Source organism: Trichosurus vulpecula, chromosome 1 (genome assembly GCF_011100635.1).
Source record: "Trichosurus vulpecula isolate mTriVul1 chromosome 1, mTriVul1.pri, whole genome shotgun sequence".
In the NCBI taxonomy this organism is placed as follows: Eukaryota; Metazoa; Chordata; class Mammalia; order Diprotodontia; family Phalangeridae; genus Trichosurus; species Trichosurus vulpecula.
This window is the reverse complement of record NC_050573.1, coordinates 140,529,289-140,800,309: the sequence shown is the minus strand read 5'-3', so window position 1 is coordinate 140,800,309 and position 271,021 is coordinate 140,529,289. Positions and strand designations below refer to the sequence as shown.

The 271,021-nt window shown below is 37.7% G+C and overlaps 1 protein-coding gene across 1 annotated transcript; it reads right to left on the bottom strand.

Annotated features, from left to right (window-relative positions):
- Positions 1 to 44,862: 44,862 nt before the first annotated feature.
- On the bottom strand, positions 44,863 to 209,189 carry LRP12 (LDL receptor related protein 12). Its single transcript, XM_036741147.1, has 7 exons — positions 209,006 to 209,189; positions 130,661 to 130,717; positions 75,147 to 75,282; positions 64,248 to 64,450; positions 59,191 to 60,295; positions 57,975 to 58,107; positions 44,863 to 47,230 (listed from the first exon to the last, which is right to left on the bottom strand). Exons 1-7 carry the CDS (start codon positions 209,082 to 209,084, stop codon positions 46,367 to 46,369), a joined length of 2,577 nt encoding a protein of 858 aa, XP_036597042.1. The 5' UTR covers positions 209,085 to 209,189; the 3' UTR covers positions 44,863 to 46,366.
- Between the last annotated feature and the right edge of the window lie 61,832 nt (positions 209,190 to 271,021).

The window sequence follows — 271,021 nt, the reverse complement described above, 5'->3', positions numbered from 1 at the left end:
AGCGCCTCCTGTAACCATGTTCTGGTCATGAAGCCCTGCTATGAATCAAAGTTGTCACATCGTTGCTGTTACCCCTCATTGTCAGGGATATGGGTTACTGCACAACCATTGGTATAAGTATTGAGATCTCCCCATACTGCTTTGGGTCCCCCCACTTGGGGTGGAGCTCTGGCACATGCATCCTTGCTACCAAGACATTTCTCTCACTTAGAAATTAAATTTCTGCTTGATTCCTGACTCACCTTTCTCTAGCCTGTTCTGTTCAGCTCCAGCCACCCACAGGTTAGAGGCTGGTTCCATCTGGTTGACATTTCTCGCCTATAAAAAGCATCTCCTGAAAGTGGTTGGTACCAAATGAGGGACCCAGAATCTCCCCACCTCTTTAACTCATGAAGTTGCCTTCAAGGCTGCAAACATCCATCTCAGAACTACTATTCAGACACCTATGATCTGAAAAAGAAACAGTAAGCAGAAGGAGCAGCCAGGGCATTGAGATCTTGACTCTATTTCACCTAGATGATCAGCTTCTCTAAGTGCCATGAGTGAGCAGCTACTATGGCTGCCAGGATGGGGGAAGTATAAGAGAGGGCCTCACTGAGACCCTACACACTTGAGATCCTGCGATTGCCTCCAAGGGAACAAACATGGAAGGATGATATGGGGAGAAAGAGAGCATGAGTTGTTGCAGTCACTCATCTTAAGATCTACTGAATGGACTCTTTTTGGCTCAATAGGCAGTCTTGACACTTGCCTTGTCTTGGGGAAGAAGAAAGCACTAGGTTATTTGGTACCAAAGGAGCAGTTAAGAGGTTTACTTCTTCATCCCAAAGCCCAAGTCCTTCAACAATGAGCCGAATTCACCACTGGAAGTAGCCGAGGAAGCTCCAATAAGCTCCACACATGATCTAATGGGGATGTGCACTGATCCTACCCTTGCAATATGAGCAGTAGTATGCAGGCAAGTTAATAACAGCTGATTGTAATGTTAATGGCATATAAGATCTTCCTAAACCATTAATAGGCCTCATGTGGAGCCCGTTGGGGGAGGATCTTGGTTAGGGGAGGCTTGCTTGTAGGACGGCTTTCACACCTTTTGGTACTAAGCTAATTAGGCACTGAGTCACAAGGATTGTGATGCCTTCTGGCTCTGAGGCTATTAGTCAAAAATGTATATATATGCTGAGGTTGGCATTTTGCTGTGGGGGCTTGCTTATGAGAAGGACCTTTTGATTTCCTGGTTGAGACTCTGAGTAGCTATATGTTCAGAGCTCCCTGACTACTCAGATGTAAAGGCTCTCTTGATCCAGTAATGTATGTAAAGTGTATAGCAATATTGCCTTGATTCGGGCAGTTAGAGCCCTATCTTTTTGTCTTTGTGCTAATTTCTCTGCTTATATTTTCTCTGTATTTTTTCTGCTTGTATTTTCCCTGACATTTAGGCTGTTGACTTGTCCCCTGAACTAGCGAATGTAATTAAAGAATATTGTTGACCCCTTTAAAGTTGCTTTCCTTTAAAAGAAGATCAAAGAACCTGTGCTAACAGGCCATCCTGGGTATGCCAGAATGCTTGCTGTTACACTGACTTCAACCATCCCCTTCTCCCCCGCCACAAAAAAAACCTTCACACAACACACTTTAAAGTCTAAGCTGTATTACTAAAGTTTTCTCCATCACTTTCTTAAGTCTAGACCAGAGGTGTCAAACATCTAGGCCAAAATCAGATTGAAATGTCATAAAAAATATTTAACAAAAATAAATAAAAATATAATAAAACATCATGTTAGTATGTGGTTTTCTAAGTCAATATGCAGGCTACAGGGGTCTTTGTGCATGGTTTGGTAGCCTCTCCCCTTCCTTTTTTTTTCAGTTTGTCATCACTTATCTAGGCAATCAACAACAACAAAAAATAAGCCAAGGACTGATCTGTCACTTTGCCAATTTCCAAGGTGCAAATCCTTACAGTGAAAATATAATGATCTACTCTTTCCGGACAGTTTAAGTTGGAACTGGTTCCAGCATACCCTGGAATATAAGCAAATAAGATAAATAAAGATATAGATGTGTATATACACAATATGCATATACACATGTAAAATGCCACCAACGATAGATTTTGTTTGTTTGTTTGTTTCTTTTTTTGACTTTTTTTTATTTTTAGTTTACAACATTTGGTTCTACATAATTTTGAGTTCCAGATTTTCTTCCCTCCCTCCCCCACTCCCTCCCCAAGATGGCATGGAATCCCATATAGCTTCCACATATAATTTTGCATTGAATTAATTTACACACTAGTCAAGTTATGGAGAAGAACTGTGATCAATGAAATGAATCATGCGAAAGAAGAAACAGGACCAAAAAAAAAACCAAACCAAAAACCAAAACAAAAGAGACAAAAAAAGTGGGGGGGGGGGAGGCTAGCACAAAGTGTGCCTCAATCTGCATTCATACTTCATAGTTCTTTCTCTGGGTGTAGATAGCATTCTCCATCGTGAGTCCTTTGGAGTTGTCTTTGTACCTTGTGTTGCTGAGAAGAGCAAAGTCTGTCGGGGTTGGTCCTCACAAAATCCATATATCTGTGGTTGTGTATAATGTTCTCCTGGCTCTGCTCCGCTCACTCAGCATTATGTCGTGGAGGTTTTTCCAGGTTGTTAGGAAGTCCGTATCATCCCCATTTCTTATGGCACAATAGTATTCCATTACTTTCATATACCACAGCTTGTTCAGCCATTCCCCAATTGATGGGCATCCCTTTGATTTCCAGTTCTTAGCTACCACAAAAAGAACCGCTACAAATATTTTTGTACATATGGGTCCTTTTCCCACTTGTGTGATTTCTTTGGGATACAACCCTAGAAGTGGTATTGCTGGGTCAAAGGGTATGAACATTTTTATAGCCCTTCGGGCATAGTTCCAAATTGCTCTCCCAAATGGCTGCATCAGCTCACAACTCCACCAGCAATGTAACAATGTTCCAATTTTCCCACATCCTCTCCAGCATTTATCATTTTCCTGTTTTGTTGTTTTAGCCAATCTGACAGGAGAGATGTGGTATCTAAGAGTTGTTTTGATTTGCATTTCTCTAATCAGTAGTGATTTAGAGCATTTTTTCATATGCCTATTGATATCTTTAATTTCTTCCTCTGAAAACTGCCTATTCATATCCTTTGACCATTTCTCAATTGGGGAATGACTACCAAAGATATATTTTACATTGTGGGTAATATACTGTACCCTGCTTATGCCCAGAATTTTCATTCCTCTTTGATTTACTTTTCCTTTTGATTGTAACAAGATCTTGTTTTTCTGTGATTCATCACCTTATAGTAAGAAATATTGGTTCCAAATGGATCACCTTTTGCTGCAGTAAATAATTTGGGCTCACTGTAACCTTTCCAAAATGTGATCAATTCAAAATATCTCCCTCCTCAATTCTGGATGAGACTAGGTCATGTTGTTTACAGTTACTGTTCAACATATGCATACTGATACTCATAGATCATGGGCTGCCCATCTAGAGTTATGTCATAGTATAGAGAATTTACATCTCTTTATCAACTTAAATTTTCTGTGTGGATATTTGAGTATTCTTACAAAATATTTGAATATTTCTTACAAAAAGTGTTTCCGGGCCCCATGTAATTTGTACAATGGCATAGGAACATTAGTAAAATTTCACCATCAATAGGGAACTTTTTGATTTGGGTTCTTCAAAGGATACCTTCTATAACACTGGCGAGCATATTATCATATGATCATGGATTTAAAACTAGAAGGAAACTTAAAAGATCATCTTAGTCCAACCCTCTAATTTTACAGATGAGGAAACAGAGGCCCAGGGAGTTTAATTGACTTGCCCAAAGTTATACAGCTATTCATTTAATGAGGCAGGATTCAAATCATGGTCCCAGGACTTTCTATTTCACCAAAATTAATGTTTCCTTGTTTTACAGATCATGTTGATATTAGAGTTCAGCAGACCATTTTAAAAAGCAAATTATCTTCATAGTTAAATTTGTCTTAGAGTGTTACATATTTTTAAAGGTAATTTGGAAGATACCTTGGTTGGATGAAGGTTTCAAGGATGCATTCTGTTTTATGAAGATAAATGCTTTCTTTTTTTTAATTGAGATTTTTTATTTTTAGTTTACAACACTCAATTCCACATGTTTTTGAGTTCCAGATTTTCTTCCCCTTCCTCCTCCCCCCCAAGATGGCATGGAATCCGATATATCTTCTACATATACCTTTGCATTAAACTTATTTCCACAATAGTCAAGTTGTAAAGAAGAATTATGACCAATGGAATGAATCATGAGAAAGAAGAAACAAAACCAAAAAAACAAAGAGAGCAAATAGTTGGCCTCAATCTGCATTCAAACTCCATAGTTCTTTCTCTGGATGCAGATAGCTCTTTCCATTGTGAGTCCTTTGGAGTTGTCTTCAAACCTTGTATTGCTGAGAAGAGCCAAGTCTATCAAAGGTAGTCATCACAGAATCAATATATCTGTGGTTGTGTACAATGTTCTTCTGGTTGTGCTCCGCTCACTCAGCATCGTATCATGTAGGTCTTTCCAGGTTATTATGAAGTCCATGTCTTCCCTATTTCTTACAGCACAACAGTATTCCATTACATTCATAAACCATAGTTTGTTTAGCCATTCCCCAATTGATGGGTATCCCCTCGATTTCCAATTCTTTGCTACTACCAAAAGAACCGTTATAAATATTTTTGTACACAGTGGTCCATTTCCCACTTGTGTGATCTCTTTGGGATACAGCCCTAGAAGTGGTATTGCTGGGTCAAAGGGTATGCACATATTTATAGCCCTTTGGGCATAGTTGCAAATTGCCCTCCAGAAAGGCTGGATCAGTTCACAATTCCACTAGCGATGTAACAGTATCTCAATTTTCCCACATCCTCCCCAGCATTTACAATTTTCCTGTTTTGTCATGATAGCCAATCTGACAGGAGATATGTGGTATCTAAGAGTTGTTTTTATTTGAATTTCTCTAATGAAGAGTGATTTAGAGCATTTTTCATATGCCTATAGATATCTTTAATTTCTTCCTCTGAAAACTGTCTGTTCATATCCTTTGACCATTTCTCAATTGGGGAATGGCTTGTGTTCCTATATATTTGGCTCATTTCCCTGTATATTTTAGAGATGAGGCCTTTATCAGAGACTTTGGTTGTAAAGATAGTCTCCCAGTTTTCTGTTTCCCTCCTAATCTTTGTTGCATTGGCTTTGTTTATATAAAAACTTTTCTTTTCTTTTCTTTTTTTTTTTTTTTGCTTTTTGGCAGGGCAATTGGGATTAAGTGACTTGCCCAAGGTCACACAGCTAGTACATGTGTCAAGTGTATGAGGCCGGATTTGAACTCAGGTCCTCCTGACTCCAGGGCCGGTACTCTACTCACTGCTCCACCTAGCTGCCCCATATATAAAAACTTTTCAAGTTAACATAATCAAAATTATCCATTTTGCATTTTGTATTTCTCTCTATCTCTTGTTGTGTCATGAATTCTTTCCTTTCCCATAAATCTGATAGCTAAACTATTCCTTGCTCTCCCAAATCGCTTATAGTATCAGCCTTTATTCCTAAATCATGAACCCATCTTGACTTTATTTTGGTATATGATGTAACATATTGGTCTATGCCCAGTTTCTGCCATACCATTTTCCAATTTTCCCAGCAGTTTTTGTGAAATAGTGAATTCTTAGCCCAGAAGCTGGATTCTTTGGGTTCATCAAAGAGTAGATTGCTATAGTTGTTGACTACTGTGTCTTGTGTACCTATACTATTCCACTGATCCACGGCTGTTTCTTAGCCAGTACCAAGTAGTTTTGATGACTGCTGCTATATAGTACAGTTTAATATCTGGTATGTCTAGGCTACCTTCCCCAGCATTTATTTTCATTAATTCCCTTGATATTCTGGACCTCTTGTTCTTCCAGATGAATGTTGTTATTATTTTATCTAGCTTTGTAAAATAATTTTTGGTAGCTCGATTGGTATGGCACTGAATAAGTAAATTAATTTAGGGAAAATTGTCATTTTTATTATATTATCTTGGTCTAACCACAAGCAACTGATGTTTTTCCATTCATTTAGATCTGACTTTATTTGTGTGAAAAGTGTTTTGCAATTGTGTTCATATAGGTCCTGGGTTTGTCTTGGCAGGTAGACTCCCAAATATTTTATAGTATCTACAGTAACTTTAAATGGAATTTGTCTTTCTGTCTCTTGCTGTTGGGCTTTGTTAGTAATGTATAGGAATGCTGAGGATTTATGTGGGTTTATTTTATATCCTGCAACTCTGCTAAAGTTATTTCAAGTAGTTTTTTACTTGATTCTCTAGGATTCTCTAAGTAAATCATGATATTGTCTGCAAAAAGTGATAATTTAGTTTCTTCTTTGCCTATTCTAATTCTTTCAATTTCTTTTTCTTCTCTTATGGCTTCAGCTAACATTTCTAGTACCAAATTGAATAATGAACATCCTTGTTTCACCCCTGATCTTATTGGGAATGCATCTAGCTTATCCCCATTACATAAAATGCTGGCTGATGGTTTTAGGTAGATGCTATTTATAATTTTAAGGAAAGCTCTGTTTATTCCTATGCTTTCTAGTGTTTTTAATAGGAATTGGTGTTGTATTTTGTCAAAGGCTTTTTCTGCATCTATTAAGATGATCATATGGTTTCTGTTAGTTTTATTGTTGATATGATCAATTATGCTGATAGTTTTCCTAATATTGAACCAGTCTTGCATTCCTGGAATAAATCCCACCTGGTCTTAGTGTATTATTCTCATGAAAAGTTGCTGCAATCTTTTTGCTAATATTTTATTTAAAATTTTTACATCAATATTCATTAGGGAAATTGGTATATAATTTTCTTTCTCTGTTTTGACTCTTCCTGGTTTGCGTATCAATACCATATATGTGTCATAAAAAGAATTTAGTAGGACTCCTTCACCTATTTTCCCAAATAGTCTATAAAGTATAGGAATTAATTGTTCTTTAAATGTTTGATAGAATTCACATGTAAAACCATCTGGTCCTGGAGATTTTTTCCTAGGGAGTTCATTGATGGCTTGCTCAATTTCTTTTTCTGAGATGGGGTTATATAGGTATTTTACTTCCTCTTCTGTTAACCTGGCAATTTATATTTTTGTAAATATTCATCCATTTCCCTAAGGTTGTCAAATTTATGGGCATACAATTGGGCAAAATAATTCCTAATGTTTTAATTTCCTCTTCATTGGAAGTGAATTCACCCTTTTCATTTTTGACACTGGTAATTTGGTTTTCTTCTTCCTTTTTTTAGTCAAATTGACCAAAGGTTTATCAATTTTATTGTTTTTTTCATATAAACCAGGTCTTAGTTTGATTTATTAATTTAATAGTTTTCTTGATTTCAATTTTTTAATCTCTCCTTCGATTTTCAGTATTTCTAATTTGGTATTTAATTGGGGATTTTCAATTTGTTCTTTTTCTAACTTTTTCAGTTGCATGCCCAATTCATTGACCTCCTTTTTCTCTATTTTGTTCACGTAGGCATTTAGAGATATAAAACTTCTCATAAGAACTGCTTTTGCTGCATCCAATAAGTTTTGGTATGTTGTCTCATTATTGTTATTCTCTTGAATGAAGTTATTAATTGTTTCTATGATTTGTTCTTTGGCCCATTCATTCTTCAGGATTAGATTATGTATTTTCCAATTAATTTTTAATTTATTTTTCCATGGTCCTTTATGACAAATAATTTTTATTGCATCATTACCTGAAAAGGATGCATTGACTACTTCTGCCTTTCTGCACTGGATTGTGAGGTTTTTATGCCCTAGTACATGGTCAGTTTTTGAGTATTGCCATATACTGCCGCCAAAAAAGCATATTCCTTTTTATCCCAATTCAGTTTGCTCCAGAGGTCTATCATATCTGCCTTTTCTAAAATTCTATTCACCTCCTTAACTTCTTTCTTGTTTATTTTGAGGTTAGATTTATCAAGTTCAGAGAGTGAGAGGTTAAGGTCCCCCACTAGTATTGTTTTGCTGTCTGTATCTTCCTGTAACTCCATTAACTTCTTCTCAAAGAATTTGCATGCTATACCACTTGGTGCACATATGTCAAATAATGATATTCCTTCATTGTCTATGGTGCCTATTAGCAGGGTATAGTGTCCTTCCTTATTTCTTTTAATTAGATCTATCCTTGCTTTTGCTTTGTCTGAGATTAGGGTTGCTACTCCTGCTTTTTTTACTTTAGCTGAAGCACAAAATATTCTACTCCCGCCTTTTACCTTTACCCTGTGTGTATCCCCCTGTTTTGAATGTGTTTCTTGTAAACCATATGTTGTAGGATTATATTTTTTAATCCCTTCAGCTATCTGTTTCTGTGTTATGGGAGAGTTTATCCCATTCATATTCACAGTTATGATTACTATCTGTGTCTTCTTCTCCATCCTATTTCCCCATTTATGCTTTTATTTCTCCCTTCTTCCTTCCACTCCTCAAAAGAGTTTTGCTTTTGACCACTGCCTTCCTCAGTTTACCCTCCCTCTTTGTTACCCTCCCTTATCTTACATTTTTCCCCTTGCTACTTCTTCCCTCCCTCCATTCTGACCAACTATTTCCCTTTTTTTTCCCCTTTCCCCTCCTACTGTTTGTAGGACAAGTTTGATTTCTATTCTTATCAGAGTATGTTATTCCCTTCTTCAACCAAATCCAATGAGAGTAAAGCTCAAATACTGCTCCTCTCCCTCCCTTCTTTCTCTCTACTATAATATGTTTTTGTGCCTCTTCATATAATGTAATTTACCCTTTTTCTACTACCTCCTTACCTCTTCTCCCAGAACCATCCCTTTATGTTTTTTATCATTATATCAGTTATTTTATACTGACACCCACAGTCTATGTATATCCCTTTCAATTGTCATAATAACTGTACTATTCTCAAGATTGACATATTTATATAAATCATATATAAAACAATATAATCCTATATAAGGATATAAATAGTTTGCCTTATTGATTAACAAAGATTTTCCCTCCCATTTACCTTTTTATGTCTCTCTTGAATTTTGTATTTGAAGATCAAATTTTCCATTGAGCTTTTCATCGGGAAGGTCTGGAATTCTCTTATTTCATTGAATGTCCATCTCCTTGCCTCAAAAATTATGCTCAATTTTGCTGGGTAGTTGATCCTTGGTTGTAGTCCAAGCTCCTTTAGGAATATCATATTCTAATTTCTCCTGTCATTTAATGTAGAAGTTGAAAGATCCTGCATGATCCTGACTGTATTTCCCCGATATTTGAATGTTTTTTTCTGGCTGCTTGCAGTATTTTCTCCTTGACCTGATAATTCTGGAATTTGACTATAATATTTCTTGGAGTTTTCAATTTGGGATTTCTTTCAGGGGGTGATTAGTGGGTTCTTTCGATGATTATTTTACCCTCTGGTTCTAGTACCTTGGGGCCATTATCCTTGATGATTTCTTGGAAGATGCTATCCAGGCTCTTTTTTTCATCATGGCTTTCTGGTAGACCAATAATTCTTAGATTGTCTCTCCTGGATCTATTTTCCAGGTCAGTTGTTTTTCCAATCAGATATTTCACATTTTCTTCTATTTTTTCATTCTTTAGATTTTGTTTCACTAATTCTTGATGCCTCATAGAGTAATTAGCTTCTATTTGCTCAATTCTAATTTTTAATGAATTGTTATGTTCATTTTGTTTCTGAGTTTCCTTTTCCATTTGGTTAATTTTACTTTTCAGGGCATCATTCTCTCTAAACAGATTCTGAATCTCCTTAGCCATTTTGCCAATTTTACTTTTTAAAGATTTGTTCTCATCAGTAAATTTTTTTCCACTTTTTCTTTTACCTCTCTAATTTGATTTTTAAAATTCTCCTTGAGCTCTTCCAGGAATGCTTTTTGGGCTTGAGAGCAGTTCACATTCCCTTTTGAGGTTTCAGATGTGGGTACAGTGTCCATGCTGTCCTCTTCTGAATTGGTATTTTGATCTTCTCTGTCTCCATAAAAAAAATCAATGGTCCTTGGTTTTCTTGAGGGCTTCTCCATGTTGGTTAACTTTTTCCTGGCTTTAAAGTGAATTTCTGCTTCTGGGGCTCAGGGGGCTCTGTCCCAGGCTTCTTGTTCTAGGAATTGTGGGCCTACTTACTGTCTTTGTGTGCTATGGCCTCTGGTTTCATGAGGTTTGGGGGAGGGGTAGTCTCAGATGTTGTCTGTCATGGTTGTCTGCCACTTCCCCTGGCTGTGAGAAGGCTCCTCTGGCTTCCTGGTGTTGACTCTTGCTGGTTCCACCCCCTGGGCCTTGGGAATTCCCTCTGGCTACTGAAGCCCCACTTCTGGCTCCTCTATTTTAAGACTTCTCCCAAAGGAGTATTATCTGGGTGAAAGGGAGGGATGAGAGCCATTTTATTTCATTGTCATGTCTCCCAGAAGTTCAAGAAGGCGAGTTTCAAACCTTTAGGACTGTAAGCCTCAGGAGTAGTTGTTCTTGCAGCCACAGGCACTGTGCTGCTGCCTCCCATCACTCCAACAGATTCCAGTCCTGGGTTGGGAGGCCTGGGCATCACCACCAGTTTTGCACTCCCAGCCTGAATTGCTGGCTGAGTTCTGCAGCTGCTTCAGCTTTGGTGTGGTCTGGTGCAAATCTGCACTCCAGGTGCTCTCCCAGTCTACAAATCCATCCTGTCAACCCTGTGGACTCTCCTGGCTTGGAAATTTGCCCCACACAGTCTGCTAGTGGCTTCTAACTCTCTCAGATCTGCTCAGATTCACTATTTTAGAGGTATCTGAAAGAATTTGTGAGAGAGCTCCAGTAGGACATTGTTTTCACGTGGCCATCTTCCCAAAAGTTGATAAATGCTTTTTTATACCCAGTTCACTCTGAACCTCATAGAGTGGACCACAATAGGTCCTTGACCAAGTTCCGCTTAATGGCTGTATTTTGGGCCCTCCTGGATTAGAGTGAATGTCAATGGTAACTGTTTCTCTTTGGGTTTTGCTGCTTTTTTATTTGGGAGGGGGGAAAGAAAGGCAGGGCAATTGGGGTTAAGTGACTTGCCCAAGGTCACACAGCTAGTAAGTGTGTCAAGTGTCTGAGGCCAGATTTGAACTCAGGTCCTCCTGACTCCAGGGCCAATGCTCTACTCACTGTGCCACCTAGCTCCCCCAACTGTTTTTCTTTGGAACAGCAATCCTTAGAGTTTTCCACTCCCAGCTTGATTTTTTTTCCTTTCTTTTTTCTAATTAAAGATGCCATCCCTTGACTCACTTCTTAAAGAGGCCTATTCACTGAATGGGCATTGCCTCACTCTAAGTGAGTGCATGAAAAGGCCTTAGCCTAAAAAGGCCAGGGTCTCCCATTGCATCCTGGGTCATCTCCAGTCATCCTGATGAATATCTTGTCACTGGATCCAGATGGCTCTGGAGGAGAAAGTGAGGCTGGTAACCTTGCACAATCTACCTCACTCAAATCAAAGTCAACTGCAAGTCATGTCATCATTCCCCTGATGTCACAGTCATCTTTGAAAACAAAGGACAAAACACAAACAATAGACCAACTGAGGTCTTATAGTCTCAATTTTCAGTTATATAACCGTAAATCTAGGATAAATAAAACCCAATACTTTAAGCTAAATGTCACCCTAAGAAAAAGAAATGTGAGTTTATCTGGTTACAAAAGACAGGTGCAAGGGAAAAACATCATAAACTTTCTAGCAGTAAGAGCTATCACCGCTCTAGAAAAATAGCTGTAGGTACAATATCCTTGTGGTACCTATAGCTTCTAAACCTGCCAAAAATAACAACTTATAGTCATAGGAAACTAATTCCCCCTTCTAAGTTCTCTTCTCCTTCCAAAAGTCTTGCCATTAAATAACCCTGAAAAAACCTCCCCTTTTAATTGACCCAATCGCTTTCTACTCTATCATAACAGAGAAGAAGAGAGGTAGAATATCGGAGAAGTAGAGGACAGTAGCTCCTAGGGACTTTAGGGTCTTTGGAAAAGTGAGCTAGAGAGGAGGTTACAAACAAGAAAGTGAGGGGGGAATTGGAAGAAGTTTATTACACTCTTCTCAACCCTCTACACACACACCTAAATTGTGAAGTAGTTGAAATTTGTCTTCCAAAAGAGATCTAATAAGCTACTTCCCACTAAGATATGAGTGACTAACTATAATATGTAAATCTTCTTGGTAATATATGCATTTTAAAAGAGCATGCAAAGAGACGCCAAGCTTCATATCAGATAAAGGATTGGCCTTAGCCCCAGAAGACTTGCTATTCTGGGGTGAGCCTGACTTATGCCAATCCCCTGGCTGTTTAGGTTCTAAATTGGAACAAGATGAGACACTCATAGGTCATTTATCCTTAACAAAATGGGATTTACCTAGCCACAGCAGAAGGATATTCAATAAGGATATGAATTAAGGACATTCTGAGTTGATTCAGCTAAATGAAGCTCCCCTTCACACTCAGGCCACCAGCCAAGCATCTGAGAACTACCTTCAGTCCCAAAGCCTTGTAGCTACTTTTATCATTAGGAAATGAGGAAGCAAAACTAACTGCCCTTAGTTCCCTGAGCCAACCAAGTCTTGAGCAATATTTCAATACCTTTTGAAAAATATTATTTTGTTTTTTCCCAGTTACATGCAGAAACAATTTTTATCATGCATTTTTAAAAAAATTGAGTTCAAATTTTCTCCCTCCCTCCCTCCCTCCCTTCCTCACCTCTGCCTCCCCGAGACAGTAAGCAATTTGATATAGGTTATACATGTTCAATCATGCAAAACATATTACCGTATTAGCCATGTTGTGAAAGAAGACACAGAATCAAAGAAAAAAAACACACAGAAAAAAACCCAGAAAGTGAAAAACAGTATGCTTTGATTTCAGACTCTATCAGTTTTTTCTCTGGAGGTGGATAGCATTTTTTATCATTAGTCCTTTGGAATCGTCTTGGATCACTGTATTGCAGAGGCCAGTGAAGTCATTCACAGTTGATCATCATACAGTATTGTTATTATATACAATGTTCTCCTGGTTCTGCTCACCTCACTTTGCATAAGTTCATATAAGTCTTTCCAGGTTTTACTGAAAGCATCCTGCTCATCATTTCTTATAGCACAGTAATACTCCATTGCAATTATATACCACAATTTGTTCAGTCATTCACCAATTGATGGGTATCCTCTCAGTTTCCAATTCTTTGCCACCACAAAAAGAGCTATCTATGATAAATATTTTTGTACAGATAGGTCTTCCCCTTCTCTACCTTTCTTTTTTTTTAATCTCCTCGAGATATAGACCTAGGAGTTATTGCTGGGTGAAAAGGTATGCACAGTTTTATAGCCCTCTGGGCATAGTTCTGTTGAGGATGGGATGAAGTCCAGGAACCCCAAAACTGGAGTTCCCTGACAGGGTAGTTGAGGGGGAGTGCCCCTCAAGGACCTGAGTACTGGAGAGGGTTGGGACCATCTGGAATGAATTTGCAGACTCAAGCATCTTTTCAGTCAAGGTGGCAAAGATTTATTACACTTTTCAGTGGGCAAGAGTTCTTAGGGAACCTGCAACCTTACAGGGGTGCAGGCAAAGTCTGTAAGGATATTCGATGGTAAAACATGTGCCAAATATGTTAATTAGTTGTTTTGGGGTGGGATTAGGGAGTGGTTAAGGGTTGGTCAGTTCTTAAAGGAACATGTACTTTTTGTATCTACTGCGCAGGTATCTTACCCAGAGTTCACTGGGAAATAGCCCAAGGAGGGAGGACTACAAGGAGGTGTGATTTTAGGCCTCAAATGTCACTAAGTCAACTAAGGGTCAGAGCTGACTGGGAAATACCCAGGCTGCTTCCATCAATGTCTTGTTAGACAAGATAAATGTAAGGGAGTATACATATGTCTAGGTCTAGCATGCATATGATAGGTCAGTGAGTAGTAAATATCATTATTACCCAGTACACAGCCAGTTTAGCATGTATATAGTGAGTCCAAACTAATAAATTCTGTAGGTGCAGCTGGCTACTGTGTCATGAAGAGGGATAAGTATTTTGCTAGGGCATGTTGCCTTCAAACTGGAGAGGAACTGCTAGGGACAGTGTTTTGAGGCTAAGAAGAGATGTAATTTTGGAACTGGATGTGATTTTGGAACTGGGGTCCAAGCACAGGCACCCAAGCAGACACTAAGGAGAAATGTTAGAATTAGGGTCCAAGCACAGGCACCCAAGCACCCCATCAGTTCCAAATTGTTCTCCAGAATGATTGGATCAGTTCACAATTTCACCAACAGTGTATTAGTGTCCCAATTTTTCCACATCCCCTCCAACATTATCATTTTCCTTTTCTGTCATTATTAGCCAATCCGATAAGTGTGAGGTGGTACCTCAAAGTTGTTTTTGTAATCAATAGTGATTTAGAGCATTTTTTTCATGTGACTATAGGTAGCTTTGATTTCTTCTTCTGAAAACTGCTTGTTCATATACTTTGACCATTTATCAACTGGGGATGTTTCAATACCTTTTAAAGAAAAACAAGCCTAACCTGCCTGAGCAGAGGGTTTAAAATATTGCTCTTAGCTGTGTAAGCCTGGGCAATTCATTGAACTTAGGGCTCCAGGCATCTCTCTAGGATTAGAAAGATATAGAGCTTCAGAGCTGTAGCAAATCTGATTCTGGTATTGGGAATTTCCACACAGGACATCCCCTACACAGATGAACTCGCAGGTCCAGATGAAAAGGGTGGGGGGAGCTTTTGGCCATTTCACGAACAAGACACTCCATGTCTCTGCTCTTAGTGTTTTCTCTGGCTTTCCCCTCCCCCACCACCGACCTGGAATCTGGAATGTTCTTCCTTATCCATCCACTCTACCTGTTGACATCCTGGTTTCCTTTAAGTTCCAACTAAAATCCTGTCCTTTACTAGAAGCTTTCCCCAAGCCCTCTTAATTCTAATACCTTCCCTCAGTTAATTATTTCCTATTTATCCTGTATATAGCTTGTTTTTCATATATGTATCTGTGTGTCGACTCTCCTATTAGATTGTAAGCTCCTTGAGGGCAAGGACTGTCTTTTGCCTCTTTTTGTATCCCCAGCACTTAGCACAATGCCTGGTATATAGTAAGCACTTGATGAATGTTTTTTTTAAGAAAGGTGTGTGTGTGTGTGTGTGTGTGTGTGTGTGTGTGTGTGTGTGTGTAGGGGGGGAGACAGAGAGAGAGAGAGGGGGGCAGAGACAGAGACAGAGAGACAGAGACAGAGAGAGAGACAGAGAATTCCAAGAGGAGATTACTCAGATGTTGGTGCTCCCCCGGTTTGGTGATGCATGTAAGTGTTAAAGTACGTAGCAAGATTACTAAGACAGTTGGAACTCTGTCTATTGGATCACTCATCAGTCTCTGTGCTAATTTCTTTATGTCTCTCTGCTTGTTATGCATTGTTGAATTAAAGTAAGATTTCTAACCCCTTTGAAGCTGTCTTTCCTTTAGAAAAGCAGATCAAGAACCTGTGCTAGTGGCCCACCCTGTGTGCTAGTGTGGTTGCTAATACAACTGTCTACTACATAATAGGTATTGTGACAGGCAGTGGAAAAAAAAAGACAAAATTAAAACAGTGCCTGCCCTCAGGGAGCTTATATTCTATCAGGAAAGGCAACATGTACATATATGGCTACTATATATAATATGTTTGTGTGTGTCTGTGTGTGTGTAATTATATACATATAAATAATAGATATACATTTACTCTCACTTTACCATAAGTAATAATTATCACTACCTGCCAGTCAGAAGGAGAGGAGGAATGGAAAAATGTACGTAGTGACTGGGATAGAATTAGGCTTTTCAGGAATGTGAAAATTTACTTCAAAATCCTGAAGCCCTCACCCTGATTAAGTGTCTACGCAGGAAAATAAGAAAAGCATTGGACTGTGAATCAGGAGAACTCAGCTCTACTCCTCGTCCTTTTGCTCATAAACTGTGTGATCTCAAGCAAATGCCATGAATCTTTTCGGACCTTGATTCCCTCAAATGTCAAAGTAGTCAGTCGGTCAATAAGCATTTGTTAAATGCCTACTGTGTGACAGGCACTGTGTAAAGGGCTGGAAATACAAGGGCAAAAGACAATCCCTACCCTGAGAAGTTCACAGTCTAACAAGAGAGACAATATTCAGACAACTACATCCATACAAGATAAATAGGAGATAAACAATGGAAAGAAGACACTCAAATTAAGAGAAATTAGGAAAGGTTTCTTAAGAGACCTGTAGAAGGTGGGATTTTAGATGGAAATTGCACTGGAGGTTGTCCACATTTAGGCTGGTAGATCAGGCTGGCAGCACCAGGTGGATGCTGCCTTGTGCTGGCCCAGATGGAAGTTACCCAGCTAACCTCTGGCCACTTTCCCTCAGGAAACACAAGTAGCAGGAGAGGGAAGGGGAGGTCAGAGGAAGGTCTCCTCCTCACTCAGTTGAAGAATGGAAGGAGAAAGATGAGGCATTTCTTACTAATTTTAAAAATACCCACATAAATCCAGGCTATTTCATTTGGCTTTTTAAAGTTGAATCTACCAATTTCATTGGTGTCACTATAGTAGTTATACTTTGGTTAGGGGTTCTTATGTAAATAATTAAATGGTTCACATGATTAGGAAAGCATCTGCTCTATTCCCCAATCTCAAAAAAGTCAGATTTATTTGCTAAGTCCCAACAATACCTTTGCTTTTTAACATTTACCCCACAAGATTATTAAACACTGTAGAAACTCATAGGAGGAAGGTGATTTCCTAAGACATCTGGGTAGATTTTTAACCTTTCACAAAAATGAAAATGAATTTTTGATATTCAAATGAGACAGGGCTTGAATGTTGTACATTTAATTTTTTTAAAACAAATTCCACCTGGAACATATGTCTATTTCAATTTAACTCAGTTCAACAAACATTTAAGTGCCTGCCTATGATACAAGGTACTACGTCAAGTTGTTCGTTCCTTTCTCTTATGTCCTACTCTTCATGACCTGATTTGGGTTTTTCTTGGCAAAGATCCTGACATAGTTTTCCATTTCCATTTCCCTTTCCAGGTCATTTTACTGATGAGGAAACTGAGGCAAACAGAATTAAATGACTTCCCCAGGGTCACACAACCAGTAAGCATAAGTTAGATTTGAACTTAGGAAGATGTCTTCATGAATCTAGGCCCAGCATTCTGTCCACTGTGCCACCTAACTGCCTGACTACATCAAGACCTGGGGACAAAAGCAAGCAAACAAACAAAACGACCCTGAAACTGGCCTTTCCTTCAAGGAGCTTATACAGGATAGCCCAAAAGTCTTAGTGTAGTTTTAAGCTTTAATGGGTTAAATATGCCCTATTGGGGCCACATTAACTACCAGGTATCTATCATATTATGAAAATCCTCCCCTTTGTAGAGAAATTATTTCTGCTTCTGAAAGTCATTTGCAGCTTGACTACATATTTCCCCTCCTTTGCCTTAAGAAAGATAATTCGAAAAAATTTTCAAAACCTAAAACAAACCAAATGCCATTCATGAGGTCTTACCTTCATCCCTAGGGGCCGTCTTCAGTCATCCTGATCTATATCTTGCCCCTGCACCCAGATGGCTCCAGAGGAGAAAGTGAGGCTGGTGACTTTGCACAGCCCTCCCTCATTTAAATCCAATTCACTTACTAGTCATGGCATCATCTTCCTGATGTCATGGTCTTTTTCAAGAACAAAGGACAAACAACCACTTTATCCCTAATTCAGGGAAGTCCAAGACAAGGGACTTAATCTCATTTACCCACCATAAAATGAGACTAGCAGAACTTTACCTCTTACTACTTCATATAGAAATGAATTTTAGATAGGTTTTATTTTTATCCTTTTGCGGGGAGGGATGTCTGGTCTATCTCTGATTTCCATCAATGTAGGGAAATCCTGGTGTGAAAACTCCCTCCATTGATGCAGGTCAGACCATTCCTTTATTTCTAAGAGTCTCAGAGAGTTGCTGAAGCATGAAGAGTTTGTGTCTTCATTCACATAGTCAATATCAGAGGCAATACGTGACCAGGAAAATGTAAGCCTTTGAGGGCTAGGACTACTTGGATTTTTATCTTTTCTTTCCTCAAGGCTTAGTCTAGTGCATTGGACGGACTAGGCATTTAATAAACGCTTGTTGAATTTAATTCCTGCTTCCAAAATTGTCCCCCTAGCCACTATATGCTGTGGCAATATTAAATTTCATGGGAAAAATAATTCTATTTATTCTAAGTAGCATTCACTTAGTACTAAACAAAGTAGAATCCTGTTATAACAATGAGTTTGGGGGACAAGTATATCCTCCAGGAAATATAAGATCCAAAGGCTTAGGAGAGAGATGCATTACATGCTACATTACTGAGTACATGAGAGACACTATGAGACCCACAGTTTAATCAGCTCCTTGGTATAGTAAATTGCTTTATAACAGGGATTTAATGCGTTGCTCTTATTAATAAATGCACACTTAAAATTACCTTCTAGGGTTCCATAGAGCTTGGAACACAAAGCCTTTTCATTTACTTTTTCGTTTTCCCTTTTAAGTCCATAAGGGTCATCTGAGTATCACCAAACAAAGAAAGCATTGAACTAATTATAATGCATATGCTGAAATAAGCTACAAGAGGCCAATAAATCTCCCCTACAATTCCTTTTGTTTGCCCAGCAATTTGCCATCCCCTTCACATAAATCATTTCTGCTGACCTTATATCCCATAGTGATTGACCTTCCTTCAGAACACAAAAGGAAAAATAGCTCATTTCCTGTTCCACTTAAATATAACCATTCCATCCTTTTGTGCCAAAAAGAGCACAGAGTTCATTTTCAGATTGTGAAACCAGAAAACTATTTCTATATGTATCTGAGGTGTCCTTTACTCGAAGTAAATGAAGAATATGAATATCTGGGAATTGCAATATTTATGAAGCAAAAAAGCAGCCCAAGTAAGAAGAAATCCTTGCTACAACCTTTGGAAAAGAAAAGTTACCATCCCTAAGTAATTAGGATACTCTACAATTCCACATCTATGATCTCAACTGATGTGAGTATTCCTTCCAATGATACATAGCCCAACCCCTCCATGCCTGCCATGTTGTCCAACTCGTATACATGCTCTTCAATGAGTTTGCCCCAGGGGTCTACCCAAACTTGCTGGCAGCCTGAAATGTCAAAGATACTGAAGGAGCACGCGGCTATCCAGTCAGTCAGTCAACAAGTATTTATTCAGTGCTTACAACTATCCAGGAACAGTACTAAGCTACATGCTAATTGGTCAATGGTTTCCCCTTCCATCAGCTCCTTTTTTTCACTCATGCTCTTCTTTGATGACATTCTTGACAGCTCCTTGTCTGTAATGTGTTGCAGCCTGCACAAGTCTCCCACGACATTTGCTATTGCCCTTTGGGTAATCTTCAACTCAGTTACTTTGGATATTAGAGAATAATAAATTATAGATTAGATGATGGTATTTGAGTGCCTGAGGAGCCGTAGCTAGGAATTTGGACCCTTGAAGAAGATCTTCTGGTTGGGGTAAAAGGGAGTAGAGGATGGGAGGGTGGAATCTGTCCCTGGGGATAACAACTGGCTTCTTGGGTCCAGCTGCCCCTTGTTCTATGCTAGTTAGGGATCTGCTGCTGCTCCTGGAAATTATACTGGGATATATTGAAATCATTGTAGGTAAGAAGGAGATTGGGCTGTGGGTGACCATGAGGATGGGAGAGATTCCTTTCAGGGAGGGACTGTTTTATTCATCTTTGTATCCTCAGGGAAGACCTAGCACTGATACTTAAAAATGAATGAATTTAATCATTTACCACTTGAAAAAATGTGCTTTATACTTTGGTAAAAAGAAAAAATGGTTGTGAACAGTGCCTTTGCACACCTGGCTAACAATTATATTGAGCATCTGGGAAAGTCAAAAGAAAGTTTAGTTTGCTGTGAAACCCAAGGCCTCACTTGACTTTAGCTGGCTGGCTTTTGAAAAGGCATAAAAGTTCCATCTTCAAGGAAATATTAGAAATAGGAATAAAATTAAAATCCACATAGGCAATAGCAACAGATAAGAACAATATTGGGGTTATGGCAGACTTTACCCCAAAACTAAATTAGATAAGCAATCTAACACCTTGGAAATTTACATGCTCAGCTGGAGCCCAATTGAACAATATCTCCATCTTTGTGGAGGCATATTAAGTTTCAGCTCAAAGCTTAATATTTACTACAATTTAAAATAAGTGGTGTGGTAGGGGGGTGATAAAAAGAGTTTTCTTTAAATGATTAAATTATTCTATGCAATGGGCACCAGGGATTATGCATCTGATTTGATCAGCCCTGTCTTGGAGATAAGCCTAAACCCCAGGAAGGCAGCAAACATCTCTATTGTTGTTATTAAATGAACAAATGGCTGCCTCAGTACCTCTCAGCAGAGAGTCCTCAGCTAATACTCATTTCTCAGTCCTCAGCTCCTTACCTGATGGTATCTCACCAGATCACGCCTGTTGATTCACATTATTAGGTGGTAAATAGAGCATTGGACTTGGAGGTAAGAACATGTGTTCCTGCCTCATACCCAGGAAAAGTCATCTAAACTATCAGCCTCAGTTTCTTCATTTGTAAAGTGGGGATAATAGTGTCTATTTCAAAGAATTATTGCAAGGCTCAAAAGATGTAACATGTAAAGTGTTCTGTAAACCTTAAGTTCCTATATAAATGGTAGCATTTATTATTGAAGGAAAAACAGACTCCTCTTATAAGTCCAGATGTGTTCTCTTTGGGAAGAGCCTGATTAGTTATAGATATTCAATGTTTTTTATTTCCTTTCCTTTTCCTGTGACATTCCTCCACTCTTCAACCTCCTAAGTCAAGATTCCCCCTGATTCAGCTCCCATCTTTTGTTTGAATATTGTAGCTCTTCCTCCATTTTTAAGTAATATCATTCTCTTTGAGAACCTGAAGAAGGGGAGCTGCTTCTGAAGCCCTTTACCAACAATGCACACGACTAACAACAAGGTAAGCAAAAAGAATGCCCCCCCCCAAAATAAAAAAATAAAAAAAAGAATGGCCCCTACTCACAAAAATTAAAGTGAATATTGCAAATGTACAAAGAAAACATATGGCCAGGAAGAAGAGATATGAGAGGATGCTCCCAACCCACCCCTTTGCAGTGGCAGGAGGTAAACAAACATTGCACATTTCATATATTTGAAGGCATTTTCACTATATTGATCAGCAATGCTGATTTTCCCTTCTTTTTTCTTTTTTGTCTCCTTAAAAATATTTATATAGAATGGCTCTCTGGAAAAAGGAGAGCTACTGGGGAAAACTATGGTGATGTAAAAAAAAACCCAAAATGTTATCAACAAAAACCGATTTTTTAAAAAAAAAAAGGAAAAAAAAAGAACTGGAAACAGCAGGGATGCCCATCAACTGGGGAATGGCTGAACAGGTTGTGGTATATGATTGTGGTAGAATACTACTGTGATAAAAGAAATGATGAGCTCAACGATCTTAGAAAAACATGGAGAGACTTACATAAAATAATGAAGAGCTAAATGAGAAGCACCAAGGGAACAGTGGTAACAGTAATATTATTTTAAGAACTACTTTGAGTGACCAAGTCACTTTGACAATTGTAAATACCCAAATTAACTACAAAGGACATGTGAAGGTAGATGCTATCTGCATCCAGAGAAAGAACTGATAAATCGAAGTATGTATGGAATGATTTTACATATACATGTATATATACACATGTTTGTGTACATACACACACATATTTATGTCTAATGGTAGCCATCCCTAGGAGGGGAGGGAAGAAAAAAATGGGGAAAAAATAAAGTTACATGATAACTTTATTATATATTTAAAAGGAATAGCAAGTTGTACCTAGTTGATTTGCAGTTGATGTGCAATTTTTTTAATTTAAAAAAGGAGGGAAAAGCCCCTTTACCTTCTCTTTATAATCTTTCTATTTCTACTCATTATCCTTCCCTCTAAATCCTCTATCAAACTTTCCTTCTTCCGTTGAGAGCACCATTCATTCTCCTTACGCAGGTCTGCAACCTTAACCATCTTCTCTGCTTCCTCTCCCATCTACCTATGTCCTTTCAGATGCCAAAGAAGATGAGTCAGAGGATCTTAGGTCAAATCCTTCCTCTTTTACTACCTGTATAATCTCTGGCAGGTCACATAACCTCTCCAGGCATTAGTTTCCCCAACCATTAAATGAAAGACCATTAGATGGTCTTTGAGAACCTTCCAGATCTAAATCCATGATCCTACTTCCATAACATCTGTCATGATAAATGTGTGTTCACTGATCTATCTCTTTTCTACTCTTAAAAGCACCACCTTAATTTAGACTGCACCAGCTCTTGCCTAGACTCCTAACTGGTCTCCTAGCTTCTAGTGTCCTCTAGTCGACCCATCCCTAACTCAGTTGCTAAAACCATATAAACTTCATATACACATCTATATGCATAGATGTGTACATATACCTACATATAATATTATTTTTCCTAATCTGTATTTTGAGAAAAGAAAATATCTCCTTTTTTAACCTTTGAATCCCCAGTGCTTAGCAAATAAGGGATAGAAACTGGACCTGTGATTGAAATGGCATAAGAAAGCCCTTCTACAATAAAACTGGGAACCTTCTCTGCAATGTATAGTCTTAGAGAGTCATCTAGAGCACTGAGAAATCTGACAAGGTCACACAGCCGGTGTGTGTCAGAGATCCATGAACCCAGGCCTTTCTGGGTTTAAGCCCAGCTCTTTTTACCTCGCAGTAGCGTTGAAGAGTTGAATGAAATTTAATTCCTAAGTCACAGATCTCACCTTATTTCACCTGGCTCCAGGATGTTGCTTCTAGGACAAACTACAAATTCATCTGCATAGCAACTAAACTATCCACAATTTGGCTCCAACATATGTGTTCAGACTTATTTTATATTATCCCTTCATATAATGAAGATCAACCAAGATGGACTCCTTGCTCTTCACCAAATCTGACATTCTGTCTCCAAAATATCGTGTATATATATTATATACATATATATATATAGAGAGAGAGAGAGAGAGAGAGAGAGAGAGAGAGGGAGAGAGAGATCCTGGTACTCCCATTGGTTAGGGCTCTTTCCCTTTAAAAAATTATCTTCTATTTAATTCTTGTTGTATCAAATGTACTTACTTACCCCCATCTCCTCTCCAGTGGACATGAAAGTCCCTTAAAAGGAGGGACTGTTTTTCATTTTATCTTTGTGTACTCAGCGCATAGTAAGTACTTAATGAATGTTTGTGAACTTGGAGTAATTTGAAACCATATATTTTTAAAAGCCATGGCAAAATGTTTCATATTAAAATAGAAATAGTTGTTTTTTAAAGAGTAGTTGAAGAGTAACTGTGAATTGCAAAACATTTACAAACTGGCTGAACGTTCCCCAGGAAGACCTTTTCTTGTTGGTTCATAGGGGCTAAATAAATTTACTATTTGTTAGCTATTAACATTAATGCTTTGACTCCACTTTCTGATTTAGCTAAATTTCTTAGGCAAATTTTCTTACATCTGTCTGGATAACAAAACAAATGAGAGATATTTATATGAGTATGATTCACCTATGACACACCAAATAATATAGACATTAAAAGTGCAAATAGAGGTAATCCTCTACTTATTTAAAGATGAACTTTCATTGCTGAAAGTCATGTATTTGCTGTCTAGCAGAATTCCTTAGCATGCTTTACTTTAACAAATATGCCTATTATTGGGTCTTGAAAGTGCTGATGGCTGTCTGTCAGTCCAATTAAAAATGACTTGTGTCTGCTCAAGGGTAATGAAGGCATTTAGACATGATTTGCGTAGTAAGGGTCTGATGACAAGCAGTGAAGGTAATGAAAAAGATTTTTAAAAGAGTAAATAAAAAGGATAGGAATTGCTGCACAAATCTGTTCCGTGACATGTGCCTATTTTCAAAAGAAGGAAAGTTAAATATTAAAGAAACTCTCCTAGGATTATCTTTTCATTTTGCCTAGTGCTGAGCCAGGACTGCATTTCAGTTGGAGATGCAGAAGACCCCTGGGAGCTCATCTCTGGCAAGTCTACAACTTCTGCCACCATGATGGAGAATGTTCAACTCAGATAAAAGCCTTTCCCCTATAGATTGTGATGTCATTAAGACACTTCTGTCTGTGGATAATATTGTACTGGTCCTATCTATCTCCTGAACATGGCAGAGCCTCCTCAATGAGATCCATATCATTCAAAAGAGGTCATCCCAATTCCCCCTCAGGAAAAACCAAGTAGATAAATTATACCCATTATCTAGACCCGGGGTCAACAAACTATGGCCTGAGAGCCGAATCTGCCTGTTTTTTGTTCAGCCCATAAGCTTTCATTCTTAGGTCGTGGCCTGTACAAAAACAGGAGGTGGATTGGATTTGGCCCAAAGACCATAGTTTGTTGACTTTGGCCCTAGACAACTGATAAATTGCAGGATGGAGGATACATAAAGCTGGTCCATTAGTACATGTATCTTGGACAGATATTTGACTCTCATCTTCAGGCAGATAACTCTCAGATCTACATATACAGACTTTATTTCTCTCGAGTTCCAGGCCTGGATCACCAACTGCCCCTCTGGACACTTAAAAGCACCATAGACAACTCAAACTCAACATGTAGAAATCCAAATTCATTATTTTTCCCTCAAATCTGACCCCTCCTACATTTTTTTGTCATGGGTATTACCCGTCACTCAGGTTTTCAATGTAGTGGCAATACTCTGCTCTTTGCTGACTTCCCCTACCCCCATACCCAATCAATTGTCAATATCTTGTCCATTTGAATTCTATAACACTTCTCGGTTCATCCCATTCTCTCCACTCACATGGCCATTGCCCTAATGTGTACCCTCAATCTCTTTTTGCTGGACTATTGCAAAAGCCTCCTAATGGATCTTAAGGGGATCAGCACCTTCTTTCTCCACTTGTCTGTTTTTAGGTGTATCAAACACTAGACTTCCATAAACATTTGGTTCTCAATCTTGATCTTACTTATCCAATCTGTTCCACTGATCTACTTTTCTGGTTTTTCCACAGAACAGCAAAATCGATATTCTTAAAGCACAGATCTGAGCATTTCTCTACCTTGCTCTAAAAGCCTAAATTCCCTTTCTATTGCCTCTAGTAAAAATGCAAACTCTTCTGTTTGGCATTTAAAGAATTGTCTTTCCAGGCAAATTAGACATTATTCTGTCTCACTTCTTCTGTATATGACTCTCAAACTAACCTACTTGCTATTTCACATTCAAAACATTCCATCTCCCACTTTTCTGCCTTTGCATGAGGTGACTCTCAAGCTTGCAATGTTCTCCTTCTTAGATTCCCTTTAGGAACTACAAGCTCTCTTTCATGTTCAGCTCAAGGATCACCTAGTCAAAGAGGTCTTACCAGTTGGGATGGCCCCTCTTGGTAGTGCTCCTCACTGCCCCCTGGACATTGAAATTACTTGGTTTGTATTTTGTATTTACTAATTTATGCACATATTATCTTCCCCCCTCCTTGGGGGAAAAGACTTTTCCATTTTGTCCCCAGTACCTAGCATAATGCCTGTTACACAGTCACTTAATGAATATTTCTTTAATGTCATTATTAAGTTGACATTTTAAAATCTGAAATATGACCTTCCATTCTTCTATGATTTTTAAAATTGTACAATTTTTTATATTTAGATGATGATAGTTTGGAATTTATGATGAGGAATGATATAGGAAGGTGGTACAATTTCCATTTTTCACAAAAACATCTATCTGGTTTTCTCAACAGTTTTGTTTAATAATGATTTGGTATTTTTTTCTTTTTTTCTTTTTACTTTTTTTATTTAATATATTTAGTTTTCAGCATTGATTTTCACAACAGTTTGAATTACAAATTTTCTCCCCATTTCTACCCTCCCCCCCCACTCCAAGATGGCATATATTCTGGTTGCCCTGTTCCCCAGTCAGCCCCCCCTTCTGTCAGCCCACTGCCCTCCCATCCCCTTTTCCCTTTCTTTCTTGCAGGGCAAGATAAATTTCTACGCCCCATTGCCTGTGTATCTTATTTTCTAGTTGCATGCAAAAACTTTTTTTTTTGTTTTTGAACATCTGTTTTTAAAACTTGAAGTTCCAAAGTCTCTCCCCTCTTCCCTTCCCACCCACCCTCCCTAAGAAGTCAAGCAATTCAACATAGGCCACATGTGTATCATTATGTATAACCCTTCCACAATACTCATGTTGTGAAAGACTCACTATATTTTGTTCCTTCCTAACCTATCCCACTTTATTGAATTTTCTCCCTTGACCCTGTCCCCTTTCGAAAGTGTTTGTTTTTGATTACCTCCACTCCCATCTGCCCTCCCTTCTATCATCTCCCCTTTTTTTAATCTTCTTCCTCCTTTTTTCCTGGGGGGTAAGATACCCAATTGAGTATGTTTGGTATTCCCTCCTCAGGTCAAATCTGACAAGAGCAAGATTCACTCATTCCCCTTCACCTGACTTCTCTTCTCTTCCTACAGAACTGCTTTTTCTTGCCACTTTTATGCAAGATAATTTACCCCATTCTATCTCTCCCTTTCTCCCCGTCTCAATATATTCCTCTCTCATCCCTTAATTTGGTTTTATTTCTTTTAGATATCTTCCCTTCATCTTCAACTCACCCTGTACCCGCTCTCTCTCTCTCTCCCTCTCTCTCTCTCTCTCCATATATATATATATATATACATACACACATACACATACATATATACATACATACACACTCCCATATACATATATATATACATAAACATATATATATATATATGCATATTCCCTTCAGCTACCCTAATACTGAGGTCTCATGAATCATACACATCATCTTTCCATGTAGGAATGTAAACAAAACAGTTCAACTTTAGTAAGTCCCTTGCGATTTCTTTTTCTTGATTACCTTTTCATGCTTCTCTTGATTCTTGTGTTTGAAAGTCAGATTTTCTATTTAGCTCTGGTCTTTTCCCTGAGAAAGCTTGAAAGTCCTCTATTTTATTGAAACTCCATATTTTGCCTTGGAGCATGATATTCACTTTTGCTGGGTAGGTGATTCTTGGTTTTAATCCTAGCTCCATTGACCTCTGGAATATCGTATTCCAAGCCCTTCGATCTCTTAATGTAGAAGCTGCTAGATCTTGGGTTATTCTGATTATGTTTCCACAATACTCAAATCATTTCTTTCTGGCTGCTTGCAATATTTTCTCCTTGATCTGGGAGCTCTGGAATTTGGTGACAATATTCCTAGGAGATTTCTTTTTGGGATCTATTTGAAGAGGCGATCTGTGAATTCTTTCAATTTCTATTTTGCCCTGTGGCTCTAGAATATCAGGGCAGTTCTCCTTGATAATTTCTTGAAAGATGATATCTAGGCTCTTTTTTTGATCATGGCTTTCAGGTAGTCCAATAATTTTTAAATTCTATCTCCTGGATCTATTTTCCAGGTCAGTGGTTTTTCCAATGAGATATTTCACATTGTCTTCCATTTTTTCATTCCTTTGGTTCTGATTTATAATATCTTGATTTCTCATCAAGTCACTAGCTTCCACTTGCTCTAATCTAATTTTTAAGGTAGTATTTTCTTCAGTGGTCTTTTGGACCTCCTTCTCCATTTGGCTAATTCTGCCTTTCAAGGCATTCTTCTCCTCGTTGGCTTTTTGGATCTCTTTTGCCATTTGAGTTAGTCTATTTTTTAAGGTGTTGTTTTCTTCAGTGTATTTTTCAGCATTTTTTTGGGTCTCCTTTAGCAAGTCATTGACTTGTTTTTCATGGTTTTCTTGCATCCTTCTCATTTATCTTCCCAATTTTTCCTCTACTTCTCTAACTTGCTTTTCCAAATCCTTTTTGAGCTCTTCCATGGCCTGAGACCAGTTCATGTTTTTCTTGGAGGCTTTTGATGTAGGTTCTTTGACTTTGTTGACTTCTTCTGGCTGTATGTTTTGGTCTTCTTTGTCACCAAAGAAAGATTCCAGAGTCTGAGACTGAATCTGGGTGCGTTTTTGCTGCCTGGCCATGTTCCCAGCTAGCTAACTTGACCCTTGAGTTTTTCAGTGGGGTATGACTGCTTGTAGAGTTAAGAGAACTATGTTCCAAGCTTGGGAAGATGCACCAGCTCTGCCACACCAGCACTCCTCCTTCCCCAAGAACCCCCAACCCGGACTGGACTTAGATCTTCAGCAGGCTCTTCACTCCTGCTCTGATCCGCCACTTAATTCCTCCCACCAGGTGGGCCTGGGACCGGAAGCAACTACCACTGTAGTTCTGTAGCTGCCCCACCTCCGCTGCCCCCGGGGCGGTAGCCAAACTGCCAACTCATTGCACTCCTGCAGCTTTTCCCACTAACCTTCTCTGTTGTCTTTGGTGTTAGTGAGTTGAGAAGTCTGGTAACTGCTGTAGCTCACTGATTCAGCGCACTAGGGCACGCTCCACCTGGCTCCTGGTCTGGCTGGTCTGTGTCGCCTACGGTGGGCTCTGCTCCACTCTGCTCCGTGCTGCTCCCAGCTCCGTGTGGGATAGACCTCACCCAGAGACCATCCAGGCTGTCCTGGGCTGGAGCCCTGCTTCCCTCTGCTATTTTGTGGGTTCTGCAGTTCTAGAATTGGTTTAGAGCCATTTTTACAGGTTTTTGGCGGGGAGCTCACGCTAGTCCCTGCTTTCCAGCCACCATCTTGGCTCTGCCCCCCAATGATTTGGTATTTTTAGGTTTAAAGGAGAGAAGGGGGAAAGGAATAAGCATTTATCTAGCACCTCCTATGTGCCCGGCACTGTGCCAAGAGTTTTACAAATATTATCTCATTTGATCCTCACAATAACTCTGAGAGGTAGGTGCTGTCTTTATCCCCACTTTACATTTGTGGAAATTGAGGCAAACAGAGGTTAAGTGACTTGCATAGACCCACACAGCAAATAAGTGTCTAAGGTCAAATTTGAACTTAAGGATTCTTGAGTTTAAAATATTAGACTACTATGTTCATTTGGTTCTAAATCTTAATTACTGATCTATTCCACTGCTCTTTCTTTTTTATTTCTTTTGTTTTTCTTTCATTTTCCTTTCATTTTTTCTTTTTTCTTTTTTTTTTTTTTTTAGCAAGGATCATCTTGACAATTACTCCTTGGTAGTAAAATTTGAGATCTGCTAATGAAAAGAAATTTTTTTTTAAAAAAGTTCCATTGATATTCTTGACCTTTTGTTCTTTCATGTAAATCTTACTGCTTTTATCTAATTCTACAATTGTTTGGCATAGTGTTTTGTCTATAGACTAATTTAGGTAGTTTTTTTTTCATGAATACTCTATTAGCATAATGTAGCCATGTGCATTGACTATTTCTCTAATTATTCTGGTCTTCTTTTCCCACTCCCACCCCTAAATTGTTCTGTTGTTGTATTATATTTATATGTTGGCAGCTAGGTGATACAATAGATAGAGTTCTGGGACTGAAGTCAAGAAGGTACTTCAAAATCTGGCCTCAGCCACTTACTAGTTATGTGACTCTGGGCAAGTCAACTTAACCTCTGCCTGTCCCCATTTCCTCATCTATAAAATGGGGATAATAATAGCATCTATGTTCCAGGATTGTTGTAAAAATCAAAGGAGATGATATTTGTAAAACACTCAATATAGTACTTGACACATGGTAGATACTTTATAAAATTGCTAGCTATTATTTTCATATAAGCCCTATGCATGCATGACTGGGTAGGTTAATTTCATGACATATAATAATTATATACAATAATACATATATAATACATATAATAAATACATACAATGATAATATAATAATTTGTCTTTTTTAAAAATCTCACTTTCCCTTGAACTCACTCATTAGTGATATGCAAAATCTGTCCAATGGATGATTTGAATTAGATGATCTCCAAGGCATGGTTCCAGCTCCAAAAATCTATGATTAGGATATTAGGAATGCTGAAGAAGCTCAGTAGAACAGTGGATAGAGTGCTGAACCTAAAGTTAGGAAAAGAGTTCAAGTCCAGCTTCAGATACTTAAGAGCTCTGGGATTCAGGGCAAGTCATTTAACCACTGTCTGACTCAGTTTCCTTATCCATGACATGAAGATAATAAATACACCAATCTCCCAGAATTGTGAGGATAAAATGAGGTAATATTGTGCTTTGCAAACCTTAAAGTGCTATATAAATGCTATCATCATCACCATCATCATCATATCATCATCATCATCATCATTCATCAGTTATCAGTATTGCTCTAGAGATGGTGTGAATGTTCAAGTCATTTATTCCAATCCACAATTTGACAAATGAAGAAATCGAGCACCAGATTTTTTAAATCAATTTTACTTTTTTCCAGTTGGCCAAAATCCACATTTCCTTTCTTCAATTCTCCACACAACCATTGGAAAGGGGGGGGGGAATTCCTTGTAACAAATATGTAGAGAATTCCTGTTCTGGCCATGTCCAAAAATATTCATCTCAGTCTATACCTCATGGAGAAGTTAGGTGTTAATGATTTGTTTATGTTTGCTTTATGTCTTATTTTACTGAAGCTATCGTACATAGATGAGCATTGTGCTGATTTTCCTGTGTTTTCTAAGTAAACCAGGTTGGTAGTGAGATATCATGGTTAGTGTGTTGGATTTGAAATTAGGAATATCTAGGTTTGAATTCCATTTCTAACTTACTAGCTGTGTGACCACGAATAAGTCACCTAACTTTGTTGAGCTTCAGTTTTTTTCATTTACAAACTAAGACACAACCTGTGGCAGAGGTGGGGAAATCTGTGGCCTTGAGGCCACATGTGGCCCTTTAGGTCCTCAAGTGTGCCCTTTTGATTGAATCCAAACTTTACAGAACAAATGTTCTGTAGTCAAAGGGCTGCAGTTGAGGATCTAGAGGGCTCCATGTGACCTTGAGGCTGCAGGTTCCCCACCCCTGACCTATGGTATAAGATTCTTGCAAGGCTCAGATATTTAAAATTCATTTTTAACTTTTAACTGCTATATAAATTTCAGCTATGATTATTATAGACCATCATACCATTTACAAACAAATATTTTAAGCCTCCTCATTCCTACTGCTTACTCCTTTAATTGTTTTTTATTTTCTTATTGCAATTGCTAGAATTTCTAGTTACATTTAATTCTACAGTGACATTCAATAATGGAGAGTATAAGCATCTTTGCTTTATATAACCTTGTTTCAGGCAATTTTTTATTATGTTAAGAAAACATTTTCCCATTCCTATATGTTTTAGTGTTTAATTAAATTCTATTTTATTCAGGTTTTAAAGTATCTATTTTATATTATTAATTAAATATATTATTTTGTTATTATTGATATTATAAATTATGCTAGTTTTTAAAAATGTGAACTATCCTGGATAGGCATGACATCAATCCAATTTGATATGATGAATTTGGGGGAATAAGTTGCTAACTTGTATTTTTGATATATTATTTTGTTAAATATCTCCATCATTATTCCCTAACAATTTTGCTTATAGTATCCTTCCTCTGCCTTATTCTTTCCTTGATTATTAGATGTGAGGATGTATTTGTCTCAGATAAATAAGTAGGTAGAATTCTACTTTTCCCTAATTTTGAAGTTTATGCTGCATAGATACTTTAAAAATGATATAATTCACATGCAATCCTGCATAGTCCTGGGATTTTATTTTATGTGGTAGTTTATTTATGGTCTATTCAATTTCTCTAGTGTTCATTTACAATAAGTTATCTCCTCCATGCTTTGTCAATTGTAAACATTCACTTGTTCCATTTAAATGCTCAGTTTTGCTGGCATATAACTATATAATAGCTTTTGTTAATTAAAAACAATTTCCCCCCATATTCTTTGAGATTTCTCCCCCCTCCTTTTTTATTTTGGTAATTTTGCTTTCTCCCCCTTCATTAAACTAGCTAATGTTTTATCAGTTTTGTCTGTTTTTTAAGAACCCAACACTGTTTATTCATTTGAGGGTTAGGTTGTGTGTGTGTGTGTGTGTGTTTGCTTTCAATATGCTTGTTTTGTCTTCATATTTTCAATTTTTCAAAAATTTCTTAAGATACAGATTTTCTAACTTTTAAACTGCATGCTCAGATCATTAACTAATTTTTCTCTTTTGTTAATATGAGCTTTCAAATATATAAATTTGCCACTCTTTTATTATTATTGTCATTATAATTTATTGTTTCTAATATTGTCTTCAAACCACTCATTATTTAGCCAATCATTGGTAGTCTCCATTTATAACTTCTGTCCTCAAGGAACTTATAGTCTAATGTAGAAGACAACATGCATACAAATGTACAACATGCATACAAATACAAGATATTTACAAGACAAATTAGAATTGGGAAAGCCTCCCTGTAGAAGGTGATATCTTAGATAGGACTTGAAGGAAACCAAGGAAGCCAGTAGGAGAAGATAAAGAGGAAGAATATTCCGGGCATGGTGAACAGCCAGAGAAAATGCATGGGGCCAAGAGATGAAAGAATATCAAGAAAATTAGTGCCACTGGATAGAAGAGTATATGACATGGAGTATAAAGTATAAAAAGTATGGAAAGTTAGGAAATAGCTAGGTTATGAAGGGCTTTGAATGCCAAACGGAGCATTTTGTATTTGATTCTGGAATAGATAGGGAGTCACTGGAGTTTATCGAATAGGGGAACAACCAGGTTGGGACCTGCTCTTTAGGAAAGTCACTCTGGAAGTGAATGGAGTATATATTGAAATGGAGAGAGATTTGAGGCAGGCAGACCCATCAGCAGACTATTGCAATAGTCCAGGCATACTGGATTGAGTGTCTGCACCAGAGTGGTGGCAGCATCAAAGGTGAAAAGGGGGGTATATTGGAGAGATGTTGCAAAGTTGAAATCAATAGGCCTTGGTAACAGATTGGCTATGGGGAGGTGAGAGATATGGAGGAATCAAGGATGATATTTCGATTGTGAGCCTGGGGGACTGAGAAGATGGTGTTTGCCTCTACAGTAATAGAGGGGGAAAGACAGTGAGTTTAATTTTGGAGATGCCGAGTTGAAGGTGTCTACTAGACATCTAGTTTGAGATGTCTGAAAGGCAGTCGAAAATGTGAGACTGAAGATCAGGAGGGAGTTTCAAGAAGGATAGATACATTTGGGAGTCATTAGCATAGAGATGGTAACTAAATCATTGGGAGCTGATGGGATTACCAAGTGAAATAGCATAGAGGGAGAAGAAAAGAGTGCTCAGGACAGAACTGTGTGGGGACACCTATGGTCAGAAGGTGAGATTTAAATGAAGATCCAGCAAAGCCGACTAAGTAGTGGTCAGATGGGTAGGAGGAGAACCAGCAGAGAGTGATGTCCTGAAAACCTAGAGAGAAGAAGGTATCTTTTTTGGGGGGAGGGGGGAAGGCAGGGCAATTGGGGTTTAGTGACTTGCCCAAGGTCACACAGCTAGTAAGTGTGTCAAGCGTCTGACACACACAGCTAGTATATCAAGTGTCTGAGGCTGGATTTGAACTCACATCCTCCCGACTCCAGGACCGGTATTCTACCCTCTGCACCACCTAGCTGCCCAAGAGAAGAGAATATCAAGAAGGAGAGGGTGATCTAATCATGTAACAGGCTGCAGAGTTGTAAAGGATAAGGAGGATAGAGAAAAGGTTACTATATTTCATGCTCAGTTGAATGATGAAGTCAAAAGTATTAAGAATTCATATTTTAGTGCATAGTTATAAATCATTTAAAAACAAAACCTTGGGAATTGTTGGATGTTCTTTTGGAATTACAAGGGACTGAGGAAAACAAACAAATTATGTCCTCCAAGCTATTTGGGAACAGAGGACCCAAGTCATAAATAGATGAGAGCTGTAGAAAATCTAAAGGGATACCGATCCGGACTTGGTGCGGTGGGGAAGGGGCATAAGACCCATCACGGCTTCTCTGAACCAAAGTCATGTTCAGCATTACCATATTATGATTAGAAATTACCTCTATGGGAAAAATATTCTATGTTCTAAATTGGAATTAGGAACACATTTCATCCTGCTTTGACTCTGGCAGAAAAAGTGGGGGCTCCTATCCTACACCCAGCAAAAGGAAGGAGAGCAAAGCTTCCAGTGTTAACAATGGTAAGAGGATGTATCATGTTGTGCGGAATGTTCCCAGAGGATGAGGTGACCCATCTCTTCGCCAAACCCTCGTCTCCTCTTTGACTTTCTTTCACCAGTCATTGCTTTTTTCCTCTTTCTCTCTGTTTTTTGCCCTATGTATGCATACGTCTCCATCAGCCTAAAAAAAAACCCAAAACAAACCAAAACCAACAATCCCTAAAGCCCTACTTCCCAATCAATCTGTTTTCCTCCCCTTCATTTTCCCAATGCACTCATGTCTTGACCTCTTGAAAGATGGCTTCCACCACAGGGGTGTGCTGGAGGCAGTACATAGGAAGCATAGGGGTGAGTAAAGGCCCAGAGGTGGGAAAGCTCAGTGTTGTGGAGGCAGAGAGTTTGACAAGAATGTAAGATGTGAGACTAGAAGGAAGATGACCGAAGTCTAGAAAGGTAAGGTAGTTGTTCAGTAGTGTTTGAGTCTTTGTGACGTTGTGAACCACAGCATGCCCATTCTATCCATGGGGTTTTGTTGGCAAAGATACTGGAGTGTTTTGCCATTTCCTTCTCCAGCTCATTTTACAGATGAGGAAACTGAGGCAAAGAGGGTTAAGTGACTTGCCCAGGGTCACACGGTTAGTAAATGTCTGAGGCCATACTTGAACTCAGTTCTTCCTAAGTCGAGGCCCAGTGCTCTATCCACTGAGCTACTTAGCTGCCTTTTGAGCAGTTTGGGGTAGTGCTATATCTCAAAACCAACCATCTTTGATTACTTTCTTAATCATTCCCTTCTCCTGTATTCGTCTAATCAGTTGCCAACTCCCAGAGGTTCTGTCTCCACAATCTCAGGAATCTTTCCTCTCCTTTCCTCTCCACCACCCCAGCTTAGGCCTTCATCACCTCTCACCTAGGCTGAGAAAGCAAGAAAAGCTTTAAAGTTTACAAAGGCCTTTCCTCATGGTAGTAGAAATATCATTCCCTATTTTTTGCAGGTGAGAACACTGAAGTTCAGGAAAGTTGTGATTAATCCATTGCAGGACTAGTAAATATTGGAGATAGGGTATTTTTCCTTTTCTTTTTTAAGTTTCAAAGTGGGTTTTGTTTTTACATTGAAACAAAGATTACCCTCATTTCATGAGAAATATTATGTAACAAAATAAAACAAACAACATAACAACATAATCTTATCTGAGAGTGCATACAATATTCCTCCTTGGTAGCATCTTCACAACCTTTTTATTTACAACATTTAAAAAAATTAACGGAAGTCCATTTTTATCTCCCTCCCTTCAGCTTACTGAAAAAAAAAATTCCTTATAACAAATATACATAGTCAAGACAAATTCCTTCAATGACTGTGTGTGTGTATGTTTGTGTGTGCGCACGCATGTGTGTTTGGCCTTCATTTGACCAGTTTACATGGAAGTGATGACTACTTCCACAACTCTTTCCATGTTTGTGTAGTTTTACTTGCACAACTTGATTACGTATATTAATAAGTTTTCCCATCTTTCCTCCAATTTTCCTCAATATATCCTTGCCCCCTTTTCTTTTTTCTTACATCTTCAAAACATAGCAAAATTATTTGTAGGTCTTCTGTCCCAATTGATTACTTCTTGTGCCATGAGGACTTTGAAAGAACCCTTAGAATATAAACTCCCTTCTAATATAAGGTCCCTTCTAATTGTCCACTTGTACTTACCATTTTATTTTCTTCTTGACTTCCTTATTTGTATTTTAGTTATCGTTTTTCATCAGGAATGAAATCCAGCTTTCTCAAAACTCTAAGTCCAGCCTGGTTCCCTTTCCACACCAGCCTTCCTCCAACTTTGCTGACTCCAATTCATTCTTTGGTGTTATCTGGAGAGTCTTTCTAACCATAATCATTTTAATAACTTTTTCTTCCTGACAAGACAAACCTTCAGTAGCATACCACTGCCTACTGAAGATGATCTTAACTTCTTAGCACTCGAAGTCCTCCACAATTGGCTTAAACCACCTGTCCAGGCTTACTACATGTGCAACACTCTTTCTTGGAGCAGCTAGGTGTAACAGTGGATGGAGCACTGGCCTTGAATTTCATGAAGCCCTGGCTGGAAATCCTGCCTCCGACCCTTTGTAGCAGTGTAACCATGGACTAGCCACTTAACATCTCTCAGCTTTGGTTCCCTCATCTCTAGAATGTGGACAATAATAGTATGAAGTAATGGTATGAGGGCCAATGAGATAACAGAGGTAAAGCACTTTGCAAACTTAAAGTGATCTATACTACAGCCAAAGGGTGCTATTTAGATTCCTCCATTCTCAGCCTCCTCTATCCATGTATACCTTGCTCATTATCCTCCATGTCTGTGACTGGCTCCCTTAATTCTTTAAATAGCTACTTGCTGAACTTCTTTTCCTTTAAGGACTAACTCAGGGGTCTCTTCCTTCATAGAACTGTCTTGTATTCTTCCCACGTGGAAATGATGTTTCCTTTCTCAAGGTTCTCCAGCTTGCTGGAACTGTCCTTTGCATTTATTTGCAGGATACTTACTTGTTCACCTAACAATCAACGTGCTTTAGATGATAAAATCTTGGAGTGGGACCAAGTAATAATTTAATCCTTTATACTCTATTCCTTGTTCACCTAACAATCAACGTGCTTTAGATGATAAAATCTTGGAGTGGGACCAAGTAATAATTTAATCCTTTATACTCTATTCCTAGCATAGTGACTTGTTTGTAGTAGGCAATTTATAAATGTTGAATTGGATTTGTTACAGTTGGGTATTGTAAGGAGAAGACACGGGTCTTAATTTCAAGGGATTTTATAACTTAGCTGGGAAGACAAAACAATCATGTAAGAAACTTTTTTTAAAAAAAAATTAGGTTAAAGTTGTCAGTCTAAGTCTCTGCATCTATAAATAATTTAAATATTATCATTGAAATTTTAGAATTTAACAGAAGAGCAGAACATTACTACTTAGGAAACAGTAAAAGGTAAACATTAGGTGAACTTTCCTCAAATGATCAGTGACAAGTGAATTTTTCAACAAAAGCACAAAGCCCTGCCAATTCCATCACCCTGCTACGTCAGTAGCTGAGTCAAATCTTCCTTAGCCATTTTCATTGGGTATAACCAAATCAGTAGTTTTGAGTTGTATCAACTAAACTGAAATACTGTTAAAAAAAGACCATTGGGGGATACTTCTTAACTATCAGAAAGGTGTTTTTTTGTTTTTGTGGTGTTGTTGCAAAACTAAAGCAATCTGATTTACAAAGCAACAGAAAGTCACAACACAGACAATTTCATTTAAACTAGTACTTTTCACTTAGTTTCTGGGCCTGAGATTTTGAAAATAATTAACAGTTACCTTGGTTCCACTACAGCAAAAGTGATTCACACGTCTGAAATAGGCTAGACCAAGGGAAAGGGGGAGGGTTAATACCTTGATTTAGTCATATTCTTGAGATGCATTTATGGGTACATAATTGCACAGGTTCTAGAACTAGAAGGGGTCTAGAAGAGGTCTTTTAGTCCAGCCCTTTAATTTTTGTAGATGAGGAAACTGAGGCCAGAGAGACTAAGTGCTTTGCCTAACCTCACAATCAGTAGTAAGTAGGTGGCAGAACTGGGACCTGTTTCCTAGGCTCTAAACACAGCATTCTTTCCCATTGTGCCAGAATCCTATAAACACTAGTTCAGAAGGGGAGCAGAGATCTAAGAATATAGAAATTCCTACAGGATAAAAAGGGTCGGAGGAATTATAGAGAAAATAGAGGAAATTCAGTTTATTTTCTTGCAAAAAAATTGCTGAACATTTTATACATGATTTCATATTTCAGAGGAAAAATATTGCTAGCATCATTTTTCTTTCATGGACATTATTCATATTACACGGAATATAGTTTGAGAAATAGCCAAGAAGTGAGAAGTAGCTTGAATTTTGCAAAAAAACACAGCATATTCATTCCTAGTAAAAACGTGCTTAAAAAAAATTGTTTTTCCCCTCTAATGCTTTGACTAGGAACTAATGAATGCCAAAAGATAATGCTAGACCCATAGTAAGAAAATGAGAAATTTGCTGTTGTATTATGTGCAGTTCTTAATGTAAAAGTAGATGGACATGGGAAAACCCTGCATTTTAAGTTTTCACTCAAGCTATGAGATTTTTCCACTTTCTAACAATCCAACTGAGAAAGTAGATAAATTTTAGTGTAGAAATAACCTACCCAAAACATGTAATAGGTGAAGCCTATTATAGATTTAAAGAAACTTGGAAAAGATCCCTTCTGGTTTACCTGGTCTCCTTAAAAACTCCGCTCAATTCCCACCTTTTATAAGAGGCCTTTTTCTCATGCATTCCCTCCAATTACCTTCAATTTATACTACATATGTCATTTTGTGTGTTGTCTCCCTTATTAAAATGTGAGTTCCTTGATGTCAGGGACTATGATTTTGTGTCTCCAGCACTTGGCATGGTGCCCATCACACAGTATACACTTCATAGACGCTTGTTAACTAACAGACCCTATTGTAATTACAACTAGATGGTCAACTAGCAAGACCTAAAATAGAAATTAACACTTACAAGGCTAGGACCCACTAAAGCTATTTTCTAGGTGTATAAAATATAAATGGAAATGTTTAAGTCCCTTTATCATGAAGGGTTAACTTAAAAAATGAAAACACCCAATGTACACAAGCTTTAGTTGTACATTGATGGTAATGGTTTATAAATCCAAACTATGATTACTAATTACACTTATTTTTTCATTGCTAAATTGAAAAGCTCTAACAACCCTAACAACGAAAAACTGGTAGTTTTCATATGATCTAATGATCTATCATTAGGTAAACTGAGGTGACAAGAAGTCAGGAAATCTAGCCTTGAGTCCTTACTCTGTTATTAACTATATGGGTGAACTTGAGGAAGTGACAACTTATCTAAGCATTAACTAAAAATAAAGGATTTGTGATAGATGATCTTTAAGGTCCATTTAATTACTAATGTCAACAAATGACTAATGCCATCTACTTGGCTAGAAAATAGAAATTTTGGTTTTCATAGGAATAACTAAATGAATGGCTCTTTTGTTGTGTTTCTTTCTGAAGACTCCAGCTTACTCAATGAATGTTATAAGCAACCATGTATACAGTACTCTTACTTACATCGATGCTAGTTGGTTAAGTGATTCTACCTGACATGAAAAAAATGAGCCGTTGTGAAAGAGAGGTGGCCTAGGACAAACAATAAACCTATTGTGAACATCTTAATGATATTAGATCAGCACGTGTATACTGTACAAAAACAGAATCTGCCACCACTACACAATAAAATTAAATATGAATAAAGTTCTAACCATTCTGACTGTATGAAAGAGCTTCAGGATGGCCAGATATAAAAGACAACTAAGGTATTAGTCAATGATGGAAAGAATTACCAGCCCATCTGTCTTAGGCAATTTACTAACATTTCATTGGTTAATTTAACAGATGCTTGTTAAATTTGTTAGGTAAGTTGGGTGGTAGAAATCCGCACAGCCATGCAGTGAGACGTTCTAGCTCTTATAGGAATATCCAGGGTTCCTATTTTTAGCTCTGGAAGGGATTTTTCCAATTTGTCTAGCAACACTGAGTAAGGAGCTGAGTGACTAGGCCTCCTCGAATTGCCCAAAACAACAAGGTGAGCTTTTTATTTCCATGGTCGACATTATAAAAGCCTTCTATCACTCTTTCATTCTTACAGTATCCTTGTGAGAAAGGAAGTCAGGAAGGCCTCCCATTTTACAGAGATACAAACACTAAAAAGATAAAAGAATAACATTATTATCAAAGCAATTTCATCAATTGAAGTTTTTTTTTCACTACTGGAAATGAAAAATACACAAGGAATTTCACAGTAATGGAGACAGAAGCAATTGCAAGCTCCCTCATGAAGGAAATTGTTTTGTATTTCTTGCTATTATGGACACCATCTTTCACATAACAGGCACTCTGTTAAGTACTAGTTTGGCAAATTGGAGCAACAGCTGCGTTGGGCTAAAACTGTTTTACGAATCAATACACAACAATTATTTAAATACCTACTATATGCCAGGCACTGTGCTAGGTGCTTGGTATACAAGAAATGAAATAATTCTTCTTTACTGGGAACTTATATTCTAATAAGGGTTACAAGCACATTGTAACATATGTACCACAAATATAAAGCAAATAAATATAATTACATGGAAATTAATTAAATATAAGGTAGTCTGGGAGGAAGGCCAGTAATAATAGGGGAGGGGGCAGGAATCAGTAAAGGCTTCATGCAGAAGATGGTTCTTGAGTTGAGTCTTAAAGAGGATGCTAATTAACTAGCATTTACAGCATGCTTTAAGGTTTGCGAAACACAAACATTATCTCTTTTTATCCTTACCACAACCCTGGGAGGTAGGTGCTATTATTAATATTTTACAGGTGGGGAAATCAAAGCAGATAGAGGTTAAGTGATTTGCCCATCCCCATAATCACACAGCTTGTAAATGCTTAATTTAGGTATTCTTGACTCTAGGTTCAGTATTCTATCTATTGTATCAATTAGCTGCCTCAATTCTATGAATTAGAGGTAAGAAAAGAATATATCCTAGGCATATAGGATGATCAGAGTAAAGGCACAGGGAGTGTTATGTGTGAGGAACAGAGAAAAGGCTAGATCACAGAGTTTAGGATTGGGAGGTAATATCCCATGTAGCTCAACCGTTAGTTTGGGGCTAGGTTATATAGGGCTTTAAAAGCTAAACACTGGAGTTTTTATTTTACCTTACAACCACTGGAGTTGGTTGAGTAGGGGAGCAATATGATTAAGATTTACATGTAAGGAAAATTATTTTGGCAGCAGTGTGTAGGATGAGATGGAGTGGGAAGAGGCATGAAGTAAAGACACCAATTAGGAGGTGGTTCACTTCTAAGTGAGAAGCGATAAGGGCCTGAGTTATGGTGGTAGCTGTGTAAGTAGCATGAAGAGGTAGTGGGAAGAGAGAAAAGACAAGATCTGGAAACTATTTATGTCAGGGTAAGGGAAAAGGAGGAGCCCAGGAAAATGCTAAGGTCATGAACCTGGGAGATTAGAAGGGTGATGGTGCCAGAAATAGGGAATTAATCAATTTATCAACTAGCATTTATGAAGTCCTTCTATATGCTAGGCATTGTGCTTGCTAAGTGCTGGGGATAAAAAGAAAGGCAAAAAACATGGCCTGCTCTCAAAGAGCTCACCGTCAAATGGGAGGAGACAACATACAATTAACTATGTACGAATAAGATATATACAGGATAAATGAGGTGGGGGGTAATCTCAGAGGGAAAGCACTAAGGTTGAGGGCTGGGAAAGGCTTCTTGCAAAAAGTGAGACTTTAAGAAAGACAAATCCAAGAGGCAAAGATGAGGAAGAAGAGTTCCGGGCATGTGGGACACTCAGTGAAATGTTCAGGTTTGGGAGACTGTGTGTCGTGTACAAAGAATAGCAAGGACAGCATTACTGGATCATAGAGTGCTTGGAAGAGAATGCCACGTAAGAAGACCCTAAAGGTAGGAAGGGGGCAGGTTTAAAAGCCAGATGATTTTATATTTGTTCCCGGAGGCAACAGGGAACCACTGGAGTTGACTGAATGAGGGAATGATATGGTTAGACTTGTTTTTTTGAGATGTTGGACAGCTGAATGGCAGATGGCCTGGGAGTGGGGAGAGACTTGAGGCAGGGAGACCAGTCAGCAAACTATAGCAATAGTCCACATGGGAGGTGATGAAGGACTGCATCATGGTGGTGGCAATGTCTAGGAAGTCTGAAAGACAGAAGAGTTTAAGGGGAAAGATGTGTCCTGTTTCTTACAGGTTTGAATTTAAGATGGAATATCTCTGGAATATCCAGTTTGCATAGGTTAATACAAGACAGAAACTCAGTGGAGATTGGGAGTGGATATACACAGCGTGTCCCAAAAAGTTTTAGTGGTTTTAAGCTAAAGCTTGCTCTCGCTTTATTATCCATATATGCACGTGTATGTGTGTACACATACACATATGTATACATATTATTACCATATTAAATGTTTTCTGCATATAACTCATAGTTGTACTCTTGGGAGTTTACAAAGTCATCTGGAGAGAGTGTATAGAAGAAGAGGGGGGCTTAGTACAGACATCTGGGGAGTACCCAGTTAAGGGACTTCATACGGATGACAAGTCAGCAAAGAAACTTGAGAAGAAGCAGTGAGGAGAAACATGAGAGATGTCATGAAAATCCAGTATCTGGGAGGAAGAGATAGTGGTCAACAGAGTCAAATGCAACCAATAGATTGAGAAGGATGAGAAATGAGAAAAGATCATCAGTCTTGGCAATTATCACTAGTAATTGTCCTAAGCATGTAAATGATCAGAGCCAGTAGCTGCATGACTAAACTGACCTGCTTGCATGAGGGCTACAAAGACAGTGATGGAGCCAAAGATTGGCTTCTACTCTTTTTCTCAAGCTACCACACACAGTTATCATGATTTTTTAAAAAATACTGGTCAGTTTAATTACCCTGAGTCTTCCTGATTATGAAACCTCCCATATAACATAACAATTCATGATCACATATATTCAATTTTAAACTAAACATTATATATGCATATGCTAGTAACGGTGCTTTTAATTTCTAAGATAAAAAGAACACAAGCATTAGGTTTTAAGCTTATAGTTCTGTCTCAACTATTGATAATAACACTCCTCAAGCTGTTTCATCTTAGCAAGTATAGGAATAGAAAATGGATCTGCAATTTTACTGGTACAGGCAGGTGAGTAAACTTTGCTACTGCAGATCAGCACATTCTCTGAAATTCTTAAAGAACTGCTTAGAGCAGGGGTATCTCATGTTGACTTAGAAAACCACAAATTAATATTACATATGTACTGTTACTTGGTCAAATATTTCCCAATTACATTTTAATCTGATTTGAGACTTTTGGCTTAGAGCTCTAAGAATTCAAGTGATTTGCCCAGTATGTGTCAGAGACAGGACCTGGAGGCAGGTCTTCCTGGCTCAAAGGCCAAATCTCTATCTACTACAAGATGCTGCTTCACTTCAAGAACTTCAGAATACATTAAGGGTTTTTGGAAGAAATTGTGTAAGTCTCATATCCTTAAGGATGGCGATGACTATGGACATGTAGTAACTGACTTCTTGTTTGAATTTTTGCCAACGCATGAAAAAATATTTTCTCTCTAGCATAGGAAGGATTTTAAATGTCTATGTCATTAAATCCAACAAGACAAAAAAGAAGTATCTAAATTTCTTTCTCTCCAGTAGGTACATGGAAAGCATAACATTTTCCGAGGATTTGTGTAAGGAAAGCTGTATGCTTTGGTTATTATTGATAATAATGCTAATGGAATGGAAAATTAATGGAATATAAATTTCTGAAAACTTCGATTTTCAAATCAAATCTGTTCATCCTAATCACATTTTCTACTGACTTAAAAATTTACATAGGAAAAGGTCTGGCCTACAAATGAATAAAAATCAGTGAGAAAACACCTTTTCTGTTACATTCCTTTAAAAAGTTAGGATTTTCTTTATTAAAACACTAAAGTTATAATACAAAAATACTAAATGAGACCTGAAACAAATTACATCAGAAACTAGAAGGCAACTTGTAGTGGGAAGAACATGGGAGTCAGAAGTCCCAGATTCAAAGCCTAGCTTCCAATTCCCATTTGTATGAACTTGGACATATCACATAATTTCTTTGAGTCTTAAGTCTCCTTTGTCCCAAAATGAGGTATATGGGCTCTATGTTAATGTTTAGCTCTAAATCTATTATGATAAACACATACACAGATTGCATTTTCCTAGGGCAATATCCATGCAAAGAATTTCATATTGTAGCATTATGTACCTTAAATATAAGTTATGGAATCAAGGCAATTCTTCTGTGAACTTAAGCAAAAGAGTGACCTCAAATACATGTTTACTTCTAAAGCCTCATTATAAACTAAGCTGTTGTTTGATGCATTGTTGTCTGTCTGAAAAAGTGCAACTTCTTCCATTCACTGAGGGGTAAGTTAAGAAATTTTCTGCACCAGGGTTATTAGTTCTCTCATTGCCTTGTCTGTTTCCAGGCTGCCTTAATCAATCATGCTGTATTTACTCTTCCACGAGCTGCAATGGTACTGGCTAATCTTTACTACTTCTATTCACTTTATTTCAGGGTGAACTATTTAGAAGACTACTATTATCAGTGGAATCAGCACTACATTTAATTATGAATAATACTAACCACAACTAGTTAGTGATGGCATATAAACAATTGAACTTAAAATATTTTAAAATTTTATTCATTAAATTTAAGTGTATATTTTTGCTGTCAACTTTCTGCAGTGAAAAGAGTTACTTATCACATTGAAATAAAGTGCAACTTCTTTATACTTGGAATTGCATGTCAGGACTAATATCTACATTATAGACTAACCAAAATTTAAATGAATGTAGTTATGTTTTTAGTCCACCAATTGTACTAAATCTCACTGTATTTTTGACTTAATATTTATGTGTGAATTAGAGGGAGAAGATGGCCATGCCTTTCGTTCAATTTCGTTTTTCTTCTAGGCATAATGTGCATTTTACAGATAATATTTTTTGCATGCACCAATTCTAAACAAAAACAAAGAACAATTTTGATTTAAAAAGTACCTCAAGGCATAACAAAAAGTCATTTTAATTTTGATACATATTAAAACATTTTAGTCAGTTCTGCCTGACAGCATAACACGACAAATGCACAAGACCTTAAACATGCTTTAAAATGACATTCAGCAAAGTATTTAAAATTTAATAAATAGCATAGTCACACACAAATACATTTTTCATACTGAATCATTAACCTACTAAAACAGATTGGCAAAGAATAAATAAAACAGTAGTTGACAATAAAAAAGGTTGTAGGGTCTTGTAATCACTCTAGTAGCCATATCAACCATCTTATTACAAAATTTGAAACAACGATTTTCCCACTTGTTTTTCTCCAATATGAAAATTACAAAACCCTGCTCCCCAAACAAAAAACGTATACTGAAAAAACCATTTTTCTTACAACCAGATAATTCAGTCTTTAAATACAATAAATAAATAGAGAACCAGCAAAGCAATTTAAATTGTAATAAAAATGCGACACCCCAAGAAAAGAGCTATGGAAATATATATTCATTGCAGTATTAGCGAATAATAGTATTTAAAGTGATAGTGCTTGTGCACTAAGCTCATTTGAGACCTTGATATGATTTTAGTGCAAATCCCTTCGGTCCAAGACAAGCAGACCCTGTATGTATCAGGGAAAGACATTACCAGCTGTAACTTATCTTGTACAGTATTTGTACATATTTTATAAAGTTCAAGAATTAATGCATAGTAGAATATCTTCGGCCACTTTATTCTGTCCCCATATAGAGATGAAAAAAAATGACTTGGGATTTTACATACCATTTGGTTTGTACCATTTTAGAGAGTACTGTATTAAAGTCAACGTTATAAAATCTATAAAAGGATTTTGTATTTGCCATCAGTTCATCTAATTATACCTAAATTTCACACACCACTGCATGTTTAACTTAACAAAAAAGATTGAGAAATTCTTCCTCCTTTTGATAAATTCATATTATTAAGATGAAATTCAAGAATATTTAGACAAATGTTCTGTAAGTCAAAAATAAGGGGAAAATGTGATTTTTTGCACATTAACAACTGTAACAGTATTTAGTATAGTACGTTACAAGGTATGTGTTGGCAATAACACAACAGGTTTAGTTTCTAAGGAAAAATATCACTCTGTACAAATAAATCTCTTAACATAGGATAAATAACCTGACAGTCTAATGAGTTTCCAGCAGCTATATTTCTACTGTGAACTACAGTACCAGGATAAACAAATTATAAACTAATGGGATGGACAATGGTTACTGAACATTATGGATACTTGATGTATTTGCAGCTGCGAAAATGTGCACTCTAGCAGTTCACAGAGATGGAAGTGTTTATTTAACCATGCAGGCTAACACATCAGAATATGAATTTGCCCTGGACATTTTTTCAAAACTAAAACTAGTTTTCTTAACTGTAAAGTACAAAACAATGACTGGATATTGCTCCAACCTGTATACAATCTCCCTTATTCAAATTGTACCTAACAAAGTAACAAAGCTTCATCATCACTTGTTTCACTTTTTAGTATTGGTTCTAAGCATGAGTCGGGTATCTGGGCAGTGTGAACAATACCACAGCGCTCACAAGGGCCATCTCGATTACACGGCCTTACTCCATGGTGTGTTGCACTGTAAGGTTGTCTAAGCCCTTGTCCTTGATCTGAAGCAAGATCAAGAAGGGGTCTGGAACAGTCATTTACGTCAAAGTCTGATGCTGTATCAGAAACAGGAATTAGCATTTCAACATCATCATCTTCTTCTCTGCCACTCACCCCATTATCAAGCTGTCTCAAAGGACTCTGGTTCTGACTGACAGAGCTTGATCTCCCTAATGTAAAGCGTACCCAACGTAAGCCTTGAGTCACTCGACTTAGTGCACTAGTGAGCTGATGACGAGCTGGACTCACACTCGGAGGTTCCGCACTGGCCACTTCCCTTCCATGATCTGTAGTACCACTGCGGGAATTCTGACCTGAGGAGCTTCCACATGCTGCTACGGCTGCTTCTATGGCTGTTGCAGGAGGGACCTTTTGAGGCAAAGGGGCAGCAACTCCACCGACTGCTCCAGCAGCATCTCTCCTCTCGTTCTCTGTGTCTGTGTCATCAGACTCCACTGAAAACAGGTTTCTGTGAGTTGTGTTTCTTTCAGGTTCTCTGCTAGAATTTTGATTAGGAACATCATCTCCATCTGCTGAGACCAGAGCTAGTGAGCCTGAATGACGTGATCTTGCAAAATTAAAAATACGATTCCAAATGTTGCTAGATCTGCCAGCTATTGGGAGCCTGATTGAGGTAAATCCAAGCTGCGATCGCACAGCAAGCCTTAGATTTTCCAAAACTGAAGCCTGCAACATCAGAAAAGGAAAAACATGTAAACTAACATTATATATGTTTACTATTAGTAAATGTTAGAAAATGCTCTTTCTGGATAATTTTTAATTTAAATATTTCTTGAAGGCCCTTACATAACAAACCAACATGCAGCAATAAGACTAAAAGAAAATCATCCCTTCCAATAATGTGTATGGGAGAAAATAAACACTATCAATCAACCGTGTTACTGTTTGAGGAAAAGAGACAAATCTTCTTGATGAGTAAACCTACTAAGGGTTTTCCCATATAGATTTCTCTTTAGACTCTAATAACATTTTAGAAAATTTAGCTGTTTTAAGATAGCCTTAGCATTGATCTGAATTTTATTAATATAATTTAAATAGAGAAACAGGTGGCCTTGAAGTCAGTAAGACCTAGAACTGGCTTTGGGACTACAGATAAGGCACTTAGCATCTCTGTGCTCTAGGAAATCTTCTGAACCATAAGTGGCAGAGAAGGTGCGGATCTACACAGCTTGAGAGACTTTTTTCTTCTGTTAGTTTTCGATATCAATGAAACTACAGGCCTAATTCCTAATCACAATAAAGGTTACATATAAATATAAGAATAAATAAAAACTCCATGACTCCTCTTCAATTATCTTGGATTTCCCAACAGCAAATAAATTCTCTTTTATTGAAAATACTGCCAAAGCTGGAAAATTCAACATCAAATCAGGAATATAAAATATAACCCATTTAATGATGTATAGCTTCATGAATGCAAACTATTAAACTTTTAAAGACCGAATAAATCCCCATATGTGACAGTACAACTTCAGAAATCAACTTTAAGACTTAGGTTAAATTTTTAGAAGTATAAAAAATTGATTCTCCACTAAAGTACCACACTTAATAAGGGTTTTCAAAGGTTAGTTCAAAAAGATGTGGCAGGGGCAGAGCCAAGATGGCCGCATGAAGGTAGCGTCTTACCGGAGCTCTCTCACAAGGTCTGTCAGATTCCTATAAAAAAGTGAATTTGAGCAGATTCGAGAGAGTCAGAAACCGCGAGGAGTCTGCGTGGGGCAAATTTCCAAGCCGGTAGAGTCTGAAAGGCCGGAGGCACGAACCTGTAGGCTTGCAGAGGGCTCGGTGCGGAGCTGCTCCAGACCAAGGCCGAAGCGGCTGGCCGGGAAATCCACGTGGGAGACAGGCTGGGAGAAAGCTGGGCGCCCGAAACCGGCAGAGATCCCTAGGCCTCCCAACACAGGACGGCAGTGTGTGGAAGTGATGAGAGGCAGCGCAATGCCACTGGCCGTGAAACACCGACTCCTGAGGCTTGCAGCCCAAACGTATGAAACGCAGATTCTTGAACTTTTGGGAGGCATAATGGCCAGGTAAAGGGCTCTAATCCCTCCCCTCCCCACCCAGAGAATTCCTCGGGAAAAAAAAAAGAACGCTGGAAATGAGCAGAAAGTAGTGGGGCTTCAGTGGTCAAATAGTAGAAGTTCATCAGTCCCAGAGGGGCAGAGTTGGCAGGGGTCAACGCCAGGAGCCCAGACGTAACCTTGCTCCCCCAGGGGAAGTGCCAGACATCAGCTCAAACAACAAACAGCTGAGACCATTGCTGAAAAGCAAGTGCTGGAGAGCACCCACAGGGAGTGAGATGCCAGGGAGCCAGACCCCTCCCCCACACCTCAGGAAACTGAAGGCTATAATTCTAGACACACAACCCCCAGAATAAAAAAGCTGGGACAGAAAGCCCTGAGGCCCAAAGGTAGAAATTCGTTGTAAAGCCAGCAAAAGGCAAACCAACATGAAGAAGAACACAAAAAAACCAAGGACAATAGATTCTTTTTATGGAGACAGGCAGGATCAAAATACCAATATGGAAGAGGGAAGTAATGATACTGTAGATACATCAGATACCTCAAAAGGTAATATGAACTGGTCTCCAGCCCAAAAAGCACTGCTGGAAGAGTCCTAAAGTAGGATTTTAAAAACCAAATTAGGGAGCTAAAAGAAAATATGGAAAAAATGGAAAAAAAATCCACTGATGAAATCAAGTCCCTAAAGAATAAGATTGGTGAAATGGCTACGGAGATTCAGAATCTAGAGAGAGAAAATGACACCCTGAGAGGCAAAATCAACCAATTGCAAAAGGAGACTCAAAAGCAAAATGAAAACACTAACTCATTAAAAATTAGACTTGAGCAAGTGGAAGCTAATGAATCTATGAGGCACCAAGAAGTAGTAAAACAAAATGTAAAGAATGAAAAAATAGAAAAAAATGTGAAATATCTGATTGGCAAAACAATTGACCTGGAAAACAGATCCAGGAGAGACAATTTGAGAGTTATTGGTCTACCGGAAATCCACGATGAAAAAAAGAGCCTTGACAGTATCTTCGAAGAAATTATCAAAGACAACTGCCCAGAGGTCCTAGAACCAGAGGGCAAAATAGTCATTGAAAGAATTCACCGATCACCCACTGAAAGAGATCCCAAACTGAAAACACCAAGAAATATTATAGCCAAATTTCAGAGCTATAAACTCAAGGAGAAAATACTGCAAGCAGCCAAAAAGAAGCAATTCAAATATCGTGCAACTACAGTCAGGATCACGCAGGATCTCTCAGCTTCCACATTAAAAGACAGGAGAAACTGGAATATGATATTCCGAAGGGCAAAGGAGCTGGGACTACAACCAAGGATCAACTACCTAGCAAAACTAAGCATAATTTTCCAGGCAAGGCGATGGACATTCAATGAAATACGGGAATTCCAGACCTTCCCGATGAAAAGGCCAGAACTCAGTGGAAAATTTGATCTCCAAATACAAAACTCAAGAGAGACATCAAAAGGTAACCAGGGGGAAAAACCCCACAAACCTTATTAACCAATAAGGGCAGGTTGTTTACATCTTTATGTGGGATTGTAGCATCTTACGTATGTTTTTATATATATATACACATATATATATATACACATATATACATATACATACACATATATACGTATACATATACATACATATACATATACATACATATACATATACATACATATACGTCAGTCTTGAGAATGGTACAGCTATTATGACAATTGAAAGGGATATACATAGGTTGCGAATGCCTGTATAAATTAACTGATGTAAAGATATAAAATATAAGTAAGAGATATAAAGGGAGGGCTATGAGAGAAGCGGTAAGGAGGTAGTAGAAAAGGGTAAATTACACCAAATGAAGTGGCACAAAAACATATTATAGTAGAGGGAAAGAAGGGAGGGAGAAGAGCAGTATTTGAGCTTTACTGTCATCTGATCTAGTTCAAGAAGGGAATAACATACCCTGATAAGTTTAGAAATCTAACTTGTCCTACGGGAAGTAGGAGGGGAAGGGGGGAAAAAGGGAGGGGGGTGGTCAGAAGGGAGATGAGAAGTAGCAAGTGGGAAACGGTAAGATAAGGGAGGGGAATAAAGAGGGAGGGTTAACTGAGGAAGGCAGCGGACAAAAGCAAAACTTTGTTGAGGAGGAGAAGGGGAAAGGGAGAAATAAAAGCAAAAACAGGGGGAATTAGGATGGAGAAAAAGACACAGATAGAAATCATAACCCTGAACGTGCAGGGGATGAACATTCTCATAAAACAGAAACAGATAGCAGAATGGATTAAAAAACATAAACCTACAATATGCTGTTTACAAGAAACGCATTTGAAACAGGGGGACACACATAGGGTAAAGGTAAAAGGCTGGAGTAAAATATATTGTGCCTCAGCTAAAGTAAAAAAAGCAGGTGTAGCAATCCTAATCCCAGACAAAGCAAAAGTAAAGATAGATTTAATTAAAAGAGATAAGCAAGGACACTACATCCTGCTAAAAGTCACCATAAACAATGAAGCAATATCATTGCTTAACATATATGCACCAAGTGGTAAGGCATACAAATTCTTAGAGGAGAGGTTAAGGGAATTACAGGAAGAAATAGACAGCAAAACTATATTGGGAGACCTCAACCTCTCCCTTTCTGAACTTGATAAATCTAACCTCAAAATAAATAAGAAAAAAGTTAAGGAGGTAAACAGAATTTTAAAAAGGCACATATGATAGACCTCCGGAGAAAACTGAATGGGGATAAAAGGGAATATACGTTCTTCTCAAAAGTACATGGCACATACTCAAAAATTGACCATGTACTAGGGCATAAAAACCTCACAATCCAGTGCAAAAAAGCAGAAGTAGTTGAAGCATCCTTTTCAGATCATGATGCAATAAGAATCATTTTTAATAAAGAACCATGGAAAAATAAGCTAAAAACTAATTGGAAAATAATAATTTAATTCTAAAGAATGAGTGGGCCAAAGAACAAATCAGAGAAACAATTAATAACTTCATTCAAGAGAATGACAATAATGAAACAACATACCAAAACTTATGGGATGAAGCAAAAGCAGTTCTTAGGGGAAGTTTTATATCCCCAAATGCCTACATGAATAAAATAGGGAAAAAGGAGATCAATGATCTGGGCGTACAGCTGAAAAAGCTAGAAAAAGAGCAAATTGAAAACCCCCAATTAAATACCAAATTAGAAATACTGAAAATCAAAGGAGAGATTAATAAAATTGAAACCAAGAAAACTATTGAATTAATAAATAAAACAAAGAGCTGGTTTTATGAAAAAACCAATAAAATTGATAAACCTTTGGCTAATTTGATTTATAAAAAGAAAGAAGAAAATCAAATTACCAGTATCAAAAATGAAAAGGGTGAGGTCACCTCTAATGAAGAGGAAATCAAAACAATAATTAGGAATTATTTTGCCCAATTGTATGCCCATAAATTTGACAACCTTAGAGATATGGATGAATATCTACAAAAACATAAACTGCCCAGGCTAACAGAAAAGGAAGTGAAATTTCTTAATAACCCCATCTCAGAAAAAGAAATTGAGCATGCCATCAATGAACTCCCTAGGAAAAAATCTCCAGGGCCAGATGGTTTTACATGTGAATTGTATCAAACATTTAAAGAACAACTAATTCCAATACTTTGTAGACTATTTGGGAAAATAGGGGAAGAAGGAGTCCTACCAAATTCTTTTTATGACACAAATATGGTACTAATACCCAAACCAGGTAGAGTCAAAACAGAGAAAGAAAATTATAGACCAATTTCTCTAATGAATATTGACGCAAAAATTTTAAATAAAATATTAGCAAAAAGATTGCAGCAACTCATCACGAGAATAATACACTATGACCAGGTAGGATTTATTCCAGGAATGCAAGGCTGGTTCAATATTAGGAAAACTATTAGCATAATTGACCATATCAACAGCAAAACTAGCAGAAACCATATGATCATCTCAATAGACGCAGAAAAAGCCTTTGACAAAGTACAACACCCATTCCTATTAAAAACACTAGAAAGCACAGGAATAAGTGGAACCTTCCTCAAAATTATAAATAGCATCTACCTAAAATCATCGACAAGCATTATTTGTAATGGGGATAAACTAGATGCATTCCCAATAAGATCAGGGGTGAAACAAGGATGTCCATTATCACCCCTATTATTCAATTTAGTACTAGAAACACTAGCTGTAGCAATAAGAGAAGAAAAAGAAATTGAAGGAATTAGAATAGGAAAAGAAGAAACTAAATTATCACTTTTTGCAGATGATATGATGATTTATCTAGAGCATCCTAGAGAATCAAGTAAAAAACTACTTGAAATAATAAACAACTTTAGCAAAGTTGCAGGATATAAAATAAACCCACATAAATCCTCAGCATTCCTATACATTACTGACAAAGCCCAACAGCAAGAGATAGAAAGAGAAATTCCATTCAAAGTTACTGAAGGCACTATAAAATATTTGGGAGTCTATCTGCCAAGACAAACCCAGGGCCTATATGAACATAACTATGAAACACTTTGCACGCGAATAAAATCAGATCTAAATAAAGGGAAAAATATCAGTTGCTCATGGTTAGGCCGAGCTAATATAATAAAAATGACAATTTTACCTAAATTAATCTATCTATTCAGTGCCATACCAATCGAACTACCAAAAAATTATTTTACTGAGCTGGACAAAATAATAACAAAATTCATCTGGAAAAACAAGAGGTCTAGAATATCTAGGGTATTAATGAAAAGACATGCTAGAGAAGGTGGCTTAGCCATACCAGATATTAAACTGTACTACAGAGCAGCAGTCATCAAAACTGCCTGGTACTGGTTAAGAAACAGGGGTGTGGATCAGTGGAATAGGATAGGTACACAAGTAGGAGAAATCAACAAGTTTAGCAATCTACTCTTTGATAAACCCAAAGAGGCCAGCTTCTGGGCTAATAATTCACTATTTCACAAAAACTGTTGGGAAAACTGGAAAATGGTAGGGCAAAAACTGGGCATAGACCAATATCTTACACCATATACCAAAATAAAGTCAAAATGGGTTCATGATTTAGGAGTAAAAGCTGATACTATAAGTAATTTGGGAAAGCAAGGAATAGTTTACTTATCAGACTTATGGAAAAGTAAAGAATTCATGACCCCACAAGTGATAGAGAGCATTACAAAATGCAAAATGGATAATTTTGATTATGTCAAATTGAAATGTTTTTGTACAAAAAAAGCCAATGCAACAAAAATTAGGAGGGAAGCAGAAAATTGGGAGAAAATCTTTGCAACTAGTATCTCTGATAAAGGCCTCATTTCTAAAATATATAGGGAACTGAGCCAAATATATGGGAATACAAGCCATTCCCCAATTGAGAAATGGTCAAAGGATATGAACAGGCAGTTTTCAGAGGAAGAAATTAAAACTATCTATAGGCATATGAAAAAATGCTCTGGATCACTACTGATTAGAGAAATGCAGATCAAAACAACTCTTAGATACCACATCTCTCCTGTCAGATTGGCTAAAATAACAAAACAGGAAAATGATAAATGCTGGAAAGGATGTGGGGAAACTGGAACATTGCTGGTGGAGTTGTGAGCTGATCCAGCCATTTTGGAGAGCAGTTTGGAACTATGCCCAAAGGGCTATAGAAATGTTCATACCCTTTGACCCAGCAATACCACTTCTAGGGTTGTATCCCAAAGAAATCACACAAGCGGGAAAAGGACTCATATGTACAAGGATATTTATAGCGGCTCTTTTTGTGGTAGCCAAGAATTGGAAATCAAAGGGATGCCCATCAATTGGGGAATGGCTGAACAAGCTGTGGTATATGAAGGTGATGGAGTATTACTGTGCCATAAGAAATGGGGATGATGCAGACTTCGTAACAACCTGGAAAAACCTACACAACATAATGCTGAGTGAGCGGAGCAGAGCCAGGAGAAAGTTGTGCACAGCCACAGATATATGGATTCCGTAAGGACCAACCCTGACATACTTTGCTCTTCTCAGCAACCTAAGGTGCAAGGACAACTCCAGGGGACTCACAATGGAGAACGCTATCTTCATCCAGAGAAAGAACTGTGAAGTGTGAATACAGATTGTGGCGCACTACATGCTCGCCTTTTTGCTTTTGTTTTTGTTCTTGGGTTTTTTTTTTTTGGTTCTGTTTCTTCTTTCTCATGATTCATTCCATTGGTCATAATTCTTCTCCACAACTTGACTAGTGTATAAATTAATTCAATGCGAAGTTATACATGATAGTTATATGAGATTCCATGCCGTCTTGGGGAGGGAGCAGGGAGGGAGGGGAGAAAATCTGGAACTCAAAATTCTGTAGAACCGGGTGTGGTAAACTAAAAATAAATAAATAAATTGAAAAAAAAAAAAAAAAAGAAGTGGCAGGTCCCACCCACCAAGCTGGAAGCAGATGCCTGGTAACAAAGTTGTGATCTGCATGGGTGAAAAGCACACAAACAAAATCACATATCCAGAAGTATTGAAGGGGAAAACAACAAAAGAATTTATCAATGCATAAAAAACTGAACTTCTCTTCATTCAGAATCTACATAACCATAAAGTACAAACAACCACTTTTTCATGGCATCACATAATAATTAAGTACAAATAAATGATTACCCTAAGGTATCTGCACACCTGAATCATCAGATACTAAATTATTACAATCAGAACGTAGTTAATACTACTAACTCCCAGTTCTGAAATACTATATGGTTTACAAGGCATCTTATGTGTGATCTTATTTTATCTTCATGAAGATGTGTATATAGAGTGTATACTTCTTTATTTTTAGGAAACTGAAGCCTTTAGAGAATAACTTACTCACCACCACACCCCTAAGAAACTGACAGAAATTCAACTTGAACAAAGATATTCTGCTTCCAACAGTGCTCTTTCCATCCTACCATGGTTACCTCGTTATATTCTAATTCTTTTAACAATTGTTAATCTTTTACTAAATATACATGGTAACGAAGAACACAAAATTAACTCCAATATACCATTCTCTAACTACTCTAGATAAACGGGAGTTTGCTATATTTTAATTTTAATACTCAAATTCCATGTACATAAACTATAGGCTCTAATCGCCACCTGGTGGTTAAGAAAAGCAACACCAGAACTATAAATTCACTTAAGAAAATCCTCCACATTCACAAATTTGTCATTTGTGGCTTCAAATATGTGAAAGGACAGTCTTTCTTTCTCTCCAAACAATAACTCAGTATCTTCCTCTCAAACTCTTGACCTTCATATGAAAGATAAGATGTGAAAAAAAAGGGAAAAGAAATGTGTATATATGTACACATCTGAGGAAGTTTCTTTCTTTGTTTTCTCCCTCTCTATTCTAAGTACAAGAAAATATACTGGATTTCCATGGGGACTCCTAAAATATATTACCCTTCTAGCCTCTCCCAAAAGACAAGATTCTGTTATTGTAGGGATATACCAAAATTCAGCCCTAAGCGAGAAGAAGATTTTCTAAACAAGTATAAAAATGAAAAATCAGGAGGAAAATTTATGTTTTGGGGTGGTTTCTAATATTGTCTTCAGATTCTGAAATGTCTTTCATTTTTTACAAAATCACATCAAAAGTTTGTATTGGCCTATTTTGCAATTTTCAGCTTTTATGACTTAGAAGATAGATAAATGAAAATAAAACACAATCTAAGTTGTAATACCTCATAATTAACAAAATTACTTTCACACAAATATCTTATTTGATCCTCACAAATGTCCAGTGAGTTGGTCAGTGGAGATATATTACACAGATGAAGAAACTGAGATTTGAAGTAGTTAAATGACTTGCCCAAGGCCATATAGTAAGTTACTGGCAGAAAGGGACTGGAAAACCCTACTTTTCCTTCTTTCCATTAGCTTTTGTTCAAGAATAAATTAGAAGAATTAAAAAAGGTTGTCACTTAAACCTGATAGTACTGTTGAAAGTACCTTAACTTTTCAAACTCAGAAACTTAAGATTCAATCCATTTAATATATTTACCTGAAATTCTGAAGATTTAATCTACTTAACAATTGTGTTGCTGGAGTAGTAACGAGCCAGCCTGTAAGAACGTTTTTTGACACCTGTCAAGTTGCCCCACAACAGAAATAAAATCCTTCAGAATGTGGGGTCACATTAACCAGAGGAAAAATTCTTTAGCAAGAAGTCTATAGACATTTTCCTCAGGGGAATTAAAAGAGGAAAGATGGTAAAGTCACTATTTGAACTTACCCCCACTGTATACACAGAGATGCAATCAGTGGCATGTTTTTTTTAACTCTTTAAGTTGTTGATTCCACCCTAAAAAACTGTGGTGAAGTCAAGTCATTCTAGTCTGAGATTCCGAACTAAAAGGGGCTTTTTTAAGAAAGGGAAGTAGCATGGCATAGTAGAAAGAACATTGGACAGGGCTAGAGATTCAAGCCCATTTCTGACACTTAGCTGTATAACAAGTCACTAATTCTGAGCACTAAATTCCTCATCTGTAAAACTGCCTATAATTAAAAAAAAAACAACAAATCAATAAAGGTTCACAGCAAATATAGTACCAATCTTTATTTACTATCAGTCTTTTATTATATTCTCTCAGATGTGAAAAAGTCTTTTCTCCCAAGCAGATGAAAATGTTATCTTCATAGTAATTATTCTATTGGTTACTCTGGCACAGAATGACTGAGAAATTAATTTTGCCATTAATTTCTAGACAGATCATTAAAAACAGCTATTTGCTAAACAAACAGCTTAACTCCTGAACTTGATTTTTTAAGTTTCACTTCAACAAATTGTTCTATGAAAATACTCAAGAAATTCCTCCTTTCTAACAAATAATTATAATTAATAATTTATTGAAATCATTACAAATGGAGCATGTTAATGTTAAGAGAAAGATGCAACACTTACCTTAATGGGCATTATTTAAAAATGTGTTTTAAAGTAAAAAAGCTACCAAAGCTCCATAAACAACAGCTTATTTAAACATAAATAATTTAAATATGGCGATCTAAAAGATTACCACAAAAGGGTCACTGGATTTCTCTAATTCTACCAGACTTGTGTGTGAGGCTGGGGGACTGTGGTGGGGGTAGTTGAGGTTGTTCAGTCATTTCCAAATCTTTGTGACTTCATATGGGTTTTTCTTGGAAAAAAATACTGGAGTGGTTTGTCATTTCCTTTTCCAACTCATTTTACAGATAAGGAAACTGAGGCAAACAGGGTTAAGTGACTTGCCCAGGGTTATACAGCTAGTAAGTATCTGAGGGTACTACCTCACTTTGCTGCCGCATGCGTGTGTGCATTAGAAGTGTTTCGATCATTTGATTTCAGATTTGTCAGGTAAACTTTACCTGGTTAGGTGAACAAACAGGGAAATCTTCAACTGGCGGAATCAACCCTTGGGCTATCAATTGTCCATAAGAAGGAGGAGCTTCTCTTCTTAGTAATTCAGCTTCAACTCTTGACAACTGTGTTTCAAATGATCTTTTAAATGCAGAGAAAGGAAAGAAGAAAACAGGTTACTCTATATATCAACAAATACTTTTCACTCAATTTTAGTGCATTTCACATTTGTTTTGAATGCTATTATAAAGGAAATTTTTTCTGCCATTCTAAACTTTAAGTATCTCAATTAGGTTTGATTTCTCTTTCCATGATTTGCGTACCTTCTCTAAAGGTCACAGTAAGAAATCTGTCATCGACCATATCTTTCCAGGTATTTAAAAAGGACCAGTGACAGAGTCATGGATTCCTTAATGTTCTTATTTATGCAGCAGTATAGGAAAAGCTATTTTTAGGCCATTTATTACATCTATAAAGAACAGGCAAAGTCAAAGTTCATTCTTTTGTGATATTGTATGTTTATGCAATCACAAATATACAATAGTGCCCGCAAATAAAGAACGCAAAGTTCTCTATTCTAAGTACAAGAAAATATACTGGATTTCCATGTTTTAAATTTTATTTGTCGCTTTTCTATAATCAAATATCTTGACATATAAAATCTGTATTATGTTCTGAAAGAGGATTAAAAGATAGATTGAAAACTTCAGCTTATACAACACAGTTGCTGCAAGAAAAATTAAAAACAAGAACTGTTGGCTACAGATGATTTTTTCTTATTTTGATAAGAAAATAGTTTTTGGTAATTATAGTGGCTTCCTTTGGGGTTCTACTCTTTCATTCCTCAGGGGCCCCTCTCACATCCTAGTAAGAGCTGACACAAAACTCATTATGCACATGAGCTTATTTAGTACTCACAATAATCTTAAGAAACACTACATTATCACAATTTTATAGAAAAGGAAACTTAGTCTCAGAAAAGTTAAGAGAATTGCCCATGGTCACCTAACTTCTAAGTGCTAGAGATGGATTAAATCTAGGGTCTCTTGATTCCAATTCCAATGTTCTTTCTACTCCACCACCAAAGGCAACATTTACTTTCTCTATCTTACCAGTAAAGCAATCTGAAATATTATTAAGAGGGTTACTCTATTACGGATAAATGCTTAGCTAAGATTTTACTGTACAGAGTACAAATGATGTTGGTTTAATTTTGATACTGACCTTCGTTCAAACATTCTTAAAGAGTACAGCTTACAAGTACATCCCAACGCAATGACAAGTAACAGTCCACAGATGAGACTTCCTATGACTGCTGCTGTTATGACTCTGGTAGGCACAATTACTGGACAGTTCTCCTCATCACTGCCATCACCACAATCATCTTGAGAATCACACACCCAGCTTTCAAAGACACATCGGTTATTTTTGCAATGAAAATTTCCTGGTTGGCAAAAAAAGCAGTTTTTTTCATCTGAGCCATTAGGGCAGTGATTCTGGTAGTTGCAGCGGTCAGAGCGAGGATAACAGACACCATTTCTCGAACAGGGGAATTCTTCCTTTTGGCACATGGTACAATTTATTTCATCCCTACCATTTGGGCAATGCCAGTACCCATCACAACGCTGCTGCTCAGTATAACAACCCCAGTTACCCCCACAGGGTATTTCCCAAGGCAAGCAGAAGCCATCTACTTGATAGGTAGCATTAAAACCCCTGGCAGCATTCACTTTATCAGCACAAAAATGCACTCTTATCTGCCCAGAAGAAGAAACAACTGTAAGAGGTGCATGAGAGTCAAAAGCAGTTAATACACGTAAAAGCTTGTGTGGATTTTCTTCTAATCCATCATATATTTTGACATAATCGCCATAACCAGTACCATCAAGCTTAAAGTCAGTGAAGCGCAAAATTACTTTGCGATGATCACCAGTGTCTATTAGCCAGGTGCAATTGCTTCCTGGAGGATAAAAGTCTGGATAATTGGGAGAATTAAAAGTACCATAAAAGTATTTTAACCACTGTCCACACGTTTGTACATCACAGTCTATTTCATCTCCTAGGTCAAGACAGTCAATGTTCCCATCACATTTTAAGGATTCAGGAAGACAAGTGTAAACTTTGGTAAATCGAGATAGACACTGGAATTGGTTGTAAGCACAGGGTTGAAAAGAGGAAGCTGTTGGAGGATCAGCTTCTTTGGCACATATCTCTTCATCAGAATTATCTCCACATTCATCCATGTTATTACATTTCCAAGTTTCGGGAATGCATTTTCCATTACCACAACGAAATTGATCACATGCACAATTTGGTTCATCAGATTTTCCTAGAGGGATAATAGGGTGAGAAAATACATATTTTACACAGATAAAATACTATTTCAAAGATCAAATAGAATTTTAATAATTATAATTTTATATTATTTGAACCAAAAAAATCTAAAACAGATGACGATATTCTTTACATGAGGATATTTTATGGCTTATAATTTAGTAAAATGTTATAAAATGTCTGAATAAAAGGGTCTTTAGGAAATACTGTATGTTTAAGAATTTAAACATAGGCCTATACTAGACCAGTAACATCAGAAGTTCTTCAACTTCATATAGATTTATGCAACTGTCAAATATTTTCATTTTCTAAATATATTCTTTACTTCTCCATGGAAGATGCATTATAATTGGCAGCTCTCTCAGTAGGGGTCCTAATCCTTCTTCTCAGCAATATAGGAAGGAGTCACCTAATAATTGGATAGACTTTCTTTGGGAAGTGATAATCACAAAATTCTGTTAAGATTGACCCAATACTGGCTTCTTTATTAAGCAATTTATTCATTGGTTGCATATTAACTGTCAAAATGAACTGGTACACAGTTGACAGAAAATACACTTCACAAGCAAATGCTTAAGTGAAACATCCCAGAGAGGACGTCATGTCAATAGTTAGGAAAGCCATACCGATGACCCAAGCCTACCTAAATAACTACATTAAGAATCAGATAAAATATTAAGATTTTTCATAGTACTTGGAAGCTATATAAGAATACAGGTTCATATTTATTGGATAGTTGTATTCTTATTGGAAAAACAGTTTGGGGAAGAATGACAATTCTTTCATCTTTATACGAATATTACAATGTGACGTCAATCTTTTTATTTTCAAATAAACATTTAAATGAATTCAGGGTTTACAAAATATGCCAGTTCATACCACTATAATGAGGTACCTCAGGAAGCAAAGCACAAAGAGATAAGTACAAGCTTCCCTGTATTACCAACAGTTGCATCAACTCTGTCTAGAGAAAACTAAGAGTGGAGAAAAATCTGTTTCATTCATCATGCTACATGCTAGTGTATGTCCTCCTGGATGAGGCTATCATCAAAAGTGAAACACAATAGCATTTTTAGTTCCATTCCTAAGTACCATACAAAGTGCCATTCACAATTAACCCTGAAACACTTGAGTTACTAAAGGGAATGAGGCTTCCTGACTCCAGTCTTTTTGGTAAAGCTGAAAACTGCAACTGAGGTAAAGAAATAGAGTCAAGCAGCCTATTAAGAAATAAGGACATTCTTAAACACTTTGGTTATAACTACTGAATTAGAAGAAACAATATATGAAATATTTTATGAAACTCAATTTTTCATTTAATAATGGAGAACTGGGATCAACCAGGCAATCTACAAAAAAAAACAGTAAGATTAACCCTAACTGAAATGATCCCATTGACCAACAATTAGATCTCATTTTACCTGTTTACTTGCAACTACAGGAAACTGAAAATTTACTACCCCTCAATCTGTATTTCACACTTTATTTGCTCAATTTAATGTTTTCTTTTGTTGACATCACAACACTCCATGTACTTCATTTAAAGTCAGGTGTTTGTAAAGATTGAAATCAAAATATTATTTTAGACCTTATTTACTTTTATTATTAAATACTAAATTCCAATTAAAAGATGACAGCCTGTTTAGTTCTCTGCATAGCAGTTATGAAACAGAAGATACTCAACTACTGCTAATTAAGTACTTCTTACAAATGGAGACAGATTATATCAAATAAGTTGAACTATTACAAACCAGATGACCTCTACCTGGAGAGGCAGATTCAACAGTCAGAAAAGAGTCGTGCACATGCACTGTCTATGAAGTTTGTGGATGAGAACAGAGATGAACAATACGAGCATGGGGAAGTCAGCACCATCTCTAGTAACAGCCTGGTTCACATATCGTTTGGATCCTTACTGCTCCCTTCTTCCTTTTCTTTATTTATATAAGACCCCTTGTTATTGATTTCTTATCCTTCTGCCCTGCTTACTCTTTCTTCTTTCCCACCAGGATTTAACAGGCTTTAGCTCCAATGATTTACTCTTATGTAGCTCGAAAGCCATCACATTGTTAAATACAAACTGCAAAACTGGCCATAACTGAAAACTAATTTTCTAAAGGTTCCAGAAAAATGGTCTACCACCCCCCCCACACACACACAAAAGGAAAAATGTAAGAACTCAAGAGATGAGGGAAGGAAGGAGGGAGAGGGAGAGAAAGAAAGAAGGGGAGAGAAGGGAAGAAAGAGAAAGGGGGGAAAGAGAGAATGCAGTCTTTCTATTCTTTCCATTCACTCACTTTTCCATCTCTATAAACAACTTAGACTTAAGTAACAACAAGAAGATGAAAAGAAGTGGGAAAAAAAAGTACACAGAAGATTAAAATGATGACACAATGATATCATCCTTATTCTCAAATAATTTTTGCTCAATTATTTTAATGAATTCTCCAGGGCCTCCTCATCAAATACATACAAATACTATATAGAAAATCTGTCCTGGCCCCTCCTATAATTCAGTGTTTAGAGATAAAGAAGTCTTATTCTCCAACATTGTTCTGCTTGGTTTATTAATTGGTGTGGGGTGGGGTAAAGCAGGTGTTTGCTCAATTCTTTCACTTCTTTTGAGAAAAACTCTGTTCACAGCCCATTGTTTGATGCATAACCTTTGGACTTGTGAAGAGGGAAGGGAAAGACGCAGATACGGGCATGTAAGAAACAGATCTGAGATATTTAAAGAGAATTTTGACTATGACAGTATACTAAATTTATTCTTCTTCTGGGATTATATATGGAAGACAGCTTTAAGCATGTCAACACTCCTACTCAATCAATTCTAGTGGCTCACTATTTCCGCTCTATCAAATATAAACATCCTTTGCTTGACTTCTGAAGTCCTTTATGATACAGTGCCAATCTATCTTCCCAGACTCACTGTCCATCACCCTCATTCAGATACTCTGCAATCCATTCACACTGGCTTTCTCTCTGTTCCTAGAGTCCTCTATCTTCCATGTTTGTATTTTTGTACATCACCTTATGTATTCCATATATTCCTTCCTACCTGGACCTCATAGAATACGTCTTTCTACTCAAGACAGCTTAAGCATTACTTTCCAGATTCCACCTAACACTAGTGCTCTCCCTAACTATCTTATATTTAATTATTTTGTAAATATTTACTCTGCATTTATTTGTTTATTCTCCTTATATTTATTCTGTATGTACTTATATGTGTATTTCCTATTTCCCCTATTAGACTGGAAAGTCCTTGAGAGTATTTTGTATTCCCTATTCAAACTGCATCTCAGACACTTACCAGCCGTGTGCTCCTGGATTATTCACTTAGTCATTCTGTCTACCTCAATTTCCTCAACTGTAAAATAGGTATAATAATAGCACCTACCTTGCAGGACTGTTGTGAAAATCAAATGAGATAATATTTAGCAGTGTCTGGCACATATAATAAATCCTTCCTCCCTCGTTTTCTTTCCTTTCTCTCTTTCTTTTTCTTTCATTCTTTCTCATTCTCACCTTCCCTCCCTCATTTCTTTCTCCTACTTTCCTTCCTTTAGCTTTCCTTCTTTGCCTTTTCCCTGCCTCCCTTCCTTTGTCCTTCCCTCACTCCCTCCTTCCTTCTCTTCACTAAGCACCTAGAGTAGTTAAACTAGTCTGAATGAGGCAAGGGATTCTGCCTCATAATGTCTTTGACTACTTAAATGTCCCAAGAGAGTATAGAGGTTTAGAGCTCTCATATCTGACCTCTAACAGCCCACTCCTCTTCCAATGTCAGATTCAATCTAAGGGAATGCTCCAAACAACTGTGCCACTCTCTGAAGCTAGGATTCAATTAACCTTTATGTGAAAGGACACTGTTAATCCTGTTGCCCTCTATTCAAATAATAGCTCAATCTCTAAAGTTTGACATTTTTTCTTTTTTTTACACACACCTGAAAAATATGCCAGTCTGAAACCTTTCCTAGAGATGCTGTCATCGGAATGAAATTTGATCCAAACACGGTCCTGTGAAGAAATATATGGTGGTGGAATAGTGGAGCCACAAGCTCTATAACTTTCAACATTCTTGAAGGTTTCTATCGTCAACCAGTCCAAATTGCATCGCCTTGATCCCTGAATGTCAAAATCCTGAAAACTGCAAAAAAAGTAAGTCAGATAAAGATAATAAAATGAGCAATTTTAAGTAAAATTATTTTAAATTACCTTTAAAATACAATAGTAATTCCAATATTCCATAAACACAAATTGAAAAATATTTCTCCAAAGAAACATTCCATTCTTCTTTCAGGCTCACTATATACATGGTGTATACTATGATTTTTTTTCTGTATATTAACCAACTGCTCATATCATATATAATAAGGGAAATCACAAAATCACAGAATACAGGGCAAAAAATCCATTTTTAAAAAGTTAATGTCTTGGAGCAGCTGAGTGGCACAGTGGATAGAACACTGGCCCTGGAGTCAGAAAGACTTAAGTTCACATCTGGCCTCAGACACTTAACAGGCTGTGTGATCCTGAGCAAGTCCCTTAACTCTGATTGCTTCCAAAAATTAAAAAAAAATTAATGTCTTACAAAAACAAACATTGTTAGACCAAATAAAATTATTTACTTGAGAAACAGAATAACTCATATTTATAACAGCTAATAGTACTCGAATAGTGTGATTATAATTTTAAGTTCAGATGACGGGTTTCTTTTTATTTCCTTAGAGGACATAAAATCCCCTAATGCTTTTGAACTCACCTGGTGATCCAATAATATTCCATTCTATTCAAAGTTTTTCTAGAGTAAAGGAAGTCTTCTACTAGAAAATTTCATTTTAAAGGACCTCTACACATCAATAGATTCAGTTATACTCCAGATCAAATGAAGCATGTCTTTTACGTAGACAGCGATGCACTGTATCTCTCATTACAACCTTTCAGACGACTATTATAATATCACCCCCCCCTTTTCTCTTTACAGTGCTCTACAAACAAGAGCTCAATAGATGTAACTGATCTCTAGAAAGGAAAAAAATGCTTGAACCAATATTAACAGTAGACAAGAGTATCTAAACTTTACTAAATTATATAAGTTAACAAGTTCTCACAAGAATTTAAGAAACTGGGGGCAGAGCCAAGATGGCGGCTGAAAAGCAGAGACTAACGTGAGCTCCCCACCAAACACCCTCCAAAAACCTATAAAAAATGGCTCTGAACCAATTCTAGAACTGCAGAACCCACAAAAGAGCAGAGGGAAGCAGGTCTCCAGCCCAGGACAGCCTGGATGGTCTCTAGGTGAGGTCTATCCCGCACAGAGCTGGGAGCAGAGCAGAGCCCAGTGTGGGCTGCGCGGACCAACCAGACAGGAGCCGGGCAGAGTGTGCCCTAGTGCCCTGAATCAGTGAGCTGCAGCAGTTACCAGACTTCTCAACCCACAAACACCAAAGACAACAGAGTAAGTTAGTGGGAAAAGCTGCAGGGAGTGGAAGGAGTTTGTGGTTCGGCTACCACCCCAAGGGCAGCGGAGGTGGGGCAGCTACAGAACTACAGCTGCAGTTGCTTCTGGCCCCAGGCCCACCTGGTGGGAGGAATTAAGTGGCAGATCAGAGCAGGAGTGAAGAACCTGCTGAAGATCTAAGTCCAGTCCAGACTGGGGGTTCTTGGGGAAGGAGGAGTGCTGGTGTGGCAGAGCTGGCGCATCCCGCCAAGCGTGGAACATAGAACTCTTTAGTCTACAAGCAGTCATACGCTGCTGAAAAACTCAAGGGTCAAGTTAGTTGGTTGGGAATATGGCCAGGCAGCGAAAATGCTCAGTCTCAGACTTTGGAATCTTACTTTGGTGACAAAGAAGACCAAAACATACAGCCAGAAGAGGTCAACAAAGTCAAAGAGCCTACAACAAAAGCTTCCAAGAAAAACATGAAGTGGTCTCGGGCCATGGAAGGGCTCAAAAAGGATTTGGAAAAGCAAGTTAGAGAAGTAGAGGAAAAATTGGGAAGAGAAATGAGAAGAATGCGAGAAAACCATGAAAAACAAGTCAATGACTTGCTAAAGGAGACACCAAAAAATGCTGAAAAATACACTGAAGAAAACAACACCTTAAAAAATAGACTAACTCAAATGGCAAAAGAGTTCCAAAAAGCCAATGAGGAGAAGAATGCCTTGAAAGGCAGAATTAGCCAAATGGAAAAGGAGGTCCAAAAGACCACTGAAGAAAATAAAATACTACCTTAAAAATTAGATTGGACCAAGTGGAAGCTAGTGACTTGATGAGAAATCAAGATATTCTAAAACAGAACCAAAGGAATGAAAAAAATGGAGGACAATGTGAAATATCTCATTGGAAAAACCACTGACCTGGAAAATAGATCCAGGAGATAGAATTTAAAAATTATTGGACTACCTGAAAGCCATGATCAAAAAAAGAGCCTAGATATCATCTTTCAAGAAATTATCAAGGAGAACTACCCTGATATTCTAGAGCCACAGGGCAAAATAGAAATCGAAAGAATCCACCAATCGCTTCCTCAAATAGATCCCAAAAAGAAATCTCCTAGGAATATTGTCACCAAATTCCAGAGTTTCCAGATCAAGGAGAAAATTCTGCAAGCAGCCAGAAAGAAACAATTTGAGTATTGTGGAAACACAATCAGAATAACCCAAGATCTAGCAGCTTCTACATTAAGAGATCGAAGGGCTTGGAATACGATATTCCAGAGGTCAATGGAGCTAGGATTAAAACCAAGAATCACCTACCCAGCAAAACTGAGTATCATGCTCCAAGGCAAATTATAGACTTTCAATAAAATAGAGGACTTTCAAGCTTTCTCAGTGAAAAGACCAGAGCTGAATAGAAAATCTGACTTTCAAACACAAGAATCAAGAGAAGCATGAAAAGGTAATCAAGAAAAAGAACAAGGAAAAGAAAGTGCAAGGGACTTACTAAAGTTGAACTGTTTTGTTACATTCCTACATGGAAAGATGATGTGTATGATTCATGAGACCTCAGTATTAGGTAGCTGAAGGGAATATTCATAGGTGTGTGTGGTGTGTACATATATATATATACATAATAGATATATATAATCATTATATGTATATATATAGATATACACACATATGTTTGTGTGTATATATATGTATATGTGAGTGTGTATTTATGTATATATGGATATGTGTGTGTGTGTGTGTATATATATATATATATATAGGAGAGAGAGAGAGAGAGAGAGAGAGAGAGAGAGAGAGAGAGGGCACAGGGTGAGTTGAAGATGAAGGGAAGATATCTAAAAGAAATAAAATCAAATTAAGGGATGAGAGAGGAATATATTGAGAGAGGGAGACAGGGAGAGAGAGAATGGGGTAAATTATCTCGCATAAAAGTGGCAAGAAAAAACAGTTCTGTAGGAAGGGAAAAGAAGTCAGGTGAGGGGGAATGAGTGAATCTTGCTCTCATCAGATTTGACCTGAGGAGGGAATACCATACATACTCAATTGGGTGACTTACCCCACAGGAAAAAAGGAGGAAGAAAATTAAAAAAAGGAGGGGGAATGATAGAAGGGAGGGCAGATGGGGGTGGAGGTAATCAAAAACAAACACTTTCGAATGGGGACAGGGTCAAGGGAGAAAATTCAATAAGGGGGGATAGGTTAGGAAGGAGCAAAATATAGTGAGTCTTTCACAACATGAGTATTGTGGAAGGGTTATACATAATGATACACATGTGGCCTATGTTGAATTGCTTGACTTCTTAGGGAGGGTGGGTGGGAAGGGAAGAGGGGAGAGAATTTGGAACTCCAAGTTTTAAAAAGAGATGTTCAGAAACAAAAAAAAAAAGTTTTTGCATGCAACTAGAAAATAAGATACACAGGCAATGGGACGTAGAAATTTATCTTGCCCTACAAGAAAGAAAGGGAAAAGGGGATGGGAGGTGAGTGGGGTGACAGAAGGGAGGGCTGACTGGGGAACAGGGCAACCAGAATATATGCCATCTTAGAGTGGGGGGCAGGGTAGAAATGGGGAGAAAATTTGTAATTCAAAGTCTTGTGAAAATCAATGCTGAAAACTAAATATATTAAATAAAAAATGTGGGAAAAAAATGAAACAATGCTAAAAATAAATTTACTTAAAAAAAAAAAAAAACAGAAGTTAAGAAACCCTTCCCAGTCCCTCAGGCTTACAACATAGGAGTCATTCTGAATTCTTTATCTCTCACTTCCTATATCTAAGCTGTTGCCAAGGCCTGTTGATTTCACCTTTACAACACATCTCTCAAATGTGGCCCCTCCTCTCTTCTGACACTGCCACTACTCTGGTACAGGACTTCATCACCACAGGCTTTGATTACTGCAATAGCCTGCTGGTGAGTCTGCCTGCCTTAAGTCTCTCCCTTCTCCAATCCATCCTCCATTCAGCCACTAAAATGATTTTCCTAAAGTACACGTCTGATCATATCAATCTCACCCCACTTTATCTCCTCTCCTCCTACTTGATAAATTCCAGCAGCTTCCTATAGTTTCCAGGAGCAAATACAAAATGCTCTATTTGGCAATTAATCCAATTTGACCAACAGTAGAATAAACATTGTCAGATGCCAATCTGAATTGATACAAGTCTCTGTATCAATGAATTTCTCTTTCTCAAATACCTAGTAAAAGTATAAACACACTAAATCTATTATGTGATCCAATGAAGAAAATAATTTCTTTCTAAATAACATAATGTGCATGTATACATACACACACACACACACACACATACACACACACAAATAAATAAAAATTAGAAAAAAGGTCTCTCCATATAAGGCCACCTATGAAGATGTTCCTTGGTAACAGCTACATTTTAAGGGAATCACAGATCTATAGTTGGAAGGTATGATCTCAGAGGTCATCTGGTTCAATTCCATTTTACCCAAGGGTAAACTGAAGTTGATATCCTAAGTGCTGGGGTTAGAAATTTAAAAAAAAGAAAAAGCTCCTTTCTTTGAGGAGCTTACTTTCTCTTGAGGAAGCCAATATGTATATAGATAAGCATGGCTGGGAAGGGAAATGAGGTAAGCCAATAAAATCCAATCCATCAATATAAAAAATTACCAAATTCACTTTTTAATTCAGCATCATATATTCTATCCTCAGTAAAAATAAGAAAAAAACTCAAAATATGTGAATTTGTGTATATTTTTATATGCCACTTTGCATGTTGTTACTTTCATGTTTTCTTACTTGTAATGCTCTCCTCCAACTATTTCTTATGGAACCCCTATCTCCATTTAAAGCTCAGCTCATGCCACCTTCCATACAAGAGGTTTTTCTGATATCTCCATCTGATCACCTACAATAGTCTAAAAATTGCAGTTATTTTTGTATGATTCTCAAATCTACCTTTCCGGCTCCAATGTCTCTGCTGAACTTCAATCTCCCATCTTTAACTGCCTTTTAGACATGCATGCATGTCCAGCAGCCATCTTAAACTTAGTATGTCCAAATCAGAACTTGTTATCTTTCCTCTCAAACCCTCCCCATTTCCTACCCTCCCTGTTAGTGTAGAGGACACCCCCATCCTTCCAGACCCTCAGGCTCACAACCTAGAAGTCATCCTGAATTCCTCACTATCACCTCTCCCCACATCCAAGCTATTGCCAAAGGCCTGCCAATTTCACCTTTGCAACATTTCTTGAATATGTCCCCTTCTCTCCTCTGACTGCTATTTCTTGAGTACAGGCCCTCATTACCTCACATCTGGACTACTGCAATAGTCTGCTGGTGCGTCTGCCTGCCCCATGTCTCTCCCCACTTCAACCCATCCTCCACTCAGCCACTAAACTGATTTTCCTAAAGCACAGGCCCTATCATGTCAACACCCTGCTCACTAAACTCCAGTGGCTTCCTACTGTTTCTAGGAGTACATACAAAATATTCTGTTTCAGCATTCAAAGCCCTTCATAACTTAGCCGCCTCCTACCTTTCCAGTCTTCTCACATTTTACTCCCCAATATGTACTCTATGATCCAATGAGAGTGGCTTCCTGGCTGATTCACAAACAAGACACCCTACCTCTCAGCTCTGGGCATTTTCTCTGGCTGTCCTTCATGCCTGGAATACTCTTCCTCCTCCATCCCAACTACTAACCTCCCTGGTTTCCTATAAGCTACAGTTAAGATCCCACCTTCTACAGGAAGCCTTCTCCAATGCCTCTTTAATTCCAGTGCCCTCTATTAATTATTTCTAATTCATCCTATATGTAGCTCACTTTGTATATATATTTGTTGGCATGTTGTCTCCCCCATTAGACAGTAAGCTCCTTGAGGGTAGGGACTGTCTTTTGTCTGTTTTTCAATCCCCAACACTTAGCACTACGCCTGGCACACAGCAGTCACTTAATAAATGTTTACCGATAATCCATGAACATGTTCCTCCATCCCTCCCCCAATAGGATGTAAGCTCCTTCAGAAAGGGACTTTTCTTTGTTGTCTCTGTATACTTAGCACTTACCATAACACAGCACCTGGCAATCAATCAATAAGCATTTATTAAGAAGGGAGCATAGGGAGGGTGGGGGAGAAAGGGAAGATAAGTTCTGTCTTGGATATGCTGACTTTGTGATAAATAGTTTGAAATATCTAATAGGCAACTGATGATGGGCAGTCAGGATTAAAGCTCTAGAGAGACTAGGGCTGGACAAGAAGATTTGGGATTTATTTGCATAGATATGACAAATGAACCTATGGAAGCTGATTAGATCTATGATATATAAGTTAACAAGAAAGTATAGACAAAAAAGAGACTAGCACTAAGAACAGGGGACTAGGGGACACCCCTAGTTAGAAGGAGTGACATGGATGGAGATAAAGCAAAGAAGGAACAATGAGACAGGTAGAAGATCACGACAACCCAGAGGGAAAGCATCCAAGAGGAGAAGATGTTCTACAGTGTTAAAAGGCTGCAAGGGAGGTCTAGAAGGATGACAATTAGAAAAGGCCATTTGATTTGGCAATTAAGAGATCATTAGTAACTTTGGGGAGAGCAATTTTAGTTGAATGCTATGGTTAGAAGATAGGCTGCAAAAGGTGAAGAAGTCAATGAAGGCATAAGTAGAAGAATCTAGTATGAATGTTTTTTTCAAGAAGTTTAGCTGAGAAAGGGAGACAAGATGTAGGATAATCTGATGAAGGATACTTTAAGGATGGAGAGACTTGGGTATGCTTCTAAGCAGCAAGGATGGAATCAATAGAAAGAAACTGAAGATTAAAAGGAGTAGGGATAAGGATGGGTGCAATCTGCTGTAGAATATAGACAAAGATGAGATGGGATGAAAGGGCTGACCTGGGCAAGCAGAAGGGCAACTTTACCATCAGATCCTGGAGTAAAGGAAAGAGGTATCTGAGATGAGGAGGGGAGAAGTTCTTGGCAAATGGTTTAAATATTTTCATTAATTTACATGGCTGCAACATATAACCAATGAGGAACTCCAATAAAGAAGAGGAATAAAGGATGAAATCAAGGAACTTTATGATAGAGAAAATGGGTTGGTTATCATATGGCAAGAGTTATGTAAGACTGGTAGGTGATCAGGATGCTTCACTGGTATCTTTGTATTATCAAGAGGAAGCAAGGAAGTTCTCTAGTATGTTAGATGTATCCCCTCATAGCAAACTTTTGGGTGGTCATGGATATGTGCAGGATAGGCAGGAATGGATGGTTTATAATCTATTTTGCTGGCAAGAACTCCAAAACTGATGAGACACAGATACATTTGAGTATTTTAGAATATGCTTTTAAAAATAAGAAATAACAGAGGGGGAAAAGTTAATGAAGAAATGCAGATTTCTTAAAAGGAAAACATTTTTCTCAAGAAATTAATAATTATAGCAATTTAACTGTTATTTAACTAAGATGGTGTTTAAATTCATGAAGACAATATTTATAATATACTATATACCTATACATATATACACATATATAAACACATACACACCTATAAAATCTAAAGTTTAGAAAAGCTTACCTTCAGGTCATTTGATTTATTTTTCTGCCTTTACGCAGAGGAGAGCCACACTTAAGCCAAAACCTCTGAGAATCTAACCTATTTTTTTCAAGACCTCAGGAGAAAAATATCTACCTTCCCTAGGAACTATTCAAATACTTAATTGCCATCAAAGTAATGAATTTCTTCCCTGTATCTTACCCAAATCCTTTAGTTGCAATTTAAGCATATTTTCTTTCTTTCTTTCTTTTTGCCTTTTCTCAGTGGAGATGCAGAATATCTAGTTACTATCCTCTGGGTAAGAGTCTGTCATAACGAAGACCATTATTAAATGAACTCCCCATCTTCTCTAGGTTGAATTGGTCCAATTTCATTAACTTTTCTTTATAAATCTTATTTTCAATCCCTTTATTCATTTTTTTTGGCCTTATACTGAATCTTTTCCAAGTTTTTGACATTCTTCTTCAGTTGTGAAGCTCAGAAGTAGACAGCCATAATCCTATTCTTTATTCCAGTATTGTGAATGGTTCATGGTATGTTTTGTTCATTTGATTTAGTTTTCCTTGATCTGAGAGTTCTATCACTGAATCAGGACCAAAGGACAGCTTTACGTAACATCCTGTCTGACAAGAATCTTTGGATTTACATAGCCATGCAAATTAGGAAAGGGTTTAATTTTTTTAAGTTAATGTTTAGAATTTATTTGGCTATGGATTTCATTAAAAAACTTTTTTCCATTAATTTGGAGGAAGATTACATATACATCAATTTAATTATACTATCACAAAAATTTGGACAATTATTTTAGGATCTCAATATAGTGGTAAAGTAATTCATAAAGCCCTGAAATAATCTTCAGTGACAACCACAAACTTTATATAGGGCTATGTAGTGGGAAATATAATAAGAACACTTTACAAATAGGTAGAAGAACAGGCTAGGGTTATTCTGAAAATGGTCCTTGCAAAGGATATGGCCCTGGGATTGGAGGTTATCATAAAGAATAAATCAAAGGGCCTTTTCATATCCCCTGTCAATCCATAGGTTATACTCAATGACTTCCACAGATTTCCCCCTTGGAAGAGGCGAAACCAGTTGGCTACATTTCTCTCTCTACATAGCTAGCCCATTAGCCTGAATTCAAAAGATGGTAGAAGCTACAAAAAGAACCTTGATGTTATGATTGTGAAAAAAAAAAAAAGTTACCACGAGTAATTTCCAAACATGCAAAAAACACTGTCCTTAGATAATGAGGCATTTTGATTAATGTTTCAGGTCCGGTAACAATTCATTATTTATAAATTTTTTTTGGAGGGGAAGAGTGAGAGGGTGCTTAAATTTTTCATGTATTCTTGACATTGTTTCCTTAAGTTACACCCTGCCTTTTGGGCCTACCTTTCCTTTTATATTTTCTTCCCTAAACTAACCACTCTCAAAATTAAGTTTTCTTGACTTTTGTCTTATTCTTGGAATCTTGAAGTCATTTTCTCCAAGACTGCCTTCCACATTTAGATTTATACTGCTAGGCCATTATCCAAAAGAGAACAAAAAGGGAGGAAAAGGTACTTTACATACAAAAATATTTATAGCAGTTCTTCTAGTGGTGGTGAAAAAATGTGGAAGCTAAGACACTGTTCAACAACTGAGGAATGGCTGAAGAAATTTTGGTATATGAATGTGATGAAATACCACTATGCTGTAAGAAATACAGAAATAGATGATTTCAAAAAGAATTGGAAAGATTTATATGAACTGATGAAGAGAGAGCAAAACTATTTATACCATCAATAAAATGAGCAGAACTAGGAGAATAATTATACAATGACAACAACACTATAAGAACAAATAACTTTGTGAGGTGTAAGAACTATGATCAATACAATGACCATTCATGCTGTTCATTACAGAGAAGTGATGAATGTAGGGCGAAGGATCTCTCTCTTTCTCTCTCTCTCTCTCACACACAAGCACGCAGGCACACATTTTTTGTATACTACCACTAGGGGCATTTATTTTTTCTTGATTATGCATATCTGTTACAAGAGATGTAGTTTTTTTTTTTTCATTTTTTTTTTCCCAAAAGGGGTAGTGGCGAGATGGTGGGCAGAGAGAAAGAAAATAGATTTCTTTTGATTAAAAAACAGGCATGTGTAATGCTACAGATACGAAATATTGCGTACATTTTCAGATAAGGTCAGAGTATTATTAGTTTTATTTAATTGTTCTACTTTTGTTACAAGAGACCTTTCACGAAGTGGAAATAAGCTATAAATGTACATAATGTAAAAACCAAACACATTAATAACACTGAAACAAAAAAAAGGGAGGGGGAGATTTATATAGTGCCATACAAGTAGTGGCCCTTTCAATATGTGTTGAATTGAATATTTATTTATTGAAAGAAAAATGAAAACATTACCTTGTAAGTTGGTTAATTCAGTGGGTTAGGAGGCTGTTAATGAGACCAAATGAACCCATCGTTGATGAGTCATTTTGTAATTCTGTAGCCAAAATGACACCTCTGCCTCCGAAAGCAGTCTTACATATGAGTCTCTGTGGCCACAAGGAAACTAGAAGAGGTTGGATAACTCAATACAAACTTATCACCGAAATAATTTCCTGTATTTAATGTGTGCATTAACGGAGGTAGGTTAGAGGCATTAACTTTTTGTATAAAAGGCAACTCACATCATCAGTATTAGATGAATGAAAAATGACTGAAGAATACTGTTGTATATAATTTTAAAACTAAAAGTAATCAATTCTATTACATTATTAAATGTTGAGCAGAGAAATTTGGTAATGAAATATACAATAAAAGTTATATATTAATGTGACAAAACATCAAAATTACCTTATAGTAATGATTTCCCCTGGGTTTGCCCGTATATACCAGCTACAGTTGATTCTGGCAGGATATTCAAAAGGCCACCCTGGGCTTGTGATTACCCCACTTGGTCCTCTAATTTGTTCTGGAGTCTCTCCACAAGCTGAAAAATATTGAAAACAGTCATAACTGATTATATTTTAAAACTGTATCTAAGTGACCAGAATTCATATTTTCTAAATCTTCAGACATCAAACTGCACAATAAAGCAATAATCCTGAAAATCCATTTTTCAAAAATTATAATATCTTAGAACCTGAAATGACAGAGATCAGCTAGGTCAAACCCTGATTGATCTTTGACATATGGCAATCAATACGTGTTGTGATAGGAAATTCATGCTATAACAAGGCAACCTATTCCATTCTGGAATAATTGTTAGGAAATTGTACCTGATCCTGAGATGAAATCTGCCTTCTCATAATTTCCATCTCCTAGTCCTAGTTCTCCATTTTGGAACTATTCACAACTTCTATCTGAGATCCCTTCAAATATCTAAAACCAGCTAACAACTTAATTTGCTTGTCCAGACTAAGCAGGTTTGGTTCCTTCAATTAGCCATCCATGCCATGGCTTCTATTCCCTCATCATATTTGCTGTCTTTCCCTGGTCAAGGCTCAATTTGTCAGTAACTTTCCTAAAATGTGGGACCAAGAAATGAGCATAGTATTTCAGATGTAGTTTCTAATATTACAGAATACAGCAAGTTTATCCCTTGTTCTGGGCACTATTTTTATTAATGCAAACTAACACTGCATTAACCTTTTTTTTTGGCAGATACATAACAACAGTGATTAATATACATGACAAATACAGAGAAACAAGGAAAAATTTAAACTGATGTAAAGTATAAAAGCACGAGGAGGAAAACAATATACACACTCACTACAATACAAATGGAAAGAACCACCACCCCAAAAAAAGAGAAACCAAAGTTTTGAAATTGCAAATAATCTTTGCACGAAGGAAGAGACTTAGAAGATGCTTCCTTCTGCTTCTTTAAAGAGAACTGTGTCCATAGTCAGAGAATACACATATAGCGCCAGATTTCTTTTTTTTAATGTGTTTTGTTTTAATGAATTTTCCTCCTTTTTTTTTCTTTTAAAAATTTTTTCTTTGCTATAATGGCTCTCTGGGAGACGAAAAGCAAAGAATGAAGGAGGATATCTTCCAAGATATCAATAACAATCAACTGCAAAAAATTGTGTGTATTAATTTTGTGTATATATGATCTAATCAAGCTGCTCTTTCAGTCTTTCTTTTCCTTAGTGCCAATTCTATATCCTTATATAGTCCACTGGGGCCTGTGATGTTAGAATCTAAATGTAGTAGTTCCAATGTCATTTGTATATGACATTGGAATAATGAGTTTATTATGGAAAACCTTGTAGATCTTTAGTTTTCTGGGTGTCATCCTTAAATGCCCTCAGGATGAATATGCTTAGACATGTCTTACTCTTAAGATTTCTGTAAACTCATTTTTCTCTCCAAAGCTTCTTGTTGTTTTATGAGATTACACTATTCCTAATCTTCCAGCCTCTGCCTCCAAAGATTTTACAAATGAGTTTATGTTCTAAACTGGTGCTATTCTTGACTGTCATAGCTCTCTGCATGGAAAGGAGATCAAGTGTTCTCTTGCTAAAACATTTTCTAGACTCTTTTGTCCTACTCTCAGAGACAGATTTGTATCAGTTAAACAGTCAGTGGTAATGTCTATTGTTCTATCCATTTTCCAGTGGCCAACAGATTGTTGAAATAAAAGGTTGGAGATTCTCCACCTTCTCTTTTTGATTATTTTCAAGTTGGGATTGACTTTCATCTTTGCTCTAAGAAGCTAATGTTCTTAGAATTGTAGTTGCTCACAAACCAGATCCCAGGCCAGGAAACCAGCGATCACACCTCTCCTTAAATCATGCCACCTTGGAAGAACTGAGAGCTTGCAGACCTCCCCAGAGCTAGCTCTGAAAAGAACAGCTCAAAAAGCCTGAAGCTTGGGACAGTGGCCCCTTTACCCTTGGAGAAGAGTCAAACTTTAACAGAAAGTTAAAAGTCAAGAAATAAGTTGGAAAAATGTGCAAAACCAAACCAAACCAAAACAAAAACAAAAAAGGAACTTGACAACAGAAAGTTACTTTGGTGACAGGGAAAATCAAAACACAAACTCAGAAGGAGACAATGAAATCAAAGCAGCTATGTATACAAAGCCTCCCCTGAACAACTCAAAAGGATTTTAAAAAAATCAAATAAGGAGTAAGAGAAAAAATTGGGAAAAGAAATAAGAATGAAGCAAGAAAATCATGAAAAAAATTTTTGAAGAAAATAACACCTTAAAAACCAGACTAAGCCAAATTGTAAAAGAGGCAAAAAAAAAAAAAAAATCCACTAGAGGAAAAAAAAAAAAAACTTCTTTAAAAGGAGAACTGGCCAGAAAGATGTACAATGGAAAAAGATGTACAAAAATTTACTTAAGAAATTACTTTCTTAAAAATTAGACTTGGGCAAGTGGAAGCTAATGACTCTATGAGACATCAAGAAACAATAAAACAAAATCAAAAGAATGAAAAAATAGAAAAAAATGTGAAAAATTTCATTGGAAAAATAGGTCCTGGTGAGATAATTTAAGAATTACTGGACTACTTGCAAGCCATGATCAAAAAGAAGATCCTAGACATCATTTTCCAAGAAACTGTCAAGGAAAACTGCCCTGATATCCTAGAACAAGAGGTTAAAATAGAAATAGAAAGAATCCACCAAATGTTTCTTGAAAGAAATCCCAAAAATGAAAACTCCCAGGATTATTATAGTCAAATTACAGAGCACCCAGGTAAAGGAGAAAATATTGCAAGCAGCCAGAAAGAAACACTTCAAATATCTACCATGGAGCCACGGACAGGATACCACAAGACTTAGTAGCTTCTAGATTAAAGAATCAAAGGGTTTAGCATATGATATTTCAAAGGGCAAAGGAACTAGAATTACAACCAAGAATGACCTAACCAGCAAAACTGTGTATAATCCTTAAGGGGAAAAAATGGAAACTTAATGAAATTGAAGATTTTCAAACATTCTTGATGAAAACCAGAACTGAATAGAAAATTTGACTTTCAAATATAAAACTCAAGAAAAGATAAACATGAAAGAAAAGATAACTCATAAGGGATTTAATAAGGTTAAACTGTTTATATTCCTACATGGGAAAATGACAACTGTAACTCCTAAGAACTTTATGAGGGCAGTTAGAAGGAGTATACATAGAGTGGATGGGTATGAGCTGAATATGAGGGAATGATTTCAAAAAATAAAATCAAGGGATGAGAAAGAGGAATGTATTGGGAGAAGGAGGGGAGGAATAATTAGAATGGGCTGAGAAGAAAAACAAATTACCAGTATCAAAAATGAAAAGGGTGAATTTGCCACCAATGAAGATGAAATTAAAGCAATTATTGGGAGTTATTTTGCCCAATTATCTGCCAAGAAATCTAACAATCTAAGTGAAATGGATGAATATTTACATAAATATAAATTAACCAGATTAACAGAAGAAATAGAATACTTAAATAACCATATCTTAGAAAAAAAATTGAACAAGTCATCAGTGAGCTCTGTAAGAAAAAATGCCCAGGGCCAGATGAATTCAGAAGTGAATTCTACTAAATATTTAAAGAACACTTAATCCCAATACTATATAAACTATTTGGAAAAACAGGCAAAGAAGTCCTATCAAATTCCTTTCACAACACAAATACAGTGCTGATACCTAAATCAGGAACAGTAAAAACAGAGAAAACTATATAATAATTTCCTTAAAGCAAAAAATTTTTTTAATAAAATACTAGCAAGGAGATTACTGCAATATATCACAAGGATTATACACTAAGACCAGGTGAGATTTATACCAGGAATGCAAGGGTGATTCCATATTAATTAAACTATCAGCATAATTGACCTTATCAATAACAAAAAAACAACAAAAATCATGTGATTATCTAAATAGATTCAGAAAAAGCATTTGATGAAATACAACACTCATTTCCTCTTAAGAACAAAAGAAAGCATAAGAATAAATGAAGCTTTCCTTAAAGTAATATCTACCTAAAATTTTCAGCAAGCATTATCTCTAATGGGGCTAAGTCAGAAGCTTTTCCAATAAGATTGGGGTGAAGCAAGGATGCCTATTATCATCACTATTATTCAGTATTATACTAGAAATATGCTATAGCAACAAAAAAAAGAAAAAAGAAATTGAAAGAATTAGAATAGGCAATGAGGAAACAACACCAGTCTCTCTTTGCATATTATATGATTGTATATTTGGAGAATTCTAGAGAATCAACTAAAAATTATTTGAAATAATTAACAATTTTAACAAAGTTGCAGGATATAAAATAAACCCACATAAATCATTAGCATTTCTATATATTACCAACAAAATTCAGCAGCAGGAGATAAAAAGAGAAATTCCATTTAAAATCACTGTAGACAATATAAAATACTATCTGCCAAGACAAACCCAGGAACCACATGAACACAATTACACAACACTTTTCACACTAATAAAATCAGATCTAAACAAGTGGGAAAATATTTGTTCATAGATAGGCCAAGTCAACATAATGGAAAAGACAATTCTACGTAAGTTAATTTACTTATTCAGTGCTATACTAATCAATCTACCAAAATAAGTCTTTTATAGAGCTAGAAAAATAACAAAATTCATCTGGAAGAAAAAAATCAAGAATATCAAGGAACCAATGAAAAAAATTGCGAAGGAAGATAGCCTAGCAGTACCAGATTTAAAAGTGTTAATCATCAAAACAATCTGGTACTAAGAAATACAGTGGTGGATCAATGGAATAGATTGGGTATACAAAACACAATAATAAATGACCCAGTAGTCTAGTGTTTGCTAAACCCAAAGATCCAAGCTTTTGAGACAAGAGCTCACTATTTGACAAAAACAGCTGGGAAAACTGGAAAGCTGTTTGGCAGAAACTAGGTATAGACCAACATCTCATACCATATACCAAAATAAGGAAGGTCAAAATGGGTACATGATTGAGGCATAAAGGGTGATATTACGCAAATTAGAGGAGCATGGAATAGTTTACCTGTCAGATCTATAAATAAGGGAAGAATTTATGACCAAACAAAAGATAAAGAGCATTACAGGAGGAAAAAATGGATAATTTTGATCATAGTAAAGTGAAAAGATTTTGCACAAACAAAATGAATGCAGCCAAGATTAGAAGGAAAATAGAAAATTGGGGGGGGGCCGAATTTACAGGAAATTTTCTCTAATAAAGGCCTCATTTTTCAAATATAGAGAAAACTGAGTCAAATGTGTAAAAAAAAAAGTCATTCCCCCAATTGATCAACGGTTAAAGGATATGAACAGTCAATTTTCAGATAAAGAAATCAGAGCTACCTATAGTCATATGAAAAAAATACTCCATTTCACTACTGATTAGAGAAATGCAAATTAAAACATCTCTGAGGTACCACTCCATGCCTATCAGATTGGCTAATATAACAGAAAAGGAAGATGATAAATGTTGAGGGGATGTGAGAAAACTGGGACACTAATGCACTGTTGGTGGAACTGAACTGATCCAACCATTCTGGAGAGCAATTTGGAACTATGCTCAAAAGGTTATAAAACTTGCATATCCTTTGACCCAGGAATGCTTTTACTAATGTCTGTATCCCAAAGAGATCAAGAAAAAAGGAAAGGACCTATATGTACAAAACTATTTATAGCAGCTCTTTTTGTGGTGGCAAAAAATTGGAAATTGAGGGGTTGTCCATCAATTGGGGAATGACTGAACAAGTTGTGTTGTAAGATTGTGATGGAATACTATTGTGCTATAAGAAATGACAAGCAGAATGATTTCAGAAAAACTTGGAAAACTTACATGAACTGATGCAAAGTGAAGAAGAACACTGTACATATTAAGAGCAATACTGTAAGGCTGATCAACTGAATGACTTAGCTATTCTGAGCAATACAATGATGTAAGACAATTCCAAAGGTCTACCTCCAGAGAAAGAACTGGTGGAGTATGAATGAAGATTAAAGCTTACTTTTTTTCTTTACACATTATTTTTCTTTTCTTCTGCAACAACATGACTAATATGGAAATATGTTTTGCATGATGGCACATGTACAACCTGTATCAAATTGCTTGCCTTCTCAATAAGGAGGGCAATGAGGAAAGGAAGGTAAGAATTTGGAAGTGAAAAATTTTAAAACCAAATATAAAAATTTTTATGCGTAACTGGAAAAATATTTTAAAAATCAAAAATCTGATGTCAAATATGACACACCCTAACCTCTGCTAAGAAGCCGAGGGAGATACATGCCACTAATTCTCCTTTGTTTTTCTTATTATTATACCATACTGGTGGTTTTGCCACCTTCAAGTTTCTCCCCACTCCAGTCCATCCTCTATTTAGTCACCATCTTCTCAGTCATTCAGGTTCACAACCTACATTTTCCTAACTCCTCACACTCTCACACCACCTATATCCAATCAGTTACCAAGCCCTGTTGTTTCTCTCTCTCCAACATCTTTTACACACCTTCTTCTTTACTTTGACATTGCCAAGACCCTATATTGTAGACTTTCCTCATCTCACAATAGACTATTGCAATGGTCTACTGACCTTCCTTCTCCCAGACTCTCCCCATTCCATCATCCACTTGGCTGTTAAATTGATCTGCTGAAAGCACAAGTCTGACCATGTTATTCCGCTATTCAATCAACTCCAGTGTCTCCCTATTACCTCCAGTGTAAAATACAAAATTTTCTGTTTGGTTTTTTAAAGCTCTCAATAACCTGGCTCATTCCTACCTTTAGTGTTTTTGCACCTTATATCCAACCATATACTCTGTGATCCAGTGCAACTGGCCTTTCTATTCCTAGTATTAGACACTCTATCTCCCAACTCTGGTCACTTTCACTTGCTATCCTCCATACCTTACCTCCCAAGCTTCTTTCAAGTCTTAGCCAAAGTCACAACTTCTTCGAGAAGCCTCTTTTAATCCCCTCTAATGCTGTTGCCTTTCCTTTGCATATTCCAGTTTATCCTTTAGATGTGTTATTTGTACATAGTTTTTTGCATGTTGTCCAACCTGTGAACCCCTTGAGAGCAAGGATTGTCTTTTGCCTTGCCTTGGATCCACAGTGCTTAGGACACAGTACATGTTTGATAAATTTACTGATTGACTTAATTATTTATGCTTCTCATTTTTTTGTAACTAATATTTCATAACATTTATATATCACAATTTTTTCTAGTTTTTTGGTAGAACAAAAAATGTTGCTATATAATTGGTGGATTTGGAGCCTTAGTCACTTTATTTGCATAATTCCAAATTGCTTTCTAAAATGGTTGTACCAGTTCATAGCTCAACTAGTGTGGCCATCTTTCCAGAACCCCTCCAACACTGATTTTCCCATCTTGCCTATTGTGTTCTGATTTGTATTTCTCTTATTCTTAGTAATTTGGGGCATTCTTTCACATGGCTGTAAATAATCTGCAATTATTTTGAGTTATCTGTTGGGAAAGCCTTTTGGTCCTGTATTTCTATTAGTTGTATAGCGTAGCTTGGATATCAAATCCTTATCAAAGATACTTCACACAAAACTTTTTTTCTGCAACCATTTCACTTCTCACCTCAGATACATTAAATTATATAAAAGATTTTAAAATTCAAATAATCAGAACCACCTATTATATTTTTTGTAATTTTTCTATTTGTTGTTTGGTTAAGAATTATACACACACACACACACACACACACACACACCCAATAAATAACATCTGATTATCTCCTTAAATATTCTATGATGTAATCTTTAATTCAGGTCATGTGATGATGGTTTCAGTCTAATTTCTGCCAGATTGCTTTTCATTTTTCTCAGTAGCTCTTGTCAAATAGGGACTTTCCCCCCTGTTTTCCCCATATTTTACTTATTAATTTATGTTTCAGGATTTATTGAATAGGTAACTTATTGAGTTTCTCCCTTCTCTAGTCTGTTTTATGATCTATTTCCCTAATTTAAAAAAAAATAACAAATGTGTTTGATGATTACTGTTCTATAGGATAGCATAAGGTCTAGAAGTACTGTTCTCCCTTCAGTCTTTTTTCATTATTTATTTCCCTTGGTAGGGATTTGGGTAGGGATCCCTTGATTTTTGTCTTGCCAAATGAATTGTTGTTATTTTATCTAGCTCCCTTAGTAGTCTGATTGGTATTTCATTAAATCAGTAAATTAACTTTGGCCAAATTGTCATTCAGACATGAGCTTTGAAACAATCCTCTATTTAAGTTGTTCTTGAATTCTTTAAAGGAGCATTTTGTAACTGAAACTCTACAAATATTGAGTGTATTCTGGTAATTCATTTTCAGATATTTTACATATTTATTAGTTGTTCTGAATAAGACTAACCTTGCTATTATTTTCTTTTTTCCTCTCTTGGTGGTTAGTTCAAAATTTCCCCTTCTCCTCTCCAACATTTTTTTGGTTTGTAAGATTACTTTTCTTGGTTTTTTTTTTTTTTTTCCTGTGCCTTTTTCTAAGAAGGTTTTCTTTATCTTGTTCTCTTCACTGATTCATTTCCTTTCTGTCTGTTTTAAAGATTTGGGTTTTTTTTAAAAGTTAATGGTGTACATGGCTATTTAATCCTTCTTTATCACTTTGTGAGGTGCATGGGGTATTCAAGAGAACTAGCACCTCTGGTTTGAGGGTTTTTCAGCGTTTCTCACCCACGTTTGGTATCTACTTGATTCACCCAACTCTCACCTGTGGCTCCAAAAAGCTGTAGCATGCACAGCAGCCATACCGTGGTAAAATGTCTCTACAGAAGGACTAAATCAGGCTGAGGGTAACTGAAAGGCCTCAAATCCATTGATAAGTTAGGGGGATGAGAACAATTTGTTCCACTAGCCATCAAGGTAGCTGAAGCAAGTACTGTAGAGTGCTTAGAGCTTGGTCAGACATCAAAGATGCCAAGGTCATCCACTGCAACCTGGGCCATCGCCAGAGGTCTTGACTTTTGTCTCACCACTGGACTTTGATAACTCAGTAAGAGACAGACAGATGACTTTGTGCAACCCTACCTCATTTAAACCAAATTCACGCACAAGTCATCCTCCAGAAATGCCACCTCGCTTCTTTAAAAACAAAGGACAAACAATGCTTTCTGTATTTCTTATGGAATATCAGAAATATCAAGTTTGATCTCCCTCTAACCAATTTCTATGTTAATTCCTTTGTAGATCTTGTTCCATGGTCCTTTTTTTCTGTTATGACTTAGAGGTACATTTATGAGGGAAGTAATAGTAATAGAAACATTGCATTGCTCCATGGCAGAAATTATCCTATGTCCCAAATGTGTGGTCTAGCTTTACTCTCTGCCCTCACCATAATCATTCTCCTTCTGATATGCTAAATAATCTAAGAGGCAGCTGGGTGGAACAATAAACAGAGCACTGGCCTTGGGAGTCAAGAAGACTCAAGTTCAAATAGGCACTTACTATCGGTGTGACCCTGGCTTAGTCAGTCCATTTGTGTTTACCTCAGTGTCCTCTTCTATGTGTATAACAATGTCTCCCAGGGTTGTTATGAGGATAAAATTAGATAATATTTGCTGTATCATAGTGTTTTGCAAACTTTAAAGCGTTACATGAATGCTAGCTTGTTGTTATTGCATCTCTGGCCCCATGTCTCCCCACCCTTCTGGGTACTAGTAGCCCCCAGTAGCTCCCATTTCCCTTCTCCTAAGACAGGATAGTGTTCATAGAGCCACTGTAATTTAGTTTTCATTATTTATTCTTTCCTTAGTAGTTGTAGTTATACTTTTCCTGTGTGTCTGTTGGGGGAAGGGAACGATTTCAAGTTGAATGATCCACTCACTTCTGTTTTCCTCTGTGTGTGTGTGTAGCTATATATTTATATAGATGTATACATGTATATTTATGTAGATATACATATATACAGATATACTGCAGGAATTTTTCAAATATCTCTCTTTTGTTAGACATCCATTTTTCTTCTTTCATTCATGATCACGTTCAGGTTTGCAGAGCATGTGACAATTCTGGGGTTACAAAGCCATAACTGATGATCAATTGTAGCACAAATGGGAACTATTTGCAGCTGTAGTGGACAAAAGGGTATAATTTCTTTTTGTAGTACCAAAAGGATTTCACCCTTACAAAGTACCCTCATGTATTCACAAGAGAAAGCATGAAAACATTATGTGAGGATCTACTTTAATGAACCGTGTAATTGCCACAAGGCAATCACAACATCACCCTTAACATAATACATATACTACTTAAATTTCTCCTCATAATATTTTCTCAAAACATTTTCAATGCTATTATTATATTAATTCCTATGATCTCTTATCACAAAAACTTAATAAAAATTACATCTTTATGATTCAACTATCTCTTCCTTTTTCCTTCATTATCTCCCACCAGGAACTACGAAAAGTTTTGGATAGAAGGGACTTTATAGATCATTTAACCATTTAATAAATTTAAATTTATTTTAAATTAAATTTAAATTTTCTTATTTAATAGATGAGGAAACTGAAGGGCAGAGAGATGAAATGACATGCCCAAGATAAAAAATTATCAAGTAATAAAGACAGGATTCAAATGGAGACTCCCTGACTATAAATGCTGTTATCTCATTGGGCTTCAGCATTTTCACCTATAAAATAAGAGTTGGACTAAATGGCCTGTGACATACCTTTGAGCTCTAGATCTGTGAGTTTATGAATTAATTTTTTTAATGTAGCAGAACAACTAAAATTTGTCCTTTGTGGTTTAAATATGCTAGGGAAATTGCTAACTTTTATACATAGGTTTTGAGAAAAATTCTAAGAAAAAATAGGAATTTATCAGGTGTTGATCTAAAAAGAACCCCATATCACAACATGAAATTTTGGGTCCTAATTTCTTGGAAGTCCTATAGGTGGCACTCCATATTAAGAAATAAAGATACTACTTTTTTTAGTGGAAGCCCAGAAGGACATGATATGAATATTTTATTTCCATATTACTGTACAAGAATAAGACACAATGGTAAGTGGGGTATTGTTAATACTAAGACTCACTTTTTTCACTTTAGTCATTTATAAACTACATTTTCCAAAATAAGTATTTTTTAACTGTACTTTAAAATGCCATGAATTCAAGTTTCAAGATACGAATTGCAGTGTTCTAAAGTTTTTCTTTTATCACATATGAATATATGAGTTAACTTAATTTTGCTTGTTTGTAACATGATTCAGTCCAGAATTTTATTCTAGATTTAATCAAAGTTTTTTAGCTAACAAATTATGTATGCACAATATACATCATATAGAGTTAATACAAATATAATAATGGTATGTATAATAACACACCACATTCTTTATATACCTTAGAAAGAAATGGAGAATATTAATTCAAAAATCAAAGAAGCCAAGAGTAACAATAAAAATCATTTACCTTTTTGTTTTGGAGGGTGGGGCAGACTGGACCTACTTACCTATATCAGTTTAATTAATTATGTTAATGATCCTCATGAAATGGGATTAGTGAAATTATAAGGAAAATATTTATTTAACTGGAGGAAGAGTTCTGAGTTACATGCAAGGATGTGACTATAGATATCTATCTTAAAATGTGTCTCACCATTTAAAAATACACTACTTTCCATCAGAGGCCATCTAGGTCAACTCCCTTATTTTACAGATGGGGAAACAGAGTTTCAGAGAGTTTAAGTGACTTATTCAAGGTCACACCGGTAGAATATGTCAGAGGTGGGCTCTGAAACCAGTTCCTCTGACATCAATCTTCTTTCTACGGTACCACACCGCCATGTTTAAGTGAGAAGTTTGTCAAAGATATCTGCCACTTCCATGAAGAATGTCCAAGACAGAGTCCAAAGGGAAAGGGATTCCCTATAGGTGGTGTATTCCTCTAGATGATATTTGCAGATGGCATTACCTTGATTGTATCAAGAACAAAAACACTACTGAGTGTTGAAATTTATAACCACTCAAAAAATTTTAGCCTGACAATTTACAAAAGAAGAATTAAACCGATATAGAATGTGTATTGTTCTGAATAGATTATGTAGTTGGATGTAAAGTCCCTTAAGCTGGTCTGTCAGTACATATACATCTTGTTTGACAGACAATGTAAACCAACAATAAGCTGGACCCAGAAACAAGTAAGAGATCAAGTTAAATTGCATTTGGGAAACTACAGAGAGCTTTTCCTGATCATTAGTTTTTACCTAAAACAGAAAGCCTTATTTTTAACACCAATAATCTTATGGGGAGAGAATCAGCACAACACAGGGGATAGACGGATGAATTTGTAATCCTGTAATGATCGTAGGAAAGTCACTCAACTTCAAGGAGAGCAACTCTTTATTGTTTTTTGTTTTGTTCTGTTTTTTGCAGGGGGGAAGGCAGGGCAATTGGGGTTAAGTGACTTGCCCAAGGTCACACAGCCAGTAAGTGTGTCAAGTGTCTGAGGCCAAATTTGAACTCAGGTCCTGAATCCAGGGCCGGTGCTCTACTCACTGCACCACCTAGCTGCCCTGAGAGCAATTCTTTATGACAAGAAGTTACTGATGGGTTGTAACAACATGGGAGAACAAATTTACCCAGTGAAATCCAGTGAAAGTCCACGAGGTGTTATACTGATGTAATACAACCTATTGCCATACCTGAAATACCTGAAAAAAGCCGAATTGCAGGTTACCCAAAGGGTAATGAAAAGACATATGTTTGAAAATTATTAATGACACAGTATATGCAAGGAGTTGTGAAAATGACATCAGCAAGGATTGCAGCCGGTGAGAAGCAAGGGATAGCTAGCCAGTATACTACATTGGTAACTACAGGAAAGCTCCAGAATGTTAAGTGGACCTATGGATGATTTACAGTGGGATACAGGCCAAAGTCTCATTGAATAAAAAGACACAGATGGATTGTACAGGGCACCTTCAGTGAAGATCAGTGAGAACACAGATCCAATAAAGTATTCCGTGTAAAGGCATATTAAGTTTGCCTCTTTAAAACTTGAAGGGTAGATCTTCTAGTCCTAATATTCTGAGATTTGTTTATAAAGTTCATGTTTACCTTTAGCCATTGCTACTATGAATTTGTCTTTCCAAATTGAAAAGTTCCAATCTTCACATGATAGCCTCTGCATCTTCTTTATCATTTTATTTGTCCTTCTCTGGAAGGACTTTGCATACAGTAAGTGCTCCAATATGATTTAGACCTGTCTGTGATTCCCTATTTTGTTGTAACTTTTTTTTATTAAAAATGCACACATGATGGGAGCTCTAAAGCTGTTAACACTTTTTATGGGGATCGCTATACACAGATCTTTGTTGTAATCAATATATTTTTCAAGTGCTTATTAAGTACATTTATATATCACTTTATACTGTATATTCCTTTATTTTGGCTTCTGAACAATTCTGTAAAGTAAGTACTATAATCCAATAACCTTTTGAGGTAGATATTACATTTTATAAATGAAGAAACAACAGCTCAAAGAGGTACCAGGATCTGGTCAAGGTTACATCGCTAATAACTAATAGAACCAAGATTTTAACCCAGGCTGCTTGATTCTAATATCCCAGGTTTCTTTTTACTACATAAGTATTCATCATCATTAGCTCATCTAGAAACTTATTTTGGTTTGTCAGTATCATATTCACAACAAACAAATTGGGATATTAACTAAGGAGAGAAAAGAATGCACATTATAAAAATGCAGCATTTAACATATGTCTGAACAAAGCCTTTGATAGGCTATTAAGCTTTACATTTATATATTTTGCATTCTATACATGATGAATGGAATTAAAATATGACAGTGAATGGAGAATAGAAAAAAAGTGTTAAAGGGGAAGAGAAAGAAAATGGAAAGTGAGAAAGGAAGAAAAAAAAGGGAAAGTAAAAACAAAGGGATACACATGGCAGGGAAAAGTAGTAGCTGTTACTAGAAACTGCTATCAGTTCTTTTCAGCACCAACGCCTACAGCAATGGAAAGATGGTGATGTCTACATTATCATCCTCCCTCTTTAAATTCTAAATATTTTCTTTCTAGTTGTTTGATTTTAAAATATGGGAGGTAGAAAGAGTTACAGAGAGTTAAAGGGAAATTCCATAGCAGAACAGCTCTGCTATAGAAGTTCTAGCTTCAGCCTTCCCAGTGGACCGTTTTAATTTTGATAGTAAACTGGCAAGTGAGAATTGCTTTGTAAATAGAATACAATGTGATACATTTTAGGATTAAAGAGTGACTATTACATGACTAAGAAATAAAGAAAACAAAATAAAATCTATAAACTCTATGCAGGCTATAGTTACCAGGGGATGGAAATAGCTTTCTTATATAGTGCCCATCACCGTGACAAGGGATAGTTCCAGATAGTAATGATCCTTTAAGATACTCCTCCGGGGGCAGAGGAAGGGCTTTAAGAGTTTCCATCACACCCAAGCTACTCAGGTGGCTGGGATAATTCCAAGCAGGGAACTGGGGTTAGCTCATACTCAGACTGTGATATTTGCATAAACACAGGAGATTAAATATGATAATATTTTAAAGTGCTTTGGAGTCCTACATAAATGTTAGGTATTATTATCATTATAGAATGTGATTCAAGGAGTGCTATAAGGTCATCTTGTTCAAAACTTTTATCAGCCTGCCTTAATCAAAAAAAAAAAAAATGACTGGTAATAAAAGAAATTTTGGACCCTGAGGAACCATCTCTTCTAGAAGTCCCCTGTTAAAATACCGGTTTGTTTTTTTAATCTGAGAGTGGTACTGTATTAAGTAATTTGTAAGACTATACACTTAAGATGACTAGACTTGGAGCCGCAATTTGTACAGTGAAACAGTCAAGGTTAAACCTAGAAGTAATCCAATATTCAATAAACCCCAAAATAAAATCACACAGAAAAGTCAATCAACAAGCATTGTTAAATGCTGACTATGTGCCAGTCATACTAAATGCAAGGAATACAAACAGAAAAGCCACATAATCCCTGCTCTCAGGGAGCTTACATTCTAATAAGGGGAGAAAATACATATAAGAGGTTTTAGTTGCAAGTCATAATGAAAGTAATCCTTAGGACATGTGGCAAAGCAGGTGGCAACGTACCTTTTAAAATATTATCTCAATTGATAAAATGATATCCATTTCTGCTGTTGTACTGCTTAATAAAGCCAAGGACTTTGGTGGCAAGAACTCTTTTCTGGGTCTTCAAAAACTGTAACTACTGAGGATGAGTTAGGATTTGGATGTGTTCAGTTTAAGATGTCTACTTTGCAATGTCTGAAAGGCATGTAACTGCTCTACTCAATAAACTCCCCTACTCCAATCAACTCCCTATCGCCTTGTATCAACAATCCGGCTAGCAGCTGCTGTGGGGGGTGAAAAACCAACACAAGCCCAACAACAAGAACGCTGCCGGCATAGGTTCTTTTGATCTGCTTTACTGAGGAAAGCAATGTTAAGGGGTTGACAAGCTTACTTTAATCCAGCATACAAATATCACTCACTTAGTTCAGGGGCAAAAGCCAGCACCCTGAACTTCAGCAAATACAAACAAATTACAAACAGACCAAATACAATTCATAGTTACCAAGAAAACCAAGTCCGGACATCCAGGCAAGCTGGAGGGCTCTGACCTACAGCTGCCCGGAGTCTCCACATCAGCGCCCCACCAAGAGTGAGAGCCCTGAGCAAATAGCTCTGTCTTCCTTTTTATATGCAGTTTCAGACGTCATCAAACATCATCTGAGCAACCAGAACTTGGGCTCCTATGATTGGCTCTGCAGTTAGCACCTCCCCTTAGGACCCTGGGAGCTTCACACCCACATAGGCTTAGCACCTAGTAATTAGGGGTTTGGGGCAAACTTAGGAGCAAAGATCTAATCAGGCCTCCCTTAGTTAGCCCCACCTTGGTTACCAATTCACACCCACATAGGTGTAGCACCTAATATGGGTTTGGCCCTGGGGCTTAGCACCTAGTAAGACTCAAAAGACACTTAATCATTTTAAAACAGTAAGAAAGTCCCAACTTAATTGACATTACAAGCCTCGAGGATAAAATACAAAATCTTGTTTCACATTCAAAGCCCTTTATGACCTAGCTCCATCCTACCTGTCCAATCCTGTTACACTTTGCTCCTTGATGGTGTACTCTTTAATCTAGTGACACTGGCATCCTTGCTGTAAGACACTATTTCTCTGCTCTAGGAATTTTCTCTGTCTGTCCCTGATGACTGGAATGTTCTCCCTCAACTCCACTGACTGACTTCCCTGGCTTCCTTTCAGTGGTAACTAAAATCTACAGGAAGCCTTTCCCAACCCATCTTAATTCTACTGCTTTATTTCTGCTTCTTCCTATTTATCCTGTAGCACGCTCTCTTTATATATTTGGTTATAGCATATTGTAAGCTTCTTGAGGACAAGGATTGTCTTTTGACTTTTTTGTATCCCCAGTGCTTAACAAGGCCTGGCACATAGTAGTCACTTAAAAAAATGTTTATTGACTGAGTGATGTCACTGAGCAAAAGTATATATTGATTTGGTATGAAGAAGCAAAGTATATTTAATGTTCAAAGTGCATAGGACTTTCCCCAGGATCTTAGATTTAGATCTGCAAAAGATCTTACAGGCCATCTAGGTCAAATCCTTCATTTTGGAGATGAGAAAACTGAGGTTTAGGGAGAGGTGCTTCATTTGTCCTGGATTAGATAGGCATTAAGTGACACAGCTAGAATATGAACCCAAGTCCTCTGATTCCACTATACCATACTTTAAAAAAAAAAATTCTCCCAGTGATATTATATGGTAATGCATTTTGGAATGCTACCTCCTTTGAGGAATCGGCATTGTAGGTGATCCAAAGAGTAATGGAGAGATGTGTAAGGGCTATAAGTAGTTTGCAGCATATCTCTAATTATGACCAAACACAAGAATTGGAATAAGGCCAACGCAGTACTGTGCAAGCCTGTGATCTGGTCATTTAGTCACCTTGCTCTCCCAACTTAGTGCATATTGGACTGAGTAGATAAATTCTGAGGCACAAAAAGTTAAGTGACTTATGCAGGGTTACAGAACTAGTAAGTATCAGAGGTAGGATTTGAGTTTAGGTCTTCCTAACTTCAAGCCCAATACTCTTACTACCTACATCACACTGCCTCCATTTTAAAGGATATCCTCTAGAAAATGTATGATCCACAACGATCAAATGGTTAGAAAGGATAACAGATAGATAGGCAGCCCAAGTACGCCACTGCTAACCATAACCACACCATAACATAACCAACCATATAGTATAAAAAAGACCTAGAGCCGGAGTTACTAAAATTTTTTTGAGTCTTATGGACCCCTTTTGCAGTCTAGTGAAGGCTATGTACTCTTTCTCAGAATGTTTTAAATGCATTAAATAAATAGGATTACAAAGGAAACCACGTATATTGAAATAGTTATAAAAATAGTAAGCAAACAAATTCATGGACACCAGGCTAAGAACTCCTGATCTAAAAGAAGACCTCCAGCAAACTGGGAAGATGCTTTGTGGAGAACATATTGAATAAACAGTAATATAAATGCCAGGTAGCATATTAAGAATACAAACACAAGGGGCAGCTAGGTGGCGCAGCGAGTAGAGCAGTGGCCCTGGAGTCACGAGGACCTGAGTTCAAATCCAGCCTCAGACACTTGACACATGTACTAGCTGTGTGACCTTTGGCAAGTCACTTAACCCCAATTGCCCTGCCCCCCCCCCAAATACAAACACAAGCCAAAAGAAAGATGGTCCCTGCCTTAAGGAATTTACATTTTAAAGAGAGAACACAACACTAGCAATTATCTTACTAAGTTTTTCATGACTCTGATCTCTCAGGATTCTCCACTGGAAGTACCCTCTGACTCAATGACCTCTACCCCTGATTGGATGGTTCCTCCTAGAACCTCTCTTTAAGAAGAGAACATAGGCAGCCTTCCCTAGGTTACACTTGGACTTCTTCCATGCCACAGTGCCAGTACCTTTTGTCCCCTTTTCAGTTTCCTTTTATGTGTTGTCTTCCCTCCTTGGGAGCAAGGATTTGTCTTTCTGTTTGTATTTGGATTCTATTTCAGGAGGCAGAGAATATACCTTTATATAGCACCTACTACGTGCCAGGCACTGTGCAAGGTTCTCTTTAGAAATATTATCTCATTACATCTTCACAAAAACCATGAGAGGAAGGTGCTATTATTATCCTTATTTTACAGTTGAGGAAACTGAGGCAGAGATTAAGTGACTTGTCCAGCATCACACAGCTAGTCTGAAGCAGTATTTGAATTCAGATCTTACTGTCTTCAGACCCAGTGTTCTGTCCACTGTGCCATCAGTTGCCTCTCAGCATTTAGCACAGTGCCTGGCACACTGTAAGCACTTAATAAACTCTTGCTGACTGACTGATCTTCAGTTTCCTTGGCAGGACTATCATCCATGTCTTACTTATTATGATTTTTTTCTAAGCCCTCCTTTTTCTATTCTTTTTTTCCCTCTAAACTTTCTCAGTAATATCACTAGCTTCCATGGATTCAGCTATCACAGCTATGCACAGATGACTCCTACATAGGAATATTACACCTTCATCTCTCTCTTAAGCTCCTGTTCTGCACCAACTGGTATTTCTACCCGGATGTCTCAGAGACAACTCAAACTTAACACATCCAAAACACAACTCATTGTCTTTCCTCCAAAAGCTATCCTATTTGACCTTCCCTATTTCTGACAAGGATATCATCACTCTTTTAGCTATCCAGGCTCACAAACTCAGTCTTCTTTCTTTGACTCCTCAGTCTTCCTCATTCCATATATCCAATCAGTTGCTAAGTTTTGTCAATTCTTCCTCCACAACTCTTTTATTAAGTATCCCTTTTTTTCATGAGCCACAAACATCATTCAAGCTCTCATCACCTCTTGCCTAAACTATTATAAAAGACTTCTAATTGTTCCCCTTACTTCCCAGTCTTTTCCCTCTCCAAACAATCTTCCACACAGCTATCAAACTGATATTCCTAAAGCACAGGTCTGATCATGTTACTCTCTGGCTCAAGAAGCTTCAGCATCTCCCTACTGTCTGCAATGCAGTATACAAGTGCCTATCTAGCATTAGAGCTCTGCACTATCCGGTTCCTATCTAATTTTCTAGACCAACTTCATATTACTCATTCTCAAGCCTGTTACTTTCCAGCAAAAGGACCTACTGATACTCACAATATATAACATTCCATCTTCTTCCTTTGTGCCTTTGCACTGGCTATTTGTTCTCCTTGACTTTCACCTCTTAGACTCCCTAGTTCTCTTTAAATCTCAGCTCATATCACACTCCTACAGTAGTCTGTTCCTTATCTTCCTACTTCTTAAGTGTTCTCCCTTTCCCTAGAAATTATATGCATTTTGTATTACTCATCTGTGTTTGTGTAGTTTTCTCACAGAAATCTAAGTTCTTTTTAGTCAGGGATTATTTCATTGTGACTCTGGTGCTTAGTTCAGTGAGTCGCAAATAGGTGTTTAATAAATACTTTACTGAATCAGATGGTAGATCAAGATGAGTGGAGATAGGCTGTAGCACATTAGCAACTATGACTTTCATGCAAGAAATTGAATAAAAGACATTAACAAAAGAAGAATGAAGGAAAAAAAGATGGATACATTTGAGTGCTATACTGTAACCATTCAAATTACTAAAAGAAGAGGAGAACTTGTAGGATGTTAAATAGATTCACCATGGTAGATTTATTGTGGATTTAGGACTTTTCTATTTAAAAAGCACAGAATGAGAAGACTGTGAGGGTAGATGGGGAATAAACCAATGAAATCATAGTTCTATCAAAATAAAGTATCCTTGAAACATTTTTATGATATTCTTTAAGAGGCTGAAAAACAGCCTTTGTAAAACAATTAGAGGCTGAAAAAACTTTTGTAAAAAGTGTTTTTGTTGCTCTCTTCCTAGCAATTTCACTGTTGTCTCCTCATAAAACATATTGAATTTGAAAGGAACCATTTAAATGTTAAGCATAAAGTAGAACAGGGTAAGAAATCTGAGTTTACACTCCCCCTATTCTTTAGACTGTTTCCATGGACCATATTATTCAATACCCACTCTCACCCCACCTCCTGGCCTTGTTTGATATCTCAAGACTCAAGATATGTCTGTTTATCAACATTAATAGTCCCCTCCTTCAGCACATATAAATCAAGAGTTGACTACAAGATTTTGCAAGCACTAGAAGTTGTTCTTTTTTGTTATTAAAGATCAATGATGCATAGAAATAAAAAAATTTAATTGAGGGCCACATGAAAATAAAAAGTAAACTAAGTTCATGAAACATGCAATGTTAGATTTGTCCCATTTTAAAACTAAAAAAGCCTGAAACATAAAAATTTATTTAATAAACACAATAAACATTTAAGAATATATTTTCATTCGTAACAGTGAGTTAAAAGGTCTGGGGAAAGAAAAAGTAAGATTGGCAGAGGAAGAAGTGGGAAGAGAGAAAATATCTTCAGACAAAAACAGAAGAAGATAGAGGGCAGCAGGATTTCAACAATGAGGAGCCAGTGGAAGTCACAAACAATGTAGGATCCTAACAGAATTTAGAGCAAGAAGGCATCTTAGAAATTCTTTAGTCTAACACACCATTTTGCAGATATGGAAAAAAGCAAAAAGACATAGAGTAATTACAAGGCTACAAAATAAGTATCAGAGCAGGAATTTGAATCTGGTTCCTTTGGATTCTCCATCATGTACTCTTTTACTACTTCCCCAAGGCAACTGTTCTCATGAATACAGAGACTATGTCATGCTTATGTTTCTGTCACTGGCAATCAATAAGTATGCATGTGCTAAGTACAAATTCTCTTGTTATGGAGAAAGTGAAATGGCTAGAAGAAAAGATCCCCAGGCTTTCCAGAATATCAGGGAAGAAAAAAATGCCCAGTAGTACGAAGAAAAAAAAGAGTCAAAAGTAAAATAAGGACTACAGAGACTTTTAAGGACATTAACGGTACAACATAAAGGTCAAGAGCTTATAAGGTAGAAGAATGTGATATAAGAAAAAAACAAGAAGAAAGAACTCTGAGTGTCTGGAGATATAATCTAATCAACAAGCAGTTATTGAAGGCTTATTTTGTGGCAGGCACTGTATGTAGTTGGCACTAGGGATGCAAAAACATAAGCGAACCAATCACTGACCTCAAGGAGCTTCCATAATAATAAGGGAAGGCAATATGTAACTATTTAAGCATGTACATAATTTTACACACACACACACACACACACAGAGTAACGTAAGGAAGACTTGAGTTCACAGAAGGTGGCACTTAAGCAGAGTTATGAAGGAAACCATGCATTCTAGGAGGCAGAGATGAGGATCAAGTACATTCTAGAAACGAGAGACAATCACTGCAAAAGCACAGAGATAGAATGTATTGGTTGTAGGGAACCAGTAAAAACTGAAGACTGAGTGGTTGGGGGTGGGGAGGTGGGGGGATATTGACTGAGAATGAAATGTGATCAGAGTATGCATGTAGAAGGGCTGGTCATGGAGAGAAGAACTACCTCTTCATCAAAGACTGAAATAAAGGAGGAAATGGTAGGGTGGGGTATCAAGGAGCTGTTAGATGAGGAGAAGGGGAATACGGGGAATTTTTGGTAAGTAACTTCGATCTTTCTGGTCACATACGGGAGAGAGGCTCAGGAAAGAGGGTGGCAAGAGGGAGTCCTTTTAAAGCTTTGAAGAGAAAAAAGCGTTGGAACAGCCTTTGTAGAGCATGGGACAGAGAATCAATTAAGGAGAAGTAAAAGTATTATCTTAGGGCAGTGAGGTCCTGGTTGAGATTTTATAACAAATTTTTGAGGTTCTAATTAGCATAGTTGCAAGACATCTTCTAGTTCCATTCACTAGCAGTAACGGTGGTGAACAGTAGAAGGGTAACAATGGCAGTAGGAATGGAAAGGGAGATTCAAGAGCTATCAAGGAGGCAGAACTGACAAGACTGGGAAACTGATTGGATTTAGGGGTATAGGAGAGAGAATTATTAAACTTTCAAGCCTAAGGTGTTCTGGTGTAATCAATGGAAACAGGGAAGATGGAAGGAGGCTGATTATTTTTCTGAGGGGCCGAAAAGATGAGTTCAGTATACATACACACAGACACATACACACATTATATACACATATATACACACATACACATAGCAAAATCCAGCAAAGTAAAACTTTTATCCATTTGTTTTAAAAATACATATCAAAAGACATTTTATTTTTAAAGAGTTAGGGATAATAAAGAATAGATGAACTTGGGAATAAAATTTTCAAGTTTCATTTGGGGGTAATTGTCTGACACAACTTCTTCAGCAGTTGAAAGACTAATCCCTGGAGGCAAAATAGCTTACAAGGTTTTTTCAAACATTTTAGAAGAATTCTAAGACTTGAAAATTCTAAGGGAGGAGGGAAGAAGCAGTAGAGAGCAGACAGAGAACTTTTTCCAATCAAGCCAGTTCTTTATGGCTCTGAACTCTCTGACCCATTGGATTATTGTAAAAATTAGTAGTATAGTACATAACACATACACACCCACACCCACACATGAATCCCCTTATGGTTAAAATGGAATTTTACCACTATTTTTGTAGGAGATTTGTTGAAACAATAATGCTATATGGTTCAGAAATACTTGTTGCACTGAATATTACTCTTTTTCCAGAATATTAAAACATACTTTATGCAATTAAGAGCTGTATCAAAAATTGTAGAAACACTATGCAGTAAATTTATTCTAAAAATGTTCTCCCTCTGTCCTCAGGCTGAGTGTTACTTTGAAAATCCATCAGAAAGTCTTAAGATATGGGAAAATATATGGTATTACTAATATCCCTAAAATATCAATATTGTCTAACCCAAATATTTCTTTACAGGAAGTTCCATCTGGGATTACCATTTATTTTGAAATTTTCTAAAAGAAAATCATAACACCATGAAATAATTAATCAAGATTTTCTTTTGTGTGTGTGAAGGTAGGAGTAAGAGAAAGGAAGGCAACCCAGGGATCCTCAGAAACCATAAAAGGATTCTACATAAACTGGAAGGAGAAAGAACATGCCTTTATGAAGATATCTAAGCTGCCACTCTGTAATTGCCAAATAACAAGAGGAGCTTTGATGTTTATTAGTGAAACAGAAGATAAGAGTGGGGAAAATTCACCTCCACCAGTCACTAGTTTGAGTTTAAGGGAAAGACCTTCCACAAACCCCTAAAATTTGCAGGATTCAAGACTACAGGCAAGAAGCAATCTTTTAAAAGAGATGTGTCACATTCTGTCAAAAGATCAATTATCGAATCAGACCTTAAAGTGACTATAGGTCATCTACAGATGAGAAAAATGAAACCCAGAGAGTAACATGCCCAGATTTACATAGGTAATTCAAATCTAGTTCCACCTTCTTCCATTTGTATATCTGTAAGGGAATGATGATAGTGATAATGAACAAGTGTTTCAAAGAATCACAGAATCTCAGAATTGCAAGGGACCTCAGAGGCCATCTAGACTAAGCTATACTTCCCAAAATAATTCCCTCTATGAACTGCTAACAAGTGGTTATTTTCTTGAAAGCCTCTAGTGAAGGGAGTCTACTACTTCCCCACGCAGCCAATTTGACCTTTGGATAGCTCTAATCATTAGATTCTCCTTATGTAGAGGGGCTGACTATGGAGACAACCAACGTGCCTCCACAAAATGTGCCTTTCAACAAATATAATCATTCTTTGTTATCACAGCCTTTCAAATACTTAAAGACAGCCATCTAACATGTCCCTCATAAAATGTTCTCTAGGCTAAATTTTCTAAGTTATTTTAACTGATCCTCATAGAGCATAATTTCACAGCCCGTTACCATTATGGGAAAATCAACTCTGGGTCCTCTCCAGCTTAGCTTTCTTTCTAAAATGTGGCACTTGTAATAGACCACAATGCTACAAAGGTGGTCTAATCAGGACTGAGTACAAGGGGATTATCATCTACCCAATCCTGAATGTTATACATCTCTCTATACAACCTAAAGTTATATTACTTTTTGACGACCATATCAGACTACTGACTCATTAAGTGTGTGCAGTTAACCAAAACCACAAGATTTTTTTCCATATATTGCTACTCGTATATGAAGCTAATTTTAAAAGTGTTATAGTTTTTATTTACCTCCATTAAATTTCATTGTAATTAGAGAGAGAAAGAGAGAGAAGGGGGGGAGAGGGAGGGAGACAGGGGGAGGGAGACAGGGGGAGGGACACAGGAAGAGGGAGAGAGAGAGGGAGAGAGAGGGGGAGGGGGAGAGAGAGAAAAAGAGAGAGAGAGAGAACACATGCACAGACTTACAACTGGAAGGTACCTCAGAGGCCATGAAGTCCAAACCCCTCATTTAAAAATGAGAAAACTGAGGCCCAAAGACATTTACTGACCTGTCCAAAGTCACAAAGGCAGTAAGCATTAGAATTTGGATGTGAATCCAAATCCTCTAACTTCAGAGTTAGTGTTCTTTCCATTTTACCCAAATTATATTCAACACACCGTCCTCACCTTTTGAAATCTTTTTGCCTTTTTTTTAGTTTTCTTTTAAATTGAAAGTCGCTCCTCTATTATGGCAAACAAATAAAATTAAAAAGCAGTTAGTATAGTTATTCTAAAATCTAATAACAAGACCCATCCAACAAGTCCAGGTAGTTGGAATATGATATAGAAAGGAAACAGGATTTAATGAGATACATTTTGATACAATTTAGAGGCATTTCACTAAGAAAAAATAGATCAACAACTTTAAAATATACAGCAGGATATATTCCCCAACCCTTTAGAAATGAAGAAACTGTTCCTTCTCTAGTGTGGCTTGAAATCTCTGGTGACAGGAGAGGAGGCAAGATGGTGGCTAGAAAGCAGGGACTTGCATGAGCTCCCCCCAGGTCTCTCCAAAAACCTATAAAAAATGGATCTGAACAATTTCTAGAACTGCAGAACCCACAAAATAGCAGAGGGAAGCGGGGCTCCAGCCCAGGATAGCCTGGATGGTCACTGGGTAAGGTGTATCGCATGGAACTGGGAGCAGAATGGAGCAGAGCCCAGCGTGAGCCGCTCCTGGACCAACCAGACTAAGAGCCGGGTGGAACACGCCCTAGCACCCTGAATCAGTGAGCTGTGGCAGTTACCAGACTTCTCAACCCAGAAACCACAAAGACAACAGAGGTTAGTGGGAAAAGCTGCAGGGGACAAAGTGAAAAGAGTTTGTGGTTTGGCCACCACACAGGGCGGGGGGGGGGGAGCAGCAGGGGTGGCGCAGCTTCTGGCCCCAGGCCCACCTGGTGGCAACAATTAAGGGGCAGATCAGAGCAGGAGTGCAGAGCCTGCTTAAGATCTCAGTCCTGTGGGGTTGGTGGTTCTTGGGGGAGGAGGAGTGCTGGTGTGGCAGAGCTGGCTGTATAGAAATAGCTCTGAAAACAACAGCACATCCCCTCAAGCTTGGAACAAAGTACTCTCTACTCTACAAGCAGTCATAACCACATGAAAAACTCAAGGATAAAGTAGCTGGCTGGAAACATAGCCAGGCAGTGAAAATGAACTCAGATTCAGACTCAAACTTTGGAATGTTTCTTTGGTGACAAAGACCACCAAAACATGTAGCCAGAAGAAGTCAATAAAGTCAAAGAGCCTACATCAAAAGCCTCCAAGAAAAACATGAACTGGTCTCAGGCCATGGAAGAGCTCAAAAAGATTTGGAAAAGCAAGTTAGAGAAGTAGAGGAAAAATTGGGAAGAGAAATGAGAGTGATGGGGGAAAACCATGAAAAACAAGTCAATGACTGGCTAAAGACCCCAAAAAATAGTGAAGAAAATAACACCTTAAAAAACAGACTAACCCAAAAGGCAAAAGAGCTCCAAAAAGTCAACGAGGAGAAGTATTCCTTGAAAGGCAGAATTAGCCAAATGGAAAAGGAGGTCCAAAAGACCACTGAAGAAAATACTACCTTAAAAATGAGATTGGAGCAAGTGGAAACTAATGACTTTATGAGAAATTAAGATTTTATAAAACAGAACCAAAGGAATGAAAAAGTGAAAGACAATGTGAAATATCTCCTTGGAAAAACCACTGACCTGGAAAATAGATCCAGGAGACAGAATCTGAAAATTATTGGACTACCTGAAAGCCATGATCAAAAAAAGAGCCTAGATATCATCTTTCAATAAGTTATCAAGGAGAACTGCCCTGATATTCTAGAGCCAGAGGGTAAAATAGAAATTGAACGAATCCACAGATCACCTCCTCAAATAGATCCCAAAAAGAAAACTCCTAGGAATATTGTCACCAAATTCCAGAGCTCCCAGATCAAGGAGAAAATACTGCAAGCAGCCAGAAAGAAACAATTTGAGTATTGTGGAAACACAATCAGAATAACCCAAGATCTAGCAGCTTCTACATTAAGGGATCAAAAGGCTTGGAATACGATATTCCAGAGGTCAATGGAGCTAGGATTAAAACCAAGAATCACCTATCCATGATGGATTTTCAATAAAATACAGGACTTTCAAGCTTTCTCAGTGAAAAGACCACAGCTGAATAAAAATCTGACTTTCAAACACAAGAATCAAGAGAAGCATGAAAAGGTAAACAAGAGAAATCACAAGGGACTTACTAAAGTGGAACTGTTTTGTTTACATTCCTACATTGAAAGATGATGTGTATGATTCATGAGACCTCAGTATTAGGGTAGCTGAAGGGAATATATATACATACATACATACATATATGTACACACACACACACACACACACACACACACACATATAGACAGAGGGCACAGGGTGAGTTGAATATGAAGGGATGATATCTAAAAAAATAAAATCAAATTGAGGGATGAGAGAGGAATATACTGAGAGAGGTAGAAAGGGAGAGATAGAATGGTGTAAATTATCTCACATAAAAGTGGTAAGAAAAAGCAGTTCTGTAGGAAGGGAAGAGGGGGCAGGTGAGGGGGAATGAGTGAATCTTGATCTCATCAGAGTTGACCTGAGGAGGGAATAACATACATGCTCAATTGGGTATCTTACCCCACAGGAAAGAAGGAAGAAGAAGATAAAAAAGGGGGGATGACAGAAGGGAGAGCAGATGGGGGAGAAGGTAATCAAAAACAAACACTTTCGAAAAGGGGCAGGGTCAAGGGAGAAAATTGAATAAAGGAGATAGGTTAGGAAGAAGCAAAATATACTTAATCTTTCACAACATTGGTGGAAGGGTTTTACATAATGATACGCATGTGGCCTATGATGAATTGCTTGACTTCTTAGGGAGGGTGGGTGGGGAGGGAAGAGGGGAGAGAATTTGGAACTACAAGTTTTAAAAACAGATGTTCAAAAAAAAATTTTTTGCGCGCAACTAGGAAATAAGATACACAGGCAAGGGGCATAGAAATTTATCTTGCCCTAAAAGAAAGTAAGGGAAAAGGGGATGGGAGGGGAGTGGGGTGACAGATGGGAGGGCTGACTGGGGAATGGGGTAACCAGAATATATCTCATCTTGGAGTGGGGGGGAAGGTAGAAATGGGGAGAAAATTTGTAATTCAAGCTCTTGTGAAAATCAATGCTGAAAACTAAATATATTAAATAAACTAAATAAATCAATTTTAAAAAATGAGAAAAAGAAGAAATCTCTCGTTACTATCAGGTGGAACAATTTCATTTCAGGAGCCACTAATAACGTTCAGTCTAGGAGAAGGATCTTTTGTGAAAGTAAATAAAACAAGTAACATTGAGGCATAATTCCAACCTCTCAGAACACATTTCGCTTGGGTCATCAAAGCAGCATGATCAAAACAACATTTAAGATTTGTTAAATCACCACCCCAGTTATATTCAGCTTCTTTTGCTGCCATTGCAATGACAACAGCACAGAGGGATAAATGAAGCAACTGATTCTTTCACCTCCCACATTAGTCACTTCTTACCATATCCCCATTCCTAACCCCTAACCTGGTCCTTACTGAGCCAAACTACAAAGTGGAGTATCTTGACTAATGTGGTTGATGGGAGGGAAAGAAATAGCTTAGTCTGAAACAGGAAAAAAATGAGAAGAGGAACCATCAGCCTCCTGCCTGAAACTACGTGTTATGATTTCTAAGGTAATGGTCAGTGTGAGGAGAAGGCAAGGGAGAAACATGGTAGGGACAGATGAATGGGTGGAGGCTGGCTATTGCTTAATTGTAAGGGCAACCTGCTTTCACTTCTTGGCTCTGCCTTGGACTACCACAGTCTTGATGGCTTTGTGCAATCTCTTCCCTAGAAACTACATGGGCTTGATGGGTTTTAGATTCTTGTCCAATTCATACATGATGGCAATGCTAAGAGGCAGATGAATTTCCATGAAGTCTATTGCAAAGAGCTGCAATCAGAAAAAGATTTTCATTCCTTGTTTTGAGAGATTATTTCCTTATTCCAGAAGGGTACAGCCTAGGCAATATTGTCTTCCAGGTTCTCACAAGGGTGGAGGCGGGGTGGAGGTGGAGTGGCAATTAATACTCAGTAATATCTACATACCATATGGTCCTTACTAATGTTGTTGTAGAATGGGTAGTCAACCACCACAGGAGTTGGTGGGATATTATCCTTCCATTATTCAATGTGTTTGCTAACTTCTGGCTTTTTGCCATCTGCAAATGTTACACCATCTAGGTGTTTATTTAAGTAATTAATAAAAATAATAAATGGCATTTTGTATATGAAATGCCAAATGCTAAAATCTAAATAAATAATATCTACAGGAATTCTTTGATCAGTCTGGTAACACTGTCAGAAAACTGAAAATCATTGGTCTGGCATGACCTGTTTTTCATGAAGGCATAGTTTCTTTGAAGGTTCAGCTCAAGTGCTGCTTTCTACTGAAAACTTTTTCTAAACCCTATCCTACCCTGCCTCCCCACCAAAAAATCATCTTGTATCTATGGTTCTACCTTTTTAGTCTTCTTAGGCTTTACCCTTCTTCACTTACACTACAGACTAGCACCACCTGCCTTCTTGCCTTCCAGGACATACTACCTCCCCTCCCAAATCTATGCCTTTTCTCTTAGGTTCCCTGGCTTCCAGATCGGACTCAAATCCCACCTCCCACATGAAACCACCCTGCACCCTAACCAACCAAACAAAACCCACTCTCATTTACATTGTATGTATCTTGTATGTACATGGTTATGGCCATGTTGTCTCCTCCATCAGAATGCGAGCTCCTTGAAAGAAGGAAGCATGAATATTGCCTTTCTCAGTAGTACAAGTGCTTAATAAGTACTTACTAACTGAAAAAAAGAGAAACCAAGGAATAATGAGAATCTGCCACAAGACCAACTTTATACCCAGTTATTCACTTGCCAATTATGCTCATCTAATCCGAGGCCTATGCCTTAGACTGGAAACAGTGGTGATAATACCACCTATGCACCTAAGTTTCTTGCCTAAGACTTCGTGATTCTTTTTTTAATATTTAATTTATTTAATATATTTGGTTTTCAGCATTGATTTTCACAAGAGTTTGAATTACAAATTTTCTCCCCATTTCTACCTTCCCCCCCACTCCAAGAGGGCATATATTCTGGTTACCCCATTCCCCAGTCAGCCCTCCCCTCTGTCACCCCACTCTCCTCCCATCCCCTTTTCCCTTACTTTCTTTTAGGGCAAGATAAATTTCTATGCCTCATCGCCTGTGTATCTTCTTTCCTAGTTGTGTGCAAAAACTTTTATTTTTGAACGTCTGTTTTTAAAACTTGTAGTTCCAAATTCTCTCCCCTCTTCCCTCCCCACCCACCCTCCCTAAGAAGTCAAGCAATTCAGCATAGGCCACACACATATCATTATGTAAAACCCTTCCACAATACTCATTCTTTCCTGAGGGGTAAGATACCCAATTGAATATGTATGGTATTCCCTCCTCAGGTCAAATCCCATGAGAGCAAGATTTACTCATTCCTCCTCACCTGCCCCCTCTTCCCTTCCTAGAGAACTGCTTTTTCTTGCCACTTTTATGCGAGATAATTTACCCCATTCTATCTCTCCCTTTCTCAATATACTCCTCTCTTATCCCTTAATTTGATTTTATTTTTTTAGGTATCATCCCTTCATATTCAACTCTCCCTGTGCCCTCTGTCTATATATATATATATATATATATATATATATATATATATATATATATATATATATATATATATATATATATACACACACACACACACACATATGTATATATGTATATATATTTGTGTGTGTATATATATTTAAACACACCTACATATATGCCATATGTATATATACGCATACACACACACACACACACACACACACACACACACATATATATATATATATAATATATATATATACACGCATATTCCTTTCAGCCACTATGATACTGAGGTCTCATGAATCATACACATCATCTTTCCATGTAGGAATGTAAACAAAACAGTTCAACTTTAGTAAGTCCCTTATGATTTCTCTTTCTTGTTTACCTTTTCATGCTTCTCTTGATTCTTGTGTTTGAAAGTCAAATTTTCTATTCAGCTCTGGTCTTTTTGCTGAGAAAGCTTGAAAGTCCTGTATTTTATTGAAAATCCATATTTTGCCTTGGAGCACGATACTCAGTTTTGCTGGGTAGGTGATTCTTGGTTTTAATCCTAGCTCCATTGACCTCCAGAATATCATATTCCAAGCCCTTTGGTACATTAATGTGGAAGCTGCTAGATCCTATGTTATCCTGATTGTTTTTCCACAATACTCAAATTGTTTCTTTCTGGCTGCTTGCAGTATTTTCTCCTTGATCTGGGAGCTCTGGAATTTGGCGACAATATTCCTAGGAGTTTTCTTTTTGGGATCTTTTTGAGGGGGTGATCTGCGGATTCTTTCAATTTCTATTTTACCCTGTGGCTCTAGAATATCAGGACAGTTCTCCTTGATAATTTCTTGAAAGATGAAATCTAGGCTCTTTTTTTGATCACAGCTTTCAGGTAGTCCAATAATTTTTAAATTCTCTCTCCTGGATCTATTTTCCATGTCAGCGGTTTTTCCAATGAGATATTTCACATTGTCTTCCACTTTTTCATTCCTTTGGTTCTGTTTTATAGCTTCCACTTGCTCCAATCTCATTTTTAAGGTAGTATTTTCTTCAGTGGTCTTTTGGACCTCCTTTTCCATTTGGGTAATTCTGCCTTTCAAGACATTCTTCTCCTCATTGGCTTTTCGGAGCTCTTTTGCCATTTGAGTTAGTCTGTTTTTTAAGGTGTTGTTTTCTTCAATATTTTTTTTCAGTATTTTGGGGGTCTCCTTTGGCAAGTCATTGACTTGTTTTTCATGGTTTTCTTGCACCATTCTTATTTCTCGTCCCAGTTTTTCCTCTACTTCTCTAACTTGCTTTTCCAACTCCTTTTTGAACTCTTCCATGGCCTGAGACTAGCTCATATTTTTCTTGGCGGCTTTTAATGTAGGCTCTTTGACTTTGTTGACTTCTTCCGGCTGTATGTTTTGGTCTTCTTTGTCACCAAAGAAAGATTCCAGAGTCTGAGACTGAGTATGAGTGCGTTTTCGCTGCCTGACCATGTTTCCAGCCAACTTACTTGACCCTGGAGTTTTCTGTCGGGGTATGACTGCTTGTAGAGCAAAGAGTACTTTGTTCCAAGCTTGAGGGGATGCACTGTTGATTTCAGAGCTATTTCTATACAGCCGGCTCTGCCACACCAGCACTCCTCCTTCCCCAAGAACCACCAACCCGGACCTGAAGGAAATCTTAAGCAGGCTCTGCACTCCTGCTCTGATCTGCCCCTTAATTCCTCCCACCAGGTGGGCCTGGGGCCAGAAGCAACTGCAGTTGTAGTTCTGTAGCTGCAACACTCCTGCTGCCCCTGGGGCAGTGGCCGAAGCAAGAACTTTGTCCCCCTGCAGCTTTTCCCACTAACCTCTGTTGTCTTTGGTGTTTGTGGGCTGAGAAGTCTGGCAACTGCCACAGCTCACTGATTCAGGGCGCTAGGGCCCTCTCCGCCCAGCTCCTGGTCTGGTTGGTCCTGCCACCCACACTGAGCTCCGCTCCCCTCTGCTCCGTGTGCAATAGACCTCATCCAGCGACTATCCAGGCTGTCCTGGGGTGGATCCCTCCTTCCCTCTGCTATTCTGTGAGTTCTGCCGTTCCAGAATTTGAGCAGAGCCATTTTTTATAGGTTTTTGGAGGGACCTGGTGGGGAGCTCAGGCAAGTCCCTGCTTTCCAGCCGCCATCTTCAAGACTTCATGATTCTTAAGCATTGCTTTCTTGAATGTCCGGGGAAGCTGAGCTCCTTGAATGGCCACTAACTCCATGGGTAAAGGGGAGAATATGCCAGATATGAACTCTGGAAGACATGGCTCTTTCTGGCAGTGGTGGTAGGGCATGACAACAACCAGCAAAACAAAAGAAGTTGTCCTGAGGAATCCATTCATTTCTGAGGCAAATCACAGAATTCATCCTGACTTTACTATTAACAGCAATCATAGTACTCAAGTCATGGCACTGGGTGGCTGAATGCACTTCCCTTACACTCTATTAACATTCCACTTTTGCTTATTTCACTGTTCCCTTGAATTAAAAATCTGTTTTATGTACCCTTATGTATCCATTTCAAAGCTAATTTCAAAATTGGTTTAAACAATATTATATAATGTTTAATTTAATTGGGGATATTCATTGATCCTCCACAATATTCTACTTCAGGGCTGCCTCTAAGAGGTGTGTGACTGACTTTGGCTTTTTCTAGAACATCAGCAATTTTTGACCTATGTCTGCTTTCCTATTCATATAAATATTTATTAGAATGGTCTACACATACATTGAGGGAATTTTTAATGAAGATATTAAAAGGTACCAGGTAAGATTCCAAAAATGATATTCTATATGACATCATACCTTTTATCATACAACTGAATGAAAGATGTAGTCATCATTGTCATGGAGATCCAATACAAAGTCCAAAAATAATAATGCTATTAGTAGATGATGATGGTAAATCAAGCACTATTAAGATTTAGGGGGCACTCTACACATACTCTTACTTTATTTCCATCGTAAAGATGAGCACACTGAGGCAGATGAAGTTTAAGTGACTGGCTCAGAGCTATATAACTACTAGACTGATTTAAACCCAGTCTGTCTGACACCAGTCCCACTGACCTGTCTACTGTGCCACCAAGCTGCCTGTAGTTGAAAAGGAATTCCCTACAGAAGGGGCTTTCACATTGAGTGAGATTTTATATTATTTATACCACATTTTTACCATCTCTAAGGCTTTTAATTACTATGAGTTTGAATCCTAGCTCTACCACTTACTGTATATTACCTTGATCAAATTACCTAACCTCTTCAGGCTTCCTTTTCCTCATCTGTGAAATGAAAAGGTTGGAATACATGACTTCTAAGGTCCCTTCAAGCTTTAAATCTATGATCCTATGACCTTAAGTAGTCAATGCAAAAATCCCTCTAACTGAAACCAAGCAGAATAAATCCCACTACAAAAACTACAAAAGAAATCACTTTTCATAATAACAGAATTTTTGTTAGAAACTTAAAGTTGTCAAGGGTTGAAGTTTTGAAAGAAGTGACAAGAAGTTTCCAGTTCCCTCCTCTCCTCTTTATAATTCTGCAGGCCACTATCAGTAACCAGCAGTTTTAAGGCAGATTAAAAAGCAAACACATGATAATAATTACAATTTTATTTTTATTCTTTTAAATACACACATAGAGGACATACACACACACATCCATGTATACATATATACACATACATATATGCATGTATTAATGAAATTAATGAATTGTTTAGGAAAATTGCCAAGTGCTCCATTACATCAAAAAAGCCAGGTTTTTCTTAGATGTGGGTAAAGACAGAAGATTTTTATTTCTTTAGTATTAATCACTAAAAGATAAGTTATTGCTACTTAACCAAAATTAGAAACTGACATGGATTGTGCCAAGAGATGACGGAGTAGAAGCAAAGATCTGATTGAGCTCTTCCCACAAATCCCTCAAAATATCTGTAAAAAATAACTCTATACAAATTCTACAACAGGAAAAGCCACAAAATGACAGAGTGAAGCAGATTTCCAGCCCAAGACAATCTGGAAGGGTCTATTGCACCTTGCTCATATTCCAGGCCTCAGGGCACTGAATCACTTGCAGCTGCAGTGGTTTCCAGACTTCTCAACCCACAAATGCCAGGTCAGTAGGAAAGCTCTCTCACCCATGTGAGAGGGGAGCATGGTCAGGTGTGGCCCCACCCCAGCCCCAAGGTGGTGGCAGTCACTGCCACAGTTGCCACTGCTTCTGAAGCTCTTGGCCTAAAGACGGTGGGAGAACTGGGAGGCTGATCTCAGTGGCAGTCCTAGGGTAGAGGAGAAGCGCTGGCATGGTGGAGCTGGTGGTGGCTGTGGAGGGGGACCGCTCCTTGAAGTTCCAGGGCAGAAAAGAGGGCTTGTGGTTGCTCAAGGACCACAGTGCAGGCCAAGAGGGGAGAAAACACTCTCTTTTGATCAAACCACTTTGAAGGAACTGAGAATATACAGATCCCTAGATATATCTCTAAAAATAGCTGCACAAAACCCCTGAGGCTTGGGGCAGTATACCCTCCACTTAACCACGAGCTCAAAAGTCAAATAATTGTCTGGGAAAATGAGCAAATGGTAAAAAGAGCAAGACTATAGAAGGTTATTTTCTTGGTGAAAAGATGTTTTCTTACACACTTACTGAGGAAGAAGATCAAGACATGATGCCAGAAGACAACTAGGTCAAGGTTCCAATATCCAAAGTCTCCAAGAAAAACATGAAATGGTCTCAGACCATGGAACAGCTCAAAAAGGATTCTGAAAATCAAGTAAGAGAAGTGGAGGAAAAAACTGGGAAAAGAAATGAGAGTGATATGCAAGAAAATCATGAAAAACGAGTCAGCAGCTTGCTAAAGGAGACCCCCCCCCCCAAATAATGACACCTTTAAAATGATACCTTTAAAAATATACTAACCCAAATGGCAAAAGAAATCCAAAAAGCCAATGAGGAGAAGAATGCCTTGAAAAAAGCAGAATTGGCCAAATGGAAAAGGAGGTCCAAAAGCTCACTGTTGAAAACAATGCCTTAAAAAATAGAATGGAGCAAGTGGAAGCTAATGACTTTATGAGAAACCAAAAAATTATAAAACAAAACCAAAAGAATGAAAAAAGAGAAGACAATGTGAAATATCTCATTGGAAAAACCACTGACCTGGAAAACAGATCCTGAAAAAGGAATTTAAAAATTATTGGACTACCTGAAAACCATGATCAAAAAAGAGCCTAGACATCATCTTTCAAGAAGTTATCAAGGAAAACTTCCCTGATACTCTAGAACCAGGTGGTAAAACAGAAATGGAAAGAATCCACTGATCACCTCCTGAGATTCCCAAAAGGAAAACTCCTAGGAATTTTGCAGCCCAATTCCAGAGTTCCCAGGTCAAGAAGAAAATATTACAAGTGGCCAGAAAGAAACACTTCAAGTATTATGGAAACACAATCAGGATAACACAAGATTTAGCAGCTTCTACACTGAAGGATCAGAGGTTTTGGAATATGATATTCCAGAGGTCAAAGGAGATAGGAGCAAAACCAAAAATCACCTACCCAGCAAAACTGAGTATAATATTTCAGGGGGAAAAATGAATTTCAATGAAATTGAGGACTTCTAAGCATTCTTGTTGAAAAGACCAGAGTTGAATAGAAAATTTGACTTTCAATTATAAGAATCAAGAGAAACATGAAAAGGTAAACAGAAAAGAGAAGCCATAAGGGACTTATTAAAGTTGAACTGTTTACATCCCTAAATGGAAAGTCAAGAGACCTTTCTCAGTATTAGGGTAGAGGGAATAAGTAAATAAATATATGTGTGTGTGTGTGTATGCATATGTATATATATATATGTATATGTATCTGGTAGCAGGGCTGATGCGTGTGTGGACTGAGGAATACCGAGCAAGGGCTTGAGGCCAGTGGGTAATCTTCTTACCGGAGGGGGGAAGCATGAATATGATTTGGTTTAATGCCATCATGTTTTTCTGTGGCCTCCTGGTTACTCTTGTGAGGCGGACTTATTGGGCCTGGAAGCTTCTGACCAGGATATCAAAATGGGGACACCGGTTCGTGGGTCTCCTACTTTGGAGCTTGAATAAATGCTTTAATTCTTCTGCCTTCTACTTAGGGAATTCCTTATATCCTGCGGTTCTGAACTGTTCAGACATGTATATCATTCTCTTTGAAATCATAAATTCTGCCTTCATAATACACTCTCACAATCAGTAAGCCCGCTTTATCATAACAGCAAGGAACTAAAAACACAATATCATAGCATGGATCCTCACCATCCCAAAACCATTTGTCCCCCTGCTGGGGCCTTCCCAAAAACTCACTCACAGCCACCACATGTCTGCTCTTTTCCTCAGCTCTAACTGCTCTCTCTCTCTCTCAGTCTTTCCTGTGACACAATTTCTCTTTCCTCTCACCAAGTTCCTCCTATCACAAGTGACTTAGGCTTCCTGTGATGTAAATAGGTCATACGGCCTATTAATGGGTGGGAAAGATCTTCAAATCTAAATTGTTATTACATTTGGCCCCAAGAAAGAACCTACACAGTAAAGAACCTTTATGAGTAAAGAACCTATACAGTTTTATAAAAATGATAGTTTTTATCTATTTTGTAAAAACAGACAGTTCAAGTGATTGTAATTCCTGACCCTCCTTCCAAAATAACTAGTAGAGGAAAGGCAGGGTTTGATTCTACTGATAGAACAAAACTGGGAGCTAAAGTATGGGTAAAACGGAAGCTGGATGATGTTCCAAAGGCTGCAGAAATTATAGTATATGGGCAAGGTAATACGGTAACAGTTGTTTACCCAGGAGGAAATAATTATGAAATTGTACCCTTGACTCATGTATTCTATCATGACTAAGGCTATGATTGTTTCCTTGTTTCTTTTTGGCTTTTGTCTGTTAAACTTGGTTTGTGAGATTTGTTTCCTGTCAGCTTAGTACCACCCACCTGCAGATGCCTGGTCGCTTAAGCCAGATGTCACCCTCTGATGTGTTTGGATGTCACCTCTGGACCTGTCCATGACTGTGAAGTGTCACCCCTGGACCTGGCATCGACTGAGTTCCAGATGCCAGCTTGTTAAAGAACTGACCTCTTAAATAGGATTCTTTACCTTTTGGGGCAGGAAAAGCTCTATGTCCAATGTCAGCAGGAAGAAGCTATGGAGGATGAGACTTGTGCCCCTTACCTCAAGATTCTGAGCCCCATTCGTTTGAGGGGGGAATGATGATATTGTTTTATATACTTATTTTGTGTTATCCCTGTTATATTGTTGTAAACTTTTATTGACACCAGTTATCCCATAACTCCTATTAATGGCCCCACTGACCTATGTAATCGACAAGAAAGATCTTTGGCCCGAATGGCTCTTTACAACTCAGGAAGCCTAAGTCACATGTGGTAGGAGGAGCTGAGAAGAAAAGAAAAGTATATCACAGGAAATGCTGAGAGAGAGCAGTTAGAGCTGAGGGAAAGAGCAGACATGTGGTGGCTGTGAGCGAGTTTTTGGGAAGGCCCCAGCAGGGAGACAGATGGTTTTGGGACGGTGAGGATCCATGCTATGATATTGTGGTTTTAGTTCCTTGCTGTTATGATAAAGTGGGTTTACTGACTGTGGGAGTTGGTTACTTGGTTATGGGATCTGGTCCTCTGGTGTCTGAATAAATGTTTTACTTCTTCTGTCTTCTATATGGAGAGTCTCTCATGTTTTGCGATACAAAACTACATAGGTATATTCACTATTATCAACGATGTTGTGTTTACTGCCTTGCTAACACATGTGTGTGTGTGTGTGTGTGTGTGTGTGTGTGTGTGTGTGTGTGTGTGTGTATGAAGACAGAGGGCACAGGGTGAGCTGAATATGAAGGGATGATACCTACAAAATAAAATTAAGAGCTGAGAGGAATGTTCTGGGAGAAAGAAAAAGGGAGAGAGAGAATGTAGTAAACCATCTCACACAAAAGAGGCAAGAAAGAGCTTTTACAATGGAGAGGAAGAAGGGGGAGGTGAAAAGGAATAAGTGAGCCTTACTCTCATTGGATTTAGCTTTAGGAGGCAATAACATACATAATTAATTGAGTATGGAAATCTATCTTACCCTACAGGAAAGCAGAGGGGAAGGGGACAAGAGAGGGGAGATGACAGAAGGGATGGCAGATTGGGGGAAGGGGCAATCAGAAACAAACACTTTTGTGGAGGGACAGGTCAAAGGAGAGAATAGAATAAATGGGAGGGCAGGACAATATAGAGGGTAATATAGTTAGTCTTTCACAACATAACTGTTATGGAAGTGTTTTGCATGGCTACACGTGTATTAACATATATCAAATTGCTTGCTTTCTCAATGAGGGCAAGTGGGGAGGGAGGAAAGGAGAGAACGTGGAACTCAAGGCTTTAAAAATGAATGTTAAAAATTGTTTTTACACGCAACTGGGAAATAAGATATACAGGCAATGGCATATAGAAATCTATCTTGCCCTACAGGAAAACAGAAGGGAAGGGGATAAGAAAAGAGGAAGGGAATAAGAAAAGCGAAAGGGGGTAATAGGAAGGGAGGGCAGATTAAGGAAGGGGTAATCAAAGTGCATGCTGTCCTGGAGTGGGGGTAAGGGGCAAATGGGGAGAAAATTTGGAATTAAAAATCTTGTGGAAGTGAATGTTGAAAACTAAAAATAAATAAATTTATATTAAAAAAAGAAATTGACACAAATGTATCTTAATTCCAGTGAGATATTCTCACTACAGAGTAGAAACCCATTAATATTTTTGCTTCGCAGAACAATTATTCTTAAGCACAGAGAACAGGCAATTAAAAAACTGGAATTGGTCTGAAGGTAAATAAGTATAGGAATGTATTTGCATATAATCTATTTTAAGTGTATTACAAAAATAAAAAAACTACAATTACTTTTCATCAACATGTGTCTAAACTAGTGAACATGTGTTTGTGTACACACACACACACACACACACACACACACACGCACGCGTATGTGTGTGTGTGCACATGTACATGCAAAGGCATTTCTTCCAAGTTTTTGTTTGGTTATACTAAATTGTTGAGTTTATTATGACCATTAACCATAGTAAGAGATGCTAAACATAGAATCCCCACTGTGGTATTAAGGATGAGTGTTATTTGAAATTTTAACAACTAGCCAAAAAATGGGGGAAATTTTGGAAACAACCTCACATATAAAACATTTTTTTGAATTCTAAGTATGTACGCATACAAATTAAATAATAGTATCTTTTCATCAATTAAGGTACAATTGATTTTATTTTCTGGCAAGAACCTTTTTAAAATTATGTTTCAAGGATTAAATACACTTATTTGTATTAACTGACTTAGAAGATCTTTACAGTTATAAAAACAAGCACTGGTGCCTGAATCTATAGAGGTAGCTAGGTGGCAGTGTATAGAACAAGACTTGAGTATGAATCCTGCTGCACACACTCCCAAGCTCTGTGACCCTGGGCAAATCATTTTAGCCTCTGTGTGCCTTAGTTTCACCATCTGTGAATGGGGTTAATAACAGCATTTATTATCATAGGTTTTTTGTGAAGTTCAAATGAGGTGACATGTAAAAAGCATTTTGGAAATCTTAAAACATCACTATTATTTACAAGGTTTCAGAAAGAAAAAAAATTAAGATACACTTTAGAAACGCAACTGAATAGGGCTCTTAGGTACATTTTAAAAGGAATGGACTCCATTCCCAATAAATAAGAAATAATTGGTTAAAGGATATGAAAAAACAGTTCTCTATGGAAGAACTGAAAAATATTAATAACCACATGAAAGAATACTCCAAATCATTAATACTAAGAGAAATGAAAAAATAATTCTCAACCTTTGCCTCATACCCTAAAAACTGGCAAAGATATGATAAGCACACTAATAAACTGTGGACCTGTAAAAAGGCACCACCATTTTGGAAAGGAATTTGGAATTATTCAAATAAAGTGGTTAGAATGTCCACGCCCTTTTACCTAGAGATTCATTGGCTTCATACCCCAAAGAAGTCACTGGTAAAAAGAAAAGTCTTCATATACACCAAAATAATTATAGCAGCACTTTTTTATAATAACAAAGAACTGAAAATAAAGTATATGTTCATCAATTGGGGAAATGGCTTAACAAATCGTGGTACATGAATATAGTAATGCAGTATTACTATTCTCTAAGAAATTATGAATGTGACAAACACAGAACAGCATGGAATAATCTACAACAGGCCTTCACTACATACAGCCATCGCACTGCTTGTGGCCTGCTGAAGGATTTCAGGCATCCTGCAAAAAATATAGGTTGTGCAGACCTGATCTAAGTGAATTGATGGAGTTGAGATAAGCAGATACAAGAAAAGAATATACAAAATGACTACAATGTAAGTAGAAAAACACATAAAACTTAATGTAGCAAAATTACAAGAACAAGCATGATTTAAAAGAAAAGATATGAGAGGATGCTTCCAACCCAATTTGTTGCAAAAGTGGGAAGTCCAAAGTGTTACAAACACTACATGTTTTCAGGTTTTGTTTTAATATACTGATCAGTTGTACTACTTTTTTTTCTTTTCTGTCTTTAAAAAAAAAGGATAGTAGACTTGTCCCTTCCCAAAAGGTTCAAGGAAACACACTGTAACACCTCAAAACCACAAACATAAATTTTTACTGTTTATTTTCATAAAGATGTGAGAAAATGTAAGACAACTGTCAGCATCAACGAAGATCTGATACAAGCCAGCAAAATAGAGGGAAGATTGTTCACTATATGAGTCAGAGCACTTCAGCTTCAATTCAGCACTAGTGCTGTGTGATTTCAGGTAAATCACATCATCTCTCTTTCTCAGTTTCTTTCTCTGTACAAGGAGATTGGTCTAGATAACCTCTCAAATCATTTCCAGTGCCAAATCCTACAAACCAAACTTTCCCCCCAATATTCATTCATACTGTAAGTATTGAAGAAGGTTCTGGACCCAGGTCTTTCCTGCATTAAAATGCTAGTCTTCTTTCCACTATCTCATGCTACTTCTCCCCATTACCAACCTTTGCTTGGGTTCTTGACCCTTAAAATATCCAGATGTCATTCCTAGGTTCATCTTAATATAGCTCTGGATTTAGATTTGGGTTCAAAACCTACTTCTGAAACTTACTAACTTACATGACCTTGGGCAAGTCACTTAAATTCCCTGGACTCCAATTTCCTCACATACAAAATAATGGCTTCTAAGATCTCCTCCATCTCTAGATCAATGATCCTCCAACCTACTGACTGATCTGGTTCAAAAAATTTAAATGGATTTTCAAACTTTACCTATGGTCTAATCTGATCACGCTGGTACCCCAAGCTGTTGGCCTCTACCTAAGTCTAGCCTAATGCAGTAATGGATACATCTGATATTGCCTCAGTTCTCCCAATCCTAGGAGCAGAGAAGTCACTCTTAGCCCACTGATACCTATAAAGCTTTGGTCATTAAATATATATATGTATATGTATATATATACATATATATGCACACATATCTATATATACACAAATATACATATATATATATATATAATTGTAAAACCCAAAAAGTATGCTACATACCCAAAAAGAAAAAAAAGTATGTTACATATCCCAAAAGTATGTTACACATTCAATTACACAATGTTTCACAAAGCATAATCTCCTTCAAGACAATCACTGAGATTCAAAAACATTTAGGATACAGATCCTCTAGTTTAACTGGTTTAGGGAACTCCAGGATGAGGAAATTCTACCAAAGCAGGTAGTTTTTTTTTGTTTGGTTTTTTTTTTTTTGTTTGTTTGTTTTTTTTTTGCTATTTATAGCCTTAGAGAGTAAGTTGGGACACTAAGAGGTTAAATGGCTTGCCCAAGGTCACAGCAAATATATACCAGAGGCAGGATTTAAAATCAAGTCTTCAGAGCTCTAAGGATAGCTCTCTGTCCAAAACGTATTTCAATAACATCAATACTATTCTTATCAATATCAGTGTACAATTAGTTATTTCTACTTCCTGCTATGGTCTCTTTTCCCCCACTGAACTTAATACTCTTGTGAAATATAGGTAGAGAAAAAAAGGAAGAGAGGTGACATGGTGCCAGCCTTGAAGTTGGGAAAACCAGAGTTGAAATCCTGTCTCAGACACCTGCCAAACCTGAGCAAAACACTAGCCTCTCTGTGCTTCAGTTTTCTTTCATGTAAATGGAGATAATAATGGCACCTACCTCACAGGGTAGTACTAAGGATCAAAAAAGATAAAATATGTAAACTGTACTTCGCAACCCTTAGAAGACTATATGTACATGCTAACTACTGATAAGAACGATAACAACAGTGGTAATTATTATCATTATTGTTATTATCTCTAATTTGTCAGTCACAGTGAAAGTTTTGTCCACTTAAGTGCTACTGTAAGAAAATGTAGTATAATGAAAAGTACGCTGAATTCTTGAAAAACCAAACCATTGGGTTTGGGGAATGTAACAAAAAAACTAAAGCTTTTTGATTAAAAAATGTCCAATTAGGTATAATTCACCATATTTCTTGATTCTAAACCTCCTCCATTATTTGCTATAAGAATATAGTTCATAATAAATTGGGCCATTCTGTACCACAAAGGAGATTAAATGCCCAAAAGACTAAAAATCGTTTAGACATAAGGCAATACCAATGAATGAATTGTAGGTTCAAATGTAGGAGGCATACCAATTTATTTAATTAGTACACTTTCAGGGAGGAAAAAAAATGGACTTATTGGCTTTTACCTGACACCTATGTACTCAATCATAGAAACTACCAAGTTACGTAACTGTCATACATCAAAGGCAGCATAATATGGGAGTTTTCACTCCTCATAAAACAAAAACTACCACATCATATCTGTGTTTAAATTTAAATTCCACTGTCTCCCTCTTTTTTCTATTCCTTTCCATAATATTAGTAGAGAGCAGTACAATACAATCTGGATCATGGAAAAATTAAAAAGCAAAGGAACAAATATTAAAAGTTTTCATTCAATAATATTGTTTTCTTTAAAGAAAAAAAACTAATATCTTTTGCGTTTACAGGTAAAACATAATGCACTAAAAATGATTAATAAGAAGCATGAATATCAAATTTAGTTCTTTGGAGACTGATTAATAGGCATAAAATGTCAACAGAAGAATACCAGTATTGAAAAAGATAAGTCTTTCATTTTAAAAAATTTATTTATTTGTAGTTTTCAACATTTACTTTCATAAGATTCTGAGCTCCAAATTTTCTTCCCTTCCCTTTGCCCATCCCAAGAAAGTGTGCAATCTGATATAGGCTCTCCATGTACAATCATATCAAGCATATTTTCACATTAGTCATGTTGTAAAGAATTAGAACCAATGAGAGGAGCCACAAAAAAGAAGAAATTTTTTAAAAAGTGAGAGGGAGCAAATAGTATGCTTCAATCTGTATTCAGACTCCATTTTTTTTTTCTGGATATGAATAGCATTTTCCATCATGAGTCTTTTAGAGTTATCTTAGATCCTTGCATTGCCAAGAAGAGTTAAGTCTATCAAAGTTAGTCATTGTACAATGTTGCTCTTACTGTGTACAATGTTTTCCTGACTCTTCTCACTTCACTCAGCATCAGTTCATATAAGTCTTTCCAGGTTTTTCTGAAGTCCTCCTACTCATTATTTCTTTTAGCACAATAAATATTCCATTACATTCATATACCACAACTTGTTCAGTCATTCCCCAATTGATGGGCACCCCCTCAATGTCCAATTCTTGGCCATCACAAAAAGAGCTGCCATAAATATTTTTGTACATGTGGCTCCTTCTCCAATTTTTATGATCTCTTTGGGATACAGGCCTAGAAGTGCTATGGCTGCATCAAAGGGTATACCCAGCTTTATAGCCTTCTAGGCACAGTTTCAAATTGCTGTCCAGATTGGTTGGATCAGTTTACAACTCCACCAACAATGCGTTAGTGTTCCAATTTTCCTACATCTTCTCCTACATTTATCATTTTCCTGTTTTGTCAATGTTAACCAATCTGATAGGTGTGATATGGCGCCTCAGGGTTGTTTCAATTTGCATTTCTCTAATCAATACTGATTTAGAGCATTTTTTTTCATGAGTACAGATAGCTTTAATTTCTTCATTTGAAAACTGCCTGTTCATATCTTTTGACCATTTATCAACTGGGGAATGACTTGTATTCTTATAAATTTGACTCAGTTCTCTATATATTTTAGAAGTGAAGCCTTTATCAGAGACATTGGTTGTATAAATTGTTTCCCAGCTTTCTGCTTCCCTTCTAATCTTGGTTGCATTGGTTTTGTTTGTGCAAATCCTTTTTAATTAAATGTAATCAAAATTAAGGTAAGTCTTTCTTTGAGGAAGATCAAGATTATTAAAAGCAATGCAAAATTTCTCAAAGGTAATCCAGTCCATTCTCCTCTTTCAACTCTTAGCCCCATTCACTATCCATCTGCAGTGCCTAAGATATAAGTACTGATGTCCTATGTTTTTTCTATAGCCAAAATAAGCATTCTTCATCTGCTTGGTTTTTCCATTGTGGATAGTTAGATAAAAGTATTTTCAATGATTATGGAGGCTCTGCAAAATTCAGCAGTTTGATATTAATCAGCACAATGTTATCTGCAAACAAAAGCATATAGAGGACATCATTATAAGAAATCCCCTTTTCATTCTGATTCTGTACTGGATACGTACACCTTTGGTGAAAATATGTTATGTCTCACTTGATGGTTATAATGAACGGGTCAATGAACAATATTATCGCTTGTTAAATGTTTCAAGGAACCATGTATAATTTCAATATATGCACAAGAGATATCTTGTTGGAGGAAAACCTTAAAGGACATGCCAAGCTCTACTAAATCAAATTCCTTCAAGAATAAAAATAGTCAAAATAGGCACTCTAGGTTCTCTGTTATTACCCATGAACTGTGTGACTGTAAAGATGTAATATTCTATGTAGAGTATCATTTGCAAAAAACTGCCTATCTCATTTTCATACATTCATCAAAGAGGCAGCACTCCTCCAAGTGTGGCCTCAAGGCTAGGAAGAACCCACTTTCAAGTTCTACCTCTGACACATACTGGCTGTGTAACACTTGCCTGGACAAGTTACTTAATTTCTCAGTGTTCTAGACAGCTCTAAGATGATAAGTTGCAAGAAATGTACTGATATGCATTGGTAAAGTTTCCTCATCTGGGAAAATGCTATACCAATAAAATCTACGTGTATCAATGATGACCTTAATGCAATTGTAGATTCTTTTCATATTTTGTAGAGAGAGGAAAGTAGGCATATACGTCAGTAGTCAGTTGACAAACACTTATTAAGTGCTTACTATATGCCAGGCAGTGGGATAAGTGATAGGAATACAAAAAGTAAAAATTAAAAAAAATGATCCCTGCCCTCACAGAGCACAACTCTTAATAGAGGAGAAACCAAGCAAATACCTGTTTAATGCAAAGATATACACATTGTTATTGGAAGGTAACCTCAGAGGGAAGGCACAAGCAGCTGAGAGGACAGATAAAGGTCTCTAGTATAAGGCAAAATTTGATATCAATCCAGTCATTGATATTTTCTTGTGTAGTTTATTCATTCATTTATTTGCTTACTTATTCACTAATTATCTTTGTTTATTTGTTGTTTATTATTTTAGTAATAAGAAGGCCCCTGATATTTTCTAAGCATTTGGAATCTTCCCTTTTTTCAGATATTTTGAGAATCTATCTTTCAACTCCTTGAAATTGTGTTACCTCTAGAATGTATCTCCTCTCTCTGTACTTGGTCATATACAGCTGCTCTTTCCATCTTTGCTTTCTTTAGTGTCACTTCTTTAGTGTCTATTTCCTCAAGCAGTACATCAGGAAGTATGAAGATGAAGTGCAAATGCAATCATTCAAATGCTTGTAGCCAGACACTCAAAGGGCAAAGAAAAACCTTGGTGGATACAAAAAAAAAACTGTGTAGAAGTAGTATAAAAGTCAACATAAGAGAAATGTACAAATTGGAAAAGCCAGGGATTAATCATATAGCAAAAATGAGGAATAAAGGATGGCTAATAATATGTTCCACTGGTATCTAAATAATGTCATGAAGTACAAAGGAAGGTAACCAGTACACTGGTAGACCCCTGTGGTTTATTTAGACAAGAATTGCACAGCATTACAAGGTATGAGTGGTTTGCAATCTATACCACTAAAGGGAATAATCCATATCAATGAGATCAGAGTTCAAAAGTATCAAAGTAATTTATACTACTTATTTAGGCAATATTTTTACCTAGTATTCCAGAGAAAAATTAAAGAACAGAAATAACCTTTTAGGTAAGTACTGAAATCAATACTCATTCAGTTCCATCTCATTCCATATGAAAGAATGAAGTATTTGTTAAGTGCTCATATACAAACAAATGTGCTAAGCACGGATGATACAAATAGAGAAGACAAGACCCTTCTCTCAAGGGGTTCACATTCTAATGGGAAAGATGAGACATAAAGAAGATCTGAGCTTCATGTCAGATGGAAAGGTCCCATATTCCTTAAGATGTGGCAAAGCAGATGCTAATTTATTTTCTTCAATTTCATATAAGCACATCAGTTTCTGATGCTTGACAATTGGTTAGAAACATTGATATTTTTAAAACTCATGGGTTCTGGACCCTGGGTAATCTCAGTTAGAGTGTGAGAAGAGACAATGGTCAAGGTAGAAGTGGTTTGAACTGCCTGGCACACACTGCCTCGTACGTCTCTCTAAGGATGTCTTGTGTGCTACGTGAGTGGCAATTGATTAGCAACTGTTAGGGATGGTTGTCCACAGTAACTGCCTCCCTGGACAATGGAATAAAAGGGTAGGCTAGGAGCAGGACTGGTAGTCTGGCAGGAGTGGGATGTGGGGGACCCTGAGGGCTCTTGCACTTAATCTGCCCACTGATAGCTGTGGTTGTTGGTATTAAAAAGGAAAGTGAGTCCCTCATCCACAATGATTTTTCCCCTCCATGATGTTTTTGAAGGCTGGGCTGGAAGCAGGTTTAGAGGCCTGGGGAACACTGTTTTTCCCAAGGCTTTTGAATTCAGGGCCCTAGACTGTCTATAACAGGGTCTTAGAGGAGATGGTCGTCAGGGTATTAGTGGTGATTTGATTTACTGGCACATGTTGCCTACTATCTGTTCCTCTTTTTGTTGCTTCAGATAGGTATTATATCCTTTTATTCAGATGGCAATATCTTTTTCAGATGGCAATATCCTTTGATTTTCACATTTACTAACATTTATAATAATAGTCCTCAGACACTTCAATCATTGAGACAGGATTAGACCAGATGGAGTATATTCTACTAAATTTTCCCTGGTGGTGTGTGTCTGCCTGCCTGTCTGTCTACAGATGACATCTACCTAGAAATCACTGAATCCACAGGAATTGATAATCTTTAAAAGAAAGTACATCCCAAAAAAAAGGAAAAGGGCCCAGAATGTGGACTACATTATCAAGTACAGTTGATGTGCCATTTGCCATGGTTTTTTTTTTGTTTGTTTGTTTTGTTTTCATGTTCTCACTACTCCCTGGCTGAATTTTTTTTTTTTTGGATTCAAGATGTCTTTAATATGTAGAAATGCATTTTTTTTATATTTAAATTTATTCAACATATTTGGTTTTCAGCATTGATTTTCACAACAGTTTGAATTACAAATTTTCTCCCCATTTCTACCCTCCCCCCCACTCCAAGATGGCTTATATTCTGGTTGCCCTGTTCCCCAGTCAGCCCTCCCCTCTATCACAGCCCTCCCCTCTCATCCCCTTTTCCCTTCCTTTCTTGTAGGGCAAGATAAATTTCTACGCACCATTGCCTGTGTATCTTATTTTTTAGTTGCATGCAAAAATTTTTTTTGTTTTTGAACATCTGATTTTAAAACTTTGAGTTCCAAATTCTCTCCCCTCTTCCTTTCCCACCCACCCTCCCTAAGAAGCCGAGCAATTAAACCTAGGCCACACATGTATCCTTATGTATAACCCTTCCACAATACTCATGTTGTGAAAGGCTAACTACATTTTGCTCCTTCCCAACCCATCCAGCTTTATTGAATTTTCTACCTTGACCCTGTCCCCTTTCCAAAGTGTTTGTTTTGATTACCTCCACCCCCATCTGCCCTCCCCTCCATCATCCCCCCTCCTTAATTTTTTTTATCTTCCTCCCTCTTCTTTCCTGTGGGGTAAGATACCCAACTGAGTATGTATGGTATTCCCCCTCAGGCCAAATCTGATAAGAGCAAGGTTCACTCATTCCCCCCTCGCCTGCCCTCTCCTCTCCTCCCACAGAACTGCTTCCTCTTGCCACCTTTATGCGAGATAATCCACCCCATTCTATCTCTCCCTATCTCCCTCTCTCAGTATGTTGCTCTCTCATCCCTTAATTTCATTTTATTTCTTTTAGATATCTTCCCTTCATCTTCAACTCACCCTGTGTCTGCTCTTTCTCTTTTACATATCTATCTATCTATCTATCTATCTATCTATCTATCTATATATATAAAACACATATATATATACACATACATACACATACATATTTATACACATAGATATATACATACATACACATTCACATATATATACATAAACATATATATATATATATATATATATATATATATATGCATATTCCCTTCAACTACCCTAATACTGAGGTCTCATGAATCATACACATCATCTTTCCATGTAAGAATATAAACAAAACAGTTCAACTTTAGTAAGTCCCTTGCAATTTCCGTTTCTTGATTACCTTTTCATGCTTCTCTTGATTCTTGTGCTTGAAAGCCAAATTTTCTATTCAGTTCTGGTCTTTTCACTGAGAAAACTTGAAAGTCCTCTATTTTATTGAAAATCCATATTTTGCCTTGGAACATGATACTCAGTTTTGCTGGGTAGGTGATTCTAGGTTTTAATCCTAGCTCCATTGACCTCCGGAATATTGCATTCCAAGCCCTTCAATCTCTTAATGTAGAAGCTGCCAGATCTTGGGTTATTCTGATTGGGTTTCCACAATACTCCAATTGTTTCTTTCTGGCTGCTTGCAGTATTTTCTCCTTGATCTGGGAACCCTGGAATTTGGTGACAATATTCCTAGGAGATTTCTTTTTGGGATCTATTTGAGGAGGTGATCGATAGATTCTTTCAATTTCTATTTTGCCCTGTGGCTCTAGAATATTGGGGCAGTTCTCCTTGATAATTTCTTGAAAGATGGTATCTAGGCTCTTTTTTTGATCATGGCTTTCAGGTAGTCCAATAATTTTTAAATTATCTCTCCTGGATCTATTTTCCAGGTCAGTGGTTTTCCCAAGGAGATATTTCACATTGTCTTCCATTTTTTCATTCCTTTGGTTCTGTTTTATAATATCCTGGTTTCTCATAAAGTCACTAGCTTCCACTTGGTCCAATCTAATTTTTAAAGTAGTATTTTCTTCAGTGGTCTTTTGGACCTCCTTTTCCATTTGGCTAATTCTGCCTTTCAAGGCATTCTTCTCCTCATTGGCTTTTTGGAGCTCTTTTGCCATTTGAGTTAGTCTGTTTTTTAAGGTGTTGTTTTCTTCAGTGTATTTTTCAGTATTTTTTTGGGTCTCCTTTAGCAAGTCATTGACTTGTTTTTCATGGTTTTCTCGCATCCTTCTCATTTCTCTTCCCAATTTTTCCTCTACTTCTCTAACTTGCTTTTCCAAATCCTTTTTGAGTTCTTCTATGGCCTGGGGCCAGTTCATGGTTTTCTTGGAGGCTTTTGTTGTAGGCTCTATGACTTTGTTGTCTTCTTTAGGCTGTATGTTTTGGTCTTCTTTGTCACCAAAGAAAGAATCCAAAGTCTGAGACTGAATCTGGGCGTGTTTTCACTGCCTGGCCATATTCCCAGCCAACTAACTTGACCCGTGAGTTTTTCAGTGGGGTATGACTGCTTGTAGACTACAGAGTTCTATGTTCCACGTTTGGGGGGGAGGTGCCAGCTCTGTCAGACCCACACTACTCCTTCCCCAAGAACCCCCAACCCAGACTGGGCTTAGATCTTCAGCAGGCTGTTGCACTCCTGCTCTGATCCGCCACTTAATTCCTCCCACCAGGTGGGCCTGGAGCCGGAAGTAACAACAGCTGTAGCTGCCCCACCTCCGCTGCCCCCGGGGCTGGAAGCCGAACCGGAACTCCTTCCACTCCCGCAGCTTTTCCCACTAACCTCCTCCGCAGTCTTTGGTGTTTGTGGGTCAAGGGGTCTGGTAACTGCCGCAGCTCACTGAATCAGGGTGCTAGGGCCCCCTCCGCCCGGCTTCTGGTATGGATGGTCCACGCCGCTCAGGCTGGGCTCTGCTCCACTCTGTTCCCAGCTCCCAGCTCCCAGCTCCCAGCTCCGTGTGGAATAGACCTCACCCAGAGACCATCCAGGCTGTCCTGGGCTGGAGCCCTGCTTCCCTCTGCTGTTCTGTGGGTTCTGCCGTTCTAGAATTGGTTCAGAGCCATTTTTTATAGGTTTTTGGAGGGACTCGGGTACGAAGCTCACTCTAGTCCCTGTTTACCAGCCGCCATCTTGGCTCCCTGGCTGACTTTTTTTTAAATTCATTCTGAACTTAAAGATAAAAAAAGAGCATTTCCAGGTATACAGCACAACATAAAAGATTTCAATATAAACCCATGAATTTTCATTTCACACTTACTTGTTTTGAAAAACTATGTAATAAATACCACACATTTTCAAGGCTGCCCTGCTTTTCTGTGCTTACTTCTAAGTTTTCTTTTGTTTTCTATTGTGTACTTTTTATTTTTTTTCTCTCTCCCTCCCCCACCTTGCCCTAGAGAAGGCCACCATTAGAAACAAATACACGTGTGTGTGTAGATGTAAAACCATATTGTATACACATCTATTTAAAAGTTCTTTCTCTGGATATGGAAAACATCTTCTTTCATAGGTCCTCTGTAGCTTATTTGAGTATTTGTAATACTCAAAATAACTCAGTCATTCAAATAGAACAATACTGCAGTTACTATGTACAATATTCCCTTGGTTTTATTCATTTCGCTTTTCATTATTTCATGCAAGTCTTTCCGTGTTTTTCTAAAATCAACCATCTCAGTCAGATTTCTTATAGCACAGCACTATTCCATTACAATCATATACAAAACTTGTTTAGCCATTCCCCAATTGATGGGCACCCCCTCAATTTCCAGTTCTTTGCCACCACAAAGAGAGCTGCTATAAATATTTTAGAATATTTAAGTTCTTTTTCTCTTTTCCCAATCCCCTTAGGGAACAGATAAAATAGTGATATTGCTGGGTCAAAAGGTATACACAGTTTTGTAACTCCCTGGGAATAATTCCAGATTCCTCTTAAAAAAAAATGGTTGGACCAGTTCACAATTCCACCAACAGTGAATTATTTAGTGTCTCAATTTTTCTACATCCCATCCAACATTTTTTGCTTTCCCCTTCAATCATTTTAGCCAACTGGACAGGTGCAAAATGATACCTCAAAGTTGTTTTAATTTGCATTCAATTGCATTGCAATCAATAGTGATTTAGAGCACTTTAATATGACTATATAGTTTTGATTTCTTCATTGAAAAATTGCCTGTTCATATTCTTTGACCATTTATCAATTGGGGAATGACTTACATTCTAATAAATTTGATAAAGTTCTTTATGTATTTGAGATATGAAAGCTTTATCTGATAAACTGTCTATAAATATTTTCTCCCAATTTTCTGTTTCTTTTTAATCTTGGCTACATTGCTTTTTTCTGTACAAAATTTTTTCAATTTAATGTATTAAAAATTATCCATTTTACACCTCACACAAGCTCTCTATCTTGTCTATTCATGAAGAAATGGTAGACTGAAACTTGATCAATTCAGGGAGGATTCACAGACTTATTGTAATTTTCATATATGTATATGTGTGTATATATATATAAAAATTATAATAATATGTAATATATACTATTATATTATATATTATAAAATGTATTTTATATATATGTGTGTATATATGTATGTATCTGTGTGTGTGTGTGTGTGTGTGTGTGTATCTATATACATATAAAATCAGTCCAGGTTTTTTATGATAGCTTCTCTTAGAAGCCCATGATGTTTCCCAGAGCTGGTCAGGTTATTAGTTTCACTATTGGGTGCCAATGGTGAAAGACAAAAAAATGCAATCAAGAGAATTAGGGGGGATGTCAAAAAGCCAAAGACTATGTATGCACATATCCATATATAAATGCACACATACACACATAGGTATACATAATGTGATGGAAATACTTATAGAAAAATGAATGCTACATCACTGTATAATCAGAGACTATTCAGAATATGAAAATTATTACTATAACATATACCCCTATCAAGGAAATATGTGAACCAAAGAGAAATGACTAAGAAAAAAAATTACTTGAAAAAAATTCTTTCTCAGTTCCCTGCTTCTCTATGGTTCAGGAATATTAAAGTCCCAAATGAGCTGGTGATGAAGACTGAGAATAACCACGGGGTTTATTTAGCTAAAGAATCAATGAAGGGATAAGAATAACCATGGGGTTTATTTAGCTAAAGAATCAATGAAGGGATATTAATATGGCTCCGTGTATACAGAATGAAAACAAATGATGAGAAAGCTAAAATAATTAGCTTATTTTCTTTTTACTTTATCCTCTAAGGGAAAAGATCTAAGTTAACAAAAATGACAATAAAAAAATAGTGGGGCAGGGGGGAGAAGTAAGATATATGTAGACGGGAAAAGTAGGAGGGGGCCAGGTTATGAAGGGCTTTGAATGGCAAACAAAATTTTATATACTGCATCCAGAAAGTGACTAGGAGTCACTGGAGTTTATTGAGCAAAGAGGAGAGGGGAGGTGACGTGGTCAGACTTATGCTTTAGGAAGATAAAACTGGCAGCTAAAGGAAGAATGAGGAGAAGAGAGACCTGCAGCAGGGGGACCAACCAGCAGGCTACTGCAATAGTACAAGTGAGAGGTGACAAGGCCTTTCAAGAGGTAGCAGTGTCATAGGAGAGAAAGAAGTATACGTGAAAAATGTAACAATGGTAAAATTGGCAGGCTTCAGCAACAGATTGGATATGGGAGGTAAAAACAAGGGTTGAGGATAACTAAGTTGGCAGTGTGGGTGACTGGAAGGATGGTGGTACCCTCAACAGTAAAAGGAAAATTTGAAAGAGGGTAAGGTTAGAGGGGAAAAACAATGAGTTCAGTTTTGGCATGCTGAGTTTAAGCTAACTACGAGAAATTCAGTAGAATGTACAATAAACAGTTGGAGACATAAAACTGGAGGTCAGCAGAGAGGTTAGGCCTGGATAAGGAGATTTCAGAATCATTAGTCGAAATGATAAAACAAATCCATCGAAGCTGATGATATCACCAAGGGAAATTGTACAGGAAAGGAGAAAGAGGCCAGGACTGAATTCTGTAGGACATCCATGGATTGGGTTAATAGGCATGACTAAGATGATCCAGCATAGCAAACTGAGCAAAATAAGCAGAAGAATTAAGTGAGAGAGTAGTATCATGACAATCTTGAGAGAAGAAAGTATCAGGAGAAGGTAACTGATAATTTCATAGGTTACAGAGAAGTCAAGAAAGATGAGTACCGAGTAAAGGCCACCAGATTTGGCAATTAGGAGACTGTTACTAACTTTGAAAAAAGCAGTTTTATTTAGATGATAAGGTTGGAAGCCAGACTATAGAGTGTTAAGAAGACAGTGAGAGATGGCACAGTGGACAGAGCACCAGCCCTGGAGTTAGAAGAACCTGAGTTCAAATCTGACCTCAGACACTTTCTAGCTATATGGCTCTGGACAAGTCACTTAACCCCGATTGCCTAAAAAAAAGTGAGAGGAAACAAGTAGAAGAATCTATAATTGGTTTCCTCTGTAATTATATGTATTTTATTTTATTCATTTATAAACATTCTGAGAATAGGTCCAAAGGCTTCACCACACTGGCAAAGGGGTTCATAACACAAAAAAAGCTAAGAACCCCCTGCACCAAAGGGATGTCATTTGAATAACATAATTAAGTGCAATGTCCACTGCCTACTATATAGGAAATTATCAGGTAAATAAAATAATTACAGATTCTGAAGGGCTTACAAACAAATAGGAGGAAGTTACATAAGTAAATATACTTTTCAAAATAAGTGATAGGCATCTGTCTAGACAAAGACTTAACTGTTGGTAACTTGACTAAGAAAGGTAAATGGTGAGGTAAATGAGACTTGTGGGGAGTTGAATTAGGTCAAGTCAGAAAATGTATGAAGGCTGAACAAAGTTTTGAATGAGCAAGGGTAGGAGTTAGTAGAGAGAAGTGAAGGCTAAAGAACATGGTTTAACAGAGATTTACATGAGTTTCTAAAGGGAGGAAATGGGATGTACAAATACCTTAGAAGTAGAAGGCAATGTATGAAACTAATAGTTTACAGAAATTAATATGTTTCTCTATCTAGAATAGAGTGTTAAAATTATGATACACTGCAAAAAAGAAATTAAGGAGAGGGTAGCTTATAATTTGCATATGTGTCTAATGCCAGTGTAGACAGAATTCAGGACAGCTTTATTAGTAAATTACCTGCTTCTACTCAAAAAAGCTTTGTTTTTGTTTCCTTTTTTTAAACACCAGGTTGGTATTACGTTGTAACAGCATATAAGATTTAAATTCTTTAAGCACTTATCTCAACGAGAAGTTTCTCAGTTTCATGAACATCACCTTTTTTTTAAATTAAAAAAATTGTTTGGTCAAGTATATAGTAGTTTAGCTAGTGTTACTATTTCAATCTAAGTGTTTAATTTCTGACTCTCCTTTATAGGAACTAAAATCCAAAATTACATTTTAATAAGTTTCATTTCATATAACTTCTTGAAAAGAAAATATCAATTCAACTTAGACTAACTTTTCTCTTAGTTCAATGTTTGTATGGAAAAAAATAATTAAGCAGTCCGTTAAGAAAAGCATAATCAGTTCATGGGCATGCAGGTATCAATTTTATCTTATGAAAATTTTTCCGTGTTCCAGTTGCTTCATTCCTTATTACATGCTGCAAAAGGCAGTAATAATTTTTATAGCCAAATATCACTTCATAAGATACCAGGTGGCTTTCAATATTTACCATATAAGTCATGCATGAAATTTAAACATTACAAAAAATGACTTACCAGTTGACACTCCTGAAATATGCACATTTTCAGAATGTTCTGCAAGAGCACCATTTCCTAAAATTAAACATAATGAATAAACTAATTTCCAAGATAAAATTTGTAAAAATTTCTTCAGATCCATTTTCTTTAAAAGGGCAAGTAAGACTAAGCTACTTTTAATAGTTTGCAACTTAAAAATCAAAGGCCCTATGCACTAAACTTTTTAAGGTTATTTTAGCGACAAAAGCAATAAATATGGCAGAGAAAATGTTTTAGAAACTGTCACATAACAGAATTATATACAATTTATTATTTATATTGAACATATAAGCCTTGTTAATATCAGGAAGAGTTTTATGCTTCTGTAAATTTACTTCATAAAGTATTTTTAAGCAGTCTAATAGGGGGAAGAGGAAGGAAGTCAAGTGGAATCCCTAGAGGGCTGCAATATAAAAAGAGAAATTTAATTATGACAGTAGAAAATTAGAGGGGCATGTACTACAAAGGTAATGGAAATGGATGTTATGTATAATTCTTCTTTAATATATATTGATATTCCCAGCAAATGTGTTGGTGCTCCTCCTGCCGAATTATCTCCTACTCTGGGCATTTTCACTGGATGTCCCCTGCTTGAAATTCTCTCCCTCCTGGCTTCCTTCAAGTACCAGCTAAAATCCCATCTCCCACAAGAGGCCTTTCCTGATCTCAATGTGAGTGCTCTCTCTCTTCATTATCTCCAATTTATCCCATATATATCTTGCTTCTATAAAGTTTTTTGCTCTATTTTCTCCTCTATTAGGTTGTGAACTTGAGAGTAGAGACTGTCTTTTGCCTTTCTTTGTATCTTCAGTAATACTTATTAGCACAGTGCCTGGCTCCTAGTAGGTGCTTAATAATTAGTATGACGACCAACTGTGAATGACTTAGCTATTCTAATCAATATAAGGATCCAAGCCAATTCCAAAGGGCTCCTAACAAAAGGTGTTATCTACCTCCAGAGAAAGAAATGATGAAATCTGAATGTAGATCAAAGCATACTATTTTTCACTTTATTTTTTTTGTGTTGTTTTTTTTGGGGGGTCTGTGTTTTCTTTCACAACATGACTAATATGGAAATGTTTTGCATGATTGCAGCTGTTTAACCTATATGAAATTGAATACCATTTCACGAAGGGGGGAGGTGAGGGAGGGAGAGAATTTGGAACTCAAAATTTTTTAAAAATGAATTTTTAAAATTGTTTTTATAAGTGTATTAATTGGGAAAAATAAAATATTATTTAAACATAAAAAACAAAAGGGAGAAAACTTTTAAAAATAACCATTGACTGACTTTTTCAAGACTTATTGCCTGTACCACACATTTAGGTACTTAATCATATTTTATGTTATACTGTTCTTCACATGTGTCACAAAGACATCTCTTTAAAGTAACTAAACTCCTTGACAGCCACAATGTCACGTACTACTTCTCTTCCTACAATACCACATATTTATAAGCCTAGACTAAAACTTTGAATATCTGTTGAAATGAGTAACTACATTTTATCTAAAAAGACAAAAAAAAGTACTGTCCTGAAGTATCTCTCAGTTAAAATATTGGGAATATTTATTTCCTGAAGTTAAATTCGATAGTATGCCAGTGGATATTTATATTTTAAAAGTTTTGCTATTCAGTCATTTTTCAGTCACGTCCAACCCTGTGACAGCATTTGAGGTTTTCTTGGCAAAGATACTAGAGCAGTTTGCCATGTCCTTCTCCAGCTCATTTTATAAATGAGGAAACTGAGGCAAACAGGGTAAAGTGATTTGCCCAGGGTCACACAACTACTAAGTGCCTGAGACCAGATTTGAACTCCAGGAGATGAGTCTTCCTGACTCTAGGACCAGCACTCTATCCATTGTGCCATCTAGCTGCCCTATTTTATAAGTACACCAATTATTTTAGGAACATAGCTGAAAATAGTAAGAAAACCACATTTTCAGCTTAACCAAAACTATATCCTTCTGTATAACTAGAAATGAATGTCTTCTTTAGCCTATAATTACAACCAACTGAGTAAAATTTAGAGCACAAGTATGGGATCTATATCTAAGCTCAATGCTAATAACTTCATATTTTGTTTACTGCCCCCTGTTGTAAGCACTAATTTTCCAAATAGACTATTCATTTTCCCTCTTCTCTATGTACAAAATTCAAGGTATTGGAAGATTCAAACTAACAGAATTTTTTAGACATTTTACTTTTACGAGAAATAAATGATTAAGCAAAGTAACATAAAAGATTTATGGAAAAAAGCAACTTTAAGTGGGGAGGAGCCAACATTTAGATAGTATTTATTATGTACCAGGTACTCTGCTACGCTGATTATTATGATTATTATCTCATTTGATCCTCACAACAACTTTGGGAAGTAGGTGTTATTATTATTCCCTTACAGATGAGGAAACTGAGGCAAACCAAACCAAGGTTAAATGACTTGCCCTGGGTCACATAGCTATTAAATGTCTGATGTGAACTCAAATTTGAACTCAGGTCTTCCTGGCTCCAGGCTTGGTTCTCTATCTACTGCACCACCTAACTGCCCTTGTTTATATTTCCTAAACCTTCTCTACACTTCAATACATCAGTAAAACTGCGGTCTGCTCTACAAGGATATTTCTTCCATCCATTTAGACCTCAAACAACCCATTCTTTCTCATGCAGTGAAATTATTGGCTGTGTTTTTCCCTAGGTCCTCCATTGGGAATCTATGTTTTCACTCTAGTTCTTTTTATATCCTGTGCATATTCATACAGTAACCTCATTCTTCAATTGCTAATACTCACTTCCAAAGCCCACTCTTTTCTGAGTATACATAAGTTTTATGCCACTTCTGCATAAGTCATCAAGAGAAATATGCTGCAGCCTACTTGCCCCTAACACTTGTCTCTCCAATGTTTTTTTGAATCACCCCTAACTTTGATTATTCACAAAAAAGTTATATTTAAGATTTATAATCCTAAAGTATGACTGGGAAAATATGTTTTTTTTAAAAAGGGAAGATTTGCAAACAAGGAAAATCTGGGATCACTAAAATACTGCATAATTTCCCAAAGACAATCTAACCCACAATCTATTCTACTATACAATTAATAGTTGGTATTTATAGCAACCATAAGATATTAATAATCTTTAAATGTTTCTAAGTGCGATATCATTCAAGTTACATAAATATTGCTTTTCTGCGTATAGTGCATATACGTGTGTGTGCGTGTGTAGAAATTTTCAATATCCCATTCCCCAAATATTAAGGATAAATCATCAGAGCAAAGATTAAGTAGATTTTTATAGGATCACAGAAGGAAACTTAGAATTATCTATCTAATCTGTGTGTGAATAAGAATCTTCTTTAAGTAAGACCTGGCAAGCTATCATCCAACTTTTGCATGAAGATCTCAAGGGGGCAGCCATCAACTCTTGAGGCAGCCCCACCCCCCATTTCTGAAAAACTATTAACTGTTAGGAAGTTTTCCTTAGCTCAAGCCTCAATTTGCAACATCTACCCACTGCTACTAGTTCTTCCCTCTGGGGACAAGGAATGCAAGACTACCATAATTTCTGTCTCCTACAATAAATCTTTTAAATAACTGATGGATGGTTTTAATGTCTCCCTTCTATCTTCTCTTAAGTAAAACATCCCCATTCCTTCAACTCTCATGGCAGGATATTTGGGCCTTGTCACTCAGGCTGTACTCCTCTGGATACTATTCATCCTTATCAGTTTCTTTCATTAAAAAAAGGTCTTCCAAAATGAACAGAAATATCCACATATGGTCCAGATACTGTCTGATCTAGACAGAATATAATGTGGGGATGGCAAAAGACAGAAGGTGATTTAAGTCTGAGGGCAACTGTGGAGGAAATAGTCAAAAGCAAAACAAGTTCAACTTCAATAAGTTAATCATAGAGAGGAGGATAAAAAGGAGAGAAGTAACAGAAGCAGTGATCAGGGTCTTGACTAGGTAAAGGTATGAGGAAAAGAGGAATGAGAACACTTTAATTATACATTACTAGTATTGACTATATTCCTTTGTGTTCCTCCACTTTCTTTTTCTCTGTAAAGTGGAGCATAGGAGGAAAGGGGAAGAAAAATTACAAGCAGATGTGATATAGAAGGAAACCACAATAAACTATGAATACAAATTCAAAACTGTGAATGTAAATAGGATGAATTCACCCATTAAATGGAAGAGGGTACCAGACTGGATTAGAAGCAGAGTTCAATAATAGGATTAAAAGAAACACACTTGAAACATAAAGATTCATACAAAGTCAAAATGAGAAGTTGGAACTGAATTTTATCATGCCTTTTGTGAATTTTAAAACTCAAGAGAGAGCAACAGTAAAAATAGACATGATTAAAAGAAATAAGCAATGAAACTACATTGTGCTTAAAGGTAAAATTATATAAATATGTCCATATGTGCATATATACATACACAGACACACACGTAATATACAAGATGTCCAAAAAGTCTTAGTACAGTTTAAAATTTTAATAGCTTTAGTCTACACTAAGACTTATGGAATACTCTGTATATGCACTGAATAGTATATCATCTAAAATAGTTAACTGATTTACATGAAGAAATAGACAGCAAAACTATAAAAGGTAGGGATCTCAATATGTTCCTTTTAGACCTTGAAAAATATAACAAAAAGATAAGCAAAAAAGAAGATAAGGACATGAATAAAATTTTAGAAAAGTAAGATAAGCTGAACAAGAATCAAAAGGAAGACATATATTTCTCAGTTTTTTATGGGACATTTACAAACGGTGGTCATACGTTAAAGCCTAAAAAACTCATATACAAACAAAGAAAAGCCAAAATATTAAACACATTCTTTACCAACCTCAATAAAAACTAAAATCACAGGATCATGGACTTAAAATTGGAAGAAATTTAGAAATGGTTGGTCTCCTTGCCTCAAGTTTCTAACCATTCCAACCTATCCCTCACTCAACTGTCAAACTGATCTTCCTAAAATACAAGTCTGATCATGTTACCGCGCCCCCCCCCCCCCCGCCCAACTCCAGTAGCTATTTGCTTCTAAGATTCAATAAACATACTCTGCCTTTCAAAGCCCTTTACAACCTGGACCCCTTCCTACGTTTCCAGTTGTCCTATATCATACACCTCCCTGCCTCTGATATATTCTGCTATATCCTAGAACATCGGTCTCTTTGCTGTTTCTGGAACATGACACCCCATCTCCTGACTGAGCATTTTCACTGTCTATATCCCATGTCTGGAACTCCCTTCTTTATTTATACTTTCTAACTTACTAGAGAACGAAATGGCAAACAGTATTTTTGCCAAGAAACCCCATGGTGAAAAGTCTATGGGGTCACATAGGGTCAGACAGAACTGAATGATGAAGCAGCAGCAACAACAAAAACCTAGCTTCCTTTAAAATTTGGTCAAAGTCCTTCTTTCTTCAAGAAGTCTTTTCCAGACTTCCTTAATCTTAATGCCCCTCTAAGACCACTCCTGTTATCCTGTACATATTTTGTTTATACATAATTGTTTGTATGCTGCTACTCCATTATATTCTGAGTTCCTTGAGAAATAGGACTGACTTTTGTTTTGTATTTTGCTTTTCTGTGTATCTCCAGTGCTCAGTCGAACGCCTAGCACATGGTAGATTCTTAATAAATACTAGCTGACTGACAAATCATTTTACAAATGAAAAACTAAGTGAAAGAGAAGTTAAATGACTTGCCTAGGGTGACACAGCAAGCTAGCTCTCAGGTTAGGATTTGAATCTAGGTCTTCCTGACTCCAAATCCACCACTTTATCCAATATACCGAGATGCCTCTCTAACAATAAAGGAGATTAGAAGAAAGGATTCAAACATAAATGACTAAATAGTATAATGCTAAATAACTGGCAGGTTAAAGAACCAATTACAGAAATAGAAGAATTTCATCAAAGAAAATTAATAGAATGAGACAACATACCAAAACTCTGGGATCTATCTCTCCTCTATGTATGTATGTATACTTTCTTCAACAAGTGAGAAAATAAGCAGATCAATGAAATGAACATGTAATTAGGAAAGCAACAAATCACAAACTTGGAAGTAAATACAAAAATGAAATTTGGAAAATTAAAGAGGAGATGAACACAACTGGAAATTTAAAAAATATATACTGAATTGATAAATAATTTTGAGGAGAAGAACTACTAAAATAAGCAAACCATATGCTAATATAATTTTTAAATAGAGAAGAAAACCAAACTACCACACTCAAAAATGAAAACTGAGAATTCACAAAGATGAAAAGAGCAAGTAAATATTGATTCAAAAATATTAATTAAAATATTAACAAGGATTCTATGGTGATATATTAATAAGATTATGTACAATGACTATATTGGCTTTGTAACAGGAATTTAGGGTTGATTCCACATTAGGAAAATAACATATATAAAAAGTCAGTCATGTGCCCCGCCCCCCGCCAAAACTACAACATATATTATATCAACACATTCAGAAAAGGCTTTAGAAAAAGTATCCTTGCCCTTTTTGGTAGATATTGAATGAAAAGCATAAAAACAAATGGGCCTGTCCTTAATTAAGATCATCAGCATTATCTACCTAAAACCAAGTGCTAGAATTATTTATAACAAAAATATTAGAAGTCTTCCAAATGAGATCAGAAGTGAAGCAAAGATGTCCACTGTTGTAACTGCTATTTGGTAGAGTTCTACACATGCTAAATATACCAATCTGACAAAAAGAAATTGAAAAAATTAACAGAAAAAATAAACTAAATTACTAGGGTTTTAAAGTTAATATAATGGTTTGGTTTACTCAAGAACACTAGATAGTCAACTAAAAAACTTAACCGTAACAATTTTAACTTCAGGAAAGTAGTAAGATATAAACAAATTCAAAAAAAATCATCAGTCTTTCTGCATATTACTAAAAAGACTCAGCAGAAGAGGGAGAATGAGAAATATCACTCAAAGTATCTATGAGATATGTATAAACTATCTGGGAAGCCACCTATCATGACAGAAACAAATTGTATGAATACAACTGCAAAATATTCTTTATTTAAAAAAATTTAAATAACTGAAGAAACATGAATTGCTCACAGTGGGGCTATGCTATTGTAAGAAAAACAATAGTATTTCCTTAATAAACTTACAATTTTATGTTATACCAAACTACTGAAGATTTACTTCATAGAATTAGAGAGAATTAAAGAACCCAGAGATTCTGGAGCCAGAATCTCAAGAGAAATAATGAAAAAGGTAAGAAGAAAGGAGGCCCAGCAGTACTGAATTTCAAATTATAGTACAAACTAACAACAGTTAAAACTATTGGGTACTACTTTAAAAAATGCGAAAGATGAACAATGGAACACATTAAATAAATAAGACCTAGGATCAAACAAACATAGTAGCATAGGGATCAATATGTGCAAAGACAGCTACTGGAGTTAAGGATTCACTTGGAAGCTGCTGGGCAAACAGGAAAATATTCTGGCAGAAACTAGGTTTAGACCAACACCTCATACAATATACCACAATAAGCACCAACTCAACATGTGACCTAAATATTAACAGTTATATCATAAACAATTAAAGGATCAGAGAAAGACACACCTTTCACTATTATGGATGAGGAAAGAATTCTTAATAAAAGAAGGAAGGGATACTAAAGATCATAAGGGGCAAACTGGACAATTTTGACTATATAAAATAAAGGTCCTAAACAAAAATATGTATGGGACTGATTCAAATATAAAAGAACAAGATATTCCCCTATAGATAAATGACCAAAGACCAACAGGCAATTTTCAAAAGAAGAAATGAAAAGTCTCAACAACTATATGAAAGAATATGTTCCTTAGTACTAATAAAAGAATTCCAAATTTAAACAACTAGATTCTACCTCACACTCATCACACTAACAAAGACAACAATTAGAACTGTTGAAGGGAAAAACGGGATACTTATGCATTATTGGTGAAACTCTAAATTTGTCCAACAATTCTGGAAATTCCCAAAAGTTCAGAATTATACCCAGAAAGTCACTAAACTATACATAATTTGGACCTAGTAATCCACTACTAAGGCAGATAAAAAGGAACTTTATGTACAAAAGTATTTATAACATCACTTTGTCATAAAGAACCAAAACTACAATGGGTGTCTCTCAAAGAGTTATAGTATAAAAATTTAATGGAACATTAGAACGACAGTATTGTTGTTCGGTCATTTTTCAGCCATGTCTGACTCTTCATGACTCCATTTGGAGTTTTCTTGGCAAAGATACTGGAGTGGTTTCCCATTTCCTTCTTCAGCTCATTTTACAAATCAGGAAACTGAGGCAAACAAGGTTAAGTGACTTGCCCAGGGTCACATCCAGTATCTGAAGCCAGATTTGAACTCAGGTCTTTCTGATTCCAGTCTCAGCACTTTATCCACTATGCCACTTAACTATCCCTTCAAATGACATAAAAATGACAAAAGGAATGGACTCAGACAAAATTAATAAAACATGCTTGAGGTGATGCAGAGCAAAGTGAGCTGAGGCAAAACAATTTATATAAACCTGGCAATATAAATGAAAACAACTTTTTGAGATTTAAGTGCTGATCAATGTTGTAAGTCAATTATGTATGACTCCAGAAAGCTGAAGATGATGCATGCCGCCCACCTTTTGACAGAGAAGTAATAAATCAGAGGTGCAAAGTAAGATACGCATTTTCAGATTAGGCCAATATTCTTCATCATACAATATTTATTTCTTATAAGGGAAGGCATTTTTTTTTGGAGGGGGAGACATTTTGTTTGGAGAAGGTGGATACTGAAAGTGATGCAAAATAAGAAAGATAAAATTACCAATTAAATATGAAAAAAAATTCCCAGAAGAGATGAGGAAGTTCAGAAGGTGACAAAGAGAGAAGGGATAATGTTGGTACTAACGCATTGAATTAACTAATTAAAAATTATTGCATTAAATTAAATTGCAATGATTTGCAATTTCATATACAATCCTTTTTTCTTTATATACTGAACTATTCAAATTTGTAAAATCATAATAAAAATAAAACAATTTTTAAAAAGAAAAAAATAAAACCAAATAGATAAAAGTAGGGAGGGGAAATACTGAGTAATGAGAAGATATAATCATGGGAGATATATCTCCAGGAATTGTGAAAGGGGGAGTGGGGGCGGAGTATGGTGGAGGAATTTTGGGTGAAAATCAATTAGAGATAGAAAAGTGTTACTAGAGTATACTACTGGCCACTTGGACAGAAAGAAGAAATAGGTAAGAATATTAGAATCATAAACTTGACAAGAAGCGTAATATACTAGTGATAAGGATTTACTGGAGCTCCTTCTCTGACAAAAACAGAACAGCAAGTTAACTTCTTGACCTAAAGCTTCATCTTGAAAAGGTATAGGAAACAAAGTAAAATTCTATTCAGGATTTATATGATCCTGACTTAGAGAGGAAAATTCGTTTCTAGATGGGAAATGATGGAAACATTATGGCAGCTGACTAGGTTGGGAATAGAGGAGAGGAAAATAGGCAATCTGATATGCATCCTTGATTCTGGAATAGTTTTCAAAGAGTTGAAATAGGTACGATCTCAAGTTCTGAAATTATAAAGCAAAAGCAGACTAAGCTACTTCAGTCCAAGAAGGTTGGTAAACACTCATGAAATGAAATTATCAAGACATAAAAGGAAGCAATTCCAATGAGGAAAAAAATAAGGGTTGTCTGAAGATATTGATATGGAAAAACGCAAACATAATTTTAAATATAGGACATATGGATTAAGAAAATGGAAGCAACTGGCAGGTTAACAAGATGAATATAAGAGCGTGGTGTGATACTGTAAAAACAGTGTCAGGAGTTCATAAGCTCAGAATGAGCTGAGATTAATGAAGAAAACTAAGGGCAAGAAAAAGACATGGGGAAAGAAGGACAAGCAAGTGGTAGATCAAATAAGGAATAAGACCGAAAGAGAACTCATCTTTATCCCCAAACCTCCCTTCCTCACTTTCCAAACTTCCCTATTACTGTCAAGGGCCCCACCATCCTCCCAGGCACTCACAACCTGTTATGTCTAGCACTCATTCGACGTATCCAATCTGTTAACAACTCATGTTTTTCTACCTTCAAAACACTTCTTATATATGTCCCCAACTCTCCATCCATTAGCAGCCCATCTTCACAGGTATAGTTTTGGGACTAGATACTCTGTGCAATGTACTCCTGACCAGATTCTGACCCCAATGTCCAAAATTCTGGGGACAAGATCTGGTCAGGAGTACGTTGCACATGGTAGCTTTACTAAAATATTCTGAAGGTTTGTCATTTGGAAAAAAAAAAAAATTAGACTCATTCTCTACTACGTCCAAGAAAGTAGAACAAGGATGGAAAGTTTCAAAAAGGCATATTTAGGTTTGATATGAGGAAAACACTTGATAATAATTTAAGCAACTCAAAAATAGAATGGGCTGTGGAGGGCTGAGGGTACCAGTTACTAGGTTCCTCTCTGTATAGGTCATCATGCAGAAACTGACCACTTCTCAGGTATATTGGAGATTCCTTTTGGGGTATAAGTTTAGATTCGATGGTCACTGAGATCCCATCCAAGGCTAAAAATATATGATTCTGTTAGCTTGTACATCAAATACTCTCTCTTGATTACCAGATTACTCAATCTCAATATTTCAGGTACAAAGGAAGGAGCAGAGATCTTTGCATTTGAGTTCTTATACTGGTTTCAGGTAGCATCATCAATTCCACTCATCAATTTCCCTAACCCTCTCCTACATCAGCGCTCTATTCACTTCAATCTAAACTCATGAAAAAACTTTAAAAATGACCCAGGGGTGAGATAAAAGGAGGTAGAAAAGATTATTGCACATATACATTTATTTTTTTAAGTGGGTCAATTTCTTCTTTACTCAGGAGGGTGTATTTCTTTTAATGCAATCTAATATCACATTAGCTCTTATGGCATTTACATTCAATCTAAAGACTCAGAATACATTCACCAGATATCTTAACCCTGCTCCACAACCTTCTATGGGATTAACTGAATTTTTGGAACTCAAGTGTAAGATTTAAAATTCATTCCTATTACATTTCTTCTTAATTTTTTATTTTTAGTTTACAACATTGAGTTCCACAACTTTTTGAGTTCCAAATTTTCTCCCCCTTTCCTCTCTTCCCTCCACCCCCTAAAACAGCATGTAATCTGAAATAGGTTCTACACATACTTTTGCATGAAACTTATTTACATAATAGTGAAGTTGTGAAGAAGAATTATAACCAATGGAATAAATCAAGAGAAAGAAGAAACAAAACCAAAAAAGAAGGGAAAAAAAAGAGAGAACAAATACTTTGACTCTGCATTCTGACTCTGTAATTCTTTCTCTGGATGTGCATAGCTGTTCCATCATGAGTCTTCTGGAGCTGTCTTTGAACCATGCATTGATGAGAAGGGTCAAGTCTATCAAAGTTAGTACTTACAGATACTATGTGTTGGTAATCATGTATAATGTTCTCCTGCTTCTGCTTCCCTCACTCATCATCAATTCATATAAGTCTTTCCAGGTTATAATGAAGTCTGTCTGTTCCTCATTTCTTTTAACACAATAGTATTCCATTACATTCATAAACCATAGTTTGTTTAGCCATTCCCCAATTGATGGGCATCCTCTTGATTTCCAATTTTTGTCACCACAAAAAGACCTGCTATAAACATTTTTGTACATACTGGTCCATTTGCCACTTGTGTGATCTCTTTGGGATACAACCCTAGAAGGTATTGCTAGGCCAAACGGTAGGCACTTTTTTTTATAGCCCTTTGGGCATAGCTCCAAATTGCTCTCCAGAATGGTTGGATAAGTTCCCAACTCCACCAACAACGTAACAATGTTCCAATTTTCCCACATCCTCTCCAGCATTTATCATCATCCTGTTTTGTCATGTTAGCCAATCTGACAGGAGAGATGTAGCACCTAAAAGTTGTTATGATTTACATTTCTCTAAACAATAGTAATTTACAGCATTTTTTCATGTGCCTATAGATATCTTTAATTTCTTCTTCTGAAAACTCCCTATTCATATCCTTTGACCATCTTTCAATCAGAGCATGTCTTGTATTCATTTCCTATAAATATGACTCAGTTCCCTATATATTTTAGAGATGAGGCCTTTATAGGAGACACTGGTTGTAAAGATTCTTTACCAATTTTCTGCTTCCCTCCTAACCGTTATTGCATTAGCTTTGTTTGTACAAAAACTTTTCAATTTGACATAATCAAAATTATCCATTTTGCATTTTGTAATGCTCTCTATCTCTTGTTTGGTCATGAATTCTTCCCTTCTCCATAAATCTGACAGGTAAACTATTCCTTACTCTCCTAAATAGCTTATAATATCAGCTTTCACTACTAAATCATGAACGCATTTTGACTTTATTTTGATATATGATGTAACATATTGGTCTATGCCCAGTTCCTGCCAAACCATATTCCAATTTTCCCAGTAGTTTTTGTGAAATAGTGAATTCTTAACCCAGAAGCTGGATTCTTTGGGTTTATCATAGAGTGGATTGCTAAAGTTGTTGAATACTGTGTCTCATGTACCTAACCTATTCTACTGATCCACCACTCTGTTTCTTAGCCAGTACCAAGAAGTTTTTTTTGTTTTTTTTTTGTTTAATATATTTAGTTTTCAGCATTCATTTTCACAAGAGTTTGAATTACAAATATTCTCCCCATTTCTACCCTCCCCCCCCACTCCAAGATGGCGTACATTATGGTTGCCCTGTTCCCCAGACAGCCCTCCCTTCTGTCACCCCACTCCCTTCCCATCCCCTTTTCCCTTTCTTTCTTGTAGGGCAAGACAACTTTCTATGACCCACTGCCTGAGTATCTTATTTTCTAGTTGCATGCAAAAACTTTTTTTTTTTTGTTTTTGAACATCTGTTTTTAAAACTTTGAGTTCCAAATTCTCTCCCCTCTTCCCTTCCTACCCACCCTCCCTAAGAAGTCAAGCAATTCAACATAGGCCACATGCGTATCATTATGTGTAACCCTTCCACAATGCTCATGTTGTGAAAGACTCACTACATTTTGCTCCTTCCTAACCTATCTCCTTTATTCAATTTTCTCCCTTGACCCTGTCCCCTTTTGAAAGTGTTTGTTTTTGATTATCTCCACCCCCATCTGCCGTCCCTTCTATCATCCCCCCTTTTTTTAATCTTCTTCCTCCTTTTTTCCTGTGGGGTAAGATACCCAATTGAGTATGTATGGTATTCCCTCCTCAGGTCAAATCTGATGAGAGCAAGATTCACTCATTCCCCCTCACCTGCCTTCTCTTCCCTTCCTACAGAACTGCTTTTTCTTGCCACTTTTATGCAAGATAATTTACCCCATTCTATCTCTCCCTATCTCCCTCTCTCATCCCTTAATTTGATTTTATTTCTTTTAGATATCTTCCCTTCATCTTCAATTCACCCTGTGTCTGCTCTCTCTCTCTTTATATATATACATATATATATATACACACACACACATACATACACACATGTGCATATATATACATAAACATATATATACATATATGCATATTCCCTTCGGCTACCCTAATACGGAGGTCTCATGAATCATACACATCATCTTTCCATGTAGGAGTGTCAAAAAAACAGTTCAACTTTAGTAAGTCCCTTGTGATTTCTTTTTCTTGTTCTTTTTCTTGATTACCTTTTCATGCTTCTCTTGATTCTTGTGTTTGAAAGTCAAATTTTCCATTCAGCTCTGGTCTTTTCATTGTGAAAGCTTGAAAGTCCTCTATTTTATTGAAAATCCATATTTTGTCTTGGAGCATCTACTCAGTTTTGCTGTGTAGGTGATTCTTGGTTTTAATCCTAGTTCCACTGACTTCCGGAATATCGTATTCCAAGTCCTTCAACCTCTTAATGTAGAAGCTGCTAGATTTTGGGTTATTCTGATTGTGTTTCCACAATACTCAAATTGTCTCTTTCTGGCTTCTTGCAGTATTTTCTCCTTGATCTGGGAGCTCTAGAATTTGGCAACAATATTTCTAGGAGATTTCTTTTTGGGATCTATTTGAGGAGGCGATCTATGGATTCTTTCAATTTCTATGTTGCCCTGTGGTTCTAGAATATCAGGGCAGTTCTCCTTTATAATTTCTTGAAAGATGATATCTAGGCTCTTTTTTTGATCATGGCTTTCAGGTAGTCCAATAATTTTTAAATTGTCTCTCCTGGACCTATTTTCCAGGTCAGTGGTTTTTCCAATGAGATATTTCACATTGTCTTCCACTTTTCCATTCCTTTGGTTCTGTTTTATAATATCCTGGTTTCTCATAAAGTCACTAGCTTCCACTTGCTCCAATCTCATTTTTAAGGTAGTATTTTCTTCAGTGGTCTTTTGGACCTCCTTTTCCATTTGGCTAATTCTGCCTTTCAAGGCATTTTTCTCCTCACTGGCTTTTTGGAGCTCTTTTGCCATTTGAGTTAGTCTATTTTTTAAGGGGTTGTTTTCTTCAGTATATTTTTCAGTATTTTTTTTGGGTCTCCTTTAGCAAGTCATTGACTTGTTTTTCATGGTTTTCTCACATTCTTCTCATTTCTCTTCCCAATTTTTCCTCTACTTCTCTAACTTGCTTTTCCAAATCCTTTTTGAGCTCTTCCATGGCCTGAGACCATGGCCTCATGTTTTTCTTGGAGGCTTTCATTGTAGGCTTTTTGACTTTATTGACTTCTTCTGGCTGTATGTTTTGGTCTTCTTTGTCACCAAAGAAAGATTCCAAAGTCTGAGACTGAATCTGGGTTGTTTTCACTGCCTAGCCATATTCCCAGCCAACTAACTTGACCCTTGAGTTTTTCAGCGGGGTGTGACTGCTTATAGAGTTAAGAGAACTATGTTCCAAGCTTGGGGGGATGCGTCAACTCTGCCACACCAGCACTCCTCCTTTCCCAAGAACCCCCAACCCGGACTGGACTTAGATCTTCAGCAGGCTCTTCACTCCTGCTCTGATCTGCCACTTAATTCCTCCCATCAGGTGGGCCTGGGGCTGGAAGCAACTGCAGCTCTAGTTCTGTAGCTGCCCCACCTCCACTGTCCCCAGGGCGGTGGCTGAACCGCGAACTCCTTCTACTCCCCCAGTGTTTCCCGCTAACCTTCTCTGTTGTCTTTGGTGTTTGTGGGTTGAGGAGTCTGGTAACTGCTGCAGCTCACTGATTCAGGGTGCTAGGGCATGCTCCGCCCGGCTCCTGGTCTGGTTGATCCACGCCGCCTGTGCTGGGCTCTGCTCCGCTCCACTCCCAGCTCCGTGTGGGATAGACCTCACCCAGAGACCATCTAGGCTGTACTGGGCTGGAGCCCTGCTTCCCTCTGCTATTTTGTTGGTTCTGCAGTTCTAAAATTGGTTCAGAGCCATTTTTTATAGGTTTTTGGAGGGACTCGATGGGGAGCTCATGCTAGTCCCTGCTTTCCAGCTGCCATCTTGGCTCCGTACCAAGTAGTTTTGATGACTGCTAATTTATAATACAGTTTAATATCTGGTATGGCTAGGCCACCTCCTCTAGCATTTCTTTTCATTAATTCCCTTCATATTTGGGACCTCTTGTTCTTCCAGATTAATTCTGTTATTAATTTATTTAGCTCTGTAAAATAATTTTTTGGTAGTTTGGTATGGCAATTAATTTAAGCCAAATTCATTTTTATTATATTAGCTTGGCCTAACCACAAGCAACTGCTGTTTTTCCATTTAGTTAGATCTGACTTTATTTGTGTGAAAAGTGTTTTGCAATTGTGTTCATATAGGTCTAGGTCCTGGGTTTGTCTTGGCAGGTAGATTCCCAAATATTTTATTGTGTCTCCAGTAACTTTAAATGGAATTTCTCTTTCTATCTCTTGTTGTTGGGCTTTGTTAGTAATGTATAGGAATGCTGAGGATTTATGAGGGTTTATTTTATATCCTGCAACTCTGCTAAAGTTATTTCAAGTAGTTTTTTACTTGATTCTCTAGGATTCTCCAATAAATCACCATATCATCTGCAAAGAATAGTAACTTAATTTCTTCTTTGCTTATTCTAATTCCTTCCATTGTTTTTTTCTCACTTATTGCTAAAGCTAATATTTCTAGTACCAAGTTGAATAATAGGGGTGACAATGGACATCCTTGTTTCACCCCTGATCTTAATGGAAACACATCTAGCATATCCTCATTACACATCATGCTTCCTAACAATTTTAGTTAGATGCTACTTATTTTAATTAGACTCCATTTATTCCTATGTTTTCTAGTGTTTTTAATAGGAACGGGTGTTGTATTTTGTGTGTACCAAGATAATCATATGGTTTCTGCTAGTTTTGTTGTTGATATAATCAATTATGCTGATAGGTTTCCTAATGTTGAACCAGTCTTGCATTCCTGGAATAAATCCTACCTGGTCATAGTGAATCATTCTTGTGATAAATTGCTGCAATCTTTTTGCTAATATTTTATTTAAAATTTTTGCATCAATATTCATTAGGGAAATTGGTCTATAATTTTCTTTCTGTTTTAGCTCTTACTGGTTTAAGTATTAGTACCATATTTGAGTCATAAAAGAATTTCATAGAACTCTTCTTCACCTATTGTGGCCAGAGTAGCCTTTGTTTTCCTTGAGTGACTCAGCTTACCTCATTGAGCCTTGCTGGTTGCTGCTGCTTCTCTTCCGGAAGCGAAGAAATTCCTGTGTGAGGAGTCATGGGGCTGGCTGAGGGGAGATGTTAACTCCAGAGCCACGCCCTACTGGGTGTTAACCTGGTCTACGCTAGGGGGAGGGGGCCAACTCGAACCAATGGGCCCTGGTCATTCAGGCGGCGCTTGATGATATCGAAAACTCTGTAAGAGGGGAGAGGACAGCTTGAAGACCCCCCTTATTTTTTTCCTTTTCTGGTTGGAGCCAGAGACGCCTACAGCCGAAGCTGAGCTGCCGGTAGCAGAGCTGACCCACGTGGAGCGAGGAGTGCTGAGCAAAGACTGGAGGCCAGTGGCTAATCTTCTTACCGAAGAGGGGAAGCATGTATACGATTTTGCCTTATACCATCTCGCTTCCCTGTGGCCTCCTGGTTACTCTTGTGAGGCGTACGTATTGGGTCTGGAAGCTTTTGATCAAAATATCAAAATGGGGACGCTGGTTTGTGGGCCTGTTACTGTGGAGTGTAAATACATGCTTTAGTTCTCCTGCCTTCTGCCTAGAGAATTCCTTATATCCTGCGGTTCCAAACCTTTCAGGCACATATGAGATTCTCTTTGAAATTGTAAATTTTGCCTTCCTAATATACCTATTTTCCCAAATAGTCTATAAAATAGAAGAATTAATTGTTCTTTAACTGTTCTTTAAATGTTTCATACAATTCACATGTAAATCCATCTAGCCCTGGAGATTTTTTCATAGGGAGTTCAATGATGGCTTGCTCAATTTCTTTTTCTGAGATGGGGTTATTTAGGTATTTTATTTCCTCTTCTGTTACCCTGGGCAATTTATATTTTTGTAAATATTCATCCATTTCTATAAGATTGTCAAATTTATGGGCATATTCTTGGGCAAAATATTTCCTAATTACTGTTTTAATTTCTTCTTCATTGGCAGTGAATTCACCCTTTTTATTTTTGATACTGGTAATTTGGTTTTCTTCTTTTTTTTTAATCAAATTGACCAAAGGTTTGCCAATTTTATTGGTTTTTTCATAAAACCAGCTCTTAGTTTTATTTATTAATTTAATAGTTTTGATTTCAATTTTATTCATCTCTCTCCTTTGATTTTCAGTATTTCTAATTTGGTATTTAGTTGGGGATTTTCAATTTGTTCTTTTTTTAGCTTTTTCAGTTGCATGCCCAATTCATTGATCTCCTTTTTCTCTATTTTATTCATGTAAGCATTTAGAGATATAAAACTTCCCCTAAGAACTGCTTTTGCTGCACCTCTTAGGTTTTGGTATGTTGTCTCATTATTGTCATTCTCTTTGAAAGAAATTATTAATTTTTTTTATGATTTCTTCTTTGGCCCACTCATTCTTTAGAATTAGATTATTTAGTTTCCAATTAAGTTTTAGTTTATTTTTCTGTTTCTTTATTACAAATAATTTTTATTGCATCATGATCCAAAAAGGATGCTTTGACTACTTCTGCCTTTCTGCACTGGATTGTGAGGTTTTTACGCCCTAGTACGTGGTCAATTTTTGAGTATGTGCCATGGACTCCTGACAAAAAAAATATATTCCTTTTTATTCCCATTCAGTTTTCTCCAGAGGTCTATCATATCTGGCTTTTCTAAAATTCTGTTCACCTCCTTAACTTCTTTCTTGTTTATTTTGAGGTTAGATTTATCAAGTTCAGAGGGAGAGGTTGAGGTCCCCCACTAGTATAGTTTTGCTGTGTATTTCTTCCTGTAACTCCCTTAACTTCTCCTCTAAGAAACTGCATGCTATACCACTTGGTGCATATCTAATGATATTAATTCATTGTTTACGGTGACTTTTAGCAGGATATTGCATCCTTCCATATCTCTTAATTAGATCTATCTCTGCTTTTTCTTTGTCTGAGATTAGGATTGCTGCCCCTGCTTTTTTTAACTTTAGCTGCCAAGCACAAGATATTCTACTACAGCCTTCTACTTTTACCATGTGTGTATCCCCCTGCTTCAAATGTGTTTCTTGTAAATAACATATTGTAGGATTGTGGTTTTTAATCCATTTAGCTATCTGCTTCCATTTTATGGGACAATTCATCCAATTCACATTCACAGTTATGATTATGATGTCCTTTCTCCATCCTATTTCCCCCCCATTTATGCTTGTATTTCTCCCTTCTCCCTTCCACTCCTCAAAAGTTTTGCTTTTGCCCACTGCCTTCCTCAATTTTCCCTCCCTACTAACACCCCTCCCTTATCTTACCCTTCTCCTTGCTACTTCTTCCCTCCCTTCTAACAACCCCCCTGCCTTTTCTTTCCCCTCTCACTGCCTGTAGGACAAGTTTGATTTCTATACATATCAAAGTATGTTATTCCTTTCTTGAACCAAATCCAATGACAGTAAAGCTCAAACACTGCTCTTCTCCCTCCTTTCTTCCCCTCCACTATAACAGGTTTTTGTGCCTCTTCTTGTGATGTTCTACCTCCTACTTACCTCTTCTCCCAGAACAATCCCTTTGCACCCCTTTTGTTTTTTTATCATCACATCAGTTACTTTATACTGACATCCTCAGTCTATGGATATTCCTTCTAATTGTCGTAACAACTGTACCATTCTCAAAACTGACATATATGTATGTATAATACATATAAAACAATATAATCCTACATAAGGATGTAAACAATTTGCCCTTATTGAATAACAAGGTTTTTTTTTTCTCGTTTGTTTTTGTATATCTCTTGAGTTTTGTATTTGAAGATCCAATTTTCCACTGAGCTCTGGCCTTTCCATCAGAAAGGTCTGGAATTCCCTTATTTCATTGAATGTCCATCTCCTTGCCTGAAAAACTATGCTAAATTTTGCTGGGTAGTTGATCCTTGGTTGTAGTCCAAGCTCCTCTGCCTTACTGAATGTCGTATTCCAAACCCTCCTATCTTTTAATGTAGAAGCTGCACCTTCCTGAGTGGATCCTGACTGTAGTTCCATGATATTTGAATTGTTTCTTTCTGGATGCTTGCAGTATTTTCTCCTTGACCTGATAATTCTGGAATTTTGCTACAATATCCTTTGGAGTTTTCAATTTGGGATCTCTTTCAAGGCGTGGTCGGTGGATTCTTTCGATGACTATTTTACCCTGTGGTTCTAGGACCTTAGGGCAGTTTTCCTTGATGATTTCTTTGAACATAACTGTCCAGGCTCTTTTTTTTCATCATGGCTTTCTGGTAGACCAATAATTTTTAGATTATCTCTCCTTGATCTATTTTCCAGATCAGTTGTTTTTCCAATCAGATATTTCATATTTTCTTCTATTTTTTCATCCTTTAGATTTTGTTTGACTGATTCTTGATGTCTCATAGAATCATTAGCTTCTGCTTTCCCAATTCTAATTTTTAATGTTCTGTTTTCTTCATTTACCTTCTGTACCTCCTTTTCCATTTGGTTAATTTTACTTTTCATGGAGTTATTCTCTCCAATTAGACTCTGTACCTCCTTAACTATTTCACCAATTATATTTTTTAAAGATTTATTCTCATCAGTGTTTTTTTGTTGTTTTTTCTTTTAACCTCTCTAATCTGATTTTTGAAATCCTCCTTGTGCATGCTTTTTGGGCTTGAGACCAGTTCACATTCCCTTTCGAGGTTTCAGATGTGGATATACTGTCAATGCTGTCCTCTTCTGAATTGGTATTTTGATCTTCCCTGTCTCCATAATACGAATCAATAGTCCTTTTTTTTCTGGGTTGTTTCTTCATGGTTTTTTAAAAGTGGATCTCTGCTTCTGGGGCCCAGGGGGCTCTGTCCCAAGCTTCTTGCACTGAGAACTGGGGGCCTGGTTACTGGCTTTGTGTGCTGCAGCCTCTGGTTTTGTAAACTAGAGACTATATAATGCTGCTGCTCACCTGGTGCTGAGCTGGAGCTGGCTGGTGTGCCAAGGTCAAGGCCAGGTGGATGTCTTTCTGAGTTCCCCTAGGTTACATTGAAGCTCCTGGTGTGAGGTATGGGGGAGGGGTGGTCTGGATGCTGCAAGTCTCTTCCTCCCCTAGGGCTGCGCTACAGCATGGGTGGTCTCAGTCGTTGTCTGCCCTGGTGCCTGTCACTTCCCCTGGATGTGCAAAGGCACTCCTGGGGTCCTGGTGTTGGCACTTATGGTTTCCACCCTTCTGGGGCTCAGGAACTCCTGCTGGTCTACTGAGGTGGGGCCTGCTGGGACACCTCTCTTCCTGCACTAGTGTCCTACCACCACCAGCAGAGAGGCCTGTCTCCCCAGCTTTCTGAGCTAAAAGGCTACTGAAGCCCTATTTCTGGCTTCTCTATTCCAGTGTTTCTCCCAGGGCAGCATTCTCTGAGTGAGGAAGGGACAGATTAGGGGTGTTTTACGTGGTCAACATGGCTCCCAGAAGTTCAAGAAGGTGAGTTTCAAACCTTTAGACTGTGGGCGCAGGAGTAGATGCTGCCACAGCTGCTGTCTCACCTAGCTCCAACAGATTCCCATCCTGGGCTGAGAGGCCTGGGGATCACCCCATAGCTGGCAATTCCTCCCTGGGCCTGCTCCTGCTCCTGTTGCCCCTCTGGTATGGTTTAGTTTCGCACACCAACCACTCTCCTAGCCCAATCTGCTGGCTGGGCTCCTCTGTTTCTTCTGTTCTCCACGTATACATTTATTATGCTACCACCTGTACCATACTGTGCTCAAAATACTTTTAACTCACTAATTCACTGTGAAGACTGATGTACTAAGTCACACTTAAGAATGCTACAAGCCACTTTAAAGCACACACTATAAGAATGCAGCCTCTGAAGCTGAGATGCAACAAAGTATGGATTGATTCTCTACTTCTTGCGCTAATTTTGGCCTAACAATTAACATCAAGAAATCACAGGTTCTTCACCAGCCAGCACCACAACATCCATATGTGGAACCACTGGTTACAGGAAATGGAGAAATTTTGAATACTGTGGATAAGTTCACTTACCTTGGCAGTATCCTTCAAGGATCTACACATAGATGATGAGGGATTAGGCTCCCTATCAGACTGAAGATCACAGAGCCACTGAGCTGACCCCATTGTTGTATGGCTGTGAAACCTGGATAATCTACCAGCACCATGCCAGGAAACGGAATCACCTCCATCTGTATTGTCTTAGGAAGGTTTTGAAGATCACCTGGCAGGATAACATACCAGACACTGAGGTCCTTTCTCTAACTAAACTGCAGGGCATTCAAACTCTACTGTATAGAGCAAAAACTCCAATGGGCTGGCCACATTGTTTGAATGCCAAATGTATGCTTGCCTCAAAGATATTTTACAGAGAACTCACACAAGTCAAGTGCTCAGATGGTAGTAAAAAGAAGTGATACAAGGATACTTTAAAGGTCTCTCCAAAAAACTGGAACTTACTGCATGACATGAGAGACACTGGCACAGGACTGCTCAGCATGGTGTGCCCCCATCAAAGAAGGTGCCGTACTCTATGACCAAAAGAGAACTGAAGCAGCTCAAAAGAAATGTAAAATACACAAATTTAGAAAATCCACCCCAAATGTTCACATGGATTATTTGTGCCTGTGTGGTAGAACATTCCAAGATCGTATTGGTCCAATGAGCCACAGCTGAACATACTGCAACTTGACTCTAACATAGTGATGTCATTTTGTTCCTCTTTGAGAATGAAGGACAACAACCATAAGAAACATGATAAATTACTGGCAAAACATTAACAATATGTAATTCTGAAATGAATTCAACTGACTGTCGGTCAAATATCAGAATTAAGAAACTATGAAAGTTCAAATTAACTTTTTGCTTGGGAAGAGGTTTTGGAAGTATGTATGTGTTATTTTCCTATCTAACTCACTTTTTAGATGTTATATTGATCCCTTTTGTTTCTTAAACCATAGTTTTTTCTCAATATCCTTTCTATCTACCTTCCTTTGTAAAAAAGTTAATCTAAACTGCGATAAAGACCTCATCTGACACAGTTTACAACTTTCCACACGTATAATCATCCACTTCTCTATTGAGAGCAGGGAGGTGTTTCATTGTCTGCCCTCAACACATTTTTTAAAAAATATTTACAATTATTTATTAGTAGTATTTTAAAAATTTATTCTATTTTTAAATTTATGGAATAAAAGAAGCATTTCCATCATATAGTATAATAAAAAAGATGACTGCACATGAAACTGCAAATCTATTATGTACATCTTGCTATTCCTTTAAGTACGTAATAAAGTTATTGTGCATATTTTTTTCCTTTTTTTCCCTCCCCTCCCCCACGTTCTAGCTATGGTTACCATTAGACACAAATAGGTATGTATATGTAAAATTATTCTATATATACTTCTATTTACCAGTGCTTTCTCTGCATGTAGATGGCATCTTTCTTCATAAGTCCTTTATTTTTAATTTATTTATTTATAACAGTCAATATGACTTAGTCACTCAAAGCTGTTCTTAAAACAATATTGCTATTACTATTTACAATGTTCTCTTGGTTCTATTCACTTCACTCTTCACCATTTTGTGCAAGTCTTTCCATGCTTTCCCAAGATCACTGAGCTCATCATTTCTTACCTAGCACAGTAGTATTCCATTATAACCATATACCACAAGTTGTTCAGCCATTCCCCAATTGACAGAGATACCTGTAATTTCCAGTGCTTTGCCACCACAAAGAGAACAGCTATAAACATGCTATTCATATTCAAAGTTATAATCACCATTTGTGAATTTCCCTCCATCTTATTTTTACTATTTTCTTTCTCAGCCATTCTTTTTTGCCCTATCTCTGTTACCTTATTGTCTGCCTTTACCCTATTTCTTATTTAATCCACTCATCCAAGAGTCCCTCCCTAAACAGTGTGTATATCTGAAAGTATGTAGAAGTCTTCAATGCTATTTGTAAAAAAGGTTTATTGATCTGTTTACAGATTAGTTTCACTTCAAATAAAGTAAAACGGTTAAGTAAAACTAATAATAAAGTGACCTCATCTCAAAGTGCATTGAACTTTTCACATCAGTAACATGTCACTTTCTATTTAAAAAAAAAAATCAACAGAAATCTATTTCCTTTCCCTCCATGCCATGTACTTTTGTTTCACTTCCATTACCATATTTTGTATATTGTTCTCTTTGCTCTGTTTTATTCATTATACATTATTTCACATAAATCTTCCTTATTTTTCTCTGAATTTTTCATGTTCATTGTTTCTCATTTTACAGATGATGAAACTGAGGTGACTTGCCCAAAGTCACATAGGTAGCAAATGCCATCAATGGATTAAATTGCCAGACTCCAAAAAGCCCATGTTTCTTCCATTATACCATATCACCTTGGAAAAGATGACGAAAGACAGAAATAGCCAGTGTTGGAGAAGTAGTGAGAAAACAGACATACTAATTTAATTGCTAAGAAGCTATGAAATGGTCCAAGTGTTTTAAAAACAAACAATGTGTAGTTATTACAAAGTATTGAACAGTTCATACCCTTTAACCTTCCTATTCTTTACTGGGGATGTACCTTAAGGGCATACAAGAGAAAAATCCCATGTATATCAAAATGTTCATATACCACACATCTGGCCATTCCACAATCAACAGGTGCTACTTTCATGTTTTTTGCTTCTATAAAAAATGTTGATGAGTATTTTTCATCTATGTAGTTAGTTGAGAAATAAAAATTAGCATGTTAACTTTTTCTATAAAAAATTCTTGACCATCTAGAAACTACTCAATAATTACATAATATTAATTACTACATTTTAAAAGGTGAGAGAGTATAGACCAAGATTAGGTTACTTCATCTTCTGCCTTTTAATTTTTTTCCTGCATTGTATATTCCCTGGCAGAAAAAAACAGAAGCAAAATTAAAGTTGAAAGTTATTCCTTCTCTTGACTATCCAGTACTGTCTCATCTATCTTAATCAGCAGCTCTATCCTCTTTTTGATCTTCTTTTCCCCAACACAGTTTTATAAAACCCATTTTTGTTATCTTCTACTTACTATGACAGTGTTTGCTCCCTCGGAACTCTACAGCATTCCCACCATTATTCTTATAGGAATATGCCCCACTTTTTGTATTCATGTTCTATTTTCTCCCCTTGTTTTTATCTCCTACTTAAGTATTTTAAGACTTAAGTTGATCAATGCTATTTTACCTCTCTTCTTATGGATTATGTTCCTTTTTAAGAAAGTATATTGGAAAAAGCACAGGATTTGAAGTCACAGAATGAATCACAGTTTTGTTACTTCTTACCTTTGAGATCCCCCTTCTCTAGGCCTCAGTTTCCTTATCAGTAAAATGAAAGGGCTGGCCTAGTTAATTTGTAAAATCCTTTCCAGTTCTTGATCTACAATTCCATAAGCACTCCAGGGCCCTATTCCATTCATTACTACAGTGTTAAGGCTAAATAAGAATCATATATGACATCAGGAAAGAACTGGATTCAAAGCCTAATTTCAACACTTACTAATTTTGTAGCCATGGACAGACATATGTAATTATAAATATTGCTTAATCTATGACTTAATTTTGTCATATCTCATCTCACAGGGTTACTATGACAATCAAACGTATATAAAGCACTTTTGCAAAACTAAAAAATGCTAAATTTCAGCTATTATTACTACTAATAAGGTTAAATTTATATCCATGAATTAAAGGTCTCCAGGTCATCCTATTTATTACCCACATTTTGTACACTTGAATGAAGACAAGACACCTGAAGGTACAAGCTTTATTCCTAGCTTTCTCCTTGGATACCTCTTAGGAATAACTGCTCCTCTCTTATTTTCTTCTTGTGTTATCAGGCTTGGAAGATCAATGTGAGCTATTTTTTTCCTTCTTCCTTCTTTTTCAGCTTAAAACCCTCTTGACCAGATCAGCAAAACTCCAGGCAAATTCTGTTAATTAGTCAGCCCTTGCTAGGTTTACTTCAATCCCTGATTAAAAATGCACAATTTCTAGATTTTAAACTGTGGTCTAGAAATTCAAATCTCATTTTGTGAAATATTCTCAGACAGCTGTTTATTTCCTATGTCAACCAATTTTCTGAATACCCTTCTATTACTAATAGTTATAAAGACAAACCTTTAGGTTTTTTTGTTCAGACTTTTAATCTTTAACAATTCTTTCTAAGCTCCTTCTGACATCATTAAAGCTAGGTAGCGGTTGTCATGTTGGCAAGTCTTGGGAGGCTCATAACCCTAGATAGGTGTCCCTGGAAGAGAATTGTTTATTTTATATTAAAAAACAGTTAACTAGATAAAATGTCAGCAAGGACTTAACAAACATAGCTACTCATCTCTTTTTCCTCTGACCAGAACTAGATGACTTCTCACCTTAATGTTGCAGAAATAAAAGGAAGAGTGAATAATATAACAGACATCTTTTGTTAATTTATGCCAACTCTCTTTAGGAAGATACCAACATTTTTAGGAAGTTTGTTTAGAGTATATAGAAGGATATTTTGGTGATATTTGGTGATCTGGTATTTGCCCCAAAGTTTTCAAAGTCTTCTTTATCAAATAACACATCTACAGTCATGAGACAAGGCCAATTTTCCCCCCACATTCTCCTTAATAACTGACCACAGAATTCCAAGGACAAGAGACAGTAAGTAGTTATGTCCAACAGTAAGCATTATAAGAAGACTATAAATTCTCTATGATGCCTAGATCAATTTTTAAATGAAATTCTTCTAATAATATTTTCCCAACAGAATAATATTTTACTCTACAGGCTGAAACAATCAAATAACATTTGCAAGCAGGAAGATGAGAAAAGTATCAATAGACACTAGAACTGCTTCCTTTGGAAGAACCAAAAAACTGCCTAGCAAAAGGATGATTTTGTACTACTCAGATAAGTCCATGGTTCTAAACTGATAAATATGATAAAAATATGATAAAACTGGTCAGAAAAAAATTGTTTATCCATTCATTAGCTTAGGTTCTGTTAACAACATGTAAACAAATATAGCGAGGTGGCACAGTGCACATAGTAAGCACTATATAAATGTTATCTATTCTTATATGTGATACTTTTTAAAGCTCTAGGACAAACACCAGAATTTTAATTTCAGGGGAACATGAAGAATTATCACACATTAGAACAATTAAATTAACTGATCACTCTGACCCCATTGTCAGAATTCTAAAAGTATTCAAGGGAAAGACCATTTGAAAGTCACTTTTCTAAAGATGCTACACTCTCCAGGTAGCACTTCCGGTAAACCAAGTGATGCCCCAGGAGAACGCAATTAGCCTTCTGGGACTCCAAAGCTATATCATGCTTCTGGAAGCCAGCTCTTTTTTTTTCCTACAGTCAGTGTCAATTACTTGCTGCCACCTACAATTTTTCACTTTTTCCTCCAGTTTTCCTCCACCGTTAGCCTCTCCCTTCCATCTACTTTTCTCTTTTCTTCTGTATGGTGTTTCTCTACTATTTCTCAATTTTAAAACCAATTAGTTTGGTTTTTAGTCACAGCAGACAAAAAGTATGTGCCTTTCCTTTTGGTCAGTGGAGTGACCAATTGGAATGAACGAATAAATGTTTACTAAACATTTACTATGTGCCAAACGTTGTGATATGCACTGGAGATACAAATAGAAAAGAAAGTCTCCACTCTCAAGGGCTCCCATCCTCCATATCCCATCTCTTGTTAAGTCTGGTCATTCTTATCTTCACAATATGTCTCCTACACATCCCCCCCTTTTCCACTCATACAGCAACCATTGTGGTTCAGGCCCTCATTGCTTCATGATTAGACTACTACAACAGCCTTCTGTTTGGTGTCCCTGCCTCATCTCTCTATCTACTCCAAAACATTCTCCACTAAGCTGCCAAAGTGGTTTTCCTAAAGTACAAGTCTGACCGTGCCATACTAGCCCCTATCCTTCCCTTACTCCCCACCCTCACAACACATACATACTGAATAAAACTACAGTGGCTCTCTTACTGCCTCCAGGATTACATAGATAATTCTCTATTTGGCATTTAAAGCCCTTTTACTATCTGCCCCCTTCCAATCTTTCCAGAGTTCTTATACTTTACTCCCCTTCATCTACTTTATGATCCAGTAACACTGGCCTCCTTGTCGTTCCTCACAAGCGACACTCCATCTCTCAACTCTACGCATTTTCATTCGATGTCCCCTGTTCCAGAATGCTCTTTCCTCATCTCCATCTCTTGTCTTCCTAGGATTCCTTCAAGACACTGATAAAATCTCAACTTTTATAGGTGTTTCTTTATCTGTCTCTCCAATGTAAGTGCCTTCATTCTAAGATCATCTTCCATTTACACTGTATATACCTGATAAGAACAATTTTTTTGCATACTGTTCCCACTTAGAATATGAGAACACAAAAGGCAAAGAATGTGTTTTTGTCTTCCACTGTATCTCTGGCCCTTAGCTCATTAAGCACTTCATAGATTCTTACTGAGTCATACCAATAATCAAAGAGGTACAAATTCAAACAGCATTAATGTAGATTGAATAGACCTTGAAAGTGCTATTTTTAAAAGTTAAACAGCTGGGTATGGAGACACATGCCTGTAATCCTTGAAACTAGGGACTCAGAGACTGGTGATCACTTGAGTTTGAGAGTTTTGAGCTGCAGTAGGGCTCAAGTTGATTAATCAGGAGTCTCCATTGAGTCTTGCCCTAGTGTACAGAGCCTCTAGGAACAGAGACAACCAGGGTTGCCTTAGGAGGGGCAAACATCCTAGGCTAGAAATGAAGCAGGTCAAAGGCATCCTTGTTAATCAATAGCAGGGTTCAGGAGTGTTCACTGCACTTCCAGCATGAGAAAGATAGGGAAGCCCAGTCTCAGAAATCTAACAATAGTGAGAATGGTTAAAAAAAAACACAGTAAATTAGTGTAATGGAACATTATAACACAATTGAGATGAATATGTCTGAGGGACATGTAGAAATACCTTTATGAAATAACATCAAGCAAAACAAAATTAGAAACACAAGAACAAAGTACATGCTAATTAGGATGATATAAAAGGAAAATGGATAAATATGAATAGACAAGGGAGACAAAATGATGGGAAAATTATGGCAGTTTAGTGTATGAATTTTATTTCTATGAATGTAAATAGTTGTAATGCATACACATTTGATTACATTGAATTTCAATATTATTTACTTTCGTGAAAAACTTTAATAGCAGAAATAATGGGCCAGTTCCCATTTGGTGAGACAGGCACTAGCAAATATTTTAATTCTGATAGACTGGTACCACTAAGTTATTTTGTTTTGAGTTGTATTGAACTATTTGGGACTCCATTTAGGGTTTTCTTTGCAAAGATACTGGAGTGGTTTGCGATTTCCTTCTCCAGCTACGTTATTAGTAGATCACTGGAAGTCATTCATTCAAAAATGTCACATCCCAATCATCTATGTGTACTTCTTTCAAGAATTAACCCTAACCTTAAAGCTCTTCTTTTATTTTCTTTGTATCCCTAACACTTAGCACAGTGTCTGACATATAGTACATACATACTAAATGTTTACTGGCTATATAAATGCTGGTTACCATTATTATCATCATCATTATTACTAAAGAAACATTATGGCTTAGAAATTTAAATTAGTTTTAGCCACATTTCTCTCATCTTGAGGGAAAGAAAATAGGTAGGATATGCCAGACAGGTCAAATCACTGCCATCCTCAGACTCTGATGGAGAAAGCACAAGTATCCTGTGTAAACAGGTCACTGGCCTTGCTTCTAGTCCCTACCACTGTTTAGAGGAACAATCTCTAAAGACTCTACCCTAACAACTGTCTCTACAGGTTCTATAGAACTATCTTCTCCTCAGCAGCCATAGTTCCTTTAAATGAAAGTTCTTTCCAAAGTCCTAATCATTATCAAAGGATTCAGTGTCAGAAGTAGATGTTGGGATTTTTTTCCCAATAAAAAGAGCCTTAAAGAAGATGCTTTAACACCTGCCTTACTGCAGAACCCTAATACTAAGCCCTTCCATCTGCCCTGTAATTGAACTTCCTATATTTTGTATCCCTTTATTAGCATGTGAACTCCTTGAAAGCAAGTACTGCCTTGCTTTTATATCTGTATCTCTAGCATTTAGCACAGTGGTTGGCAGAGAGTAATTGATTAATAAATCCTTTTTCATTCATTCATTCATTCATCCATTCACTCCATGAGGAGAAATAGTATATGAAAGACAGAGATGATACAGCAAAGAAACATAAGAAAAATACATGACATATCAAACTACTGATTTGGAATGTCTGCATATGATGTCACACTCCTAGTTCCTCCTACTAGGGAAACTGAGAATGATATATCTCTTGAGCTTAGGAGATCTGGGTTGCAGTGGGCCAAGCTGATCAGTTGTCTACTAATTTTGACATTAATATGGTGGCTTGCCTAAGGAAGGATGAAGCAGCCCAAATCAGAAATGCAGCAGGTCAAACAACCTGTACCACAAAAGGACCGAGATATAAGTAACTTCTGAATTTGCAACCTAGATGAGACAAGGACACTACTTTTTTACAAAACTGGAAGGAAATTCTAGTAAACTGCAACTAAACGACAATAAAATCTTAAAAAAATTTTAATTATCTTAATTAAAAAATGAGATTCATTGCTAAGAAATGAGAATTTTAAGCCAACTTCTTACCCTCAAGAAATGAGAATTTGTAATCTAAACTCCTACCCGTTGCATAACTTCCCTCTGCCAAATCCCCAATAGATGGCTCTTCCTTTACACTAAACTGACATCTGTGTCCTTGTAACTAGTTCTAACTTTTGAGGCTCAGCCAAAAAAAAAATCTAATTCTGCCATGTGACAACTTCATGTGGACACGACAACTTCAGACAACATTTAAGAATGAAGATCATGTTCCCCTCTTCTCCAACTTAGATATCCCAAGCTTCTTCAATCAATCTTCAAATTCCTTAACTAGCATGATCACTTTCCAGTTTGTCAAAGTGTTACGCCCTATACAGAGAATTCCAGATAAAGTCTGACCAGAGGAGAGGCCAGTCACTTGTTCTGGACATTGCATTTCTATTGATGAAGCCCAAGATCCCATTAGCTTTTTCTGACAACTATGTCACACTGTTGATTCATAAAGACCTGATCAACAACTAAAATCCCAAAAGTAGTTCTCACACGATTAACTGCTGTCAGATTTCTTCTATATTGTGCCTGTGAAGGTGATTTTAACGTCAAGTACAAGACTACGTTCATCCCTAAATGTCATCTTAAAAGATAACCAACTTTGCAGTGTGATGCCATTTTTTATTACTTCGGTTCTGTCACTGAACATATTTCCTGCCCCTCCCAGATCCATGTCTCTGGCAAATTTGATGAGCCTGCCACCTGTTTCTCCCAAAAATGTTGGCAGGCCAGTGCCCTGGATAGCCCTGTGGCTTACAATTAAGAGATTTTCCTTGAAAAAGTCTTTAATCTATTTATCTCTTCATGCAAAATCTCTCAATCTAAAATCCAGCTGTTTAGTTATTGCTTTGACAATATTCTAATCAGAAATGGGTATTGTTTCATTTTCCAATAGAAATAGCCCTAAAAGAGATACTTTAACATCTACCTTGAAGGTGCACATAATTAGAATACTCAAGTACTAAACTGGAGTTGTAATCTTAATCTGCAACAATGCAGATCTCACTACCCACCCATGAATTTCTAGCTTGTGCAACTCTTACCCATATTTTCCCATTAAGTTCATCATACTGATTCCCCAAAATAAATAAACATAACCAAAAATTTATGTAAAGGTTTTTATACTTTGTTTAATGTTTATGATACTTAGAATTCTGTGGTATATCTGTATGTGAAAAGTGGAGAATTCTTATGTAATTTAATTAATAATCAAATAACTTCAATAACAGAGAATTTATCTGAGGCACAGTTGTGTTTAACAAAAAGGTCTCTAACTAGCCAAGAGCCAAATTTCAAGATTTTTAATTTAAAATTTCAAGTAAGATACAAGAAAATGAAATTATAGGAAGAAAGGTTTTGAACAATCCTAGGTTAAAAGATTTTTTGGACCTGTCCATAGAAAACTAAGCAAATGAATTTAAAGATCCATGACAATTACTACTTCCATTTGGTCAGGTCACAGAAACTTCTGTAAAGCAAAATAACCAGTTACAGTACCTATCTGATAAATTCTCCTTTCTGTATTTGGTTTGGTATATTTTACTTAAAGAGATACAACTGCGGTTTAAAATCAATGATACAGTATGGTAGCAGGACCAGTAAAACTTAAATTACCGTAATGCTTTTCATAATGACTGGTTCTGTAAGTTTCTATGTCTTTTTTCTTGTTACGTGTATGTAAGTTTTGATTCTTAGAAGTTTATAGCTGCAAGTGCTATCCTTCACTCTTTAGGACATAAATTAATTAATATGGCTTGCTATAGAACACAAACATATATGACTCAGGTTTCCAGCCAAGCTTGGATCATTTTACAAGAGACGGATAATTGTTGGAGAGAATGCTGATGCAACACTGAGTGAGAGAATAAATATAAGAATTTTGGAGAAAAGAGACATTCTTAAAACAGCTAGGTTAACACAATGGACAGAGCACTGGACCCAGAGTTGGGAAGACTTGAGTTCAAATTTAATATCAGACACTAGCTGTGTGACCCTGGGCAAGCCACTTAACCTCTGTTTGCCTCGGTTTCCTCAACTTTAAAATGAAGGTAACAGTACCAACTCCCCAGGTTGTGAGGATCAAATGAGATAATATCTGTAAAGTGCCTACCACACTGTCTGGCACATAGTGGGTACTATATAAATGCTTATTCCTTTGCCCTTCCAGCCACCCCTTCATTCTTTAAGAAATGGTTCCAGACTCTCTTCAAGACAAACTCCAGAGAGAATAAAGAAAAACACTAAATTTACAGATATGTAGTGGGAGCTGGCTCCTCAACCTGTATGTCCCTGATTTTAGCTTGCCTCCCTAGAAGACTTCAAAGAAGTCTTCCTGGAATCTTCAGCTGAGAGTGGGGCTTCTCTCTCAAATGAGAGCTCTCTATTGAGCAGTGTCTAAGCTCACTCCTATTTAAAGAGTTTATTCACTCGTGTAATGTCTGATATACTTTATATGATATCTCCAATTTCTGTTTGCTATTTAAATGGACTTACTCACATTTCACTATTTGTAATGGTTGTTTCAGGTAGTCCAATAATTTTTAAATTATCTTTCCTGGATCTATTCTCCAGGTCAGTGGTTTTCCGAATAAAATATTTATATTGTCTTCCATTTTTTCATTCCTTTGGTTCTGTTTTATAACTTCTTGATTTCTCATAACATCACTAGCTTCCACTTGCTCCAATCTAATTTTTAAGGTGGTATTTTCTTCAGTGGTCTTTTGGACCTCCTTTTCCATTTGGCTAATTCTGCCTTTCAAGGCATTCTTCTCCTTGTTGGCTTTTTGGAGCTCTTTTGCCATTTGAGTTGGTCTATTTTTAAGGTGTTATTTTCTTCAGTATTTTTTTGGGTCTCCTTTAGCAAGTCATTGACTTGTTTTTCATGGTTTTCTCACCTCATTCTCATTTCTCTTCCCAATTTTTCCTCTACTTCTCTTACTTGCTTTTCCAAATCCTTTTTGAGCTCTTCCATGGCCTGAGACCAAGCCATATTCTTCTTGGAGGCTTTTGATGTGGGCTCTTTGACTTTGTTGACTTCTTCTGGCTGTATGTTTTGATCTTCTTTGTCACCAAAAAAAGATTCAACAGTCTGGGTCCTTTTTCACTGCCTGTTCATGTTCCCAGCCAACTACTTGACCCTTGAGCTTTTTGTCAGGGTATGACTGCTTGTAGAGTAGAGAGTACTTTGTCCCAAGCTTTAGGGTCCAAGCACTTCTGTTTTCAGAGCTACTTCTACTCCACCATCACCACAAGCTCTGCCACACCAGCATTCCTGCTCCCCAAAGAACTGCCAACCAGGACCACAGCCCAGATCCAAGCAGGGCAAGGCAAGACAACTCTGCCTCTGTACCAGCAAAGCATTCCCTGCACTCCCACTCTGATCCGCCGCTTGATTCCTCTCACCATGTGGGCTTGGGGCCGGAAGCAGCCACAGCTGGAGCTCTGGAAGCAGCTCCCACTAACCTGCTCCTTGTCTTTGGAGTTTGTGGGTTGAGAAGTATGGTAACTGCCACAGCTCAGTGATTCACGGCCCTAAGGCCTGCTCCGCCCGACTCCAGATCTGGTTGGTCCTGGCATGGCCAATGCTGGGCTGCATTCTGCTCCCAGCACTGTGTGATAGACCCTTCCCAGCCACCATCCAGGCTGTCCTGCACTGGAGACCTACTTCTTTTTGCTATTTCATGGGTTCCGCAGCTCAATCTGTTCAAAGCCATTTTTTACAGGTGTTTGGAGGGATTTGGGGGAGAGCTTAAGCCAGTCCCTCCTTTCCAGCTGCCATCTGGGCTTTGCCCCTGTAATGGTGTTTTTTTGATATAACTAGCGTGTAGTAAGAAGGAATAAAAACTGAAGGATATAAGCTAAAGGCTACCCCTTATATGCTCTCAAATTAAGGGATAGTAAGCAGTAAAGAAGCTTTCCTCTGAACTGATCATGTCCTCAAATCAGTAACATTTAGAGATAAAAATTCTACCCTGGTATTCCTTTTCTCAGAGGAAAAAAAAACAGCCAAGCTTGTAACCTTTCTTCTGTTCCTCTCAGGGCAGGAATTTCAGTCTCCCTTTGAGATTCTAGAGATATGTATCAATCAATTTCTCTACTTGTCTTCTTGACAGGTGGCATGCCCTTGCTAATAAATGTTATCTTGCTCAGAAATATGCTTCAGTTTATCCTTCTGTCAAATTACAGTTGCAACAGAATCCATGCAATGACAAGAAACCTTGGTGAAGACTGCCCCCACATGTTCAATGGATGCTCTTCAGAAGATTATGGGAAGTCACAAACAAGAAAAGCGCAAGATGAGAGGGTGTGGCAGGGTTGTGATCTGTGCCCCTGGAGAGAGCATCCACATTGAAGAAATCACAGATCAAATTGAAATATGACACACAAATAATTTTATATTGTTATAACGGAATTGTGAAAACTGTATATAAAAATAAAATTATCAAATTAAAGAACCCATCATAAAATAATGACTTTATTAGTTTTTTCTTTAAGATTTTGGGACCCAGCAGAATACCCAGAGGTAAAAAGCTTAAACAAATTTTAATAAAGATAATATGTAGTGAAAAGCAATAAAGGCAAAATGGAGGGAAAGCTAGCCATAAAGCCAAAAAGATCTGAAGTCAATTCCTGTCTCTGATGTGTGCTGGCTGTACAACCACAGGGAAACATCCTACACAACTTTATAAAGCTATAAAATGACAGGTAAATTAATATTCTGAATGGGTACAGAAAGTTCTACAATGAGAAGTCTCAAATCAGAGGTTCAAACTGCCCAGCCCCCCAAAAAGAGTAATATGGAAAGAAACATGTAATTGCACAAACCGTACCCACAGGAAAATATTATTCAGCCATGTCATCTTCAAATACACAGCAATTTATTAACTCAAGAACAGCCAATAAACTGTCAATTAAGTTATTCACTCCATTTTTAAAAAAAATGGAGTAAATAAAAAATAAGGGGACAATATCTCTACTATCCACTCAAACCCCTTTATTCAATTGGTGAAAATTATTTTCCAAGTCATGACTCTGGAACATTAGTAGTTTCTTATAGGAGCTACCCACGAGAGGACCTTTAGTCACAATCCAAATTGGGACCATACTCAAGATGGTACCTCATGGCAGGAAAATACTAAGAATTCCATTACCTACCAGCAATGAAATTTCCTGTAACCTGATTAGGTAGAGAAATGGTTGCTAGATCAAAGACACTCTGTACAGAGGGCACAGGAAAATGAGACAGAACAGAGAGGGAAAAAAAGAAAGATTGGATCATATCTAAAGACCATGTCTTCAAAGGAAATACTAACACAAAGTCACTGACATGAAATTTGCACATGAGATACCACCCTGCTCCTCCTCCCCCAAGAAAGTAACCAAAGGTAACTTGGGATTGTAAAGCCATGTGTGATGAGAATCAGTTGGTAAGGAAAGGTCAGTATAAATGTATACTCCATTTCTTTGGCAAGATTAGCGACAAATTAGCATCAAGACACTGAAAACAGTGTAATGTAATACAGCCTTTGCTCCTTCTCTTGTGTAATGACCATTCAGCTTGGATTATAAATATGTTCACCTTGGACTGACACTCTCTCTCTCTCTGATTATAATGTATATAAAATGTATATTAAGGGTATATCTTTATATGTTACGCATGTATTATATGTACTTATATAACGTATATGTAATGATATGTGTATATAATATATACACTATGATGTGTATGTGTATATTGTGTCTATGCACACACAGCATGTTGTATATGTATCTATATGTGTATATATGTATGTGTGTGTGTGTGTGTACACACACACACACACACACACACACACATATGCATACACAGACATGGGGGGGGGGGGATTATCCTTTCCTAACAAAGGATAGTTTATAAAATTTGTAACAGATTCACATGTTGTACATTTTGCTCCACAAAATTAATTCAATTCCTGCTGATACTGTACCATTCTTGAACATTGCATTTATACTGGCTAAAGCAAATATGTTCTATTTTTATGGCAGCATAGCTGAATGGATTTAATTTATGCTTTTTAGAAGGCTTCAAGTATAACAGCTCTATTCTTGCATAATGATAACAAATATCAAGAAATATACATGTATACTTAAGTGCCTTGGATTTTAGATAGACAGTATATACAATGTATACATATATATGTACATAACATATAACAAAGTATAACATATACTTTAGGTATATATGTAAAAATGCATGTGTGTATATCACGATATATACCTATAGACATATTGTAAAATAGTTGTTTCCTCCCTCTGAAAAAAAAAATTTAAAAAAAGGGGCAGCTAGGTGGCACAGTGAGTAGAGCACTGGTCCTGGAGTCAGGAGGACCTGAGTTCAAATGTGACATCAGACACTTGACACATGTATTAGCTGTGTGACCTTGGGCAAGTCACTTAACCCCAATTGCCCTGCCTTCCCCGCTCTGAAAAATAAAATTAAAAAACAATAAAATAGTTGTGCTATCATACACATGCATATATAACATATACAATGTATACGCATAATGTACACACATACAATATATATTACATACACATTATAATGCTTCATATAATATATATATATATATATGAAATCCAAGGTACACATATATGTATACATATATGTTTATACAAATACATACAGAGAGGAAGAGGGGAGGAGAGAAAGGAGAGAGAGTTCTTGATATTTATCATCACATAAGAATGGAACTAGTATACTTGAAGCTTTCTGTAAAGCATAAATTAAGTTAGTTCAACTTTACTGCCATAAAAAATAGGACGTAACTGTTTGGCCAATATAAATACAATAAAAATGTTTAAGAATGGTACAGTATCAGCTGGAATTGAATTAAATTTTATAGAGCAAAATGCACAGCATGTAAATCTGTTTACAAATTTTAAGTTATCCTCTATTAGGAAAGGATAACAGTAGTCAATATGGATTAAAATATAGTTTATTTTTATTTATTTCTTTATTTTTAGTTTTTGACATTCATTTCCACAACATTTTGAGTTGCAAATTTTCTCCCCATCTCTACCCTCCCCCCCATGCCAAGATTGCATACATTCTGATTGCCCTTTTCCCCAGTTTGTCCTCCCTTCTATCCACCCTCCCCCCATCCCCTTCCCCCTTACTTTCTTGTATGGCCAGATAGATTTCTATACCTCACTGCCTATATATCTTATTTCCCAGTTGCAAGTTAAAAACAACTTTTAACATTTGTTTTTAGAACTTTGCATTCCAAATTCTCTCCCTTTTTCCCTCCCCACTCATCCTCTTTCAGAAGGCAAGCAATTCAATATTGGTTATACATATATCATTATGCAAAACACTTTCATAAAAGTCATGTTGTGAAAGACTAACTATATTTCCCTCCATCCTATCTCACCCCCCATTTATTCAATTTTCTCCTTTGACCCTGTCCCTTTTCAGAAGTGTTTGCTTTTAACTACCCCTTCCCCCAATCTGCCTTCCCTTCTATTATCTCCCCACCATTTCCTCTTCCCCCACTGAGACCAATTCATATTTTTCTTGGAGGCTTCTGATGCAGGATCTTTGACTTTGTTGTATTCTTCTGGCTGTACGTTTTGATCTTCTTTGTCACCAAAGTAAGATTTTGTAGTCTGAGGTTTTTTATGCTGTCTTCTCATTTTCCCAGCCAATTACTTGACTTTTTAGCTCTTTGTCATGGTAGAACTCTGCTTCCAAAATTGGAGAGTGCTCTGTCCTAAGCTTCAAGGGTTTTGTACTACTGCTTTCAGAGATACTTCTAGGCACATGTAAATTTTCAGTTCTTCTGGGGTGCTATGATTCAATGAGAGGTGTTTACTCCTCTCCTAGCCTGTGCGTGACCTCAAGCACTCTTTTCTGCAGTGTGACTACCAGAAGGACTCCCTCTCCACAGCCACCACAAGCTCTGCCACACCAATGCTCCTCTTCACCCCAGGACCACCAAGCAAGACTGCGACCCAGATCCAAGCAAGGCAAAGCAAGAGAATCCTGCCTCAGAGCCAGCAAAGAGATCCCTGCACACCTTCTTGATTCCCCCCACTCTCTGTGGGCTAAGCTCCAGAAGCAGCCGCCACTGCTGCCGCCACTACTGCTGCTGCTGCCAGCCACCTCAGCCAGCCCGGAGCTGGGACTAGACCATGCCCTTCTCTCACCAAGGTCCAACAGTGTTTTCCCACTGATCTGTTAGGTTATCTTTGGCATTTGTGGGTTGAGAGGTCTGGAAACCACCACAGCTCAGTGATTCTGGGCCCTGAGGCCTGCTTCTCCAGGTCTGCTCCAGCTTCGTCTGTCCTGGTGTGGCCCACGCTGGGCTGTGCTATGTTCCCAGTATGGCGTGATAGACCCTTCCCAGCGACCATTCAGGCCATCTTGGCCTGGAGACTTGTTTCACTCTTCATTTTGTGGATTCTATAGCTCTAGAATTTGTTTAGTCATTTTTAGAGGTGTTTGGAGGGATTTGGGGGAGAACTCAAGGAAGTCCCTGTTTTTAGTCTGCCGTCTTGGCTCTGCCCCCAAAATATAATGTTTTAAAACAACTACCATCAGTACTAATCATCCAAGTAAAACGGGAAAAAGAAGGGTAACTGCACCTTGTCATTCTACTAGAGATTAAAAGACAGATTTTGACCTCTTCTCTGAAGGAAAATAAATCCAAGCCTTTAGCCTACATGAGGGAACCTTTTTTGTGTTTAATGTAATCTATTATGAAGTATGAATCTTCCATTTCCAATATTTGTTAGTTTTCTTGTATAGAAAATTAAGTGTGATCTTTCAAAAAAGAACTTCAAATGCAGGAAAACTTATCTGAGAGGGTATTTGAAGTAACTCACTGAAAAAGGAGTCTTGCATAGCTTTCTAAACAACCTGCTTATCCCCTGATCTTCCATAAATAGTAAAGGTGGTAAAGAAACAATGCTCAAGATGTCAGGTGTGTTAAATAAACCAAGAGAATGCTGTCAAGAAATACTGGGATCCACAAATCTTTTGATGTATACTTAATAATACAGCAATTTTCTTTCACATTTCTTTGAAGAGAGGACAACATAAGTCTACCCTTTTTTAGTACTTCCTTTAAGAGATTTTATTTTTCAGTCTAATATACTGAGCACTAATTTTTTTTTATGATTTCAGAAACCTGCATTGTTGCTTTTTTGTTTGCTTCTATCTGTGCAATAACATCAAGACATTACTATTGATGTCAGCTGGAATGGGAAAGTTCTAGGAATCAGTCATGCATTAGTATACAGTCTTTTCCTTCTTACTGAATTCCTACATATAGATTCAGTGTTTCTAAGTTAACTAGTGCTTCAAAAGAGGAAACAAACACATTTTGGTAAAGGTTAAAAAGAACACTGAGTTGGCAGTCAGAAGACTTAGTACTGAATACTAGTTTTGCTAAGTGGTTTCTGTATGGCTTTGGAAAAATCATTTTAACCTCTGAGACTCAGTTTCCTCATTTGTAAAATGACAGGACTGGGCTCTGATCTTTAAGGTCTCTTTCAGATCTATATCCTATGGTGTTGCTCTTCATCTAATTTTAACAGGGATAGGGACTGGATCTTGTGATTTTGCTGAAATATGGAGTTGCCACTGAGGAACTTCACTCTTCAATGTAGTAGATCAGCATGTTCTCCACAATTTATAGTTTAGAGAGCTGCCAAGAGCACTAAGAGGTTAAGTAACTTGCCCAAGGTCAAGAACCCAGAAGTAGGATCTGAACCCAGGTCTTCCCTGCTTCAAGGTCAGCTCTCCATTCACTGATACATTAACTATTCTCAACAATAAGAGAGGAGGAAAAAAGCCCTAGATTTTAATTTTAGTAAATTTTTAAAAATATAAACCCAAATACTCATTTACATATGGACTTCATGTAGGATATCTGAGCACATGTTCACCCTGTTTTATGCCTTATTTAATAATAAGGAAAGGATCACTAAAAACAAAGTTCTATCAAAGTATTTGATCTTATCAATGATGATAAACTTATCAACAATGGAGACCTATCTGTCTATCTGGTTTTTGTCCATGGCCTCTGAGAAATACTCCCCAGGGCCCACCCAATATGCTGAGGTGGCTTCTCAAGATTTCTCTATATTGAGTAGATACCAATATAGCACGCAGGATGTTCCTTGTTCCACCAGCCCACCTTCTCTCTCTGTCATACATCTCTTAGGTGACATTCTTTATGCCACTTCTACCTTCTGGTTCTTTGTTTAAGATACACCTTCAATTTCTTTTTTTTTTATTACTGAAACTTAAATACACTAAGAAAAGAAAAAGAAATCAATAAGAAAAAGAAACAATTTCAATTTTTCAAAGACAATAGTATTCTATGACTTAAAGCCACAAAGCACTACGAAAAGAAAAGTGATATTTAAAAGGTGTTTCTCTGTTTCAGGGATAAGTACGGGGACATTAAAAGACCTTGAAATTTTATAAACGCTTTTGGACAATATATTTTTCACTGCTCGCAGGGGTATTTTTCCATAAATACATACTGGTTATTTTGGAAGGTTTTATTAAATTCTAAATAAAATTATTCTCTTTTCATCTTCTGTATAACAGCTACTAGTGCAAAAGCCACAATTATTTTCTTGGTCATCTGTTTTGCAATGCTCATTATAAGATGAAATTATCAAGTATACTATGAAATGAGTTTTCTTGCCTTCGGATGTAAAATAAAACCCATTTTTCTCATTATTTTCCTTTCCAAGGCAAGCCTATAACCTATGCTTCCTTCCATTTAGCTGCAACTTCCTTTTGTTTTATGGTGTAATTTACAGTCTTAATGTCAAGACTGATGATTCAGCTCTTTTAACAGTATGTCAATTCATTCACTAGACAAGGATCTCATATTTAAAGCATCAACGATTGAGTTAATATTTATTAACTTAAGAGCAAAATAACATGATAATAAATGACATTTATTGTTAATCTAAGAGTGTAAAAACAATGATTCTTAGCACTCAACCTTTTCTGCCATGCTGCTATCATCAAAGAACAAGCAGAAAGGGCTCACACGGGAGCTTCATTTTGTTCTGACAAGTTGTCAGTCTATTAGTGATATAAACCTCTCCATATTTAGCTAGTCTACTCCCCAGACAGCAGATTCAGTCTATGACCAGGGCCATATTCAAACTTTTCCCGCATAGTAGAGATGATCATAATTTGGACTTGGCTTACACAGAGGTCAAGAACCCAGACTTACCATCATCACACCATGAAGAGGCACTGTATTAGGACCTAATGGATATGAATCAAATTCTCCATTAGAAAGCAGTACAAACCACTCCCCACACACAGACACACAATCACACTCACAAATCTGTTTAAAATTAATATTTTCCCAGAAATGCTATGTTATTGTGAATCATGAAACATTAAGATCTATGAAAAATCAAAACTGCAAGTGATCAAAAGTTCAAGTAAACAGATCATTGCATATTAATGATTTACATGTGAAGTAGCATAAAAATACCTTGGAGATGTATGAAATACAGGTAAACTGAATGCTGCAATGGTACTCACCTAATATTAAAGGACCTAAACATCTTTATTGTGTTGACTACTCTAGAGAATTCCCCTTAAATCATGCACACTGCCAAGAATACCAGACTGAGACTTGTACCACTAACACTGATAATACCCCAGATCCACTAAGTATGAGCTTCTACTAAAGTCATATTCAAATGATTCTTCAAGACCTAGCAACAGACTGTAATCCAAGGTCCAGCTCAGTTATGCTCAGAAAGGCTCATGGCCAAAAATCTGCCACTCAAGGAGCTGTATGAAAAGAGGAAGACATACCTCACAGTCACAAACTCATAGATCAGTTTAGGTTCTGAAGAACATATATTTAAAAAAAAAAAGCTTTAAACCATGTAACTTTTAAAGACCATATTTTAGTACTATTTTATACTCAAGACAAAGAGATACTTTCAACAAAATATTTCAAAATATTGCAACAATTTAATATTAATGTCTAAGTATGTTAAGAGATTCCTGAAAACTAATGAGCACAATTTTCAGAACTGTCAATGAAAACAACAAAAAATGGACTTTGGGGGAGGAAATAAGCATTTATTAAGTGCCTACTATGTACCAGGCACTGTGATAAGCACTTTATACATATTTTCTCATTTGATCCTCTGGATTTAGTAAGTAGGTGCTATTGTTATCCCTATTTTACAACTGAGGAAACTGAGGCAGAGTTAAGTGACTTTCTCAAGGTCACACAGTTAATAAGTATCTGAGTAAGAATATGAGCACAAGTCTTCCTGACTTCAAGATCAATGCTTTATCCACTGAACTACCCTAAGTTCCAGGACATCTGTTTTAGTTACAAAAATCTTTCTAGGATGAAGAATTTGTTAAACACAAAAATAGGATACCAAGACATACTGTAAGGGTGGTAATTTTTTTAAATCTCCAAATAAGCACTATATAAACTTGTTATATAATAAAGCACTTAAAATGCTTCACTTATTCTAAGTGATGATTCATTCCATAAATACTGGCAGATACCGTAAGTAATAGTTTCCTTTTCAGAACGGTTATACTCCTATGCTTTCTGTCCAGGAAAACAAGCATAAAAAGGCTCACTGCTACAAGTGCAATGTTTGAAACAGGTTGAACCAAAAATTTAATAAAAAAAAGTCTCCCTGCAGCAAGGCCCTCCACACTCCAATCTATTCTCCATTCAGCTGTAAAACTGATCTTCCTAAAGCACCAATCTGATGATATCACCCTTTCATTCATAAATTCCAGTAGTCAGTCTATAAACATTTATTAAGCACCTACTATTTCCCAGGCACACAAAGGATTCAAAAAGCAGCAAAGGACAAGGAGATCCCAGCCCTCGAGGAGTTTATAATCTAATGCAGAGATGGTAATTAAACCCACAGGAGCTGATGAGATCACTACAGTGAAGTAATATAGAGAGAAGAGAAAAGGAGCCAGGATAGAACCCAGTAGCTCCCTATTACCTTTAAGGTCAAATACACAATCCATATTTTGGCTTTTAAAGCTCTCCATAACCTACCCCCTTACTACCTTTTTAGTCTTCTTATCGCTTACACTCATTCACATAATTTATGATCCAGGGACACTGGCCTCTTTGCTGTTCCTTGCACAAGAAACTATCTCCCAACTCCAAGTTTTCATTGTTTGTCCCCAATGCCTGGAACTGTCTCCCTCCTGTCATACTAGTTTCCTTCAAGTACTAGCTAAAACCCCACCTTCTACAGGAACTCTTTCCCAATTTTCCATAATGCTAATGCCTTCCCTTAGCTGAGTATCTCCAGTGTCTCCAGTATGGTTGTTGTCCTTCATTCTTGAAGATGACCAAAATGACATCACTATGCTTGAGTTAAGATTCAGTGCATCCTACTGTCGCTGTGGATACTACAAGCTTGCACATCCTGTGTTTGCTTTGAGCTGCTTCAATTCTGCTTTGCTCATACAGCACAGCACCCTCTCTAATGTGGGCATGTCGTGCTGAGCGGTCCTGTGCCATTGTCTCCCATGTCACACAATCACTTCCAAAGTTCTTGAGAGAGTGTCCTTGTATTGCTTCTTCTGACCACCATGTGAATGCTTGCCCTGTGCAAGTTCTCCATAAAATAGTCTTTTTTTGGAAAGCGTACGTTCTGCATTCAAACAATGTGGCCAGCCCATTGGAGCTGCGCTCTCTGAAGCAGAATTTGAATGCTTGGCAGTTCAACGAAGCCTCGGAAGCTGAGATGCAACAAAGTATGGATCAATTCTCTGCTGCCTGTGCTAATTTTGGCCTAACAATTAACACCAAGAAAACATAGGTGCTCCAACAGCCACCACCACACCATCCATACATGGAACCATCAGTTACGACAAAAGGAGAAGTTTTGAATGCTGTGGATAAGTTCACTTACCTTGGTGTAGTGTACTTTCCAGGGATGTACATAATGATAATGAGGCTGACACATGGATTGTCAGAGCTAGCTCAGCGTTTGGGAGGCTCTGAAGAAAAGTATGGGGGAGAAGAGGTATTAGGCTGACTACCAAACTGAAGGTCTACAGAACTGTGGTGCTGACCTTGCTGTTGTATGCCTGTGAAACCTGGGCAGTTATACCAGCACCATGCCAGGAAACTGAATCACTTCCATTTGAATTGTCTTAGGAGGATTCTGAAGATCACCTGGCACAATAAGGTGCCAGGCACTGAGGTCCTTATTCAAACTGAACTACCAAGCATCTCTGGTATATATCTTGTGTATATGTAGTTGTTTGCATGTTCTCTCTCCCTTAGACTGAATTCCTTGAGATCAGGGACTGTGTTTTGCCTCAATACTTAGCATAAAGCCTGGAATAATAAATGCTTTCTCATTTAACTTGTCTTAAATTATCACACAAATATGTTTTCCCATAGAAATAATACTCATAGTTGAGTTCCCAGGCCTATAAAATCCTTTTTAACCCACAAAGTAGCTAAAATAACTAGACCAACAGAATATTACTATACTAGAAATTAAACTCAAAAAAATGATAAAACTTAAGTGTTTGCCTAGCAGAAGAGATAAAAAATTACATAAATACTACAATTCTAACAGTACAATAATAGCAATTGCTAGCATTTATATAGGGCTTTAAAGTTTGTAAAGAGCTTTACTTGTCTCAATAGTTCCTTATAATAACCCTGGTTACTATTATTATAATCATTTTACAGAAGAAGAAACAGGATGAGACAGGTTGAGTGACTTGCCCAGGATCATACATCCATTAAATGTCTGAATCAGAATTGAACTCAGGTGTTCCAGGCTCCAAATCCAACTTCCTATGCATTATATCATCTAGTTGCCTGTGATAAATAGCATATGGCTAACAAATACAATGTACTATAGGAGTTAAGATGATGTTACATTTAGAAGAAGTTACATTCATTTAGCTGGTGTAATCAGGGAATGATCACAGAAACAAAAATTTAAGAGCTAGAAGGAAGCTCAGGTAATCTAGCCCAATAACCTCATTTTACAAATGATGAGACTGAGGCCCAGAAAGCATCACAGGAAAATGAAATTTGAGTTGCCCTAAGAGTAGAGGCAAGAAAAAGGGCAGGGCATGGAAGGGAAGAAAATAAAAAAGGGGCAGCTAGGTGGCACAGTGAATAGAGCACTGGCCCTGGTGTCAGGAGTACCTGAGTTCAAATCTGGCCTCAGACACTTGACACTAACTAGCTGGGCAAGTCACTTCACCCCAATTGCCTTGCCTTTCCCTTTCCAAAAGAGAGAGAGAGAGACAGAGAGAGAGAGAGAGAGAGAGGCGCAAGATTTAAGTGTACCTGAAAACAGGTCAGGGAACAGCCATGGTTTCTCTGCCTGCTTTCAGAAGGAGTAACAATTGAGATTTTCAATAGAATATGAATGACTGCTTAGGAATTATTTTATTTATTCACGACGTAACCCAATGGACTCATGAGGATTCAACAGCTAATACATGGCTTCCTATCACCTACGGTACAAAAGTTAATGCTTTAAATCTATTCTAAGTCTCCTTACCACCTGAAAACTATTCTAAAATATATTTTTGAATAGTATTCATTGAAGTATAATTTGAGAATTTCTAAGGGGTATGTGCCTGATTTTGAAGAATTAAAAATACTAAGTATAGGACGGGTAGAATAGTTTAAGAGAAGAGAAAGAAAAAGTAGAAGCTAATGGTTCTTAGAGTCTGGATACATTACAAAAGAAAAATAATAGGTACAGGGCAAGCTGTCAAAACAAAGGAAAAAAAAAGGTGTGACAAAGTGTATCCTTAGCATAGATGGTTGGTAGAACATTACTTTGAGAGCATCGTAAGGATTTCATAAGATGGTTTAATTACTTTAAATACCAAGCAGGACTTAACCTAAACCGCCAAAGACACTTAAAAATATTAACAATGCCCCTTGGCAGTCTTTTCTAGTGTTTAATTACTGTAGTTAAAAACTTGTATTTCACTAAAATCTCGACTGCTTCTATTTAAGTCCTTTTTTCCCCTTATATATTATCTATGAAGATGTGGAAGAAGTGAAGACAGTCTTTTATTCTGACTCTTTTAATCACTGCAAAACAGAAACATCAAAAACGAATATAACTCTGCAATCTAATAGGACCTGACCAAAACTGAGAATCCTAAGATTTTACCAGAGTATCACTGACTCACAGAATTTCATGGTTGAAAGAGACAACAGAAGACAATCTTATTCACATCTCCAAAAGAATCTGCACTACAACAGATTCAACAAATGGTCATCTAGCCTTTGCTTAAAGACCTCCAAAGAGGGGGAAAACCCATTAATTCCTCAAGTAGCCCAATATACTTCTGGATAGCTCTAAATTTTAAAAGATTTCCCCCCGCATCAAATTTAAATTTGCCTCTTTGCACATCCTCTTTTCTGTTAATGTATCACATTCTGTTAAATGTACCACATTTTCACATTAGTAGTGTGAGTTCTGTTTCTATGTAACAATAATCCACTCAGGAAAAAGTATTTTTCTACTTTATGCAGGATTTTCTATCTTCTCTGTCTATTTGGCATTGTTTCTATCCTATTTTTTATAGACCAACATTCAGTAATCTAAAATACTAAATACAATAAAAATATAATTTAACAGGAGAAAGATGAAATTTTGTTAGTTAATGTATGATCCATACAGCTAACTGGTAGTTGTTATGTCTTTGCTACACACTGATCATCCCCTTCTGTTTAAGACTTTCCTCTCTAGGTTTTTATGAGAGAATTTATTTTTTAGTTTTTCTAAAAGGAGTTGTAAAATGTCATCAGTATTATGCTTCCAGTTTGCTAATTTCTAAAGCTGCTAATAAAGAGGACTAGACAGATTTTTTTAAAGTTTTCAACTTAATACAGAAGAAAAATAAAACACTTTCATATCACAGTATTCTGGCCTAATTTTGCATAAGGAAAAAAAAATCAGTATGACGGTAAAAGATAAAAAAATCTCTATTTTTTGGGCTCATGTAATATGTAATTTAAAGAATATGGAATAAACAAGCAGTAAGAGAAATGTAATACCAGTTACTGGCTGTTTTCTTCTCCCTAGAAGATGCTCTAAGTGCTGTTTTATTATATGAAAACCAGATAGGAAGTTAAAATAGTGAGAAGGCTGAATTTGTCAAAACTGCTAAGTGGGCAAATGAAATTTTTAAAAAAAGAATACTTTTAAAGTGAAGTTCTCTTTACAAAGAATCCTATTTTCCCTTTGGCAATTTTAAAATTATATTATTACTGATTTAGCCCCACTATTAGAATAAATTAAGAACTTTTGCCCTCAGTAATAAAATGGCATTTTTTTAGAAAAAAAATTATGAATGGCAGAAATTGTAGTCTTAATTAACTAGTCAGCATTTCTTCAACCTTGCAATCTTATCCAGATGACTCACTGTGGACAAGAGGAAGTTATTATGCCATGTTTGGTGAAATGCTTCACATGCCTCTTCCAGAACCTTGTTTCTATCTTTTTGTGGTCATGTATATCTGAGCATATCGAATCATATCACCAGGTAAGAGCAGCAGGTATTACCACCTAATGAAAAAATTTTAGGTTAAAGTATATCATAAATTTGAGGCTTCAGATTATACGAAATGATATTTACCAAATTAAATTATTACAGGATTTAGAGCTAGTGATACAGGAGTGGGGGAGGGGGCCCTTAAAGCTCATCTAGTGCAATCCACTTTGACTCTCCTCAAATAGAAGGCTTCAAACAGAAGGCTGGATAACCAAAAATGCTATAAGGAGAGGTGTGTCTTGATCAGGTAAAGACTAGACCTCTAAAGTCTCTTCTAACTCTGAGATTCTGTGATCTGCAGGCAGTCACACAGTTAGTGAAGAAGCAGAGCCAGGTTTGAACCAGGTCCTCCTGACTCTAAATTCAACACACATTCCATTTAAATACACTCCTTTGCTTTATGTGGCGTTGTTAATAATATAAAGGAAATCTGAGGAAAAAAAAATCTCTTTATATCAAGGATACAACTGTAAATGTAACCCCATCACCAGCTACATTTCTATAGCACTTTACAAAACATTTGCCTCACAAAAACCCAGTAAGGTGGGTGGCACAAATATTATTAAGCTCACTTTACAGATGAGTTAACTGGAGCCAGAGGAATGAAGTGTCTGCCCAAGATGTGGAGCTGGGATTTGAAACTAGATCCTTTAATGTCAAATACACACTGTCCCTGGAAGTTTAATCATTCAACTTAATCTGCCATTTATCTGGTCAACAATTATAGTATTACCTTAGAAACAAAATTTTTGCTATAAGCTCTGATATTATAGGTGCAATAATGAATAATTTTTTATTATTACTTTATGTATGTTTATATTCACATGTCTAAGTACTATAAAAATACTACATACTTTTTTCTATCACAAGTTTTTAGCAAAATTATTTTAAAGCTTTGCTTATCCTTTGGTCCAGAATTTTAATGCCATTTCTTTGTACTGTAGTTTCTGGAAAAACTACCAGGTATGTTTATGTATGCTACAGATAGATCTCACTCAAATACAAGGCATTTTTTTCCTCTTATGCAACAATTTGCTTTCAAGGGGGGAAAACATAAGCAATCAAATTAAAGAAAAACACTGAAAACTTTAGAGATGAATTAATTGGAGCCCAGAGGAATGAAGTGTCTGCCCAAGATGTGGAGCTGGGATTTGAAACCAGATCCTTTAATGTGCCATTTTGTTGCAACAATTTGGCTAGCAGCTGTTGTGGGGGTGAAAGACCAACACAAGCCCAACAACAAGAAGGCTGCCAGCACAAGTTCTTTTGATCTACTTTACTAAGAAAACAACGTTAAGGGCTTAACAATCTTACTTTAATCCAACATACAAATATAACTCATGTGGTTCTGGAGAGAAAGCCAACAACCTGAACTTCAGAGCAAATACAAACAAATTACAAACATACACAATATAAACAGACCAGATCACAATTCATAGTTACCAAGAAACCATCAACATCTGGGTTCACAAGCTGGAGGGCTCTTAATGACAGCTGTCCAGAGTCTCCACATCAACACTCCTCCAAGAGTGAGAGCCCCAAGCAAACAACTCTGTTCTCTCTTTTTATACAGTCTTTAGACATCATCAAACATCATCTGAGCGACCAGAACTTAGGCACATACTATTGGCTCTGGTCTTAGCAACCTGCTTAGGGCCCTGGTGGCTTCCTGCCTCTCTCAAACCAGCAACTAGTTTGCTAACCAGGCTGGGGCTTTGAACCTAGTAGGACTCAATCAAAGACACTTAATTAATTTAGCATTCTAAAACAGTAAAAAAAAAAAAAAGGTCCCACCTTAATTACCAATGCAACATGTAATATAACCTACTTACTCTAAGGAATAGTAACTAAGCACCTAGTAAGTATATAGATTTGTCCTAACCAGATGACCACTTGTCCAGATTATTTTACAGGTTATTTCTACTCAGAGGAGTTGTACATGATGACCTCTAAGGAATTTGTCAACAAATACTGTTATTTTGTGTAGAAAGAAATACTAAAGTATAGCCTTTACCAGAAAGGTTTACAATCTAATTCATTAGACAAAATAGATACACAAAACAATTAATAAATGCAGTATGTTAAGTGTCAAAATAAGAGGTAGGTACTATATATAATATATATTTATATATGCTATTAAGTAACAATGCAGTATGTTATTAAGTATCAAAAGGAGAGCAAGATACTACAGAGAAGGAAGAGATTTACAATGGAGCTAATGGTCAAAGATTGGCTTGCTGAGTAGCTATAACTTAAGATGAAATATAAAAAGGTGAGTGAGATCTGAAAGATTAATAGTATCTGGATAGGTAGCGATATGGGGAATTTTCAAGTAAGAAAACCACATGAACAAAAGTATGTTTTTCAAATTGGAAATGGAGTGTTTCCATTAACAGTAAGATTAATATGGCTGGAATAGAGGATTCCTATTGAAAGTGATAGACTGGGAAAGGTAGATTATACTGGGCTTTGACTGTCAAGCAAAGGAGTTTAGACTTTATCTTGTAAACAAGAGAGAGCAAATGGAGCTTTATAAGCAGGAAAGTAATATATTTTGTGTCTATAAAGGAAAGAGTACTATTTATTTAAAAACAGCACTAGACTAGAAGTCTCAAGAACTAGGCTACGGGTCTAGCTCAGTAGATAATCACATAACCTTGGGTATGTCCCTTAACTTCTTCAGACCTCAAATTTCCAATCTATAAAATAAGGGAGACTGAACTACACAAAATCTAAAGTTCCTTCTAGTCGTAAATTGTATAATTCTATACTAGGTGAATAATGTATATCAAGAGATTTTTTTAAAACTATATAACGAACAGCTCCTGCACTCTAGAAGCTGGAAATGGTGGTATACTGAACATATTGATGTGGGCGGAGAGAAAGAAAAACAAGATAAGATCAGGTAGAAGGCTACTGGAATATCAAGTGGCTAAAGCCTATTCTATGGCAGTGGGAATGGAAAAAAAGGAAGACAAATTCAAGAGGAGTTTATAATTGATTGTAGCAGAGTGCAAGGTAAGGTGGCAGAGGTTGCTAAGAATCTCCATTTTTAGATCATCTATAAAAAGTAACTGTTGGTATTCTAAACATGAGATATTTGTCCAATAAGCAATGAGTAGAAATACTATTAGAAGAACCAAATATTATTCAGAAATAAGGAAGTTCACTTAAATAGGACTGGCTCACAGGTTATACTGAGAAAGTGAAACAAGGGAGTTGCTGCAGTTGGTTTCACTTTGTGCCCAAAGACAATCCAGATACATATAATAGGATGCTTGGTCATGACTAGCATAAGTAAAAGGAGCATCATGATGATAACTGCAGCTTAAGTAGTAGCAACATGTTGTTCAAGATGAAGGGATAGAGAAGTTCTACAAGGAACATAACAAGATACTCCAAATGAACTAAATGTAGACGTTGATACTTGATGACTTCATGTAATGATGGTACAGGAGAGTACTATAAAAAATGTAGGAAAATATGGTTCAAGTTCAAGAAATGAAAGGGGCAAAAGGCCTAAAAGACCACTCAGAAGTCTGTATTATAAATACTTTAGAGAGACAAGTAAAAAAAGCATACAGAAACTTTGTTCGCTACTCATCATCAAAGAATACTCCCTCATGTTCTGTATCATACTTTTTCTTTCTTCAGCAAGAGTTCACTTTTTGCTTTGTTCTAACAAAAAGATTTATGTGATAGCCACAGCAGTTGCCTGTGTTTTCTCAACAGACATTTTGACTATGAATCTTTAAATTTGGTCAGTGAATTCTTGATGGGAAGGCTGAGTGAACATAGTCTCTTTCTATAGGTCTGGGGTTATAAATAGCTTTAGATTTTAGAGATGGCATCAGAGACAGCTTTAGCAAAGTTAATGGAATGGCAGTATGGACTTTAGTAAAAGTGTACCAATCATCTATTTTTGCCATCATCAGTAGCTTCTTGGGTATGGGAAGTGAAATAATGCCAGTATCCTTACAGGCAGGGCTCAGGCACACCAGAACTGATCTCCAACACCTAGTGACCTTGTAGGACAATGTAAGGAGTTTGCCAATCTTGTTCCCTCGAGAGTCATGCCACACAGGAATGATGGATAGCTTGGCTAATGTGATGGCATCAGATATGGCTGTAGCCATTTCCTTAAATCATTTGACACCCAGGCCAACATGGCCTCTGTAGTTGCCAATGGCCACAAAAGTCTTAAACCTGGTACATTAGACCAGCTTAGCGAAGGCCCCAGGAAATCTATAACTTCAGACTCCTTAATAGGAAGGGAGAAAAATTAGCTCTCCTCCAAGGTTTTGATGATGATGTCCTTGACCAGTTTGGTATCAATAAATGACTCCTCATCCTTGGGCTTTCCTCTGATTCCCAGAGCCATGGCCCCAGACTTGCTAATAGCCCTGAAGTCACTGTGGAAGCCACCTTAAGTGTCCTAAGGCCACCTGCTCCTCTTGAAGCATGGGCGTAACCCAGTATTTGGTGCCCACTAGAAATAGAAAGCACGAATTCTTTCTTCAAGAAGAAAATGTTATAGTGCTGAGCGGGTAAGCAACAACAAAAATGATGAAAATTAAATTGTACCTTAATGAATAGGAAATGTCTCAATGTTGACATAGAAGTCATATCAAATCAATTGTCTGGATGGCATCTAAACATGAATTATATAGAGCAAAGGTCAAAACCAACATCAAATCAGAAGGATAAAGATTAGAACAAAACACAGCATACAACTGCAATAATCTCAACCTGACCTATTCAAATCAGCTGTCAATGCTAAAAATGGTAAGTGAAAAAAAAAGCAAAGACGAGGCAAAGATAATAAACTTCATTATCACCATTTCCTACAAAAATTTATTAACATGAAGCAATAACTACAAGGAAGAGTCAAAAAAGAACTCAGAAACCACTTTTGCTGACAAAACACCTAGCTTACCAAATAGAAAGAAATGGGGGCCAAGGGTAATGTTAGTTTAAAATACAAATTGATTTGCAAACGAGAAAGATGGTAAAGACTAGGTAGTACAATTTAACAAAGCAATGAGAAAACAGTAGAAGTATATGGGAAGCTTGGCATGAGACCTAAGTCACATAATCCCCAAACCATTATTGGTACTGGCAAAAGGGCAACAAATAGTATAGATACACCAACGTTTCCATTACCATCTATTGTTATTACCTACAGCAGACCTATTACATTTAGCCACTAACACCTCAATGTCAATATGCTACAGTAGGCAGTAGAAATGGCACTAAGAAAAGGCAGGAAGGGTGACTAAATCCCATCAAGTAAATATAAAGGAAATCAAATCAGAGCGGGAAGTGACAGAGCATTAAGGTATTATTTTATAGGATACCTCAAAAGAATGGAAAAAAATGGACAAATATTATTGCCTAAAAAAAGCAATAATTACTGACCTCATCTATTGCCTAGTCTCTCATTTTTATGAAATCTTTATGAGAATGAGCTACATACATAGAGGATACCCTTGAGAAAATTTAAGAAACAGGCAAGATTTTACAAACTATTTGCTTCTGAATGTCGTAGCTTTACACTTTATATTTGACCGAAAAGTAAGAATACAAGATCCTCCTATGTTCACTGTCTATGGAAAAAGTTCTTGACTCAGTAGAAGAAAATGTAACCTTAAAAAGGTTTCCTCTGGGGGCAGCTAGGTGGCGCAGTGAGCAGAGCACCAGCCCTGAAGATAGGAGGACCTGAGTTCAAATCCGACCTCAGACACTTGACACACTTACTAGCTGTGTGACCTTGGGCAAGTCATTTTTTTTTCAGAAGGAAGAAAGTATGTTTTATTGTTGTTCTTATTTTGCCACCTAATCCAATCTTCTCATTCAAGGAATTGAGGCCCAGGGAAGTTAAATGACTTCCTCAAAGTCACATGAGCAGTAACAAAGGTGGAATTTAAACTTAGGTTCTCTGACTCCAGAAGCAATAATCTTTCCACTGTGTTACATTGACATTTTAATCAGCAAGTTTGTAAAGCAACTCATCTTACCAAATATAAATTTCAACAATTACATATATGTCATCAACCAACCATCCTTGTCTATATCTATTACTTAATCTATGTGCAATGCAAAATAGGAAGATTTTAATATTTCATTTCCTTATGGCAAAAATACATGAGCAATTTTACCCATCATTTTGTCTAGTAGTGGAACCATCTGAATATGCTTTGCATATAATGTGTCAAGCATTGTTTCCACCAAGTTAATACCTGTAGATAGAGGCTCTGTGGGAGCCAGCACAAACCAGTTGTAATTGGGCAAGTCACTTAACCCCAACTGCCTTGCTTTCCCCCCTCCAAAAAAAAAAAAGTCTCCTCTGTAAAGGAATCTGTATAAATATATTAAGATCAATGAAGATTACTAAATAAATGCAACTACATTTACTCTTTTAATATTAGCATCATTGCAGGCACAAAATACGATGCATACTTACTAAAGATGTTAGCCATTCATTGTTCAGAAGGATATCTTGAGCAAAGTTCAAATGGAAGGAGAACTTTCTACAGATGAGGTTCTCCAGACATTTTTATCTGCTGATTATATTCTGCTGGCTATATCAAGCTCCAAAATATGACAGGGCCTCCACAATAAGATTTGTGATTACTGAAGAGATCAGCCCAATAATTCATACAGGAAAAACTAATGTTTAATGCAAATATTCAAAAAGATTTCTAATCTCTTCAATGTAGGTGCTTCCTTAAAAATGAAGACCACAATCCATTTATTCTTGACTTTAGGAATCACAGATTTAGAACTAGAAGGGAACTTAAGATATTTTGTCCATATTCTGTCATAAGTTTGCCACAGAGAATTCATCCAAACTTCTAGGAACTGGCTTTGAAATCTTCTTACACTAGGAAACTACCAATGATGTTTACCAGTTATCACTCATCTTAGTCACATGTCTAGCAGTCCGCATTCTGTTTTGATCATACATTTCTCTCATGAAATCCTTTAAATTGTTTTTAATAACTCCTTGTTTGTAAGGTGCTGCAGTCAGATCATAATTGCCATGTTCCTCTCCATTGCCCTTTAGATTATCCTGAAACTAAATAAATGAAAAATGCCCATTATCTTGACTATAGCATGCATTTGGATGATCAGTCCATTGACTTACTAATACATGTATCTGGAGTAGGAGCTGAAGTATGATATAATGAAAAACCTGGATTTTAAGTCAGATGACCTCATTTTGAATTTAATTCTGCCACTTATGATCTGAGTTTCTTTATATTAAAATTAAGAAGGAGAACAGGATAGGTAAGCGAATAGTGATACAAACTCCAACTTCAGAGGGGGAAACCTGAAGTAGAGATTAAAAGGAAAGGAAGAAAGTAAAATCTTGGAATCAGAGGTGGGGAAAGGAAGAGAGAAAAAGGGCTATGGAATGGAAACAGACCCATTCATTTACAGACGATGAGTATTGGGCAAAAACTCTTTCCTTTACCACCTACCTTATTTGAAAAGAGGGAGTGAGAGTAAAGAGAGGAAAAATATAAGAGCAAGATAAAGGAAAATTATCACACATATCAACAATCATTATTAACAATTAAGAATATTAACACAAAATTAACAATCATAACCTTAAACATGAATGGGATGAACTCATCCATAAAGCAGAAGAGGATAGTGAAATCTATTAGATAAAGAATCCAATAATATGTTGCTTACAACAAACACAGGTAAAACAAAGATTCATAGTTTAGTTGAAGGACTGGAAGAAAATCTATTTGCTATAGATGAATTCAAAAAAGCAGCAGCAGCAATAATGATTTAATAATACAAGGTTACAGTAAATATGAACATGATAAAATAATATGCAGATATTACGCTTAAAGGTACATCTTTAAAATATATGTACCAAAGGATATAACATCTAAATAATTTTTAAAAAGGTAACTGAATTGCAGAAAGATAATAAAACTATAATAGTGGGAGACTTCAATGCATCCCTTTTAGACCTATACAAACTTATGAAAAAGTAGTCAAGGACCTGAATAGATCTTCAGAAAAATCAGCAACAATAGCTCTCTGGCAATTACTAAATGGGACCAGAAAGGAGTTTTATACTCTTCATCTGTGTATGACACTTATCACTTACTATCCAAAGTGCAATAGAAGTTATAGTCAATAATAGCCTTTTGACGACTAAAAAATTAAATAAAGAGTAAAGAACTTATTTTAAAGAACTATGATCAAGTTGAACTTATATCAGGAATATAGGGTAGTAAGACTATAAACATAAACACCTTAATACAAATTTAATAGAAACTACATATTTATACCAATAAGGTTTCTGACCAAATCCAACATCCATTTTTGCTTAACGGCGAAATAGTACATATCTAAACCCAAAAGCAAACATTATATGTAATGTGGATAAACAAGGCTTTTCCAAATAAAAGCAGGAATAAAGCAAGGATTCTCTTATTATCACTACTATTAATATGCTAGAAATGCTGGCCTTAACAGTAAGATTAGAAAGGGAAATCACGAAAATAAACACAGGTAAAGAGGAAACAAGACTATCACTTTTCATAGAAGATATATAGTATAGGGCACAGGTGCCAAACATGCACCTACAGTCTACAACACTCCCAAGTGTAAGGACTGCCCTAAATAGATTAAAATGTAATTGGGAAATATTTTTAAAAATAAAAGTACAATAAGATGTAGATAATATAAAATTTTAAATTAAGTCAATATGTGCCCTTCAGGGATACTTATATATTGATTTGTACCCTCGATTTCTACTTGAGTTTGATATCAAAGGCTTAGGGAACCCTAAAAAAATTTAAAATTCAATGAAACAATAAATTCAGCCAAGTTGCATAATATAAAATAAACCCAGTCAGTTGATAAAAATTTGTTAAGAATCGATTATGTGCCACGCACTGTGCTAAGAGCTAAGGATACAAAGAGACAAGATAGTTCCTATCTTCAAGGCACTCATAATCTAAAGGGGCAGACAATAAGTAAATATGTAAGCCAGGTTATACATAAGAAAAATAAAAAATAATTAAAAGAGGGAAGGCGGTAGAATTAAGCGGGGGTGGAAAAATTATCAGCATTCCTATACGTTAAGAACAAAACCCAATGGGTAGAAAAAGAAATTACCATTAGAATACTACAGAACGTACATAAAAATATTAGGGAGCCTATCTGCAAAGACACACCCAAGAACTATATGACTCCAACTATGAAATAATCTTTGTAGAAATCAGGAATGAGAAGATGGCAGCTGGAAAGCAGGGACTTGCTTAAGGTCTCCCACAAATCCCTCCAAACACCTGTAAAAAATGGCTCTGAACAAATTCTAGAGCTGCAGAACCCACAAAATAGCAGAGGGAAACAAGTCTCCAGCCCAGGAGAGCCTGGATGGTCTTCCAAAAGGGTCTATCGCACGGTGCTGGGAGTGGAGCATTGCGCCAGGACAAACCAGACCCTGAGTCAGCCAGCTGGAACAGGCCTTGAGGCCATGAATCAGTGAGCTGTGGCAGTTACCAGACTTCTCAACCCACAAACTCCAAAGAACAGGTTAGAGGGAAACTGCAGAAGCGAGTTCAGAGCAGTATGATCACCAGCCCTGGGGGTGGCGGGGGTGGTACAGTGGTGGGGGTGACAACAGCAGGAAACTCCTGAGGCTGCTTCCAGAGCTACAGCATCAGCTGCTTCCTGAGTCCCTGGCTCACACTGCGGGAGGAATTCAGCAGTGGATCACAGCAGGAAAGCAAGGAGCACTTTGTGGGCACAAAGGCAGATTCTCTTCCTGTGCCCTGCTTGGATCTAGATTGCAGTCCTGGCTGGAGGTTCTTGGGGGAGGAGGAGTGCTGCGGCGACAGAGCCTAGAGTGATGGTGGAGTAGAAATAGCTCTGAAAACAGCAGTGCTTGGACCCTAAAGCTTGGGTCATACCCTCTACTCTACAAGCAGTCATATCCTGACAAAAAGCTCAAGGGTGAAGTAGTTGGCTGGGAACATGAAGAGGCAATGAAAAGGAACTCAGACTCAAACACAGACTCAAACTCAAACTCTAGATTCTGTTTTTGGTGACAAAGAAGATCTAAACATACAGCCAGAAAAAGTCAACAAAGTCAAAGAGCTTACATCAAAAGCCTCCAAGAAAAATATGAATTGGACTCAGGCCATAGAAGAGCTCAAAAGGATTTAGACAAGCAAGTAAGAGAAGTAGAGGAAAAATTGGGACGAGGAATGAGTGATGCAAGAAAACCATGAAAAACAAGTCAATGACTTGCTAAAGGAGAACCAAAAAAATACCGAAGAAAATAACACCTTAAAGAACAGACTAACCAAAATGTCAAAAGGGCTCCAAAAAGCCAATAAGGAGAAGAATGCTTTGAAAGGCAGAATTAGCCAAATGGAAAAGAAGGTCCAAAAGACCACTGAAGAAAATACTACCTTAAAAATTAGATTGGAGCAAGTGGAAGCTAGTGACTTTATGAGAAATCAAGATATTATAAAACAGAACCAAAGGAATGAAAAAATGGAAAACAATGTAAAATATCTCATTGGAAAAATCACTGACCTGGAAAATAGATCCAGAAGAGATAATTTACAAATTACTGCACTACCTGAAAGCCATGATCAAAAAAAGAGCCTAGACATCATCTTTCAAGAAATTACCAAGGAAAAGTCCCCTGATATTCTAGAGCCAGTGGGTAAAATAGAAACTGAAAGAATCCACTGATAGCCTCTTGAAAAAGATCCCAAAAAGAAAACTCCTAGGAATATTGTTGCCAAATTCCAGTTTCCAGGTCAAGGAGAAAATAGTGCAAGCAGCCAGAAAGAAACACTTTGAGTACTGTGGAAACACAATCAGAATAACACAAGATTTAGCAGCTTCTACATTAAGGGACTGAAGGGCTTGGCATATGATATTCCGGAGGTCAATGGAGCTAGGATTAAAACCAAGAAATCACCTACCCAGCAAAACTGAGTATAATGTTCCAAGGCAAAATGTGGACTTTCAATAAAATACTTTCAAGCTTTCTCAATGAAAAGACCAGAGTTGAATAGAAAATTTGACTTTCAAACACAAGAATCAAGAGAAGCATGAAAAGATAAACAAGAAAGAGAAATCATAAGGGACTTACTAAAGTTGAACTGTTATGTTTACATTCCTACATGGAAAGATGATGTGTGTAATTCATGAGACCTTTCTCAGTATTAGGGGAGTTGAAGGGAATATAGACAGAGGGCAAAGGATGAGTAGAATATGAAGGGATGATATCTAAAAAAATGAAATAAACATAAGGGGTGAAAGAGGAATATATTGAGAGGGAGAAAGGGAGAGATAGAATGGGGTAAATTATGTCACATAAAAGTGGCAAGAAAAAGCAGTTCTGTTGGAAGGGAAGAGGGGACAGGTGAGGGGGAATGAGCTAATTCTTACTCTCATGGGATTCAACCTGAAGAGGGAATAACATACACATTCAATTGGGTAACTTACTCCACAGGAAAGTAAAGAGAAGGGGATAAAAAAAGGGGGGAGGATGATAGAAGGGAGGGCAGATGGGGGGAGGAGGTAATCAAAAGCAAACACTTTTGAAAAGGCACAGGGTCAAGGGAGAAAATTTAATAAAGGGGGACAGGATAGGATAGAAGGAAATATAGTTAACCTTTCACAACATGAGAATTGTGGAAGTGTTTTACCTAATGATACATGTGTGATCTATGTTGAATTGCTTGCCTTCGTAGGGAGGGTGGGTGGGAAGGGAAGAGGGGAGAGAATTTGGAACTCAAAGTTTTAAAAGCAGATGCTTAAAAAAAAAAAAGTTGTTTTCATGCAGCTGGGAAACAAGATATATAGGGAAGGGGGCATAGAAATCTATCCTGCCCTATAAGAAAGTAAGGGGAAAGGGGATGGGGGAGGAGTGGAGTGAAAGAAGGGAGGGCTGACTGGGGAACGAGGCAATCAGAATATATGCCAGCTTGAAATGGGGGGAGGGTTGAAATGGGGAGAAAATTTGTAACTCAAAATAGTGCGGAAATCAATGTTGAAAACTAAAATATTAAATGAAATGATAAAAAGTGGCAAAATATGCCATTTTTGAAATAAAAAAAGAAATTAGGACTGAAATAAGTGGAAAAATATTCATTGCGCATGAGTAGGCTGGCCATTAAAAATAACAATACTTTAGCCTACTTCAGCGCCATATTGAACTACCAAAGTACTATTTTATAGAGCCATGCAAAATAATAAAATTAGTCTGGAGGAACAAAAGTTCAAGAATCTTAAAGGAAATAATGTGGGAAAGAAGGGGGTCTAGACTTACCACACCTTAAATTAAGCAGTATTCTTCAAAATGACTTGGTACTGGTTTAAAAAGAGTAAGCAGTCAGTCAGTGACAGACTAGGAATACAATATATAGAAGCAAACAAAACACAGTAGCATAATGTTTGATAAACCCAAAGATTTCAACTACTAAGGTAAGGAATCCTTATTTGACAAAAACTGTTGGAGAAACTAGAAAGCAGTCTGGCAGAAATTAGTTAGAGATTACTATCTCATACAATATACCAAGATAAACTCCAAATGGATACATGACTTAGACATAAAAGGTGACATAATAATAAGCAAATGAAGAGTCACATGGAAGAAATTACCTTTTAGATCTAAGGATTAAAGAAGAGTTCATGACCAAAAGAAAAAGACAGCAAGGGTCACAGAAGATAAAATGTATAATTGTGTTAATATAAAATTTGAAAGTTTTTCCATAAAATTATTGCAGTTAAAATGGCAAGCAAGTAACAGGGAAAATCTCTGCAGCAAGTTTTTTCTAATAAAGGTCTCACATCTAAGATATATAAGGAAATTAATTAAATTAATAACAAGTCATTCATTAAGAGGTGTGAACAGGTAGTTTTCAAAAGAAGATATACAAAGTTTCAACAGCCATAGTTAAAAATACTCCAAAACACTAAAAATGAGTAAGATGCAAATTAAAGTAGCTCTCAGGTTCCACTTCATACTCATCACATTGACTAAGTTGACAAAAGAGGAAATCATAAATGTCAAAGGGGCTGCAGGAAAACAAATACATTAATTCACTATTGGTGGAATTGTGAATTTATCCCACCATTCTAGAATGGAGTGAGAGGGAAAGAAAACAAATGGTTGGTAACTGGAAAAATAATAAAATTAAATTTTATAATAAAGGGGTTGGACTAGCTGATCTCTAAAGCTGACCCCGGCTTTAAATACATGATCACATGATAATGAGTTCGTCCTAAAACTGAACAGGAAGAAGAAAGCAAGCTGAATTTCACATGGGAATTGTATAGCCCTTCATAACTGGTCCCGTGTTACCTTTCCAGTCTCCTACATTTTACTTTCTTTCCAAGTACTCTGTAGAAAAAGTGACACTGGCCTTCTTTCTGTTCCTCACACAAGACATTCCCATCTCCCAATGCCATGCTTTCACTGCCTATCCCATATACCTAGATTTCTTTGTGTCCTCATGTCAATCTCCTGGCTTCCCCAGTTTCCTTCAAGTCTCAGCTAAAATCCCACCTTCTGGAAGAAACCTTTCCAGATACTCCTTAAGGCTAATAATTTCCCTCTGCTGATTATCTCCAATTCATCCTGCGTACATCTTGTCTGTAGATTGTCTCTCCCATCAAATTATAAGCTCCTTGAGAATAAGAACTATTAGTTTTGAAAGCAGATTGTTTTGAAACTTGTTTTTTGCCTTTGTCTCTTCAACACCTAGTATGATGCATAACACAAAGTAAGCAGCTAATAAATGCTTTTTGGCTATTTTCAATGATCCCAAGCTGCTTATTCAGTACATAGAAAACTGAAATCCAAGATTTTAAACCTACCACTACTAGAAAAGGACAGCTAAAGAACCCTCCAAGTTCACCAGATAATGAGGGGTCTAGCCCTAGGGCCTAGAAATGTCTAAAAATAGCTCTGGAATGTCCAAGACAGTTCTGAATCACCTCTAGGTTGGTTTGGGGCACTCATGTATAGTTAAGGGTTATTGTGGTTGCTTTTTTTTTTTTTTTAGCAGCAGAAGTGAGATCACTTGGGTACCAGTTTGAACAACTTAAGAGGAGAAAAAAAAATAACAGTGAGGAAAAGAGAAAAAAGCTCAGCTCCAACTTAAGAAGGACTAAATTAGCTGGAGCAACTGATGAGGCAATTTATTCAAAGGAACTCATGAGCATAGAAAGGATTGGAAACACAGCCAGGAAAGAAGGTCTATGTTCAAAAGCGGGGTGGGGGGGTATTCTCTTTTTTGGTATATCACATAAAACTCTTTCTTTACTTTAACCACAATGAATTCCACAAAACTCAAGTATTAGATTGAGAAACATGCTGATTTTTTGCTTCACTTACAAATGTTTTATTATTAAAGACTAAGGACTTACTAATGCATCCTGCTATTTAGATAAGTGACTTACCCTATCTCCACTCCATTTTTTGAGCAATTCAGCTGAAAAACTAATAACTTGATTATGAATATTACTATTCAAAAATTCAGTTGGAAAGATATAAATATTATCTTAATACTAACTGACTACTTAATGTGAATATTTTTAGAACTTATATGTAGTGTAAAAGGAAATTTTCTCAAACTAGAATTAAGTAAGATTCATAAAAGAATTTTATTTACTTGTTAGATGCTTTCTGTAAGGTGAAAAGGAGCTGAAGGGCATACACATTGAACTGTCCCCCAGTAATTGCTCAAGGACTTCAGCAGAGCCTCAGGCTACTGCAGTTCCTGCTAGTATGTACTTTCTCAGGCCCATTGTGACACCTTCAAATCCTTTTCTTTAAGCCTTACTGTATTTCACTAATGGCACTCCTACAATAAGTAAAGAGTCCTCTGTAAACACGACATTGGCTACTAATGTGAAAAGAGGCATATAAAATTTAAATGCCTCTCCATTTAGGAGTGAGACTGGTCCTGTCTTGCCACGACCAAAACTGAAGTATGAATTATTACTCACAACTTCAAAGGCAGCATGATAGTGCAATGTAAAGAACTCTGGGAAAAAATAACCTGGGTTCACATCCAACCTCAGGGCACTAAGTTGCTATTTCTGGGACTTCAGGGAACTTACTTATGCTCCAAAGTCCTCAGTTTCCTCATCTGAAATATAAGAGGGTAGGCCTAGATGGTTTTTCATGTACCTTCCTTATTCTGGATCTATGATCTTTTCATCTTTGCTAAGGAAAATTAATAATTAATGAATTGCACTTCTATTTACATTTCTATTCCCAAAATTATTCAAACAAAGAACTTTTGTCCTTATCAAATAAAAATATTTTCATTTCACAAGTATGGTATGCTTTCACACATCTCATTTCCCACAAAGGGTTCATATGCTAACAGTCTAATTGAAAAAAGAATTAATTACTTAAATAATTAGCCCTAAGTATGAACATAAACAAAGCTATAATCCACAAATTTGCTTCAAAATATAGCAATTGGGGTTTTTTTTAAGTGAAATATCAATGCTAAAGCATAGAGTCTTCAAAGAAGGAAGGGAAGAAGCATTTCTTAAGCTCCTACTACAAGCCATTGACCATGCTAAGTACTTTACAAACATTATCTCAGTTGATCCTCACAACAACCCTAGAAAGTAGTTACTATTATTACCTCCAGATAAGGAAATTCAGGCAGACCAAGCTGAAATGACTTTCCCAGGGTCATACAGGCGGTAAGTTTCTAAGAGTAGATTTAAACTGAGGTCTTTGTGACTCCAGGCCCAACACTCTATCAACTGCACAATCTAGCTGCCTATCCAACAGAACTCTCCAAATTCTACATTATATCTGGACTTTCAACAGCAAGGGAAGTTTAGTCTCATCAGCGTGTGACCAGGAATTTTACTATCAGTGCACATTCATCTTCTGCTTCTAGATTTCAAGAAAATGCAAAGCAGTTCAGTGTCCCTGATTTTAATTATACCCTTTAACTTCTAAGAAAAAAAATGGAACTAAAATCATCCTAGGAAGGTATTTTCTAATAAGAATTTCCATAGAAAACACACACACACACACACACACACACACACACACACACTCACACAAAACTGTATTGAGAATTGAGTTTTTCCTAGGCTCCTTTTTTCCTTTTAATCTTTCATTTTATTTAATTTTTCAATTAATGATTTATCCTTGCTCTAAAAACACAGCTCAGTATGTTTGGCCTGGGAAAGAAAATATAAACATTTCTTTAGTTAGTACTTAAAAAGCCAGTGACAAAAGTCCAAGATACTAAATACTATTGCAGAATAGAACAAATAAAAATGACAACAGAAGAGCTAGCAGTCTTCTCTATTCTAACAACACACAACTTATTGCTATAGCATTTTCAAGTATAGAAAATGTCCTTTCCACAACTATAAAACAGTGCATGGTAATTCCCATTTTACAGGTGAGGAAAAGTGGGACCGAGAAAGGTAAACTGACTTGTTCAAGTTTACAAAGATATCAAGTGATGAAGCTAAGATCCAAATCCCAGTCTTTCCATGTCCAATTCAGAACTCTTTTCCCTACACCATCCTGGTTTATAACTGTCCTTTAGGTAGTTTCATTAAATCACATAAGGCAAATAACAAGAACATTTTCCTTCACAAATTTAACAAGAACATAAATTCCAAACACTGATCTCCTTCTACATTCCTTTAAACCTTAATCTTCTTGATACTACCATGTTTCCCTTTCTTGACAAAGTAAAATGTAAGTGTTCAATTTAATAACCGTTACTCTCACTTCACTCATCTATAGGCTAAAGAGAATTTTACCTCTTGCCAAAACTGTTACTAATAGCTCGTAAGGTGAAAGAGAGCACTAAACTAGAAAACTGGTCAAACGGCTTCACCCACTTTGCAATTTCCTGTCCCACAAAGGTTATAACCAACCCAAATAAATTACAGGATCCTAAGGCAGCAACTAAAAAGATCATCATTTTATAAAGGAGCATTGCAATTAACAAGCCACTTGTGTGTGGATAGATGGATTATTTAGATACATAAATCGATGGACAGATAGACAGATGTCCCAAAAAAATAAAAATTATTCTTTCCTACTTACTAAAGAGGACAGACACCATGGCATAGTGAAAAGAGACCTAGACTTGAAGCCAGAAGAGCTGAGTTCAAGTTCCAACCTTTGACACATATAGACTTCCTAAATCTGGGTAAGTCTTTTCCTCTTTCAGAGCTCTAGGCAAATCTCAGTATAAGTTGGAGAGAAGATGCCACCCTGCAGAGTTCCCTAATCTTCAGGAGTTCCCTATGCTAATTCAATCACAAACCAGTCCCTACTCACTTGGCAGAAAATATTCACCTTGGACAAAGTTATTTGCAAGGCTGATTTCTAATACAACCATCAGCGTCCTGGAAGAAATCAAACATACATAAAAAATGCAATACCCAGTCTCATAAAGCTGGAGTTTAGTGCTTCCTGTACTCCTTTCTAAAAATATTTTATTTTATTTTTCAATTAACAAGCATTAATTAGCAAGCATTATTTTTTCTCCCCATCTCTCCAAATGAAAAGAAATAAAAATAAGCTTTTTGTAACAAATATGCATAGTTAAGCAAAATAAATCTCCATACTGTCCATGTCCAAAAATGAATATTTCATTCTGCATCTTGAATTCATCACCTTTCTGTCAAAACACAGACAGCATAGATCATAGTCTACTTCAGACCTGCACAACTTGGCAGTAGGCAGGGGCCAAAAATAAAACAGGCTAAACTTCTCTGGACCACAGATAGGTTATTTGCAGCTCACTTTCCAAGTAAAGGTATAATTAATGATTAAACTATTTTGCAAATAAACCATATTTTAAAAGGGGTGAAATTTAATTAATAGCAATTAATTACACTTATTAAGATTTTTATTTATCATGAAATTGCTCTCTCAGACTAGAGACAGACTGCTGATGATTGGCCGCCACAGGTCACGTGACAAATAGGAGAGAGTGAGCAGTGGCAACCCACCTGCCAAGTTACATGAGAGCACAATAGTGACTACTGGAAGGCGGGTTAGTAGGGCATGGACAAAGCACTCATTACATCTTTACTTTCTTTTACATTCAGTAAATCCTTTGGTGGGCTGCAAGTGGCCCTCAGGTGGTATGTTGTACAGGCGAGGTCTACTAGAATCACCCTAAGTCATTGCAATTGTACTCTCCGGAGTTCTTAAGTCTGTGAAAGTTGTTTACCTAGATTCCTCAAAAAATACTATTTCATTTAAGTTCCATTCCCACCTATCACGTCCTCAATGAAAAGAGAACTATTAACTAAAATATTTATTCATGCACTTTAAGTTTCCTCAGCCTTCTCTTATGTAGGTTAAATAATCCAAATTCCTTTAGTATTGGACCAAAGGGTCAGAGTTCCCAGAGTAGAAGCCATACTCGTATGACAACAATCCCTTAGAATCCACCAAAGGTTCGTGACTGACTGGAACTGCATATTGGGACAAAATCTAAAAAAACAGTATTTCCATTATTTTACCAACTTTAAAAAAAACAGTAGGTCCTAAAGACAAGGCTATGGAACTTATGAAACTTGTGGTTATTTTATGGGAACTAAGTCACTAGGATAGGAAAATGGGGGGAAAAGTAGCCATTTTATAAAAAGCAAGGTGGATGAGAAAAGAGTGAAGCCTAGTCAGCTAAATTTCAATTCCTAAAAAAGGACTACATTGATTTGCATACACAAAGAATGCTAGCACCCTTTAGTTACTTTAGTAAAGTCATAATTTTGCCTGCTGAGGTACTATTCCCTTGATACAAATCGAAACTCATCTATGCTTCTATAAAAGTAACCACCTTATTTTAACTCAACATTTAGTAAGCTCCCACTATACTAAGTACACAGTGCTAAGCACTAGAAGAGAGAAAAAGATATCTACCAAAATAGTTTAAAATCTAATATCACGCATATACAAATAATAATAAAAGAATATGAATTATAAATAATATAATAAAAATAAATAATAAAAAGAATAACAAAGCTCAAATTAACGAATTTTTAAAAACAAGGAAGAAATACAATATACTTTCCTCGAAACAACCCTGTGAGATGTTAGAAATACTGTAAACCATATTTTTGTTGTTATTGTTCAGTTGTTTCAGTCCTATCAGACTCTTCATGACCCGTGTACAGTTTTTTTGGCAAAGACACTGCAGTGGTTTGCCATTTCATTCTCCAGTTCATTTTATAGAGGCAGAACTGAGGCAAACAAGGTTAAGTGACTTACCTAGGGTTACACATCTAATACATGTCTGAGGCTAGATTTGAATTCACAAAGATGAATCCTCCTAACTCCAGATCTGTCAGTCTATCCTCTGCGCCACCTAGCTGCCCACATTTTACAGATGAGAAAATCGAGAGCCCATGTGTTTTAAAGCTAGTATTAGAGCCAGGACTCAAACCCATAACTTCCAACTAAGCTCACTGTAAATAAGTGCAACTAAGTACTATACTACATCATGTAGTCAGAGAGTTTTTTCATCCATAGTGGACACAGGAAGGACAAATTACTTTTGACTAGGAGGTATATGAACAAAGACTTTATGAAGAAGATAATCAACATAACCTCATGTTTTCATTCAAGATTACTAACACTATTCAAAAAATCAGGTTTATTAACTACTTAACCTGAAAAATAAACATTCCCTAAAATTTTATAGCTCCTTTAAGTGATTAAAATCCTCACCTATTAATACAAATTTCATTTCTTTTTCTACTTAAATTTCCCATCTTTTCTCCTGCCTTCCAAGGTCTCTTAGTTAAAAAAAAAGAAAAAAAGAAAAGAAAAAAGAAACTTTTTATCACAAAGACAAGAAGGTCTCTTCCTTTCTTGGCATTAAGCCTATAAAAACTTTCTGAACACCCTGTCAAGTCCCTGTTCAACTAAAATTCCAGACCAAATTTCTTCTATGACTTCCTCTCATTTTTCATCTCCTATGTTTCACTTTTATTCTCTCCAAATGTTATCTTCCGAGTTCTTCCAAGTTCACTTACTTTCCTTAATTCTCTAGGAACATAACGACTGTCCTCTGAAACCAATTAATAGTAGATTGGTCACAGTCATTCACTCAACAAACATTTCACTGTACAAAATACTATGCTTGGGGCTTTGGAGATAAGTAACTTTAGATAAGTTAGTCTCTGCCCACACAGAGTGGTAAATGTATGTGAGGTAAGGGGGACTAGAGGAGAAGATACACTGGTGACCGTAATACAGGATAACAAGTAATAAATGCATTATGGAATTAATTGCAAAATAAAGTATGTGAGAAGATATGAGAAGAAAGATCAATAACAGAAAGGACAGCAGAACTGGGGAAGCCTTAATGTAAAAAAGGACTATTTAAGCTGAGTTTAAAGGATAGAAAGACAGAGGAATTCAACAAGTGAGGGGTGGAAGAAGACATTTCATACACGGTGACCAGCATGAACAAAGACAGGGTGTTTGGAAAGTGCAATTCAAGTTTAAAAGGAAAAAAAGTCATCTACTTGGCAGAAATGTAGTATGCTGAGAAGGGAATACCATGAGATAAGCAGTGAGTCAACAAATATTTATTAGGTACCTATTATGTGTCAGACACTGTGCTAAGTGCCAAATACACAAAGGAAGGGAAAAGAGAGCTGTAAAGATTGGGGAGGAGGAGGGAGCTGGAAGGGGGAGAATTCTAAAGCTATTAAAAGTCAAACAGAGGCTTATATTTGATCCTAGAGATAATAGGGAATTTATGGGGGGAGGGAGAGAAATGGGTTGAGAAAGGAAAGGACTTGAAGCAGGCAGATTCATCAGTAGACTACTATGACAGTCCAGGCATGAGGTGATGAGGGCCTGCACCAGGATGATGGAAGTGGCATATCGGAGAGATGTTATGAAGGTGAAATCTACAGGCTTTGGATATGAGGGATTGAGAGTTAGATGTTGATGATGACACCTAGGTTTCAAGCCTGAGGAACTGGGAAGATGGTGGTGCCCTCAATATTCACAGGTAAATTTGAAGCAGGGGAGAGTTTGGAACGAAAGATGATGAATTCAGTTTTTAACATGTAGAATTTGAGATGTCTCAGGACATCTAGAATGTATTAAATGTGACTGGAGATTCCAAAGGTCAGCAAAATGGTTAGGGCTGGATAAATAAATTTGAGAATCATCAGCTTGAGATGACATCTGAATCCATACGAGCAGATGAGATCACCAAGTGAAATAATACAGAGACAGAAGAACCCAGAACAGAGAACTGTGGGACATGGTAAGCAGGTATGCCATGGATGGAGATCCAGCAAAGGAGACTGTGAAAAAGAAAGGTGGGAGGAGAACCAGAAAGAACAGCCATAAAAACCTAGAGAGAAGAGATTATCAAAGAGAAGAGACTGACTGAAGTGTTGAAGGCTGAAGAGAGGTCAAGAAAGATGAAGACTGAGAAAAGGCCATTCATTTGATTTGGCAATTAGTAACCATTAACCATTAGTAACCATTAACCATAGTGACCATTAGTAACCCTGGAGAGAACAGCTTTGATTAAATGATGAAATTGGAAGCCAGATTATAAGCAGTTAAAAAGAGAGTGAGAAGAGAAAACATGGAAGCAGCTATTGCAGACAGCCTTCTCAAGGAGGTTAGTCAAAAAATGAAGGCAAATTCTGGTTCAACAGTTGATGGAGGGAATCAAGTGAGGGTTTTTTGAGGATGGGAGAGGCATGGGCATGTTTGCAGGCAATAGAGAAACAGTTCAAAGAAAGGGAGAGGTTGAAGCAAAGTGAGGTAGTGGGGATGACAGCAGAGGCAATCTCTTGAAGAAGACAAGATGGAATGGCATTAAGGTATGAAATATAAAGTAGTGGAAGGCTTTGAATGTTGGGCAAAGAAGTCTAATCTTTAATCAGTAGATAACAAGAAGCTGCTTAAGATTTTCTGAGCAAAGGAATGACCCAACTAAATCTATACTTGGGTAAGTACAAACGCTGAAGCTCTATAGAAACATCTCTTACTATTAAAAGGTTGCTAAAAAATAGCCCAGGCAAAGGACATGTATGAAAATGGTGGTAGGAATGGAAAAAGGAGACAGATGGCTTCCTCCAAAACTCAGCTCAAATCTTACCTTCTATAGAAGATCTTTCCTGATCCATTCCCCTGCTGGTTCTTTCCCTCTGAGATTACTTTTCACTAATATTGAATACATCTGGTAGGTATGATTCTCTGCATGTTGGTATCTTTCGTTAGGGTGTAAGCTCCTTGAGGGTAGACTATTTTTAAAAATTTCTTTGGAGCTCAGCAATGTGCCTGACGCATAATAAGCACTCATTAAATGCTTGCTGACCTATTACTTCCAGGATCAAAATCATCTGGCATTCAAAGCTCTTCTTAACTTCCTCTCTACTCCTAACTTTACACCTGTCTTTTTCCTTTCTTTGAATATTCAGCATTTAGCACAGTGCCTAGCACACAGCAGGCATTTACTAAATATTTACTGACTGGTTAATATAAAAGAGGTACAGCTGAGGTATCAACAGAGAAGGCATTGTGATACAATGCAAAGAGTACTATGTGGCTCTGGAATGAGGAGAGATATCCCCAAGACTTAAAATATGGTAGGGAGTGAAGCACAGAAACAGTGATATACAGAGAAACATATTTAAGGGGAAAGAATAAGCATGGTTTGGGGAATTTTAAGTTTAGGGTGCTTGCAGGACATCAATATGGAGATAATCCTATTGTAAATACACTTCTTGGAGCTCAGAGAAAAGTGTAGAAAACTAAAGATACAGATTTTGGAGACGTGCATACAGGTGGTAGCTGAAGCTGAAACTTCAAAGTGAGTGAAATTAGATGGCAGAGAGAGAGACAGACAGACACACAGACAGAGAGAGAGAGAGAGACAGAGAACAGAAAATAGAGGGCCAAGAACAACAATTGTAAAACATCTCTATAAAAGGATCAGGAAGAAGATGAAAAGCCAACAAAGAAGAAAGAAAAGCCAGTTATTGACAGAAAGAAAACAGTAGATTATGATAATCCTAATGATAAAGAAGATAGAGTTGCCATAAGGAAAGGTCAACAGCAACAAAAAACTAAGAGGTCAAGGAGGATGCTGATCAGTGGGGACCTTAGATAGAGGTTAGCCTAGTTCCTGGCACATGGCAATTACTTAATAAATGCTTGTTGACTGAATGACTAGTTTCTGTAGAATGGTGGCAATGGAAGACTGATTATAAGGGGATAAGGAATGAGTAGGTAGTGTGGAAGAAACGGCATAGAAATCACTTTTTCTTTTTTCACCAGACCTATGATTTCACTGGTATATAAAGTCCTGTCCCCCATAAAATTCAGCAAGCAACTAATTGACATCTTAAAGAGTCTTTGAAAATTGCCTGCAGTACTGAGAGGTTAAATAACTTATATCCTGTCACAAAGCTTAAAGTCAAAACTTTCTTTCCACAGCACCATACTATCTTATAGATATGAAAAACAGGGATACCTCTTATCTTCTTGAATGGATAATGAAGCAGAGAAATCTTAAAGAATGGAAAAAAAACAGGGAACTGAGGAAGTTTATACTAAATGGCCTCAGTCTTCTCAGCGAAGAAGTCATCTACTCTTAAGTATGGGCAGTGGGAGTAAGAGGTAATAGGGAAAGGTCTGGAACAGTCACTGTAAGAAATGAGATAGTGAGTCAAGTCATCTTTGGCTCTTCACTTTTCCCTCACCCCATCCCAAAATCCAATCAATTGCAGTCAAGTAGATTTCATCTGCATGATATCTAAGGTGTCCCTTCTTTTCCACTCCCACTCTAACCACCCTAGTCCAGGCCTTCCTACTTGTAATTTTACAGTTTTCCAAAACATTCCTTCACTACACTACTCCAGAGTTCAACGGCTCCTTATTACCCACAGAAAAATTATAAACTCTTGATCCTAGCATTCTAGACATTCCACAATCAGGAATCAACCTGCCTTCCTACGTAGGACCATATATTAATCTACTTTATCTCATGCTATCTCCTCTTATGTACTCTATATCATAGACTACTAAATTTCCCTCTCCCACTACTCTAGTTTTCATTTTGCTCTCTTCTGTTTCTTTTTGCCCTTGCTCATGTCTTCACCCTGCTCAAAACAGACTTCCTTACCTCAGCTTCACCAGTTGAATTTTCTCTTCCTTTCTTCAAGATCCATCTGAATTGCCACCTCCTCCAGGAAGCCTTATCTACATTTGTATCCCTAGACAAGTCAAGTCAAGTCATCAAGCATTTCTTAAGTGCTTACTACATGCTAGGCACTGTGCTAAGTACTGGGGATACATAGAACAGCAAAGACAATCCCTGCCCTCAAAGAGCTCTCAATTCAACGGGGGACACAACATTCAAACAACTCTGTATGAACAAGGTAATTGGAGATAACCTCAGAGGGAAGACTCTAGAGGGGGTCGTGGAGGGGGGGGGGGGTGAAACAGGAAGGGAAAGTAACTGGAAAGGCCTCCTGCAGAGAAGGCAGAATTTGAGCTGAGTCTTTAAGAAAGCTGGGAAAGTTAGGAGGTGGAGATGAAGAGGGAAGACATTCAAGGAAGGGGAAAGGCATCAGATTTTCTGTGTGTTATACATGAGGGACAGCAAGAAGGCTCTATTGCTAAATTGTAGAGTATGTAGAGAAGAGTGAAGTATAAAAACATTGGAGAGTTAGAAAGGGGTCAAGTTGTAAAAAGTTATAAAGCTAAACAAAACATTTTATATTAGATTCTGAAGCTACTAACATGACTTGAGATGAGGTTGGACTAGAGTAGTGAAAGACTTATGGCAGGTAGACATCATAAGGCAAATGTAATTATCCAGGCATGAAGTGATGAGGGCCAAGTACCAGAAAGATGGCATGTCAGAAGAGAGAGAAATATACTAGATGTTGTAAAGGCAGAAACAAGAAGGCTTGACAACAAATAGGGTATGTGGGGTAAGAGTGAGAAGCTGAGGATTACTACTGTGTTTCTAGCATGGGCAACTGAGAGGATAGTGGTGTCGTCAACAGAAAATGGGAAGTTAGAAAGAGGATGGCATTGGGGGTAAGAAAATGGGTTCTGATTTTGGATATGTTGCATTTAAGATGTCTATGAGACATCCAGTTTAAGAGGTCTAATAGGTGGTTGGTGATTCTAAACTAGAGATCAACAGAGAGATTAAAGTTTGATCAATGGATTGAAGAATTATCTGGATAAGGACTTAGGAACTGCTGAAATCATCATGGGAGAAAGTGTAGAACAAGAAGGTAAGAAGGCTTAGAACAGACCCCCAACAGACACTCATAGTTAACTGGTATGACCAGAAGGAAGATCTAGGCACCCCCCCCCCCCAAAAAAGAAAGAAACCCAGACCGGTAGCACCTGGAGAACCTGGAGAGTGGTGTTATGAAAACCTAAACAAGGGAAAATAGGCTAGAACAGAATCTCTGGATGATGGACTTACAAGGTTTAGGCTCAAATCCAGGATCTGCTACTTAATACTTATTTGAACTTGGGCAAGTTGCAACTTCTCTGGGCCTCAGTTTAATCATGTGTAAAATAAAGAGGTTGGGCTAAATGATCTCTAAGATCTTTTTCTGGGTCTAAATAGATGCTACTTCTCTAACTTGCAGAACATTTTGTACTTTCTCACTGACCAGAGGTCACAGTAAAGACAAACATTAGTTAGATATAATGTTCTGAGGTCTACAAAGCATTTCCTTAAAGCCATTCTATGAGACAAATATATCATTATCCCATCCTATAGATAAGGAAACTGGGGTTCATATTAAGTGATTTGTTCAAGATCACACAACTAGAAGTGGAAGAATGGAAAGCTGTGGTCATGGTGAGATTTCACAGCTGTAGATCTTGTAGATGTGAAAGATGTTGAGATCTTTGGTGTCATCAAGTTATCATATGGCTCAGTAGAAGAGGCTACGATATGGACAAACAAGGCTGAATTGGGAGGAATAAGACTGAGTATCTAGGAGGCTAACAACTTTCTACCTGACGACAACTTAGAATTCTACAGAATGTATTGCCTCCACTTGTTTTTCACATTGGTCTTGATGTTCTAGATAATTCTGACTGTGAATTCAAACAAAGTAGTTTCATGCATAAAATATACTGAACCAAAATGAATTATTTGACTACTGATCAGGCTGAAGTTCAGGTTTTCTTTCTCACCTTCCAGGAAGTTCTACATTCTCTCCAAAATTTGAACTTCCAAGTGAATTCTTAAAGAAATGATTCATAAAATGATACTGACTCATCTAAAAATAACATGAGGATAATACTAAATACATAAAATAATATGCAGGACACTTTGCTGTCTAACATTTTACACTCTCCTCTTCGTTCCAGTGACACTTGACCTTGCTATTTGTTGAACAAGATACTCCTGTCTCCCAACTCAGGGCATTTTCACTGACTCCCCCTCACGTATGGAATGGTCTCCCTCTTGGCTTCCCAGTTAAAGTCCCAGTTAAAATACCAATTCTACAGGAAGCCCTTCAGGAAGCCTCTTTTAATTCTAGTCCCTTCCCTCTGTTGATTATTTTCTATTTATCCTATATATAACTTATTTGCATATAATTGTCTGTATGTTGTCTCCATCAGACTGTGAGCTCCTTGAGGGCAGGAACTATCTATCTGCCTTTCTTCAAATCTCCAATGCTTAGCACAGTGCCTGGCATATACCAGGCACTTAATATTTACTGACTGAATGACATGCAAATACTTTTAAGTGCAAAACTAATGTCATTTACCCCCACCACCCCCACAACATTTAATACGATGTGTGTAGAACAGAAACTTAACAATCTTCATTGAATTAATTTGCAGTCAGCAAAACATTTTTGGTTGAAAATCAGCTTACTTATAAATGCCATCACATATGAAGGAAAGTCTCATTTTCTACCAAACATTCACTGCAAGCAACACTGCTCAGTCTTCTCTAGGTTAAATAACCCAAATACAGAATCCTGAAATTTTCTGCACATATTTCTCAAAGATCTATGTACACACAACTAATAAATATTAAACTTCCATCTGGTAGAAAAGGGGCTTTTAAAAACAATGAAGCTATTCCATTTGCTGAGTATGGGGATACTAATAGATAGAAACAAGAGTGTTCTATATGATACCTGATAGCCCTAGAAAATATGTATTCATATATGACACTCTAGGAGGCACTTAAAAAAACTACTGCAATAGTAAGAGTTTAACATAATGGACAGAAAAATCATTTTAGAGCCAAGAAGACCAGGGTTCATGTCCCACCTCTGACATATACTATGTGATCCAGGGCAAATTACTTAACTACTCTGAGGGCTAAATTGCAGAGAGGTAACAACCTGCATTGATAAAGGGAATTTCCTCATCTGGGAGTTTCCTATATACCAATGAAATCACTGGGTCCAGTCCCTTTCCCTTACTGCTAATAGTACCAGTTCCTGGGGAGAAATCTTGGTTATCACTAGTGTTCCTGTCCCTTCAAAACCTGTAAGCAAACTTGCAAGTAAGACAAAAGGCATGTCCCTGCAATTTAGTCCTTTGCTTCTAGTTCCTATAAGCCTACAACACTGTCAAGATAGAGCAAATACTGGCAGGTAATTGTACCTATCCAGCTATTTCTTCAAAAAGAAAAAGAACAAGTCTGCTTTATATAATAATTTAGACATTCCAAATACAGCTTTGGAGTTCAGAAAAGTTACTTGCAAATATCAAAGCCACACACATCTGAGTTCACCCATAACGGTCATATGAGAATATGTATGCCAAAGCAAATAAATGCAGAGAAGCACATAAGGCAAGCACATGATATGTTTCAAAGAATTATCAAAGTAAAAGTCAAAGCCATGCAACATTAAAGTTGATAGCTAAGAAAGGGCAATGTGAAGCAGTTAGAGATGGAAATGGCTTAATATAAGCCAAACACCATGGTCTTCATGGTGGGATCCATGCTACCGTTACTGGGAAGAACTGGTTCTTTCAAAGCACACTAGAATTGCTTTTGAAGAAAATGCATTTTAGACAAAGAAAGTCCCAGAAACTCAAGGGGTATGTTTCAAGATACATTATATTCCATTCTTTAGACTTTGACATAAAGCCAGATATAGCTGAGAAAAGAAAATGTACAAATACAAATATAAGTTTCCCAGATGGATGTAGGGCAATGATTTCCTTTCATCACAGTAAAGGCACTGCTTGATGGTCTGGAAGTCATGCTTGGCAAAATCATTTCTAGTTTTAAAAAAGTAGCTTTTATGTCTATACTCAAATTTTGCAAAGGTATTTTTAGAAAAGTGAGTTCAGGTCTTTTCTTGTGTTACACCTGGGAAAACACTTGCAAACTCAAAAACAGAACACTTTTTAATGTTTTCCTTAGTGTAAAACTTCACTTTTTAGTAAAAACTCAATTGATCAATATATGTACGAACAAAGCAGAAGAGAATGCAGGAAAGCAAACAACCTACATAGACATTTCCTGGTGTCCCATCCCTGGAGGCTGAACTAATCCCAGTCTAAACTCAAGAGATAAAGATAAAAAAAAAAAAAACTAGTACTTAGGCAAACTAATGCAATTACTTATTATAACCCAGTAGTTCAAATGGATGGCTTGGGTTTATTTAGACAAGGATACAGTTGAGTACACCCAAGTTCTTAGACTAAGTCTGACAACCACTCACTCCCTCCCCCTTTCTCCTCACCTCCTGTACAGCCCAAGACCACCCCAATTTTAACTAACCTTCCAAATGCTAGATAAAAACCTGAGGCATCTTTAGGCTGAAGGGAACAAGGCAGTTTACTGATCTTTAGTGTAAAACTAGACCCATAAAATGATGATCACTACTAACTCATGCAATGAACAATCAAAAATTTTGTACTGTTCTTAAAAAGAAAAACTATATGGTTTACAAAATACTTTCCTCAAAATTGCTGCAAGGCACTGCACAAGTATTATAACCATGTTACAAATGAAGAAAAACAGCTTCCATGAGGTTAAATGATTTATATAACCAGTCATATAGCTAGCAGGTATAAAGATGGAATTCTAAACCAGGATTTCTTAATCTAAGACCAGGCTTTTTTGGACACACATAATTCCATCTTGGGTAACAATAATCCCAAATCCAAAAGACAACATATTAAGCCATCAAGACCAAGAGTCTTATAGTTGAAAGAACATCTAAAAGACTTCTAACAAGCAAGAAACAGTGGATGCCACTTTAAGTAAATAATTTTTACTACAATACTTTATAACTTGCCAGGAGTTAAGACAGCTACCACATCTACCACCGGTGGATGTTTTCAGAAAAGACTATGACAATGCTCATCTGTGACATATGATCACTGGAATCCTCTGAGAAGATATACTGTTCAAATGGAGTGTATTTATGACTGACATAATCAAACTCCAAAACAAATAGACAAGTTAAATTTTCACTTTTTTTTTCTGTTCAACTCTGGGTACTTTATGGGCTGACCCCAAGTGTGGCGAGTAGTCGGACTTGGGTTAAGAAGCCAGAACGAGTCACGGAGTCAGAAGGTGGAACGGGATGTCCTCACTGGTTTACTCGAAATACTCTTCCCTGCCCTTATGGGAAGCTTTAAATTTTAAAGACACCTATGAATGCTTGATCGCTTGCTCGCCTTTCCTAAGCACAGAAGGTAAAGCCCATTTCAAAGACCAGGAAATAAAGTGGAAGAAAACCGGAGGCTGTCAAGGGTGCTGGCATGACAACGGGGCTCTGGAGTTGCAGGGATGTTCCGTAAAGATAAAGAGAAAAAGGTAAAGCGCTCCAGGGACGGCGTGAGATGGGGCTGGAAACTATTTGCAGGCCTTCCTGTGCATGCAGGCTGCTCCCGGGTGAGTAGGATACCGCATGCCCGCACGAAGTGAGCCTCTACCCCACGGCTGGGGAGAAGGGAGCCCGTGAACCCCAGGGGGCAGGGGGGCTTAGGGAGGGCCAGCCTTGGGGGTCTTGGGGGAGGAGAGAACTTCCTGAGAGGGTGGGGAGGGGGTGTCTGAGGGGGAGAAGTCAGATCCCGCAGCCCACGGGGAAGGAAGACTGTTCCCTCCAGCACTTTTCCTCCCTTGGGGGGTGGGGGGCGCGAGGGTCGGGAGGAAGGTCGGTTCGGGAGGGAGCCCGGGCCCTCCAGCCCAGGACAACTCCGCCGCTCCCCCGCAGGTAGGAGCACAAGCGCCGCCTTTGTGTGCCCCACGGAGCCGGGCTCCCTTTCGTCCGTCCCGGGGGAGGCCTCGGGGAGGGGGGAAGAGGGGGTGTCCCTGGCTTTGTTCATTCACCGCCAAGGGGGGGATGCGGGGGTTAAGGGGGGGGATACTTACCGCCCACACTGACGAGGAAAAGCAGGAGCCCAGCTGACCTCCAACCCGGGGGCTCCTTTGTGCTCCCGCGACGGGCCATGGCCACGGCAAATGGATGGAGGGAACCGGGAGGAGGAGCCGGAGAGAGACGCCGCTGCCGCCTCTGCCGCCGCCGAGCCCCCGGCTGCTCCCTCCCTGCACACACCGCGGCGGGGGGGAGGGGAGGGAGCCCGCGCCGCTGCCGGAGCCGCCGCTGCCGCGACTCGCGCGCACCCCCTCCCTCCCTCCCTCTCTCACTCTCTCTCACTCTCTTCCCCCCGGAGCCGCGCTAGGACACCGCGCGGAGTAGGCGGCGCGGGGGCGCAGGGCAGCGAGCGCTCCGGAGGCCGCCGGCGTGGGGAGGGGGGGGCGTGCACCGGCTTCGCGCCACTGAGACAGCCCCCCCACCGCCGCCGCCGCCGCCGCCGATGCCGCTCGCCAGACAGAACGCGAGCTCCCACACACACTCATCCGTGCGTTCGGCAATCCCTCTACCCCGCCTGGTCCCTCTTTTCCTCCCAGCCTCTAGCTTAGAGGCTGGGAGACCGTTTTGAGTCTCAGGAGGGAAGGGGGAGGGGGAAACGTAGGAGCCAGACCGCGACAATCGATGGCCGAGCGCCTAAACGCCCGCGACTGTCTTCTCTCTTCCAGCTGGGGATCCGGGAACGAAGCGGAGTGATGGGGGCGGGGGGTTGGGGGCGGGTTGGAGGTGAGGTTGACTGTTGTGCGTGGTCTCAGGTTGTGGTAGCTCCCCTCTGACCCGCCTTGTTGGGGCGAGGGCTCTAGGGTGAGTGGGAGGAACCGGAGTGGCCGTGGGAGGCAAGCAGGGATCGCGGGGCTCTCCAAATGGAGAGCTGGTGAGACTCCGAGGAGCAGGAGGTAGCACTCACGCTGCGGGACAGGGAGCCCCAATCTGTGTATGATGTATGCACACACATTCGGGCCGAAGAGGCTGCGTCACACGCACGCGCGCACACACACGGTCACTATCTTGCACCCTTGAGTCAGGCCAGAAAGTGGAGGCGCTTCTCTGATGACCATAGCAACTGCCGGAGGCCCTTGGACATCCCAGCTTGAGAGTCTCAGGCTGGGCCAGGATGCGGGGGCGAACCGCTCCTGGAATTCTGCCTCGGAGCGGCAGAAAGTGTGTGATGGCATCTACAGACCAGTTGTCAAGCGTCATACAACTCAATTTTGCCCACTATACAAAAATTACTGGCGGAGCTTTTAAGCACCGAAGTTTTGGCCAAGTCACCCTGTGTCTGGGCCTCAGTTTCTTCATATGTAAAATGAGGAGTTTATGTTAAATCATCGCCAGGGTTCCTTCTAGGTCTAAATCCTTTGCCTCCCAACTCTGAAGTTCAGAATCGGTCGGCTGTTACCAAGGGCTACGTAAGAAGCCTTTTTCTTGCTTGCCCCAGCTGTGTGACTTGACAACAGATTTGGGCCCGATGATATTTCTGTTGACCTACTAATTTCTCATTTCAGTATTCTTTTCCAGTAACTGATAGTATCAAAAGAATTTAGTATAACTTGTATAAAGCATAACAATTGACTTAACTTGTAAATATATATATCAACAAATTTCAAACCCAAGAAAAGTATTTTGCAAGAACTAGCAACATTCTCCATGCAGAGAAATAGCAATCTGCAATACAGAGGTTTTTCTTAACAACCTCCACTAAAGGCAGTCTTAAAAGGCTCTTCACAGCATGGAGATGACCCTGGACTCTTATAAGACTAGAATAACAGGGTGCAAGCTCTGGTAAGTTCTACAAAGCTGGAAGGTCTTGAGTATGAGCTGGTAAAGGACATATGTCCTGTCAGAGGAAGAGCTGCCTAAGCAGGTCTGGAGATATTTTATCACCAAATTGACTGGAGTGGTGTTTTTCCCCCCAGCTACTGTATCTGTCAAAGACTTGATCATTGAAGTATTACAGTATGTTTTTAGTTGCTTTGCAATGTTGATTGCATTCTGGGATTCCTGGATTCCCTCATTGCCTGCCTCAAGGAGTACTTTATAAAAGAAACAAATGTGGTTAACCACTGTGGTAAGGACTGGCCCTAGGCAAAACTATGATTCCAACAAAGTTAGCTTTAGGCACCCCTCTCTTGATTTTCATTATCTTTTCACCCACTTTTGGTGTTCTACACACACACTCTCACACACACACAAAACACCAACAACACTACACTGAGTATTCTCATGCTACCACTTGGCTGCCAAACCTACCCTCCTGGAGGAGAAAACTCCTGGGACCATGTCAGCACCCTAATACAGGCCCTCATTTCCTCACACCTAGACTATTTCAATATCCTTCTGGATTATTTCCCTGGCCAGTTTCTTCCCACTGCAGTCCATCCTCCACTCAGATCCCTCAAAGTGATTTTTCTAAAATCTGAGTCTTACTATATCTCACTCTGACTAAACTCCGGAGGCTCCCTATTACCTTCAGGATCAAATATAAAATCCTCTGACTTGACCCCTCTTTACCTTTCCAGTCTTATATTTCATACCCTTCCACATAATCTACTATCCAGTGACACTGGCCTCCTTGCTATTCAGGCACTAGATATTCATCTCCCAACTCCAGGCAGTTTCACTGGTGCTCCTCCATGCCTAGTGTGCTTTCCTTCCTTCACCTCCACCTCTGGTGGCCCTGGCTTCTAGTTTGAGCTGAAGTTCCACCTTCAAGAAGCCTCAATATCCCACTTAACAATAGTGCCTTCTCTCTGAGATTATCTCCAATTTATCCTGTATCTATCTTGTTTGTTCATAGTCCTTTATATGTTTTCTCCACCTCACCATTAGACTGCAAGTTCTTTAAGGACAGGGACCATTTTTTGCCTTTCTTTGTATCCCCAACACTTAGTCTTGTACCTAGCACATAGTAGGTGCTTAATAAATGCTAGTTGCCTGACAGGATTCCTCCCCCTCTCCCCCTTACCCCATCCTCCCTCTGAGATCCTCTCAAACTTACCCTTGCATGTATGTGCAAAGTTGTTTACATTTTGTATTCCCCATTAGAATGAGAACTCTTTGAAGCCAGGGGCTGGTTTTGCTTTTGTATTTCCAGTACTTGGCATAGTGCATAGTAGACTTAAATACTTGTAGATTTGACCCAGCTCAAGCCTGAACATACCTCAGTTTCCTTTCTTTCCCATATACAATTTTTTTTTCCTATTATGTGACATTCTGTCAAGAATCTACAGTTTTCTCCTCAGTTTTCACTTAGGAAGTAACCAAATAAGCTAATTCACTCCAACCTTTTAGTAGCTCAACACAAATAAGTGTTGCTCTCTCCCCAAGTGAGTTGGTGTTTTTAACTGGGGACATTTCCTTTAATCAAAGGAATTGAATTAATGATAATTTTCCAAAGTCAACAACAAGCTGGTAGGTGAAACACTTTCAGAGCCAGAAAGCCCTTTTGGTTTCCTTCAGATCACACCATCAAGACTGACAATTAGCTTTTCTGACTGTGCATAAGACTGGCACTGGCTATGTTCATGTGCTCTGCCTATGACAGAAGGTTGCTGTGAGAATCAGATAATAACAGAGGCACACAAAAGCTCAATACAAGTGGCAATGGTTCATAAATGGCTCATTGTGAAACAAGCACTAAGCTAAACTGCTAGGGATACAAATTCGAAAGAATACCTGCCCTCAAGTCATTTACAATCTAAGAGAGAAAGACAACAAGAAAAAGAGAGCTGAAGGAGGGTGGAGGGCATGGTTAGAGGGTACCCAGAGCAGGGGCTTGGTGGTGAAGCCCTTGAAGTCCAAAATAAGTACAAATGCAAATGAATGGTATCATCCCCATCATCAATCTCAGCTGCATTTCTACAAGACTTTGTTCCAAGAGAGTTCCAGTGCAATCCAATCCAAGAAACAGTTATTTTGATCCAGATTCCTTGTAATACAGCAAAATGGAGTGAATAGGCAATTTTTTGAGTTCCTCGTTCTCAAGTTGTTTCAGAGAAATTCCCAGCCTCCTAGCCAGTGTTTACAAAACAAATGGAGAAAAGGGTGATGTGTCAACTATTGAGCAAGAGTGCTTTGCTGCTTTTTTTTTCCCCTGAATTATCTTGGTGATTGCCTCAGGGCTTCATTTGGGTTTAGTTATGAAGCCACTTGATCCTAAGTGGCATTTTAAGTTTTATCTTGGCCCATCATTCTTCCATGCCCCTATTATTGTTCTGCATTATAGTTGAAGTCTGACTCAGGGAGTATAATAATAACTGGCATTTACAAAGGGTTTTGAATACATTATCTCATTTGATCCTCACAACAGCCATGAGAGTTAGGTACTTTAGGAGTTATTATCCCCATAGTACAGAAGAGGAAAGCAAGAGTCAGCAGTATTCAAATCTAACCTTCTGAATCCAAGCCCCAAACTCTAGCTGCTATGACCTTGTGTCACCAAAACAAATGCATACATCACAGGCCTTCTCCTAGTCCAGATCCAAATCCATTTAATAGACTCTGAGAACCTCATCAGTACTGTGGATATATGACTGGAGACTAAAGTATACCGCTCTGAACAGCATGGTTTTATTGAAAACAAAGTTAATGGTGGTAGTTCTTCTACATGGCATATTGCCAGGCAAAACTAAATCTTTGAACTTCCCCCAAGGAAGACTATTATATAACAACTTGATGGATACATATAAGTAACTAAACAGGAAAGCATTTTTTTTAATCCAACAATAAAACATTTCACTTTAATGAGATTTTCATTAATGTTATTTTCATTACAATCAAATAATACAGGGTAGTAAATGAAATCCATCAATCTAAAGTAACATCTATACCAGTTTGCAAGTACATTTGTTATTGTTATTATTTATTATGTTCCTTGCAATGACGGGATATTCAGCATTTTGCCAAATTGTCAGACGTAATCATGATCAAAAATATGTGGGCCACATTCATAAAGATCTAATGCTGCCCTCAAAAAATCACCAGCAGATAGATGAAGCAGGAAAGTCTACTGCCTATTGCCCAAACCTACTGTCATGTAAACACATATACCACTGATAATCATGCTGACCTGCTGTACAACAGCACACAAATGTGGGTCAGTTACACCCACTAACACAGAGAAGAAAAAAGGGCTAGAAAATGAATTGCAGTAGTTGGGATTTACCAAAAAGAATACGGTGTATTTATTTAAACCCTTTTTTTTCTTTTGGAAGGTAGGGTATGGACTTGTTGGGGGAACTCCCAGTTTTGGAAACTCCATCCACCAATGAAGATTAGAAAGTCATCCATAATTTATAATATGGGACAATTTTCTATAGCATGGAGAGACTTAGTGGCCTGGCTGTACAATTAATTTATATCAGAGGAAGGTGCTAAAGCTGGATGCTCTTGAATCCTTCAACAGGCTACTTTTCTTACGTAGCCACTAAGTTCCAAAATGTAAAAATTTTCTGTCTCAAGTGCATTGATTTTACAAAATTACATCACAACTTGCTCTAAGTCTGTGATCTTATCATTGTCCCCAGTGGCATAGTGGCAGCCCTTTAATATTTCTGCTTCAATTTACCTTATCAAATTCATGACATGTGTAACTTCTAGGTAGTTCAAGTAATGTCAATATCATAATCATTATGATGATTCTAAATTACAAGCTGATTTCACTCTGCCTTAATATTTTATTTTTCTTGTGTACAAATAAGTTCCTTTGGAAATCAGAGAATCTAAGGTTGTTTAATAACAGCTTTGTCTTCAGAGATCTAGGGGAGACTTTTTTTTCTATCACAAAGATGATATCAAATTATTTTTAACTAGCTGGTTATCAGGCCATAAGAACACAGGTTATTAGACCCAAAAATAGATGGCCACAGTTTCACAGGAAAAAAAAATAATTTTAGAAATATCAAGGTAGGTTTGCATTTTTAATGCATACTAGATGTGATGGAAAAGAGCAAACATCCTTTGATTCCAATAGTCCAATATTTAAGTTGTACAATAAGAAGGAAAAGTGTACTCTAGCAGAATTCATTTAAATATAATCATTCCATTCTCAAAATGCCTTGGAAAGAAAATACTTCATGTTTTGGGGGAAAAAATCATGGATGTTGTTACTTCCTCAAAAAGCAAAACAAGAAAATGTCTGCTCACCCATATAACTACTTTCCCATCTCTATAAGGTCTTTAGGAGAGTAATGCTTAGATGAATCAAGGATATACTTAATGATAGTATATTACTAACTACTAAATAGTCAGATAGTTTTTGCCAATAATATTCTAAGGCAGATTATACTACTCTAGTCACTCAATTGACTAAAAGCTACAGCAAATGCAAGAGCCCGTGGTCCTTGTGGTTTATCAACTTTTTAAAAAATCTTATTCAATGAAGCGAAATACTTCCTTAAACACTCTCCTCCAATAAGGTGTATTCTATACATATCTCAAGATTCCTTGACAGATGAAATAACTGGTTCAATGAATCCCTAATTATAAATATGAACTGAGGGAGATGCATACTCCCCAAAGGGGTTTGTCAACTGTGATGAACATATCTTGTACACAGTCCAAATGGAAAAAGCATTCCCTATAGATGATGAGGTTTTCCATAAGTTCTCATTTACAGATGACATTGCTGTGATCGCATCAAGCTCTGAAAAAAACAAGTTTCAAAATAAAATTTATAATCATTCAAAAAGTTCAGCCTAACGATCCACACAAGGAAAAACCAAGGAAAGAATGTCTATTATTTAGGCTATAATTTGCATGGGATGGACAGCCCAAAGAGCTGGTCCTTCAGTACCAGACAAACATTGCATATATACAGTGTGCCAGGCCTTGAACTAAATAAAGAAGAGGAGAGCAGGTTAGGTTGCCTATGGGAGATTGTGGAGTGATGTTTATAAACCCAAAGATTCTCCCTGAAATTAAAGTCCATCATCAATATTCTTTCAATAATGTTGTAAGGCTGCAAAACATGGAATGCTACAATCTTCAAAGAAATGGAGTTGCAGGTCACCCAAAGAGCAATGAAGGAGCAATACACAATTAATGCTTGCTGTATCATATTGAATCAGATTGAAGAGATTGAGTGGACATAAGGATGCTACAGCACATAATCAATGAAGAATTATGCCAGGTAATCAGCATGAAGATGGACTATGAAATCCCTTTGCATACCTAAGTTTCTAATCCTATAGTCCTTGGTATACAACTAGGTAAGGAAGTATGTCAGTCACATGTACTCCATTTGTTTCCATGCATGTAAAAAGAAATAGAAGAAGCCCATTAGCACTTAGGGTGGATTCCCTTTGGAAGATTTACAAGAGGACATGGACAGGAATTGTACAGGATGAAAAGGTGTGGATAGCTGCAATTTACACCACTGGAAAGACTACCCACATCAGTGAGATCACAGATTCACTTAAGTATTGATGTCTACACTGTGAGACAATTTAGCAGTTTAACTAATTAGAAGTAACTTAATCAACCTCATATATCACATTGACTAAATCTGGTCACTACCATAAATTAAGGTAAGTTGCACTTTTTTCGTCATCACCTCATTAATTGAAGTATGTATGAGTAGTCCTCCAAAACAAAATATTAACTAATAAGAATGCCTACATATAAACAAAACTCCATAAAGTAATCTTAGTAGTTAAATTTCATTAAATCATTCATTTGAAGTCAGTATTCTGAACTCGTGACCCTTTGTTTTGTATTTTCTTGCATACTTCATCCATTCAACAAATTCTTAGTAAGTACCTACATGCAGAGATCACTGTGCTAGGTATTGGAGAAGAGATACAATTTAGCTAAAACATGACTCTTGTTTTTGTGGAGCTTAATGTCCAATAGTGGGATAAGATACAAGTAGATAACTATAATACAGAATATCAAATGATAGAGGCTTAGAGTTACAAAACAAAGTTGTATGGAAAGTCCAAGAGGGAAGGTCATTGCTGACAAGGAGATAATGGAAGGTTTTAGGGGAGATGCTATTTAACCTGAGTTCTAAAAGATGGATAGAAATTCATTAGGCAAAAGGGAGGGAGGATGGCATTTCAGGCAAAGGGAACAGCATGAACAAGACAGTAATAGGTGATTGCAGTGCAAGTTCAGGGGACAGAGCGTTTTCTCTTTAGCTGGAACAGAGGAGGGTAATAGAAGTCTTGAAAATATTATTGTTCATCCTTCATTTTGCAAAAGGATCAGTGACATCGTGGGGTGATGTCTTGATTTGCTCATTATTTAGATTTAATTTAAGTGAAGCAGAGTTGCACAAAGTCATCAGCCTCACTCTCTGTTCTAGAGTCGTCACAGTCCAGAGACAAGACAAAAGTTAAAACAACTGATCATGGCCTGGGATGCAGCAGATGACCTTGGCATCTTTGATGTCTGATCAAGCTCAAAGCTCTTCCCAGCACCTGCTTCAACCACCTTTATGACCTTTGGAACAAACGGTTCTCATCTACCCATCTCACTGAGAGAAGTCTTCAAATGCTTGGAGGAGATATCCCCCTAAGTCACCTACAGGTTTGAGGCCAGTCAGTTACTTCAACCTGGTTCAGTCTATCTGCCTAGACAGTTTTTCAGGTTGTGGTGACTGCACATGCTACAGTCTCTTGGAGACACAAGTGAGAGTTGGGAGGCAGGTGGACACCAAAGGTGGATAAGTAGCTCTGAAAAGGGCTTGGCAGCCCTCACCCTAGAGGTGCTAGTCCTCCTTGAACACCCCATACACACCAAATATTGTGGTGCTAGTCAGTAAAAGTCTTTGATGCCAAGTAAGGAAGCTTTAAATTTACCCAGCAGTCTATAGGAGCCACTAATGATCCAGATCAGAGGAATAATGTGGCCAACTGTATTCATAAGCCTGGAAGATAATCAGAGGGGGGAAAATAGAGTGAGGAGACCTCTCAGGAGGCTATTGCAATACTATAAGGAGATGGTAATAGGAGCCTGAATTATAATGGGAACTATAATTATAATGGCATTGGGAACAGAGATAAGGGGACAGATGCAAGAGGTATTGCAGAGGTAGAATCAATATAATTTGGTAACTGATTGACTGTGAAAGGTGAGAAAGACAGAAAAGTTAAAAATAACTCAAAGGCTCCTGAACATGGGAAATGAGGATGAATTGGGATGCCACAGATAGGAATAATGAAGTCAGAGGGAGGAGTAGATTTAGAGGGGAGAGTTAATAAATTAACTTTTGGTATGTTAAATTGGAAGTGTCAGTGGGATATCCAGGTGGAGATGTACTGTGGGCAATGCGGGATGTGGGTCTGGAGTTCATTGAGAGAATTCAGGAATGATGGGATTAATCTGATATAGTTCATCCACTCTTAATGTGAAGGGCTAAGGGACAATTGGAAGTAAGGAGAAAGAAGAAAAGGTTTGTAACAGGCCCTGTGGAGAATGAGATAGACACTTGGTAAGGTTTGAGTAAAAGAATTATTAAGCAGCAGCTGGTACCCCAGCTGAGGTTATGTGCCATAAATTTATACTGTGTGAAATCAGCTTGATTTCTTGATTTTTTCCAGTCATGGTCAGCAGTAGGAAGAGAGAAATCAGATATTGAGGGTTTCCCGCTTGCCACACTTGGCTTTATCTTTTACTTAATTACATCTATCTCATTTCCTTTTATAAATTATAAGGTTCTTAAAATCAGAACTAGCAATCTGCTCATATTTTTATCCTCATTAGCCCCTCACACAATGCCTTGTGCATAGTAGGTGTGCAATAAAGATGATTGAATTGAAGACAATTTATAACAAGGAGTATTATTTAAATGTATCCAAATACTCTAGGGAAAAGGCTAATTTAATTCAATTCAGAAAACATTTCTTGACTGCCAACTATGTGTAAGACCAATGCAGCAAATTATTCCATTGACTTACATACTCTTATTCTCTATGAAAATTTGCCTCAGCTAGGTTGGGGAAGGAGGGAATAAAGGGGCAGAAGCCTGCAGCCTGGAGGCCACAGGTGGCCATGTATGTCCTTGGGTGCAGCTTTTGACTGAGTCTAAGTTTTACAGAATAAATCCTTTTATTAAGGGGATTTGTTCTGTGAAGTTTGGATTCAGTCAAAGGGCTGCCCTTGAGGACCTAGAGGACCTTGTTTAAGAACTATAACATCAAAAATAATGATGATAAGAATAACATCTTACATCTACACAATGTCTAATGGTTTGCAAAGTGCTATCCTCCTCTGGTCTGTGTTCCCTTCTACTCTCATCTGACCCAAACTATTAGTTTCCATGTGAAGTACATTTACTGATAAGGTATCACACAGATATGGTTCCATCCTCCAACCTAACTCTACCAGGAGCCTCTAAGGCAAAGGTTCATAACATTTGTGAATAGATTTCAGGGGGTTCCGTGAATTTGGTTGAAAAGAAAAATTACATCTTTATTTTCACTACCCTTAAAAAAAGAGACTACACATCAGATTTCAAGAAATTATAAAGATAATGTAGCCAGCCCATGAGAATTGCATTCTCTGCAGTAGACTTTGAATGCATGGCAGTTTAGCTTGAGAAAAGACCTCAGTGTCCAGTACCTTATCTTCCCAGGTGATCTTCCTAAGACAATTCAAATGGAAGCAGTTCAGTTTGATGGCATGCTGCTGGTGTACTGTCCAGGTTTCACAGGATTCATAGGGTAAAATTGAAATTGAAAGACTCCAACGGTTACCTTCTGAGAGAGATCCCAAAATAAAAACTCCTCAGGAACATTATAGCAAAACTCAGTATAATCTTTGGGGCGAGTGATGGTGGGGGGAGATAATGGATTTTTAATAAAATGGAAGACTTTAAAACATTCCTTATAAAAAGACCAGAGCTGAATAGAAAATCTGACATTAAATACAAGAATTGAGAAAAATGTGAAAAGGTAAACATGAAAGAGAAATTAGAAGGGATTCAGTTAAGTTAAACTGTTCACATTTCTATATGGAAAGATGATACATGTAACTTCCAAGAACTTTATCATTATTATGGCAGTTAGAAGCAGTCTATATAGAAAGAAGGTGTGAGTTGATTACGTTGGGATGATCTCAAAAAAAAAAAATTGAGGAGATGAAAAAGAGTGACCCACCAGGAGAAGGGGGAAGGGAGAGGCAGAATGGGGAAAATTATCTCACATGAAAGAGGTGCACAAGGAAATACTTTTCCAGTGGAAAGGGAAATGGGGGGAGGGGCGGCGTGGTATGATAGGCAATATTCGAACTTCATGCTCATTGGGTTTGTTTCAAAGAGGGAAATATAAACACACACATACACATTTGGGTATAGAACACACACACGCATTTGGGTATAGAAATCTCTTTTACCCAACAGGAAAGTAGGAGAGGAAGGGGATAAGAGAAAAGGGGTATGTGTATGATAAAAGGGAGGGCAGATCAAGGGAGGCTATGATCAGAAGCAAAACAGACTTTTAAGAAGGAATAGGCTTGAAAAAGAAAGAGAAAAGAATAAGTAGAAGAAAACAGAACCGAAGGAAATACACGGTAATCATAACTATGAATGTGAATGGGCTGAACTCACCCATAAAACAAAAGCAGATAGCAGAATGGGATTAGAAAGACTAGAAAGACATACATAGAGTAAAAATAAAGGACTGGGGCAGAATTATTATGCTTCAGCTGAACTTAAAAAGGCAGGAACAGAAATCATGATCTAAAACAAAGCAAAAGCAAAAATAGAGCTATGTGAAAGAGATAATTAGGAAAACTACATTTTACTAAAAGGTACCATAGACAATAAAGTAACATCAGAAAATTTTACAGTAAGTTTCTTTGATAAAGGCCTCATTTCTCAAATAAATATGAGAACTGAGTCAAATTTATAAGTATAAAAGCCATTCCCCAATTGATAAATTGTCAAAGGACAAACAGTTTTTAGAAGAAGAAATCAAAGCTACCTATAGTCATATGAAAAAATTATCTTAATCATTATTGATTAGAGAAATACAAATTAAAACAACTCTGAGGTATCACTTCACACGTGTCAGAAATAACAAATATTGGACAGGGTGTAGCAAAAAAAGGTTGTTGGTAGAGTTACGAAGTGGTACAACCATCCTGGGAAACTATAGTCAAAAAGCTATAAAACTGTGTATACTCTAGGTCTGTATCCCAGAGATCAGAGAAAAAGGAAAAAGACGTATGTACAAAAATGTTTATAGCAGCTCTTTTTGTAGTAGCAAAGAACTGGAAATTGAGGAGATGCCCATCAATTGGGGAATGTCTGAACAAGTTGTGGTATATGATTGTGTTGAAATAGTATTGTACTATAAGAAATGACTTGGGGAATGGTTTCTAAAAAACCTGGGAAGACCTATGCTATGAATGGATACAAAATGAAGTGAGCAGAACCAGGAGATCATTGTACATAGTAACATCAATATTGTAATGATGATCAACTGTGAAAGACTTAGCTACTCTGATCAGTACAATGATCTAAGACAATTCCCAAGGACTAATGATGAAAAATGCTATTCCCCTCTAGAAAGAGAACTGATAAAGTCTCAATGAAAACTGAAGCATAATTTTGTCACTTTATTTTTTCTTGCTTTTTTGTGACATGGCTAATATGGAAATGTTTTATGTTATTTCAAATGTATAATTTATATCATATTGCTTGCCTTCTCATTGGGTAGGGGAGGGGCTGGTGGAGGGAGAAATTTTGGAACTCAAAATTTAAAAAAAGGAATGTTAACAATAAATTGGGAAATTTTAAAAAAACCTAATCTTTGGTTTCCCTTGGAATCCTAGGTATTTTCCTGAGAAATCCTAGTATTATCCTGAGAAGAGGTCCATAGGTTTTACTAGACTGCTAAAGGAGTTCATGACACAATAAAGGTTAAGAACCCTGGCTCCAAGATAATCTCAGACTTGATGTGTAATAGGTTAGTAGATCAGATACGAAAAGTACATTTAAAAATGATTTTATTAATATATTTTGTTTTCACATCACTTTTATTTTCAAATATATAATTTTTTTCCTCTCCAGCAAGCTATCCTTTATAACAAATAGTAAATAAGAAAGAGAACTGAGTCTGACATCATGTGCCATGGAAGATACATTTTAAAAGTAACATTTAATTAGTATGAGGTAATTAGCAAAAGAATGGGGAAACCAGTCACCAATACACATTCAGAGATTGGGTTCTCAACCCAGTAGTGTGGGACACAATCTACTCTGATGCTCTTGCTTTGGTGTAAGAAAGTACATAGCAAATGTCCCTTGCATGGTTGCAAAGATGGATGGGAAGCAAGATTCACTTATACAGTATTTGAATCTGTTCACTGTGAATGGGAGGCTGCATGATATAGCAGAAAGACTGCTGTGTATAGAGACAGAGGACCATGTTAGCTAAGTAGCTCAGTTAATAGGGTGATGGACTGGGAGAGAGGAAGACCTGAGTTCAAATCCTGTTTTAGAAACTTATTAGCCATGTGACTGTGGGCAAATCACCTTACCTTTCCCAACACCAGTTTCTTCATCTGTCAAAAGGAGATGCTAAAAATAGCATCTACTTCCCAAGGCTATTGTGGAGATCAATGAGATGACATGGGTAAAGAGTTTTGTAAACCTTAAGGTGCTATTAAATGCTTATTATGTGCCAAGAATATAGTAATTCATGAAAATTAAAGCTCCTAGATATTTAAATCAGGCCCATCTTTGAGGCATAGTGCCTTATGGGAGGTATATTCCTTTCCTTGGATATGCCCCCATTAGACTTGTAATAAGCATGTACAAGTATTATTCATCTCATTTGATAAACTGTAACCAGAATGGCCTTTGTTTTCTTTGAATGACTCAGCTTACCTCATTGAGCTTCTCTGGACACTGTGGCTTGCTCTTCCGGGGCAGGAGGCCCAAGGAGCATTCCAGGGAAGCAGACAACTTCCTGTGTGAGGAGTCATGGGGCTGGCTGAGGGGAGGTGTTAACGGCTATGCTAGGGGGAGGGGCCAAGTCAAGAACCAATCGGCCCTGGTCGTTCAGGCGGTGCTTGATGATGTAAAAAACTCTATAAGAGGGGAGAGGACAGCTTGAAGATCCTCTCTCTTCCTTTTTCCGGTTGGAGCCAGCGACAGTTACAACGACAGTTACAGAGGCAGTTACGACAGTTACGTCAGTTACAGCCACAGCGACAGACACAGCTGAAGCAGGAGCTGCCAGTAGCAGAGCTAACCTACGGGAGAAAGCTGAACAAAGACTTCAGGCCATTACAGCGACAGTTACAGCGACAGTTGGAGCCAGAGGCAGTTACAGAGGCAGTTACGACAGTTACGTCAGTTTCAGCCACAGACACAGCTGAGGCAGGAGCTGCCAGTAGCAGAGCTGATCTACGGGAGGAAGCTGAACAAAGACTTCAGGCCAGTGGGTAATCTTATTACCATCGAGGGGGAAGCATGATTTTGCTTTACGCAATCATGCTTCTCTGTAGCCTCCTGGTTACTCTTGCAAGGCGTACTTATTGGGCCTGGAAGATTATGATCAACATATCAAAATGGGGTTGCTGGTTCATGGGTTGGTTACTGTTGAGCCTAAATAAATGTTTTGATTCTTCTGCCTTCTACTTTGAGAGTTTCTTATATCCGGCGATTCCGAACCTTTCAGACATGTTTATGATCCTCTTTGAGATTATAAACTCTGCCCTCCTGATACATTTGGCGTCACGAACAGGATCGCTAGGTATAAGATCTCTATTTAGAAGCAGAACAATTTCAGAGGAAGAGATGAATATCCCAGGATGGGAGGATCCATTTTATTCCTCCCTAGCAAAAGAATTGGCTAAAAAAGCTGGACCCTGTGAAAACTGGGAACCAAGGCTACGGAGAGGAGATCCTAGGGATTTGGAAAAGTGTTTACGAGAAGTTGGGATTCAGTCAGGGGCATCACTATCTAGGCAAAGCTGGATAGTGTTATCAGCCTACCGGCTAGTATACGAAAGATTGAGATTAAGTGAAAGACATGGGGGCACTCCTACCCCACAGGAAGAAGGGGAATCTCAGATAGCAGGAGACCAAACTGACTCAAATGAGAACTTTTCTATTAATGTGGCTAAGAGCAACAGGAGACCAAAAAAGCCCAGAGTGCATTTCAACCCAGCCCAGAAAGAGCCTGACTGCCTGCTTCGTCCTAGCCATGGTGGCAGAGGAAGTGAGTGGGGAGAGAATGAGACAATGTTAGGGGCTGAGGCACAAAACACTACTGGGGTTCAGGATGTGCCTTACACAGAGAATAGGAGATGGTTAAATGATCAGACAAGGGCTCGACCCATACAAAGGAGGAAGACAGAAACCCGAGGTGAAGATTCAGTTACAAGGGAAATTCAGGAAGATTTCTCACCGCAAGAGGTCACAGATATTTTGAGTAGATTCAGCCAAAGAATAGGAGAACCATTGATATCTTGGATGGTAAGACTCAGTGATCAAGGGGCCGGTGGAATATCAGTAGATGGGACAGACTGCATGAGATTCATAGGTATCAGCCATGATCCTCTAGTTCAACAAGCTTTTAGGGAACATCATCAGCAAGGAGATGGTGATAGCAGGACTACTCTGTTGGCATTAGCCGCTGTGGGATGCAATAAGAGATATGCTACTGATTCTATGTGGCCCACTGAGCACAGACCCTGGTATTCACTTAGAGATTGTATCATGAGACTAAAGGAGGAGGTAATGAAGACTGCCATTATGGTAGGAACTGCAGACAAATATTACAATGATTCAATGGAACTGCCTCATAGGAATTTAATAATTAAGACAGCTCCCCCTGCTTATAAACAACTAATTTTGAATTTATTGCTTGGAGAAGTAGGGAGCCGTCTTACAACAGTGATAAATAAGATTTTACAGTTATATGACTTAGGTGACTGGGGAAGGGATAGATCTCCTCGAGAGAGAAGGGTGAATAACCAGCAAACTTGGCGCCAAAGGAGAGTAACAAGGAAAGAAATGTTTACTGCTTTATTGAGAGCAGGGGTAGGTTTTGAAATGATAGATGGAATTCCAACCAATGAATTATACAGAATGTATAGAGGACTTGATAACACGAGAAATAGGGAAATAAGAACTGCTCCTGCAAGCCTACAAGCCACTCAGACTGAAGGTGACCTTGTGTGATTAATGGATGAAAACTTGTACATCTGGAGAAAGGCTGGGAGGACAATCCTAGTCTCTATCTAGGGTGGGATCCTCTTGGCTTCCTCATTATGTTCCTTTTGAAAAGAAACATTTCCCACCTGAGTTTGGCTCTGATGTTGGATCTTTGCATAACTGAAATCTCAACCAAACTTGAGATGATTTTATTTGAAGAATTATAGTCCATACTTGTCTATTCTTTTTGTCCTTTGTTTTGGCTAACCTTGTTGCTAGTTTTGTTTCCTTCAGGCTTAAGCACCCTGCACTTTCCGGTGACTGCCTAAGCATGTAGCATTCTTGGAATTCCTGCCAGCTCGTTAAAGAAATGACCTCTGGAATGGGACTTTTTGGGGGCAGGGCCATCTCTACATCCAATTTCAGCATGAAGAAGCTATGGAAAATGAGACCTTCACCCCTCACCCCAAGATTTTGAGCCCCAATCGTTCAAGGGGGGTGGAAATGATGATAGTGTTCTGTTTACTTATTTTGTGTTATCCTTGCTGTGTTGTTTTATTGTTATAATATTATTGATCCTATGTAATGGATACAAGGATTTAGGGGTGGACATTTGAATTATTAATAATTATTTTGGGGATGATTGATTGAAGAGATTATCTTGCTGGGACCTAGGGGTGGATCACATTTGAATCGTAAACCAATATTTAGGAATGTCACCAAATGATATGTTTTGCTTTATAATGAATGATATGTTTTAGTTTCCTTTGTAATTGGATCACAATGTATGTTCTAGGATACATGGCTGATTAGATTATGTATCCTATAACAAGGGGTGGAGTGTAACCAGAATGGCCTTTGTTTTCTTTGAATGACTCAGCTTACCTCATTGAGCTTCTCTGGACACTGTGGCTTGCTCTTCCGGGGCAGGAGGCCCAAGGAGCATTCCAGGGAAGCAGACAACTTCCTGTGTGAGGAGTCATGGGGCTGGCTGAGGGGAGGTGTTAACGGCTATGCTAGGGGGAGGGGCCAAGTCAAGAACCAATCGGCCCTGGTCGTTCAGGCGGTGCTTGATGATGTAAAAAACTCTATAAGAGGGGAGAGGACAGCTTGAAGATCCTCTCTCTTCCTTTTTCCGGTTGGAGCCAGCGACAGTTACAACGACAGTTACAGAGGCAGTTACGACAGTTACGTCAGTTACAGCCACAGCGACAGACACAGCTGAAGCAGGAGCTGCCAGTAGCAGAGCTAACCTACGGGAGAAAGCTGAACAAAGACTTCAGGCCATTACAGCGACAGTTACAGCGACAGTTGGAGCCAGAGGCAGTTACAGAGGCAGTTACGACAGTTACGTCAGTTTCAGCCACAGACACAGCTGAGGCAGGAGCTGCCAGTAGCAGAGCTGATCTACGGGAGGAAGCTGAACAAAGACTTCAGGCCAGTGGGTAATCTTATTACCATCGAGGGGGAAGCATGATTTTGCTTTACGCAATCATGCTTCTCTGTAGCCTCCTGGTTACTCTTGCAAGGCGTACTTATTGGGCCTGGAAGATTATGATCAACATATCAAAATGGGGTTGCTGGTTCATGGGTTGGTTACTGTTGAGCCTAAATAAATGTTTTGATTCTTCTGCCTTCTACTTTGAGAGTTTCTTATATCCGGCGATTCCGAACCTTTCAGACATGTTTATGATCCTCTTTGAGATTATAAACTCTGCCCTCCTGATACATAAACGCAACTGAAGTAGTGTAGTACATGGAAACAATGTGATGTAGTAAATAAATCACTGGACTTGGGAATCAGGAAGACCTGAGTTCGGATGTGATGCTAAGAAAATCATTTAATGATTCTAAGCCTCAGTTTCCTCAGCTGTACAATGAGGTTAATAATATCAACTCCCTCAAAAGGTTATTGTGAAGATAAAATAAAGACCTACAGAAATGTCAGATATTATTATTACCATTATTACAGCTGAATAACTGAGACTCGGAGGGATTAATTGACTCACCGTCAGTCAGTATACAGTGTCTGGATTACTGGTAGTTCAAATACTTAAATGGGTCTTCATCCCATTGGTTTCTGCCAACAGTACAAATTGCAGCCCATGCATATTTGCCCATCTTCTGCAGCTCTCATCTATATCCTATCAGAAAATTCCTCCCAGGGTCTGGCCAAAATGCTGGGGGCTTTCCTCAGATTCTTCCAGAATTGAGAGAGGGTCAGTGGTGCACTCTGGCTGTCCACTTGATATCCCTCACACATGTCACGTGACCAGTCCATCTTCTCTTTTTTGTCATACAATTCTTTAATGACCTCCTCTACCCTGTTCTTTCTGTAGAGTTCCTTGTTGGTTATATGTTGCAGCCAGCTCACAATCACCATGTGCGTTTTCTTTGTTCCAATCTTTGATATGTCACTTCCTCAATTTTTACTTGTTTTTGTGTTGAAAATTTATTTTCTACTATTTTGTTGTAAACATTTGGTATTTTTACATCATGGGTTAAATAGGATCTTATGGGGGTGGTCTGGGGAACTTAACCACCATTTGTTACATTATTTTTATGGGAAAATCTATTCCAAATTCCACACAACTGACCTGTAAATGAACTTTTGAAGTAACCCTCCCCACTTTAAGCAGAGGAATTACATGACCCATTCATAAACTGGGAACTGCCTATATCATGCTTTTTGAAATAAACAAGATCTTTGTTCTCTGGTTTAGCAGAAGGTTGAGAACAAGACCTTTTGAGCCCAATAACATTAGGGAAGATGTGAAACAGCATTTTACTCCCAGTTTTCAGAGAGAGCCCAACTCTGTGTTAGCAAGCTGGCCCTTAACACAAGTCTACAACGTCTTTCAGTCAACAAAGGGGCAGAAAGAGAAAGTTGGAAGTCAGATTTCAGTTACAGGATTTTATGATTTTATTTAAAGTATTTGAATTTCTAGGTTATCAGATACATATGAATGTAAATATAAGCATAAAAATGCTTTCCAAAGAAAAATCATTTTGGGGTTATAATTTGGAATTATTGTATCATTAATCATTAATATGGGTTATCTAGAGGTTATTATGCAACAAATATCAAAATACAAATCACTATACTATTAGTGTACTTTAATTGTTAATTAATAATTATCCATCTATATCATTACCAATAATCTAAAATTTTTAAGTACTAAAACTATGCTAGATTCTGTAGGAAACACAAAATTTGTTTTACCTTCCGTCTAATAGACCAAATGTCATTACAGAAATATATTCAGCATTTGAAATGAATCAGAGCAGAATTGTACGCTATGAAAAATATTCTATGTCATCAGATTACATTTTACTGTATTTTTTTTCTTAGTCAACACACCATTCTCTAGTCTAGCTTTTAGCTTAGAAAAAGTGGTTTTGCTGAGGTCAGATCCAGCTTAAGACACAATTGTATAAATATTGTCTTCCATACCCCATAGCATCTCTTTTCTCTACTCCTCCCCCACAATTAGTAAGTATCTCCCCCACATTCTCCATCTTCCAAGTAGAGCTCTATTAACTTTCCTCCCCTCCCTTCTAAGGAAATCTGTGGTCAGGAAAGAATCAGATAAACGTCTTCACATTAAGATGTAAATGAAAAAAAAATGCTTTAAGTGGCTATTTTCTTAGGGCAAAAAATCTTAAACCAGAAGAATGGATTTCTAATTGTAGGGTTTCAGGCATCAGGGAACCAAGATGTAGGAATGGGGGGAGGGAAGAAAGCTTTCCGAATGTCTATAAAATCACACCATGAAGTTGACAGCCTATTCTGCCTATACATAAGATCATCCCTGCCTTAGGTTATATATATAAGAGAAGCTATAATGACAAAATTTCTTTTGAGACCCTTAAAATGTGGATATAAGTCACAAACATTTGTTATATCTGAAATGTCTCTTTTGAAAGGCTATTTCTAGCTGGCATTACTTCAGTGTACTTAGATAGGAATGTAATACCAAGGACCAAAGAGTCTATATCTTATTTAATGACCCTTACTCTGTCATTAATATACTTGTCATTATTGGCATCATATGAATGTGGTTGGGAATAGGCAAGTTTAACTTTGCCTACAAATGAGAGACCTCTGAGGTGTTTAGATATGTGGAAATGATAACCAACTGGGTGGGAGCCATGTTCTGATGTCTCACGGTATCCAGCCCTTAGGTGCTAATGATCTTTAAGAGGTTGTAAAACTGCTTGTCAAGTATGTTGAAAAAAGGATTCTTGTTCAAGTATAGGTTGGACTAGTTAGCCTTTTAGGTCCCTTTCAATTCTGAGCTTAAGTAATCCTATTATATGAATAGATGGGTGCCCCACCTTTAGTCTCTCCTGAGATACAGTCAACTTGTCCCCACAGCACTTAGTGCCATTAGCAAGTGATCTTTGTTGCTCGTGTGACCAGGAAACCAGTGGTGCCTTGACAGTAAGTGTAAATATGCTGCATCAGACATATTTCTAATGATACATCAACACCAGAGGTGCTGACAGGTACAGACAATTCACCAGACCCTGTCTAAGCAATTGGCTTTTTCACTTTCTCACTTCGCTTTTTCGTAACATCACAATTTAATTGCAAATCAAGTCAAGTTCACTGTTGGTCCCACCCTGACTTTGTATCCTGGTTCTTGTAATTGGGATTGTGACATATTCCTTGTGACCAAGGTCCCACCCAGTATACTTGGCTCCCTGCCTTGTTTTCTAGAGCCTGAATCTTCATCTTAATTCCTTGTCTCTCCAGGTCTTCTCAGGTGCTAAAATCCTCTCTGTATGCTTTAGTCCCTTTGGCCAATTCCCTGCTATCTGACACCCATGACACTGGTGATCTACCTGTCTGCTTAGACATCTGCTATTGCCTGCACTCAGACTCCCTGACAAAGTGCTCCTCCTGTTTACTGAAACATCCACCAGCAGTCTCTAAAGACTCCTAGGATGTTTATCCACTTTCCTTCTGGACCTCTATTTATTTTCTACTGCCAGACTCTCTGATGCCACCTGTCTTAACACCCTCCAAACAGCTACTGGGACTTTTCTTAATTGTCTATCCTGTCCCACTGGGTCTGAATAATCTGTACATAGGTCTTGACCATCCCTGGACACCTCGCTTCCAACAAATCACTACATCGGAATGATAGAACTATGGATTAATAGAACTGGAAGGAACCTTAAACGTCCTTTCATCCAACTTCATCACTGTACAAATGAGGAAATTAAGGTCCAGAGAAGTGAAGTAAATTTGTTCTGAGTCATACAGTGAATCTATCTATAGGGCTAGCAGTCAGACCCAAGACTTCCTAATTAAAGTATCAGAGGATCATAGATTTAGAGTGAGGGAGGAATTATAGAAGCCATCTAGTCCAATAGCCTCACGTTCTAGATGAAGAAAATGTATATCAGAGAGGTTAAGTGACTTACCCATGGTCACACGGGTAATAAGTGGCAGATCTGAGATTCATATCCAGACCCTTGGCTCCAAATCCAGTGTTCTTTACACATGGCCTTTCCCATCTTTGACTCTTCCTCTCCCTCATTCCCCACATCTGTTCAGCTGCCAGGTTTTACCAGTTTGACCACCACAGTACCTTGTTTTCCTTTGCTACTGCCAAAACCCCGGGGCAGTGACTCAGCCTCATCCTTGTATACAGGGTGTATAAAGTCTGGACACATAGGAAAAAATGCATATTTTCAAGAAGTGAATGAAATTTTCAACAACATTTTATTTAATTGGAATATTAACAAATAACATCTTCAATATGATTTCCATCATCTGTGTTGCAAAGGTTGATGCGCTTTGCAAGATTCTCATGAACTCGATGCAATAACTCCACATTGCCATCAATTTTAGCAATTCATTCTTTATGTGTTTATGCATTCAATCAAGTGTGCTGAATCTGTGATTTTCATTGAGTACCCCAAAGAAAGAAGTCTGAACAACACAGAGTCTTTTGTGAAATGGTTAATGAGACGTTAACGAGGTTTCCTATGTGCCCAGACTTTAGGGATACCCTTTGCTATCGTTGTAGTTGTTATGTTACTTGAATATGTCATTGAATATGTTGAATATGTTACTTGCTTTCCATTGCTCCTGCTAAAACCCCAGGACAACGACTCAGTCTCATCCTTGTGTACTGTTGTGATAGCCATTTAACCAGTTTTTCTCTAACTAGTATTCATCTAACCAGTACTTCTGTCCTCTAATACATGAAACACATGTCTCCTAGTGGCATGAAGGAAAAGGATATGAAGAGTAGCTGGACAAACAATAAATGACATTTATGTAGGGTTTAAAAGTTTGCAAAGGATGCCAAACAGAGCTATGAATTGCAATTATTCCGCTTTTACAGATGAGGAAACTGAGTCTTAGAGGTTAACCTTAGAGAGGTTAAGTGACTTGCTGATGATCACATTAGGGGGATGGTTGGAACCTAAGTATTCCTGACTCCAAGCCCCACACTGTATGTACTACATACCAGTATATACAGAAGGAGAGCACAACTTTCTGTATTGTGGGCATTGAGCCACCCATTGGTGGCTCCCTATTATCTTCAGGATCAAATACAAATTGCAGTTTGGCATTTAAAGCCCTTTGTAACCTAGGTCCAATCTATCTTTGCAGCCTTATTATATTACTCAGTTTTATGTACTATATGATTTAACTAAACTTTAGCCAAACCACATACTGTAAGGTATTTCCCCTCTCCTTGCCTTTGAACAAGCTGTACTTCTTCCTCACCTCTACCTCTTGGGATCTCCAGTCTCATTCAAAGTTTAGTTCAAGTGGCACCTCCAAGATGTGTGTATATGTGTGGGATAAATAACATGTGAAGTAAATAAAACAAATAAATGAAGAAAATTAAAAGTATATATATATACATATATGTATGATAGAGGTAATTTTGATGATTCTCTGATTATTACTGTCCAAATAAGGCATATAACAAGATTATGCATACTCCTCCAAAGTGTTTGCCCCTCTCATGAAAGATGTCCCGTGCTGTGTCCAAGTGGAAGACAGATTCTCTCTCTATCCCAGAAAGGTTTGTTTGTAGAGGACTTAGCTCTCACTGCATGAAGCCCTGGAATACTGTATAGCCTCCTAAATTAGATCCATAATTACTCAGTAGAGTTCAGCTTGACTATCATTATGGGAAAATATAATTGGACAAAGAAGGCCTATTGTCCATGCCATGATATATATTTGTTAGTACATATACCTTGAACAGCCACTGCTGGTGAACAATAAACTAGGCCCAAAATTGAATAGGAGGATTATAATGGGCTGGATCACATTTGGGAAGTTGCATACCCCCTTTAACGACTCACAGGCAGAGTGTGAAGGTTGGAGCCAACTCAAGCCCCTCCTGTAGTCTATGACTAGAATCCCCTGTTGGACAAAGCCAGGAGCTTTAGCAGGGAGAGTGAGAATACACACTGAAAGAATGATCCCTCTGGGGTGACCTACCTCATCTACCCTTCCCTTCCTGTCATCCCTCATGTCCATTTTCTCTAAGTCTTGTTGATTTGACCTCGACATGTCTCTCCTCCGTCCCTTCTCTCCACTCATACAGCTGCCACCTTGTTCCAGGGCCTCATCAATTCCTCTCTAGAAGATGGTGATAGCTTCATCAGTGGTCTCTCTGCCTCCAACCTCTCTTCCTTTTGCAATCCAACCTCTGCAGAGCTGCCAAAAATAATCTTCCTAAAGGACAAGTCTGATCATGTCAACCCTCCGCTCAAAGGCTTACAGAGACTCCTTATTGCCTCCAGGATAAACATACAAGCTTCTTACCTTAACATTTGCACAATCTGGTCTCCACCCTAGCCTTTCAATATTATTGCACACTATTGTCCTTCATTCAGTCTCAGTACAACCAAAATGGATTACTAGCAGCTCCATGAACTCAGTACCTTCTTCTTACTCTATGCATTCACACAAGGCATCCCTCTGCCTTTCAGAGCCCAGTGCACAAGCTATACCCATGGACATACACAACACAGTGGAACAAATACACAGATATCTGCGGCATGCCCTAAAACACCAAAATACCCCAATCCTGCATTGTTTAGATTTGGAGGGGTCTTATCTGGTTCCCTTGCTGTCCTACTTTCTATCACACATAGCTCTGTAACTGAAGTATAATGGACCAATCTGAGCTCTAGGCCAAAGGTTCAGAGTGCCCCTGATTTTATGTGTTACTTACAAGCAACCTTAGAAAGACTGCTTCTCCTTGGTAGAGCCATTGCCAACAATTGCTTTGCACACTTGATAGTATTCCTATAACTAATTCCTGGCATTTGCTTCTATATTCAGACCTTCAGCCTTTGCCTGATCCTAATGTAGGTTACCATTTGTCCACTGACACACTGGAGACAAGGATTGGCACTAGAATGTATACGAGCATACTCACAGTCCCACACACCAGAACCGAAATAGATGCTTTATTTTGATAAAAAGGGTGGAGCTTTGAGGAAGCAGAATGTTTCAGGTGGTTTTCACTAATGCTTTTAGTAGCGGGACTTATGATTTCAATTCAGACTTCTCTGGCTTGAAAGCCTCATTATAACTCTTGCTTTCCTGATCCATACTCAGACTTTTGGATTTGGAATTCCTGAGAAACTCAGGTTCCTGACTTAACTTAGCTTTTGATTTACATTCTCATTTTGGATCACATTCCTCTTTTCAAGAAGAGCTTTGCACACAGACCAGGAGAATGTCCTAATACCTGAACACATTTTGGCCACCTGTGGGGAAAAGGATATCCGACATCTTTGGATTTTTTAGTTTTGCTTTTCCCTGCCTCCCCCTGTGCCTCATATCTGACATTAGAAAATATGCAAAGAGGAAAGATTTGTTGAGTCTCTGATTTAATTTACCATTTAATGATTGATTAAGAATAATTGCCCAAATACCTAATTTGGTGCCATTTGCCTTGTGAGTGTTCAATAACTATTCATTAATGATGATCTAGGCTGCTTACAGCAATGCCCTTAGATTTGCAGAATCAAAGACTAGCCATAGCATCTCAGATTTTTTTTATATCTCCCCACTAACACTTGGCTGGAAAAGGTATTGCAAGGAAGAGTGCCAGTGATTCAGGAGATGACGAGATCCCTTATGACTCAGATTAGGACTAAACTAACAAAGCTTTGGCATAGTGAATTGGTGCACTATGAAATGAAAAATGTCTTCCTAATGAAATTTTAAAAATAAATTTTAAATGATATTGGACTGATCACTTAAAGATATTAAAAATACTGAGTGCAGATTTTCTAATGACTGGTTGATTATTGGCATAACAATTTAAATTTAAGGGTTAAATTTAAGTTCACAGCTAGTTGTCAGCCAAAGGTCTTGTTTTCTACTCGCCCGAAAATTCCTGTGAAATTGCACAGAAGAAGCTCAAGAAAAGGACTATGAATAACTCCTATATATTAGCAGGCTAGTTAGCAGGGGGAGGGAGGGAAAGGGAAGGAAAGAGGAAAGGAGCTAGTGAAGAAGAAAGATAGAATAGTCAGAGATGTAGGAGGCAATGAAAGTGCTGTGTCACAGAAGCTAAGAGATGAGAAGGGGTAAGAAGGCTAAAGGCAGTTGGTTGTTTAGTCATTTCAGTCATGCCTGATTTCTGTGACTCCATTTGGGGTTTTCTTGGCAAAGATACTGGAGTAGTTTGCCATTTTGTTCTCCAATTCATTTTTCATATGAGGAACTGAGACAAACAAGGTTAAGTGACTTACCCAAAGGCCACACAGCTAATAAGTATCTGAGGCTAGATTTGAACTCAGGAAGAAGAATCTTCCTGACTTCAGGCTGGGCACTTTATCCACTGTGCCACCTAGTTTATAGTGTGTCAACTAAAGAAAGATTAAAGAAGATAAATATTGAGAAAAGGCCATTGGATTTGGTGATAAAGAGGTCTTTAGTGATGATGATGATGATGGTAAGAAGAGGGAGAAGAAGAAAAGAAGGAGGAGGAGGAGGAGGGGAGGAGGAGGAGGAGAAGGAAAAGCAAGAGGACAAGGAGGGGGAGGAGATCTTAGCAAAGTAGAAGGCAATCATCTGCTGAGGGGTGGGGGGTAGATATGTATGCTTAAGGAGAAAGAAGAAAGTTTAAAATTGCAGCTGTGGGGATTGGATGGTCAATATAAGATGAGCTGGGTTAGGAGCCGAGAAACCTAGCCAAGCAATTCTGGCCCTGACACTGAGTAGTTATAAGACTTTGGGCAAAACAGCAATAGATATCAATAAACACTTATTACATGTCTACTGTGTACCAGGTGCTAGAGTAGATGACAAATTTATATGACATAGTCAGTCTTCAAGAAACTTACAGGCTTTTGGAACAAGTTGCTCCAGTTTCTTTATCTGTAAAGTGAGTAGGTCAGATTAGATTGTTCTCCAAAGTACCTTTTATCTCTAATATCCATAGGTTTTTCTTTCTGTTTTGGTTTTTCAAGGCAGTGAGGATAAGTACCATAAATTTATAGTGAACTCAAACAATACAGATTTATTACTTTCTATAGCAGTGCCTAGTTCCCTAGTAGAGGAGAAAGGATGTTGTGGGGGTGAGCCAGGGTTTGTGTTGCACCATATAATCCAACTTCTGGGAAGGACTAATACCTGAATTAGTTAGAAAATGTGGTTGGGTGAGATCCACTGTGTATGCTACACCCTCCTCTGTCTCCAAACAGAGAAAGATGAGCAATGTAAAATTCCAGGCAATGACTGTAGTTAGATAAACCTGGTGATTAGCTGGAAAAGACCAGAAGCCAAACTAGTGTCATGGTAAAAGAGTTAAAACCAGATGTTGAAGTCTGACTAAACAGGATTTCTCAGTTACACTTTCGTTACTGATAAATTTTCAATATGACCTCGGTGCCTACCTGGGCTTGATTAGAACTCATAAGAGAGGAAGTGAGAGAAAAGTTAATGTTCACGCAGAGCTGGAAGATTTCTGCCAGCCTTGCCACCTCAGGCTTACGAACATTGAAGTCCCTCTTCTCTCCTCTCTCTTGGACTCTGGCAGCACTGTGAGGATTGATTTTTCTCCCATGCCAGGAAGGCTTTAGCTAGGAGAATTCAGAAGATAACTGGAATTTCTGAGACCATGGAGGAAGAGACAATGCTAGTCCTGATGTCTTCTTTGCTGAGTAGCTCTAACAGAATCATGGAGATTTTGCCAGTTTGTCCCAGTTCCTGCACTGCCACAAATAACTAAGATTTTTTCCTTCCTACTGTGATAGGATATAGAAAGATTGTGAGGAAAGCTAATTTCCTGATTTCCTCTTCTGTCACTTGGGACAAGTAGGAGAGTGAGCAAGAAGACTGAACTCTATCCTAGGTGGGTGGAGATAGTTACAATTTATGGTTAGTGTGAAAATAATGGGAGAGAGGAGTTTATGAGAAGACAGTTTGAACTATTCTTTCTCTTCTCCCTGTGATAATCTTGAATTTGGAGGGGGAAGGGAAGGGAAAATACCCTATTCTGCCTATGCCTGCTGTTGGTTAATGCTACCATGCCTTTCCTAACAAAACTTGATACCTTCAAGGATAGAAATTGTTTACCATGATTTGAGGAATAAACATTTTTAACAGTTAGATCTCTAAGGAAAAAGGTTTGCCTGGAGTTAGCGCTAAACTAAAAATGACCTAAAACCTGGGATAACAGGAAGACAGTGCCTGAGAGAATGTAGCCACCAAGAACCTGTCACATGGCCTGTTACTCAGAGCCACAAAAAATCTCTAGAAGAACATCAGAGGGAGATAATGTCCAGGTTTCAGGCTACATATTCTGTTCTAAGAGATTAAAGGGAGATCCAGCTAGACAAGATACATGGTTTCAAGCCAGACAGTATGCTATTCCATCCTCTTCTCTCAGCTTGCCCAAACCCTATCAGCGGGGTAACTTCATGACTTTATGGTCTTCGTTAGCTTTCATGGAAACTATGGGTTAGTGAATAGATAAGGTATTAGTAGGGCAGGGACCTGACAGGTTATGGGAGAAAGGGACTCAAAACAATAGGTAAGTTCTTTGATGAAATAGCTGACCACATTGTCAAGATTGGTTAGGGAAACAAGAGAAACTATAGCGAGGTCGATAGTGTAGGAGAATAGGGAAAGGTGAGGCACTCATCAATCAATCAATGAACATTTATTAAGTGCCCACTATGTACCAGGCACTCTTCTAGGTGCTGGGAATACAAAAAGAGGCAAAAAAAAAAAACCCAGTCCTTGCCCTCAAGGAACTTGTAATCTAGTGGTGGAAACAACAAACAAACAAACATACAAAGTAAGCTATGTACAGGATAAATAAGCAATAATTTACACAAGGAAGGAGTTAGAATTGGGGAAGGTTTCCTTTAAAAGGTGGGATTTATCTGAGACTTAAAGGAGGTCAGTAGTAGGAGCAGAGGAGGGAGAGTGTATCAGGCATGGAATATAGCCAGGGAAAATTCCTGGAGTCAAAAAATGGAGTGTCTAGCCAAGAGGTAGAATGTCATTAAGAGGTCATTAAAAGGCCTAAAAGCTGGTTCTGTAGGAATGAGAGTTTAGGAACAAGAGATGATTACTACATAGAAGAATTATAGGTTCCAGCATCTCAGAAGTGGAGTAGTTCTAAGTGATGGTGATATCTAAGGTATGGATCCCCCAATAGATGGTTGAAATAGAGTCAAGAGATGTGAAAGAAGTTAGGAGGCCAAGAAAATTTAAGGCTAGGATGTTAGCAGAATCATTAAAATGGGTGCTGAAGTTATTGAAGATAATGGCCGGGGATGGTATGGAAAGGAAGACTGTTGACCATGTGCAAATCATCAAGGTGGGAAGTAGAAGGTGGGAAAGTATCCTTAAGGTTGATAGATCAGAGACACAAGGATCAAGGATAGTAGAAGACTGACTCCTCCCTCTGTCCTGAACAGTATGAGTGGGAGGAGTGACCACCCTTAGAAAAAATTGTCTAGAATTTGTTGTCATCTTTCATTCTCAAAGAGGGCCAAAAGGACATTACTGTGGTGGAGTCAAGGTACAGTGTATCCAACTATGGCTGATCAGACCAAAATAAGTTTTCAAGGCTTTATCACAGATTGGACACAAATAGTCCATACAGACATTTGGAGTGGAGATATCTCTAACGTTGCACATCTCATGTTTCTCTTGAGCCACTGCAATTCTGATTTGCTCATAGAGCACAGAACCTTCTTTGATATGGGCATACCATGCTGGGAGGTCCTATGCCAGTGTCTCCCATGTCATGCAATCCATTCCAAAGTTCTTCAGAGAGACCTTGAGAGGATCCTTGTATCACTTCTGACTTTCGGGTAAGCACTTGCCAAGTGTCAGTTCTCTGTAAAATTTTAGTCAAATGTACATTTGGTGTTCAAACTACATGGCCAACCCATGGGAGCTGCATTCTTTGCAGTAGAGGTTGAATGCTTGGCAGTTTAGCTCTGGAAATGTGATCTTGCCAGGTGATCTTCAGAATCTGAGATAATTCAAATGGAAGCGATTCAGTTTCCTGGCATAGTCCTCATATACTCCATAGGTTTCACAGGCATACAACAAAGAGGTCAGCACAATAGCTCTGTAGAACTTCAGTCTGATAGTCAATCCAATACCTCTTCTCTCCCACACTTTCCTTTGGAGCCTTTCAAACACTGAACAAGCTCTGGCAATGCATGTATCGATGTCATCATCTATGTATACATCCCTGAAAAGCGTACTGCCAAGGTAAGTAAACTTATCCACAGCATTAAAAATTACTCCATATGCTGTAACCAAAGGTTCCATGTATGGATGGTGTGGTACTAGCTGGTGGAGAACCTGTGTTTTCTTGATGTTTATTATTAGGCCAAAATTAGCAAGAGTAGCAGAGAATTGATTTGTATTTTGTTGCTTCTCAGTTTCAAAGGCTGCACTGAGTGAACAATCATCTGTGAATAAAAAATCATGCACCAACTCTTTCTCCACTTTAGTGTTGGCTTGTAGCCTTTTCAAGTTGAATAATTTACCATCAGTGTGGTAGCTGACCTTGATGAAGGTATCTGACAACATTGCTGAAAACAGAATGCTAAAAAGTATCAGAGTAAACACACAGCCTGGCCTCCCTCCATTGGTGACTGGGAAAGTGAGAGAGCATTGTCCATTATCCAGAACCCAGGCAAGCATGCCATCATGAAACTGATGTATAATACTGGTGAACTTCTCTGAGCAACCAAATCTTGACATAATTTTTTTCACAAGTCCTCATGACTGACAGTATCAAAGGCCTTTGTCATATCAATGAATGTTGTGTATAGACCTCTGTTCTGCTCCTGACATTTCTCCTGGAGTTGTTGGGCAGCAAACACCATATCAACTTTTCCTTAGCCCTTTCTGAAGCCACACTGGCTCTAGGGTAAGTGACCATCTTCCTGGTGAAGGACCAGCCAATTAATGAGGATTCTGGCAAGAATCTTGCTAATAATGACTGAGAGAGAACCACCCCCACTCTGTGATTGTCACAGGACAATCTATTTGCTTTACCTTTATAGAGATGCACAATGGAGGTATCCTTGAACTCCTAGGGGATAACCTTCTCTGGCCATATAACTCAAAAGATTTCAGTTAGCAGTATGTATGAGCAGTCCCCATATCTTGTAAATCTCAGGTGGAATAGAATCAGAACCAGGTACTTTGCCATGTGAGAGGAGCCTACTGACATTCAAAATCTCTTATTCAATTGGAAATTCAGCTAGAGAGAGATTGACTTCAACCTGAGGTATAGGCAATGGCTTTAGGATTGATTGATGGCAGTCTGTTGAGAACACTATGGAAGTGTTCAGTCCATCTCTCCAGGATCATGTCTGTATCACTAATCAGTGTGGCTCCATCAGTACTGAGTAGTTGAGATGCACTATAGGTCTTTAACCCATAAATGTCCTTTAGGGCATCATAAAAGAACTTTGGATTGTTACTATTCGTGTAAAATTGAATTTCATCCTCCTTCTTACCGAGCCAAGAATCTTGGATTTCTTTATGTTTGATAGAGTTAAATGCTGCCTTCTTAGAAACAGACTATCATGCTTTTCCTAACTAACTTGTCCTGACTTTCATTTTCATCAAACCAATCAATGTCTGCAAATGTTCTGGTCCAGATGAGTAAATGCAGTGCTGTACAACACATCTCTGAAAGCTGCCCATTTTTCGGTACCACCGTAGCCAACTGTGTGCTGGCTTGGGTTTCCCTCCAATTTAGTGACAAAATGTTCCTGCTTGGAAAAGTGCTCTAATTTGTTGACATTAAATCTACTGGTAGTTGTTTTGCCTTGTGACTGCCACTTTTGTTGAATGCTAATATTTAGCTTGGAGAGGATGAGTCTATGATCATTCCAGCACTCTGTACCACACATTGCCTTTGTCACTCTCACATCCTGTCTGTCTCTTTTCCTTACATAGTCTATTAAATGCCAATATTTGCTGAAAGGATGCATCCATGAAGTTTTATTGCATTTAGGTAAACAGAAGACAGTATTAGTGATGAGAAGGTCATGAGATGCACAAGTATTCGGAAGTAAGTTACCATTGCGGTTTCTGATTCCACTCCTCCCAAGGACTCCCTACCATGTCTGGTAGTATGTGCCTACTCTTGCATTAAAGTCACCCAGAATTATAAGCACATCAATGATGAGAGTCTCTAGGTCTTTATTATAATATATTTTTCTTTGACCTTATCAGGGTTTGCCATGGTGGGAGCATGGGAACTGATGATGGTGGCATGACATTTTCCTGGAGGTGGTGATTACATTTTCACAACGCTGTTGTTCACTCCTTTTGGTAGGCACACAAGCTTGTTAACTATATTAGTTTTATTGCAAAACACAGGCAGCTTCACGGCACTCCCCTTCACTGCAACCACTCCAGAAAAATGTATTCAGCTCTGACTTTGGCAAGTTGGCCTTCATTTGCCAGCCTTGTTTCTCTCAGGGGTGCTATTTGGACATGATATCTGCTGAATTCTCTCACAACAAGAGCTGTTCATCTTTCAGGTCTACTGGATTTTATGTTGTCCATAAATGTGGACACATTCCATATAACAATGGTGAGTAGAATCATCTTTGTAGAAGTTTTTGTACATTTTTTGTGTGTTTTGATGGCAGAATTAGCTCCCCACCTGCCACAGTAAGCAGACTACGTTTGGGTGAAGCAGACAATTTTTAGGGAGCATTTTCTAGCCCCTTCCTCATATCAGGAGGCCAACAGTACAGTCCTTAAAAAAGGCTGCTCAGACACCCTGGGGACTGCCAAATCCCACCACTGCTTCCAGTGAGAAGATGACCCTATGTTCTGGGCCACCTGTGTGCAAGGTTGTGACTACAGTTTCCTGTATATCTGCACCTGGTGCTTCATCACTTGCCTGTCACTACATGACTTTGAGATAGGTAAAAATGGTAAAATGGTATGGGTGATGTCTTTTGATTCACACATAAATTGGATTTAAATGAGGCAGAGTTGCACTAAGTCATCAGCCTCACTCTCTCTTACAGAGTTATCACCGTCCAGTGGCAAGACAAAACCAAGAGGACTGGTAATGGCTCAGGATACAATAGATGACCTTGGCATCACTGATGTCTGACCAAGCTCTAAGCTCTCCACAGCATCTGCTTCAGCCACCTTCATGGTCACTGGAACAAACTGTTCTTATCCTTCCATTCTGTTGGGGGAAGTTTTCACATGCTTGAGGTAGACATCCTCAGAACTCACTGAAGGGTTTGAGGCCTCAACCTGGTTTAGTTATCTGCTTAAATGCTTTACCAGGGTGTGGTTGCTGTGCATGCTACAGCTTCTTGGAGCCACAGGTGATAGTTGGGTGAATCAGGTGGACACCAAAGGTAGAAAGTAGCCCTGAAAAGGACTCAGCAACCCTCACACTAGAGGTGCTAGCCTTCCCAGAACACAACCTACACCCTATATGAAGATCTTAAAAGACAAAACTAAGTTTGTGTTAAAGAAGGAAGGTAGACAATGCACACAAAAAGATCAAACATAAAGGGAAGTTATTGATAATAAAAACAGAAGTTCTAGTGGATAGAATGGAATGATCTAGTACAGAGGGTATGGATAGAGTTGTTTGGAGTCTCATAAAAAACAGTTCTGAGCTACATTAGGATAAAATCATAGGAGTGGGGGAAGATAGGGGAAGAAGTTTTTACCTGGGGTTATAATTTAATAGTGATTAGAAGTTTGGGAAGGAAGCTATATGGACCATAAAGACCATAAGGAGTTATAGGTAGGGGTGATAGTAAATAGATGGAATTAGGTAAAGGATCACAGAATGATTGGTGTTAAAATACCTCTATAGAAAGCATTCCTAAATGTATCTGAAGTGATCGGGACCAAGCTCAGTAGCTTTCAGTGTGAAAGTGAAGCTAGGCTGGTGAATATCTTCTATAAATTGGACTCTGTGGAGGGGTGGTGGTGGTGAATTTTCTGTGGCCAGCTCAATAGTTGAAAAAGAATTAATAAAAAGGGAAGACAAGAGAAAAAAATTAAAGTCGCTAAAGAACAGTTTTACATTGTAATGACTCTATGGTAGCATTTGAGTTATCTAGGACAGTTATCTAAATTTATTGACATACAATAAACCTTAAAACTTTCTACATCGTTAATAAATATTTATATTCATTATTTCTTTCTTTAGCTACAATCAATTATTTTTATATGATTTGGCATTGAGTTCACAAGACTTTTACACATATTCTATAATTTTTCAATATGAAACCACATATTTTTCTAAGTCTAGCCTTTTTTTTTAGCTCATGAGTTTTCAATGGAGTTTAAATTAGGCAAGTTTCCAGACACTGAAACATGTTTATCTCCAGCTCTTTGATAATTTTCTTAGCCTTTGGTAATATATGGAATGGTGCAAGGTTGTGTTGCAATATTCTATCTCCATTTGAAAAAGTCTATTATTTCAGACCAATTCTGCTTCTCAATATATCAATATATATTTATCAGAGTTCATCATTGCCTCAATGGGGATAAGACTTCCAGGCCCACCAGAAGTAAACAAAATCCCTGAACAGTTTTTGGGATGGATGAAGTTAATTTACATTAGTCTGATGAAGATATTCAGATGTGTCTGGACTTCTGATGACACTTTTGGTATAGCCGTGAATAAAAAATACTAAGTTTTATCAGTATTCTTTAGTAATCTAGTCTTTGCATTGTTTTGTCAATGAAATATTTTTTTTCTGCATGGCCTTGGTTAGCAGCTGCCTTTTTTTAAAAATTAGTCTCACTGTTCTTTCAACTGTAAGAAGCCTATGATGTATTGAAGAGGAATCAGCAGCAATTCCTCCAGCTACCAAGTCCTTCTGAAGGTCTTTGCTTGTCTTCTGAGAATCCAGTTGTTTTGAAGCAGTAGCTTATCAACTGTTGGGGTAATTTTTCATTTTTGACCACACTTCCCTAGGCTCTGTGGTGTAAATGATCCTGTTTCATTATGGGCTTGAATGATTCTTGAAATGCTTGACTTCCCTATACTGACAGTTATTATAATAGCTCTAACCACCACTGAAATGTGTTCTTTAAGAGGTATTTTTTTGCATGTTTCCTTGGAGTAATAGCTATTCTTAAAAAACATAAAATTAAAAATACAACAAAAAGAACAATGAAACACACACGCTTATTGCACAAAATCCAGTACTTAACTGAAATAGAGTTCACTAAAAGTGAAGCAACTAGCTCAATCTAGTTTCACCAAAGTCAAATAATGAGTCAATAGAAGGCCATGAATATGACCATTGCTGTAATGAAATTATTTCTTGTCTCAAGTGATTTGTACACTGCCATGAGTTCACTGAAGGTATCTAATTTAAACAATTTATTTCTTCCAGCACCTAGCATAATGCTTTTTATACAGTAAGCTTAACAAATGTTTGTTGTATGAATGAATGAAATCAAACAATCATAATGGAATTCTAGGAAATGGTTATAAAAGCTGAATCCATTTACACAATCCAATCAGAAATGGGACAGCTTTTTTCACAAAAAAGACATAGGGATTTCCAATTTTCCTACTTCTTACAAAGATTAGTGATGTCAATGTTGTAATACTGGTAGGTGACATAGCAGATAAAGCACTAGACTCAGAGTCAGGAATATCACAGTTTAAATCTAGACTCATACACGTCCTAGCTCTGTGATCTTGGGCAAGTCACTTAACTTGTTTGCCTCAGTTTTCATAGCTATAAAACAGAGATAATAATAGCACCTACCTTCTTGGGTTGTTGTGAGGCTCAACTGGAATTTACAAATATTAATTTGTAAAGTGTGTAGCACGGTGCCTGGCACATAGTAGGAACTTAGTAAGTTCTTCCTTCCTACCTTTCTCTGTCCTTCCTGGATCTGTAAGGACACTTTCCAATAAAAGTAATTTTAAAATATTTATGTCATAAGGATGACATTTGAAACCTATGCTGTTCTTTTTCTCTTTTCTAAATGTAAAATGCTGAATATTAGAGACAACATGACATACTGCATAAAGAGCTAGTCTTAGAACTGGAAAATATGGATTCAAAGTCCTACTTCCGACACATACTGGCTGTATGATCCTGGACAAGTCACTTAATTTCTCAGTGCTCTAGGCAACTTTCCAAAAAACTGTAGATTGCAGAGATGGTACCCACCAGCATGGGTGGAGAGTTCTTCCTCATCCAGGAATTTCCTACATCAGTAAAATCTCTGGTTCAGTCCATATTTATAATACCAAGAAAACAGATTATCCATATTAGTCATTCAAACAGCAATGGTTTGATCAACCAAGCACAATCAGTCTATATATCAAATTTCAAGACTACGGTGAAGCCTACTCTTAATCACCACATTCTTTCCAGCTGCTTTCTTATTGATAGCGAGCTTAGCAATTTGTTTACTAGAAAACAATGATTCGAGTACACAGAGTAAATGCACAGAGGAATCATGATGGTAATTTAATTGAAAGGGGAGTTCAAAGCCTGAATTATCCAGGTAATTATGTGGTTCTCTATGTGTTCAGGTAGTCTAGAATGGCAACCATTCTATACTTACTCACCAGCCTATAACACTATAATTTTCCCTCTTGAAGAAAAGAACAGAATTCAATTTCAAGCATCTCAGAGTGTTACCAACAGTGAAGGAAAAGGGCCTCACAAATAGACAAAATATGGATGCAATTCCAACATGAAGGTATCTGTCCTCATTTTAAATATTATTGAATCAGTGTGGCTGTGGTAGGGTACATTTTAAAGCTATAAGTCTCCTGTTAGTGTACTTTCTGCTCTTGGAAACTGAAAACTCAGACTTAATAATGTTCTTTACTAGGTGTGTGGTGCATGTGTGTGTGCGCGCATAAGCATGTGTGTGTGCGTGTGTGTATGTGTGTGTGCGAACAAACTTTTTCTTTTTTATTGGGGAGGTGTTTTATGCTGCTTGTCAAGGAGTATTTATTATCGTAGAAAATTATTTTTGCCTGTAAACACAGATCTCATTTTGTTGCATGCACCAAGAAAATGTATTTTTGTGATTTGAAGGAGGCAGGGGGCCTAATTATAAGCTACAAGTCAATTAAACAAATCATGCTTATGCCATATGGCTGTGGCAGGTACTGGAATATAGACATATTGGAGACATTTGGAGCAACCAAAGTAATTAGTGGTAGACAAAATTTCTTAAGGAATTTTTCAGAACTCTTTGAAATTGTAATAGACCAAAGACTATTAAAATAACAACAAAAGTCAAGGGGAACATTTCATTATTCTTAGAGAAATAACTTAAAGGCAGGAAACTACAGGTAGTAATGAACAGAGCTGAAGGAGATGTGAATAGCTGGGTTCCCTAGGGATCAGACCTGTCACTGGTTGAATTGAACAGTTTTCTAAATAATCAAAAGGAAGGAGTACACAATGAAATTTTGAGATTTGAAGAGGATACTAAATGAGATAATTAATTAAATGGGGTCCATGAATTTTTAAAAATATTATGATAACTATTTCAATACAATCAGTTTCTTTTGTCATCCTAGGCATTTTATTTTACACATTTGAAAGCATCATTCTGAAGTGTCCATGGGTTTCACTGGACTACCAAAGGGATTCAAGACCCCCCCCCCCTCCCCCGCCAGGTCAAGAATTCCTGTATTCAATAGTAAAATGTTGAACAAACTCTAATAAGTCCAAGGATGACATTTAGGCACTGAGGTAGCAATAGAAATAACAGATTACTTTTTACTTGCCCACACTGAAATATTGTGTATACAGAACAAAATTATTTAAACTGTATTTTAAAAAAGTCAGTATCTTTAAATTTTGACCTGGCAAAAGGGGTTTTCAGGGCAGCCAAGCATTGTTAGCTGCTCCACTTTCAAAAGCTTTCAAAAAAGCCAGCATCATTTAACAACATTTAACATCACCACAAAGTGAACTGGATACAAAATGGAGAGCACACCCTTTCTCTTTCTCAAAGATTTATATGATCCAAAGCTCTAGTCAATATACCTCAAAGTTAAAGAAAAAGTTAGAAAAGATCCAGAGAAGAATAACTAAATTGATCCAACAAATGGAAGGGATGCTCAATAAATAGACTTTAAAAAGCGAATTCATTGGCCTGGAATAACAAAGTCTAAGAAAGGACATGATGGTAAGTCCATGAAAGCGTGAAGGTAGGTTTAAAATTAATATTGACTGATAATGAGATCACATCCTTTAAAACTTAAAGTAAGTAATTTTGGAGAATATCTGCTTTAAATATATATGGTACTTTAAATAAATGTATGTTACTTTAAAAATGTAAATAGTAATGTTTTTCCCAAATGTAAGAACAGAGGCCAGTTGAATCAATAGATCACCCTACCCCACTTAAAGTAACTAACATAGTGCTCTAGATGATACCTTTGTCAGGTGTGAACAATTCTGTGGCAAGTTTAATTATTAGCCCCATTTTAACGAAGAAGAAATTAAGGCCAAGAGAGGTTAAGAGACTTGTCTCAGTAAGGATCTGAGATAGTATTAGAATCCAGTCTTCCTAACTTCAAGTACCATGCTCTGTCAATGATACACCAGGCTGCCCCTCTTAATGAGGAAAAAGGAACAGGTAAGTTGAAAGTTGAAATGGTCAGGAGATTGCAATCATTCTAGGAAATCAAAGCTCAAAGGATCCAGCAGGTCTAAAAGATCAAGGCAGGGGCATTTCAGAGTCCAAGGTAGTTGAAAGCAACAGCACTGGCAAAGAAAATCTCATCTTGAGGGCTCTTTTTTTGGCCACTCACATTTCCTACTGTGTGTGTATGGGTGGCCTTGAGCCAAAAGACCTATAATTTAGGCCAGGGGAAGAGTCAGAAACATTGGGGTTCACTCTACTCTAATTTGGACAGTCTCAGAGGTCCTAGGATTAGTAAGAATTTTTTATAACATTAAAGTTTCTGAAATAAATGCAGAAATCTAAGTACCAGGGCCCATACTCTGAACGTCAGGAACCAAACTTTTCCATGAGCTCTGGAAGTCTCTAATCCAACAAATATGATTGAATATCACATTATTGTTATTAAAAACAAACAGAGTCTAACTCAACTAGATAGCTAGATATATCTAGATATATGCCTATCAATATACCAAGAGAGATAAATTACCCAGACCTCACTGATACATATATACACGTGCACAGTCCATATATGTAGCAGGGTTATACAATGTCTACAGTCAGGAACACTCACTTGTTGGTCAACTCTTAGCCTACTACCTTTGTATTATTTTCATATTTAAACTCATTATCAGAAATACTAGGGTAATCAAGGGGTATACAGTTATCCCTTCCACATCACGGGAGTTAGGGGTGCAGCACCCCTGCAAACTGGAAAATTCTTGTAAATTTTTTTTGGCCCGCCCTTTGCACCAGAGAAGTCTGAATTTTTTTTTTCTTTTATGGGATGTTTGCATTACCTTATTGTAAAATTTGGGTTAAGTATTTGGTCATAGGCTCTGTGCTGTCTGCTGGCCTTTGTGTGACATCTGTGGCTTCTGCAAAACTCCCCCCAATGTCCCATTTAATTTCTTATGTCAACCCTTGATGTATCAAAACCATGATGGGGAAAGTCACGATGTGGAAGGGATAACTATATTTTAATATTTTCTGATTTGTTACTAAAATATAAACACTTTCCTCAATTAATCACCTACTAAAAGCCCCCACCCTAATTCATCAAACATTATTTAAAGAGCTAGAGAAACTACCTTTCTCTTTATACATCAAAACTCTATAAATCCTGGATTATATAAAATTTCCAAATATATAATTTGTTAACATTGAAACCAATAAAAAGCCATGTGTTTTTAAATAATTTAGCTGTGAGAAAGATCATAAACATCATAACTACAGATGACTTTACTTTGAAAACATAGTTCGACCACTTAGTTCACTTATGCAATGCCATCTTCTCAAGATGAAGATTTGAGTGATTTCATCAGGAAAGAAAATACTTTGATCTTCTTTATCTCTGTCTTCTCCAATTTTTCTCCAGTCATATGAAAAAAAAAACAAAACTAAAACCAGAAAAACAGTGTCTTCAGCTTCTTTTAAGCCATCACTCTTAACAGTCTTTCTTGAGACTCACTCCTCATAAAATTTTCTTTATGTTGTCTCCTCATAAAATTATACTTATGATAGTTGTCTCAAGGGAAAAAACATTTTTCCTCATCCTATATCTCTCTGACTTCATAGTTTTTCTTAAGATATCTTCAATAACTCTCTTTTCTTAGTTTCTAAAAACAACAACAACAAAAAACTGCCAATCTCAATGACCAAATCCTAAACAGTCCATTTGGCTCTTAAAGATAGTTTATAGTTAACTATAGCCTTTTGAATATTAGGCTTAAACAGGGGTTATATATGTGTTAGCTGTCATTCTCACGGTAGTATTCTAAAGAAGGAAACAGTGGGCTAAGTGGAAGGAGTACTGGGTTCAAATCTCAGGTACTTTCAACCTTGGGCAAGTTACCCTCTCTGAGATTCAGTTTCCTCATCTTAAAAATAAAGCAGTTAGACTCAGTGACATATATGGCCCTTTCCAGCCCTAAATCTAGGATCCTACTATCACAATTGAATCTTTTAGAGAAGAGGAAGTGACCCTGGATTCTAGGAGGGTAAGTCTAGACAAATGACAGTGCAAGGTCTGGCTGGTGCCAGGAGGAAAGGTTTCAAAGGTAGACCTAGTAATGGACTGACTACATGTCTGCTGTCTGAAAACTGGCCTCAGTAAATTTAGAGAGGTTCATCATCAGGTTGGCCTCATGTTCATGAATTTTTTGGACATAACTTTTGAAGACTATCGACTAAATAATAGAGAGGTAGCAAACTGTGTTGGTAGTGGAAGAGCCCACGCTGTTGAAATTACAGCACCTTAAAGAATTACAGTAAGCATTCTATACAGCTTTTTCCTTAATACTTCATTTGGATAAACTGAATTATTATTATTGTTTTCAGATTTTTATTCTTCCTCTGAAACTTAATCAGATATCGTTGCCTGCTTATTAGTTATGTTTACATTTTTAAAAATTGGGAATATGTAGTCTTCCTGGCACATATCTTTACAAATTAAGGGTTATTAAATCAACAAGAGCTGAAAAGCCCTGATTGCCAGCTTAATTACTAGCTTTAATTTTCACATTTGTATGAGTGTTGGTGTAGCATGACAAACCCTAAATGTTATATGATTACAGAAGTTCTTCCAATCTAGGGACCAAAATTTCAAAGATGGAAATTCCACTCCCAATTCTTTGTATCTGATCAAAAAAAACCACTCAAAATTTTTTAACATCTACCATGTAAAAGACAATAGATGTTAGAGATACAGAGATGAGTTTCTTTCCTCACAAGCTTATGTTGTGCTCCATTAATCTTTTTGTCTTAAAACAAGGCTTTCCTATGGCCTCCAGGATCAAATACAAAATGCTCTATTTAGCATTCAAAGCTCTTCATTACCTAGCCCCTTCCTACCTTTCCAGTTTTCTTTTGCCTTACTTGCAGCATGTACTCTTCAATCCAGTGACATCAGCCTCCTGGCTATTGCCCATAAACAACATATACCACTTCTTAGCTGTAGGGACTTTCTCTGACTGTCCCACATGCCTGAAATGCTCTTCCTCTTCTGCTCCAAATACTGACCTCCCTGTTGTCCTTTAAGTCCCAACTAAAATTCTGCCTTCTTTGGGAAGCCTTCCCCAACCCCTCTTCATTCCAGTATCTTCCCTTTATTAATTATTTACTATTTATCCTATATGTAGCTTTCTTTGTACATATTCATTTGCATATTGTCTCCACCATTAGATTGTAAGCTACTCAAGGGCAGGGACTGTGTTTCGCCTCTTTTCGTATCCCCATTTCTTAGCATAATGCCTAGCATATAGTCATTTTCGTCATGTCCAACTCTTCCTGACCCCATTTGGAGTTTTCTTGGCAAAGATATTTGAGTGGTTTTGCCATTTCCTTTTCCAGATCACTTTACAGATGAGGAAACTGAGGCAAACAGTATTAAGTGACTTACCCAGGGTCACACAGCTAGTAAGTGTCTGGGGCCAGATTTGAACTCAGGAAGTAAGTCTTCCTGACTCTAATCCTGACACTCTATCCACTGTGTCTTCCAGCTGCTGCCTAGTACATAGTAGATACTTAATAAATGTTTATGATTGAAAAAACTAAAAGGCAAGTATTTTTGAGGAGTTTCATATTCACTCATCTTTAGAGAGTTAATAATCCCAGTCACTTCATGGACACAGAGAGAGTAATCCTTGTCATTACATACAGTTTCACAGGAGATGAAATCACGATACCTTCTTCTGCCATTGCTGCAGCCAGTTCCAACCTGACAATGGTATAATTGCCTTTACCTTTAGCTAAGCCCATTTTTACCACTTGAAGTGATTCTGATCAAGTACTATTTAATATTCTTATTGATGACCTTAAGAATATACTCATCAAATTAGTCCATGCCAGCAAATTGTACAGGTTGACCAGCACTCCCCAGAGGTACACACTCACTAAATAGGTTTGCTATTATTATTGACAATGTCTTATAGGAATCCAAGTTTGAAATTCCAATGTACAAATATGAAATTCTTATCAATGGAGAAGTGGTCCAGATGCTAGTCTTCTTAGAAGACATTGTGCTGATTTCGCTGAGTCCCAAAATACTGCAGAACCTTATCAATGATATCTAGAGGTCAATAAAAATCAGCCTTAATATTGAGAAACAAAGTAGATGAAGAACACATTGTTCAGATTATAACATGTGGTTGGGCAAGTAGCCAATTCTTTTAGTTATAAGTACTTCTGACTTGCAGATGAACAATGACTTGAACCCAGAACTGAACTGAAGAAGGATATAGGGCTGAATCATATTAGGGAAATTGTGGAGTTCTTTCAGTGATCTCAAGGTGCTCCCTGAAACTGCAGCAAAAGCCTAGTTTTGTAACAATGATATTTTCCCTGTAATACTACACAACTGTGTGAATCATAGAAAACAATTTTAGAAGACTCAAAACCTCATGTGACCTTTAAAGCATGGTAGAGAGACTCATGCTGGCTTAGAACGTTGTGAAAAATACCATGAGTCATTATGAACCAAAAGGAAATGGGCTGGTCAGATGGTAAGGATAAGGGATGACAGATGAATGGACTCCGGGGCTGCATTTCTCCTCCTCTTCCCCCCACCTGCCCTGCAAAATATTAAATAACAAAAAGGAAAACATTCAATGAATTTGGTAGATCTTCTGTGGAGTATTTAGAGAAAGAAATGGACCAAAATCATAGAAAGTAAGTAGGTGTATATGGGGTTCAATTTTCACTGGTGAAAAGGATGCTCACATCAGTGAGATCACATGTATAGTTAAGTTCACCATAAGGTTTTTCGGAATTTCCTCATCAGAATTTGGTCTGGCACATTGTCTAGATCTTTTTGGAAGGAGCTCACTATTCTGTCTTGTGCTACTTTTCCATTTTGACTACATGCTCACCCATAAAACATTTTCTACAGGCATCTGCCTCCCCAAGCTCACTTCTGAATATATCATATCTAATTAATGAATTGTTATAGTTCCCTCTTTGCTGTCTTCTATCTATGCTGGGCTAGCTTGTTAGGTGTTTGTCTTCCCCCTTCTTGGATGACTGAAAAATCTGTCATAAATTTGGGTTCCTAGACCTCTAGTGACTCATCATTTCTATATTATGAAAAATGAAAGATCATGACTTTAATGTTCCTTTGCCCAATGTGATAGGCTTCACGACTCTCATGTTCCTTTTGAGAAAGGATCTTGATATCAATGATCTCTTAATTGCCAAATATAATGTCCATTTCTCAATCCTCATTTACTTAACCTCTCTGTAGCTTTTGATACTGTGGTTCACCTTCTTTTCTTTTTTTGCTTTCTTCTCTCTAGGTTTTCATGACACTGCTCTCTCCTTGTTCTTTTTCTACCTGTCAAACTGCTCTTTCTCAATCTCCTTTACTGGACCTTCATCTTAATCACATCTACTAACTGTGGGTCTCCCAATGCTCTGTCCTGGTCCTTTTGATTCTTCTTCCTCTAGTGCTATCTCACTGACCAGATCAGCTTCCATGGATTTAATAATTACATCTATGCATTCCCAGGTCAGTATATTCAGCACTAACCTTTCTCCTGGGTTATAGTTTCAAATCATCTGCTGTTTCTTGGACATCTCAAATTTAACAAGTCTAAAACTGAATTTATTATTTTCCCCACAAAATCTCTTCCTTCCTCTGGTCTTTCCTATTACTGTTGAGGGCATCATCATCCCTATGGTTGAAGTGTCATCCTCAACTTTTCATCTGCACTAATCCCTCCTATTTGATATATTGTCAGGTCTTATCTTTCCTATTTTCACAACATCTCTCATATGTCTCCTTTTTGCTCACATTACTACCACCATGGTGCTGTCTCCTCATTACCTCTTGCTTGAACAATTGTAATATCTAAATGGTTGGTTTGTATGCCTTAAGTCTTTTTGCATTCTAGTCTATCGCTCAACCACCTAGCTGATCTTCCTAAAGCACGTCTGACCATCTGATTTCCCTACCTTAACAAACTCCTATGGCTCTCTTCACCTCCAATGTCCAAAATGAAAATCTTCTGTTTGGCTTTTAAAACTATTCACCACCTAACCTCTTCTTACTTTTCAGTCTTACACTTGCATTGTCTCTACATATTCTACCATTTATCAATATAGGCTTTTATGGTACCTCTCCCACGGGAAACTCCATGCCCTTCATTGGCTATGCCTGATGCCTGGAATGCTTTCTCTCCTCATCTCTGACTCCTGGCTTCTCTGTCTTCCAGAACTTGCTCAAATCACATTTTCAAAAGGTTCTCTTTCCCTCTGAGATCACCTTCTATTTACACTATAATATGTATATTTTATATTTATATATAGTGGAATATGTGTGTGTATATATAGCATGTGTATATACTATATATAATATATTATGCGTCCATATATGGATGTATATTGTATATATACATATGTGTGTACACACACACACATATATATATATGTATATATATATATATATATATATACATATATATATATGTATAAACATGTGCCTAGACTATTTCAAAGCCTGTTGGTTGGCCTCTCTGCCTCAAGTGTCTCCACACTTCGTTCTTTCTTACCCTCCACTCAGCTGCCAAAGTTTTTTGCATGTTTTCTCCTCTATTAGAATGTGAGCACCTTAAGGTCAGGGATAGCATCTTTGCCTTTCTTTGTTAACTCCAGTGCTTAGCACAGGGCCTGCAACATAGTAAGTGCTTAATAAATACTTGTTGGCTTGCTAACTGACTGACAAAGAGAATGCTATGGAGAGTAAAGTCGAAAAGGAAGCTTTTTTCTTTCTGTGATGCATAGTTCTTCTAAAGGCAGGAAGAGCTATTAATCCCATCCATCAATAAACTTTTATTAGAGAAATAGTATTTAAGCACTTTTAACACCTCAGCTTCAGTCAGGCTCGGACCAGATGCCTGCCGCTCCTACAGAGAGTAGTGAGCAAACAACCTAGGGTGAGGGGGCGGGGTGAGGGGGTATTTCAATATGCTGTAGTCATACAATTTTAGAGATGAAAGTGACCTTAGAAATTATCTAGTTCAACTCCTCATTTTAGACATGATAAAACTGAAGCCCAGAGTGGTAGAGTGATCTGCCCAATGTCATGTATTTAGCAATGACATAAAATATAAGCTCCTTGAGGAGGTCTGGTTTTTTCCTTCATATACTCAGTGCTTCGCATGATGCCCTACTTACAGTAGAACGTTAATATTTGCTTGTTCAATTGAGTTGAATTGACATAGCAGAAACTAGAACCCAGATCTCATAACTCGTAGTCAAGAGCTATTTCTAGCACATTATACAAGTGGTCCTGGGAGATTTGTAAATTAAGTTAGGAGAAGCCTAATACTGCTAACATTTATGATAATAACATTTGCATTAAAGTCTGGAGAGCACAAACTGAGCCAGGTACTTTCTGTATATTTTCCTCTTTTGCATTCTTGGTTCCAGTCCAATTCCCATATAACTGCACTTCATTTCTTTCTTACTCTTACCTTTTAGAATCTCTAGTGTCCTTCAAAGCTCAATTCAAGCTTCATTTCAACATGAGGCCTTTCTTGATCCTCCCTCCCAGCTATTACTGTCTTCTGTGATCAAATTATTTTGTATTTCTTCTGCAGATATTTTGTGTATGGTGGTGGGGGTCAGAGCTGGTGAATGAGGGTCCAGTTATGGGAGCATTTGCAGTGGGTTCAGTTTGCTGCCAACACACACGGGGGTTAAGTGAAGCTATTTGCCAAGGCCAGTGGATTTTATCTTCACAATATCTCTCCAACCTCTGATACTGTGACCACCCTCATCACTTCATGCCTGGACTATTGCAATAACATTTTTATTGGTCCACCTGCTCCTTCTCTCTCCATTCTAGTCCATCCTCTCCTCAGCTACCAAGGTGATCTTCTTCAAGCCCTCATCTGACCATGTCACCTCTTTCCTACCCCTCCCCCCAATAAACTTTAGTGGCTCCCTATCAACTCCAGGATCAAATATAAAATCCTTGTCTGGCATTAAAAGTCCTTCATAACTTGGGTCCCTCCTACCTTTCCAGTCTTCTTACACCTTACTCCTCATCATGTACTTTTCATTACAATGCTACTGGCCTCCTTTCTGTTTCTGGAACAAGAAACTTCATCTCCTTCCTCTGGGCATTTTCTCTGGCTATCCCCCATGCCCTTAATCTTCTCCCTCCTTATCCCTGCCCCCTGATTCCCCGGCTTCTTTTAAGTCCTAATTAAATTTTTACTTCTAAACTTCTACTTCTTTCCTTATCCCCTTTATTTCTAGTGACTTTCCTCTGTCACTTATCTCCAATTTATGCTCTGTATATAGCTTGTTTGTGTATAGTGTTTGCATGTTTTCTTCCCCATGAAACTTGAGAGCAGGGACTATTTCTTTGCAGTTCTTTGTATCCACAGTGCCTAACACATAGTAGGTGCTTAATAAGTGTCTGATGACTAGCTGAACACTTCTGAAGTGTGTGATGATATGTAATGGAGGAACCTGGCCCCCAGTTCAGAGGATGCATAGTTATTCTGTGATTTTTTTCTTATCTATTTACTTTATACTAAAGAAATGCCATTTATGTGGTTCTAAGGCCAGAACTTCATGCATACAAAAAAAAAAAAACCTTCAACAGAGAATCTTCATGTCTTTCTTTTCTTCTTGTGGTGAAGTATAAAGTCAACTGTCTAAACTCAGAGGTAAAGGTGCCCTTTACCCATTTAGACTGGCCAGTATATGCTTGTTCTCCTAGGAAATTTTATATGGGTTAAGGCTTCCTTCTGCTTGTGTCTCATTTCCTTTGGTAAAGGGCTTTGTGAGACCTTGAAACTTCAGTAGATGACCAGAGGTCCAGTGGTCAAGCCCAGGAAGGAACTATTCAGGCAACTGAGACTCTGTGGTCCACAAGCTGGGGAATACCTTCTCCATAGGCTTTTCTGTATCTGGAAACGGACTCAATGGTGGACGTATTTGTAGCAAATGCTTTTAGTCTGAGCCAACTCTCTCCAGGGACTGAGGTGGCAGAGGGGAGATTATATTCGAGGAGATGTTTGTATTTCTGTACTTGATAGGTCTTTTCAGTAAACATCCCTTTATGTTAACTGGTTATCATTGATGTAAGGGAGATATTAATTGGTTAAAATGACATTGGGGCACTAATCTCTGATGATTATATCAGGGGGAGTAAACTACAATGAGGGCTTGAGCTGATAGCATTAGAAAATGCCACTGTTCCTCAGGAATACCTTTAAAACATTAAGGCAGAGATATATTCAGGTATGCTCTAAGGAGCTGACCTGCTAGTGTGTGTGTGTGTGTGTGTGTGTGTGTGTATGTGTGTGTGTGGTGGCGGGGGGCGGGGCGGGCAGTGTTGGGAGAGTAAGTCCAGAGCCCTGTTACATTTCCTCCTCAAGGGTCTATATACTCTGTTGGTCTATATTCCTAAGTCTAATAACTGCCTACTACCTTTAATAGTCACTCAGTAATCACAATAAGAGTAAATCAAAGGCATTCACTAAGAAATCAAAATAAATGGCTACAAAACAGTCATCCATAAATCTGGGATATACTCTCCCCCAAATATATGCAATGTCAATGAAAGGGTTAATTCTGTCTTGGAGATATAGATGGTTCTCTTCTCTGCTTCCAGAGATCTCAACCCTCAGAACTGCCTCCACTGACTCTTTGTCTTATGGTCTGCTTCCAGCTGAATGTGGTGTCTTCCTTTGGGTGAGTAGTTGTGTTGCAATACGTTGGAGCTGATTGGGTGGGGTGGAAAGAGAAAGAAATCCTTGTCATCCACTGACTTCTGTTAGAGAAATATGGGAAAAGAAAAAGAGCAACCTCTCAAAAGCTGGGTTTTTCTTCCCCAGTTTTCTCTCTAGATTTCCAAAGGGTCACAGTCTTTGAAGCTGCTTCTTGTCTCCTTTGCTTCCAGAGCTGGCAAGCTACTTTTATGAAGACCACCAAGGGTACATCCAATTTTCCTTCCAATTCTATTAGGAAGAACTTATATATTTCCCCCAATTACATGGAAAAACAATTTTTAACTTTTTTTTAAGTTTTGAGTTCCAAATTCTCTCCATCCTTCCCTCTCCTCCCCTTTCCCTGAGACAGTGAGCAATCTGATATAGGTTATATATTACACTTAGAAAAGGAGTAACAGAGTGTAAGCACATCTTTACACCTAATTTAACACATTAACACTTTGTTGTCTCTGTTATTTATGTTATTCTGCTCCTTCTGTGACTTTACGAACTGGGATTTGAAGAAATCCATTGATCAGGGATGCTCTGATTAACTCTCCCCACTTCACTTCTATATGTCCCCCAATAGAATGTAAAATCCTTGATGTCAAGAATGGTTTCAATTTTATCTTTGTATCTCCAATGTGCCTGGCACATAGTTGGGCTTAAGTAAATATTGCTGATTGATTCTTTTTTAAAAATTATTTACTTTTAGTTTATAACATTCAATTCCACAATCTTTGGAGTTTTAAATTTTCTCCCCTTCCCTTCCCTCCTCCCTTCCTAAGATGGCATGCAATCTGACATAGGCTCTACATATACATTCATGTTAAACATATTTTCACATTTGTCATGTTATAAAGAAGAATTATAACCAATGGAATCAACCACGAGAAAGAAGAAACAAAAAGAACCAGAGAGAGAGAGAGAGAGAGAGAGAGTGAGAGAGAGAACAAATAGTATGCTTCAATTTGCATTCAGACTCTGTAATCCTTTCTCTGGATGTGGATAGCATTTTCCATCATGAGCCTTTTGGAGTTGTCTTGGAACCTTGCATTGCTGAGAAGAGCCAAGTCTATCAAAGTTAGTCATCGCACAATGTGACTGTAACTGTGTACAATGTTCTCTTGGTTCTGCTCCCCTCATTCAGCATTAATTCATATAAGTCTGTCCAGTTTTTTCTGAAGTCCTCCTGCTCATCATTTCTTGTAGCACAATAGTATTCCATTGCATTCATATACCACAATTTGTTCAGCCATTCCCCAATTGATGAGCATCCCCTCAATTTCCAATTCTTTGCCCTAGAAGTGGTATTGCTGGGTCAAAGGGTATGCACATTTTTATTTGCTGATTGATTCTAATGGGATCTTTTCTCATAACTTCAATATGTGTACGTATAAGTTATATAATGTAATTTATTTTCATAAAGTGGCTTAGATTTCTAGTGGCTCTATATAGATTGCTAACTACTGAATAGATTTTGTTCCCAAAGTTCATTGTAAGTCAATCATTTAGAACTTTGAAGACATTTATTTTTCTTTGCAAACAATGCTATATGGTTCTGGGACCAGCTATCAGAAATTTTACTATGACATGGTAAACAGTGTCTGGTATAGAGAAAAACCATAAGTCTAAAAATGAGAAGACTTGGGTTTGAGTCCCATCCCTGACAATTAACTGGCTGTGTAGAAATGATCAAGTTATTAAGCTTTTCCCAGCCTTAGTTTCCATATCCATCAAATACAATAATGTTTGTAGGGCACTTAGCATAGTCCCTGACACATAACAACTGATTAATAATTGCTTGTTTACTTCCCCTTACATTCCCTTAAGTAAATCTGTAAAATATGGATAATAATACACCCTTTTCCTCACAGGGATTTTGTGAGAAAAACACAAAACCTTCAAGGACTATATAAATATGAGCTATTATTATTAGGGCAGTAACAGTTTTATAGGCTAACCACTATCTGTAAAATGTCATTAGCATTTATATAGTGCTTTAAGGTTTGCAAAGCTCTTTACATATATTATTTCATTTGATTCTCACAACTCCCATCTTATAGATGGTAAAACTGAGGCTTACAGAGGCTAAATGACTTGCCCAGGGTTACCAGATTGTAAGTTTCTCAGATGAGATTTGAACTCAGGTCTTCCTGACTCCAAGTCTAGCACTCTTTTCATGCTACCACCTGGAAAAAATCATTTAGAATTAACATTTGGGATACCAGAAACATTTCCTTTCATCACACACAATTGCTGAGCACTGGCATTGGAGGTTCTCCCCATGAAAATGGGCCTAACATATCTCCTAAAGTGACAATTAAGGAACAGGATGGACTAATCCTCACTAATGTGTCAGTAGAATGTCTCATAGTGATCTCAAATCCAGTTATGTCCAAAGTAAAACTCATCTTTCCCCCATAACAGTTGTTCCTGTAAACTTTCCTATATCTGCTGAAGTCATCACTATTTCCGCAGTAACTTCGATTTGAAATCTTGAATTTTTCCTCTTCCTCACTCCTCATTATCCAGCCAGATTGGGCTTCCAAAACGTCTCTTGCATCTACTCCCTTCTTTCAACACGTACAGCCACGTCTTTAGTTCAGGCCCTTATCACATCTTGCCTGGACCACTGAAATAGCCTCATAATTGGTTTCCCTGCTTCCAGTCTCTCCACTCCGATGCATCTTCAACTTAGCTGTCAAAGTAATCTTCTTAAGGCATGTATCTGACTATGTCACTTTCCCTCTCAAAAACTGTGGGCACTCTCCAAAATACAAACCACTTAGCCTAGCATGGGAGGTCTCCACAATCTGAGCTAAGCTCACCTTTTGCACTTATTTCATACTACTCACTGAATAGCAGAATTTGAGAGTTGGAAGAAGCCTCAGTGGATATCTAGTTCAACCTGAAGAAGGAATCCCCATGTAACTATCTGGCAAGTGGTTAACCAGCCTCAGCTTTCAACAACCTTATGTCCTGGACAAAGGAGGCCCTATCTGTTCCCCAAATTCAGCATTTCCTCTCCTGCCTCTGTCCATTTGTCCTTTGCCTAGGATTTACTCCTTCATCTTGATATTTCAGGATCCTCATTTTCCTTTAATACTTACCATTTATATACTGCTTTAAGGTTTGAAAAGCACTTCACAAATGTTATCTCATTTTATTCTCACAGCACCCCTGGGAGGGAGGGGTTAATATTATCCTGATTTTATAGATGAGAAAACTGAGGCAGACAGAGGTTGTATTTTGTCCAGGGTCACACAGCTAGTGTAGGAGATCAGATTCGAACTCAGGTCTTCTTGGTTTTAGCCATGTCACTCTATCCACTGCCACTTTTTCCATGAAGCCTTCATTGATTCCCCTAGTTTTCAGTGGTCTCTTTTTCTTTATTTTTTCTTGTTCTCTTACTCAACTGGGCAAATGTTTTATTTCCCCGGTGGAATGTAAGTTCTCTTCAGCAAGGCCCGTTTTTTTGTCTTTGTATTCCTAGTGCCTAAAATGGTGCCTTGCACATTATAGGTACTTAATATTCATTGAATTGAATTGAAATTTTGGGGGTGCTGAGGAGGCTTGAAGAACCCTTCAAATTATCCTGGTTAGGCCACTGTCTACGTGCAAGGCTGTATGTAACTCAAATACTTGCCTAAACTTATGACTGAAAACAAGTGAACAGAAATCCTAAGCTTCCACTGCTACATAGTTTAGTGGAGAGAGTGCCCTGGTTGTTGTCCTTTGTTCTTCAAGAGGACCAAAATGATATCACTACGTTAGAGTCAAGTTACAATACGGTCTGACTGGTGCTGATCAGACCAATACGAGATTGGAATGCTCTACCACAGGTCAGGCACGAATAGTTCATGTGAACATTTGGGATGGATTCTCTAAGTTTATGTATCTCACATTTCTTTTGAGCTATGTCAATTCTGCTTTGCTTATAGAGCACAGTACCTTCTCTGATGAGGGCACGCCATGCTGGGCAGTCCTGTGCCAATGTCTCCTATATCACACAATCAAGTCCTTAAGAGACCTTGAGTGTGTCCTTGTATCACTTGTTCTGACTACCCTGTGAGTCCCTTGCCCTAAGTTCTCCATAAAATAGTCTTTTAGGCAAGGATTTGTTTTGGATTCAAATATGGCCAACCCATCATAGTTGTGCTCTCTGAAGCAGAATTTGAATGCTTGGCAGTTTAACTTGAGAAAGGACCTCAGTGTCTGGTACTTTGTCCTGCCTGGTGATCTTCAGAATCCTTCTAAGACAATTCAAATGGAAATGATTCAGTTTCCTGGCATGGCATTGGTAGACAGTCCAGGTTTCGTAGGCATACAACAATGAGGTCAGCACAACGGCTCTGCAGACCTTCACTTTGATAGTCTAATACCTCTTCTCTCCCATGCTTTCCTTCAGAGCCTCCCAAACACTGAGCTACTTGGAATGACGAAGACTTAAAATCCAATCTTGTCTCAGACCCCTACTAGCTGTGTGATTCTGGACAAGTTACTTAACCTCTCTAAAGTTCAGTTTCCCCATTTGTAAGGCCAGAATAATAATCGTACTGACCTCATAGGGTTGTTGGGGGGTAAAATGAAATAATATGTATAGAGTACTTTGCAAACCTTAAAGCACATACATGAATGCTAACTACAACGATGATGCTAATGATGTAGTTAGGGAAATAAGATGGTTAAAATGTCCACGAAGAGGAGGATCAAATGAGGTAACATATGGAAAAGCTTTTCGAACTCTAAGGGGCCAGATAAACACCAGTTTTTATTATATTGCGAACAATAAGCAGACTAGAAGTCATACCATGCAGTAGGAAGTAAGCTGTGCTAAATTCTTTAGGCCGCTTGGATCCATAATGCCTTGCATGTTGTAAGTAGCACTCTATAAATATTTGTTGAATGAAATTACTTTTTATAAATTACTAAATGGAACTTTAGTGGCCTGAAAATATTAGTACATTGTCTAAAAGGGAACAATTTGCTTCCTTCCAGCAGTAGGATTAGTCTTTTAAGTATTTTAATGGACTCTTTAAATCTGACTAACTTTTTCAGAACGTGGGTTGATGACATGGTTTTTTAAACAGGATTCTAATGAAGCAGCAAAAGAAGCAAGATCAAATCAAGAAATACTTATGACCTCAGTTCTCTGAGGAATAAAAAGAAGCCTAAGTAGAAATCCCCGTCCTTAGGGAGTTTACAATAGAGTCTGTAATATGAGAAATAAGCATTGAATAAATAATAATAGAGGGGAGGCAGCATTGCATAATGGCTGGAGGGCTAGTCTTGACAACGGGAAGACTGTCACGTACTGGCTGTGTGACCATGGGAAAAAAGCCTATCTGTATTGGCAGCAAGATGTTTCCATAGCAGGGGTTTCCTACTTGGATAAAATCACAGGCTTAGACAATCCCTTCCCACATTCCTTCCTAATCTTCCCTGAATACAAGATTTAAATAATATAACTAGATCCATATTAGCTAAAGTGTCACATGTATTTGAATTCATGCTATTCTAAATTGTAATTTATTATGTAATTATAATACTAATTATATTATGACATGCATTTATTATATTATATTCATAATATATAATTATAACAGATCATAATATTATAACATTATATAAATATAGTTATTTGTTCCAGCCCAATGGAAATACACAGCATGAATTTGAAATAATGTGTTTACTTCATGAGATTCATTATCCAAACTAAACAGGACCTACCTGTGGTATAAGAAAACCACAGAAAGCAATGTCACTACTTCAATTATAAGGTAATGATTGATCCCAAATGCATTAATGATCCAGTGAGTTATTTTTGTAATGGGAGCGGTCAGACAGGCTTTGAGGAAGAGACAATGTCGGCAACGAGTCTTAAAAAAAGGCAGGATTTGGATTTATGAAGAGGAGAAGGTGGTGATAGTGATGGGAAAATAAAAAACAACATAAGGGAGAAAACACAAAGTGTGCTAATTTGTGTACAGACAACACGTTCTCCACAACGGCACTGTCAAGTACAGGTAATATTCTCACCATTTTACAGAGAGGGAAATGGGACCTCATCAAGATTAAGAGACTCGCCTACAGAAAATATGACAGAGCCCAGACTGAAGCCCAGGTCCTTGGCCAATCCATCCAGCTAGTAAGAGCTTTATCCCTCCTGGAATCCCGAGTTTCTTCGAGTGCTGCCTCTCACATGAAGCCTCTTCTGTTAAATAGCTTCCAGTGCCTCTCTTTCTCCATCAGGTTCCTCCCCTGGCCTCGGAAATTACCTTATGTTTTCTCTGTACACATTTCGTATTACTTATTTGTGCCTATATTATATTCTTTCATTACAGTGTTAACTCTTGAGGGGAAGGATGGTTTTCATTTTTGTTTTTCTATGTCCTGCATACAAATGAGGCAGTTAGGTGGCTCAGTGGATAGAGCACTGGATCTGGAGCCAGGAATATCTGAGTCAAATCTGGCTTCAGACACTTATTAGCCTTGTGACCCTGGGCAAGTCATTTGACCTCTGTCTGCCTTGGTTTCTTCAACTTTAAAATGAAGATAATGAATAGTAATACACCTGGTTCCTAGGGTGTTGTGAGGACCGAAGAGATAGAACTGTATTTGTAGCACAGCGCCTGGCACATAGTATGGGGCTTAATAAATGCTTGATGATTTGAATTAAATTTTCTGGAACAGTCTTAGTAGTAAATCTTCTGTTCCAGTGTTGCAATAAACCAAACAATTCTTTGTCAGATCACATGTTCAGAGCTTTTACTTGAATATTATGGCCACTGTGCATCATATCTTAATGGTTGCCAACCCTTGACAATTTTAACATAGACTTTTGGTTAAGCAACTTCTAGCTAGTGCCTTTGATATTATATTGTGGCTTCTTGCACTCACATCTCAAGTGTTGGCTGTTCTAAAGATTAAATCAAAGATGACCTTTCTGGTGTAGAAACAGAGTTAAAGAAAACAGTCATTATCAGAAGCTTCTACCTCTTCTAGGCCATCACTTAAGAACTTCTCTTGCCCAACAGATAATGGGAAAATTTCCCTTATAATTCTCTTGGGTTTGATGGGCATAAAGAACAATTTTCTATTTTTATTCCTTTAGATAGTTTTAATTTCTCACTTCTTTTCTGCCTTAACCCTAGTCAGGACTGTATTTTTTCTTTAGCTAGTTGTTTCCAGATTTGTGAAATTTCTCTTCATTATTTCAGTACAGTGTTTATCCAAGTCAACTACTTCCTAATCTGTTTAACTATATCATATTGAACTCTATAGAAGGTTGAAAGTAGGATTCTTAAAATGGCTTCAAAAAATTCAGAACTAAAATGTACTTTCGGTTATAGGTGAACTGGCTGCTGGCTACTCCTCATTCATAAAATTCCCTGCATAAGTTGTCCACCATGTGTCTACAATGTGTTCTTTCTCACTTCTGCCTTATAGCATCTCTAGATTCCTGCACTTCAGGTATCACCTCTGACACGAGGCCTTTCTTGATATGATTACTTGTTATTCTTCTCCTTCTTAAAATTGCTTTGTATTACTTTGTGTTTACTTACATATGCACATGGTGTAGGCTCCCAGTAGAGTGTAAACTCCTTGAGGTCAGGAACTGTTTCACCTTTGTATTCCCCAGCTCCTAACACAGCCACTGGCACATAGAAAGCATTTAATAAATATCTGTTGAATCTAGAAATAAAAGACAATAGGTAATATGGGTTAACTGCATAAGACAAAGTGAAATAGGCAGGAAGGTGTAACATGAATATTGATGGTTTGGGGCTTCCATGTTGTCTTAATCATGAATATTTAGGAAGAGTTGTCATTATTTGTTTAAATTCACTGAATTGACTTTCAACTAGCTCTGGATACATCAGTAATCATGCAGCCTCTCTGCTTTTCTTTGTGAGTGTAGCTATGACCATATGGTATAAATGTGTAGGACTAAAAATATTTCCACAGTCACACATTGCTACTCATCTGTTCCAGGGAGGTTGGGACACACAATAAAAAAATTCGTAACCTCTTTTCTCAGTGTTAGCTAAAAACAAGACTGTAAGTTCAGTTGAGGAGCTCCATGGGTAGAAAAACATCATTATCATAGGGCCTCCTCAGACCAGAGAATCAATTACCTGCTGTGTTCAAGGAAGAATCATGCATCATTATTTGCAGCAGGGATGACAATTGATTGTTGTAGATTCTGCAGAGCAAGTCAGCAGTTAGGATTTATAGGTACCTGTTCTCTACCAGTGGATCTGACCTGAATAATGCCCACAGTGTTCACAATAAAAGAGAAAAATTATTCATTGTGTGACATGCTGCTTGTCAGAAAATTAGCTGTTTTAGCACTTTACATAGAGGATGAAGTTCCTTTTCAAGAGGAATTGCTTAGCATTGTGGGAAGAGCCCTGGATAAGAGGCAGAAAGAGACCTATGTTTTAATACTAGCTGTACCTTTCAATGACCAGCAGTGTGACATTGGACAAGACACTTCACTACTTTGGGTCTTCATGTATAAAATGAGGAGATTGGTCTGGAAATATATCAGTGGATCTGTACTCTTCCATTTGGATAGTCCCTCAAGTGATGCACTTGGAATTATACAAGAAAAGCCACTTATTTGTTCATACCTAGTGGTCCTTCTACTCAGAGAGGTAAAAGAGAGAAATAAAGGTTACCTAAATACCAAAATATATTCATAGCCACATGTGTCATGGTAGTGAAAACTAGAAATAAAGAAGGTACTCATTAATTCAGGTTTGGCTGAAAAAATATGGCAAATGAGCACAAAGGAATACTGTTGCACCATAAAAAATGAGGAATATGAGAGATTCAGAGAAATGCAGGGAAGATTGTACAAACTGATGCAGAGGAAAGAAAGCAGAACCAGGAAAATAATATATAAATGATTAAAATAATTCTGGTTCTGAGCAATGCCAAATGTAGCAAAGACTGTCAAATGTAGATGCTATGTTGATTGGTGGAAGGTTTGATTAATGGGAGAAGGGAGTGTGTGAGAGGAGAGAAGAGAAGAGGAGAGAAGAGGAGAGGAGAGGAGAAATGATAGCTGTTAAAAAAAACAAAAGGCATCAATAAATCTCTAAAACAGAGGGTCTTAATATTGTGAGGGATTTGTTTCACGAATCCTTTAGCTTTCTTTGCTGCCATACCACATTGTCAACTTATACTGAATTTGCCATCCCCTAAAACTTCAGGGTCTTTAAAAAATTTTTTTAAACACAAATTGCTAACTAGCCTTAGCTTTACTATCATGCATAGACTGTTATGAGTGTAATTGATTTTTGTGCCTAAATGAGGAACTTTACATTTATTCTGATTCAATTTCATCTTGTGAGACTTAGTCCATTGTATCAGTTTGTCAGAATTTTCATCTTTGCTATATCACTGCAACACTGATGTTTATTTTTCTTCATGCAAAATTTGCTGAGGGGTGAATTTTGCTTAATTTAATCCTCTTCAGTGGGCGTTCTAATTGGCTAGCAAGAAGAATGGAATATTTTTTTTTCTCAATATAGTACCTTTTATGCTGAGAGTATCTCAAAGCATATTACAAAGTAAATAGTTGTAGAGAAATGCCTATAGGCAAATTGTGCAGCTATTATGCATTCATAACTTTAAATGCAGTGCTGGTTTTATTAAACATGGAAATGTTGGCTGGAGTACCATTTAAAATATATCATTATTAATGCTTATTTCCAAGGCTACTAGGTATGCATACATAACAAAACACTGCCTAGAAAGTATAATTGCAAACAGTCGTAAAGGGTATTTCCAGTGACTATTTACTGATCTTTAGTAATGCTGGCCTCATTTCTAAATTGTACCACAAGATTGAGGGTCCAAGGGGTCACTGAAACCTGATACTGCTGTCCAGTGTTAGACAAGGGATGGCTTAAAACCAGAGCTGAGAGAAACAAGTAGGGCTGGAGTTGGCACACTGGGAGTAGAAATGGGTCCCTTTTTGGAAAAGAACATGCTTATCCACATGGCCCTTTCTCTATGCCCTAACCTCCCTGGGAACCTGGCCCCAGAGATGGTAGCAGTGGAGAGACAGTAGCATAGTGGCAAATGAGTTCCTGGACAGAGACTCAATCAGCAAAGGAGTCCTAATTTAAGAGAAAAAGAAATCCTGGAGAAAAGAAATTCCTGAACCACGATAAGTTTCTGTGTACCAGGCTGCAGTGTACTAGACAGGATCTTCCCAGATGATTACCAAATGTTTGGTGTGAGCAATAACATCTTAGAAATCAAACACTGCAAATTAGGGCTTGGTTTATCATTTTTTAATTGTCTAGATTTATGAAGAGTGATGGAGAAAATATTAATAATTCATATTAAACTTAAAAATGTGTTGTGTGCACATTTTTTGGAGGGGTAGTTGTTAAATATTACGAGCACACCCTTAAGGAAGAGAAGATCTACTCCCCCCCTCACCCCCGCATCACCACAAACACAACTAAAAAGCAGAAAGAGACAGAACCATAGTACAGAGCAGAACTGTCATACTTGCAGATGCAAAGCTCTCAGTTGTGGCCTAACTAAATTAAAATGTAATTGGGAAATGTCTAACAAAATAAATAAAAAATGATACAACATAAATAAGTTAATTTGTGTTTTATCAAGTCAATATGCACCCCACTCCCAGCATTCTGTTTCTATTTAAAGTAGACACCACCAATGAAGAAGCAAATCTAATTTTTTTTGCCCTTAACATTCCCAAGGAGAAATCCTGGGTGGAGAATAATCTGTGGAATGCCCCCATGTTTGAATCTAGTTCATGTGAATCCAGAACTAGGATTGAAAAAGGAGCTTTGTGTCGTAAGCAACCCTGGAAGAAGAAATATCTGGATTTAAATCCAGCTTCTGACACATATTAACTATTTAAGCATTGGCAAACTACTTAAACTCTTAGTGCTTCAGTCAATTCCCAGACTATAAATTACAGACAAGTTGCATTATCATGAATTCCCCATACTAACAAAATCATTAGTCTTTCCCCCTCCTTCCCCTCCCCCACCCTTCCCAAATACTACATTTGGATAGAACTTTAGACCTTCCAAAGTTTTACCACCATTTTCTCAACATTCCCCTCTGCAATTGTTTTAGATCTCTCTTCCCTCTCAAATTATCTTAATTTACTTCTCTGTTAACATAAAGTAAGTCTTTGGTAGAACAAAAACTCAGTGAGGGCAGAGATTGTTTTGTCTTTATCTAGCATCTAACACAGTGCCTATCATATAGCAAGAACTTGATAAATATTCACTAATTGAATTTACATACAAGATATGCAGAAATTTTATATTAAGTGAGCACCTTGTAATTCATTCTGATTCAAAACCTGTAATTTTCCTGTTCGCCCATGCATGTATGTGTAACTCCAAATAACAAATGCCCGGAAACCATTAACGGCAGTTCAGGGTTCTCAGCAAAGAGATATCCATGAACAGCCCTCAATTACCCTGAATCTCTCTGTGATACCTGCTTCAGGCAGGAGATGCTCAAAAGTAGCAATTAGTTTGAAAATAGTAAACATTTATTAAATGCCTATTGTGCGGCAGGTACGAGGCTAGACTCTGGGGCTACAAAGACAAAGGAATCAGGACAAGTCAAAAAGCATTTATTAAGTGTTTACTGTTGTGCTCAGCACCGTACTAAACTCGAAGGATACAAAGGACACTTCCCTCAAGTTCACAATCTAAAGGGGGAGGCAATGTACATATACATGCAGGGTAAATTGGAGAAGCTTACATTCTACTAGGAGAGATAACAGGGACAAATGTAGAATACACATAATATAACCAAATAAAGGCACGGTGAAGTGGGGGAGAAGCATGAATAGCTCAGTTGGGGTTGGGGGCAGCAGGTTAACCTCCTATAGAAGGTAGTATTTGAGCTGAGGTTTGGAGAATAGAAATGCTAAGAGGTGGAGGTGAGGACAGAGTGCATTCCAAGCAGTGGGGACAGCTTGTAGGAAAACACTTTGATGGGAGATAAAACGTTGTATGGGGAACAAGAAAAAGGCCAGTTTGTGTGGGGCCATAGAGTGAAAGAAGGGGATTATGGGTGTGTGTATATACACATACATGTTTGTATAAATGTATACATGGTGGGAAGGGAGGGAGGGAGGGAGAGAGAGAGAGAGAGAGACACAGAGAGAAAGACAAAGACAGAGAGACAGAGAGAGAAAGAGAGAGAGACAGAGACATACAGACAGAGACAGAGACAGACAGAGACCGACAAAGACAGACAGAGACAAAGAGAAAGAGAGAGACAGAGAGGAGAGATAGAGAGAGACAGAGACAGAGAGAGGGGAGAGAGAGAGAGAGAGGGAGAGAGAGAGAGAGAAAGACAGAGAGACAGAGAAAGAGAGAGACAGAGACATACAGAGACAGAGAAAGACAAAGACAGAGACAAAGAGAAAGAGAGAGATAGAGACAGAGACAGAGAGGGGTGAGAGAGAGAGAGAGAGAGAGAGAGAGAGAGAGAGAGAGAGAGACAGAGACAGAGAGAGAGAGACACACACACAGAAAGACAAAGACAGAGAGAAAGAGAGACAGAGACATACAGACAGAGACAGAGACAGACAGAGACAGAGAAAGACAAAGACAGACAGAGACAAAGAGAAAGAGAGAGACAGAGAGAGGAGAGATAGAGAGAGACAGAGACAGAGAGAGGGGAGAGAGAGAGAGAGAGAGAGAAAGACAGAGAAAGAGAGAAAGAGAGAGACAGAGACATACAGACACAGAGAAAGACAAAGACAGACAGAGACAAAGAGAAAGAGAGAGATAGAGACAGAGACAGAGAGAGGGGAGAGAGACAGAGAGAGAAAGAGAAAGGCAGAGACAGAGAGAGAAAGAGAGAGACAGACATACAGACAGAGACAGAGACAGAGACAGACAGAGACAGAGAAAGACAAAGAGAAAGAGAGAGACAGAGAGAGGAGAGAAAGAGAGAGGAGAGAGAAAGAGAGAGGAGAGAGAAAGAAAGAAAGAAGAGAGAGAGAGAAAGAGAGAGAGAGAGAGAGAGAGAGAGAGAGAGAGAGAGAGAGAGAGAGAGAGGTGGACACAGTGGATAGAATGCTGGGCCTAGAATCGGGAAGACCTGAGTTCACATCTAGCCTCAGACACTAGCTATGTGACCCAGGGCAAGTCATTTAACCTCTGCCTTGTAAAACACTTAGCACCGCGCCTGGCACACATTATTGTTGTTGTTTAGTCTGATGTTCAGTCATGTCTGACTCTTTGAGACCCCATTTGGGGTTTTCTTGGCAAAGATACTGGAAGTATTTGGCATTTCCTTTTCCAGCTCATTTTACAGATGAGGAAACTGAGGCAACAAGTTTATGTGAGTCTGGAACATAGCAGGCACTTACTAAATGCTTGTCTCTTTCTTTCCAAGTGATCAGTCAGGCTCTTCTTACAGCCATACAATGATGAACAACTCAGTACCTCCTAAGATAGCCGCATTTCCTAATTGTTAGAAGTTTTTCTTGTTTAATGTAATTTTTTGAGCTGGACAATTGACTTCGTTAATATGGAAAACTCTTGGGAGGAAACTCTCTCTACCTACTCTTCAATTTATAATTTTAGAACATTGCTGAGGTTCTGACGGATTAAGTGACTTGCCCAACGACACAAGGCCAAGGTGGATCAGAGATGGGAATGGAACCCAGGTCTTTCCTGATTTTGAGGCTTGCTCTCTGTCGTTGTGTGTCTTTTGTTCTCAGAGAGGACCACGTACATCAGAAGAGTGATGTCTTGACTTCTAAGTGGATTGGATTTAAGTGAGGCAGAGCTGTGCAAAGTCATCAGCCTCACTCTCTCTCCAGAATTACTGGAGTCCAGTGACAAGACATAGGTGAGGATAACTGGCAATGGCCCCACTTCAGGAGGCCCTGACCTTTTTAAACTAAGGTCTTTCCCAGATCTCAGTCTGTCTGAGGCAACACCCATTCAGTGATTAAAGGCTAGGAAAATATTGAGTCAAA

Coding starts and splice junctions, on each gene's coding strand:
- LRP12 (XM_036741147.1), bottom strand. CDS start 209,084: ATGGCCCGTCGCGGGAGCACAAAGGAGCCCCCGGGTTGGAGGTCAGCT. Junction 64,451..75,146: donor GGGGAAATCATTACTATAAG/GTAATTTTGATG, acceptor CTTTTTTTGCAG/TTTTCAGGATTTTGACATTC. Junction 47,231..57,974: donor CTGTTTGTTCACCTAACCAG/GTAAAGTTTACC, acceptor CTGATGTTGCAG/GCTTCAGTTTTGGAAAATCT.